The following is a 288,152-nucleotide window of genomic DNA, read 5'->3' as shown; positions in this document are numbered from 1 at the left end:
TTAAAACGAAAAATCTCAGTTTTCAAAAATACCCGTGTACGTGTGGACGTAGCCTCAGTCTCTGACTGGAAGCGCTAATTCGTCATTCGGCTTTTGTCAGACTAAAGTAACTGTTAAAACTGTTTGAAAAGCTAAGCTATGCAACAAGGAGAGATTGAGAATTTCCTTTTAGTTCTCAGTTTATTTGATATTGACAAAAGTTAGTCAGTTTTGTCTGTTCTTCTGTAAAACAAACTAAGATTTATTTTTAGAATTTATATTTTGTTTCTAAGTGGAATTGACAATTTAGTCTGTTTCGTTTGTTCTATTTTGAAACTTAAACGCTTTAGCGGCTGCCTTTTGTGTAGTTTGCAATATTTGCCTTTATTTATCTGAAAAAGTCTCATGTTCCTTAAGTACATCTACCCTGTTGAACTTATTATGGGAAATAAATATTTAAAAACAAGCTGCTGATTATTTCACATTTTACTTGTGAGCAACGGCACATTTAAATCTTACAAATATAGTTATTTGGCTTATATCGTGATAGATATCGTTATCGCCTGAAATGAAAAAAACATATCGTGATATGAAAAAATCTCATATCGCCCAGCTCTAGTATAAGACCATGACACCTGAAAGAACATATTTACATAACATGCAGTTACGGCGTGACGCAGGTGCTCATGATGCAGGTAGGCAGCAGATTGTGCATTTTGGAATGTTAGTTTATTTAAGCTTATTCACTTAAATAAGGGTAAAATGCTTGCCTTTTTCCAAAGGGTAGAATCACCTATTTATTTATTTTTGATTAAAGATTTTTTAAAAATTGTCATTTGACAAATAACACAGTTTAACAGGTACTTGGAGGTTCTTATTTCTGCTTGAATGTACTTACATCTGATTATTGTTTATTAACTTCTCATTTAAATATCACAGAATCAAGGTTAACATGGGAATAACATTTTCCAATCCTCAGTGTCAACGTTCAAATAGTCTTCCGTATGATGCAGTTAGTATGTAGGCCTATTTACAAAGAGTAGTTATGTAGCATGTGAAAAGGATGACAACATGTCAGTTTAGTCAGTTAAATTCTCTATATTTACCAGGCAGTGAGCTTTGCATTGAGCTTAAATAGACTGTGATACAAATGCACTTGTATATTTTTTGCAGCATGTATACAGTAATGGACTGGTATGAGAACACTGGAAATGTAAAAGATGGTGTGAAATTTGTAAAATTTCTCCTGTGTGATTTATTTCAGTGCTGCTGCACTTTGATCATGAGTCAACATTGCAGTGTTTGCTTTTGCTTTAACACAAAATAGAAGTTGAACTCAATGCACAGATTCCCACTGATTATTCTCTAAATCAGAGACATCTGTTGTGTTGCAATAGAAATTGTTGTGCATTGTGTTTGTGATGAAATGGATAAAATGATGTTAATGCAAGTGCAACTCTGCTTAATTTTCTTTTTTATAAGGGTTGGCTTTTCCCCTCAGTTCAATGAGATGTCTTTAAGCAGAGTCATGCTGGGAGGCTTAGGTGAAGGGCCAATCATGTGGTCTCCTGACATGACAGCCTTATAGTGGATTTAAAGTGTCCAGTAGTGTCTGAGCCATCTATCTAGCATCTCATTTTTCAATCCATAAATGTCTTAGATTGCACTTGAGAGGTACCAAAAACTTGTATTTTAAAGCAGTTTTCTGTGTAAAGAAGAAGCCAATTCACCCAGGATTAAACATTGACTCACATATTTGCTTTTGGAAAGTTGTTGACTCTTTTCTGACATGGCCACAATCTGAATGCACAACGTGACTAACAATAGGACTACAAATTAATTCTGTGGTTGTTGGTTTTCACTACAATGTTAAGATTGTAGTTAAAAAAGTACAAAATACACCAGGTCAGGGTCCAAGGCTTTTAGTCAAACTCATATAAATAAAACTTTGCTTTTAGGGTCTTACCCTGTAAATAATTTCTGTTAGCTTACTGGGGTCAGACAGGGGCTTTTCATAGGATTAAACAGTGGCTGGCTTTAGGAACTGTAAAGCTAAGTAAAAATTCATGTTGTTTCTCAGCTGAGGACTTAAAAGACTAGCAGAAACAGGGTTGTCATACTTACAAGTGTATTTGAGGTCTTGTGAAGTCTTTGTTCTTGAGCCACTAATACAGTCACAACAGCAACATGAATATGCAACATGAAGCACCAAGGAATTTAACATAAATGTGGCATGTCAACAAACCAAATGCAAAATGCAGCTTAATATAATGTGGTTAATACTTATTAAATACTTGATGAGTTCACTTTATCTGAGAAAATCTATATCCCAAGAAAGAACAACAAGACAAGTTCCAACAAGAATCTCATGACAGTTGGAAAACAGTTGGTATTTCCCCACATTCTGCAATGTATAAGCTGTGTACTGAACAATGCCCAGCAATGTGGCTTAATGTGTGGCCCCAGTGATCTAATGGACAAAGTAAGCCAGGGATTGTGGGTTTGTGGTTATTTGCAGTAGCATTAAAAGTAGAAGTGGTCCATGGATAGTATATATATATATATATATATATATATATATATATATATATATATATATATATATATATTAGGGGTGCAATGATATTCGTATCGATATTGAACCGTTCGATACAGTGCTTTCGGTTCGGTACGCATATGTATCGAACAATACAACATTTGTAATTTATTTTATCAACTTTCCTTCTGACGATGCTGTCTGTGTGGAGCGCTCAGTGAATCTGCGTTCGACTACTCCGCCTAGGCTGCACTGTCGAGCGCAGATCCACTGAGTGCTCCACACAGACAGCATAGTCAGAAGGAAGAGCGCAGGGCACCTCCCCCACCCTCATTCAGATCTGGCGTTTGGAATTATTTTGGTTTTCATGTGACGTATGACCCTGAAGGTAAGCGAGTCATGGACTAAAGTAAAACAGTATGTTGGATGTGCCACGCAATGCTCAATTACATGGGTGGGAACTAGTGTGTTAGCGCAGTTAGCTCGTTAACGTGTTGGCCGTCTAGCCCCATGCACGGGGCGATCGGCGGTAGCTCGTTAACGGAGATTTGCCGTGTTGTGGTGTTAAGGTCATTTCAACGAGATTAACCTGAAAGCACTAGTGGGAACACGACGAATATGACTGCACATTTACGCCGACATCATCCTAGTGCAAAGACAAAAACAACAAGCATGCTACTAACTTTAGCCGAGTCATTTAGACAGCTGTTAGCACATGATTCTCCTTATGCTGCTGAGAATATAGCCCAGAAGAAGCGGATAGTATAGCTTTTATTTTGGAAAGAGCCATTTCTCTGTAATAAACTCTCTTTTCCAAAGATGAGTGATTCCTCAATCAGATACAGGGCTTGCAATATCGCTAGCCTGACATCCTGGGGCTAGCGATTTTTTCAGTCGGGCTACCAAAATCTATCTCTTCCCTGCCCGTCGGGCTATTGTAAGAAGGAAAAATATATGTCAATGCTTTTGCATTCTTTCAGAAATGTAGCTGGGTAATTATGTCATTGGCATCGGTGAGCCACTGTCAATATGTGACATATTGAAATCGCGTTTGAATTTGCGCTTGTTTTTTTGCTTTCACTTTGCAATCGTGCGAACTGTGTATAGAGAGCGACAGCACTGATCTGTGAGTGATGATAATTTGTGCACCAATTCCTCTGACATCGTCTTATTAATCGTTAGCTTACTATGCAAACATGACAAGTGAAATCTCCCGCAGCTTAAACATGTGAGAGGTTGATCGCGCAGAGAATCGCTGAGCTTATGTGAGTGAGTGTGTAAAAGCATTTCAGTTCTGCTGAGCCAAATAAGACAGGTCAGGGTGAAGAAGTGACAGCCAAAGAAAAGCTTACCACAAAACGGAGAAGTTATGACAAATCAGACTATAAAGCAAAAAGAAAGTGCAGCTTTATGGTTTCATGGACAAAATAATTTCTGTGGCTGCAATATGACGAGCTAAATAACCAGGGCTGCACATAAGTGGTCCGCAGGTGCGCATTCGCTGTCAAAATAAAAAACACGCACAAGGGTTAGGGTTAAATTTAAAAACTGTACTTTTGAGTTAAAATATATATTTATAATTTTAATAAATGACAAATTAAAAATGCATGAACATTTTTTTGTATCGAAAAAATATCGAACCGTGACACCAAAGTATCGAACCGAACCGAACCGTGAATTTTGTGTATCGTTGCACCCCTAATATATATATATATATATATATATATATATATATATATATATATATAACTGATATGTGCAAAGCACTTTTTAGGGGCTTTTAAATGTGTGGTGACGCTTATATGTAGAGCTTTGTGTCATCTGAATAATTTAGGTCAGAGTTGCTGTGATGTTCCAGTTCTGATGCTCACAGACGTCAAATAGCAGAAGCCTGATAGAATTACCTTACACTACGGTTTCTGGATCTTATCCTTCTGTCTTACTACATATCTTAATAATAGCATTCTGTAAAGACGGCCTTTATTCTTAAAATAGGACCTAAGATATTGTAATTTTAAGATAAATTGTAATAATTATTTTCCCTACATTTCCAAAAATAAAAAAAATGCTGAATTGATATGCTCTTCTGTTGTCCTTCCAGGAGAATGACCATGACATTGAGAAACAAGGCTTTGAAAACCTGGCCTACGAGTATGGGAGCCAAACTGAGCTCTGCCCTCCACCTAAAGCTGCCTCAAGAGCAGAGGAGGAGCCAGACATTTGAAACACCCGGGGCTTAGCCCTAAAGGGTAGTATGCATGTGGGATTTTTTTTTTTTTTTGAGGGGGGGGGTAGAAATGACTGAAAGATTAATAGGCTCTGTTTTGAGTTTTGTTCAAAAAAGAATGACTTCATATAGGGAAATATATATATCACACATGCAGGACACCTTAAACTAGTTTTTTAATTGAGCAGCAAGACAGAACGAAGTCGGGGCTGTATCAAGACACAGGGACTAAACCCCAATTCAACCAGACCCAGAACTGATCCAGAATTAAAACAGGACTACAACAGTTCAAAAGCAGGATTACTGAGGACTTAACCAAGACATAACCACAATCAGAACTAGATGATAGTAGCACTAAAAATCATCATAGACCTGCACTACACTTATTTATTTAATTCTACCAAAGTACAATATTTAGACTGAGAAAAGTTTATATAATTATTTAGCCTTGTTGTGCAAACAAGCCTGCAGAACTTAATAAATATAGAATTTGAAAAATAGCAAACCTAAAAAGAAACACTAGGTACAAGATACATGAGTACCTATGATACAGTGATACTTTTAGTAAGCAACCATTTGACTAACATGTGTGTCTCACCTGCTCTTGTTCATCTCTGTTCTGTCCTCATTCTCCATCTCAATCTCTGCTCCTCTCTCTCCCTCTTTGTGCTGACAATCATCAAATATACAGTTGAAACCAGATATTTACAAACTCTTCAGATCAAAACACAAACACTTTTTTAATTGTAACATCAAATCAGACTAAATGTTTATTTTTTTAGATTGATAAATATAAAAACATATTTGTTAACTTTAAGAGTAAAGAGAGAAACTATCTGTATTTCTTAATAGCAAATGGCACCAAATTGTATTCAAACTGAGCCACACTTATGGAGCTCCACGATTCTTTTCCTGGTGTTTTGGTTGACATCTCTTGATTTTCCCATGTCACAGAAACAGGCTCTGTGTTTTGCCTTATATGCATCCACAGCTGTGCCACCAGTTTACTCACATGGACTCTACTAACCTATCAGAAGCTTCTTCAGCTCAGAATGGAATCGTCTGGAGTTTTCTTATTAATTAACAATAAACTTAGTGTACATGTACTCCTTAATATGATGAAAGTGATAATAAATAGACAGTTCTGTCTCTCTTTATTCTGACATTTAACTAATTCAAAATATATTTCAATATTTATCTAAAACAAAAGTTTACTCTAAATTGATGTTGTACAGTAAAAATGCTTTATGTTTTCTCCCTAAAGTGTAAATATCTGGTTACAAATGTGAATATCCTGCTGTGTACTGAAATCCCTCTTGTTTTGCATAGAAATATACTGAACAACATACAAAGCATAATATATAAAATAACATTTACCCGAGTTTTTTCTTTGAAAGAACCCTCTAATGTCCATTCTTATATTTCAGTACATAACTGAAACCGAATTAGTCGGGGAGGGTAAGAACTGAAAATATGAAATAAACACACGTAAGCTAAGACTCTCTAAAAAATAGCATTTGTTCGGCTTTTCATTTCGCCATTTGTTGATTCACTTGAAGAGCAAGTAAAATAATATTGGTCAAGTGATCAGTTTCATATCAATCTTTCGTGATGCACCGTCATATTTACATTATTTGTACGGTACGAATGATTTGCTTTGGTACCTGCTCAAACTTAAGCTCTCCTTAGTATGGCTGTCTCCGTCTCTCCAACAGCGCACTCACGGGCAGCAGCTCCCCCCGCCCCCTCGCTCAGTCGCTTAGTGCCTGAGCTTGGATCATACCAATATCAGGGGGGGATTCACGTACAGTCGTAAATTCCCACAGTGTGCACTATGTGCTTCGAATATTGTGTGTACTTTTTGTTTTATACAGTTGTCAGCCAGGCATCTAACTATGAAAAAATTACACTCCAAAATACCCCGGGCTTCTGACAAAACAACCCGGGCTTAAGCCCCGTAAGCCACCCCCACGCTCCGCCCCTGCTCAAGAGCATCTTTTAAACTTCAGCGGATCACCTCTGAGCATGAGGTCCACATCATCCAAACCAGAATCTGCAGCCTGAATGGAATAATTGCTGTCACATAGAGCTGGGCGATATGAGATTTTTTCATATCACGATATGTTTTTTTCATTTCAGGCGATAACGATATCTATCACGATATAAGCCAAATAACTATATTTGTAAGATTTAAATGTGCCGTTGCTCACAAGTAAAATGTGAAATAATCAGCAGCTTGTTTTTAAATATTTATTTCCCATAATAAGTTCAACAGGGTAGATGTACTTAAGGAACATGAGACTTTTTCAGATAAATAAAGGCAAATATTGCAAACTACACAAAAGGCAGCCGCTAAAGCGTTTAAGTTTCAAAATAGAACAAACGAAACAGACTAAATTGTCAATTCCACTTAGAAACAAAATATAAATTCTAAAAATAAATCTTAGTTTGTTTTACAGAAGAACAGACAAAACTGACTAACTTTTGTCAATATCAAATAAACTGAGAACTAAAAGGAAATTCTCAATCTCTCCTTGTTGCATAGCTTAGCTTTTCAAACAGTTTTAACAGTTACTTTAGTCTGACAAAAGCCGAATGACGAATTAGCGCTTCCAGTCAGAGACTGAGGCTACGTCCACACGTACACGGGTATTTTTGAAAACTGAGATTTTCCGTTTTAAAAATAATCCCGTCCACACATAAAGGCAGAAATGAAGGAAAACGCTGCTATGAACATGCCAAAGCAGCAGGTGGCGCTAGATTCCTAACCGTGCAGAAATGTTGGCCAATCAGAAGTCTAGAAGCCTCGGTGGGAAAAAGTAAACAAAGCTGCGGCATAGAAGCAGAACTGAGTCGTATGTGTGGAGGGACAGTAACTGTGTGTATGTGTAAGCATTTAAACACTGCAGAGAGTAGAATTAACAGTAACAGTATTGTAGAAATTCATTTCACCGAAACAATAACGCGGCGCACAGTGTGACGCATGCACCAGTTTATTGTATTTCCAGACTTGCTTTCAGCACAATTTACAGTGCACGCTACTCTGTTTTTTGTCAGACTTGAAATAGCCGAAATACCTTCACACTACGGAACCTCTTTGGCTCTTCCGTTCGACAATCTCTCCGGCATTGGAACCATCATCTGTTTTCTCTTCGGTCACGCTCGGTTGATTTTTCTAGTCGGCACACTCATTTCCTCCATTATGCGCTGGCTCCATTACCCGCTGGCTGCTTCCCAAACAAACACACGTGCGGCTTGGCACTTGTGCTGTACGTAACAAGTCACGCGACGTGACGCTGCGGCTGTGATTGGTTCAGCTCTGCGCTACTGAATTTGGATCGGCTGACCTTTTTTTTTTTTTTTTTTTTAAGAGGACAAGAGCGGCGAGGTCTATCGCGATAGCTTAATTTCTCTATCGAGTAAAAGTTATATCGCGATACATATCGTTATCGTTCTATCGCCCAGCTCTACTGTCACATGGTCTGTACCCAACAGTTTGGCCAAGGTGGACTATGATGCTTCAGTTATTCCAACCAAAGAGATCGCCCTGGAACTACAGACCTTGGGATACAGCGTGGAGTCTGTGGTGCAGATCAGGGTGGATGGTATGCACTGCCAGTCCTGTGTGCAGTCCATTCAGGGACAGATCGGGGAGCTGCAGGGGGTTTCACATATTCAGGTGTCTCTTCAGGACAAAGCAGCGCTGATTGTTTTTCAGCCTCTTCTAGTCACACATGAAGAGCTGAGAGACAAAATTGAGGACATGGGCTTTGATACTGCTTTGTTATCTGAGGACCCATCAGTAGAAGATTTAAGTTTCTGGCAGAAAAAGGAGGTGGATGCCTCCACCCAGACTGTAACCATTTTGATTGGAGGGATGACTTGCAGCTCTTGTGTGCAGACAATAGAAGGGAGGATCTCTCAGATGACTGGAGTGCGGTTCATAGCGGTGTCCCTGGAGGCGGAAAAGGGAACAATAACCTTTGATCCCTATTTGACAGAGCCAGAGCAGCTCAGGGCAGCTATTGAGGACATGGGCTTTGACGCCTCACTTAAAGGTAGGTAACAAAAATAAATGTTTGCTTAATGAAGCTTTTAAAAAATATATTATTTTAGGATTATTTCAGTTTTCTTTTTCAGTGTGTCAAATCTTAATAAATAGTGAGGGTGACAACTGACTGAACATCCAGGGAACAGTTAGCATTTGTTTTTGCCATCCTGTTTTTCTTTAACATCTTACTTGAGCTCCGCAGCACTTGGTCCAGATCACAACCTAAAGATCCCAAAACTTCTCCAACATAAAGGGACACAAACACTCAGGAACTAGATACCTTACCCATTAGTTCACATGGTAGCAGGTGTTAGCTTGACTCCAGCTGATCAGGCTTGGACAAGAAGTTGTGCATTTTAATTTATTTTGGGTAGAATTTGGCACAGGTTGGTGCATTTTTTCCCTATCCCTATCTTTCCATTTCTGAGTTTGTACATCATTTCCCCAAATCCTCTCATCTGGTCTCAGTGCCTCTCACCAGAGATGCAAGAACAATAGCACAGCTGGATCATCTGACCAATTTTTAATTTGTTATGGCCCACTGCTGTATTGGCTGATCTCAGGTGTCAGGGCAAGACAGAAACAAGAGGTAAAAAGTAAAAAAGTAAAGTCTACATTTTATGCAATATAATAATAATAATAATAATAATAATAATAATAATAATAATAATTATTATTATTATTATTATTATTATTATTATTATTAAAGGCATACACAGACCAATGGGATGAACATGAAAAACAACTCTCATGCCTCAGTGGCACCTCATCTCTTCATCTGGTATTTCTGTCAGGCAAGGAGTGAGTTGGGAACTCAAGTATCTTTGAACTAGTTTTTACACCCGAGGTATAAAAGCACTCATTGTTTGATGTCCTTGGAGGGGTTTGCTTTCATTTAGGAAATGTCTGCCATTAACCGTAAAATCGTGTACATGCTATCTAAAGGGTTTCTTAGAAGAGGTATGTTGTTTAGAGTAAACCAGAAACTCAACGGTTACTCTGGGAACCAGACAACTGTACTCCTCAGTGAAACTCTGAGAGCCCTTATCCTTACCAGGGCTTTAATTGCAGAAACAGCCTGCCAAGATGAGGGATTAATGCAGGCAGATTATGAACAAATTCTTTAATTTCTCTTTATCTTGCTCAGCTCTCAGTGTCAGGTTTTATTGGCCTCTATTGGCCTCTTATTGGGATAGAAGTTATATATCATGTGGTTGTATATCATATGCCAGTGAGCTGTAAAAAAGTCTATCCAAATTTCTCAAACTAAGCAAATGCTTGGTTATTTTCTCTTCTGCATTATCTGTTTAGCAGAAGGTGTGGGAGAAGATTGTGGACTTAAAGTAAAAAAAATAAAATAAATCCAGCTTGCTTTAGAAATGCCATTCATGCTCGTTTCCAATTCTGTGCTTTGAAGCTATATGAGAATTAAACAATCAAAAATCATTCCTGTTTACTTTGTGCGCCTTATATTTCCAGTACAACAGGGAATCATGCCACCTGCAGATGTTCTCTGACGACCGAGTTGTTAGTTCCTACCATGTTATCCAATCCATTAATCCATTTGTTTCACTGTGAAGGCATACAATGTTTTAAAGAGTTCAAGCAAACAAGTAACTTATGTTCCTATTGCTTTAAAGTTTGGAGATGACCCATGGAAAATAAGGCTTTTTCCTAATTTGTGTGAACCTGACCGTTGACCTTGAAGCATTACATACTAAAGTTTTATATCTTTACCCTTGTCTTCTATAAGTTGTGAAAGTTTGACATTTTAAGATATATTCATGCATGCGTGATTTTGCAAAACTTTATGGCGTCACTGTGATGCCTCTCCAGGCCTTTTCACAGGATATATTACTTGATATTATTCCTTGAAGTGTTTTTTCCAAGGTCAACTTTGACCTTAAACAATAAATGTCAATGTTAAATACTTAGCCAACCTAGGTACTCATGTCCCACAGGGCCTAGTGTATTGCTGTGAAATCTGAAAAATTATGGGTGATATAAAGATTTTACTAACTTTCACATCTGGTATGACCTTGACTTTGACCGATTTTCTTGAAAATTTAATCACCTTGAGCTGTTATTGGTATCTATTGGTTATTGCTATCTACCATCACACAAAATTCGAAAACTCTGGTTGCCACACTGCTAACAAACAGACAAAAAAATGAATGAAAGAGATTATATCCTCCCTCCCTTCAGGAAGAGAATAGGATGAGTTTTTAAAATTTCTAGTTGGACTATGGTGATTGAAGATTCTAAGTTGAGCCTCATAAATCTGTAGAGCTACAAACTTATATGGCGCCTCCATATTTTTTTGTCCTTTCAGAACCTATAAAGAGTGTTCAGAGTCATGAAAAGTCCCAGCCTGTAAGCTTTGGACTTTCTGACATGTCGACAAACAGGCCTGTAGTCAGCAATGGGACGGGTTCACAGGCACCATCTGCAAGTTCGCCTGAGATAAAAGCACAGAAATGCTTCATCTGCGTTACGGGGATGACCTGTGCCTCCTGTGTGTCCAACATCGAGAGGAACCTGCTCAAACACAGAGGTGAGCGACTTCCAGGGATGAGGCATTTGAACTGAGATGAAGATTGTTGATAAAGTGTACTGTGTTTGTTAACCAGGAATCTTCTCAGTGTTGGTGTCGCTAATGGCCGGTAAGGCAGAGGTGAAGTATGATTCACATGTCCTGGATGCTACTGCAGTGACTGAGCTCATCAAAGACTTGGGCTTTGGTGCCAAAGTGATTGAGGATAATGCAGTAGCACATGGAAAGCTGGACCTCACTGTAAGTCTGCGGGACACCATATAATGCAGAATTTTGTGCAAATTCCACATCACATGTATTTCACATGCAGATAACAGGCATGACGTGCGCATCATGTGTCCACAACATCGAGTCCAAGCTCAACTTAACCAGAGGGATCCTCATGGCTTCGGTCGCACTGGCAACCAACAAAGCTCAGGTTGAGTTTGACCCAGAGGTGCTCGGACCTCGGGATATTATCAAGCTCATCCAGGTGTTTATCACAGGACTTTTAAAAGCTATCTTAAACCTACAATTTTTTACACATGCAATTTCACACCTTGGAGTTTCTCCTCATTTCAGGGTCTTGGATTTGAGGCCAGGCTGGCTACATGGCAGCGTCCCCAGCAAACCATGTGGAAGTCAACCTGACCGCGTAGCTACTCATGCAGCAAGGTGGTTCCCCTCTCTTCCTAATCTGTCTTGGGCGTGTGAGGGCTCAGAGAAGCACTTCCAGTTCATTAAATGCCTCTCACTTCATACCCCATCATTCAAAGTTGTTAAGAATACATCACACTAAGTGTGCATTTATGTCTCATAGTGATGCATTGTACATACTAGGAGTACACTGCTGCTGCTTAGTGTAGTCTAGACCGCGGTCAGCTCCTCGACTAGATGGATGAGGTCCCGATGATACTGAGATTTTTAATTTTGATCATTTAGAGACAAAAAACCTCCACGAGGCTTGCATATTTCTGGTTCATGCTCCAAGTCACGCACATATAAAATTAAAATAAATAAGATGTAATGTTAATGGAACACCTTGAAAACCCATCAAATGTCAATGAGAAAGAAATCATGCTGGAACAAGAAGATGTCACAGCGTTAGACAGAAATGAAAATGATCATCCTACATCCCAAAAATCAAAGTAAAAAAATTACTATTAAATTTTACTTGATAACTAAATCAAAACTAATGCACGAGGACAAAAACGATGGTTGACTGCACTGACACTTTGATTAGCAAATAAAAAACCAAAAACAATCATTTTCACTTAGTTATTGGATGTGTATATGATCTGTTTTAATAAGTTATTTATTTTCATATTGTGAAATAGCCTAAAAAACAGACTAAGCATTCTAACTTTGTGCTATTCAGTCAGTCCCATACATGAACATGGACACACACTTGATCTTGTTTTATCTCATGGTTCTTCTGTTTGTTTCTGTTTTTAACGTAGAGATTTGTGATGCTGTGTTTTCTGACCACAGTCCTGTGATGCTTCAAGTTCCTCTTGCCCGTACCTCAGTTAAACCGCGCTGCTGCTCGCCGCTGTCGTATTTTTGACCCGTCCACTGCTGAGCAGTTTTTAACAGTTTTTAAGCAGAACTGTAAAATCCCGGAGCTTTTGTGCAGCCAGACTGAGGAACTGAGCTCATGGTTTTATTCCACCTACCAGATTGCTTTGGACACTGTGGCTCCGTTAAGAACCAGGCAGCCTAAAACTAAATCTGACCCCTGGCTGAAGGCTGTCAGACGCAAGTGCTGTCGAGCTGAGCGTGAATGGAAACAAGCTACAAGTGTCATTCCAGATGCTAAAGGACTGTTGGCATCAATATCAAAAAACTGTAAAAGATACCAAAAGACAACACTTATCTGACATTATTTCATCAAACTGTCGCAACCTGCATGTTTTATTTAAAACCATTAACTCTGTTCTTAGTGCACCACATACTGACTGCAGCCTGTAAACGTTTTTTTAAACACTTTTTTATTGAGAAGGTCTCCTCCACCAGGGTTCAAATCTCTTGGTAGCCCTACTGAGACCCCCAATGTGTATTTAGATACCTTGACACAGTACGTTAAACCAGCTGTGACAAACCTGGAGGTCAAAGTGAACTCTGACCTGAAGCTTGTCAGCCAGATTAAGGCAGTGGTAAAATCAAGCTTCTTTCAGCTCAGGCAGCTGATAAAATAAAGACATTTATTTCACAGCAGCACTTTGAGACAGTTATCCACGCCTTTGTTAGCACTCGGCTGGATTACTGTAATGCACTTTATATAGGGATCAGTGCTTCATACGTTACTCGTTTACAGTGGCGTGTCCAGCGGAGTGGCCTTGGGGGGCAGAGGCCACCCCCCCAACCAGACTGGCCACCCCAGGTGCCACCCCGAAGCTAAAACAATAAAATTTAATGAAATATCAAATGTACGATTATGGCTTCACAGTGAAGCTCAGATGTCCGAGGGTAAGTGAATGCAGCACCGGCTTCTGCACTATGAGCATCATGTTAGCAAAGGTAGGAGAGCCAAGCACGAAAGACGGCACCACAGAAAACGTTTTTTCAGCGAAAGATTAACAAGTTAACATAGCTGGACTAGCCATCGGACATTTGCACAGTGGGCTGATGACTTTTTTTTTTTTTTGTAACGGCATGAACAATGAGAGGTGGTGGATTGGCCAGATGCTGGCCGATGTGTAAAAATAACTCAGTTGTTTGGTGGTGGCTATGGCAGGGCTTCCACAGAGGCAACAGATGGATGAGGGAAGGGGAGGCAGGAGGAGCAGAGACCTGAGGCGGCCGCCGGTTCGAGTATCAGGTGAACTGAACTTGAGGTAAGAAGTTATGACCTGCAGTCTATCTGGGTCAGATATAAACCAAGTTTAGGTGGAGTTTATTTTCGTTGTGCTGACTTTTTACAGTCAGTTACAATAACTCGTACTGCGTGAGCTAGCATGACGGAGTTTCTATACAGCTGTTCGGTTGCTATGATGTTACTGATAGTGAACTTTATTTTATTCATAAGGTTAGTTAGTAGAGTTGCCAACGGCTCCTTAAAAAGTGGAATGGTCCCTCATTCAGAGAAAATATTACGGGTTTCGTATTGAGCTGAGAAGAGACGCAGTTTGTCCCGTACTTTAGCTAGAATGGGAAAAGACACAAAGCTGGAGTTATTCTGTATTTACGCTGCACAGCTGCCTCTTCTCTTATCCCCCCCCCCTCCCTCCCTCCCTCGTCTGTTACTACTTTAATCATGAAACTGATCAATGATCAGCTGATCGTCTCTCTTGTTTATTTATCTCCCACTTTGCGCCAGAAACAGGAAACCAGCGGATGTCGCGCTAAACAACAGCAGCACGTTTAAGCTTGATCAGCTGTTGTTAGAATTTATTTAAGATTAATTTCTAGTATCAGCTGATGTTTGCTGGAGCCACAGCTGTAAAAAAGCTGCTGGTCATGATATCGGTTTGTATATGTGGTGAGAGGGAAACATGAAGATGAAACCAGGAGATGTCCTTACTGAATCATCAGAGCAGAACAGTGATGGAGAAACAGGTTTACCTTTTAGGTGACATGAATGAGTTGAAGGGAAGTTATGAACTGTTTCTGAGAGACAAATAACACCAGCATCCTTTTTTTATGTAGCTGACAGCTGGTAACTGTGCAGGGACGGGTCTAGCAAAGTGTTGCCAGGGGGGCCAGGTAGGGCATTAACAGGGAGAGGGGGTCACAAGGAAATACTTTTCTTTCTTATTCTCATTTCAAATATTTAGCTTTTATTAAATAATTATCTGAATCTTGCGAACAAATTTTTTATCTGACGTAAAATGTATAGAAATCATACATATACCAAAAAGACAGTGTACATCACTGTCACAACAGCGTTTGTTTTCATTCAAAGGCTTTATGGCTTTAATACCTGGTGGGCTGGTCTGTAGTGAAAATGCCCAATTTTCTGTCCCAGTCCAGCCCTGCAGGTTAATACTGGCAGTGTCACCATGCCAGCTGACTGTATTTCATCATCAGCCAGTGTTGTTCTTTATACATCAATATTACCAAAGTTTACCATAAGGCAGCATAGAAAGTATTTACTTGCTTTCAGGTGTTATTCAAATGTTAGTCTTTTCAGTTGTTTCCACACTTTTTTCCTGTTTCAAAATCAAACACCAGTTTGTGAGAAGATTATCTTCTTTTTTTAATAGGCATTGGTTTTGCATTGGCTAATTTGCCAATTGTATGTTAAAATGTTCGTATTTTAATATTAAAAAATGTTTTTACCCAAAACATATGTGCACTACATGTCAGTAAAAATACTATGCAAATATTGATGTCCTTGACTGCTGAATAAACACTGACTGATTGTATCTCTTGTACTTTATCAACGAAGTATCTAAAAACTTTGCACCGTAGTGGTTAAAATCTCATTCTAATAAGAGTTAAAAGCGCATTTGGTTATTAGGTTTATAAGATTATTGAATTATGGTTAACGGTTGGTAGAATTTTTTTTAAACATTATCTGCCAATTACATCTGGCACCCTTCTCCAAATCTGTGCCCCTACCTGGCCCCCTAACAAAAATTTTCTAGACACGCCACTGTTAAGGCCTGACTGGTGGCATTGGTGCCCATTGCTTTACTGTGCTGTTGGATGTGTATGTGGGCTATCCCTTGTACCTGACATTTGACTGGGCATCACTGTGTTGCTATGGCATGATCCTGGTAGTTGTTGTTAATAAAACAATAACAAATTCAAATTCAAACATTGCTGCATTCTTCTGTCACTGAGGATTCCAAACCTGCACTCAGTCTCCTCATTACTTTGGTACTGAACAGACAAACCTTGGAGCTCCTGCAAACTTTATTCACAAACTGCAAATATTTTACACAAATCTGCGACTGACAACAAGCACAGAGACTTCAAACAATCACTGAAGTAAGGACTGAAAGATTTACTTTTAAACAATAATGATTAAGACCTTTTTCATAAGGTTGTTTTCCCTTGATTGCCAGCTGTTACTGTTTTTATCTTCATATCTTTCATATTTGTCCACCTAAACAATGCTTTAATGATACAGTTTGAGAAGTTTGATATGAATTTATCCAACTGACTTGAAAATGAAACTGACAACTGTCCTGTAATCTTACACAGAGAAACCAAATCCTGCGTCTTTGCCTTGACAGACGCCTAAAATGGCTCGAGCTGTGGTAAGTTACCCTTCACTGTGTCTGTTTCTAAACATTAAATCGTGTGAATTTTTAAAGAAAAATCCAACAACAACAACAATAATATGTAACAGAGCAAAACGTCAGATGACTTGAATGTTCCTCTGCAACACGAGATCCCTTTGGCTCAAAGTCTGCCTCCTCCACAGGCAAAGGAGAAGCTCCCACACTCAACCAGTGGAGACCGTTGTGCTCTGGACAATGAAGTTCCCGCTTTCATGTTCAGACCTATCAGTGCACCTGCATGTGAGCTCCCAAGTCCACCACCTGCTGATGCCAGCTTTCATTCAAAGGACACAAACAAGATCATTCACCCAGATTTGAAAAATGATCGTTCATCCCTGGATGATGAAGTGGCGTTTTTCATGTGTCCTACTGATGTTCCTCTGCCTCCGAGACCTCCACCCACTGCAGAGTTACGTCTCTGCAGAAAGCGAAGATATTCTGCTGTTTTTTCTGTGGAGGATGAAGAGGAACATTTGATGCCTAAACGCATGAGGCTGATGAGTTCTGATGTTCCAGTTTCTTCAGTTCCTCCACCTGCTGATGCCAGCTTTCATTCAAAGGACACAAACAAGATCATGCATCCAGATTTGAAAAATGATCGTTCATCCCTGGATGATGAAGTGGCGTTTTTCATGTGTCCTACTAATGTTCCTCTGCCTCCGAGACCTCCACCCACTGCAGAGTTACGTCTCTGCAGAAAGCGCAGATATTCTACTGTTTTTTCTGTGGAGGATGAAGAGGAACATTTGATGCCTAAACGCATGAGGCTGATGAGTTCTGATGTTCCAGTTTCTTCAAGTCCTCCACCTGCTGATGCCAGCTTTCAGTCAAAGGACACAGACAAGATCATGCATCCAGATTTTAAATATGATTGTTCATCCCTGGATGATGATTTGGCCTTTTTAATGTCTCCTCTGCCTCTGACACCTCCACCCATTGCAGAGTTAGGTCTGGGCAGAAAGCGCAGATATTCTGCTGTTTTTTCTGTGGAGGATGAAGAGGAACCTTTGCCTCAGCCTAAACGCATGAGGCTGATGACTTGGGATGTCTCTAAGTCTCCAGCTGCTGAAAAGAAGTATGTTTGCTTTCCGTGTCCTGAAGATAAGAGGTCTGAGTTACCTCTCAGCTCCCCCCAAGGCCATCCACCATCACCGGTCAATAATAATGACACTGACCAGTGTACCATTCTGCTGCCTCCTGAAATCCCAGTACCTCCAAGTCCTGCCCCTGTTGGAGTTCTAGAAACTGTTGATTTTCCTTGTGTTGATAATTAAATACGTGTTTGTAATAAATTTTTGAGCAAATACATCTTGAAATGATTCAGTTGCTTATGATGGTTATAATTATCCAAACAGTATTGTTCCTAAGAAGATCTTTACTTTTTCTACTTATTTTCTCCATGAACTATTTTGATGTCTATTTTGAAGATCCACTCATATCATGACAGTATGCTTATTCTCAGTAGAGTGTATAGCCACATCTGAAGAAAGAATAAATTAAAGTCACTCATTAACAACTTACCACATACGCCGGAGCTGAATTCAAGATGTAAGCAGACGTTTCACAGATATCTTGGTTGTCTTTCCATTTCCTACACTAACAGTATCCTGAGAATTGTCTTATACAGCTGATATAAAGGTGAAATTTGATGACTTAATCGAAGCATCATCAGGTTAAATGCAAATGAATCCACTGTACTTGAGGTAACCTAACACTGACCATGAACGCCACAATCACTGTGCGCCAGTCCAACACAGTGCTTTACTGTGAACTCACCACAGTACTGCAAACTAAAGTGTTTATCTTCCAGTCCAATCCAATCCATCTTTATTGAGAAAGCACTTTAAAATACCCAACAATAGAATAAAACTTAACAGTAAGAAAATAAAACACATAATACATAAAAAATTTAAACAGCCCTATATTTAAAAACAAGATAAAACAGCAAAAATAAACTAAAAACTCAAACTAAAAACCAACATCTTACAAGGTGTCAAAGGTCAGGGTGAAGAGATGAGTTTTCAGGAGTGATTTAAGAACAGGCAGAGAAGAAGCCTGTCTAATCTCTAAAGGCAGATCGTGTCACAGTTTCAGAGATGCTACAGCAAAAGCACGATGTCCTCTAAGTTTGCGCTCAGTCCTGGGAACATTCAGGAACAGCTGATCAGCTGACCTGAGACAGCGGGTGGGTTTATAAGACTGTGGCAGCTCAGAGAGTTAAGATGCAGCTAGGTCATGGAGAGCTTTAAAGGCAAATAAAAGAATTTTAAAATGAATGCCAAAAGAAATGGGCAGCCAGTGAAGTGAAGCTAAAATAGGGGAGATGTGCTCAAACCTTCGAGTGCCAGTTAAAACACAAGCTGCCGCATTTTGCACCCTCCGTAAACGAGCAGTGGCGTGTCTAGAAATCTTTTGTTGGGGGGGCCAGGTAGGGGCACAGATTTGGAGAAGGGTGGCAGATGTAATTGTCAGATAATGTTAAAAACAATTCTACCAACCGTTAACCATAATTCAATAACCCTGTAAACCTAATAAGCGAATGCGCTTTTAACTCTTATTAGAATGAGATTTTAACCACTACGGTGCAAAGTTTTTAGATACTGCGTTGATAAAGTACAAGAGATACAATCAGTCAGTGTTTATTCAGCAGTCAAGGACATCAATATTTGCATAGTATTTTTACTGACATGTAGTGCACATATGTTTTGGGCAAAAACATTTTTTAATATTAAAATACGAACATTTTAACATACAATTGGCAAATTAGCCAATGCCAATGCAAAACCAATGCCTATTAAAAAAAGAAGATAATCTTCTCACAAACTGGTGTTTGATTTTGAAACAGGAAAAAAGTGTGGAAACAAATGAAAAGACTAACATTTGAATAACACCTGAAAGCAAGTAAATACTTTCTATGCTGCCTTATGGTAAACTTTGGTAATATTGATGTATAAAGAACAACACTGGCTGATGATGAAATACAGTCAGCTGGCATGGTGACACTGCCAGTATTAACCTGCAGGGCTGGACTGGGACAAAAAATTGGGCATTTTCACTACAGACCAGCCCACCAGGTATTAAAGCCATAAAGCCTTTGAATGAAAACAAACGCTGTTGTGACAGTGATGTACACTGTCTTTTTGGTATATGTATGATTTCTATACATTTTACGTCAGATAAAAAATTTGTTCGCAAGATTCAGATAATTATTTAATAAAAGCTAAATATTTGAAATGAGAATAAGAAAGAAAAGTATTTCCTTGTGACCCCCTCTCCCTGTTAATGCCCTACCTGGCCCCCCTGGCAACACTTTGCTAGATCCGCCCCTGCACAGTTACCAGCTGTCAGCTACTTAGAAAAAGGATGCTGGTGTTATTTGTCTCTCAGAAACAGTTCATAACTTCCCTTCAACTCATTCATGTCACCTAAAAGGTAAACCTGTTTCTCCATCACTGTTCTGCTCTGATGATTCAGTAAGGACATCTCCTGGTTTCATCTTCATGTTTCCCTCTCACCACATATACGACCCATAGTAAGACCACATCTGGATCCCCTTCAGTTCGCTTATCAGCCTCGTCTCGGAACTGAGGACGCCATCATCTACCTGCTCAATCGTGTCTACACCCATCTGGACCAGCCGGCGAGCACTGTGAGGGTCATGTTTTTTTACTTTTCTAGTGCTTTCAACACCATCAGGCCGACCCTCCTGGGTGATAAGTTAGCAGCGATGCAGGTGGATGCTTCTCTGGTGTCCTGGATTGTTGATTACCTGACAGGAAGACCACAATATGTACGTCTCCCACAGTGTGTGTCTGACAAGGTGATTAGCAACACAGGGGCACCACAGGGGACTGTCCTCTCCCCCTTCCTCTTCACCCTCTTCACCACAGACTTCAGCCACTGCACAGAGACCTGCCATCTTCAGAAGTTTTCTGATGACTCTGCGGTGGTTGGATGCATCAGCAGGGATGATGAGACAGAGTACCGGGCTGTGGTCGACTCCTTTGTCACGTGGTGTGAGCAGAATCATCTGCAGCTCAACGTGGCAAAGACCAAGGAACCGATCGTGGACTTCAGGAAGACCAGGAAACACTTGACCCCTGTTTCAATCCAGGGGGTCAGTGTTGACATTGTGGAGGACTATAAATACCTTGGAGTACACATTGACAATAAACTGGACTGGGCTAAAAACACCACAGCACTTTACAGGAAGGGCCAGAGTCGTCTCTATTTTTTGAGGCGACTGAGGTCCTTCAACATCTGCAGGAAAATGCTGAGGATTTTCTATGAGTCTGTTGTGGCCAGTGCAATCCTCTATGCTGTTGCATGCTGGGGGAGCAGGCTGAGGGTCGCAGATGCCAACAGACTTAATAAACTGATCCGTAAGGCCAGCAATGTTGTGGGGATGGAGCTGGACTCCCTCAAGGTGGTGTCGGAGAGGCGGATGCTGTCCAAGATAAAGACAATGTTGGATAACACCTCCCACCCACTCCATGACATGCTGGTCAGTCACAGGAGCTCGTTCAGTGAGAGACTGAGATTACCGAAAAGCACCACTGAACGACACAGGAAATCATTCCTGCCTGTGGCCATCTCCCTGTACAACGCATCCACTTAACACACTGTTTGCTGCTACAGCTACACATGTTTCTTTTCCAACTATTTATTTATAAGTGACTTATGTATGTATGTATGTATATATATGTATATATTGTACTATTCTTAGTTAGCGTATTGTCTGTCTTGTCTTAATGTTGGTTTAAAATGGAGCACTGTAACAAAAAATAATTTCCCCCAGGGATCAATAAAGTATTCTGATTCTGATTCTGATACAAACCGATATCATGACCAGCAGCTTTACAGCTGTGGCTCCAGCAAACATCAGCTGATACTAGAAATTAATATTAAATAAATTCTAACAACAGCTGATCAAGCTTAAACGTGCTGCTGTTGTTTAGCGTGACATCCGCTGGTTTCCTGTTTCTGGCGCAAAGTGGGAGATAAATAAACAAGAGAGAAAAGCCGATCAGCTGATCATTGATCAGTTTCATGATCAAAGTAGCAACAGAAGAGGGAGGGAGGGGGGGGGGGATAAGAGAAGAGGCAGCTGTGCAGCGTAAAGACAGAATAACTCCAGCTTTTTGTCTTTTCCCATTCTAGCTAAAGTACGGGACAAACTGTGTCTCTTCTCAGCTCAATACAAAACACATAATATTTTCTCTGAATGAGGGACCATTCCATTTTTTAAGGAGCCGTTGGCAACTCTACTAACTAACCTTATGAATAAAATAAAGTTCACTATCAGTAACATCATAGCAACAGAACAGCTGTATAGAAACTCCTTCATGCTAGCTCACGCAGTACGAGTTATTGTAACTGACTGTAAAAAGTCAGCACAATGAAAATAAACTCCACCTAAACTTGGTTTATATCTGACCCAGATAGACTGCAGGTCATAACTTCTTACCTGAAGTTCAGTTCACCGCCTCCGGCCTCTGCTCCTCGTGCCTTTCCATCATCCACCTGCCAGCGTGTTGCATCTGCTGGCCTCCACCACTTGCTAATGTTACTGAATCTGTGGAAGCTCCGCAATAGCCACCACCAAACAATTGAGTTATTTTTACACATCTCCCAGCATCTGGCCAATCCACCACCTTTCAGTGTTTATACTGTTACGGGGAAAAAATGAAAAAAAAACCCATTGGCCCATAAAAACGAAAAATCACCATCGGCCCACCGGGCAAATGCCCAGTATGCCCGATGGCCAGTCCAACTATGTCCTCTGGGCTGGAGGGTGGCGGATTAAAAGCTTTGGTGCATTACCGTGAGGCGAAGGCCATCCATCACAGCTTTTTTGGGTTAGATAAATGAAAACTATGTTTTTGTAATAATTCCTGTGACTCCTCCTGCTTTTTCAACTCAGCCCATCACACGTCTATGTCTCTCCTTGTTTCGTCTTTTATTATGAAAGGGTTGTGTTTCCATGTTCAGTGTGTTTCATTTTGCTTCCCCTGTGGTGTCAGGTTCATTTGTGTCAGCTGTGTTTCCACTTCCCCTTTTATTTTCTGTGTATTTAAGTCCGCTGTCTTCCTCTGGTCAGTGCTGGTGTGTCTGTTTTCCTCCGTTCACGTTATTCCCGGTTTCAGGTTATCTCCTGATTCTGTTTAGGTCCATGTTCATGTTCATGTTTTTTCATCAGAGTTTCTTGCATGCACCTCCTCGGATTCATGTTCATGTTTTTCCTGTCATAGTTGTCATAGTCATACTGAGTTATTCCCAGTGTAGGTTTTAGTTTTAGTTGTCGCCCCTGTTTGCTGGGCCTTGTTTTGTGTTCATGTTTTTTCAACCTAATAAATGGTTTGCTTTTTGTTAAGATTCAGTTCCATCTCTCCCTTGTCTGCTTCCGGGTTCATATTGCAATCACATCTGCCACCGTGACAATAAACTTATTTTGATTTTTAACTTTCTTTATTTTTTCAACAATATTATGTATATATAAACGTTTTGCATCTTACAATATAAAGCCTGGATCCTGCACATATTGCACTTTGAACTTTAACTGTGTTGTCTGTTTATTGGAGATTGTACTACTTGAATTCATTATCCTGGTGATATAACACATTAATTCTCCATTTGGAATCAATATAGTATATAATACAGTATCTGTCTATCCATCTATATAGCTATTGAATTGAACTGGAGTGAATGGAAGAGAATTAAATAATGGATTTCATGTTCATGTTTATCTATGTTGTAACAGTGACGACTTGAGACATCTGTTTGGCACTATATGAAGAGAATTAAATAAAATTTAAATGAAAATGATATTAACTGTATTTATACATTTTCTTTTTTTTGGATGAGACACTGTCAGTGTGCTGTTATATAACTCAGGTATTTTTAAGGCCCAGTGGCGTGTCCAGCGGGGTGGCCTGGGGGGGCACAGGCCACCCCCCCAACCAGACTGGCCACCCCAGGTGCCACCCCAAAGGCAAAACAATAAAATTCAATCAAATATCAAATGTCCGATTATGTTTTCACGGTGAAGTTCAGATATCCGAGTGTAAGTGAATGCAGCATCGGCTTCTGCGCTATGTGCATCACGTTAGCAAAGGTAGGAGAGCCAAGCACGAAAGACGGCACCGCAGGAAACAATTTTTCGGTGAAAGAAAATGAGGACAGAATAAATGTCTCGGTAAGTAATATTAAGTTTGTTGAGTTTAGTAAACTTCGGTGAAATTAGAATACCAAGGAAAAAATAACACTTATTATTGCAGCCGTCGAATATTTCAGGCAGTATGCTACTGAGGGGAGCTAACATAAGAGTTATGAGTTATAAGATATAATCTAAGTCGTAACATTGCTGTATGGAGCTGCAGATTTGGTTGCAGGTTAACATACCTGGACTGGCCATCGGGCATACCGGGCATATGCCTGGTGACTTATTTTTTTTTGTAAGGGCATGAACAATGAGAGGTGGTGGATTGGCCAGATGCAGGTCGATGTGTAAAAATAACTCAGTTGTTTGGTGGTGGCTATGGCGGGGCTTCCACAGAGGCCAGCAGGTGGATGAGGGAAGGGGAGGCAGGAGAAGAGACCCGAGGCAGCCGCCAGTCCGAGTGTCAGGTGAACTGAACTTCAGGTAAGAAGTTATGACCTGCAGTCTATCTGGGTCAGATATAAACCAAGTTTAGGTGGAGTTTATTTTCGTTGTGCTGACTTTTTACCGTCAGTTACAATAACTCGTACTGCGTTCTAGCCAGCTTGACGGAGTTTTTATACAGCTGTTCTGTTGCTATGATGTTACTGATAGTGAACTTTATTTTATTCATAAGGTTAGTTAGTAGAGTTGCCAACGGCTCCTTAAAAAATGGAATGGTCCCTCATTCAGAGAAAATATTACGGGTTTCGTATTGAGCTGAGAAGAGACGCAGTTTGTCCCGGACTTTAGCTAGAATGGGAAAAGACACAAAGCTGGAGTTATTCTGTCATTACGCTGCACAGCTGCCTCTTCTCACATTCTCTCCCCCTCCTGTTGCTACTTCAATCATGAAACTGATCAATGATCAGCTGATCGGCTTTTCTCTCTTGTTTGTTTATTGCCCACTTTGCACCAGAAAGAGAAAACCAGCAGATGTCGCGCTAAACAACAGCAGCACGTTTAAGCTTGATCAGCTGTTGTTAGAATTTATTGAATATTAATTTCTAGTATCAGCTGATGTTTGCTGGAGCCACAGCTGTAAAGCTGCTGGTCATGATGTCGGTTTGGATATGTGGTGAGAGGGAAACATGAAGATGAAACCAGGAGATGTCCTTACTGAATCATCAGAGCTGTGATGGAGAAACAGGTTTACCTTTTAGGTGACATGAATGAGTTGAAGGGAAGTTATGAACTGTTTCTGAGAGACAAATAACACCAGCATCCTTTTTTTATGTAGCTGACAGCTGGTAACTGTGCAGGGGCGGATCTAGGAAAGTTTTGCCAGGGGGGCAGGTAGGGTATTAACAGGGAGAGGGGGGCACAAAGAAATACTTTTCTTTCTTATTCTCATTTCAAATATTTAGCTTTTATTAAATAATTATCTAAATCTTACAACCAAAGTTTTTATCTGACATAAATGTATAGAAACCATACATATACCAACAAGACAGTGTACATATGGAAAAGATATATATAAATTTTATAAAGTTTGTAAATGTCTTGTGTGAAACTTGTATGAAAAGCATACAAGAGTAAAAACAGATATAAGATCCCTTGAAAGATTATATAATGAATCTTGTATGTTTTGGATACTTACTAAAACAATATATGAAAGTAATGAGAAAGTGGCCACTTTCATGAGTAAATCATATAAGTTTTTACTATTTCTTTTCCATATGGGACTGTCACAACAGCATTTGTTTTCATTCAAAGGCTTTATGGCTTTAATACCTGGTGGGCTGGTCTGTAGTGAAAATGCCCAATTTTTTTGTCCCAGTCCAGCCCTGCAGGTTAATACTGGCAGTGTCACCATGCCAGCTGACTGTATTTCATCATCAGCCAGTGTTGTTCTTTATACATCAATATTACCAAAGTTTACCATAAGGCAGCATAGAAAGTATTTACTTGCTTTCAGGTGTTATTCAAATGTTAGTCTTTTCATTTGTTTCCACACTTTTTTCCTGTTTCAAAATCAAACACCAGTTTGTGAGAAGATTATCTTCTTTTTTTAATAGGCATTGGTTTTGCATTGGCATTGGCTAATTTGTCAATTGTTTGGTTACAAATGTTCGTATTTTAATATTCAAAAATGTTTTTGCCCAAAACATATGTGCACTACATGTCAGTAAAAATACTATGCAAATATTGATGTCCTTGACTGCTGAATAAACACTGACTGATTGTATCTCTTGTACTTTATCAACGAAGTATCTAAAAACTTTGCACCGTAGTGGTTAAAATCTCATTCTAATAAGAGTTAAAAGCGCATTTGGTTATTAGGTTTATAGGGTTATTGAATTATGGTTAACGGTTGGTAGAATTTTTTTTAAACATTATCTGCCAATTACATCTGGCACCCTTCTCCAAATCTGTGCCCCTACCTGGCCCCCTAAATTTTCTAGACACGCCACTGTTAAGGCCTGACTGGTGGCATTGGTGCCCATTGCTTTACTGTGCTGTTGGATGTGTATGTGGGCTATCCCTTGTACCTGACATTTGACTGGGCATCACTGTGTTGCTATGGCATGATCCTGGTAGTTGTTGTTAATAAAACAATAACAAATTCAAATTCAAACATTGCTGCATTCTTCTGTCACTGAGGATTCCAAACCTGCACTCAGTCTCCTCATTACTTTGGTACTGAACAGACAAACCTTGGAGCTCCTGCAAACTTTATTCACAAACTGCAAATATTTTACACAAATCTGCGACTGACAACAAGCACAGAGACTTCAAACAATCACTGAAGTAAGGACTGAAAGATTTACTTTTAAACAATAATGATTAAGACCTTTTTCATAAGGTTGTTTTCCCTTGATTGCCAGCTGTTACTGTTTTTATCTTCATATCTTTCATATTTGTCCACCTAAACAATGCTTTAATGATACAGTTTGAGAAGTTTGATATGAATTTATCCAACTGACTTGAAAATGAAACTGACAACTGTCCTGTAATCTTACACAGAGAAACCAAATCCTGCGTCTTTGCCTTGACAGACGCCTAAAATGGCTCGAGCTGTGGTAAGTTACCCTTCACTGTGTCTGTTTCTAAACATTAAATCGTGTGAATTTTTAAAGAAAAATCCAACAACAACAACAATAATATGTAACAGAGCAAAACGTCAGATGACTTGAATGTTCCTCTGCAACACGAGATCCCTTTGGCTCAAAGTCTGCCTCCTCCACAGGCAAAGGAGAAGCTCCCACACTCAACCAGTGGAGACCGTTGTGCTCTGGACAATGAAGTTCCCGCTTTCATGTTCAGACCTATCAGTGCACCTGCATGTGAGCTCCCAAGTCCACCACCTGCTGATGCCAGCTTTCATTCAAAGGACACAAACAAGATCATTCACCCAGATTTGAAAAATGATCGTTCATCCCTGGATGATGAAGTGGCGTTTTTCATGTGTCCTACTGATGTTCCTCTGCCTCCGAGACCTCCACCCACTGCAGAGTTACGTCTCTGCAGAAAGCGAAGATATTCTGCTGTTTTTTCTGTGGAGGATGAAGAGGAACATTTGATGCCTAAACGCATGAGGCTGATGAGTTCTGATGTTCCAGTTTCTTCAGTTCCTCCACCTGCTGATGCCAGCTTTCATTCAAAGGACACAAACAAGATCATGCATCCAGATTTGAAAAATGATCGTTCATCCCTGGATGATGAAGTGGCGTTTTTCATGTGTCCTACTAATGTTCCTCTGCCTCCGAGACCTCCACCCACTGCAGAGTTACGTCTCTGCAGAAAGCGCAGATATTCTACTGTTTTTTCTGTGGAGGATGAAGAGGAACATTTGATGCCTAAACGCATGAGGCTGATGAGTTCTGATGTTCCAGTTTCTTCAAGTCCTCCACCTGCTGATGCCAGCTTTCAGTCAAAGGACACAGACAAGATCATGCATCCAGATTTTAAATATGATTGTTCATCCCTGGATGATGATTTGGCCTTTTTAATGTCTCCTCTGCCTCTGACACCTCCACCCATTGCAGAGTTAGGTCTGGGCAGAAAGCGCAGATATTCTGCTGTTTTTTCTGTGGAGGATGAAGAGGAACCTTTGCCTCAGCCTAAACGCATGAGGCTGATGACTTGGGATGTCTCTAAGTCTCCAGCTGCTGAAAAGAAGTATGTTTGCTTTCCGTGTCCTGAAGATAAGAGGTCTGAGTTACCTCTCAGCTCCCCCCAAGGCCATCCACCATCACCGGTCAATAATAATGACACTGACCAGTGTACCATTCTGCTGCCTCCTGAAATCCCAGTACCTCCAAGTCCTGCCCCTGTTGGAGTTCTAGAAACTGTTGATTTTCCTTGTGTTGATAATTAAATACGTGTTTGTAATAAATTTTTGAGCAAATACATCTTGAAATGATTCAGTTGCTTATGATGGTTATAATTATCCAAACAGTATTGTTCCTAAGAAGATCTTTACTTTTTCTACTTATTTTCTCCATGAACTATTTTGATGTCTATTTTGAAGATCCACTCATATCATGACAGTATGCTTATTCTCAGTAGAGTGTATAGCCACATCTGAAGAAAGAATAAATTAAAGTCACTCATTAACAACTTACCACATACGCCGGAGCTGAATTCAAGATGTAAGCAGACGTTTCACAGATATCTTGGTTGTCTTTCCATTTCCTACACTAACAGTATCCTGAGAATTGTCTTATACAGCTGATATAAAGGTGAAATTTGATGACTTAATCGAAGCATCATCAGGTTAAATGCAAATGAATCCACTGTACTTGAGGTAACCTAACACTGACCATGAACGCCACAATCACTGTGCGCCAGTCCAACACAGTGCTTTACTGTGAACTCACCACAGTACTGCAAACTAAAGTGTTTATCTTCCAGTCCAATCCAATCCATCTTTATTGAGAAAGCACTTTAAAATACCCAACAATAGAATAAAACTTAACAGTAAGAAAATAAAACACATAATACATAAAAAATTTAAACAGCCCTATATTTAAAAACAAGATAAAACAGCAAAAATAAACTAAAAACTCAAACTAAAAACCAACATCTTACAAGGTGTCAAAGGTCAGGGTGAAGAGATGAGTTTTCAGGAGTGATTTAAGAACAGGCAGAGAAGAAGCCTGTCTAATCTCTAAAGGCAGATCGTGTCACAGTTTCAGAGATGCTACAGCAAAAGCACGATGTCCTCTAAGTTTGCGCTCAGTCCTGGGAACATTCAGGAACAGCTGATCAGCTGACCTGAGACAGCGGGTGGGTTTATAAGACTGTGGCAGCTCAGAGAGTTAAGATGCAGCTAGGTCATGGAGAGCTTTAAAGGCAAATAAAAGAATTTTAAAATGAATGCCAAAAGAAATGGGCAGCCAGTGAAGTGAAGCTAAAATAGGGGAGATGTGCTCAAACCTTCGAGTGCCAGTTAAAACACAAGCTGCCGCATTTTGCACCCTCCGTAAACGAGCAGTGGCGTGTCTAGAAATCTTTTGTTGGGGGGGCCAGGTAGGGGCACAGATTTGGAGAAGGGTGGCAGATGTAATTGTCAGATAATGTTAAAAACAATTCTACCAACCGTTAACCATAATTCAATAACCCTGTAAACCTAATAAGCGAATGCGCTTTTAACTCTTATTAGAATGAGATTTTAACCACTACGGTGCAAAGTTTTTAGATACTGCGTTGATAAAGTACAAGAGATACAATCAGTCAGTGTTTATTCAGCAGTCAAGGACATCAATATTTGCATAGTATTTTTACTGACATGTAGTGCACATATGTTTTGGGCAAAAACATTTTTTAATATTAAAATACGAACATTTTAACATACAATTGGCAAATTAGCCAATGCCAATGCAAAACCAATGCCTATTAAAAAAAGAAGATAATCTTCTCACAAACTGGTGTTTGATTTTGAAACAGGAAAAAAGTGTGGAAACAAATGAAAAGACTAACATTTGAATAACACCTGAAAGCAAGTAAATACTTTCTATGCTGCCTTATGGTAAACTTTGGTAATATTGATGTATAAAGAACAACACTGGCTGATGATGAAATACAGTCAGCTGGCATGGTGACACTGCCAGTATTAACCTGCAGGGCTGGACTGGGACAAAAAATTGGGCATTTTCACTACAGACCAGCCCACCAGGTATTAAAGCCATAAAGCCTTTGAATGAAAACAAACGCTGTTGTGACAGTGATGTACACTGTCTTTTTGGTATATGTATGATTTCTATACATTTTACGTCAGATAAAAAATTTGTTCGCAAGATTCAGATAATTATTTAATAAAAGCTAAATATTTGAAATGAGAATAAGAAAGAAAAGTATTTCCTTGTGACCCCCTCTCCCTGTTAATGCCCTACCTGGCCCCCCTGGCAACACTTTGCTAGATCCGCCCCTGCACAGTTACCAGCTGTCAGCTACTTAGAAAAAGGATGCTGGTGTTATTTGTCTCTCAGAAACAGTTCATAACTTCCCTTCAACTCATTCATGTCACCTAAAAGGTAAACCTGTTTCTCCATCACTGTTCTGCTCTGATGATTCAGTAAGGACATCTCCTGGTTTCATCTTCATGTTTCCCTCTCACCACATATACGACCCATAGTAAGACCACATCTGGATCCCCTTCAGTTCGCTTATCAGCCTCGTCTCGGAACTGAGGACGCCATCATCTACCTGCTCAATCGTGTCTACACCCATCTGGACCAGCCGGCGAGCACTGTGAGGGTCATGTTTTTTTACTTTTCTAGTGCTTTCAACACCATCAGGCCGACCCTCCTGGGTGATAAGTTAGCAGCGATGCAGGTGGATGCTTCTCTGGTGTCCTGGATTGTTGATTACCTGACAGGAAGACCACAATATGTACGTCTCCCACAGTGTGTGTCTGACAAGGTGATTAGCAACACAGGGGCACCACAGGGGACTGTCCTCTCCCCCTTCCTCTTCACCCTCTTCACCACAGACTTCAGCCACTGCACAGAGACCTGCCATCTTCAGAAGTTTTCTGATGACTCTGCGGTGGTTGGATGCATCAGCAGGGATGATGAGACAGAGTACCGGGCTGTGGTCGACTCCTTTGTCACGTGGTGTGAGCAGAATCATCTGCAGCTCAACGTGGCAAAGACCAAGGAACCGATCGTGGACTTCAGGAAGACCAGGAAACACTTGACCCCTGTTTCAATCCAGGGGGTCAGTGTTGACATTGTGGAGGACTATAAATACCTTGGAGTACACATTGACAATAAACTGGACTGGGCTAAAAACACCACAGCACTTTACAGGAAGGGCCAGAGTCGTCTCTATTTTTTGAGGCGACTGAGGTCCTTCAACATCTGCAGGAAAATGCTGAGGATTTTCTATGAGTCTGTTGTGGCCAGTGCAATCCTCTATGCTGTTGCATGCTGGGGGAGCAGGCTGAGGGTCGCAGATGCCAACAGACTTAATAAACTGATCCGTAAGGCCAGCAATGTTGTGGGGATGGAGCTGGACTCCCTCAAGGTGGTGTCGGAGAGGCGGATGCTGTCCAAGATAAAGACAATGTTGGATAACACCTCCCACCCACTCCATGACATGCTGGTCAGTCACAGGAGCTCGTTCAGTGAGAGACTGAGATTACCGAAAAGCACCACTGAACGACACAGGAAATCATTCCTGCCTGTGGCCATCTCCCTGTACAACGCATCCACTTAACACACTGTTTGCTGCTACAGCTACACATGTTTCTTTTCCAACTATTTATTTATAAGTGACTTATGTATGTATGTATGTATATATATGTATATATTGTACTATTCTTAGTTAGCGTATTGTCTGTCTTGTCTTAATGTTGGTTTAAAATGGAGCACTGTAACAAAAAATAATTTCCCCCAGGGATCAATAAAGTATTCTGATTCTGATTCTGATACAAACCGATATCATGACCAGCAGCTTTACAGCTGTGGCTCCAGCAAACATCAGCTGATACTAGAAATTAATATTAAATAAATTCTAACAACAGCTGATCAAGCTTAAACGTGCTGCTGTTGTTTAGCGTGACATCCGCTGGTTTCCTGTTTCTGGCGCAAAGTGGGAGATAAATAAACAAGAGAGAAAAGCCGATCAGCTGATCATTGATCAGTTTCATGATCAAAGTAGCAACAGAAGAGGGAGGGAGGGGGGGGGGGGGGGGGGGATAAGAGAAGAGGCAGCTGTGCAGCGTAAAGACAGAATAACTCCAGCTTTTTGTCTTTTCCCATTCTAGCTAAAGTACGGGACAAACTGTGTCTCTTCTCAGCTCAATACAAAACACATAATATTTTCTCTGAATGAGGGACCATTCCATTTTTTAAGGAGCCGTTGGCAACTCTACTAACTAACCTTATGAATAAAATAAAGTTCACTATCAGTAACATCATAGCAACAGAACAGCTGTATAGAAACTCCTTCATGCTAGCTCACGCAGTACGAGTTATTGTAACTGACTGTAAAAAGTCAGCACAATGAAAATAAACTCCACCTAAACTTGGTTTATATCTGACCCAGATAGACTGCAGGTCATAACTTCTTACCTGAAGTTCAGTTCACCGCCTCCGGCCTCTGCTCCTCGTGCCTTTCCATCATCCACCTGCCAGCGTGTTGCATCTGCTGGCCTCCACCACTTGCTAATGTTACTGAATCTGTGGAAGCTCCGCAATAGCCACCACCAAACAATTGAGTTATTTTTACACATCTCCCAGCATCTGGCCAATCCACCACCTTTCAGTGTTTATACTGTTACGGGGAAAAAATGAAAAAAAAACCCATTGGCCCATAAAAACGAAAAATCACCATCGGCCCACCGGGCAAATGCCCAGTATGCCCGATGGCCAGTCCAACTATGTCCTCTGGGCTGGAGGGTGGCGGATTAAAAGCTTTGGTGCATTACCGTGAGGCGAAGGCCATCCATCACAGCTTTTTTGGGTTAGATAAATGAAAACTATGTTTTTGTAATAATTCCTGTGACTCCTCCTGCTTTTTCAACTCAGCCCATCACACGTCTATGTCTCTCCTTGTTTCGTCTTTTATTATGAAAGGGTTGTGTTTCCATGTTCAGTGTGTTTCATTTTGCTTCCCCTGTGGTGTCAGGTTCATTTGTGTCAGCTGTGTTTCCACTTCCCCTTTTATTTTCTGTGTATTTAAGTCCGCTGTCTTCCTCTGGTCAGTGCTGGTGTGTCTGTTTTCCTCCGTTCACGTTATTCCCGGTTTCAGGTTATCTCCTGATTCTGTTTAGGTCCATGTTCATGTTCATGTTTTTTCATCAGAGTTTCTTGCATGCACCTCCTCGGATTCATGTTCATGTTTTTCCTGTCATAGTTGTCATAGTCATACTGAGTTATTCCCAGTGTAGGTTTTAGTTTTAGTTGTCGCCCCTGTTTGCTGGGCCTTGTTTTGTGTTCATGTTTTTTCAACCTAATAAATGGTTTGCTTTTTGTTAAGATTCAGTTCCATCTCTCCCTTGTCTGCTTCCGGGTTCATATTGCAATCACATCTGCCACCGTGACAATAAACTTATTTTGATTTTTAACTTTCTTTATTTTTTCAACAATATTATGTATATATAAACGTTTTGCATCTTACAATATAAAGCCTGGATCCTGCACATATTGCACTTTGAACTTTAACTGTGTTGTCTGTTTATTGGAGATTGTACTACTTGAATTCATTATCCTGGTGATATAACACATTAATTCTCCATTTGGAATCAATATAGTATATAATACAGTATCTGTCTATCCATCTATATAGCTATTGAATTGAACTGGAGTGAATGGAAGAGAATTAAATAATGGATTTCATGTTCATGTTTATCTATGTTGTAACAGTGACGACTTGAGACATCTGTTTGGCACTATATGAAGAGAATTAAATAAAATTTAAATGAAAATGATATTAACTGTATTTATACATTTTCTTTTTTTTGGATGAGACACTGTCAGTGTGCTGTTATATAACTCAGGTATTTTTAAGGCCCAGTGGCGTGTCCAGCGGGGTGGCCTGGGGGGGCACAGGCCACCCCCCCAACCAGACTGGCCACCCCAGGTGCCACCCCAAAGGCAAAACAATAAAATTCAATCAAATATCAAATGTCCGATTATGTTTTCACGGTGAAGTTCAGATATCCGAGTGTAAGTGAATGCAGCATCGGCTTCTGCGCTATGTGCATCACGTTAGCAAAGGTAGGAGAGCCAAGCACGAAAGACGGCACCGCAGGAAACAATTTTTCGGTGAAAGAAAATGAGGACAGAATAAATGTCTCGGTAAGTAATATTAAGTTTGTTGAGTTTAGTAAACTTCGGTGAAATTAGAATACCAAGGAAAAAATAACACTTATTATTGCAGCCGTCGAATATTTCAGGCAGTATGCTACTGAGGGGAGCTAACATAAGAGTTATGAGTTATAAGATATAATCTAAGTCGTAACATTGCTGTATGGAGCTGCAGATTTGGTTGCAGGTTAACATACCTGGACTGGCCATCGGGCATACCGGGCATATGCCTGGTGACTTATTTTTTTTTGTAAGGGCATGAACAATGAGAGGTGGTGGATTGGCCAGATGCAGGTCGATGTGTAAAAATAACTCAGTTGTTTGGTGGTGGCTATGGCGGGGCTTCCACAGAGGCCAGCAGGTGGATGAGGGAAGGGGAGGCAGGAGAAGAGACCCGAGGCAGCCGCCAGTCCGAGTGTCAGGTGAACTGAACTTCAGGTAAGAAGTTATGACCTGCAGTCTATCTGGGTCAGATATAAACCAAGTTTAGGTGGAGTTTATTTTCGTTGTGCTGACTTTTTACCGTCAGTTACAATAACTCGTACTGCGTTCTAGCCAGCTTGACGGAGTTTTTATACAGCTGTTCTGTTGCTATGATGTTACTGATAGTGAACTTTATTTTATTCATAAGGTTAGTTAGTAGAGTTGCCAACGGCTCCTTAAAAAATGGAATGGTCCCTCATTCAGAGAAAATATTACGGGTTTCGTATTGAGCTGAGAAGAGACGCAGTTTGTCCCGGACTTTAGCTAGAATGGGAAAAGACACAAAGCTGGAGTTATTCTGTCATTACGCTGCACAGCTGCCTCTTCTCACATTCTCTCCCCCTCCTGTTGCTACTTCAATCATGAAACTGATCAATGATCAGCTGATCGGCTTTTCTCTCTTGTTTGTTTATTGCCCACTTTGCACCAGAAAGAGAAAACCAGCAGATGTCGCGCTAAACAACAGCAGCACGTTTAAGCTTGATCAGCTGTTGTTAGAATTTATTGAATATTAATTTCTAGTATCAGCTGATGTTTGCTGGAGCCACAGCTGTAAAGCTGCTGGTCATGATGTCGGTTTGGATATGTGGTGAGAGGGAAACATGAAGATGAAACCAGGAGATGTCCTTACTGAATCATCAGAGCTGTGATGGAGAAACAGGTTTACCTTTTAGGTGACATGAATGAGTTGAAGGGAAGTTATGAACTGTTTCTGAGAGACAAATAACACCAGCATCCTTTTTTTATGTAGCTGACAGCTGGTAACTGTGCAGGGGCGGATCTAGGAAAGTTTTGCCAGGGGGGCAGGTAGGGTATTAACAGGGAGAGGGGGGCACAAAGAAATACTTTTCTTTCTTATTCTCATTTCAAATATTTAGCTTTTATTAAATAATTATCTAAATCTTACAACCAAAGTTTTTATCTGACATAAATGTATAGAAACCATACATATACCAACAAGACAGTGTACATATGGAAAAGATATATATAAATTTTATAAAGTTTGTAAATGTCTTGTGTGAAACTTGTATGAAAAGCATACAAGAGTAAAAACAGATATAAGATCCCTTGAAAGATTATATAATGAATCTTGTATGTTTTGGATACTTACTAAAACAATATATGAAAGTAATGAGAAAGTGGCCACTTTCATGAGTAAATCATATAAGTTTTTACTATTTCTTTTCCATATGGGACTGTCACAACAGCATTTGTTTTCATTCAAAGGCTTTATGGCTTTAATACCTGGTGGGCTGGTCTGTAGTGAAAATGCCCAATTTTTTTGTCCCAGTCCAGCCCTGCAGGTTAATACTGGCAGTGTCACCATGCCAGCTGACTGTATTTCATCATCAGCCAGTGTTGTTCTTTATACATCAATATTACCAAAGTTTACCATAAGGCAGCATAGAAAGTATTTACTTGCTTTCAGGTGTTATTCAAATGTTAGTCTTTTCATTTGTTTCCACACTTTTTTCCTGTTTCAAAATCAAACACCAGTTTGTGAGAAGATTATCTTCTTTTTTTAATAGGCATTGGTTTTGCATTGGCATTGGCTAATTTGTCAATTGTTTGGTTACAAATGTTCGTATTTTAATATTCAAAAATGTTTTTGCCCAAAACATATGTGCACTACATGTCAGTAAAAATACTATGCAAATATTGATGTCCTTGACTGCTGAATAAACACTGACTGATTGTATCTCTTGTACTTTATCAACGAAGTATCTAAAAACTTTGCACCGTAGTGGTTAAAATCTCATTCTAATAAGAGTTAAAAGCGCATTTGGTTATTAGGTTTATAGGGTTATTGAATTATGGTTAACGGTTGGTAGAATTTTTTTTAAACATTATCTGCCAATTACATCTGGCACCCTTCTCCAAATCTGTGCCCCTACCTGGCCCCCTAAATTTTCTAGACACGCCACTGTTAAGGCCTGACTGGTGGCATTGGTGCCCATTGCTTTACTGTGCTGTTGGATGTGTATGTGGGCTATCCCTTGTACCTGACATTTGACTGGGCATCACTGTGTTGCTATGGCATGATCCTGGTAGTTGTTGTTAATAAAACAATAACAAATTCAAATTCAAACATTGCTGCATTCTTCTGTCACTGAGGATTCCAAACCTGCACTCAGTCTCCTCATTACTTTGGTACTGAACAGACAAACCTTGGAGCTCCTGCAAACTTTATTCACAAACTGCAAATATTTTACACAAATCTGCGACTGACAACAAGCACAGAGACTTCAAACAATCACTGAAGTAAGGACTGAAAGATTTACTTTTAAACAATAATGATTAAGACCTTTTTCATAAGGTTGTTTTCCCTTGATTGCCAGCTGTTACTGTTTTTATCTTCATATCTTTCATATTTGTCCACCTAAACAATGCTTTAATGATACAGTTTGAGAAGTTTGATATGAATTTATCCAACTGACTTGAAAATGAAACTGACAACTGTCCTGTAATCTTACACAGAGAAACCAAATCCTGCGTCTTTGCCTTGACAGACGCCTAAAATGGCTCGAGCTGTGGTAAGTTACCCTTCACTGTGTCTGTTTCTAAACATTAAATCGTGTGAATTTTTAAAGAAAAATCCAACAACAACAACAATAATATGTAACAGAGCAAAACGTCAGATGACTTGAATGTTCCTCTGCAACACAAGATCCCTTTGGCTCAAAGTCTGCCTCCTCCACAGGCAAAGGAGAAGCTCCCACACTCATCCGATGCAGACCGTTGTGCTCTGGACAATGAAGTTCCCGCTTTCATGTTCAGACCTATCAGTGCACCTGCATGTGAGCTCCCAAGTCCACCACCTGCTGATGCCAGCTTTCATTCAAAGGACACAAACAAGATCATTCACCCAGATTTGAAAAATGATTGTTCATCCCTGGATGATGAAGTGGCGTTTTTCATGTGTCCTACTGATGTTCCTCTGCCTCCGAGACCTCCACCCACTGCAGAGTTACGTCTCTGCAGAAAGCGCAGATATTCTGCTTTTTTTTCTGTTAATGATGAAGAGGAACATTTGCCTCAGCCTAAACGCATGAGGCTGATGAGTTCTGATGTTCCAGTTTCTTCAGTTCCTCCACCTGCTGATGACAGCTTTCATTCAAAGGACACAAACAAGATCATTCATCCAGATTTGAAAAATGATCGTTCATCCCTGGATGATGAAGTGGCGTTTTTCATGTGTCCTACTGATGTTCCTCTGCCTCCGAGACCTCCACCCACTGCAGAGTTACGTCTCTGCAGAAAGCGCAGATATTCTGCTGTTTTTTCTGTGGAGGATGAAGAGGAACATTTGATGCTTAAACGCATGAGGCTGATGAGTTCTGATGTTCCACTTTCTTCAAGTCCACCACCTGCTGATGCCAGCTTTCAGTCAAAGGACACAGACAAGATCATGCATCCAGATTTTAAATATGATTGTTCATCCCTGGATGATGATTTGGCCTTTTTAATGTCTCCTCTGCCTCTGACACCTCCACCCATTGCAGAGTTAGGTCTGGGCAGAAAGCGCAGATATTCAAGCGTTTTTTCTGTGGAGGATGAAAAGGAACATTTGCCTCAGCCTAAACGCATGAGGCTGATGACTTGGGATGTCTCTAAGTCTCCAGCTGCTGAAAAGAAGTATGTTTGCTTTCCGTGTCCTGAAGATAAGAGGTCTGAGTTACCTCTCAGCTCCCCCCAAGGCCATCCACCATCACCGGTCAATAATAATGACACTGACCAGTGTACCATTCTGCTGCCTCTTGAAATCCCAGTACCTCCAAGTCCTGCCCCTGTTGGAGTTCTAGAAACTGTTGACTTTCCTTGTGTTGATAATTAAATACGTGTTTGTAGTAATAAATTAATTTTTGAGCAAATACATGTTGAGATGATTCGGTTGCTTATGATGGTTATAATTATCCAAACAGTATTATTCCTAATAAGATCTTTACTTTTTCTACTTATTTTCTCCATGAACTATTTTGATGTCTATTTTGAAGATCCACTCATATCGTGACAGTATGCTTATTCTCAGTAGAGTGTATAGCCACATCTGAAGAAAGAATAAATTAAAGTCACTCATTAACAACTTACCACATACGCCGGAGCTGAATTCAAGATGTAAGCAGACGTTTCACAGATATCTTGGTTGTCTTTCCATTTCCTACACTAACAGTATCCTGAGAATTGTCTTATACAGCTGATATAAAGGTGAAATTTGATGACTTAATCTAAGCATCATCAGCTTAAATGCAAATGAATCCACTGTACTTGAGGTAACCTAGAGCTGGGCGATAGAACGATAACGATATGTATCGCGATATAACTTTTTCTCGATAGAAAAATTAAACTATCGCGATAGACCTCGCCGCTCTTGTCCTCTTAAAAAAAAAGAGAACAGCCAATCCAAATTAAGTAGCGCAGAGCCGAACCAATCACAGCCGCAGCGTCACGTCACGTGACTTGTTACGTACAGCACAAGTGCCAAGCCGCACATGTGTATTTGTTTAGGAAGCAGCCAGCCACCGTACCCCCCGGGTAATGGAGGAAATGAGTGTGCCGACTAGAAAAATCAACCGAGCGTGACCGAAGAAAAAACAGATGATGGTTCCAATGCCGGAGAGATTGTCGAACGGAAGAGCCATAGAAGTTCCGTAGTGTGAAGGTATTTCGGCTATTTCAAGTCTGACAAAAAACAGAGTAGCGTGCACTGTAAATTGTGCCGAAAGCAAGTCTGGAAATACAATAAACTGGTGCATGCGCTACGTTCACACGTACCCGGGTATTTTTGAAAACGCAGATTTTTCTATGCGTTTGCACCTTTCGTCCACACGTAAACGGCGTTTTTGGTCACTGAAAACGAAGATTTTTGAAAACTCTGTTTTTGCATTTACGTGTGGACTAGAAAAACGGAGAAAACGCAGCGTCAAAGGTGTGCGCATTTTTTGACGTCACACTGTGCGCCACGTTATTGTTTCGGTGAAATGAATTTCTACAATACTGTTACTGTTAATTCTACTCTCTGCAGTGTTTAAATGCTTACATATACACACAGTTACTGTCCCTCCACGCATACGACTCGGTTCTGCTTCTATGCCCCAGCTTTGTTTACTTTTTCCCACCGAGGCTTCTAGACTTCAGGGGCCCGTTCTTCGTACCTCGCTAAGTAAGTTAGCTGGATTAGATTGTTGACGATTTCGCGTGATCCCGGATCGTTCGGTTCCCCGAAGCTCATCCGGGACTTGCTGTCATAGCAACAGGAGCCGTAAGCGTAAACCTGCTCGGGAGCAGGTTTACTTTATGTAAACAGGATTAGATCGCGGCCACGCAGGTATGTCCGCTTCATTTATACGAAAGCAACAGCGATATTCCACCACTGTTTCACCATAAATAAATAACATCAATGTAACTAAAGATAATGCAGCACTTGATCCTTTTAATGATGTCACACAGATACATACAGGTCATTTCCTAAAAAAGGGAAATGTACTATTAACATTCTATTACATGTATGTGATTATTACAGATGTAATTCATATTTCAGAGTAGTAATTGTAAATTACTTCGTGTAATCAAGATGAGAGACCACGGCTATAAAAGCGAAAGTGGATTTGGGAAGCCTGTCGCAGCCATGTCCTGTCCGTATACGCGAGCCACCCATTGCGGAAGGTGCAAGATTGATAAGGAGAGTCCTCAGAATTCAGCGTATATTGCGGGATAGACAGGATCCTTTAGCTCAGCGCGACAGTGTGCTCATTGAGAGATATCGATATTCCCGTGAGGGTATTATTTACTTAACCAACTTGTTGACGAGGGGGTGCAGGACCACCACCTGTCTTTTTTTCCTCTGCCCTTTTCTTGGTTGCTGTTATGAACAAACTAACAGAGTATTACAGGCCAGTATTACCTTGCCAAGAGACGAAAAGCAATCTAAGAGATAAATATTACCATTCTGTAGAATACTCCTGTATTCCACTTTTACTTGTTCCCATGTTCTTGTGGGTCCTGTTGTGGCTCTAATGTGAAAGGGGATATAATATAACATATTATAATATAATATAATGCCATATGATATTGGACAATATAGTGTCATATGATAGATCTACCCTACCGCCTACTGGTGTTGGCCAGAGGGGCCGATGGCGCGATATGGCAGCCTGGCTACAACCGTAGCTGCCTCCACCAGTGTGTGAATGTGGGAGTGAATGAATAGTGGTATCGTAAAGCGCTTTGGGTGCCTTGGAAAGCGCTATATGAACCCAATCCATTATTATTAGTATTATTATTAAATTACCTACGAGTTGGATTTGTCAGCAACTTTCTGCCAGCCCTCTCTCCTTGCTTCTGCAGCCTTTGCAGTGTTCTCTTGCGTTTTAATTAAACTCTGAAACTCCTGAAATCCCTCACTCATGAGTTCTTGCTCTGCTGCCGGAAAATACCGAGCACGCCCCTTCGACATTTTCGCCGACCAATCAGCGGGTTGCCGATCAATGTTTCTACTATCGATGCGTAGCCCCTTTTACGACACCCAGTGATGTCACATTACTGCGTCCAGCTGTACTAATCGTCAACAGCAGGCGTGTTCGGGGAACCGGATTAGCGAGCTCACGGTTAGCGGGATGGTTTGGTCTTGGATGTGTCATTTGATCTTGGATGTAGTAAGCGACGTACGAAGAACAGGCCCCAGATTGGCCAACATTTCTGCACGGTTAGGAATCTAGCGCCACCTGCTGCTTTGGCATGTTCATAGCAGCGTTTTCCTTCATTTCTTCCTTTATGTGTGGACGGGATTATTTTTTAAAACGAAAACTGAAAATCTCCGTTTTCAAAAATACCCGTGTACGTGTGGACGTAGCCTCAGTCTCTGACTGGAAGCGCTAATTCGTCATTCGGCTTTTGTCAGACTAAAGTAACTGTTAAAACTGTTTGAAAAGCTAAGCTATACAACAAGGACAGATTGAGAATTTCCTTTTAGTTCTCAGTTTATTTGATATTGACAAAAGTTAGTGAGTTTTGTCTGTTCTTCTGTAAAACAAACTAAGATTTATTTTTAGAATTAATATTTTGTTGCTAAGTGGAATTGACAATTTAGTCGTCTGTTTCGTTTGTTCTATTTTGAAACTTAAACGCTTTAACGGCTGCCTTTTGTGTAGTTTGCAATATTTGCCTTTATTTATCTGAAAAAGTCTCATGTTCCTTAAGTACATCTACCCTGTTGAACTTATTATGGGAAATAAATATTTAAATAAAAACAAGCTGCTGATTATTTCACATTTTACTTGTGAGCAACGGCACATTTAAATCTTACAAATATAGTTATTTGGCTTATATCGTGATAGATATCGTTATCGCCTGAAATGAAAAAAACATATCGTGATATGAAAAAATCTTATATCGCCCAGCTCTAAGGTAACCTAACACTGACCATGAACGCCACAATCACTGTGCGCCAGTCCAACACAGTGCTTTACTGTGAACTCACCACAGTACTGCAAACTAAAGTGTTTATCTTCCAGTCCAATCCAATCCATCTTTATTGAGAAAGCACTTTAAAATACCCAGGACAAAACCAAAGTGCTGTACAGTAAATGAGTTAAGAACAATAGAATAAAACATAACAGTAAAAAAATAAAACACATAATACTGAGACTCCATTATCAGCAACTTTTGGTATGAATGTGTGTGGATGTATGCATATGACTGACGACTAAAAGTCATGGACTGACGACTAAAAGTTTAACGGACTTGATACTGAGACAAAAACGGTGCTGACTTTAGGATTATTGAATGTCCACAGACAATTCACCCAGCCTGTAAAAGATGGGTGGATGTTTTGTTTTGCTTTGTTTTGTCTGCAAGAACAGAAGAATGACAGAGACTAAAGAGCTGTAGCTTCACAGCAGTGTGAACTGCAGACTGAACCCTTGGGTTGCTAATTTTGAGCTACTGATGTTTGCATTAAGGAAATTGTGTTTTAGTAGCTGTGTTTTAATTAAGGTATTACATTATATTGTTGGGAATATTAAATGCTAAAGTGAAGAAAAGGTTTGATCCCACTCATGACTGAGCATGTTATTATTAACCATAGTGGGTCACTATAGAGAGTCAATTAGTTTTAGAAAAAAACAAACAAACAAAAAACCCTCCACCGAGGTCTATGAATAAGAGGGGAATGATAGACAGCCACACTCAAAATGGAGATATGTAATGATAAACACTGGTCCCCGTCTTTTGGGCGCTCTCTTGAAGTAGTCAACAATTTAAAAGTAAGATAAAATAACAGGGGCATGTGCTGAGGGGTGGTGCTGCACAAGAACAAGAGTAAAATAAAGAAAATATTGTTTTTAGAAGTGCAAATTAAAATGTACCATTACACTCAGAGGATCAATATGAAGCTTAATATTTGTTAATTTTGAATGAAGTACATGACTGGTGACTGTTCTGTCCTGAGCTTTTGTTTTTACAGCACCCGCTTGATCACACCAACAGTTTCTCGCCACCGAAGAGGGGTACTTGAAAAAAATAAAGAACGGGGAGGAATATCATCAAAACTGGAAACAGGTAATCCCCAAAGGGGGTGATAATGCCATAACTTTCACTATGGTCAAATTCTCAAAATTTGACCCTCAAAAATTCTTCAAACATTTAGACACAAAGTGGAGATTTAGATAAATATAATGTCGTAAACCACATAAGCATGAAGTATTTGATTCAATAACATGGTGAAATAACAAGCAGCAAAAGGTTGATCATGTTAATGGTGTTTATTCAAGGGTGCAGAGGAGATTATTATTATTAAAGACAACAAATGAAATAACGAAAAGTAGAAGTGGAAAAATTTGCGTTAACGGCAATAAAATCAAAAAAAGAAATACTAACTAAAACTGTACTGAATGTTCACAAAATTAACTAAAATTAACTAGATTTATAGCAAAATGTGTTTGGTTGCATTGATGTGTGCGTGCCCTGCTATAGCGAAATTAAGGGAGTACGTTAGTCGAGTCGTCTGGGTTGCTGCTCCGTTCACCCGCAGAATCTGGTCAGGAAAAGTCGGGAGACAGCGCCAGAATAGAATTGAGGATGATTTTAATATGATTGTTTTGTAGACATAACAAGAGTCTTGTAGTGGAGAGGGACGTAATGTCCTCCTGAGACCCAGAGAATAAGAAAAAAACAGGGAGAAATTATTTTCGTTTTTTCTTTTTTCTTTTTTTTCTTTTTTCTTTTAAATGAATCAAGTGTTATTAAAATAACAATCTCATAAGATGAAGATCAGGGACCAACCCAGAAGTCACTGACACTTCACTAACTGTAAACTATTGGTTTAGGAATAAGTGATGGCACTGAACTTTCTATTTCACAAAAGTCAATTTATTTAGGATATCTGAGTAAGTACTGATTTTATTTGGAGACACAAAGGAACATTTGGCACTTCCCTCATCTCACATCTGTTTCATTGTTGTACCCAATCATTCTACAACTGAAATGCCTTGGACTGCTAACCATTTCAGGCAAGTGGAGTGAACCATATTTTGCTAGACTCTCATCAGATGGGGGCTTCCTTTTATTGATCTTTGGAGAGAAGTCTTCATTACTGGTATTATTCAGGTCTTGTTCACATGTTTGTCCCAGGTTTCTCAGCCAAGAGGAGCTTAAACCCCAGATACTGTGAGTTCTTTTCACACGTTGAGATCACTGATAACTCTCAGCAACGACGTGATCTCGTAGAAACAATTAGGTGTTATGGATTCAACTATAATTGCGACACTTATTTTTTTACTTTACTGGAAAACATTTCTGCATTTTACCCATATTTTATTTTTAACTCAAAATCAAAATTCCAGATTCTATTACATGTTGGTTTTGCACCAGATAGGACGACAGATTTCAGGTGGCCCTGTGTCTTTCTCTATTACATCTGCCACTGCATCTCGATAATCTTTGTGTGGCTTTTAGTGGGTCCTGACCCTCTCATATTTTGAAAAATCTATGTTTGAATCTCCCTTAATAATTGTGTTAAGAATTCTCTCCGCCTTTGTCAAAAGTTGGGTATTAGGAAAAAGTGAAATAAATATAAATATAAAGTCCCAATGTGTAGAGCACACATTAATAAATTAGTCATGTTCCCTGTGAAAGTAAATGAGCCTAATTCTTAAAGACCCCTGAAATTATTTACCAGATGTTTATTTTTTGAATAAAATAAAAATCTGAGTTTAACAAAACATTTTAATTGTAAATATCAAGCTTACCTTTCTTTCTTCCATAAAATGTGCTTGTGGGCACGCCAGCCATTTTGAAAAGGTGGGAAAAACAATTGGCAAGGCCACACCCCCACATATGGGATATAATTTCAAAGGTTCTGTTGTCCTCTCTAAGAAACATCAGGACTTAGAGGAGTGGCAAGTAGAGTATGAGAGCTACAAGCAAAAAACTAAATGTGTACTACAGTGCGCAAAAATGAATTACTGGGTCATCAGGGGGTCTTGAGGGACATTTATAAAACAAAAAATCCCACAAACTTTAAAAGTGCACTTGAAAAGCTCACACAAGAAGGTTAACCTAGCTTACCTAGAAGACCTCATCAGGGGGAGCACACTCCCCCTCTTTTTAGAGTTCACCCACTTAACTCGCATCCCAAGAAAACAGCTAACCCCAGATAAGGCAGCGTGATGTATCCCGAGATAACAGGACTGAGACATCTAAATAAAGGTGTGAAACAATCGCCTTCAAAAGGTTATCAATTGACTTCAACCAAAATTAGGTACACTCGGTGCGGCAAGAGTTAATAGTTATTAGTCTCAACACCCAAGGATAATTAGAAGAGCATGACTGATATGATGCAACTGAGATTTTGTTACACTTAACTTTTGCAAAACACAAATAAAACTAAATTGAAACTAAGGATTTTCAGAAAATAAAAACTAGACTAAACTAGCAAAGAATTGGTAAAAACTAATTACAACTGGCAAAAAATTGAAAATCTGGAGTCGAAACTAAATAAAAGATAAAACCTAATGAAAATGGCGAAACGTTTAAAACTCTGGTGCAGAGATTGGCAAATCTGACCAGGAACGTTATAAAATTGATTGTCAGAACAGTCAGCGTTAAAGCCACTTTTGACAGTCCATACTAGGATGGCATTGGACATCTTGGGGGTGGAAGGGGGGTTGGTGTGACCAAGGTGTGGTTTGGCTTGTCGTATGTATATTTGAGATCATATGGCTCTGGATGGACCAGTTACCAGGGCATGGAAGGAGGACAGACTCATTAAAGGAGGAGAAGGCATTTCCTGGGATTGGAGATCCTCTGGGTGAGTGGTTGATTAAAAGCATGCATAAAATATAAGTTATCTGTTGTTATTGATTGGTAATAGATTGATAATTGGCCTCATTTACAGCTGTATTGACTTGTTGTGGACGTAGTCGACTTCAGGTTTAAACACTTTAATTAACAGGTTGAAAATAGTGACATTAAAGGAAGAGTATGCAGCGCCACCCTGTCAGACGCCAGTGATGGTGGAGCTCACTGATGAATCAGGTGAGCTGGATTCATGGCTGATTCAAAACTAAGATCCCCCTGCTGTGGTCAGTAAGGGGAGAAAAGGGGGACATAAAATCAAGAATTAAAGAGGCATTTATAAACGTTTAGGTGTCAAGTGAAACGGGACAAAAGGGGGTGTTATACTGTTATTTTCAATGTCAGCATTATTATTGTATGAGAATCATGCAACAAGCATTGCATCGATGATCATTTATTGAAGTTTTTGACCTTATACTAACATCTGTGTTCCTGTGATTGTTATAACCTCTGATGAATCTTCTATTTACAGGTGTTAGGATAATGATATAATTTTTCATTGCAAGTGTAACCATGATCATTTTTTATACATATTGCAACTTGTTGCTCATTGTAGAGTTGTGCTCAAGTTAATAAGGGTTAAAAGCTACAGTCAGCGCGAATGTCTGACTGATCTATTGAGGGGAAAGGCTTCGAGCATGGAGGGCCGCACGCGCTTACAAAACACTGATATCATGTTATTCTTTGTGATCTTTTCTTAAATTATGTCTTTAAGGTTAGTTTAAATAGTGGCGGTTAATTAAACGAGATTTATTAAAATATTAAATACCTGAGTCAGAACGTTACACGCGGATCACCTTAAGAGTCTGGGAAACTTTGTAGCTGCCTAACTTTTTTTTTTTTTTTGAATGTTCTAGCTCCGTTGATTTGACACATTGGAATGTGTCAAAAAAGGGGGGGAAGGTTGAGCTTTAACATCAAACAAGGATTATTTGAACATTTTATAACTTCATTTGTGTCTTTAATAATTTAGGAATGGTAAAGCTTAAGCTAATAGCGGTCCGAGAAGACGGACCTTTTAGAGAATCAGTGAAAAAGCATAAACTATCACTTTCATGTTTAATCATTACTCATTGAAATGAACTGAATAGCGTTTAGAAGATTTGTTAATTTTTTGTCTTTTGTTAAAAAGAGGGGTTTCAATAATTTTCAGACACACCTTGCAAATGTGCTTATAACGAGTTGGCACTCGGCCTTTTGAAGGTCAGAAGCTTCGTTCGGCGTGACTGTCCGGACTGATAAAGTGTAAGAAATGCCTTGAGTGCGGAGGGCTAAATGCAAACACTGCTTACACACACATAAGATATGATTAGAAGAAGTCCCTGGGACATTCTGAATGTTTTAGACCAATTCTGAATCACTAGAAGGTCAGTAGATGACAACATTAGATTATTAGGGTTAGGAAGAGAGGTGTTTTGGTTTTCTGTCTCTTACAGAGCAAGGAACAGACACCAGACGAGGTCACAGAGATGCGAGGATCCTCCGTAGCAGAGTCAGACACAGTGACTGCCGAGACATCAACTGGGTCCAAGGGTCATGGCATTTGGGCTCCAGCTAGTCACCACAAAAGGATGGATCCCATAAACACAGCAATAACCATGAAGGGGTTGGCGGAAATCCGGGGAACACCAGACCAACGAAGTTCGAGAGGCTTTTGGGCAAAAAGGGGACACCTTCCTGTTCCTTTTTCTGGAGAATACACAGATCGTTGTTTGAAATCGGAGCAGAATAATCCCCTGATCTGTGTTACGACTGAAGGGTTGTCTAACCCCTAAGGTTGGAGAATTAAGAGCAGAGGATCACCCAACTGGACGACACTGGTAGCTGCAGCAATAAAATAAAGGTTAAGAGCTCTTCGGACAGAGGTTCTAGTCTACGTCTGAATGGTATAAGGGAACACCAAATAAAGCAGTGGGAGACAAGGACATTGTCATCTGGACCTGCTACTGTTGGAATCCTAGTTTTTCTTGCACCTGACTTGCGTAAACACAGAGGTCATCTTACATATGGTTTGCCCCTCAGGGGGACAAAGGACCTCAGGAGTGAGAAGAGATGAACCCGGCCACACTGGGCTACAGGGTGTTTGTGAGGTCATTATTCTAATGACCTCATCAGGGGGAATTGTAAAATTATGATATTATTTTATGCCATGTTATACCCCTAATTAAAGATTGTGAATTATTATGTAGTTTTAGTTTGCATTATTCTCCTGAATTAGAAGAAGCTGATAACTATTGCATTAGTTAAACTGATTTGCATTACATTAAATTGCTGACTTGTTGTGAATGAATGATATTGTTTTATGATGCATTATATTGCTGAGTTATAAGAAATACTGTTCGCAGAAGGTTATTGTCTAATTTGTCTGAGTAGAAGAGAACAGAGTGTGCTGGAGTTTTCTGCCCCATTTCAGCAGGAGCAGATAAACAGGGAGCCAAGGTCGTAGCTTAGGCGCTGTGTGAGAGAGAGCATGTGAATGTTTAGGCTTTTTATGATAAGGTGGAGGCACCAGAGGTTATAAAAGTTTGAGCAATGCTCCACCATTTTGAGATTTTGAGGCTGTCTGCATCAGTGTCCATCTCCCACGTGTGTGATCATTAAATCATCGTTTGACTCAACCCGGCCGGACCAGTGTTGTTATTGTGGTTTTTTCTCTTGTCTCCATCCCCAATATTTTGAACCTTAACAATACATAAAAAATTTAAACAGCCCTATATTTAAAAACAAGATAAAACAGCAAAAATAAACTAAAAAACTCAAACTAAAAACCAACATCTTACAAGGTGTCAAAGGTCAGGGTGAAGAGATGAGTTTTCAGGAGTGATTTAAGAACAGGCAGAGAAGAAGCCTGTCTAATCTCTAAAGGCAGATCGTGTCACAGTTTCAGAGATGCTACAGCAAAAGCACGATGTCCTCTAAGTTTGCGCTCAGTCCTGGGAACATTCAGGAACAGCTGATCAGCTGACCTGAGACAGCGGGTGGGTTTATAAGACTGTGGCAGCTCAGAGAGTTAAGATGCAGCTAGGTCATGGAGAGCTTTAAAGGCAAATAAAAGAATTTTAAAATGAATGCCAAAAGAAATGGGCAGCCAGTGAAGTGAAGCTAAAATAGGGGAGATGTGCTCAAACCTTCGAGTGCCAGTTAAAACACAAACTGCCGCATTTTGCACCCTCTGTAAACGAGCAGTGGCGTGTCTAGAAATCTTTTGTTGGGGGGGCCAGGTAGGGGCACAGATTTGGAGAAGGGTGGCAGATGTAATTGTCAGATAATGTTAAAAACAATTCTACCAACCGTTAACCATAATTCAATAACCCTATAAACCTAATAACCAAATGCGCTTTTAACTCTTATTAGAATGAGATTTTAACCACTACGGTGCAAAGTTTTTAGATACTGCGTTGATAAAGTACAAGAGATACAATCAGTCAGTGTTTATTCAGCAGTCAAGGACATCAATATTTGCATAGTATTTTTACTGACATGTAGTGCACATATGTTTTGGGCAAAAACATTTTTGAATATTAAAATACGAACATTTGTAACCAAACAATTGACAAATTAGCCAATGCCAATGCAAAACCAATGCCTATTAAAAAAAGAAGATAATCTTCTCACAAACTGGTGTTTGATTTTGAAACAGGAAAAAAGTGTGGAAACAACTGAAAAGACTAACATTTGAATAACACCTGAAAGCAAGTAAATACTTTCTATGCTGCCTTATGGTAAACTTTGGTAATATTGATGTATAAAGAACAACACTGGCTGATGATGAAATACAGTCAGCTGGCATGGTGACACTGCCAGTATTAACCTGCAGGGCTGGACTGGGACAAAAAAATTGGGCATTTTCACTACAGACCAGCCCACCAGGTATTAAAGCCATAAAGCCTTTGAATGAAAACAAATGCTGTTGTGACAGTCCCATATGGAAAAGAAATAGTAAAAACTTATATGATTTACTCATGAAAGTGGCCACTTTCTCATTACTTTCATATATTGTTTTAGTAAGTATCCAAAACATACAAGATTCATTATATAATCTTTCAAGGGATCTTATATCTGTTTTTACTCTTGTATGCTTTTCATACAAGTTTCACACAAGACATTTACAAACTTTATAAAATTTATATATATCTTTTCCATATGTACACTGTCTTGTTGGTATATGTATGGTTTCTATACATTTATGTCAGATAAAAACTTTGGTTGTAAGATTTAGATAATTATTTAATAAAAGCTAAATATTTGAAATGAGAATAAGAAAGAAAAGTATTTCTTTGTGCCCCCCTCTCCCTGTTAATACCCTACCTGCCCCCCTGGCAAAACTTTCCTAGATCCGCCCCTGCACAGTTACCAGCTGTCAGCTACATAAAAAAAGGATGCTGGTGTTATTTGTCTCTCAGAAACAGTTCATAACTTCCCTTCAACTCATTCATGTCACCTAAAAGGTAAACCTGTTTCTCCATCACAGCTCTGATGATTCAGTAAGGACATCTCCTGGTTTCATCTTCATGTTTCCCTCTCACCACATATCCAAACCGACATCATGACCAGCAGCTTTACAGCTGTGGCTCCAGCAAACATCAGCTGATACTAGAAATTAATATTCAATAAATTCTAACAACAGCTGATCAAGCTTAAACGTGCTGCTGTTGTTTAGCGCGACATCTGCTGGTTTTCTCTTTCTGGTGCAAAGTGGGCAATAAACAAACAAGAGAGAAAAGCCGATCAGCTGATCATTGATCAGTTTCATGATTGAAGTAGCAACAGGAGGGGGAGAGAATGTGAGAAGAGGCAGCTGTGCAGCGTAATGACAGAATAACTCCAGCTTTGTGTCTTTTCCCATTCTAGCTAAAGTCCGGGACAAACTGCGTCTCTTCTCAGCTCAATACGAAACCCGTAATATTTTCTCTGAATGAGGGACCATTCCATTTTTTAAGGAGCCGTTGGCAACTCTACTAACTAACCTTATGAATAAAATAAAGTTCACTATCAGTAACATCATAGCAACAGAACAGCTGTATAAAAACTCCGTCAAGCTGGCTAGAACGCAGTACGAGTTATTGTAACTGACGGTAAAAAGTCAGCACAACGAAAATAAACTCCACCTAAACTTGGTTTATATCTGACCCAGATAGACTGCAGGTCATAACTTCTTACCTGAAGTTCAGTTCACCTGACACTCGGACTGGCGGCTGCCTCGGGTCTCTTCTCCTGCCTCCCCTTCCCTCATCCACCTGCTGGCCTCTGTGGAAGCCCCGCCATAGCCACCACCAAACAACTGAGTTATTTTTACACATCGACCTGCATCTGGCCAATCCACCACCTCTCATTGTTCATGCCCTTACAAAAAAAAATAAGTCACCAGGCATATGCCCGGTATGCCCGATGGCCAGTCCAGGTATGTTAACCTGCAACCAAATCTGCAGCTCCATACAGCAATGTTACGACTTAGATTATATCTTATAACTCATAACTCTTATGTTAGCTCCCCTCAGTAGCATACTGCCTGAAATATTCGACGGCTGCAATAATAAGTGTTATTTTTTCCTTGGTATTCTAATTTCACCGAAGTTTACTAAACTCAAAAAACTTAATATTACTTACCGAGACATTTATTCTGTCCTCATTTTCTTTCACCGAAAAATTGTTTCCTGCGGTGCCGTCTTTCGTGCTTGGCTCTCCTACCTTTGCTAACGTGATGCACATAGCGCAGAAGCCGATGCTGCATTCACTTACACTCGGATATCTGAACTTCACCGTGAAAACATAATCGGACATTTGATATTTGATTGAATTTTATTGTTTTGCCTTTGGGGTGGCCAGTCTGGTTGGGGGGGTGGCCTGTGCCCCCCCAGGCCACCCCGCTGGACACGCCACTGGGCCTTAAAAATACCTGAGTTATATAACAGCACACTGACAGTGTCTCATCCAAAAAAAAGAAAATGTATAAATACAGTTAATATCATTTTTATTCAAATTTTATTTAATTCTCTTCATATAGTGCCAAACAGATGTCTCAAGTCGTCACTGTTACAACATAGATAAACATGAACATGAAATCCATTATTTAATTCTCTTCCATTCACTCCAGTTCAATTCAATAGCTATATAGATGGATAGACAGATACTGTATTATATACTATATTGATTCCAAATGGAGAATTAATGTGTTATATCACCAGGATAATGAATTCAAGTAGTACAATCTCCAATAAACAGACAACACAGTTAAAGTTCAAAGTGCAATATGTGCAGGATCCAGGCTTTATATTGTAAGATGCAAAACGTTTATATATACATAATATTGTTGAAAAAATAAAGAAAGTTAAAAATCAAAATAAGTTTATTGTCACGGTGGCAGATGTGATTGCAATATGAACCCGGAAGCAGACAAGGGAGAGATGGAACTGAATCTTAACAAAAAGCAAATCATTTATTAGGTTGAAAAAACATGAACACAAAACAAGGCCCAGCAAACAGGGGCGACAACTAAAACTAAAACCTACACTGGGAATAACTCAGTATGACTATGACAACTATGACAGGAAAAACATGAACATGAATCCGAGGAGGTGCATGCGAGAAACTCTGATGAAAAAACATGAACATGAACATGGACCTAAACAGAATCAGGAGATAACCTGAAACCCGGAATAACGTGAACGGAGGAAAACAGACACACCAGCACTGACCAGAGGAAGACAGCGGACTTAAATACACAGAAAATAAAAGGGGAAGTGGAAACACAGCTGACACAAATGAACCTGACACCACAGGGGAAGCAAAATGAAACACACTGAACATGGAAACACAACCCTTTCATAATAAAAGACGAAACAAGGAGAGACATAGACGTGTGATGGGCTGAGTTGAAAAAGCAGGAGGAGTCACAGGAATTATTACAAAAACATAGTTTTCATTTATCTAACCCAAAAAAGCTGTGATGGATGGCCTTCGCCTCACGGTAATGCACCAAAGCTTTTAATCCGCCACCCTCCAGCCCAGAGGACATAGTTGGACTGGCCATCGGGCATACTGGGCATTTGCCCGGTGGGCCGATGGTGATTTTTCGTTTTTATGGGCCAATGGGTTTTTTTTTCATTTTTTCCCCGTAACAGTATAAACACTGAAAGGTGGTGGATTGGCCAGATGCTGGGAGATGTGTAAAAATAACTCAATTGTTTGGTGGTGGCTATTGCGGAGCTTCCACAGATTCAGTAACATTAGCAAGTGGTGGAGGCCAGCAGATGCAACACGCTGGCAGGTGGATGATGGAAAGGCAGGAGGAGCAGAGGCCGGAGGCGGTGAACTGAACTTCAGGTAAGAAGTTATGACCTGCAGTCTATCTGGGTCAGATATAAACCAAGTTTAGGTGGAGTTTATTTTCGTTGTGCTGACTTTTTACAGTCAGTTACAATAACTCGTACTGCGTGAGCTAGCATGAAGGAGTTTCTATACAGCTGTTCTGTTGCTATGATGTTACTGATAGTGAACTTTATTTTATTCATAAGGTTAGTTAGTAGAGTTGCCAACGGCTCCTTAAAAAATGGAATGGTCCCTCATTCAGAGAAAATATTATGTGTTTTGTATTGAGCTGAGAAGAGACACAGTTTGTCCCGTACTTTAGCTAGAATGGGAAAAGACAAAAAGCTGGAGTTATTCTGTCTTTACGCTGCACAGCTGCCTCTTCTCTTATCCCCCCCCCCCCCCTCCCTCCCTCTTCTGTTGCTACTTTGATCATGAAACTGATCAATGATCAGCTGATCGGCTTTTCTCTCTTGTTTATTTATCTCCCACTTTGCGCCAGAAACAGGAAACCAGCGGATGTCACGCTAAACAACAGCAGTACGTTTAAGCTTGATCAGCTGTTGTTAGAATTTATTTAATATTAATTTCTAGTATCAGCTGATGTTTGCTGGAGCCACAGCTGTAAAGCTGCTGGTCATGATATCGGTTTGTATCAGAATCAGAATCAGAATACTTTATTGATCCCTGGGGGAAATTATTTTTTGTTACAGTGCTCCATTTTAAACCAACATTAAGACAAGACAGACAATACGCTAATTAAGAATAGTACAATATATACATATATATACATACATACATACATAAGTCACTTATAAATAAATAGTTGGAAAAGAAACATGTGTAGCTGTAGCAGCAAACAGTGTGTTAAGTGGATGCGTTGTACAGGGAGATGGCCACAGGCAGGAATGATTTCCTGTGTCGTTCAGTGGTGCTTTTCGGTAATCTCAGTCTCTCACTGAACGAGCTCCTGTGACTGACCAACATGTCATGGAGTGGGTGGGAGGTGTTATCCAACATTGTCTTTATCTTGGACAGCATCCGCCTCTCCGACACCACCTTGAGGGAGTCCAGCTCCATCCCCACAACATTGCTGGCCTTACGGATCAGTTTATTAAGTCTGTTGGCATCTGCGACCCTCAGCCTGCTCCCCCAGCATGCAACAGCATAGAGGATCGCACTGGCCACAACAGACTCATAGAAAATCCTCAGCATTTTCTGGCAGATGTTGAAGGACCTCAGTCGCCTCAAAAAATAGAGACGACTCTGGCCCTTCCTGTAAAGTGCTGTGGTGTTTTTAGCCCAGTCCAGTTTATTGTCAATGTGTACTCCAAGGTATTTATAGTCCTCCACAATGTCAACACTGACCCCCTGGATTGAAACAGGGGTCAAGTGTTTCCTGGTCTTCCTGAAGTCCACGATCAGTTCCTTGGTCTTTGCCACGTTGAGCTGCAGATGATTCTGCTCACACCACGTGACAAAGGAGTCGACCACAGCCCGGTACTCTGTCTCATCATCCCTGCTGATGCATCCAACCACCGCAGAGTCATCAGAAAACTTCTGAAGATGGCAGGTCTCTGTGCAGTGGCTGAAGTCTGTGGTGAAGAGGGTGAAGAGGAAGGGGGAGAGGACAGTCCCCTGTGGTGCCCCTGTGTTGCTAATCACCTTGTCAGACACACACTGTGGGAGATGTACATATTGTGGTCTTCCTGTCAGGTAATCAACAATCCAGGACACCAGAGAAGCATCCACCTGCATCGCTGCTAACTTATCACCCAGGAGGGTCGGCCTGATGGTGTTGAAAGCACTAGAAAAGTCAAAAAACATGACCCTCACAGTGCTCGCCGGCTGGTCCAGATGGGTGTAGACACGATTGAGCAGGTAGATGATGGCGTCCTCAGTTCCGAGACGAGGCTGATAAGCGAACCGAAGGGGATCCAGATGTGGTCTTACTATGGGTCGTATATGTGGTGAGAGGGAAACATGAAGATGAAACCAGGAGATGTCCTTACTGAATCATCAGAGCAGAACAGTGATGGAGAAACAGGTTTACCTTTTAGGTGACATGAATGAGTTGAAGGGAAGTTATGAACTGTTTCTGAGAGACAAATAACACCAGCATCCTTTTTCTAAGTAGCTGAAAGCTGGTAACTGTGCAGGGGCGGATCTAGCAAAGTGTTGCCAGGGGGCCAGGTAGGGCATTAACAGGGAGAGGGGGGCACAAAGAAATACTTTTCAGAAAACAAGAAATCAACTCAACAGATCACAGTCACCACCACCAAAATCAGCACACCTCCATTTACCTTCCATCTGTGCATGTGTATCTTTTTAGCTTTTTAATTTTCTTAGCAAAATTTGGATTCACTGTGTTAATGCACTGATTCACAGAGGACAGCCTTACAATGATTTATTTGAGTTACACAGCAGACAACAGGTTACATGCATATATCTGTCATTCTTCCTGCAGTTAACATTTTTGATTATACAGTAAAGAACAAAAAGTAGATGTATTGATTTTCCAGGAAGGTTATTTGGATTTAATTTGCAAAAGAAAATAAGTTAAAGAAAACAAGAACAAGACAAAAATTCAGTAGGATTAGATTTCTCATGAAATTAACTTTTTGTGTGACTTTTTTGTATAACATTTTCATTTTCTATCCCCCTCACACACTGATTATAGGTCAGGATCATCCTGGTCATTCAGGTAGTCCTCTCCATAGTCAATGATCTTTTTTAGTACACTCAGTATCAGTGAATCCACATCGTTCTCCGTCTCAATCTCTGTGTGGTAGTTCTTCACGAGGAAGATGCAGTTCAGTGGAATACCCAGGTTCATGCTCACTGTTTCCATCTAAGTTTAAACAAAATTACATTTTAAAAACTGAAACTGTATTGTTGCACTAGTGACATAATTATAAATTACTTCTTGAACTATTTGTACTGATTCCAGCTGAGGTTTCTGTACAAATATACTGAAATGTACAGCTAAATTAGAGATGTTATATTCATGTGTAAACTGTCTACATATGCATGAAAGTTACTTCACCTGCTTATTCAAGTACTTGCTCTTGTAGACGTTCTTTATGTCTTTTTTGACTTCAGGACAGGCTTCATCAATTTTAGTCATGATAGCTATTTGTGGGATTACATAATTTCTTAGGGATTAATAAAGTATGTTGATTAATTCTTATCTCATGTTTTTCAGGTATTTGAAATTGTACATCATATGAACGACAACTGCTCTCACCTTTGTCACGAGCTGCTGATCTGACATCTTTCATCTTCCTGACAGTTTCATCATTCATTATGCTCACTGTGTCAGCAGGAATAACTAAAACCAGAATGTGGACTTTGTCATCTAAAGTGGGAAAACTGTTGTAGCTGGAATTTGTTTCAGGCAACGGAGATGTGGGATTGAACTGGAAAAAAGCAAAGTCACTGAAACCTTTTTGCATGATACAGTTTCTGTATCACAGCACTGTGTACAAGCATCTGAATGAAGATTTCATACCCTGTAATCTTCGTTTACATGTCCTCTAATGGCAAGTTTGATGTCTTCCACATGAATTCCTTTGTCACTGGACTGAAGGCCCATGGTGTCATTGAAGACAAAAGGGTAAAACGTTCCTGGCTCTCCTTACTGAATTTTATATGTCCTGAACTGTAAATAAAAAATGTAGTGTTGTTACATTAGTTCAGGATACTAGAGACCCTAAAAAGTTTACCAAATAATTTACAGTCTAGTTGTACCTACTATCTTACTTTTTCTAGTTCAGTGTCTATATGGCAGTTACCACTGCAGTGTGTAGTGCTAGAAAATCTGTTTTTTCATGTAATGCTCTAACAGCAAATGCCATAAGAATAGATACTGTGGCTTGCAAAAGTATTCAGCCCCCTTGAACTTTCCCACATTTTGTCACATTACAGCCACAAACATGAATTCATTTTATTGGAATTCCACGTGAAAGACCAACACAAAGTGGTGCACACGTGAGAAGTGGAACAAAAATCATACATGATTCCAAACATTTTTACAAATAAATAACTGCAAAGTGGGGTGTGCGTAATTATTCAGCCCCCTTTGGTCTGAGTGCAGTCAGTTGCCCATAGACATGCCTGATGAGTGCTAATGACTAAATAGAGTGCACCTGTGTGTAATCTAATGTCAGTACAAATACAGCTGCTCTGTGACGGCCTCAGAGGTTGTCTAAGAGAATATTGGGAGCAACAACACCATGAAGTCCAAAGAACACACCAGACAGGTCAGGGATAAAGTTATTGAGAAATTTAAAGCAGGCTTAGGCTGCAAAAAGATTTCCCAAGCCTTGAACATCCCACGGAGCACTGATCAAGCCATCATTCAGAAATTGAAGGAGTATGGCACAACTGTAAACCTACCAAGACAAGGCCGTCCACCTCAACTCACAGGCCGAACAAGGAGAGCGCTGATCAGAAATGCAGCCAAGAGGCCCATGGTGACTCTGGACGAGCTGCAGAGATCTACAGCTCAGGTGGGGGAATCTGTCCATAGGACAACTATTAGTGGTGCACTGCACAAAGTTGGTCTTTATGGAAGAGTGGCAAGAAGGACGCCATTGTTAACAGAAAACCATAAGAAGTCCCGTTTGCAGTTTGCCACAAGCCATGTGGGGGACACAGCAAACATGTGGAAGAAGGTGCTCTGGTCAGATGAGACCAAATTGGAACCTTTTGGCCAAAATGCAAAACGCTATGTGTGGCAGAAAACTAACACTGCACATCAGTCTGAACACACCATCCCCACTGTCAAATATGGTGGTGGCAGCATCATGCTCTGGGGGGGCTTCTCTTCAGCAGGGACAGGGAAGCTGGTCAGAGTTGATGGGAAGCTGGATGGAGCCAAATACAGGGCAATCTTGGAAGAAAACCTCTTGGAGTCTGCAAAAGACTTGAGACTGGGGCAGAGGTTCACCTTCCAGCAGGACAATGACCCTAAACATAAAGCCAGGGCAACAATGGGATGGTTTAAAACAAAACATATCCATGTGTTAGAACGGCCCAGTCAAAGTCCAGATCTAAATCCAGTCGAGAATCTGTGGGAAAATCTGAAAACTTCACAAATGCTGTCCATCTAATCTGACTGAGCTGGAGTTGTTTTGCAAAGAAGAATGGGCAATGATTTCAGTCTGTAGATGTGCAAAGCTGGTAGAGACAGACCCTAAAAGACTGGCAGCTGGAATTGCAGCAAAAGGTGGTTCTACAAAGTATTGACTCAGGGGGCTGAATAATTACACACACCCCACTTTGCAGTTATTTATTTGTAAAAAATGTTTGGAATCATGTATGATTTTCGTTCCACTTCTCACGTGTGCACCACTTTGTATTGGTCTTTCACGTGGAATTCCAATAAAATTGATTCATGTTTGTGGCTGTAATGTGACTAAATGTGAGAGGCCCTGGGGACCGAATACTTTTGCAAGCCACTGTACATCCTCATACATACTGCAATGGTGAAGCTGTCACCAGAGGTTGCTGCTGCCAAAGCTCGAGTTGCGATTTTGCCTCTTAAAACACTGTCCACAGAGTTGATGAAGCTGGACTTTCCAGCACCTGGTGGTCCATAAAGCATAATTCTGAGATGCTGGACATCTTTGTGAGGCTTGTAATCTCTGACAAGCTGCAGGTCTCGCTCTCTTTCACTGTTCATTAAGAAAATTACAATAGGATTTAGTGTGCACTTACAGTTTAACATTATACAACAGTAATATAAACAAACACAAAATAACACAATAAACTGATAACTCAAGCGTTCTGCCTCAGTGTGCGAAGTTACATAAATGAGGCATTTGATGTTTCATGTAACTCATTGGTCTGATTGTAAGAGGCGGAAGAGGAAAATGTGATGCTGATTTCTAAAGATTATAATAAGTATAACAGCAAGAGACAAACAAGTAGCAGAAAATGATTAATCTTTTGAATTCCTAATTTAATACATTTATTTTAGCACTCAGTGCACACTCAGCACTGTGATTCATTGCCAACAGAACAGCTGCACATTGGAGGTCTGAAACTCTCTACCGATACATTTATACATTATATAATCTGGTCTGACATTTACATCTAATAACAAGCATGTGTAAAAAACACGAGTCACATCAAAGTTCTGGAACACAAAAAAGAACCACGCCCATAATACTCACATCCATGGTATGTTCCTTTCTTCTTTCTGTAAAACTGTAAAGTGAACATATTAATTTTGTGAATAACAACACAAGGGAATTTTAAAAAAAATAATCATGTGATGATGGTGGAGGGGGAGGGGGAGGTGGAGTACCTGCAATTAAAATATGACAATGTAGCAACATTTTTGCAACACTTTTCCATATTCAGTGTTACTTATATAATTTACTTATTTCATTTTCTTATGTCAAATTAAATGTTACCATTTTCCACGTTCAGAACAAAAGTACATGATGGTATCTTTTGCATTATAAAATCACTCTGCAAACATCTATGACTAATCCAGATCAAGATAACACGAGAATCGAGGATTTTCTTATTTTAGCAGCTTTGATTTACACACCTCAAAAAGCTATTTGGTAGGTAGGTAGGTATGTAGGTATGTAGGTATGTAGATAGATAGATAGACAGACAGATAGATAGATATAATTTTATTTCGAACATGCAAATATAATTGAAATAACAACAGAAAAAAAAAACCCAAAACGTAAATATCATCAAGCTATTTGGTAAGTCAAGTCAAGCAAGTTTTATCTGTAAAGAGCAATAATATATGAAAAAGCCCAAAGAGCTTAATATGCATGAAAACATACTGGGAGTAAATGAAAAACAGAAAACAAACAAACAAAAAAACTCAAAATTTAAGAACTTATTAAAGCAGAGCTACAAACAAACAAGCAAACCATCACAAATATTTAAGCCATAAAAATGTTACCCAAAAAAAATCTGCTTACCCCGAATAAATTTTATAAGTTTCCTAATGAAGCTCATGTTTTTTGCACTGAATAAAACAGGTAGTTGATTAAATGCCAGTTGCATTTAATAATTGTTTTTCTTACAGTACTGAAATGATAACACAATGTTAGCATACCTGAGTATCCAATTGTGATGGAAAAATAGTGGTTCTCTGGTGTTGCCTTCACTGATGTAGGCTGAGTATGACTTTGTTTTATATAAGCATGCTTTCAGTTTTATTTGAGTCATGTGACTTCTGTGAATTCCCTCCTCACTTGTCCACACTAGTCCGTTATAGCTTCTTTGTTTGTATGTGTCATACACACGTATTTCTTAGAATGGAATTATTGATTCAAAAGTAGCTTCTTAGTGTGTGGTAATTAATGACTAATGCTAATAATTACCACAGTGTACACAATACCTGGTTCTAAATGTAAGTTTTTAACCTTTGGTTGTGGAAGAAAAAAAGTATCAAAGCATCAGCTTTTTCTGGATCAGAGTTTGCATATCAGCCACTCAATCAGTTTGCTCTACATGTATTCTACAGTATCTCCATGTGTTCCAAGTTCTGAACTCAAAGTAAGTACAACTTAAAATAATCCAAACGTCCAATTTACAAATAAAAAAATTGCAGAAATAAAATGTGAAGCTAAATTAACTCACATTAAAAAAAAAGGCCAGAGCAAAATGACAGACCAGCAGTCATTGTTTTTCCTACAATATTGAGACATTAGCATACCTGAATATCCATTATGCTATAAAAAAGTGGTTCTCTTCCATTTCCTCCACTGATCTAGACCAAGTTTGTTTTATATAAGCATGCTTTCAGTTTTATTTGGGTCACTTTGATGAATTCCCTCCTCTCTTGTCCACACTAGTCTAGACCACATTTACAAAAAAGGCCAGAGCAAAATTACAGACCAGCAAGGTCAACATCATCAGACGTAAAACCAGGGCCAGATTTGGACAAGTTTTCCACAGCTTCACCTCCACCCTACTCTGACCGTGAAAAACAAGCTTCAAGAGCAACCAATCCCAATCTATCCCAGGCCAAACCAAAAATTGCTGGATCAATTGCACCATGTCTTTCTCCTCAAATCACCAGATTGGGAAAAGAGTTTAACCTAAGAAGGAGTGTGCACTAAAAACTGTAAAAATAAATTCAATTGAAAAAAAGAAAATGTCCTGTTAGTTTTTTGCCAGGAGATTTTTTTTTTTTTTTATCGGACTTTCACAGACTTTTCCAAAACTAGTAAAACAGAAAATTCTATAGATTGACAGTAGATCATCTGCACTATTTACTGACATTTCCTTCAAAGCCTCATTTTAAAAGTACAGATGGTATCTTTCTCCCTTTTCAGTGAGTTATTAGGATATCCTGATAATAACGAATTACAGTAGTCCAGACTAGAAGCAATAAATGCATGAACTAGTTTTTGAGCGTCACCCTGAGACAGGATTTAATTTTAGATATCCTGATCAAAAATGACTCCAAGTTTTTTCACAGTGTTGCTGGAGGCCAAGGTAATGCCATCCAGAGTACTCAACTGATTATATACCATATTTCAAAGATTTTTGGGGTCAAGTACAATTACATCAATTTTCTGGGCCGGTTCTAGACAGGCATAAATGAGGGGGCAGACAGAAATGTAAAGATGGCACATGGTGGCAATGGAGGCGGGAAAGGGGTGGTGTGCTCGATAACAGTATCTCACAAAAGTGAAATTTCTCACAAAGAGATACTCGATATCAGATATATTAAAACCCAACAATAACACTTCTCAGTATTGCTCATATTAACAAAATTAAAAAGGGTTAGGCTGAGTTATAAAAAAAACTCAGTTCACCAAGTCTTGAAAAAACAAACAAACAGAAAAATAGAATAAAAAAATAAAATAAAATACAGAATAAAATAAAATATCCATCTAGATCTTTAAAACCAAGAACATAAAATTTATCTTAACTGGATGACCTAATTCTCAAATAAATTTGCAAAATAAAGTAAGAATAAAATAAGACTTCTCAATATAGCCAATATTTACAGGGTTGGCAATTTAAAAAAAACACAGTTCACCATGTTTCCCTACAACTGTAAAACTATTTTGTAGAATACAACAGATTTTTGCAACTGAACAGCTCCACTGTCCTTTCTCCTCAGTCCACTCTACAACAACAGTCTCCTGTTTCCCTTTCCAAAAACTCTTACAAATTCATCCAAAGTTATTCATTATGGACTTCTTATGGATCAAGATCACCAATTCCTCTTCCTTTTATGTAACATGGTGTGACAGGTTAGGACCTGTGACAAAGTTGAGAAGGAACTCTCACATGATGCTGAAGACACACCAATCACCAGGGCTGTTACACACAAGTTATGCAACTCAGGAAAGGTTTCCTTGTACTCCTGTAGGACTTTACACACAGTGGACAGGTCTGTTTCCTTTGAACATTGTTTGAGCAGCATCTGTTTTGCCACAAGAACTTCATTTTTCAGATTTACAACATCTGCTACAGTGCCAGCCATCACAGCCAGAGGGTGCAACAGGGTGGGGTCTAGAAATGTGCTAGATTTGGGTGCAAGACTAGATATGGCTCTCATCAGGTCATTATTCTTATGGTAAAATCTAGTTTCCATTTCTGAAATGGCCCCAGTCAAGGATGATGAGCAGGGATCTTTTCAGAGACTTATGGGGAGAAATGGTAAGTTCACCAGAGTCTGTATGGCCCAAAGTTCAGAGCACAATACTTTGATCCAGGTGTTTGCTCACTGTTTTCCTTCTCTTTGTTGGATGTGACTCATCCTCATCAGGAGAAGACACTCCCCAGCAGTCATCCTCACGGAAAAACCTCACGTTTCTTTAAGGTGCTGCACTAAGAGCCTCAGAAACACTGCACAGACCAACTGACTGAGAGGTCATATTTTTTCCTGACCTCTCCAGCCACTGATTGGATAATTTCATTTCGGACGTCCTTATCCAAAATTGTGTATTTTGCTTTTTTTTTGGGATACCCTTAGTAATGCTTGCCAGCTCCTCATCCTTCTCTAAGGTATATTCCATCACTTTAAGAAAAATACCTTAAGCAATGTCATTATCGTTAACCCCTGCATCATATCTCAAGGGTTCTGCAGTCCCACAGAGCCCCAACTCATTTACACAGAGAAACGTTATAGCACTACCAATACTCAAGACATAGTAATGTTTTTTTTCCTCCAGGTTATAGTTTACCAACCAACACTGAATCCAAAGCAGCCCCTGTGGCCTCTCTGCTTTTATGCTCAGTCCAGATGGTTGAAGCATGCACATAGTTGTGGCTGGACACATGACTCAGCAGCCCCTTGTCTCAATCAAGTGCTGCTTTCCAGTTGTTAAAACCAGTTAAGGTAAAAACTAAATCCCTCTCATTAACAGTGCTGCCTTATTTCCGACAGGCAAAACAGAAGCATGCATCCCGCACAACAGAGTACTCCAGCCATGGTCATGTGCGGTACCAGGCAGGATTGAATGATCTTAATGTTGTACTACCAAATACACGCTTGTATTTGGTAGTACAAATGTCACAGTGTGCCGAAGCAGACTGTGTGAATAGTGGACCCAGTATGCAGACACGAAGGAACAAAACTTGAATTAGCAAAAAGCAAGCCGTTTAATGTGGCTGATGGAGAAATGCAGAGTAATGCATAAGGTAAACAAAGACAAGAAAAAACAATAACCTAAACTGGGGAAACTAAAAATAAACATGAAACTTGGCGTGGATACAAAGATACTTTGCAATTGGAGCCATGGCGCAAAAGACAAGAGAAAACCTGACCCTGAACAAAGGAGGACAGAAGACTTCAGTACACAGAAAGATAATGAGAGGACGGGGAACAGGTGGGAACACAGCTGGGACAAATTAGGGGCCTGGGTTGGCACCACCTGATCGTGCACCTAATTGTGCATGTAGGCATGTAGGAGTGGTGATTTTGATCTGCTAATTTCTTCTTTCTAGAACTGTAATTAAATCTGTTCAGTAATCAACTTATTGTATTAATAAAACGGACAAAACATTGCTAATATTAGCAATTTATGGTATTTCAAGTTCTTTCTAACTCCAATGTGTTCAGCTAAATACATTCACAACAAATAATCAGATTACATACAGCTCATCATTTTGATGTTTAAGGTGTGCTTCGAAGTCACATTTATTTTATAAATTATCCTCAATGACGTCTTAGCCCTGCAATCAGCTTGTGACCTGTCCATCCTGTGACAACTGGGTGAGACTCCAGTCCTCTGTGACCCTGAGTTGGATAAGCAGAAGAGGATGGATGGATGAATCAGGCTAATCTTTCATCATTCAAAGTTTACTTTCTTAGGTGATGGCAGAATGTAACAACCACAGCCTCTTAGCATGTAAAATGAAACTGAAATATAGAATGTATGAATTGTTAAAAACCCTCCTGTCAGCACATGTGGGATAAGTGTGATCCCCACACAGACCAATCGGAATCGACCAATCAAAGTACTTAGCCGCCCCTTTCTTTGTCTTGGCAATTGAGAGCTATTTTCTTTTGACTTTCAGAAAGAGCCAGACTGTTACTCATGAAACTAGTAAGTTTACCCTTACGGGTCGTAACATGTAGTATTTCTCTTTGTAGCATCTCCTGTAGCTCTTTCATTTCTGAATGGAAGCTTTTTAAACCTAGGATCCAGTAATGCAGTTTCTGAGAGGACAGTGTTGAACTCCATACGCAGATATTTTCAATCCATGGTTGAACAAAGATCCGCAACCAATTCCTTTACTTTCTGCACGGTTACTGTCAGTTGGTGTTGGGCTGTCACTGGCTGAAGACCTTTGCTAAGCAGGAGCATTTTGGAGGCTGTGACATAGCTGAAGGAGAGAAAACAGCAACTTTTAAAATTAGTTTTGTTTTTTAATTATGTGGCATATTTAATTTTTCAATTTAGTTTTGTCAATCATATGTGTTGTTTCTGCAATGTATATTAGTGACCGAATAGTAGAGAAAAAAAAACTGTGCAAGGTACCTGTCTGTACTTATCTCAACGGTCACTTCCTCAAATGGTTGCAGGACGGTGCAGACGTCTTTCACCAGCTCCCATTCCTCTTGACTTAACGTATCAACAGGTGCACTGATCAGGGCCATGGTGGAGATACTGGCATCTTTTGTTTCAAGAATGCCTCAGTTCAGGTAACTCCATCTGGCGCTGTGTGGACTTTAGCCTCTTTGCAGCTACTGTGCTTCTGTGGAAAAACTCCACATTAGCCTTTACCTTGTCCACGGTTGTTTTCACCACCTTCAGGGAATCTCTTATCAACAGGTTTAATGTATGTGCCAAACATGGGTGGTGGGTCCACTTCAGAATTTTTATGGCCTTGGTGATGTTTGCAGCATTATCACTCACACATCACACCACTTTGTCCTGTACTTGCCACTCATTTTCCACTTTTAATAGCTCCTCTACCAACATTTCTGTAGTGTGTCTGTCAGTGATGTCAAAGCAGTCCAGCAGACAAAGATGTCATCTTGTAATTTTCAATAAAGTGGCAAGTGACAGACTCGAAAGAGCAGGTGGTTCAAGAGGTCCAGCAGTGAGTTGTCAGGCAAACCGATGGAGCTTTTTTTCACCCTGTCTTGCCATAATGCATGTTCTGTGCCATATACTTTTGGGATTATTGTTAGGGACCGTGTTTTCCTACTAGGTAGAGTGTATGTGGGATTTAAGGCTTTGACAAAACCTTTAAAACCTTTATCCTCCATAATGGAAAAGGGCTGGAAATCAGTGACAATCATGTTAGCCAACCCCTCATCAATACTGTGCTGTTTGGCTGAGGTCATCTGCTTTGGTATAAACTGACTTATTGTGCTTTGAGTTGCAGTAAGATGGGCTGATGCACTAGTAGCTTCTGCAGCAGTTGTTGTTGGTTTGGGACCAGACACCACAGGGTCAGTAGACGTTGAGCCAGCTTGCCCTCTATCCTCCAACTGCACTGTGGGATGGACAGTTCTGATCTGTCTGTGCAGGTTTGTGGTGGAACCTGCTCTTACTGTTATTTTCATTTTACAGTAAAAGCACTCTGCTCTGCTATTCACAATATCTTTAAACTGCAGCCAGATGCTGCTTCATTTACGGGTGTCAGTCATATTTAACCAAGTTAACCAAGCCAGACAGTTCTTTTGTAATGAAAATGTAAACACTCATTTCGCCGGTAAGTTACTGCAGTGCCAGCTGTTTAATTCACAGGACCTTATGCAGTAACTATGGTAACCACGGACACTGAGCAGCTGGATCGATGCAGGTCAGACTCTGGGAAGTATCCCTCATGTCCCTTTGAAACTAAAAAGTGGTCATTCATCAGCTGTGCAGATAGTTTTCCAGCAGGGTCCTGCTGATAAACTGCAAAACAAATGGAAACGTGTTGATGATGAAAATAGCGTGTCTGCCTCTACAGTCTTTGTGTTTCCCTGATGGGCATCAGTAATAAAATCATAGGCACAAGTTTATTTAATTTTCTCATGTTGGCTGAAAACAATTTTACATACATTTTACATCGATCTTAAAACAGGACACAGACACTGTAATTACTGACCTCATGACTTGGTAGGTCAGATCATAACCTGATTCACCTCACCCCCCGCTATGTGCCAATTGTGAGGAGGGAACCTGTGACCACCAGGACTGTTAGGAGGTGGTCAGAGGAGGCCTTAGCAGAACTACAGGGCTGTTTCGAGGTGACCGACTGGGAAACACTCTGTGAGCCTCACGCCGAGGACATCAATGGGCTTACTGAGTGTATCACAGACTACATAACTTTCTGCACCGACTCCATTGTTCCAGCTCAGACTGTTCATTGTTACCCAAATAACAAGCCGTGGGTGACTAAGGACATCAAAGCCCTCCTCAACAACAAGAAGAGGGCTTTCAGAGGGGGCAACAAAGAGGAGGTGAGGAAGGTCCAGGTGTTACTAAAGGACAAGATCAGAGAGGCTAAGGACAATTACAGGAGGAAGCTGGAGTGGAAACTCCAGCAGAACAGCATGAGAGAGGTGTGGAGGGGCATGAAGATCATCACTGGATTCAGGCCAACCAACAGCAGGGGAGCTGAGGGAGGTGAGAATAGAGCCGACGAGTTGAATCTGTTTTTCAATAGATTCGACACCACAGTGTCTGCTCCCACCCCCACAACCTCACCTGCAGTCAGCCTGGAATCCAGAGCCACACCACTGTGCCAGCCTCTCTCTTCACATGTTGCCTCCTGTGAGATTCCTGACACCCCTCCCCCACCCATCACCTTCACTCAATACCAGGTTGAGATGCAAATGAGGAGACTTCACTCAGGCAAGTCTGCTGGACCAGACGGAGTGAGTCCCCTTGTCCTCAAGGCCTGTGCCCCCCAGCTGTGTGGAGTCTTTCATAAACTGTTTATGCTGAGTCTGAGTCTGCAGAGGGTCCCAGTGATGTGGAAGACATCATGCCTCGTCCCTGTACCAAAGACGCCTCGTCCCAGTGGCCCCCAGGATTATAGGCCCGTGGCACTGACCTCCCACATCATGAAGACCCTGGAAAGGCTCATCCTGGACCAGCTGCGACCCATAGTAAGACCACATCTGGATCCCCTTCAGTTCGCTTATCAGCCTCGTCTCGGAACAGAGGACGCCATCATCTACCTGCTCAATCGTGTCTACACCCATCTGGACCAGCCGGCGAGCACTGTGAGGGTCATGTTTTTTGACTTTTCCAGTGCTTTCAACACCATCAGGCCGACCCTCCTGGGTGATAAGTTAGCAGCGATGCAGGTGGATGCTTCTCTGGTGTCCTGGATTGTTGATTACCTGACAGGAAGACCACAATATGTACGTCTCCCACAGTGTGTGTCTGACAAGGTGATTAGCAACACAGGGGCACCACAGGGGACTGTCCTCTCCCCCTTCCTCTTCACCCTCTACACCACAGACTTCAGCCACTGCACAGAGACCTGCCATCTTCAGAAGTTTTCTGATGACTCTGCGGTGGTTGGATGCATCAGCAGGGATGATGAGACAGAGTACCGGGCTGTGGTCGACTCCTTTGTCACGTGGTGTGAGCAGAATCATCTGCAGCTCAACGTGGCAAAGACCAAGGAACCGATCGTGGACTTCAGGAAGACCAGGAAACACTTGACCCCTGTTTCAATCCAGGGGGTCAGTGTTGACATTGTGGAGGACTATAAATACCTTGGAGTACACATTGACAATAAACTGGACTGGGCTAAAAACACCACAGCACTTTACAGGAAGGGCCAGAGTGGTCTCTATTTTTTGAGGCGACTGAGGTCCTTCAACATCTGCCAGAAAATGCTGAGGATTTTCTATGAGTCTGTTGTGGCCAGTGCGATCCTCTATGCTGTTGCATGCTGGGGGAGCAGGCTGAGGGTCGCAGATGCCAACAGACTTAATAAACTGATCCGTAAGGCCAGCAATGTTGTGGGGATGGAGCTGGACTCCCTCAAGGTGGTGTCGGAGAGGCGGATGCTGTCCAAGATAAAGACAATGTTGGATAACACCTCCCACCCACTCCATGACATGTTGGTCAGTCACAGGAGCTCGTTCAGTGAGAGACTGAGATTACCGAAAAGCACCACTGAACGACACAGGAAATCATTCCTGCCTGTGGCCATCTCCCTGTACAACGCATCCACTTAACACACTGTTTGCTGCTACAACTACACATGTTTCTTTTCCAACTATTTATTTATAAGTGACTTATGTATGTATGTATGTATATATATGTATATATTGTACTATTCTTAGTTAGCGTATTGTCTGTCTTGTCTTAATGTTGGTTTAAAATGGAGCACTGTAACAAAAAATAATTTCCCCCAGGGATCAATAAAGTATTCTGATTCTGATTCTGATATCCTGAGCCCATGTTTGACGTTTCTTTTTATGTCTAAACTTTGCTCTCAAATCTTTAAACAGCAGCGAGTCTGCAGCTGAGAGAATACAAACTCAAACTTTCGGAGCAGGTTTGATCATTTCCATTATAAGCAGTGTTGGGGAGTAACGGAATACATGTACCGCCGTTACGTATTTAAAATACAAAATATGAGTAACTGTATTCCATTACAGTTACTGTTTTAAAAAAGTGGTATTCAGAATACAGTTACTTTGTTGAAATAAAGGGATTACACGCGGTCTCTTCCTGTTTCAGGAGAGGCTATCCCCTCTCTATTTTGGTAATTCCACGTCGGTGGAAACCCAAACAAAACACGCATTAAGAGGCTCAAATGCCTCTCTCAATCTCGCTTCTCATAATGACTTGAAGAAATATTTTTTAAAAATTATTTAATATGAAGGCAATAGGCAGAGTGTTACAGGCATCGCCCTAAAGAATGTAGCCTTATGGGCAGAGTAGTGCTGCAGGGAGAATGGACTGCCATACCTGTTATGTGTCTGTGAGCGCCAGGGAGGAACAAAAAGGAGAGTCGAAAAGTATGAGCTGTCACCGAGCAGAAACAGGAGCTGGAAGCATGTAAATAATAACCACTGCAGCTAAAAAGAGTGCCTGACGAGCCCAGTTGTAAGTAAGCTATTAAGACTCGGCATTTTTCGTGTTTTCTTCCAAAACAATAAGTTCCGTTGGAGCAGCTTTTCAATGCCTCTGTCTGTCTCTCGCTAGCAAAATTGACCCAGACAACAAAGTAAAGCTAGTTTTTGGCTACGAGCCCAACATATTAGCCAGAGGTCCCTTTACTACGGTTCGGAGCCGTGGACCTGTTTTAAAAACGAGCGAAATAGTTTGCAATACGAGATCACTGCAAAACGTGCAGCCTTACCTAATGTCCTCCTTACTGTTACTCATTTTATATTAAGATTTAAATATCTAGTTGGTATTGGTATGGCGAGTAACCTTCAGTAATACTAATAAATCACACGGTAATAGTACATTCATATAGTTGTAAAAAAGCATGATAATATGTTAAGTAATCCAAAGTATTCAGAATACGTTACTCTCATTGAGTAACCTAATGGAATACGTTACACAATACATTTTGGGGCATGTATTCTGTAATCTGTAGTGGAATACATTTTAAAAGTAATCTTCCCAACACTGATTATAAGTCAGCTGGAAGTGCCATGTTTTCACTCAGCCTTTTATTTACCGCATGTTTTGTGTGTTTAAAACTTGGGAATGTGTTTAAAATGAGCAGCATGGAGCCTGCTGTACTAAAATCACTGATTGAAGGGCAAACAGTGCGTAGCATTGTCACAGATGCATGTATTAATTTGGTGATTTATTAAATGTGGCCAATAGATGTTCTGTTTGATTCTAATCTGCTGCTGAGTTTTTTACGCTGATGGAAGTGCAGATAACTCAGAACAGACATCATGAACACCGGTTCAACCAATCACTTTCATTCCACTTTAGAGTAGGAACATACACCTTATGTCAAACCAGTAATTTATGATAAAAAAAAAGTTTACTTTTTTGACCAAACATTCCACCTTTTTAGTTTTTGGGGGGACTGTGTGTGTGTGTGTGTGTGTGTGTGTGTGTGTGTGTGTGTGTGTGTCTGCGTGCATGTGAAAATGGGTCAAGCCATAATAAAATTCTTAGTTGAACTGTTGCTTTTGTAACAGTGAAAATGGGGAGATTTGGAGGCTGCTTGCCCTGATGGACAGCTTTATTACATTGTATTTACTTTTGTTTAGGCCAGAAAAAGGAAATCAGAATCAAAGTTGGCCTTACAAACGAGTAAAAATGCGTCTTCACACATTGGGCTGTGCAGATAAATTGACATTCTCTCTGACCCCATGTTGGGTTTGTGGATTTGACACTTAAAGGTTTTGAAAGTGGGATTACATGCTTCTGGTGAGCATAAGATTTCTGATAAGAGCTTGCCATCTCAGTTATAAATGAAATTGAAAAGTTTTTTCAAAGTCTGGCAAATGTATAATTTGACTTCTAAAGTACACACAACAAGGCCAAGAAGACAAAGGGATAGTTTACTACATCCTATAAAAACACAGTCCTTAATCTTTGATCTTCCAACTGTATCTTTCTGTTCTGGCTTTAGAGTCTTTTTTTATTGAGTCATACTTTCGGAATCATCCTGCTGTGGTGCTGGGAGACATACAGCATTATACAAGCAGTATGTTTTGGCTGTATCATTAGATCTAAGAAACAAACCTGTTATTAATTATTAAAAAAAGAGTTAACTGAAGTGCAGCTTTAATTTATAATTACTGCATGAACTGACCAGGAATTACATTCAGCTTTATAGAGGAAGGGGCTGTGTGCTAAAATGCTAAAATTCTCTGAGCGTATTTGCTGTATATAACCACCATTTGTAGATCAGTAGTAATTACTCACATAGGTTTTTTACTCATTTTAAATTTGTGCAGTATTTATTTATTTATTTTTGTATTTTTCTAATATATCTCGGATTCAATTTTTCTTGCTGACCCTTGTGTTGCTGTAACATGTGAATTTCCCCAGAGTGGGACTAATAAAGTCTGTGTCTATGCCAAACCTAAAGTTTAAACCCCTTTTATAATTTACCTAGCAGCATTTCTGATTTGCAGTTAAGATTGTGACATGTGTATGTGATATGTTTTCACCATTTGCAAGCCAGAAGAGTGACCGCTCTTGAAGCCTGGTTGCTGCACAATACTAGTACTACTACTGCTACTGCAACTGCTACTGCACAAGTGCCTCAGAGGGCCATATGCCAGCAAGGGTTAGAGGTCAGACACAATGCCGCTTTGTAAAAGATTCTAACATCCAGGTGCTACGTGGTGTTGCGGCTGATAAAGAGCCATAAACTAACCCCATTGTTTAGAAGTGATTACCAGTTTGCTGCGGTTTTTAGAGACACAGAGTGAGAGAAATCATGTTCTACATTACTTTTTTAAAAACAAAAGGGATTTTCAGAGCTGTTGATATATGAAGTGGTCTTCATAGAAACATGGATCAACCCTGTTTTCGGCATTGAGTGTTAAATTATGACAGTTTTAATAAAGCCTGCAGGTTCCTGCATTTATACTGGAGAGCAAAGAAAAGTTAGATGATGTTTGTACTATTGAAAATCACTTTATCCATAAAAACCACATAGACAGACATGAAAAAGAATGTGTTTGTAAAACTAGTGGTAACGTCCAAGAACTATAAGACTATGTTTCTGCTATTAGAACAGTTTGTGTTGTTAATCCTGAATGATTCTTGGTCATGACATTTGCATCATCAGAGAAAGTTCATTTTACTCCACACACATTTGGAAAATCACATAGTTTGACCATCAAATCCCAGAATAATTAATATTTGACACTGATGCAGCAACATCACTGTGCTTTCATTTGAAAATATAAAATGTTGAAGTTTAAAGTGTAAAGCATAAAAACAAAACAGCTTAAGTTGTTAAAGTTGGAGATTATGTATCGGAATTTCAGGAGCAGGACCACACCTCCTAACACGCTCCTTCCGGTTGTCATCTATATTGGTTCCCCCAGTTCTGCAAGCTGTTCATTCTCGTTTACGTGCCCCACCCTCCCTCCCTCCTTGTTCTCAATTCTAGTACATGGGGATCTGCCAGGCCCGGGAACCGTCAACAGTCCTTCCCCAAATCATAGCTCAATTCATGTCCAATCATTCATCTTTACCTACTAAAAAGCTGTCAAACATAAAATGAGGATGTGAGCCCAGCTAGTGAAATGAAATTTGTGAATATCTAGCATTAGCGTTTTCCGTGGGAAAAATGTTTCGTCACTCATCCAAGTGATTTCTTCAGTCTCAGCTGACTGCAGGTTTCCCCAATCTTATAAACCGTACATTTGCATAATGACTGAAACCAGCCCACTGAAGGAACAATGGGCTGGGAGGTTGTTTCTCCTACGGAAAACGCTACGCCCAGATGAACAGAATCGACTTTTGGAGATTTACTCACCTGGATGACTGAGAATGCATCAAGAAGACATTACATTTGTTGCACATTACTCTAAAATCACTTTTATGAGAGTGACTTTTAGATAACAACCTGATTTAAAACAGAATCTAGCATAAACATTCTTTCCCTTGGAAATAACTCTAAGATATTAAGAGAATATAGCAAATGAGATCACAGGATGGCCAAAAATGTGCTTTCAAATGAGTTCTTCTTGTTTCATTGGAACAGCAAAGCACCATAAGAAAGAATAAGTAGCCCACACCTATGTATGAACAAGTATCACTGCTATGGAGTTTTCATGTTTTGCATGCAGACTCGGGGCTCCAAGTCTCCTCTTGGCATTTTCTTATTTAAACACTGATGACTTATAACCTCAAAGTTTAGCAGCACAACACAGTGTTTCCTTTTCCATCAGACATTTCTTTCAGTCTTTATTTCCTCAAATCAAAGGGCTTGTGTTTTGGTATTTTTGCTACTGAAAAGCATACAAGTAATCTAAGAAAAGCATGAGTCAGAAACTTTACGTCCTGCAGAAGTGGCAAAGAAGGATGTGCCGCTACACCGCAGACTGAATGGAAATAACTAAACAAAAAGCTGAGAAGGTAAACTTACGAGTTTCATGAATAGTAGTCCGACTCTAACTAGAAGCCAAATAATCTGCAACATCTGATTAAGCTCTCAAATGCATAGCCAAGGGGGAGACTAAGGACATATACAAGTCCTAATTTGGACTTGTATAATTACCTGGATGCTCGTATGGGTTGATAACCTAAGTCATTAAATATCTATCCATCCTCTTCCGCTTCTAAACTCTCATTACAGTTTAGAAAACAAGAAATCACTGATTCACAGAGGACAGTCTCACATCAAGGGTTGAACTGATTTATTTGAGTTACACAGCAGGCAACAGGTTACAAGCATATATGTGTCATTCTTTATGCCATTACCATTTTGAATATACAGTAAATAAAAAGTACATATTGATTTTCTGTGAAGGTTATTTGGATTTAATTTACGAAAGAAAAAAAGTGAAATAAAATAAGAACAAGACAAAAATCAGTACAATAAAGTTTCTGATGAAATTCACTTTTTGTGTGACTGTGATTGTAATGATAGCAAAGCAAAATAACCTGAAGAGTAACTGAGCATTTTCATTTTCTATCCCCCTCAAACATTTGTTACAGGCCAGGATTATTCAACCCAACAATATACAACCATTCATTCAATCATTTATATCCTGGTCATTCAGGTAGTCCTCTCCATAGTCAATGATCTTTTTCAGTGCACACAGTATCAGTGAATCTATGTTGTCATTCGTGTCAGTTTCTTTGTGGTAGTTCTTCACGAGGAAGATGCAGTTCAGTAGAATACCCAGGTTCCTGTTTAGTGTTTGCATCTACGTTTAAAAAATATTGCATTTAAAAACTGAAACTGTATTGTTGCACTAGTGACATGATTATAAATTATTTATTGAATTATTTGTACTGATTCCAGCTGAGGTTTCTGTTCAAATATACTGAAATGTACAGCATGAAAGTTACTTCCTGGAACATACCTGGTCATTCAAGTACTTGCTCTTGTAGGTGTTCTTTATGTTTTTTTTGACTTCGGGACAGGCTTCATCAATTTTGGTCATGATGGCTATTTGTGGGATCCCTGCCAATACAGAAAGCAATGCAATCACTTTATCTCATGTTTTTCTAGTATTTGAAATCGTGACATCATGTAGAACATCTGCTCTCACCTTTGTCACGAGCATGTAGTCTGACTTCTTTCATCTTCCTCCAAGTTTCATCACTGATCATGCTCACTGTGTCAGCTGGAATAACAAAAGCCAGAATGTGGACTTTGTCATCTAAAGTAGGAGAACTGTTGTAGTTAGGATCTGATTCACGCAAGAGAGCTGTGGGTTTGAACTGGGGAAAAAAAACCCAAAGTCACTTAAACCTTTTTGCACGATACAGTTTCTGTATCACAGACTGTGTACAAGCATCTGGATGAAAAACATCATACCCTGTAACCTTCTTTGACATGTCCACTAATGGCAAGTTTGATGTCTTCCACATGTATTCCTTTCTCAGCGCCCCTCTCAAGCCCCATGGTGTCAGTGAAGACAAAAGAGTAAAAAGTTTCTGGATTTCCTTTCTGAATTTTAAATGTCCTGTACTGTAAATAAAAAATGTGGTGTTGTTATATTAGTGCCAAATACTAAAGATCCTAAACAGTTTTCAAAATAATTTACACACTAGTTGTGCTGACTATTTTTCACTCTTTTTATAGTTTAATGCTCATAAAGCAGCTACCACTGCAGTATGCTCCTGTAGTCATAGAAAACCTCAAAGGAAATGAGTGTGCAACTATGATAAGGATAGATACATCCTCATACATACTGCATTAGTGAAACTATCACCAGAGGTTGCATCTGCCAATGCTCGAGTTGCGATTTTGCCTCTTAAAGCACTGTCCACAGAGTTGATGAAGCTGGACTTTCCAGCACCTGGTGGTCCATGAAGCATAATTCTGAGATGCTGGACATCTTTGTGAGGCTTGTAAGCTCTGACAAGCTGCAGGTCTCGCTCTCTTTCACTGTTTCTAAAGAAAATTACAATAGGATTTAGTGTGCACTTACAGTTTACACAACAGTGTTATGAACAAACACAAAATAACAACAAACAAGCAAAACACTTGAGGGCTGTACTACTGAGACAGGTTGACATCTGTTTTCTACTACCTGCAATGTCAGAAGCCTGAAATAACCAAATAAGCATTTCTGTGTCACCATGTGAAACTACACTGAACAAAAATATAAACGCAACACCTTTGTTACTGCTCCCATTCCCCATGGGATGGACGTAGAGACCTAAAATTCATTCCAGATACACAATATAACCATCCCTCCCAAACAGTGGTCACAAATCAGTCCAAATGTGTGGTAGTGGGCACATCTGCCATATTGAGATAATCCATCCCACCTCACAGGTGTGCCACATCAGGATGCTGATCTGACATCATGAGTAGTGCACAGGTGTACCTCAGACTGCCCACAACAAAAGGCCACCCTGGAATGTGCAGTTTTTTGCGCTATTGGGGGTCTGGGGACCCAGAACCGGTCAGTATCTGGTGTGACCACCATTTGCCTCATGCAGTGCAACACATCATCGCATGGAGTCTATCAGATTGTCAATTGTGGCCTGTGGAATGTTGGTCCACTCCACTTCAATGGCTGTGCGAGGTTGTTGGATATTCGTGGGAACTGGTACACGCTGTCGTATACGCCGGTCAAGCACATCCCGAACATGCTCAATGGGTGACATGTCCAGTGAGTATGCTGGCCATGCAAGAACTGGGACATTCTCAGCTGCCATCTGCCCTGAACAATGTGAACCATGATTCATCCGTGAAGCGCACACCTCTCCAACGTGCCAGACGCCATCGAATGTGAGCATTTGCCCACACAAGTCTGTTACGGCGACGAGTTGGAGTCAGGTCAAGACCCCGATGAGGACGACGGGCATGCAGTTGAGCGTCCCTCAGACGGTTTCTGACAGTTTGTGCAGAAATTGTTTGGTTGTGCAAACCAATTGTTCCAGCAGCTGTCTGGGTGGCTGGTCTCAGACGATCTTGGAGGTGAACCTGCTGGATGTGGAGGTCCTGGGCTGGTGTGGTTACACGAGGTCTGCGGTTGTGAGGCCGGTTGGATGTGCTGCCATATTCTCTGAAACGCCTGTGGAGACAGCTTATGGTTGAGAAATGAACATTCAATGCACGGGCGACAGATCTGGTTGACATTCCTGCTGTCAGCATGCCAATTGCATGCTCCCTCATTGCTTGTGGCATCTGTGGCATTTTGCTGTGAGACAAAACTGCACATTCCAGGGTGGCCTTTTGTTGTGGGCAGTCTGAGGTACACCTGTGCACTACTCATGATGTCAGATCAGCATCCTGATGTGGCACACCTGTGAGGTGGGATGGATTATCTCAATATAGCAGATGTGCCCACTACCACACATTTGGACTGATTTGTGACCACTGTTTGGGAGGGATGGTTATATTGTGTATCTGGGATGAATTTTAGGTCTCTACGTCCATCCCATGGGGAATGGGAGCAAAAACAAAAGTGTTGCGTTTATATTTTTGTTCAGTGTATGTGAATTCCACATTGTGACTCAGAGGTTTGTGCTGCTGTAACAATTTGAATGTATAAAATTTATTCAGCAGAGAATCACTTCAGAATCAAAATGTAAATGTGAGAGCCACAGATGGGTTTAAAGTAAAATTGAATGGACATTAAACATAAGTTAACAAAATGATCAAACAAGTCAAAAGACTTTGATTTTCCATCCATCCATCTTCATCCGCTTTATCCGAGGCCGGGTCGCGGGGGCAGCAGCCTAAGCAAAGAGGCCCAGACCTCCCTCTCCCCAGCCACCTCCTCCAGCTTATCCGGGGGAATACCAAGGCGTTCCCAGGCCAGCCGAGAGATATAATCTCTCCAGCGTGTCCTGGGTCTGCCCCGGGGCCTCCTCCCGGTGGGACATGCCTGGAACACCTCACCCAGGAGGCGCCCAGGGGGCATCCTTGTCAGATGCCCGAACCACCTCAGCTGGCTCCTTTCGATGTGGAGCAGCACTTTGATTTTGTGATATAAAATTGTGACTCTAGGATTAACACAGAGTTGGTGAAAAGGGTTATTTCTTATTAATTCTAGTACACCTCTCTAATTAACCACACTTTTAACACTCACCCCCATGGTATGATCCTCTCTTCTGCCTTTAACACTATAAAGTAAAAATGTAAATTCTATGAGTCACATTGGAAGCATAACATTTTAAATTAATTACACATTATGTATTAAGGCTGTTACACACTGAACGCGTTGTGTTTTTGAGGACAATTCCTCCTCAATAAACGCACTGTGAAAACTAAAATTGAAGCCGACGTCAAACTATGACGAGCTGAGAAAAGTAAGAAACTAAGAAAACAGCAGCAGGGAGAATTTAACGGTTGGATCCAGGAGCTGAAGCTGTGTGTTTGTACAGTTCAGGATGTCAGTGGGACAGTTTGAGGCGAGGCAGGAAATTATTTTACTAAGCCGCATTGTGTAGCTGTGTGTCTGAGGTAAATAGTATTACGTGACTATTTCCATTTCAGTATTCCATTCCATTGTATTCAGTAGGGGTGCCGTGTGAGTTTAGAGTGCACTCGTTGTCTGACGCAGCGGCCTTGTTATTCAGGTCATTTTATTCAGATCCAAAACATGAGACAAATCGATCTTGGATCGCAAAAATAAATAATTTCATCAATTCTGCTTTTTACCCATGGATTTCAGTAACGTTGCTCTGCCTGTAACCAATTGCGCCTCGCCCAAAGTTCCAGTCCAGGAATTTTGTTTACATTTCCTGGAATTGTTCAGCTCAAACGGTCAGTGTGAACAGCTGCAAAAAGAACAGATGAGTCTGAACAATATTTTTAAGATAGGAAATATTTTCACAGATTTTACACGTCTGGTGTGTAAAAGCCTCAAGTTTTGTCTTCGAGATTTTGTATCATATTTTAAATATCTTACGAGGAGGTGGTGAGCGATTTCCTGCAATTGAAATATGACAAAGTAAAAACATGTTAGCAACATTTTTCCATATTCAGTTCAGTTCTATTAGATTTTAAGTTAAATTAAATGTTTTTTTGACTTTTAAATCAAAGGACGTTATGAACAATGAACAACAATGAATATAATATGAAAAAAAAGCTTACCTGACAAGATATTTATAATTTTTTCCATTTTTTTTTGTCATCAACTAATTGTGAATTAAACAAACAGAAAAGATAGTAAATTAAAAAATAGTAAATTCGTTAAATTCTTCAAGAAACTACATTCTTTTAACTTAATCTGAACCAAATGGCAGAGATGACTCAGTCCGGTCAATTTAATAATTTAATAACTGGATTTCTTGCATTGGATTATTAACACAAAGTTACCGTACCTGAATGTCCAACTGTGCTGTGAAGTTGTCGTCCCTTGGTTTATTGTTCACACTGGTGTAGATGACGTGTGACTTTGGATTTATAAATGTCCTTTCACTTTCTTTTTGGGTCATGTGACTTCTATTATTCTCTCTATCTGATGGCAGTCTAATGTAGTTGTAGCTGCATAGCTTCTTAATTTGCATGTGTCACTAACATCTATTTCTTAAAATCTAAAACTTGCTTCCGTCATAATCCCAGGATTTTTACCCAGCGTTTTCAGTTTTAGCCTTTGTTGCAGTTTTCAGTTTGAATATTACCTTTTATCATCTGCTCCAGATATATTTTCATTCTGATTTAGTATTTATAGTTTTCTTTGTTAGTTATTCTCAAGTTTTTCCTTTTCGTCTACTGGATGTTCCTGATGTTTTTGAGAATCTATTGTGTTTGAGTTTGGCTTTTTGTATATTAGGTTTGTTTAGTTTCCTTTAGAATTGATTATATCATCTGTTGTTTCTCTTTATAATGCAGTTTATCTACTTGGTTTTTATTTTTCCAACTTACCTTCTTTTATGATTCTTTTCTGTTTCCTATTTGTGTCCCTGTATCTGTCTTGTCTCTTTGTGCTCTGGTTGTCTGTTTCCCTATTTATTTGTCTCCCATTCAGTCATTTCCCCCTTCCTGTTGACTGTATGTGTGTTTGTGTTACTTCCTGCTTTACTTTGATAGTCCAAGTGCTTGATATTGAATTTTACTCCCCTCATCTAGTTAATCCTGATTTGTTCCTTGGTGTTTCGGTTTCATCTGCATTTATCGCCCTCCCCTGTCTAGTACTCCTGTTCTCCTCTATGTAAGTTAACCCCATTGTCTTGTTATTCATTCTGCAGTTATTGTCTCCATCTTCCACTGTCCTTTGTCATGTCCTATCGTCATAATTTTACGTTACTTGTTTCCAATTTTTTGCACTCCGCAATTTTCCCTAGAACAAAAACTTGGGAACACAGAGCAAGGAGTGCAAAACTATTCCTGGCTCCAGTGTTCCTCTGATTTTGCATCTGTGTTTTGATGAAACATTCAAGCTGTTAAGTTCATCTCCGGTTTCTCAAGTTCTGCAACCATTTCTGCACACAGGACTAAATGATAAACATTCAACTGTACTCCATATGGTATATAATGTATGTGAAAAGTAAAAAACATCATGTTGGCAAGTTTGTGTTAATAGGAATGAACAAAAAAAGTTATTGATTGAAATAAAATGAACTGATCTTCAAAACTGGAAAGGAACATTGTGATAAGGAATATTAATAAACTTTTTAGCAGAATGATATAATGAAATTAGCATAATTGTTTTTTATTTTCTAAAGAATATTGCAGCGGTTTGAGATGACAATTTTTAAGCTTGTAGTGTGAGTCACAAAAAAGAGAAATTCATTGAGAATTTCATATCATTATGATATCTGTTATCATATGTGATATCAGATATGATTGTTTTGTAATTTTTTGTTTATTAAGTTATCACATTCCTTTCAAATGATTCAATTTGAGCAGAGTTGTGCTTTAATTTCTCAAGAGTATGGCAGCAGTTTGACATTAAACAGATGAACATCTGCACAAATGTTTAGTAGGTGAGGAAGAAGAAGAAACACTTAGATTTTCATGAGAACACAAAGATTTTCACTGAATTTTTGATATGTCATCACATTCTATTGAACCTGTTTCATTTGAGCATAAAGGTCATTTAAGTTCTCTGGAATCATGCAGTCGTTTGAGATAAAACTGCACAGATATAGTGTGGAGCACCTGGGACCCTGTTCTTGACACATACGTAGCAGGGTCTAGCAGTCTGGCATGCCAGGCTTCTCATTGCCTCTTGTAAATGCTGTTAAACAATGTTCTATTTAGAGCTCATGATGTGGATGACTGATTTATCATGGATTGTGTAATTTCATGAATATGTAATTTCATGTTAAAAATGTCTTCATTTAAAATGTATATGTGTAATGTGTAAGGGCTAATGTCTCATGAGAACACCCTTAGCGAGATTATACAAGAGAGAGTACAATGAGAGAGTATATTTCTTTCTTGGACTGCGGGTGAGCAGATGTCACTCATGAAGCTCTGCTAAGCTAAACTAAAGGTTTATTGAAATCAAGGCAAAGTAACACAAAGACATCAGGACCTCTTTTCAGGACAAGCGGTCAACGAGGTATTTCTGTCTTTATTTTATGTTTGGACTAAATATATGTACTGTAAAATTGCTAATGTGTGTGTACCGTTCACTCAATTTAAATAGTTCTCACTGTGTATTGGCATAATGGTGTACTGGGGTTAAGGCCTGAAGACTCGATGGTATAACTAAAGAGCAGAGAAAGCCCAAGTAATAAACCCCTGTTTCAAAGAACCGACCTGTGTCTGTGTTGTAGTGAAGAGAGCTACACCTCTCGGCCTTTGGGACTCCTGAGAGATGTTATTGCAGTTTCCGACCCTCATTATCAAGTACATTTTGTGACAAAAACACTTGCTGCTCATGGTGGTGCTGTGTGGCAAGCAGAGGTAGGACCCAAATGCAGGACTCGGAAACAAAAGGTAGTAAACTAAAGATTCAAGAGTCAAGAAGCTTATTGTGATGTACACTGCAAAATACAGATGGTTATACAGAGCAATGAAATTCTTACTTTGCAGGTTCCCTTCACACAACTAATTTACAGTTATGGATAATTACAGTTCGACAGTAAGTCAGAGATTTAGTAGCCTGATGGCCTGTGGATAGAAACAGTTTCTTAGTCTGGTGCTCCTTGCTTTCACATTTAGGCAGCATCTGCCAGATGGCAGGAGTGTGAACAATGTGTGCTGTGGGTGGGTGCGGTCCTTGATGAACCCCTTTTCCTGACCCAAGTGTTGTAAATGTCCTGTAGTGATGGGAGGGGTACTCCACAGATGAGTTGTGCCATTTTAATGACACGCTGGAAAGCCTTTCTGTCCTGAGTGGTGCAGTTCCCGTACCACACTGTGATGGAGTTTGACAGGATACTCTCCGTGTGGAGGATTTTTGTATGATATGTATAACTATGTAACTATATACTCTATATCTCTATGTGCACTGAACATATATATTTTAACTTTCACATAGAGTCTTAAGCACAAGACATTTTGCTTCACCGTGGTTTATTAAGGTTTTACAGTAACAGGGCAGTTGGCAAGCGGACTGAGGTATGTGATGAGAGGTGATCTGTTGTTATATTTTATTTAACTGAACTGTGTAACCCCTTGATGCTGTTTGAAGTAACCCCTTTTGTTTTATTTAATCTGTGACTGTATATCTCAGAATTACTTGTTTTGAACTTACCTGAATTAACTTAAGCTCATTGTTGTTATTGCTCATTGTTATTAGTTCAAAAAGTACTGTACGGTATCAACTTTTTCTTATTTTATAGTTTTCACGGTGCTGAATGTCAAGAGAATCAGCCGTGTGTGGAGAGGAAATAAATGGCTGCACCCGTTAGAGACTCTTCTGTCGTTCTTGATGCCAAGGCTGCTACAATCTATACCAGGGGTCGGCAACCTGCGGCTCTGGAGCCGCATGCGACTCTTTTGTCCTTATACTGCGTATTTCGCTGAAGTGTATTTTATTTGTGTTTAGTTCTTTTTTTAACTTGTAGTTCTAAATCGGAAGATTATTGTGATTTTGAAATATAAAAATAAAATTATATCTTATTATTTTTTCACTGCTCAAAATAAGTGTCACACTCGCGGAAGCCGGTGTACCCGCCGAAACGCCGTGCATTTATCGAGACTTTCAGCCCCAGGTAGGCCAGTTATGGATCTTCGGATCCACATTATGTCAGCAGCTCCACCATGAACTATGTTAAAACAAACACCACTCACGCCTCACAGATGACAGCTTACAGTCCTGCGTAAAGATGAAAGTGACTTCGTACAACCCCGATTTGCAGCCACTGTGCGCAGAGGTTCAGGAGCAGAAGTCCCGTTGTAAACATATCACGGCAGACCCGACGATGTTTCCATGAACAGGCTTTTCAGCATCTCTTTATTGACCACTTTTCACACACGGTTGCTGTACGCACACAGCCGGCTGTAGCTTTTCAGCTCACAGCCCGACAACACAACAGCAGAGAGAGCACAGACTTTAAGGCGGCGAGGCGTGATCGCGGGTGCCGCTCAGGTGCGTCGCCTCCCCTGCAGCGGTGCTGCAGACCACGCCCCGCCACACACATTAACCAGGTAAAATACATATTTAGGCAGAATTTTGCAAATATATATATATTTTTGTTAGCAGCATAGAGCTTTTTTTCCAATTACTTTTTAAAAGTCAGGTCAAGGCTCCAAAAGCCCAAAGGCGATATAAGGGTGGCACACAACAGTTTTTGTTTGCTGGATCATTTTAGTTCAGCTGGGTGTCTTTCCTTTTTGTTATATTTCTTTAAGAGTTCAAAATGTGTTAATTACATAAATAAAATGTAATTTTCTCTGCAGCACTTCATGGATTTCATAAGTAACACACCTTATTTGCTCTGTGGATTCTTTTAAAAAGCAGTTAAAAACTTTTCTGTTCAAACAAGCCTTTTGTTGATCTACGTATTTTATATTCTTTACATTATTTACATTTGATCTTTTACATTGTGTATAATGTCTATTGATTGTATTGTTTATTTTAATATTTGTGTACAGCGCTTTGTGACTGCCTGTCTGTGAAAAGCGCTTAATAAATAAACTTTACTTACTTACTTTAGTTGTTCACACAAAGCATAAAAGTAAAAAACAATATATACAGTGTTATCTTCATTTTAGATTTCAAAAAGTATTTGCGGCTCCCAGTGTTTTCTTTTGCGTGGAAACCGGGTCCAAGTGGCTCTTTGGGTGTTAAAGGTTGCAGACCCCTGATCTATACCATCTAGGAAAATCCCTGTATTCAATGGTGATCCTCTTCAGTACATCTCTTTCATCGGCGCGTTTGAACAAGGAGTGGAAAAAATTGTATTGTATTGTACTGTATTGTTTGGAACAGTTTACAACATGACAGCCAAGAGAGCTAGTACACAGTTGCCAATATATGGCTGCAGGAAAAGGCTATATACAAGCAAAGCAAATGCTCAAAGAACACTGGAAATGAATATAAACTCGCAACTGCGTACATTGAAAAGACATTATCCTGGCCTGCCATTAAAAAAGAAGATGTGAAATCATTGAAAGCTCATTCTCTGTTCTTACATGGGAGTTGTAATGTCATGAAAACCCTGCAATGTATGCAGGAACTGGATATACCAAAGAACATGAAAATCATTTTATGCAAACTGCCATACAAAATGAGAGAGAAATGGAGCCTTTGCATATGATATACAACAAACCATGACTTTACAGTAAAGGCATCTTTTGTCTGCTGTACTCAACAACACACACTGGAGGAGTGCCAACAGTTTCAGCGGAAGAAGCACAGAGACATAATGCTTTTTCTAAAGAAGAAAGGGCTGTGTTTTGGTTGCTTATGTGCTAGGCACATAAGTAAAGACTGTACAAGTGTTTGACATGTAGGACATGTGGTAAAGGTCATCTCACTGTCCTCCATATTGATAACAGAGACACAAATAGTTTAAGTCCAGAATCCAGAATCCACACAGAAGAATATAACTCCTATAAAAACATGTGGTCATACAGGGGCCAGAAGAGACAGTGGTTTGCTTTCCATTCTGCCAGTTCAAATAAAGTCCGTTAAAGGTAGTCATGTCATACAGATATATGCAATTTTAGATTTTGACAGTTCAGCTAGTGTCTGTTCAGAGCATATGCAAAGGCTAAAACCTGTGGGCAAACTCACTGTCAGGGTTCCTGGGTCGGTGACCCAGTATTTTCAGTTCACGTTCACTGTTTATCTTCTGCCTGTTCCACTTCCTGTTTTATTGTGTTAGCCTTGGTCCATGTGCATTATGTTCCTTCCTCTTCCCGTTTATCATTAGTTCATTATGTTCAGCTGTGTACTCACCAGGTTCTAATCTCTCATCACTCAGCCTGTGTATTTATGTCCCTCAGTTCAACCAGTCCAATGTCGTGTCATTGATGTTATTGTGATGTTGTCTCTCCGTCTGTATGTTCAGTTAGTCAGTCAGTGCTTCAGTCAGTCATCCAGCCAGCCATTTTCTCCCTTTGTTCTGTTCATCCACTCCTTATAATAAATCGTCCTGCGTTTGGGTTCCTTCTTCCTCGCCTCCACCCAACCGCTGACACTCACTTTCTGTTACAAAACGATGGATCAAGAAAAGGTTGTCTCTACACACTAACTTGCTGGTCTTGAAATTCCTGGTTTGGGCAACAATGCCTTCTATGAACTTCCAGAAGTCCTAACACAGGAAAGGATGCCTGTCACTACAGATAACCTTGCAAAAAAACAAAAAAAAACAAACAAGATCTTATTTATTAATACTATTTGTATTTTATCTATTTATTATCCATCATTTTATCCAGAAAGAATTTCATTGTACAGAGAAATGCTTTTTTCTTTGGACACATGACAATAAAAGCTTTGACTCTAGAATCTTGAATTTGTGGCTCAACACTGTCCTCTAGTGGACCAAAGAATACTCAAGAGGCACTCTGACAGTGGGTTCACATATGGGGCTGTCTGCGAAAACAGGTGCAGATATAGCAGCAGTAATTACAACAGATAACACTCTCTAGTGAACATCAGCTCTGAACACTGAGCACAATAAGAACAATCAAGTAATTAACTAAAATACAGTCTGTAAAGCAATGTTTTTACACTGTTTACTATTACAATGTTGCTACTCTCACACTGGCAGAAAACAAAAATGGTGTCGAATGATGATGAGCTGATAAAAGTAAGAAACTAAGAAAACAGTAGTAGGGAGAATTTCCTGGTTGGATCCAGGAGCTGAAGTTGTGTATTCGTACATAGTTCAGGATGTCAGTGGGCCAGCTTGAGGTGTTGTTGGCAGAGTTGGGACCAGATCTGAGGAGGCAGAGAAATCATTTCACAGAGCTGACTGAACCGGAGCATCGTGTAACTGTGTGTCTGTTGTAAATAATATCACGTGACTTATTCTACTTGGTTCGTCAGATCTTTTTGGATCCGAAAAATGGGGCAAAACATAAATGCCGCGATTTACCTGGGATTTCAGTAAAGTTGCTCTGTCTGTAATCAATCTCACCTCGCCCAAATTTAACATAATTTAGCTTGACTTAGGTTGTGTTTTCATTCTGATTTAGTATTCATAGTTTTCTTTGTTATTTTTTTCTTTTGTTCTATGTTCCCTGTGCATAATCTATGTTTCTGTTAAGTCTCCCGTGTTTAGTCAGGAATCAGTTGTTTTTGATTTTACTTTGGTCCGTCCAGTTTGTGCCAGTCCAGTTTGTGTCTTAGTCTGTGTCTCAGTGTTTAGGCTTCCTATTTTATTTTGATAGTCTCTCATCTCATGTACGTTGTGTTCAGTTTAGCGTCCCCTCTTGCTAGTTAATTGATTCTGTTCACCTGCGCCTTGTTTTCCCCAGCTGTGTCTCTTTCCATGATTGCGTGATGTCTATTTAAGCCCTCAGTTTTCTTTAGCGCTCTGTCATAGAAGAGAAGAGGATATAATCTTGAGAGTAAGAGTTGGGCACACAGGCTTGAATAGCACACTTAAAAAGATGGATAACATGACACAGGGAATTGTGACTTCTGTGGACATGAAGAGACATTTGAGCAGTTAGTGTTGGAGTGCAATAAGTACAAGCAAGAAAGGGAAATATTGAAGTCTGAATTGCAGGAAAATAGAATTCACCTAAGGGTAAGGGACATATTTCAAAGGAATGCGGGGGATGTAATTTATAGGGCAGTGTTTGGATTTTTAAGATCGACAGGTGTGTATCCATGACTGTAGACAAACTGCTCCAACCCACACTCCAGTCCAGAAGGTGGCAGTAAATGCACCTAAAAGTTGTTTGCAAACCGCCATTTATATGTAGGAGAAGAAAAAGAAGCTCTCTTTCATGTTGTACTGATTGTCTGCCTCAGTGATTTTGTCTCCTGTTTTCTTCAGCCACCTGGATTTGCTGCCTTTCATCAAACCAGTCTTGGAGTCTGCATTTTGGTATTAATTTCTATGCGCAAATGACGCAATGAATCAGCATTTCAATGAATCAGCATTTAACTACTTCAATTGTATTGAAAATAGGTTAGCGGCGAAATGGGAGACAGCAAAACAATGTCTCAGTAATTATGTGCTGAATGTAACAATGTTTTTTATGATTGATACAAATACAATTTTGGAGAGCTGGATTGACTTGTAAGTTGATCCTTTAAACAGTTGTATTGTAGCAGTTGAAAGAAATTGTGCTGGGGGAAACAGGACGTGCTGGGATGGTAGGGTGTGCTTGTGTAATTAGGTCGGGGTATGATTATGTACATGGGACGGGATGTAAAGATTTTTAATCACAATATTTTTTTTCCACTGTCTTGGGTTTTTTTTTTTTTTTTTTTCTTGCTGCCAACTTCTCCAGCTTTCAAAAATACACGTTTACGTGGGAAGCAGGCGTTACAAAGAATCTTGCATTCCATTGCAGTAAAGATGGGTTCAACCATTCATGCGACTCAATCAGGAGACGTCATGGTCCACCTGTTTGTTTGTTGGGTTTTCCTCCTGCAGCGAAGTAAGCTCTGAAGCAGTGGTTCAAGGAAAATGCAAATTTCAGTTCAAAGTTTGTATCAAAGCATTGGTGTCATATGGCCATCACTACTAATCCCCACCAAACCATGACAGCTCCATAGACATGTTGTAGTTCATGGCTATAACAAATAATGACCATGTGGAATACAATGGCTCTTTTTAAATGTAGGTCTTTCACTACTGAAAAGTAAAAGAAGTATCTAATCATGAATTCTTTATAGGTCAGTGAAATCCAGCCACTCAGCCAACGTGCTCTACAGGTAGTACAGGACACACATTCATTAGCAGAGACATGCAAAGCCCAGCCCAGCCTAGCCTTTTACTGTTTTAAAGCACTTTAAGTAGTTTCTTAAGTACAAAAACGCAATGCAGAAGCAAGTCTAATATGCAATGGCAGCGAACTTCACAACTTAGCTGACCTGTGTGACTAGGAGGGTGAGTGCACATGTAAGAGGGTGGGGCAAGGCCAATTAAAGACTTAAAACAAACAACAGAATTTTTTTTGGACAGTCTAACATCAAGGACTGAAATGAGTTACACAGCAGACAACAGGTTATATGGATATAGCTTTCATTTTTCTTATAGTTAACATTTTTAACATACAGTAAATAACAAAAAGTACAAAAGTACATGTATTGATTTTCTGTGAAGGTTATTTGGATTTAATTTGCAAAAGAAAAAGTTAAAGAAAATAAGAACGAGACAAAAATCTGTACGATAAAGTTTCTGATGAAACTTCAAAGTATGTAAAGTATTTTTGTGTGACTGTGACTGTAATGATGGCAAAGCAAAATCAGCCAAAGAGTAAGCTGAAGCTACCCGAAGCTACTTATATTGTCATTTTCTATCCCCTTCACACATTGATTACAGGTCAGGCTATCCCTAATAGATTTTTATGAGTTTCCAAATGAAGGTCATATTTTTTGCACCGACTACCTGTGAATAAAGCAGGTAGGTGGTGCTACATGGACTATATATTGGACTATATGGTGTTAAGGTAAAATATATATTCTTTGTTCTTATATTATATTGTTTTATGTAGGGCAGTTGTATTTAATCATTGTTTTTCCTACAATATTGACACATTAGCATACCTGAATATCCATTGTGCTATAAAAAAGTGGTTCTCTTCCGTTTCCTCCACTGATCTAGACCAAGTTTTTTTATATAAGCATGCTTTCAGTTTTATTTGGGTCACTTTGATGAATTCCCTCCTCTCTTGTCCACACTAGTCTAGACCACATTGACAAAAAAGGCCAGAGCAAAATGACAGACCAGCAAGGTCAACATCATCAGACTTATATCCAGGGCCAGATTTGAACACATTTTCCACAGCTTCACTTCCACCCTACTCTGACTGTGAAAAACAAGCTTCAAGAGCAACCAACCTATCCCAGGCCAAACCAAAAATTGCTGGACCAATTGCATCATCTGTCTCCTCAAATCGCCAGACTGGGAAAAGAGTTTAACCTAGGAATGAGCGAGCACTATAAACTGTAAAAATAACTTCCATAAAAATGTCAGAAAATGTCCTGGTAGTTTTTTGCCAGGAGATTTTGTGTTTTTTACAGAGGTTCACAGACTTTTCTGTGGTAAAACAGAAAATTCTGTAGATTGACAGTAAATCATCTGCAGTATTTACAGACATTTCCTTCAAATCTAAAATTGAAAATTACATTAATTCACAGTATTTTTTCTGACACATAGTGAATGGTAAATTGACTGAAGTGGAAATACTCATTGCATCATGGGAATTCCTCAGCAGCCTACAGTTATTGCAACATAACTACGGGAGGATTCAGGGTCACCTGGTCCAGCCCTAAATATATGCTTTAGCAAACAGGAAAGCCTCCTTTTAAAAGTACAGATTGTGTCTTTCTCCCTTTTCAGAGAGTTTTTAGGACATCCTGATAATAGGGATAATAGAAACGATGTGGGCTTCATAGATAATTGGCAAACCTTCTGGAGGAAACCTGGTCTTGTTAGGAGAGACGGCATCCATCCCACTTTGGATGGAGCAGCTCTCATTTCTAGAAATATGGACAAATTTATTAAACCCCCCAAAATATGACTATCCAGAGTTGGGACCAGGAAGCAGAGTTGCAGTCTTACACGCCTCTCTGCAGCTTCTCTCCTCCTGCTACCCCCCCAAAAACCCATCTCCATAGAGACTGTGTCAGCTCCCAAACAGACAAAAAACAAACTAAAAACCAGCAACAAACAACTTAAACATAAACAATTACAAAGAAAGAACAATAAAGTATCCACATCTGAACCAAAGAGTAAAACAGTGAAATGTGGATTATTAAATATTAGGTCTCTCTCCTCCAAGTCTCTGTTAGTATATGACTTAATAATTGATCAACAAATTGATTTACTCTGCCTTACAGAAACCTGGTTGCAGCAGGATGATTATGTTAGTTTAAATGAATCAACACCCCCGAGTCATTCTAACTACCAGAAACCTCGAAGCACAGGCCGAGGGGGCGGTGTGGCAGCAATTTTTCACACCAGCCTGTTAATTAATGAAAGACCAAGACAGACTTTTAATTCATTTGAAAGCCTGATGCTTAACATTGTCCACCCCAGCTGTGAAACTCAGAAACCAGTCTTACTTGTTATCATCTATCGTCCACCTGGGCCTTACACAGAGTTTCTGTCTGATTTCTCAGACTTTATATCTAATTTAGTTCTGAGCTCAGATAAAATAATTATTGTGGGTGATTTTAACATCCATGTAGATGCTAAAAATGACAGCCTCAACATGGCATTTAATCTGTTATTAGACTCAATTGGCTTCTCTCAAAATGTAAAAGAACCCACCCACCACTTTAATCACACTCTAGATCTTGTTTTAACATATGGCATAGAAACTGAACATTTAACAGTGTTTCCTGAAAACCCTCTCCTGTCTGATCATTTCCTGATAACATTTACATTTACAATAATTGATTACACAGCGGTGAAGAGTAGACTTTATCAAAGTAGATGTCTTTCTGAAAGCGCTGTAACTAAGTTTAAGAATATAATCCACCCACTGTTATCAACTTCAATGCCCTGTACCAACACAGAGCAGAGCAGCTATCTGAACGCTACCCCAACAGAGGTCGATTATCTTGTTAATAATTTCACCTCCTCACTACGTACGACTCTGGATACTGTAGCTCCTGTGAAAACTAAGGTCTCTAATCAGAAGTACCTGACTATGTGGTATAATTCTCAAACACGTAGCCTAAAGCAGATGACTCGTAATCTGGAGAGGAAATGGCGTGTCACAAATTTAGAGGATCATCATTTAGCCTGGAGAAATAGTTTGCTGCTTTATAAGAAAGCCCTCCGCAAAGCCAGAACATCTTACTATTCATCACTGATTGAAGAAAATAAGAACAACCCCAGGTTTCTCTTCAGCACTGTAGCCAGGCTGACAAAAAGTCAGAGCTCTTTTGAGCCAACCATCCCTTTAACGTTAACTAGTAATGACTTCATGAACTTCTTCACAAATAAAATTTTTATCATTAGAGAAAAAATTACCAGTAATCATCCCACAGATGTAACATTATCTACAGCTACTCTTAGTACCATTGATGTTAAGTTAGACTCTTTTTCTCCAATTGATCTTTCTGAGTTAACTTCAATAATTACTTCCTCCAAACCTTCAACGTGTCTTTTAGACCCCATTCCTACAAAACTGCTCAAAGAAGTCCTGCCATTAATTAATTCTTCGATCTTAAATATGATCAACCTATCTCTAATAATCGGCTATGTACCACAGGCCTTCAAGCTGGCTGTAGTTAAACCTTTACTCAAAAAGCCATCTCTAGACCCAGCAGTCTTAGCTAATTATAGGCCAATCTCCAACCTTCCTTTCATATCAAAAATCCTTGAAAGAGTAGTTGTCAAACAGCTAACAGATCATCTGCAGAGGAATGGTTTATTTGAAGAGTTTCAGTCAGGTTTCAGAGCTCATCACAGCACAGAAACAGCTTTAGTGAAGGTTACAAATGATCTTCTTATGGCCTCTGACAGTGGACTCATCTCTGTGCTTGTCCTGCTAGACCTCAGTGCAGCGTTCGATACTGTTGACCATAATATCCTATTAGAGCGATTAGAACATGCTGTAGGTATTACAGGTACTGCACTGCAGTGGTTTGTATCATATCTATCTAATAGACTCCAATTCGTGCATGTAAATGGAGAGTCCTCTTCACACACTGAGGTTAATTATGGAGTTCCACAGGGTTCAGTGCTAGGACCAATTCTGTTTACATTATACATGCTTCCCTTAGGCAGCATCATTAGAAGACATAGCATACATTTTCACTGTTATGCCGATGACACCCAGCTCTATCTGTCCATGAAGCCAGATAACACACACCAATTAGTTAGACTGCAGGAATGTCTTAAAGACATAAAGACCTGGATGGCCGCTAACTTTCTGCTTCTTAATTCAGATAAAACTGAGGTTATTGTACTCGGCCCTGAAAATCTTAGAAATATGGTATCTAACCAGATTCTTACTCTGGATGGCATTACCTTGGCCTCCAGTAACACTGTGAGGAACCTTGGAGTCATTTTTGACCAGGACATGTCCTTCAACGCACATATTAGACAAATATGTAAGACTGCTTTCTTCCATTTGCGCAACATCTCTAAAATTAGAAATATCCTGTCTCAGAGTGACGCTGAAAAACTAGTTCATGCATTTAGTACTTCCAGGCTGGACTACTGTAATTCATTATTATCAGGATGTCCTAAAAACTCACTGAAAAGCCTTCAACTAATCCAAAATGCTGCAGCAAGAGTCCTGACAGGGACTAGAAAGAGAGAGCAGATTTCTCCTGTTTTGGCTTCCCTTCATTGGCTTCTTGTTAAATCCAGAATTGAATTCAAAATCCTGCTCCTCACATACAAGGTCTTAAATAATCAGGCCCTATCTTATCTTAATGACCTTGTAGTACCATATCACCCTATTAGAGCACTTCGCTCTCGCTCTGCAGGCCTACTTGTTGTTCCTAGAGTATTTAAAAGTAGAATGGGAGGGAGAGCCTTCAGTTTTCAGGCCCCTCTTCTGTGGAACCAGCTTCCAGTTTGGATTCGGGAGACAGACACTATCTCTACTTTTAAGATTAGGCTTAAAACTTTCCTTTTTGCTAAAGCATATAGTTAGGGCTGGACCAGGTGATCCTGAATCCTCCCTTAGTTATGCTGCAATAGACTTAGGCTGCCGGGGGATTCCCATGATGCATTGAGTTTTTCCTTTCCAGTCACCTTTCTCACTCACTATGTATTAATAGACCTCTCTGCATTGAATCATATCTGTTATTAACCTCTGTCTCTCTTCCACAGCATGTCTTTTATCCTGTCTTCCTTCTCTCACCCCAACCGGTCGCAGCAGATGGCCGCCCCTCCCTGAGCCTGGTTCTGCCGGAGGTTTCTTCCTGTTAAAAGGGAGTTTTTCCTTCCCACTGTCGCCAAAGTGCTTGCTCATAGGGGGTCATATGATTGTTGGGTTTTTCTCTGTATCTATGAAGCGCCTTGAGGCGACTTTTGTTGTGATTTGGCGCTATATAAATAAAATTGAATTGAATTGAATTGAATAGGGAATTACAGTAGTCCAATCTAGAAGTAATAAACACAAAAAATTGTTTTTCAGCATCACTCTGAGACAGGATATTTCTGATTTTAGAGATATTGTGCAAATGGAAGAAAGCAGTCCTACATTTGTTTAATATGTTCATTGAAGAACATATACAGGTCAAAAATGACTCCAAGATTGCTCACAGGAGGCCAAAGTAATGCCACCCAGAGTACTTACCTGATTAGATACCATATTTCTAAGATTTTTAGGGCCAAGTACAATAACATTAGTTTTTTGGGCTGGTTCTAGACAGGCATATGAGGGGGCAGGCAGAAATGTAACGGAGGCAGGGAAGGGGTGGGGTGCTCTGGATAACTGTTTTTGTTATGTAACTGGATTGCACTTTGTCAGGCCTCTACCCTAAGACCTGTTCCACTTGGGTTTCCCAACTGAAGGCTAAGCTTCTGCTGGTCTAGCTGTTAAGGGGTCAGTGAGGCACACAAACCCCCTGACCACATTAAGGTGACAATCCCTCAGGGGAAAACTGAAAAATAAAGCAACAAAAAATAAAATAAAATATTCCTCATCAGATTATAACAACTAAAAACATTTACCTTAATTCAATTACCTATATCAAATATATCCAAACCCAACAATAACATTTGTCACTATTGCCAATATTAAAAAAAAAAAAAAGGGTAGGCCAAGTTATAAAAAAAAAGTCAGTTGACCAAGTCTTGAAAAATGAATCTGAAAAATAGAATAAAGAAATAAAAAAAATAAATAAATAAAATAAAATAAAATAAAATAAAATATCGATCCAGGCCTTTAAAACAAACAACATAAAATTTAACTGGATGGCCTAATTTTTTTTCCCGCCTCTACCGTTTGGTTCTTTTGCCATCGGAATTGCTGTCTAAAGGCAAAGAAAGATGCCCAACGGATTTACTTTACCAAATGGCCGCATTGGTCTATTTGATCCACCTTTGGTTTTATTGTTTATTTTATTTTATTTTCACTTGCTACACACGGGACAGACATGACTGGGGGAAAGAAAAGGGAGAACGAAAGAGAGGTAGGGAAAGAAAAACAGCGGAAAAGAGGAACGGTGATAAAGAGCAAAAAACAAACCAACAAAACAAACAGACAAATACATATATCAATCACCTGGATCACCTGTTGCGAAAGAAACAAAAAGAAAACAAGCAAAAAAAAAGAGAGCAATATAATAAACAACATCAACACGATAATCTATGTGAATATAACAGTAAATACTAAATATTAAACATTATTGTGCAGCATGTAAGATTGACAGCACACAGTGTGTGTTCGGTTATCACTAAAAGTTGTAAAATGTTGTATCACTAAAATATAATTCTCAGTCAGTTGTTATTCATTATGTGTTTACACATAATGTGGTTGCTTCAAGCAATGCACTTTAGAAATGGCTTTATTTTGAAAAAATACTTTATTGAACAGGAAGTCCGCTCAGTCAAGAAAGCGAGTGAGAAAAAAGAAGGGAAACATATTGGCACGCAGTTTATGGTGTCCTGTTGGAGAAAATATTGTCCACATCTCCTGTTATGGTTGTATCGCCAGTATGTACTTGAAGTATAAGTTGCAACTTTGTTTTTGTGCAATATGTTGCCCGCTAATGCAGTATTTGGCTGTAAAGCTAGTTTTTCTGTGGAAAAATTGTTAATCAAATGGAAAAGTCTCTTTTTTTAACTTGTTTTATTAGTTTTAATCTTTTAATGTAATCTAATGTTTTTGTCACTTTTTATGGAATCAAACTCAAAGTAAGGTCAGTACTTCCACGCTTTAAACGCTGCACGCTCATACTCTCTCCCACAATCGATATATGATCCATTGTTGTCACCAACGGCGCACTCGCTTACGTCACTGTCATGAGAATGTCTCATGACAGTGACGCAGTAACGCAGCGTTCCTACGGGAAAGTAACGGTAATCTAATTACCGATTTTGCAATAGTAATCCCTTACTTTACTCGTTACTTGAAAAAAGTAATCAGATTACAGTAACGCGTTACAAGTAACGCGTTACTGCCCATCTCTGGTTAGGACCCATTGACAAAGTGGAGAATAAACTCTCACACAATGCTGAAGACACGCCAATTACCAGGGCTGTTACACACAATTTAGGAAAGATTACCTTGTACTCCTGTAGGACTTTACACACAGTGGACAGGTCTGTTTCCTTTGAATATTTTTTGAGCAGCATCTGTTTTGCCACAAGAACTTCATTTTTCAGATTTACAACATCTGCTACAGTACCAGCCATCACAGCCAGAGGGTGCAACAGGGTGGGATCTAAAAATGTGCTAGATTTGGGTGCAAGACTAGATATGGCTCTCATCAGGTCATTATTCTTGTGTGAAAATCTAGTTTACAGTTCTTAAATGGCCCCATCAAGGATGATGAGCAGGGATCTTTTCAGAGAGTGATGGGGAGAAATGGTGGGGTTACCAGAGTCTGTATGGCCCAAAGTTGAGAGCACAACACTGTCCCAGGTGTTTGCTCATTGTTCTCCTTTTCTTGGTTGGATGTGACTCATCCTCAGGTAAAGTAAAAATATTGTCTGTATCTATATAAATAGATAACTAGGATACTGAACTATATGCCAGTTGCATTTAAGTGTTACACTACTGAAAGTGAAAGAAAAAAGTATTTAAACACGATTTGCTTAAATAATTTGTATAAAGTTTGCATATCAGCCACTGAACCTAAATGTTCTGCAGGTCTTGTTGAATTCATTTTATTAGAGAAGATAAAGAAACTCAAAGTATAAATTTTCCTCTATTAATTAAACGATTGAAGGTTCAAATTAATAACAGCACTATGTCTCTTCCTCCGTTCAACAAACTGAATGAACACAAGAGCACCACACCCAGGGAGTAAACACTTTTATTATGTGTCATAAAAACACACTATTAATGTGATTGGTCAATATAGCTGGGAGAAGGCCTACGGTTTAAACTTGGTCCTCCATTTTTGACCTTAGGTCTGTGTCTGGCAAGCGAAAGCAAGGCCGACCAAAGACCACATGGCGTCGAACATTTATGGACGATCTGAGAACTGTCGACATTGCCTGGGACGAAGCTGAAGCAGTCGCTGCTGACCGACATCGATGGAGATCACTAGCTGCCCGATGCGCCGCTCGGCGTAGGAGGAACTAAGTACTAAGTAAGTACTGTGTCTGGCTCATATTTCCTCTTCTGCACCTTCTGGACATCTACCAGTAATAGGAGATAACTCTTCCAACTTCACTATGACAACAGTCTCTTGTCCTCCTGTCAAGCCTGTAGAAGTAAAGAGAGGGGAAAGAGAGAAAAAGAGAGGGATAGAAAGAGGGAGAGACAGAAAGAGCTCTACCTAACACCAGAATTTATAGGCCTGTTTTTCCTTTCGTGAGGACAGACTGCAGAAAGGTACAAAATCAGCCAAGTCCCATGCTTAATTTCCAGCTTTGGCAGATTTCCCATCTAAAATATGCATCTATTGACATTGCTGATGTCTATAAACAGTACATTAAATTCCATTTCATATAGCTTTTAATTCCTGTCAGAGGACAAAGGGTGACAAGTGAGGGGAAACCTGGTAGGCACTTGGGAGAGCAAGCAAAGTACTAATATGAAAAGCAGGATTAGTCAAATGAACTGCTGGCTGGATTTAAAGGGAAAATGAAACGCACATAAAGGTTAATTTACATCACTGAGCCCTGCTCTTAAAAGCTGACAGAGATGTAACACTGTCTGTGTTTTTCTTAAATTCATGTGTCATGTGTAGGATTTAATTTCCCCTTTAAGAGAGAACAAATATAATTAAGTGATACAAATTCTAATTTTTATATATATTTGTATTATTGTTATTATTGTATTATTATCATTTCCCAGTAATTACAAAAGCCCACAACATGGATATGTTACTCAGCTGAATGATTTGTTAAAGCTTGCGTAGTTGATTGAAAGTAAAACTATCTTAAAAAGTGTTCAGTTTAAATAGCAGTAACTCATCTGACAGTACATGATATAGGGGCAGTTTTATTCGACTGACACATTAAGTAAAGTGCGTCTGGGCAAGATAAATGGTTACAAATGACAATAACCAAATAAAGAAATTACCAAACAAAACAAACAAACAAGCAAGCAAAATAAACAAGAAGCACTTTGAGAGTGAAATCCCTTGCCCAGGTAGTCTAATTCTATATCTTGGGATACAGCCAGAACAGATGAGCTATCCAGGGTGTATCCCAACTCTATGACAACTGGGATAGGCTCCAACACCCCTGTGACCTGTGGGAATTTTGCTTAATCACTGAAAATTAATGGGAGATGCTTAGATGAACTTTACATATTGCTCTGCTAACAGAATGATGTGCTCCCTGTTCAGAAGGATAAAAACAGCAGTCTCACGGTGTGAAAGACTGCATAAAAAAGATACAGGTGGAAAAGGAAAGACACCGCTCACACTTACAGAGCACATTAGAAACTAGATTAGAGAAGAGGCAACAAAGAAAATGTATCTAATGGACGGAACAAAGGACAAAAGAAGAGTGTATGTGCGTTATCTTGTTTTGCAGGCAAGTGTCCATGTGAGGTGAACCCAACACAAAGAAGACCGGAGACTATTGCCTTATCAGTAAATACCCAAGAGACAACCAATCACAACATTGTGGGGCGATCGTGGCTCAAGAGTTGGCAGTTTGTCTTGTAATCGGAAGATTGCCAGTTTGAGCCCCGGCTCCGACAGTCTCGGTCGTTGTGTCCTTGGGCAAGACACTTCACCCGTTGCCCACTGGTGGTGGTCAGAGGGCCCAGTGGCGCCAGTGTCCAGCAGCCTCGCCTCTATCAGTGCGCCCCAGGGCGGCTGTGGCTACAATGACTAAACGTGTAAAGCGCTTTGGGGTCCTTTGGGGCCATTTACCATAACAGTATACTGGCTTCCACATATCATAAAAATGTTGTATCTGTGTAAGGGGCTATACGCTGCATACACACTGTCTGATGCAGTGAAAGCCTGGCGCTTCATTGTTTCAAATATCCATCCTGTTAGTAATATTCTTTCTCTCAGTCTCTGATAACATTACGGTAACAAACACAACAGACCTTGAATGAGAAGACAAGTGGAAAAAAATACATATTAAAAATGTTGATCATAATGTCTTGTATTTCACTGTGACATATTTCACTTACTGGTTTTTAATCAAGTCTTAAGACATTCGTTCAGATTTTTGTTACAACATCACACTACATTTTCTGGTCCTAGCATGGCTGTGTGTGTGTGCTTTAAAGTGGTACTTTTTGTGTTATTGAATGTTACTCTTTTTAGAATTAGCCCCCAAATCCATAGAAAAGAAAAATGTAGGGATCTGAGTAGGTATGACCCCCCCACACACAAACACACACACACACAAACACACACATGTTAAAAAAAAAAAAAAAAAAAAAAAAAAAAAAAGACATCATACTGTTCTAGAGATTGTACTTTGTTTGTATTTTGTATTTTTCTTTATTTCAAACTGTCATGAAAAGAGCATGTGGTGTGCAGAGAGCAGACCCAAATGCAGAACTCATGAGACAGAGGTTTAGCTAAAAACCACAGCTTTTATTTGCTGGAAAAAGGCTTAGCAACAAAAGAAAAGCACACACTGGGGCGTAAATTGCACAAGTGAACTCGACAAAGGAAAAACAGAAACACGAAAGAGAACAAATGTAACATATAACAAAACAAAAACCGGGAACTAGAAAAAACAAACTCAGATGCACTAGAGAACACAGACTTAAAGACAGAACTAATACAGAACCAAACTATATGAAAATCTCTTAAAATAAAAAGAATGAATCACAATACACTGTAAAACCCTGCTGAAGACCCAGGACTATGACACAAACCAGTCACCTTTAATGTGTCTTCACTTTGTAGCATGGGAGAGAGGAGACCCACCCATGAATAAATATCTCAAACCATACTGGATTTATCTTCCTCATTGTCTCCTTCCTAACTCAGCCATCATCATTACAAGCCAAAGTACTGGATACTCAAAATTAAATTCATTGTGTATTCAGATATTATAGCAGTGAAGATTATTACAGTAGTTGCTGTGACTAAAATCACCCCACCCTCCTATTAATTTCACCCATTTGTCTGAGTGAATAAAATGTTGAATCAGATTTTTCCAGGTAATTAATATCTCTGCCGTCAATAAGTTATATGAGTCAATTTAATGTTTTAGCTGTTAGGAGTACTAAAAAAATCCCACCTTCCTTAAATTTGTTATAATGGAGGAAATTGTCCTCAAAGTACAAGAGGTTTTTTTTTCTATCAGGTGTTTAACGTACTCTTTAATGCTGTAAAATTTGACACTTTTGGAATAAGCCTCAAGAGGTCATTGGGGGTACTGCAAATTTTGGCACTTTGGCATTGGCTTTACTTTTCAGCACAGTATGATGTGTCTTTGACAAACAAATAATTCTAAAAGTTCCGTCAAAAAATGTTTGTTGCTTAGTGCTCAAATTTGACAGCTTTATATGAGGGCAATTCTGTAAGTTTATAAAATTAAATACTGTAAATTCATTTCTTTTTCCTTTTTGCTTGTTTGTGTTGTTATGGTCATTAAAAAAAAATACTTTTTAAATTTTTTCTTCAGCCTGTACACTGCTTCCACTTTTCTTTCCCCAAGAGCTTTAGGTCGCCTGCTTCACAGAAAAACAAAATGTGTACAGTGAAAATTACTCCGAGGACATATAGACAGGATAAAGCAATCAGTTGCTATCCTCAAAGCTGAGAAAAGTTTATTTTAGTATTTGCATCACTAACGTTTGTTTGTTGTTCTTGTTTGTTTTCCCCCCCCTTGCTCTAAGTTGATTAATTCATTGACCTTGTGTGGTTCTGGTCACCACCCTAAAGGGCATGTCTCAGGACTTCTTAAGCACAGCTGTTCCCTCGCTTTGTTGCCATCCAACTACAATTCTCTTGTACGAATGACATTCCAGTGTTGTTGCTGTACATCTTAGTGGTGTTCATTAGTAAATCAATGTCACATTTACTCCTGTCATCCATATAGAAGAGGTGGGTAACATTTCTTTCATTTTGTAGTTGGTATCTGTAGCCAGTCTTGTCAATGATTTGGCTGACATGGTTTAGGCCTTTGCACCACATCCCAGTCGATGAAGGCTCTTACAGTATGGTCCTGTTGATCTTGTATAGTTCGAGGCATTCCATGTGTGAGGCATTGAATCATAGACTTTTCAGTGATCAATCATTGCACAGGTTGGTCAGTCTGGTCTTGCAGTTTCAGGTAACTGCTCTATCTACCAGTAGCTGGTGTTTTGCCCCTCTGGTGTTTCTACCATTTCCTTTCTGTTCCATGTTCATGACATAAGTCTACTATGATGCTTGACAGGACCTTCCATATGGTACTGAGGAAGGTTGTTGGCTGGTAGTTGGATGGGACCGGTCCCTTCTGGGGTCCTTAACGATCAGGACTGTTCCGGCCTTTAGTTAGCCATTCTGGGTATCGCTCATCAACTAGCAGCTGGTTCATTTGTACTGCCAGACACTCATGGAATGCAGTCAGCTTCTTCGGTCAGTAGACGTTGTTGGGATTTAAATATATATTCTTAGTGCTTATTTGCTGATTATATTGTTTTATGTATTTTAATAAGAGAGAGCCAACTTTGAGTGTAAACTAGGTCGCAGGCTGACAGGAAACTGCATGCTTTTGCAGAGCACAGGAGGTGCAGACAGAAAGTGAAACTAAGCATAGTGTTTTGATCGAAACTATATGTGACGTAGCAGAACTATATATACACATTGTTAAATTCAGTTCTTTGCATTCTTTTGGCGGCGAAGAAAAACACGGCTAAAAGTGGTCTAACTCAAAAAAGGATCTTTATTTTACATTCCCGGGAATAGGGAGCTGCTAGGTGCTCTCATGCCCCAACAGCTCTGTAACAAATCACCAAAAAGAATCTGTATGTTCGTTTTTTTCTCAAGGGTCGGAGCTTCACCGCGTACGTTGATCATAAACCCTTGACATTCGCGATGTCCAAGGTCTGATCCGTGGAGCGGGCGCCAGTTGGCAGCCATTTCCGAGTTCACAACTGACATTCAGCACGTGGCTGGTAAGTCCAACTGCGTGGCTGACTGTCTATCCCGCGTGCTGGTTTCTCCCGTTTATGTTGGCATAGACTTTGAGGCTATGGCCGCTGACCAACAGGCCGACCCGGACGTCCTTGCCCTTCGGTCTGCGCAAACGGGCCTTGTACTGGAGGACAGACCCGTGTGGAACGGCGGGCCTAGCCTACTTTCTGATGTTTCCACCAGCCGTCCACGCCCTGTAGTTCCCCTTTCGTGGCGTCGTCGCGATTTTGACTCCATACACGCCCTCTCTCATCCAGGCGTCCGGGCCTCGGTCAAGCTGGTCAGCTCTAGGTTTGTTTGGCTTCGTAAATCGGTGAAAGACTGGGCTGCCGCGTGCATCCCATGCCATCGTGCTAAGATCCATAGGCACACACAGGCGCCCCTCGAACCCTTCCGCGTTCCAGGGAGGCGTTTTAATCATGTGCATGTGGATCTGGTTGGTCCTCTGCCGCAGTCACAAGGTTTCACGCACCTTTTGACTGTAGTGGACCACACAACCCGCTGGCCCGAGGCAGTGCCTCTGGCGTCCACTACAGCAGCAGCAGTGGCCAGGGCATTTTTGTCAACGCGGGTTTCGCGTTTCAGTCCCCCCGCCGACATCACCTCAGACAGGGGCCCCCAGTTCGTTTCCAAGCTTTGGTCTGCCATGGCTGACGTCCTGGGGGTCAAGGTCCACCGAACCACTGTGTACCACCCGCAGGCCAACGGGATGTGCGAACGTTTCCACCGGTCGCTTAAGGCCGCGTTCCGTGCTTCTCTCACAGTTGGCAACTGGGTTGACCGCCTTCCATGGGTTTTACTGGGGTTGCGCTGCGTGGTTAAAGAAGACCTCAGGGTTTCCCCGGCTGAACTTGTCCTTGGTAAGCCCCTCTGGGTCCCCGGGGAATTCTTGCCCGAGAGCCCACCCCCTGTGTTTACCTCCACAGTGTCAGATTTCCAGTGCAGCTTTGCACTAACTTCCCCTTTTCTCTACTTCCCCTGTCTAAGGGGCAACTTGTCATCCTTAACCTAGTTCTTGTCTCATCTGGGTCTGGTTTATAAAGGCCTACACAAAACAATATAATCAGTAAATAAGCACTAAGAATATATATATATTAAATACAACATGCAGCTTGTGATTTTTTTCAGAACTGTGGGTGCATGATAGCGCCTGTGGCCATCTCCCTGTACAACGCATCCACTTAACACACTGTTTGCTGCTATAACTACACAGCTATTTATTTATGAGTGACTTATGTATGTATGTATGTATATATATGTATATATTGTACTATTCTTAGTTAGTGTATTGTCTGTCTAGTCTTAATGTTGGTTTATAATGGAGCACTGTAACAAAAAATAATTTCCCCCAGGGATCAATAAAGTATGCTGATTCTGATTCTGATTCTAACAGCTCTCTGTTCCCGGGAATGTAAAATAAAGATCATTTTTTGAGCTTTGACCACCCTGAGCCCAGGCTTTCTTTTCCGCCAAAAGAATTAAAAGAACGAAATTTAGGCCAGGGCCTGATGCTGGTGATAGTTATTGGATCCTGTTCAGGGAAGTTGCTGTGGTCCCTTTTAGATCCACTGAGCATTGCCTAATGGGTTGCACCATTCAACCATATAATCTTCCAGTATTGCTCTCCAGCCTTGGTTGTGTTAAGTTCAGCACACAGTTCTGGAGGCCGACCGCGAAGCCAGCAGTGGCAATTACACAGTTCAGGGGCCAGCCATGTGCAAAGCGAAGCAGCAGTGGTGTGGGCAAAGAAAATCCGGTGGCTGAGTGCCCGGAAAGTACCAGTGATGTAATAATGGACTGCATTTATATAGCGCTTTTCTAGGCACCCAAAGTGCTTTACAATTCCACTATTCATTCACGCTAACATTCAGACACTGGTGGAGGCAAGCTACAGTTGTAGCCACAGCTGCCCTGGGGCAGACTGACAGAAGCGAGGCTGCCATATCGGCCATCGGCCCCTCTGGCCATCACCAGTAGGCAGTAGGTTAAGTGTCTTGCCCAAGGACACAACAACTGTCACGGCAAGTGAGAAGAGCCGTGTGAAAAAAAGGAAAAAGAGGATCCAAGTGCAGGCAACAACTCAGACTGAAACCGTTTCGGAGGCCTGCCGTGCGGAAAGCAGTGGCAACAAGAAGACAGGTCCAGAGGTCAACCGTGTGGGAAATGGCGTAGGACAAGATGACGCAGAGCCAGACAAAGCAGGACCAGATGGTGGCAGAGCAGCCCCTGGCACCTGAACGGGTGACGACATGGCTGCTGTAGGTGGATAAGGCTGTTAAGCTGGCGATTGAGCTGACGCTGATGGTGGCACTGATGGCTGGATGGACCCTCCTGAGCCTCCTGAGAACAGAAGAAAACTTGGCAGGTTCATCAGAGCCCCCAGCCAGCACTGATGGCGGCGTGGAAGCCATGGACAGCTGTAGTGAGTATTCCGTGACCCCAACAGAGACAGATGGCTGGAGCGGCTCTCTAGTGTCTCCAGCGGCAACAAACGACTAGCACAGCTCTCCAGAGCCCCCAGCAGGAACAGAAGCAGGACCAGTACCTGCGAGACCTCTGGTTGAGGTGGAGTTGGCTGGAACTGTGCAGACCATTTGCTCTGTTCAGGCAGCAACAGCCAAAAAAAAAAAAAAAAAAAAGTCAGCTGCTGGCTGAGTAAACTCACTGGAGCTTCAAGCAGAGAATGGAGGTGGCTGGGTTGGCTCGCCTGCACTCTCAGCAGAGACAGGGAGCTGAGACGGCCGGCTGAGCTCCCAGGTGAAACAGGCTGTGCAGATACCTCCAGGGGTGCAGAATCAGCTGAGTTTGGCAGCTCTGCCTCTGGGGAAGCGGTAGGGGAAGTTTCAGTCTTTCTAAAAACCATTTTTTTGGCAACAGAAACAGTCTAGGTAGAAAGGGTTTCTTGCTCAGAATGACCAGGTGTCCTGGCAGATTTCTTTTATTTATCGATCACTTTAGTAATTGTAACATCACTTTCTCACTTAGTTATATGCATTTAGAATAACACCACAAATGGGCCTTATGCTGTATCACATACACACACACAGTGGGGCCATTGTAAGTTCATCCCAGCCAAACACCCTAGCGTTTGCCTCAGTTACATAAAAGGCTCATTTGACATGTCACATAACTCACTGGCCGGACCGTCAGAGACAAAGAGGAAAGAGGAAGAGGAAAATGTGATGGTGATCTATAAAGATTATAAGAAGTATAACAGCAAGAGGCAAGTGAGAAGTGGTAGCAGAAAACGATTAATCTTGTAAATTCATAATTTCATACATTTAGTTTAGCACTCAGTGCATGATCAACACTGATTTATTGCCAATAAGACAGCTGCACATTGGTAAGGTTTAAATCTTTCTACTGATAGATTTACACATTTTATAATCTGCTATGACACTGACATCAAATAACAAGCACGAGTCAATAATATAAGTCACATCAAAGTTAAGAGATGGAAAATATGATTGGAGGGGGTCTTATAAGTTTGAAATACCTAAAGTGAGAACCAATGTTAAGTATAGATGTGTGTCAGTTTGTGTTTTTCTTTGTCATCTTTCAGGAAGAATTTAAACATTTGTATCATTCAACGTTACGGAAATTTGGCTTGATGAATTACTTTGTGTTGATTTAATTTGTTGATTTATCATTGATTTCTTTTCAACCTGTTATATAACTTATTTGGTTAAGGATTTGATTATTCCTATGGGGTAAAGGATAGGATAATTATTGTCATGGTTGGCGAAACAAAACACCGAAGCACAAGAAAGCCCCAAAACAAAACATGAGACGGCGACGTGGACACAGTTCAGGGGGCCGCCCACGACGATGACGCCCGACCAGTAGCCTGGAAGATGGCCGATAAACCGCAGATCCAGATGAGGTTGGATCAGGCGACGCTGAAGGCGAAGACACGGAGGCAGAGGCTGCAGCTGGCGAGGCAGAAGCAGAGGCTGCAGCTGGCGAGGCAGAAGCAGAGGCTGCAGCTGGCGAGGCAGAAGCAGAGGCTGCAGCTGGCGAGGATGAAGAGGCTGCAGCTGGCGAGGATGAAGAGGCTGCAGCTGGCGTGGATAAAGAGGCTGCAGCTGGCGTGGGTGATGACTCGGAGGCTGCTGAAGGCAAAGGCGTGGAAGCCGGAGACTGAGGCGCTGCAGGCGGAGGCGTGGAAGCCGGAGGTGGTGGCTCTGCCGGCTGGACGGATCCCTCGGACCCTCCAGCGACGACAGGAGACAAAGGCCGGAGCGGTCCCTCGGACCCTCCAGCGGAGACAGGAGACAAAGGCCGGAGCGGTCCCTCGGACCCTCCAGCAGAGGCCAAAACAAAGCCAACAGGCATGAAGTCCTTTGGCTGACATGAGGACAACTGGCGCTGCAACGAGCACTGACTCTGCCCAGCCAATGCTAACATGGTGCAGTTCTTAGGGGGCTGCTTAAACGTCAGGGGTCCAGAATCAGCTGGGGACTGAGACCTAGCCTCTGGGGAAGCCCTGGAGTGGCAAACTGTGCCAACGGCGGCTAAACCATGAAGAGTACCCTGAGTAGAAATTAAGTTACCTCCCTGCATAGAGTGAATGAGCAAAACTGGCGACACAGGAGACTGAGCAGAGAGTGGGAGCTGAGCTATTGAAGACACAGGTGAGAGTGGGAGCTGAGCTACTGGAGACACAGGTGAGAGTGGAAGCTGAGCGACTGGAGACACAGGTGAGAGTGGAAGCTGAGCTTCTGGAGACACAGGTGAGAGTGGGAGCTGAGCTACTGGAGACACAGGTGAGAGTGGGAGCTGAGCTACTGGAGACACAGGTGAGAGTGGAAGCTGAGCTTCTGGAGACACAGGTGAGAGTGGGAGCTGAGCTACTGGAGACACAGGTGAGAGTGGGAGCTGAGCTACTGGAGACACAGGTGAGAGTGGGAGCTGAGCTACTGGAGACACAGGTGAGAGTGGGAAATGAGCTACTGGAGACACAGGTGAGAGTGGGAGCTGAGCTACTGGAGACACAGGTGGGAGTGGGAGCTGAGCTACTGGAGACACAGGTGAGAGTGGGAGCTGAGCTACTGGAGACACAGGTGGGAGTGGGAGCTGAGCTACTGGAGACACAGGTGACACTGGGAGCTGAGCTACTGGAGACACAGGTGACACTGGTGTGGTGGGGTGAAGGTAGCAAGGATGCAGTCTCTTTCTTAAGGGAGGATCGAATAATTTAGTGATAAATATTGATGGGAAAAAATGCTGATGCTGAGAATACCAGGCGGTGAGGGCTTCCAGGAGGGCAGCTGACCCTTCCTTGCCTGGACCGCCCATGCCAAACAGTTCGAAGCAAATCCTGGCTCTCAGAGCTGTTATTAGTTGTTTTAATCTTTTAATGTACAAAAAACCAGCTGTGCAGAGGGTGGAAGACAAAAAGTTGTCAAAAAAGACTACCTGGATGAGTCTCTTGGGAGTGTCCTCAGCGTGGATTACGCCCCGGCAGTAATCCCACAACTGTGCGAGATACAGAAACCGTGAGTCCGCTGGATCCATTTGATGGTCGCGTCGTTCTGTCATGGTTGGCTGTGTGGCAGGCAGGCAAGCAGGAGTGGTGGATCCAAAATGCAGGACTCAGACACAGAAGTACAACTTAAAGCGGAGCTTTATTGCTGGGAAAAACCTCTTACTAAACTAAACTCACCAAAAAACAAACAAAAACGCTGGTGGACTAAAACACTGTAGCAGAAATACTAAACTGGAGCTGGAGACAAAACACTGGAAACACGGAGCCAAAACACACAGCTTGTTGAGGGTACGACGCGACACTGACTCAGAGAAACACAGGGTTTAAATACACTGGGAAGTAACGAGGGGAATGAGACACAGAAGGAGAGCACAGCCGGGGGAAATAAGAACTGACGAGACAAGGAAGCGTAAACTGAACACATTCAAATAAGACACGGACCTTCAAAGTAAAACAGGAAGTATGACACAGAGACGCGAACTTGACATGGTAGAGACAGCAACTAAGAAACACAGAGACATAACCAGTAAGGCAGAGGACTCGATGAACCAAAAGACACAGAGGGAAACTCAAACCTGCAGACACAGACTTACACAGAACAGAGGGGACATAGAGAGACATGAAGGGCAAGGGATCAAAACTAGAAACCCTAGAATAAATCACACACAAGTACAATAATACAAAAATCACAAAGAACTAAAAACGCTGGGTCAGGAGACCCAGGACCCTGACAATTATAATCCACAAGGCTTCAGCCTATTCCTTTTTTGGTTACTGTATGATTGAGTACTTATATGTAAAATGATAATCTGTGTTGTTGTTGTTGACCCAAATAAATTTCACTTCACTTTCACTTTCAAAGTTCTATAACTCAAAGAAGGAAACACGTCCGTAACACTAACATCCATGGTATGTTCATTTCTTTTACCTCGAAAACTGTAAAGCAAACATGTTAATTGTGTGAATCCCAACAGAAGGAAATGGATTCAAATTCATTATACATTATTATGTGTTGGTTTAATCTTAACATTTGAACAATTTTGTTTCATATTTTTAATTTCTTACAGGGAGGTGAAGGGGGAGGTGGAATACCTGCAATTAAAATATGACAATGTAGCAACATGTTAGCAACACCTTTTCCTATTCACTATTACTTTATGTGTAATTTATTTCCTTATGTCCATGTTCAGATCCAAAGTACATGATGGTATCTTTTCCATTATAAAATCAAATCATCATAAAAACAAATCTGCTTACCCCAAACAGATTTTATATTTTTCCAAACGAAGCTCATGTTTTTTTTGTACTAACTACATGTTGGTAATAAAAAGCAAGCTGAAGAAAATAGTGAAGTCTTTAAATTCTTCTAGAAATTAAGTCTTTTAACTTGACACATACTAGTGGCTTGTTACACATGCAGACTTCTGGATGTTAGAAGGCAATTTATATTGTTTATGAATAGGACTAAAGGCAGGAAGGTGTCTCTTTATAACTAAAAATGTTAATGTCGGGTTGCAAATTTTGAAACCAATATGATAAGCTATTAACATCAAATCACTCAAAGAAATCCTCTGGAATAGGAGTAGAATTCTTAAAACAGGATTTATTAAACAGTGGCCTATGAACAGTAAACAGTACAGCTGGCTCTTCTGATTCACTGCAAAGCACATTTGCACATGACACATCACTAGTGAAGATGGACAGAGCCCCAGGCGCATCCTCAGCAGGGCCAAGTTTATTTAACCCTATGTTTGGACTTGTCACCACAGGCCATAACACGATCAAAGGTTACTTATTGATCCTAATTACTATATTTCAAACAGTATGGATCAGCAGGTGCTCATACAACAAGTGGCACAGACTTTATTAATATAATTGTAGATAATATCTGGCCTAAATATATGGGTCTTGTGATTTGAACATGTAGGTTAAATGCTTAACACAAAGATTCCAATATATAAAACACTCCGGTGTAGGTGTATGTTGTGTATACCAGTATATATGATTACATAGTACATATGATTACAGTATGTGGTATATATGTATATATATGTCATAGAAAAATCCCCAACATTAATAGCACCTCTAGATTTCTATCATAGTTTATAATATAGCATGTGTATATTGGTAATAGCCTATTTATTTTAGTATAGTGGTGTTCTCGGAAAGTCCACACGAGGCCAGATTTCAGAGATCACGTGGGCGTTATCTGTGATACCCCTAAAGTATAAGTTGTCTAAGTTAACTTGAGGTAACCAAGTAAGAGAGTTTTTTTGTAATGAAAATGTAAACAATTATATTGCCGGTAAGTTACTGCAGTGCCAGTTGTTTAATTCACACAACCTTATGCTGTAACCATGGTAACCACGGAGCAGCTGGATCAACACAGGTCAGACTCTGGGAAGTATCCCTCATCTCTCTTTGTGTCACGGCACTGGGTCAGCAACCCATTGTTTTGTGTTTGTGTTTAATTTATATTCCTTGATTATTGCTATTCATAGTTTTGAGTTCTCTTGATGATTTTCTGTTCATGTTATATTTGTTGTTCCTGCTTTTAGTTAAAGTCACTGTATCTTCCCTGTGTTCCATGTGTCATATTCATTCAGCCTGTGGTTGTGTCCAAATTCATGGGGCATCCTCCTGAGGACCCAGCCTTCGTGGTCTACGTTTGCCGGGTAGTAGGCCGGAAGTAGACGGCTGGGGAAATTGGACGGTCTAGCCTTCTGATTAGCGTCACCGCTATCTCGGTGGAGTTTAATAAACTCGGCCGTCTGCTCCTTGCTATCTAAAATATAACAGGACACTGGCGTAAATTCTCGACCGTCTCATACTTCTGTTTAATCAGTTTTCTGTTTGATGTTTATTCAGCTGTGTAAAAACCAAGGAGGAACCCACCAGGGGGATTAATAAAGTTTTCTTTTATCTAATCTAATAACTTTAATCTCAGCCAAACCGATTGACTCACGAACAAATAAAACACTGAAAAAAGCCCAACAATAACATTTTTAGGTTATCTAAGTGACTTATATATTACGTTTAACCTGAGTAGTGAAGGTCCGCGGTGATCTGAAAATAATGTACCGGGAGTTGTGCCGTTCTCGGCGGCTTCAGTGACCCTCAAGCTCCCGACTAGCTATTGAGCTGGTGGGTAGCAGACGTCTCCGAAAACGTCGAAACACTTTTGCAAATATGCGATATCTTGATAAACCGAGCAGATATTTGATGTTTACACAGCTACTTTCTCGCCTGAAAATATGTTAAAAGTTTATTTTGTGACCCAGAAAGATTAGTAAGAGTAATTTTAAAACTTAGTAGCGGCCGCCATTGTTGGAAACTGGAGTTTGGGATATGGTAGGCCACGAAGGACACACCCGACCCATCCTTCAAATTCGGGGAAAAGGAGGACGCATTTGTCGGCTGCATTCGGAGGAGTCTACGAATTTGGACAGCCTTCGGCGCGTCGCTGTGACGTAATCGGTCTACAAATGCGGCCTCAGGAGGATGCAGCCCATGAATATGGACACGCTATGTGTCTCAATGTCAATTCTGCATCTTTGTGAATTCTGTCATGTTTCCTGTTTTACTTTGAAAGTCCGTGTCCTGTCAATTTATTGTAGTGATGGGATTTCCGGATCTTTTTAGAGAACCGGTCATTTATGGGATCAGAACGATGCCACCTTGAAATGAAACCGAAAAAAAAAATATAGTAACTGAAATAAATGTACTGAAAAATCTTATATTGAAACTGGAAAAAAAAAATGATAGTGAAAAACAATTAATTGAAACAAATTTTTTTGTTTTCACTTATAATTTTTTTTTTCAGATTCATTCCAATTTTTTTTCGGTTTCAATCAATTTTTCGGTTTCAAACCGTTTTTCGGTTTCACTCTGCTGGCACCGTTTTGCCGTCCGGGCGCGCTGGGGGGGGGGGGGGGATTCCGACCCGTATGTATTTGCAGACATTATAGAGGCCACTAGTGCTGACCAAGCTGCCATCCTTCTTTCTTCCCGTCTTTCAATGGCTGCTTCAATTTCAGCTTGACCCTCTAAACCGCGGGTAAGTAATCATTTTTTGTTATCTTTCTTTGCTGTCCCACTGAACTGGACATTAGTTTAGTTTTTTTAACTACATCTGGTGAAGTTATGGTAAAATACTGGTATTAGCCTATTTGTCGTAGCAAGCTAGCCTGAAGCTAATATTTGCTAAATTTAGTGATACCGTGTCTCTTTAGGAGTTGGAGGCCGGTGTTTTAGGAGCGGCACAAGATCTCATCAACAGGCAGTGTTAAATACAAAATATGAGTAAATGTATCCGTTACAGTTACCGTTCAATAGGTGATATTCAGAAGATATACAGTTACTATGCTGAAATATATGGATTACATGGCAGTAATTTCCTGTTTCATATGTTAGGCCAGACCTTCCCAAAGTGTGGGGCCCGCCCCCTGGGGGGGAGGGGGGGCTGAAAAGGATAAAATAAAAAAAAAACAAGGCTTGGACACTGCTAGCATGGGTGCCCACACAAACGCAAAGCAGGTGATGAAGCATAGCTGAATATGTTTCCAAACCAACTTCATTTTAAGCCAAAGACTAGAAAATATGGTGAAGCATTTCTTCCCTTTGGGTTCCATATGAACCAACGCAAAATCCCAACACAATTAAATATAAATTAAAATATGAAAACAAAAAGAACATGCCGTTCTCTGTAATAATGGTAAATGGACTGGTTCTTATATAGCGCTTTTCTACTCTTCTGAGCACTCAAAGCGCTTTGTACAACTTGTGCATTCACACAAGCACATTTATCTAAGTGCTTCTTTTAGCTAACATTCACACACATTCATACTCCGATGGATGCATCGGAGAGCAATTTGGGGTTAGTATCTTGCCCAAGGATATTTGGCATGCAGACTAGGGGAAGCCAGGAATTGAACCCCCAACCTTCCGATCAGTAGGTGACCTGCTCTACCACCTGAGCTACAGCTGCCCCACCAATATGGGCTGCATGAATAAACTTTTTGAATCCTTTATCATCTGCAAATGAAAATAGTTGTGGATGATTACTATACCTTTCTAATGTGACCTTGTTGTCCCTGGCTCCCTTTCTCTCTCTCCCTCCCTCCCGCTCTGTTCCTGTGCTACTGCCAGTGTAACTACTGCCCCTCCCCCCTCTGCCCAGCGCAAAGCACAAGGCTCGGTGTGGAGTGAAGCGGCAAAAGTGCGAGAGAGAGGGTGAGAGAAAGAGAAAAAGACCCACAGCTCGCGTTATTCACTTCAAAGATCCGGCTCTAAGAGCCATTTCGTTCGCGACCGACACATTACTAATGTATTGAGTTTTGCTTCCCCTTGGTCTCATCATGTTTGATTACTCCCAGCTGTGCTCTCCTCCTGTGCCTCATTTCCCTCGTTCTCTCTCTGTGTACTAAAGCCCTGTGTCTTCCTGCTTGTTGTCACTTCTTCCGCAGTTGCTGTGTAAGCGCCTTGTTTTATAGCCACGTCATGTTATGTCTCGCCTAGCCATTCGTGGTTTAGCGCAAGATTCTTAGTTCTCATTTCATGTTTGTTTCCTTTTTAGTGTTCATGTACTTAGTGCTAGCATGTATTTTCCAACAATAAAGCTGCTGCCTTTCATTAATTATTCTGTGTCAAAGCCCAGTATTTGGATCCTAACCAAGCCTCCCACACAGCTCACTTTGTCTTTCCCTGATGAGCATCAGTAATAAAGTCATAGGCACAACTTTATTTAACTTCCTCATGTTGGCTAAAAACTATTTTACAGATATGATCTTAAACCAGGACACAGACACTGTAATTGCTGACCTGATATCAAGTGTATACGTAGACTGAGCCCATCTTTGATGTTTGTTTTTATATCTACTCTTTCCTCTCAAACTTTTAAACAGCAGCGAGCAATACTTATACACTGTTTATTCCTACAATGTTCTTACTCTCACATTGACAGTAGTAACAAAGTATCAGTGTGGCTGAGTTTACTGTAAATGGAAATAATTAAACAAAAAGCTGAGTAGGAAAACTTACTAGTTTCATGAATAGTAGTCCGACTGTGACTAGAGGACAGATGATCTGTACCATCTGATTAAGCTCTCAAATGCATAGTCAAGGGGGGGGACTAAGCACATATCCTGATTTGGACTTATATATCTAACTGGATGTTTGTATGGGTTGAAAACCTAAGTAATTAAATATCTATTCATCGATCCTCTACCACTTATCCAACTTAAATTACAGTTCTTTAAACAAGAAATCACTGATTCACAGAGGAGAGTCTTACATCAAGGGTTAAAATAATTTATTTGAGTTACACGGCAGATAACAGTTTACAAGCATATATGTGTCATTCTTCATGCAGTTACCATTTTGAATATATAATATATATATATTTATTTGGATTTAATTTGCAAAAGAAAAGAAGTTTCTTTTCACACCTTTTTTGTGTGACTGTGACTGTAACGATGGCAAATGAAACATGAGCAAAATCACTTGAAGAGTAACTGAACATTTTCATTTTCTAGCTCCCTCACACATTGATTACAGGTCAGGATTGTATGTCATTCAGGTAGTCCTCTCCATAGTCAATGGTCTTTTTCAGTACACTCAGTATCAGTGAATCCACATCGTTATTCGTATCAGTTTCTTTGTGGTAGTTCTTCACGAGGAAGATGCAGTTCAGTGGAATACCCAGGTCCCTGTTCACTGTGTCCATCTAAGTTTAAACAATATTACATTTAAAAAACTGAAACTGTATTGTTGCACTAGTGATATAATTATAAATTACTTATTCAAATATTTGTACTCATTATATCTGAGGTTTCTGTTCAAATATACTGAGATGTACAGCTGAATTAGAGATGTGACATCCATGTGTAAACTGTCTACAAACTCGTGAAACTTATGAAAGTCCTGGAACATACCAGCTGATTCAAGTGCTTGCTCCTGTAGGCGTTCTTTATGTCTTTTTTGACTTCAGGACAGGCTTCATCAATTTTAGTGATAACAGCTATTTGTGGGATCCCTGCCAATACAGAAAGCAATGCAATCATTGTATCTCATGTTTTTCTACTATTCTACTTTCTGCTCTCACCTTTGTCACGAGCATGTAGTCTGACTTCTCTCATCTTCCTCCATGTTTCATCATTGATTATGCTCACTGTGTCAGCTGGAATAACAACAACCAGTATGTGGACTTTGTCATCTAAAGTAGGAGAACTGTTGTAGTAAGAATCTGATTCACGCAAGAGAGCTGTGGGTTTGAACTGGGGGAAAAAGCAAAATCAATTAAACCTTTTTGCACGATACAGTTTCTGTATCACAGACTGTGTACAAGCATCTGGATGAAAAACATCATACCGTGTAACCTTCTTTGACATGTCCACTAATGGCAAGTTTGATGTCTTCTACATGAATTCCTTTCTCAGCGCCCCTCTCAAGCCCCATGGTGTCAGTGAAGACAAAAGAGTAAAAAGTTTCTGGATTTCCTTTCTGAATTTTAAATGTCCTGTACTGTAAATAAAATAAAAAGTGGTGTTGTTATATTAGTGCCAGATACTAAAGATCCTAAACAGTTTTCAGAATAATTGACACACTAGTTGTGCTGACTATTTTTCACTCGTTTATAGTTTAATGCTTATAAAGCAGCTACCACTGCAGTGCGCTCCTGTAGTCATAGAAAACCTCAAAGGAAATGAGTGTGCAACTATGATAAGAATAGATACATCCTCATACATACTGCAATGGTGAAACTGTCACCAAAGGTTGCTGCTGCCAATGCTCGAGTTGCGATTTTGCCTCTTAAAGCACTGTCCACAGAGTTGATGAAGCTGGACTTTCCAGCACCTGGTGGTCCATGAAGCATAATTCTGAGATGCTGGACATCTTTGTGAGGCTTGTAATCTCTGACAAGCTGCAGGTCTCGCTCTCTTTCACTGTTCATTCAGAAAATTACAATAGGATTTAGTGTGCACTTACAGTTTATACAACAGTGTTATGAACAAACACAAAATAACACAACAAACAAACAAAACACTTGAGGGCTGTACTACTGAGATAGGCTGACATCTGTTTTCTACTACCTGCAATGTCAGAAGCCTGAAATAACCAAATAAGCATTTCTGTGTCACCATGTGAAACTATGTGAATTCCACATTGTGACTCAGACGTTTGTGCTGCTGTAACAATTTGAATGTAAATATTTAACACTTCAGCAGAGAATCACTTACAGTGACATCAGAATGAGCAAAAATGTGACACCCACAGATGGGTTTAAAGTCAAATTGAACGAACATTAAACATAAGTTACCACAATGATCAAACAGGTCAAAAGAGATTGATTTTGTGATATAAAATTGTGACTCTAGGATTAACACAGGTGAAATTAAATGGTTAATCTTAATAATTCTAGTACACCTCTCTAAGCAACCACACTCTTAATACTCACCCCCATGGTATGCTCCTCTCTTCTACCTCTAACACTGCAAAGTGAAAATGTTAATTGTATGAGTCACACTGGAAGGGCAACGTTATAAATTAATTACACATTATGTATTAAGGCTGTTAAACACTGAACGTGTTGCTTTTTTTGAGGAACATTTTTCCTCAATAAACGCACTGTGAAAACTAAAAATGAAGCCGACATCAAACGACGACGAGCTGAGAAAAGTAAGAAACTAAGAAAACAGCAGCAGGGAGGATTTAACGGTTGGATCCAGGAGCTGAAGCTGTGTGTTCGTACATAGTTCTGGATGTCAGTGGGACAGTTTGAGGCGAGGCAGGGAAATGATTTCAGAAAGCCGCATTGAGTAGCTGTGTGTCTGAGGTAAATAGTATGACATGATTACACTTCCTGGAATTCTGCTGCTCAAACTGTCAGTGTGAACAGCTGCATTAGCTGCACTAACAGACGAGACCAGAAAATATTTGCGCAGATTTTATTTGTCCAGTGTGTAAAAGCCTCGAGTTTTTTCCTCAGGACTAAATAATTTTGTATCATATTTAAAATATCTTACGAGAAGGTGGTGAGCGATTACCTGCAATTGAAATATGACAAAGTAAAAACATGTTAGCAACACTTGTGTAGCTCAATATTACATGTTAAACCCACGAGGGCTTCACAAACATGACAATATAGGGCAAATCAAAAGAGAAGCATGAAGAAAACCACCAACAATGAATATGAAATGAAAAAAACTGCTTACCCGAAAAGATTTTTTTAATATTCAACATTTTTTTGTCATCAACTATCTGTGAATTAAACAAGCAAAAAAGACAGTAAATTATAAAACAGTAAATTCTTGAAATTCTTCTTGAAATTAAATTATTTAACTTGACACACGTCAACCAAATGTGAGATGACTCAATAAAGGTCAATTTAATAATTTAATAACTGGATTTCCTGCATTGGATTATTAACACAGTGTTACCGTACCTGAATGCCCAACTGTGCTGTGAAGTTGCCGTGTCTTGGTTGTTGTTCACACTGATGTAGATGATGTTTGACTTTGGATTTATAAATGTCGTTTCACTTTCTCTTTGGGTCATGTGACTTCTATTATTCACTCTATCTGATGCCAGTCTAATGTAGTTGTAGCTGCATAGCTTCTTAACGTGTATGTGTCACTTACACCTATTTCTTAAAATTAAAAACGTACTTCTGTCATAATCCTGGGTTTTGTAACCAGCGTTTTCAGTTTTAGCCTCTGATGTAGTCTTAATGACCTTTTTACCTCCACTCCAGTTGTGTTTTCATTCTGATTTAGTATTCATAGTTTTCTTTGTTAATTATTCTCAAGTTTTTCTTCTACTGTATGTTCCTGGTGGTTTTGAGAATTTATTGTGTTTTGTTCTGGCTTTTTGTATATTAGTTTTATTTAATTTCCTTTAGAACTCATTATATCCTCTGTAGTTTCTGTTTATAAGGTAGTTCATCTACTTGATTTTATTATTCCAAGTTACCTTCTTTTATAATCCCTTTCTGTTTCCTACTTGTGTCCCTGTCTCTGTCTTGTGTCTTTGTGCTCTGGTTGTCTGTTTCCCTATTTAGTTGTGTCCATTGTTTTCCCATTCAGTCATATTTCGCTTCCTGTTTGCTGCATGTGTGTGTTTTAGTTCATGCTTTACTTTGATATTCTCATGTGCTTGATATTGACCCCCATGCTTCCCCGTCTAATACTGCTTTGCTCCCTGCTGTTTCGGTCTCATCTGTATTTATTGTGTTCCAGCATCAACGCTTTATTGGATCACATTGATCATTTGAGGCTCAACACTGTCCTCTAGTGGACCAACGAATACTCAAGAGGCACTCTAACAGTAGGTTGACATATGTTTGCAAAAACAGGTGTAGATATTACAGCAGTAATTACTACAGATAACACTCTCTGGTAGACATTACCTCTACACAATAACACAATAACATCAACTCCTTATTTGGACTTGTATATCTACCTGGATGCATGTATGGATTGATAACCTAAGTCATTAAATATCTATCCATACATCCTCTTCCGCTTATCCAGCTCAGGGTCATGGGGGTGCTGGTGCTATCCCAGCTGTAATAGGGTGGACAGCAGGGAACAACCTGGACAGATCAAAGGTTTATTACACGGCTGACATGCTTCACAATGATGGCTTTATAAAATAAATGGGACTTAAAAGCATACCCTAAAAATGAAAATGATGAAATGAAAATAACTATTTATGTGCTATTTATTCTGATTATTTATTTGGGAACTTATTTACCTGAACACATTGGAGTTAGAAAGATGGGAGAAGTCCTAAAGGTGGTGTCGGAGAGGCGGATGTTGTCCGCGGATGTTGTCCAAGATAAAGACAATGTTGGATAACACCTCCCACCCATTCCATGACATGCTGGTCAGTCACAGGAGCAGGTTCAGTGAGAGACTGAGATTACTGAAAAGCACCACTGAACGACACAGAAAATCATCCCTACCTGTGGCCATCTCTGTACAACTCATCCACTTAACACACTGTTTACCGCAATAGCTACACCCTTCTTGCACATGTTCTTCCTTTTTCAGCTCTTTATTAATAAGTGACTTTTATATGCATGTTGCCGTCCGCACGGTCGGCCCCCGGACCCCCTTCGCCTGAGTCGTTGCCGTCCGCACGGTCGGCCCCCGGATCCCCTTCGCCTGAGTCGCCGCCGTTGCCGTCCGCACGGTCGGCCCGCTGAACTGTCGGCTCGTCGTTGCCGTCCGCACGGTCGCCCCCCTGGACTGTTCGGGCTCCTGTGTTGTCGGCCCCCGGGCTGGCCCCCTGAAGTATTCTGTTTTGGACTTTGTTTTCTCGAGCTCCGGTGTGTTTCTTTTTTGTCTTCTTTTGGTTTTGGACTCGTGTTTTGTTTTATGACATTCTAGTGCTCCTGCTTTGTTTTGCTCCGAACCCTCCTTCCTGGACCCCCACCGCCCACCCTGGTCGGGTTGTTTTCTGTTTTTTCTGGATGTTTTTTTTCTTGTGCTGTCTGGAGCCAGCCTTTGAGGGGGGGTCCTGTCATGATCCAGAGTCTGCGACTCCGTGTTTATCTTAATATTATTCTGTGGTTTTGGTTACCTTGGGTGTTTGTACTCTTCTGTTTCATGGTTCATGTTCCTATGTTCTGTGTCCCCCAGTCTGTGTTAAGTTGGTGTGTTATGTCATTACGTGTATGTGTTTCCTGTTTTACTTTGAAGGTCCGTGTTTGTTCTCAGTGTGTTCAGTTTACTTTCCCCCTGTCTCATCAGGTCAGATTACTCCCAGCTGTGCCCTCCTTTTGTGTTTCATTCCCTTGTTATCCTTCTGTGTATTTAAACCTCGTGTCTGCCTCTGTTAGTTGCTGGTTCGTCTGCGTTATTCCCCTCCGTTATTCCATGTTTGTTCCGCCGTCTTCCTGGTGATTCTCCCAGCAAGGTACCCTCGTTTGTGTTCTGGCTTTGTGTTAAATTTTAGTTTTCCCAGTTTAGAGTATTTTCTGTTCTGTTCCTCGCTCCCCTTCCTGTTGTGCTGTATTTCACCTTTTGTTAATAAAGCTCACTCACTACTTAGCAATCCCCATCTTGGGTCCTTATCTCCATTCCACACGTCTGCTACGCCAGGCGTGACACAAAGAGTTGGCTCTAAGAGCCGTTTCGTTCGCGACCGACACATCACTAATGTATTGAGTTTTGCTTCCCCTTATAGTGATGGGATTTCCAGCTCTTTTTAGAGAACCGGCTCTTTCGGTTCTGCTCACTAAAAAGAGCCGGCTCTTTCGGCTCCGAACCGGCTCTTTAGGTTGTTTTGTTGCTTTAATTAATTTATTATTAACAACAACATAAAATTACGCACAAAAGGAATTATTAATGTAAAAAAAAAAAGTGGTTTTAGTTATATATGTCTATATATAAATATATGCGGTGGCCCCTAGAGACAAAGCATGTACAAACTCCAAAAAGCATGTACAAACTGCAAAACACATTTCTAGCGTTAACTGAACTTCCAAAACAGAGCTACCTAGATCACTTAAATTACACAATTGAAAGCATATGTGTATTGTTTGTGTATTCATACACAAGCACTCATATATATTCAAATAATTCAAAAAAATGTTAATTTACCTGTTACTACCACACACCAAATCCGGTCATTGGTACTTGCTGGCTTGTGTAGCCACTAGGTAACAAAAGCTGGCGTCCACGACAGTGGTGACGGTGGCCAGAGCATTTTTGTCAACGTGGGTTTCACGTTTTGGTCCCCCTGCTGACATTACAGTGGGGCAAAAAAGTATTTAGTCAGCCACCGATTGTGCAAGTTTCCCCACTTAAAATGATGACAGAGGTCAGTAATTTGCACCAGAGGTACACTTCAACTGTGAGAGACAGAATGTGAAAAAAAAAATCCATGAATTCACATGGTAGGATTTGTAAAGAATGTATTCGTAAATTAGGGTGGAAAATAAGTATTTGGTCACCTCAAACAAGGAAAATCTCTGGCTCTCACAGACCTGTAACGTCTTCTGTAAGAAGCTTTTCTGTCCCCCACTCGTTACCTGTATGAATGGCACCTGTTTGAACTCATCATCTGTATAAAAGACACCTGTCCACAGCCTCAAACAGTCAGACTCCAAACTCCGCCATGGCCAAGACCAAAGAGCTTTCGAAGGACACCAGGAAAAGTATTGTAGACCTGCACCAGACTGGGAAGAGTGAATCTACAATAGGCAAGCAGCTTGGTGTGAAAAAATCAACTGTGGGAGCAATCATCAGAAAATGGAAGACACACAAGACCACTGATAATCTCCCACGATCTGGGGCTCCACGCAAGATCTCATCCCGTGGGGTCAAAATGATCATGAGAACGGTGGGCAAAGATCCCAGAACCACACGGGGGGACCTGGTGAATGACCTGCAGAGAGCTGGGACCAAAGTAACAAATGTCACCATCAGTAACACACTACAACGGCAGGGAATCAAATCCCGCAGTGCCAGACGTGTTCCGCTGCTGAAGCCAGTGCATGTCCAGGCCTGTCTGAAGTTTGCCAGAGAGCACATGGATGATACAGCAGAGGATTGGGAGAATGTCATGTGGTCAGATGAAACCAAAGTACTTTTTGGTATAAACTCAACTCGTCGTGTTTGGAGGACGAAGAATACTGAGTTGCATCCCAAGAACACCATACCTACTGTGAAGCATGGGGGTGGAAACATCATGCTATGGGGCTGTTTTTCTGCCAAGGGGACAGGACGACTGATCCGTGTTAAGGACAGAATGAATGGGGCCATGTATCGTGAGATTTTGAGCCAAAAACCTCCTTCCATCAGTGAGAACTTTGAAGATGAAACGAGGCTGGGTCTTCCAACATGACAATGATCCAAAACACACCGCCCGGGCAACAAAGGAGTGGCTCCGTAAGAAGCATTTGAAAGTCCTGGAGTGGCCTAGCCAGTCTCCAGACCTCAACCCCATAGAAAATCTGTGGCGGGAGTTGAAAGTCCGTGTTGCTCGGCGACAGCCCCAAAACATCACTGCTCTCGAGAAGATCTGCATGGAGGAATGGGCCAAAATACCAGCTACTGTGTGTGCAAACCTGGTAAAGACCTATAGTAAACGTTTGACCTCTGTTATTGCCAACAAAGGTTATGTTACAAAGTATTGAGTTGTATTTTTGTTATTGACCAAATACTTATTTTCCACCCTGATTTACGAATAAATTCTTTACAAATCCTACCATGTGAATTCGTGGATTTTTTTTTCACATTCTGTCTCTCACAGATGAAGTGTACCTCTGGTGCAAATTACTGACCTCTGTCATCATTTTAGGTGGGGGAACTTGCACAATCGGTGGCTGTCTAAATACTTTTTTGCCCCACTGTACCTCGGACAGGGCCCCCCAGTTTTTTTCTGAGCTTTGGTCTGCTATGGCTGACGGCCTGGGGGTCAAGGTCCACCGCACCACAGCATACCACCCGCAAGCTAACGGGATGTGCGAACAGTTTCACTGGTCACGCTCCGAGCTTCCTTAACAGGTGGCGACTGGGTCGACCATCTTCCGTGGGTTTTGCTGGGATTGCGTAGCGCGGTTAAAGAAGACCTCGGGGTTTCCCCAGCTGAACTGGTCCTCGGCCAGCCCCTCCGGGTCCCCGGGGGATTCTTACCCGAGAGCCCTCCCCCATGTTTTGATACGTCTTTGTTGCCTTTTCGCCCCCCAAGAGACTCATTTCCTGTTCCTGGTCCTGTGCACCACTGCCTGCCTGACACTTTTGTTCCCAGTTCGTTGGACTCTGCTCGTTTCGTTTTCGTCAGGCACGATGCCCATAGGACTCCGCTGCGTCCACCATATGACGGGCCATACAGGGTTCTTAAACCAGGCAACAAACATTTCATTTTGGACTTTGGCGGTCGGCAGGAGGTTGTCTCTGTTGACAGACTTAAGCCTGCACATGTTATGCAAGAGGATCAGGTGGTCCCGGCCCAGGCCCCTCACCACGGCCGCCCACCTGCCACCAGGCTGATGGATTCTGTTTTTTCCCCAAGGAGCGACCCACAATCAACTGAGTCCGAGTCGTCTGCAGCTTTTTCTGACCGCCAGTGCCAGCCTCGCTCCCGGGCTGGGTTGCCCTCTGTCAGTCCCCCCCCCCAGTTCAGCCGTTCAGGCCATTTGCTTAAGCCCCGGGTCCTGGACTAGTTCTGCTGGGTGTTCGGGGGGGGGGGTGGCATGTGTGGTGGACCACTAGAGGGCTCCACTCACACCCAGTGTTGAGGAAGTGTGTTCCTGTGTTTTGTGGCGCGATATGTGCAGTTGATGTTGGAGAGGAATAAAGAAGGAGTTAGAACTGAGAGCTCTGTGTCGTTGATGCTTACCTCCACAAACCGGCTCTTTCGGTTCGACTCACTGAAAAGAGCCGGCTCTTTTGGCTCCACACTGGCTCTTTAGGTTGTTTTGTTGCTTTAATTAATTTATTATTAACAACAACATAAAATTATGCACAAAAGGAATTAGTAATGTAAAAAAAAAGTGGTTTTATTTATATATGTTTATTTATAAATATATGCGGTGGCCCCTAGAGACAAAGTATGTACAAACTGCAAAACACATTTCTAGCATTAACTAAACTTCAAAACAGAGCTACCTAGATCACTTAAATTACACAATTGAAAGCATATGTGTATTGTTGGTGTATTTATACACAAGCACTCATATACAGGGAGTGCAGAATTATTAGGCAAGTTGTATTTTTGAGGAATAATTTTATTATTGAACAACAACCATGTTCTCAATGAACCCAAAAAACTCATTAATATCAAAGCTGAATGTTTTTGGAAGTCGTTTTTAGTTTGTTTTTAGTTTTAGCTATTTTAGGGGGATATCTATGTGTGCAGGTGACTATTACTGTGCATAATTATTAGGCAACGTAACAAAAAACAAATATATACCCATTTCATTTATTTATTTTTACCAGTGACACCAATATAACATCTCCACATTCACAAATATACATTTCTGACATTCAAAAACAAAACAAAAACAAATCAGCGACCAATATAGCCACCTTTCTTTGCAAGGACACTCAAAAGCCTGCCATCCATGGATTCTGTCAGTGTTTTGATCTGTTCACCATCAACATTGCGTGCAGCAGCAACCACAGCCTCCAGACACTGTTCAGAGAGGTGTATTGTTTTCCCTCCTTGTAAATCTCACATTTGATGATGGACCACAGGTTCTCAATGGGGTTCAGATCAGGTGAACAAGGAGGCCATGTCATTAGTTTTTCTTCTTTTATACCCTTTCTTGCCAGCCACGCTGTGGAGTACTTGGACGCGTGTGATGGAGCATTGTCCTGCATGAAAATCATGTTTTTCTTGAAGGATGCAGACTTCTTCCTGTACCACTGCTTGAAGAAGGTGTCTTCCAGAAACTGGCAGTAGGACTGGGAGTTGAGCTTGACTCCATCCTCAACCCGAAAAGGCCCCACAAGCTCATCTTTGATGATACCAGCCCAAGCCAGTACTCCACCTCCACCTTGCTGGCGTCTGAGTCGGACTGGAGCTCTCTGCCCTTTACCAATCCAGCCACGGGCCCATCCATCTGGCCCATCAAGACTCACTCTCATTTCATCAGTCCATAAAACCTTAGAAAAATCAGTCTTGAGATATTTCTTGGCCCAGTCTTGACGTTTCAGCTTGTGTGTCTTGTTCAGTGGTGGTCGTCTTTCAGCCTTTCTTACCTTGGCCATGTCTCTGAGTATTGCACACCTTGTGCTTTTGGGCACTCCAGTGATGTTGCAGCTCTGAAATATGGCCAAACTGGTGGCAAGTGGCATTTTGGCAGCTGCACGCTTGACTTTTCTCAGTTCATGGGCAGTTATTTTGCGCCTTGGTTTTTCCACACGCTTCTTGCGACCCTGTTGACTATTTTGAATGAAACGCTTGATTGTTCGATGATCGCGCTTCAGAAGCTTTGCAATTTTGAGACTGCTGCATCCCTCTGCAAGATATCTCACTATTTTTGACTTTTCTGAGCCTGTCAAGTCCTTCTTTTGACCCATTTTGCCAAAGGAAAGGACGTCGCCTAATAATTATGCACACCTGATATAGGGTGTTGATGTCATTAGACCACACCCCTTCTCATTACAGAGATGCACATCACCTAATATGCTTAATTGGTAGTAGGCTTTCAAGCCTATACAGCTTGGAGTAAGACAACATGCATGAAGAGGATGATGTGGACAAAATACTCATTTGCCTAATAATTCTGCACTCACTGTATATTCAAATAAGTCGAAAAAATGTTCATTTACCTGTTACTACCACACACCAAATCCGGTCATTGGTACTTGCTGGCTTGTGTAGCCATAGGTAACAAAAGCTCAACACTGCGCCTAGCATGCTGGAGCACTTGTGTTGTTTTTTGTACGTGTTTTGGAGTTTTTACGTGCTTTGGAGTTTTTACGTGCTTTGTCTGTAGGGGCCACCGTAAATATACTTTTATTTATTCACTCCACATAAAATGTAATAAATAAATCATATAATACAAAAACCAACTATTCACATTTCAACTTTTAACTATTTAAATTTTCATCTTTTTCCTTTTAAACAAATTTAAAGTGAAACAACACAAAAAACCGCAAACCACAACACAATTAAATATAAATTAAAATATGAAAACAAAAAGAAGATGCACATTCTCTGTCATATGGGCCTGCATGAATAAACTTTCTGTATCTTTTATTATCTGCAACTGAAAATAGTTGTGGATGATTACTATCCGGTTGTTCAGTGATGACACGACGAATCCTACTTCCGGGTCTAAAGTAGTCTGCGTTTAATATGGCTTTTGTGTTGTTAACATGTTTAATGTTATGTATTTTCTTCTATTTGATCTCAAAAAGCTCCTAAAACAGTCAGTGATCACTGTTGACCTCCCTCGGCTTTTATTACCACTAATCATTTATTTAAGCTCAGTTTTTAAACCCTTAGGATGTAACTACAGCCCAGCCCATGCAGCAGTATATGAATGACTAACCTCGTATTGTGGATGGATTATCTCAGTTGTTCTCCTGGCTGAAGTTTGGTCCTTTTACAGCATCCTGCCATGCGATTACATTTGTTCCTGACCACCGAGAACACTCAAGTTAACTTTTATCGAGTGGAAAAAAAGTTAGCTTGTTTATATTATGCTAACATAGCTGTGTCACGTAGCACATCATTATATACCAGCTAGCCCAACTTCAGTAACCCTACAAACGTCACTGCTGTTTAGTTTTCTGTCTTCATTTATGTTGGAAGTGATAGCAGAGCTGTACGTTTGAATTTGTTTCCAAAACCTCGCAGTCAGGACATGCTATATTGTATTTAGATAGAAGCTAGCGAGCTAACTCCCTGCTAACTTCTAACTCCATTAAATGTCATAAATTCCGTTTTCATGGATGCCTGGATGTTAAACTCAATTGTTACACCTGGTAGAGCAGAACGCTGATCATTTTATTAAAGATGAAAGACTTTAGACAGTTTTTCAACTCTCAGTAATGCCATAGTGATCGTTTTATATATGGACCTGCAGCCGAGTTTAGGTCCAGACACGGCTAGCACTAGGAGTCCCAGGCTTCTACCTTTCTACCTTTAAAACCCACCACCAGCCAAATGGCTGGTAGGCTTTTAGCTAGGCTTTAGCTTCAGCCAAGTGGAAGCTAAATTGGCTAGTCATTCATATGTAAATTAGGTTGTTAGCTGGGAATTCTGGAGGGAGGGGAGTGGGGGTGTGTGGATGAGGGGGTGGGGGAGCTGCTAAAAGCTGTGAACTTCCTTTTGTGTTTCATCTTGATGCATTCTCAATCATCCAGGGAAATAAATCTCCAAAAGTCACCAACTTGGAGTGTTTCAGTTTGCCATCTTAGGGAGAAATCAACACACATGGGTGTAGGTCCTTTGTTGCTGAGATTTATTGATAAAAACAGTACAAAAAACCAACCATTTGTACACATATTTACAAATAATAATAAAAAGTGAGTGAGTACATTTCAACATTTTCAGCAATCACTCACAATCCTGGCACTGCCATGGTATCTGTAGTCTGCATTTACCACATGTGTATCTGTAGCAGTGAACACATCGCACAGTGGCATGATTGTTCTTGCATTTGTGTTTGACCTGACACATGGCTCTTTTTCCAGGACTAAATGTGGAGGGTTGTGTCCGAAGCAACTGTTCTTTTCTTGCCTTCTTCTCAGCTACATGAGAGTGAGCCAACTCTCTTGCAAGCTCCACCACATTTACATATGAATGACTAGCCAATCCACTAGTGGATTGAGGAATTTCCCTGCGAATCTTGTTGACTGTGCCGAGGATGGTGGTTTTCAGCCTAAGTTTTTGCGCAAGTGAAAGCGATGTGAAAAAATTGTCCGTGGTAACATTTCTGCCCTTGTCTAGGAATGGTTCCATCAGCCTCATTACTACATTTTCAGAAAGTCTCTCCCCAGTGGGACGATTGGGGTCCTTGCCAAGATATGGGAAGACATTGCAAATGTACTTGGATTTTAGGTCGCAGGCCACCCAAAACTTGATCCCAAACTTGTCAGGTTTACTTGCAATATACTGCAGGAAACAGCACCGAGTCTTTGATGGGAAAAGCTGTTCATCAACGGTGATATGTAGACCAGGGTTGTAGCACGTGATGCAGTTGGTGACCAATGATCCCCACACACTGGAAATTGCAGCGAACTTATCAGTCTTTGCTCGATTTGCTCCATTGTGGCATCAATCAGACCACTGGTATAATGTTGAAATGTACTCACTCACTTTTTATTATTATTTGTAAATATGTGTACAAATGGTTGGTTTTTTGTACTGTTTTTATCAATAAATCTCAGCAACAAAGGACCTACACCCATGTGTGTTGATTTCTCCCTAAGACGGCAAACTGAAACACTCCAAGTTGGTGACTTTTGGAGATTTATTTCCCTGGATGATTGAGAATGCATCAAGATGAAACACAAAAGGAAGTTCACAGCTTTTAGCAGCTCCCCCACCCCCTCATCCACACACCCCCACTCCCCTCCCTCCAGAATTCCCAGCTAACAACCTAATATACATATGAATGACTAGCCAATTTAGCTTCCACTTGGCTGAAGCTAAAGCTTAGCTAAAAGCCATTTGGCTGCTCTCCGGGTTTTAAAGGTAGAAAAAGCCAAATGGCAGTCCGTGGTGATGTAAGTCAGACTGAACAATCGGATACCTTTCTAATGTGATGTTGTCCCTGGCTCTCTTTCTTTCTGTCTCTCCCTCCTGCTCTGTTCCTGTGTTTCTGCCAGTGTAACTACTGCCCCTCCCCCCTCTGCCCAGCGCAAAGCACAAGGCTCGTGTGCAGAGTGAGGTGGAAAAAAGTGCGAGAGAGGGTGAGAGAAAGAAAAAAAAAAACCCCACGGCTCGCGATAAGGAGCTGGCTTGCGTCGTTTACGTCAAAGATCCGGCTCTAAGAGCCATTTCGTTCGCGAGCAACACATCACTAATGTATTGAGTTCCCCTTGGTCTCATCACTTTTGATTACTCCCAGCTGTGCTCTCCTCCTGTGCCTCATTTCCCTCGTTCTCCCTCTGTGTACTAAAGCCCTGTGTCTTCCTGCTTGTTGTCACTTCTTCCGCAGTTGCTGTGGAAGCGCCTTGTTTTATAGCCACGTCATGTTATGTCTCGCCTAGCCATTCGTGGTTTAGCGCAAGATTCTTAGTTCTCATTTCATGTTTGTTTCCTTTTTAGTGTTCATGTACTTAGTGTTAGCATGTATTTTCCAACAATAAAGCTGCTGCCTTTCATTAATTATTCTGTGTCAAAGCCCAGTATTTGGATCCTAACCAAGCCTCCCACACAGCTCACTTTGTCTTTCCCTGATGAGCATCAGTAATAAAGTAATAGGCACAACTTTATTTAACTTCCTCATGTTGGCTAAAATCTATTTTACAGATATGATCTTAAACCAGGACACAGACACTGTAATTGCTGACCTGATATCAAATGTATACGTAGACTGAGCCCATCTTTGATGTTTGTTTTTATATCTACTCTTTCCTCTCAAACTTTTAAACAGCAGCGAGCAATACATATACACTGTTTATTCCTACAATGTTCTTACTCTCACACTGACAGTAGTAACAAAGTATCAGCGTGGCTGAGTTTACTGTAAATGGAAATAATTAAACAAAAAGCTGAGTAGGAAAACTTACTAGTTTCATGAATAGTAGTCCGACTGTGACTAGAGGACAGATGATCTGTACCATCTGATTAAGCTCTCAAATGCATAGCTAAGGGGGGGACTAAGCACATATCCTGATTTGGACTTATATATCTAACTGGATGTTTGTATGGGTTGAAAACCTAAGTAATTAAATATCTATACATCGACCCTCTACCACTTATCCAACTTAAATTACAGTTCTTTAAACAAGAAATCACTGATTCACAGAGGAGAGTCTTACATCAAGGGTTAAAATGATTTATTTGAGTTACACGGCAGATAGCAGTTTACAAGCATATATGTGTCATTCTTCATGCAGTTACCATTTTGAATATACTGTAAATAGCAAAAAGTACATGTGCTGATTTTCCTTGAAGTTTATTTGGATTTAATTTGCAAAAGAAAAGAAGTTTCTTTTCACACCCTTTTTGTGTGACTGTGACTGTAACGATGGCAAATGAAACATGAGCATAATCACTTGAAGAGTAACTGAACATTTTCGTTTTCTAGCTCCCTCACACATTGATTACAGGTCAGGATTGTATGTCATTCAGGTAGTCCTCTCCATAGTCAATGATCTTTTTCAGTACACTCAGTATCAGTGAATCCACATCGTTATTCGTATAAGTTTCTTTGTGGTAGTTCTTCACGAAGAAGATGCAGTTCAGTGGAATACCCAGGACCACGTTCACTGTGTCCATCTAAGTTTAAACAATATTACATTTTTAAAAAACCTGACACTGTATTGTTCCACTAGTGATATAATTATAAATTACTTGTTCAAATATTTGTACTCATTATATCTGAGGTTTCTGTTCAAATATACTGAGATGTACAGCTGAATTAGAGATGTGACATCCATGTGTAAACTGTCTACAAACTCATGAAAGTTATGAAAGTCCTGGAACATACCAGCTGATTCAAGTGCTTGCTCCTGTAGGCGTTCTTTATGTCTTTTTTGACTTCAGGACAGGCTTCATCAATTTTAGTGATAACAGCTATTTGTGGGATCCCTGCCAATACAGAAAGCAATGCAATCATTTTATCTCATGTTTTTCTACTATTTGAAATCGTGATGTCATACATGTAGAACATCTGCTCTCACCTTTGTCACGAGCATGTAGTCTGACTTCTTTCATCTTCTCCCATGTGTCATCATCGATTATGCTCACTTTGTCAGCTGGAATGACGAAAACCAGAATGTGGACTTTGTCATCTAAAGTAGGAGAACTGTTGTAGTCAGGATCCGATTCACGCAAGAGACATTTGGGTTTGAACTGGGGGGAAAAAAGCAAAGTCACTTAAACCTTTTTGCACGATACAGTTTCTGTATCACAGACTGTGTACAAGCATCTGGATGAAAAACATCATACCGTGTAACCTTCTTTGACATGTCCACTAATGGCAAGTTTGATGTCTTCTACATTAATTAATCCCTCAGCGCCCCTCTCAAGCCCCTTGGTGTCAGTGAAGACAAAAGGGTAAAAAGTTTCTGGATTTCCTTTCTGAATTTTAAATGTCCTGTACTGTAAATAAAAAAAATGTGGTGTTGTTATATTAGTGCCAGATACTAAAGATCTTAACAGTTTTCAAAATAATTGACACACTAGTTGTGCTGACTATTTTTCACTCGTTTATAGTTTAATGCTTATAAAGCAGCTACCACTGCAGTGCGCTCCTGTAGTCATAGAAAACCTCAAAGGAAATGAGTGTGCAATTATGATAAGAATAGATACATCCTCATACATACTGCAATGGTGAAACTGTCACCAAAGGCTGCTGCTGCCAATGCTCGAGTTGCGATTTTGCCTCTTAAAGTACTGTCGACAGAGTTGATGAAGCTGGACTTTCCAGCACCTGGTGGTCCATGAAGCATAATTCTGAGATGCTGGACATCTTTGTGAGGCTTGTAATCTCTGACAAGCTGCAGTTCTCGCTCTCTTTCACTGTTCATTCAGAAAATTACAATAGGATTTAGTGTGCACTTACAGTTTATACAACAGCGCTATGAACAAACACAAAATAACACAACAAACAAACAAAACACTTGAGGGCTGTACTACTGAGACAGGCTGACATCTGTTTTCTACTACCTGCAATGTCAGAAGCCTGAAATAACCAAATATGCATTTCTGTGTCACCATGTGAAACTATGTGAATTCCACATTGTGACTCAGAGGTTTGTGCTGCTGTAACAATTTGAATGTATAAAATTTAATACTTCAGCAGAGAATCACTTACAGTGACATCAGAATGAGCAAAAATGTGACACCCACAGATGGGTTTAAAGTCAAATTGAACGAACATTAAACATAAGTTACCACGATGATCAAACAGGTCAAAAGAGATTGATTTTGTGATATAAAATTGTGACTCTAGGATTAACACAGGTGAAATTAAATGGTTAATCTTAATAATTCTAGTACACCTCTCTAAGCAACCACACTCTTAATACTCACCCCCATGGTATGCTCCTCTCTTCTACCTCTAACACTGTAAAGTGAAAATGTAAATTGTATAAAAGTCACACTGGAAGGGCAACGTTATAAATTAATTACACATTATGTATTAAGGCTGTTAAACACTGAACGCGTTGCTTTTTTGAGGACAATTCCTCCTCAATAAACGCACTGTGAAAACTAAAAATGAAGCCGACATCAAACGACGACGAGCTGAGAAAAGTAAGAAACTAAGAAAACAGCAGCAGGGAGAATTTAACGGTTGGATCCAGGAGCTGAAGCTGTGTGTTTGTACAGTTCAGGATGTCAGTGGGACAGTTTGAGGCGAGGCAGGGAAATGATTTCAGAAAGCCGCATTGAGTAGCTGTGTGTCTGAGGTAAATAGTATGACATGATTACACTTCCTGGAATTCTGCTGCTCAAACTGTCAGTGTGAACAGCTGCATTAGCTGCACTAACAGACGAGACCAGAAAATATTTGCGCAGATTTTACGTGTCTGGTGTGTAAAAGCCTCAAGTTTTTTCCTCAGGACTAAATAATTTTGTATCATATTTAAAATATCTTACGAGAAGGTGGTGAGCGATTACCTGCAATTAAAATATGACAAAGTAAAAACATGTTAGCAACACTTTTCCATATTCAGGCACAGTTATATTAGATTTTCCAGTCAAATGAAATGTTACTTTTTGCCAAACCAAAGGACATTATGGTAACTTTTCTGTTGTAAAATAATTTTGCAAACATCTATAACAAATTCAGATCAAGATCACTCGAGTCTCCAGTATTTCCTGATTTCAAAACTGTTCAGTCAAGTCAAGCCAGTTTTACTTGTGTAGCTCAATATTACATGTTAAACCCACGAGAGCTTCACAAACATGACAATATAGGGCAAATCAAAAGAGAAGGATGAAGAAAACCACCAACAATGAATATGAAATGAAAAAAACTGCTTACCCGAAAAGATTTTTTTAATATTCAACATTTTTTTTGTCATCAACTATCTGTGAATTAAACAAGCAAAAAAAGACAGTAAATTATAAAACAGTAAATTCTTGAAATTCTTCTTGAAATTAAATTATTTAACTTGACACACGTCAACCAAATGTGAGATGACTCAATAAAGGTCAATTTAATAATTTAATAACTGGATTTCCTGCATTGGATTATTAACACAGTGTTACCGTACCTGAATGTCCAACTGTGCTGTGAAGTTGCCGTGTCTTGGTTGTTGTTCACACTGATGTAGATGATGTGTGACTTTGGATTTATAAATGTCCTTTCACTTTCTCTTTGGGTCGTGTGACTTCTATTATTTGCTCTATCTGATGCCAGTCTAATGTAGTTGTAGCTGCATAGCTTCTTAACGTGTATGTGTCACTTACACCTATTTCTTAAAATTAAAATCTTACTTCTGTCATAATCCTGGGTTTTGTAACCAGCGTTTTCAGTTTTAGCCTCTGATGTAGTCTTAATGACCTTTTTACCTTCACTCCAGTTGTGTTTTCATTCTGATTTAGTATTCATAGTTTTCTTTGTTAATTATTCTCAAGTTTTTTCTTCTACTGTATGTTCCTGGTGGTTTTGAGAATTTATTGTGTTTTGTTCTGGCTTTTTGTATATTAGTTTTATTTAATTTCCTTTAGAACTCATTATATCCTCTGTAGTTTCTGTTTATAAGGTAGTTCATCTACTTCATTTTATTATTCCAAGTTACCTTCTTTTATGATCCCTTTCTGTTTCCTACTTGTGTCCCTGTCTCTGTCTTGTGTCTTTGTGCTCTGGTTGTCTGTTTCCCTATTTAGTTGTGTCCATTGTTTTCCCATTCAGTCATATTTCCCTTCCTGTTTGCTGCATGTGTGTGTTTTAGTTCATGCTTTACTTTGATAGTCTCATGTGCTTGATATTGACCCCCATGCTTCCCCGTCTAATACTGATTTGCTCCCTGCTGTCCCGGTCTCATCTGTATTTATTGTGTTCCAGCATCAACGCTTTATTGGATCACATTGATCATTTGAGGCTCAACACTGTCCTCTAGTGGACCAACGAATACTCAAGAGGCACTCTAACAGTAGGTTGACATATGTTTGCAAAAACAGGTGTAGATATTACAGCAGTAATTACTACAGATAACACTCTCTGGTAAACATTACCTCTACACAATAACATCAACTCCTTATTTGGACTTGTATATCTACCTGGATGCATGTATGGATTGATAACCTAAGTCAGCGGTCCCCAACCTTTTTTGCGCCACGGACCGGTTTATGCCCGACAATATTTTCACGGACTGGCCTTTAAGGTGTCGCGGATAAATACAACAAAATAAAACTAGTACCGGTACCGAAAAAAGAAGATTTATTCATAACACACGTGAAAAGACCCAACGATAAAAACGATAACAAAATAACGCTCAAAACCGAAAAAAACCCCTGAAAACCATACATTTCACACCTGAGCCTCAACTCTCGCGGCCCGGTACCAAACGACTCACGGACCGCTACCGGTCCGAGGCCCGGGGGTTGGGGACCGCTGACCTAAGTCATTAAATACATACATCCATACATCCTCTTCCGCTTATCCAGCTCAGGGTCATGGGGGTGCTGGTGCTATCCCAGCTGTAATAGGGTGGACAGCAGGGAACAACGTGGACAGGTCAAAGGTTTATTACACGGCTGACATGCTTCACAATGATGGCTTTATAAAATAAATGGGACTTAAAAGCATACCCTAAAAATGAAAATGATGAAATGAAAATAACTATTTATGTGCTATTTATTCTGATTATTCATTTAGGAACTTATTTACCTGAACACATTGGAGTTAGAAAGATGGGAGAAGTCCTAAAGGTGGTGTCGGAGAGGCGGATGTTGTCCAAGATAAAGACAATGTTGGATAACACCTCCCACCTATTCCATGACATGCTGGTCAGTCACAGGAGCAGGTTCAGTGAGAGACTGAGATTACCGAAAAGCACCACTGAACGACACAGAAAATCATTCCTGTGGCCATCTGTCTGTACAACTCCTCCACTTAACACACTGTTTACTGCAATAGCTACACCCTTCTTGCACATCTTCTTCCTTTTTCAGCTATTTATTAATAAGTGACTTTTATATGCATGTATATATTGTGCTATTCTTAGTTAGTGTATTGTCTGTCTTTGTTAATGTTTGTTTATAATGAAGCGCTGTAACAAAAAATTGGGATCAATAAAGTATTCTGATTCTGATTAAAATATCATTAACTGCCAACGTTATCAATGTTATTTCAATATAATAAATACAATGAACAAATAAACACACACGCTCTGGTCAGTCGTCATTATTTTCAGTGAACAGATTTAATTACAGTTCTGGAAACAAGAAATCACTTACTCAGAGAGGACAGTCTTACATCGAGACTTGAAATCAGTTATTTGAGTTACACAGGAGGCAACAGGTTACAGGTATATAGCTGTCATTTTTCATACAGTAAATAACAAAAAGTACATGTATTAGTTTTCTTTGAAGTTTATTTGGATTTAATTTGCAAAAGAACAAAAAGTTTAATAAAATAAGAACAAGAAAAAAATGAGTTTGATAAAGTTTCTGGTGAAATTAACTGTTTGTGTGGCTGTGATTGTAATGATGGTGAAGCAAAATCACCTTTTTCTATCCCCCTCACACATCATCTGGATCATTCTGGTCATTCAGGTAGTCCTCTCCATAGTCAATGATCTTTTTCAGTGCACACAGTATCAGTGAATCCATGTTGTCCTTCGTGTAAATTTCTTTGTGGTAGTTCTTCACGAGGAAGATGCAGTTCAGTGGAATACCCAGGTCCACGTTCACTGTGTCCATCTAAGTTTAAACAACATTACATTTTTAAAAAACCTGAAATCGTATTGTTGCAGCAGTGACATAATTATAAATTACGTCTTGAATTATTTGTACTGATTCCAGCTGAGGTTTCTGTAAAAATATACTGAAATGTACAGCTGAATTAGAGATGTTACATTCATGTGTAAACTGTCTACAAGCTCATGAAAGTTACTTCTTTGAACATACCAGCTTATTCATGTGCTTGCTCTTGTAGGCGTTCTTTATGTCTTTTTTGACTTCAGGACAGGCTTCATCAATTTTAGTCATGAGAGCTATTTGTGGGATCCCTGCCAATACAGAAAGCAATGCAATCATTTTATCTCATGTTTTTCTAGTATTTCAAATTAAGACATAATAAATGCTCTTAGAACCACATCTGCTCTCACCTTTGTCACGAGCTGCTGCTCTGACTTCTTTCATCTTCCTCCGAGTTTCAACACTGATTATGCTCACTGTGTCAGCTGGAATGACTAAAACCAGAATGTGGACTTTGTCATCTAAAGTAGGAGAACTGTTGTAGTCAGGATCCGTTTCAAACAAGTGACATTTGGGGTTGAACTGGGAAAAAACGGAAAATCACTTAAACCTTTTTTACGATACAGTTTCATAGATTGTGTCTGAATGAAGATGTCATACCCTGTAACCTTCTTTTACATGTCCACTCATGGCAAGTTTGATGTCTTCCACAAGAATTCCTCCCTCAGCACCCCTCTCCAGGCCCATGGTGTCATTGAATGCAAAAGGATAAAAGGTTCTTGGATTTTCTCTGTGAATTTTATATGTCCTGTACTGTGAATGTAAAAAATTGTGTTTATAATGTCATATACTAAAGACCCTAAACAGTTTTCAGAATAATTTACACACTAGTTGTACCGACTTTTTTCACTCTTTTTATAGTTTATTGTCTACAAAACAGTTACCACTGCAATGCACTCCTGTAGTCCTAGAGAACCTCAAAGGAAATGAGAGTGTTTTCATGCAAGCATTTAACAGCAATTATGATAAGAATAGATACATCCTCATACATACTGCATTAGTGAAACTGACACCAGAGGTTGCGTCTGCCGAAGCTCGAGTTGCGATTTTGCCTCTTAAAGCACTGTCCACAGAGTTGATGAAGCTGGACTTTCCAGCACCTGGTGGTCCATAAAGCATAATTCTGAGATGCTGGACATCTTTGTGAGGCTTGTAATCTCTGACAAGCTGCAGGTCTTGCTCTTTTTCACTGTTCATTTAGAAAATTACAATAGGATTCAGTTTACACTTACAGTTTACACAACAGTGTTATGAACACACACAAAATAATAAAACAAACAAAACACTTGAGGGGTGTACAACCAAGCCAGACTGACATAGGCAGGTTTGAATTGTCTAGTCTGATAATATCAAAAACCAGAGTCAGAGAAAATTAGCATCGTGATGGTGGTTATTATTGATAACTCAGGCTTTTTGCCTCAGTGTGTGATGCTATATAAAAGGGGCATTTGACATGTCATCTAGCTCGTTGACCTGACTGTTGGAGACATTAGAGCAAAAGGTGCTGTGGATCTATAATGAAAATGATTCATCTTTTGAAATCACAATTCAACACATTTTTCTGCTAGCACAGTTCTTCAGTGGAGGATTAAATCTTTGTATTGATACATTTACACATTATCTGCTGCAATCTGTTCTGACATTAACATCTAATGGCAAACCTCTAAATTACATAAGCCACAGCAAAGCTTTATTAATTTTATTGATGGATTCTCTGTGATAAATATCCAAATAAACCAATCAGTGTTCTAATCTGTTTTCTACTACAGTGGTACCTTGCTATAACGCGGCTTACCTTTTCGTTTTTGTGCAATTTTGAATGCTTTTTTTGTTTGTTTGTTTTTTTACAACGTCTTGTTTTCTGTGAACTGATTGGCTTAGATCATCAATCAATCTCGTCCCGTGTCTCGTCCCAGTACAGAATGCGTTCAGCTTTCCAAATTTACTTAAATCTTCGATCGCTAGCAGTGTGACTCTGAAGTGCTGTACTGTATGTTTGTAAGTTTTCTCTCCAACATTGTCGACTAAACGTTTCGCACCGTCAAAGGCACCTGCGGTAGCACCCAAAAGGCAGAGGAAGATGCTAACATCGCACAAAAGTTGGACTTCTGGACAAAGGAAGGTAGAAGTTAATGTATTTTTCGGACCATAAGGCGCACCAGATTATAAGGTGCATTAAGCGAAACAAAACAGATAAGTCAACCTTTACTCAACTCATTCTTCTTGCTTCCTCTACTTTCGTACCATTGATTCATTAATGTTGAATTCTCTCGCAGCTACTCTATTCCCATGTTCTGGACCTGAAAACAGGGTTTGATCTTTGGTTTCATTCTATAATACTGGACTTATTTTTTTTCGAAGGCCTTAAAACATCTATAATAATTGTAAAAAAAAAAAAAGATGAGCATTTCTGCATCACCATGTAAAAGAATGAAAATTATTATTATTGTAGTAGTTGTGGGAGTTTCCTAGTGTCTGTGAGTATAGTGGCAGACGTTTCATGCTGCTAGTGTGTCTGTTCCGAGAGAAACCATTCATAACATAACATAACAGGCTGGCACCGATGCCCCCACATGTATGTACGGGCGGAGTAGAGCCTTGGAGACCTAGCCTGTATGGTCTTATGTTGCTAATGTCAAATAAAGGTCTGTTGTTCGATTTAACTGACTGGCTCCCCCAACAACATGCTCGGTGGACCTGCTAGCCGCTCCTTCCTCGCCAGACTGCTGTTATAACAAGTTGAAACAGATCAATTTCGTGATATAAAAATTGTGACTCTGGGATTAACAGAGTCACAGAGAGTTGGTGAAATTAAAGAGTTATTTTTTAATAATTCTGGTACACCTCTCTAAGGAACCACACCCTTAATACTCACCTCCATGGTATGATCCTCTCGTCTACCTCTAACACTGTAAAGTGAAAATGTAAATTGTATAAAAGTCACACTGGAAGGGCAACATTTTAAATGAGTCACACATCATGTGTTAAGGCTGTTACACACTGAACACGTTGCGTTTTTGAGGACAATTCCTCCTCAATAAACGGACTGTGAAAACTAAAAATGAAGCCGACATCAAACAATACCAAGATGAGAAAAGTAAGAAACTAAGAAAACAGCAGCAGAAAGAATTTCATGGTTGCATCCAGGAGCTGAAGCTGTGTGTTTGTACATAGTTCAGGATGTCAGTGGGGCAGCTGTTGTTGAGGTGTTGTTGGTAGAGTTGGGACCAGATCTCAGGAGGCAGCGAAATCATTTCACAGAGCCAACTGAACTGGATTATCATGTAACTGTGTGTCTGATGTAAATAATATCACGTGACTATTTCCATCTGGTTGTGTATTCAGTACAGGTGTCATGTGAGTTAAGAGCTGCCAAATGCAGTGGGCTTGTTGGTCAGGTCTTTTTTATTTAGATTCAAGAAATCGGAAGAATCGGTTGGTCTGAAAAAAAAAAAAATGCCGCGATTTATTCAGGGTTTCAGTAACGTTGCTCTGACTCTAATCAGTCTCACCTCGCCCAAAGTTCAATTACTGAATCTTTTTTTTCTAAACTTCCTGGAGTTCTGCTGCTCAAATGGTCAGTGTGAACAGCTGCATAAAGAACAGATGAGTCCAAAAAATATTTGTAAACCAGGAAGTATTTGCACGGATCCGGTGTGTAAAAGCCTCTTGTTTTGTCTTCAGGTTTGAATTTTGTATAATATTTAAAATATCTTACGAGGAGGTGAAACAGGGCGTGCTGGCCGTTTAACTGCAATTGAAATATGACAATTTACAAACATGTTAGCAACACTTTTCCATATTCAGGCACGGTTACATTAGATTTTCCAGGCAAATGAAATTTTACTTTTTGCCACTTTCAAATCAAAGGACATCATGGTAACTATTCCATCCATCCATCCATCCATTCGCTTCCGCTTATCCTTTCCAGGGTCGCGGGGGGCGCTGGAGCCTATCCCAGCTGTCATGGGGCGAGAGGCAGGGTACACCCTGGACAGGTCGCCAGTCTGTCGCAGGGCCAACACACAGGGACAGACAACCATTCGCTCTCACATTCACTCGCACATTCACACCTAGTGACAATTTGGATTATCCAATTAACCTATCCCCACAAGTTGCATGTCTTTGGACGGTGGGAGGAAGCCGGAGTACCCGGAGAGAACCCACGCAAACACGGGGAGAACATGCAAACTCCACACAGAAAGACCCCGGCCTGATGGTGGAATTGAACTCAGGACCTTCTTGCTGTGCGGCAACAGTGCTAACCACCGTGCCACCGTGCTGCCCCGGTAACTATTCCATTATATAAAATATTGCAAACATCTGTAACAAATTCAGATCAAGATCACTTGAGTCTCCAGCATTTCCTCATTTCAAAACTATTTGTTAAGTCAAGCCAGTTTTATTTGTGTAGCTCAATGTTACATGTTAAATCCCAGAGGGCTGAACAAACTGTGTTAAGGGCAAATCAACAAAGAAAAAGAAGAAAGTCACAACAATGACTTACACTGAAAAAGTTTCATGTCTTTTTGTTACCAACTACCTGTAAATAAAACAAACGGAAAAGAAAAGTAAACTCTTTTAACTTAACACATCTGAACCAAATGTGAGATGACTCAATCCGCTCAAATTAATAATTTAATGACTGGATTTCCTGCATTGGATTATTAACACAATGTTACCGTACCTGAATGTCCAATTGTGCTGTGAAGTTGGTGTGTCGTGGTTGTTGTTCACACTGATGAAGATGATGTGTGAGTTTGGGTTTTAAATTGTCGTTTCACTTTCTCTTTGGGTCATGTGACTTCTGTTATTCTTTCTATCTGATGGCAGTCTACTCTAGTTGTACCTGTATAGCTTTCTTTAGTTCTCTGTCATGTTGTACTGTTTGTCTGCCTCAGTAATTTTGTCTCCTGTTTTTTTTCATCCACCTGGATTTGATGCTTGCGCTGTAAAATGGTAAATGGCCTGTATTTTACTTTACTTAGTCCCTAAGGACCCCAAAGTGCTTTACACTACATTCAGTCCTTCACCCATTCACACACACATTTACACACTGGTGATGGCAAGCTACATTGAAGCCACAGCCGACCTGGGGCGCACTGACAGAGGCGAGGCTGCCGGACACTGGCGCCACCGGGCCCTCTGACCACCACCAGCAGGCAACAGATGACGTGTCTTGCCCAAGGAAACAACAGCCGAGACTGTCGGAGCCGGGACCAAACCGGCAACCTTCCAATTACAAGAAGAACAGCCAACTCTTGAGCCATGATCGCCCCACAAAGGTTTATTTTTCATTTCCTCAAATCAGTCTTGGAGTCTGCATTTGCCTCTTAATTCCTAGTGATGCGCAAATGAAGCAATGAATCAGTATTGAACTACTTAATGAATTGTATTGAAAATAGGTTTTAGTGGCAAATTAAGACAAAGCAAAACAATGTCTCAATAATCATGTGCTGAGTGCAATAACGGTTTTTATGATTGATACAAATACAACCAAAGCAATTGCATTGTAGCAGTTGTAAGCAGTTGGAAACAGGATGTGGTGGGATGATAGGGTGTGCTTGTGTAACTAAAGCGGGGTGTGACTAATCTTACATGGGACCGGGATTTAAAGACTTTTAATCACAATTATTTTTACATTGGTTTGTTTTTGGTTTTTAGTTTCTTGCTAGCAACTTCTCCAGCTTTCGAAAACACACATTCACATGGGAATAAAATGTTACAAAGAATCTCGTGTAGCAGTATCAATTGCTTCAAGCAGATTCAAGGTGGAGTAGACGTGAGGAGACATCACGGGCCAAGTGTTTGTTTGTCTGCCCTCCGGCATTAAAGTAAGCTTTGAAGCAGTGGTTCAAGGAAAATACAAATTGGAGTTGGAGGCTTGTATTGGAGCATCGGTGTCATATGGCCATTACTACTAATCCCCCCTAAACAATGACAGATTCATAGAAATGTTTTAGTTAATGACTATAACAAATGATTACCAAGTTGAATACAATGATGTTTTTTAAATGTAGGTCTTTCTGAAAAGTGAAAGAAGTAGGTGAGCGTGAGTTGTTTATACGTCAGTGAAATCCAGCCACTCAGCCAACTTGTTCTACAGGTAGTACAGGACACACATTCATTAGCAGAGACACGCAAAGCCCAGCCAAGCCTAGCTGTTTTTTGCTTCAAAGCACTTTTTATAAAGTGCTTTAAAACAATATGCTGGCTAAAATGCTCATCATTAAGCTCACAATAGAAATTCAAATTCATTAATAATAATAAAAATTTTTTAAAGTCAACTCTCTCACTGTGGCCAATGAAAAAAGGTGGGCTTTAAATAGTTACTTAAAAAACGTCAGTGCAGAAGCATGTGTAATATGCAAGGGCAGTGAATTCCACAACTTAGCTGACATTTGTGACTAGGAGGGTGAGTGCACCTGTAAGAGCTCAGAGAGTGGGGCAAGGTCATTTAAAGACTTAAAAATAAACTACAGAATTTTAAAATGAAGTCTGGAAGATTGTGTTTGACCAATTGTATATGGTAAATAAAAAAGAAGACACTCGCTCTCACCACAGCACTGAATTGCTTTTAATCACTGTCCATTTTGACACCCAGGTTAGTGACAAAATGTTTTGTATTGTGTAAGAAGGCCCAAATCTAAAGGAGGAGACCCACCAGTAATAACTTTTACTTTATCAAGACATTTAAGGTTTTTCTAAGTTAACGGGCATATACACCTGACTGTTACCAGCATAAAACTGGGAAGCACATTTATGCTTTCTAAACATGGAGCACAGGGGAAGAAGATTTAATAAAAATAGCAGGGGCCCAAGGGTTGAGCCCTGAGGTACCCAACATGACAAGGAGAACATGATGACTTAAATCTATTAAAGATAACAAAATGTTCTTTCAGCCAGGTAGGACTTACACCAATTCAGGGTAGTGCCATTAATGCGTGCAAAATGTTCCAAACAAAATATCAGAATAATGTGACCCACTGTAGCAAAGGCTATTAATCTAGTAAAAACTAGGATCAAATAATTCCAACCATCTGTAGCTAAAAGAATGTCATTAAAAACCCTTAGTAGTACAGGTACTGTCCTATGAAAAAAATTTAAACCAGACTAAAATCCCTTAAAAAGATATTATAATAATATAATATAATATATAATATAGACTCTTTTTTTTCCCAAAATGTTTGAAATAAGGTAGCTTGGAGATTGCTCTAAAATTGGACATCATGTTGGAAGCCAGGCCAGACTTTCTAATTAGGTTACATGATAAAATAAAATAATGAAAATACAATTTTATTTATATAGCACCTTTCTCGACAGAGTCACAAAGTGCTGCACATAAGCCTAAAGTCTTTTGGAGTTACAGTCAAGGACAAGCTGCTGTTGCTAACAAGAACTGGCCCCAAAGCAGAAATCACCTCTTTTAAATAGTCAGGGTGGGACTGCATCTGTGGGGAACCCGAGGACTTCTGTTGACCAACAACCTCATATAAAAAAGGTAAAGTCACAGGCTTAAAAAACTGATAAAAGGCAGCAGAGCAGGGAAAAGAAGATGATGGGTAAATGGCATATGGTGATATCTGAGTTCTCATATTAGACACCTTATCCACAAAGACATTTGAAAAGTTTTCAGTGCAGTCTGTGGAAAATCAACAACAGCATCTAAAGTATTAAACAATATATGATGCTTATTGCAGTTGCAGAGACACGGCCTTATAGAAGCATTTGGCAGCTTACAAAACCTGCCAACTGTTTTTTTTTAAATAAAACTGCAAACATATATAACACAGCTATAACATAGTTGTGTTATATCTGTTATAAGCCTCTTTAGAGTTTCTCAGCAGTATCTCATTTTAAATGTCCTTAATTTTTGTGGCAAACAATCCAACACATTTCAAACACTAAAGTTACTGGGAGGGAAATCACTTGCTATACACATGCTTAAATTCTAGCTTCAACGATTTGCCATCTAAAGATGTATTTGTGGCTCTAGAACTCAACGTATTCTTCAACTTGGCAACTTACAGTACAAGCTGGTAAGGTTTTCTTAATATATTAATTTTTCATATAAGGATATAATATACATGGAAGCAGAAAACATTTATCAGGGAATCACCCAACATGCTTTTGATTCATATTATAGCAGATCCAATATAACCCATTGTCTCTGGAACGTGGTTCAGTGCTGTCCCATTGTAATAATGTACGGTCATAATATAATGACACGGTATTGGAGAACTGTGTTTATCACTGCCACACTTTAGGCACACACCATCACTGGCAAGTAGAAATATGAAATTGGTATAAGTAGGAAATAGTAATATAAATATATTCATATATTCAATTATTCAGGTAAAAAAACAAGAAAATATCATCTTAACTGTGAGACAGAGGCAGATAATACAATATGGTATAAACCCACAATCATAGTTAAATGTGATGAAATTGTCATTGTTGTATAGAAACTGCCCTCTTAAGAATACACTTAAATACATTTAAATACATGTGACACGTGGGCTCACATATGTGGCTTTTTGCAAAGACAGCGTAGATATTACAGTACTAATTACAACACACAACAAGCTCTACACAATAACAACAATCAACTGAAACAGTCTGTAAAGCAATGCTATTACACTGTTTACTGCTACAATGTTGCGACTCTCACACTGGCAGTAGTAACAAAGTATCAGCCTGGCTGGCTGAACTTATTTTAAATGGAAACAATTAAACACAAAGCTGAGAAGGTAAACTTACCAGTTTCATGAGTAACAGTCTGACTAGGGTCGGAAAGCCGGACATATTTGTGTACAGCATCCAACCTACATCTCAAGTTCCTGGCATTTCTTTCTGAGTTTGAGATGTCCTGTACTGTAAATGTACTTATAGTTCATCTACAAAGCAGTTAACACTTCATTGCACTCCTGTAGTTCTAGAAAATATTGCAGGAAATGTGTTTTTCATGCAAGCCTCTAACAGTAACTGTAATAATAAGAAATGTGACTCTAGGATTTATAGAATTGGTGAAATTAAAGGGTTAGTCTTAATAATTCTAGTACACCTCTCTCTAACCACACCCTTAATACTCATCCCCATGGTATGCTCCTCTTTTCTACCTCTAACGCTGTAAAGTGAAAATGTTAATTGTATGAGTCACACTGGAAGGGTAACATTTTAAATTAATATTTATTAAATATTATGTTTCAAGGCTGTTACACACTGAGCTCCTTGCGTTTTTGAGGACAATTCCTCCTCAATAAACGGACTGTGAAAACTAAAATGAAGTCGACGTCAAACGATGGCAAGCTGAGAAAAGTAAGAACCCCCCCCCCAAAATTACTTTCCAAAATATACAGAATACTTTCTAAAACAGATGAATCAATATCACTTCCTATTGCGAAATGGGAAGCAGATTTATCAGTTAACTAAGAACAAAACATCTGGTCTCAGACATGCTTAAAAACCTTTCATTTAATTAGAAAGCCCAGTCTTCAATTAATTCAATACAAAATACTACATAGAGTACACTCTACAGGTCATCGGATGTTCAAGATAGGCTTTACGTCTACCAACAACTGCTCACACTGTCAAACCAATACACCAGACAATTATATCCATGCTCTCTTGGTAGCCTGGCTGCCCATGGGTGGGTCTGGGGGTGCTCCGTCTCTGGGCTGGGGCCCTGGCTGGGCCTTGGGAGTTTGGGTCCTGGTTGGAGTGTCGCCTGGGTTGTGGGCGGGTGGGTGTAAGGTGGCCCAGCCCTGGCGCAGGGTGCCGCCAGTGCATCGTGCCACCTGGGGGGCTCTTCGACTGGTGGGGGAGGCTGTTACATCTTGCAGGAGGTCTCCTCTCTTCAGAAACTCACTCTGCAGGAGGGGGAAATATAGGAGATCTCAGTCTGGGTGACTATTGTCTTGTGTAGTCTGGAAGATGAGTGGATGACGGGGTGAGTGCAGTTTTCTCTGTGGTGGAGCGAGTGGGCTGTCCCGGGCTTTGTGGAGCCAGGCAGTGCTGCTGAACTGGGCCCTGGTCCGGATGGGCCTGGGCCTCCTTTCCCTGGTGGGTTGCAGAATATGGGGGCGCCTACTGGGGTCAGCAGGGGAGCTCAACACTACATATGAGCGGGTGGAGGGAGGTTTGGAGGCTTCACACACCCCCGTTCTCTGTTGTCTGTTGGGGCGGGGGTGCTGGGAGGTGTGAGTACTATTGTTTGCACGTGCTTTTTATTTTACTGCTTGGCAATGAGTGAAGCGACCACATTGTTTTAGGTCCCAACGCACCCGAGCCACGACTCAGGCCTGCAACGAGGGGTTTGCTAGCAGAAAGACTGTATCACTTGAGGTGTGTGTGTGCTGGTGAGAGTGTGTGTGGGCCCACAATATTATTTGATTATTTTGTTTCTGTTGAGGTAGATACCTTACCATTGTTTAACGAACTTTATTAATTTTACTTATTGTCTTTTGTGTTGTTGTTAAGTAATCGTTCACTAAAGTGGAGTTAACTTTCTAATTGACCTGCTTGTGTGTGGTTTATTTCCATATAGCGTAGTTTTATTGCATATTTTATACTATAAGTATTAAAAAGGGAGTATCAGTAGGAGAGTAACAACGGGAACCCAGGGCCCCTCTCAATAGAATGTGGGACGGGTGTTGCAATCATTACAGAAACTTTTTTTTCCAAACTTCCTGGAATTCTTCAGCTCCAACAGTTAGTGTGAACAGCTGGATAGAGAATAGATAAGTCAGTAAAATATTCTTTGTGCAGGATTATTTGTATGGATTTTACACATCCAGTGTGTAAAAGCATTTAATTTTGTCTTCATGATTAAATATTTTGTACCATATTTTAAACATCTTACAAAGAGGTGAAGCAGGACTTACTGAGCGATTTCCTGCAGGTGGAGGGGGGGTACATGCAAAAAAGACAATGTAGGAAGTTGTTGGGTCTGTGTTTCCACAAGCCCCGCTAATTCTAGAGACTTATTCGTCATGAAGAAAACAATACAGTCGATCGATCGATTACTCGCGCAAGGGAGGCCTCGTCTGTGTCCACCAAAAAAATGACCCCAAAGCTGCCTTTTATTGAGAGACAGTTCACACAAAACACATCACAGCAAAGCAACGCCCAGACAAGGCATCGTATGTATATGTGTGAACTTCTGTAAGAATGTGTGTGTGTGTGTGTGTGTGTGTGTGTGTGTGTGTGTGTGTGTGTTACCTCCTGCTGACCAAAGGGTCATAAAAGCAGGAGCAACATCACAAGAAACAGATCTTCCAGATAGGATGTATAATATAATAATAATAAACTTTATTTATAAAGCACACTTAAAAACCAAGGGTATACCAAGGTGCTTAACAAGTAAAATAGAGTATAGGAGGAGGATAATAGAAATAGGACCAAAGCAAGTACTAAATATGCAAGCAGATAACTGTCACTAATACATAGGAAAGCAACAGGTACAGAGCAAACAAGAATTTAAATGAGCATAAAAGTGCATGATATAAAATCATAAAAGAAATATTAACTAGAGGGAAAGGCAAGATTGAATAAGTGGGTTTTTAATCGTTTTGAACAGTGCAATGGAATCAGATGCGCGGAGGTCGAGAGGAAGGGTGTTCCACAGTACCGGGGCAGCCAGAGCAAACGCACGGTCACCCCGAGACTTCAGTCGAGATCTGGGTTGGGTCAGAAGTAGTTGAGTGGCAGATCTGAGTGTTCTAGCAGGAGTATGTGGTTTGAGAAGTTCACTAAGATAACTTGGCGCTAATTTATTAATAGTTTTGAAAGTAAGAAGTAATATTTTAAATTGAATACGGTACTTTATGGGCAGCCAATGCAGGCTAGCTAGGACAGGGGTAATATGGCAAAATTTCCTGGTACCAGTTAAAAGGCGGGCTGCTGCATTTTGGACTGTTTGCAGTCTAAGAAGAAGAGAAGAGGGAAGACCATAGTACAAGGAGTTACAATAATCCAACCTGGAGGTCACAAAAGTGTGAATAAGCTTCTCCAGGTCCTCATGCGGAATATAATGCCTAGCCTTAGAGATAAGGCGCAGTTGGTGGAAGCTAGATCTCACTACAGCAGACACTTGCTTATCGAGTTTGAGCGAGCTATCCAGCAGTACACCCAAGTTACTGACATAGTCACAAGAAAAACTAGCAAAGGAACCCAGGGCAGCACAGAGTTGGGCACGGGGGATTTTACTGTTGAACACCACAATCTCAGTCTTCTTATCATTTAAAACGAGGGAATTACTCAGGAACCATTCTTTGACCTCCCGCATGCATTCTTGAAAGTAGTGCAGGGACACAGCAAGGTCGTCAGTAAGTTCAAAATAGATCTGTATGTCATCGGCATAAAAGTGGAAGGCGATATTGTATTTTTCAAAGATTGCACCTAGAGGGAGCAAATACAATGAGAAGAGAATAGGGCCTAAAACTGATCCTTGAGGCACACCACAACAGACCGGAGCGGAGGAAGAGGAGAAGGTGCCTAAGTGAACTGATAAGGATCTATCAGCGAGGTATGATTTAAACCAGTCGAGGGCAGTGCCTCTAATACCCACAGTGTGCTCAAGTCTTAGTAATAAAATGTTATGGTCTACCATATCCAAGGCCGAAGAGAGGTCCAGTAAAACTAGGACCATAGAGCGTCCAGTATCAGTGATTACAAGAATATCATTAAGAACTCTAACCAATGCTGTTTCAGTGCTATGCAATGGCTTAAAGGCAGATTGAAATTTCTCAGCAATATTGTTCGTGTCCAAGTACGCCTGGAGCTGGGAGAGAACTAGTCTCTCCAGGATCTTGGACAAGAACGAAAGCTTAGAGATCGGTCTATAGTTTGAAAGGTCATAACAGTCAGAATTTCTTTTTTTTAGAATCGGGTGGACTACAGCATGCTTAAAGGACAAAGGAACACAGCCTGAGAGCAAGGAAAAGTTCATAAGAAATAGGATACTAGGTCCGATTACATCAAAACAGTCCTTAGCTAAACAAGATGGAAGAATGTCAAGCACAGTATTGGTGTTATTCATTTGAGCAACTAGCCGCTTAAGAGTCAAAAGTGACACAGGCTCAAACTGGTGGAAAGTTGAAATGCACTCAGGAATGGGGAGAGGATATAAAGCAGGGGGAAGGGAGGACTTAAGAGATGAGACCTTTTTTTAAAAGTGAGTTTGAAATCGCTCACAAAGACTCTGAGAATGAATTAAAGGCATGTCCGGAGAAGGGTTAACCACAGAGTTAAAAATTTTAAATAAGGTACGGGAGTTATGGTCATTGTCCAGGATGATTTTGGACAAGAAGGACGCTTTGGCCGTTTTAGCAGCACTTTGGAATTTTAAGCGGCTAGTCCGTAGCATGTCATGGGAAACCTGAAGTTTATCTTTTTTCCACCTTCTCTCAGCGCGCCGACACACGCGACGTAAGGCGCGCGTAGTGTCATTAAGCCAACACTGAGAGTAGGTTCTAGGGCGCTTCATCTTAATGGGGGCAACAGTATCAAGGATTGAAGAAATCAGCGATAGGAAGGAATTAGCACAGTCATCAACCGAGTGAAAAGAACAACAGTCGAGAGTGACAGATGCAGAATCCAAGAAAGACATAGAGAAGTTTGACATCATTTCAGCATTAATTACACGTAGCGGGCGAAGGGGAGCCGCAGGATGTAGTTCATTAGTGCATAAGCCAGTATCAAATATAACTGGGAAATGATCCGAGATCCCAGCGTCACTTATATCCTTGATACAAATGTCCAGACCATATGAGAAAACCAAGTCCAAAGTATGTCCTTTAACATGCGTTGGGTCATTAACCCACTGAGCCAGGTTAAAAGAGTCCGTTAAGGCAAGGAAGTCTTTAGCAAATGAGTCATCCTTACAGCAAGTGTGTATGTTAAAATCACCGACAATGAGAACACAACCATACTTAAAAAGAACGGAGCCTAGGAGATCAGCAAAGTCCGTGATAAAATATTTGCTATATTTAGGCGGTCGATAAACCACCACGCAGAGTGTGGTCGTGGATGCAGTCATCTCCAATAATTAGACTTCAAAGCTAGAGTAGGTAGGTGAGGGTAGCTGCCGAACTGCATACGAATTCTTAAAAACCGAGGCTACGCCGCCACCCCTACCAGTAAGCCTTGGTGAGCTAAAAGCAACACAGTCCGACGGAAGAAGTTCAGTAAAAGGGATGAACTCACCAGGACGAATCCAGGTTTCAGTCAGGAATAAGGCATCAATCCCATTAGTGGAGATGAAGTCATTTAAAAAAAAGGTCTTATTGACCAGCGACCTGACATTAAGCAATGCCATCCGTATCCTAGGGGCTAAGTCGCCACGGGTGGTGCGTCGTAGGACACTTAGGTTGTTTCGGCAAACGCCGCGTTGGAGCGATGTTATCCAAACCCGAGCAGGAGAACATGCCACAGGAATCGCAGGGTAGACTTTGTGGTCGGCCAAGCAGATCCAACGGTGGGTGAGCAACTTAGCATCAGAGCGCTCCTGGGAAGGAGGGAAAGAAGATAAGATATCCAGGCTGGCATGTGGGTAGCCAGTGGCTCTGGCTTTAAAGTAGAGCCTGAAGCGAACGCGACGGCCGCTCCTTCTACCGCGTTTCCTATAGCGTTTCTTGTGTAGATTCGGAATAGATAGATGGAGGAAGCCGGTCGGAGGGACCGGTCGGGGCGCGGTGGCGTCACTCAGGTTCCAGCAAGGATCAGGCCGAGAGGAATGAGAGAGTCTTAGATTTAAAAGTGTTTGCCTGTCGTATGTAATCAGTGCACAGCCATTAGATGCGCATACAACTAAAAGGATAAAAAAATACAATGCCAAGGTCCATAAAGAGCGTAGAGAGGGTAAGAAGCAGCGAAGCAGATGTAGCCGAGGACGGCAAGCCACGTACACCGGCGCCATCTTGCTACAGGAACTGGGCGAATAACACACTCGCTCATTCAGCAGACCTCTCTCCTGGGGCTGCGACCTGGCCAGGTATCTGCAATAAAACATTACAGCCCCCCAACCAGAACCTCGAGAATCTGGGGGGAAGGACAGTGGAATTCCTTTCATCAGAGTTGGCAAGCATAAAATGACAACATTTAACAATTCACTCTAACAGAAGTCATTTGATTTTTTCCTCACGTCAAATGAAATATTAAGTTAGCCACTTTCAAATCTAAGTAAATTATGGTAACTATTCCATTATAAAATAATTTAGCAAAGATCTATAAGTGTCCAGAATTCCCTTATTTCAAAACTGTTTGTCAAGTCAAGCTAGTTTTGTTTTTTTAGCTTAATATTACAAATAAAGCCCTGCTGGCTTCACAAATATGACAATATATTAACTGCAAATCTTTTACAGTAAAAAAAGATAAAACAACAAAAAACAAAAAAAAAATGTCATACTCAGATTTGATGTGTTTTGGGTGATTTTTTAGATCCTTTGTCTTAAACACCACTCTCTGCAATTGGATCTTGGACTTCCTAACTGACAGACCCCAGTCTGTCTCTGTAGGAAATAAAACCTCCACAGACTGAGTACAGGATCGTCGCAGGGCTGTGTGCTTATTCCACTGCTGTTCATCCTGCTAACACATGACTGTACTGCACAGTGCAGCTTAAATCACATCATCAAGTTTGCATATGACACAACAGTGGTGGGTCTCATCACCAACAACAATGTCTGAATACAGAGAGAAGTAACTGTTAAATTGATTGGCTTTTCAACCAATCATACATTTGATATTTTAGTTACAGGTAGCACTATAGTTGTTCCAATCTACCATCACCTAAAAAAGTAGACTTAGAAGGATGAAAGATTAACCTGATTTGGACTTTCATATCTGGATACTTCTATGGGTTTAAAACCTCAGTCATAAAACATCCATCCATCTATTCTCTTCTGCTTATCCAACTCCGGGTCAGAGGGCTAGAGCCAGCTAACACATTAAATTAAGGATGGCTTTAGAAAATAAATGTGACTTGAAAGCAGACCTTAAAAATGAAATGATGAACTGAAAATAACTTTATGTGTTATGTATTCTGATTATTTTTTGTGAGTTACTTAACTGAACACACTGGAGTTATAAAGTTCCTCAAATATCATTAATTGTCTCATGTTTTTCTACTATTTCAAATTGTGATATCATACATGTAGAACAACATCTGCTCTCACCTTTGTCACAAGCTGCTGCTCTGACATCTTTCATCTTCATCACAGTTTTATCATCAATTATGCTCACTGAGTCAGCACGAATGACTAAAACCAGAATGTGGGCTTTGTCATCTAAAGTGGAGGAGGCTCTGTAGTTAGGATCCATTTCAGACAAGGGACATTTGGGATTGAACTGGGGAAGTAAACAAAAATCAAACTCACTGAAACCTTTTTGCATGATATAGTTTATGTATCACAGACTGTGTACAAGCATCTGAATAAAGATGTCATACCTTGTAACCTTCTTTGACATGTCCATTCATGGCAAGTTTGATGTCTTCCACATGAATTCCTCCCTTAGCTCCCCTCTCAAGGCCCATGGTGTCAGTGAAGACAAAAGAGTAAAATGTTCCTTGCTCTTCTCTCTGAATTTTATATGTTCTGAACTGTAAATAGCAAAATGTGTAGGTGTTACAGTGCCATATACTAAAGTCTCAGAGAACAGTTTTCTGAATACTACTTATAGTTCAACGTCTACAGAGGAGTTACCACTGCAGTGCATCCCTGTAGTCCTTGAAAACCTCAAAGGAAATGAATGTATTTTCATGCATGCATCTAAAAGCAATTGTGATAAGAATAGATACATACTGCAATGGTGAAACTATCGCCAGAGTTTGCTGCTGCCAAAGCTCGAGTTGCAATTTTGCCTCTTAAAGCACTGTCCACAGAGTTGATGAAGCTGGACTTTCCAGCACCTGGTGGTCCATAAAGCAGAATTTGGAGATGCTGGACATCTTTGTGAGGCTTGTAATCTCTGACAAGCTGCAGGTCTCGCTCTCTTTCACTGTTCATTCAGAAAATTACAACAGCATTCAGTTTACACTTACAGTTTAACATTTTACCATACTAATATGAACAAACACCAATTAATAAAATAAACAAACAAAACCCTTCAAGGGGTGTACTACTGAGACAGACTGACATCTGTGTTCTACTCCCTGCAATTTTAGCAGCATGAAATTACCAAATATAGATTTCTGCATCACCATGTGAAACTGTGAATTTCTGTGGCATTGTAACCTCAGCAGTAACCCTTAATACTCACCCCCATGGTATACTCCTTGCTTCTACCTCTAACACTGTAAATGGAAAATGTTAATTGTATGAGTCACACTGGAAGAGCAACTACACATCATTATGTGTTAAGGCTGTTACACACTGAACACGTTGTGCTTTTGAGGACAATTCCTCCTCAATAAACGAACTGTGAAAACTAAAAATGAAGCCGACTTCAAACAATGACAAGCTCAGAAAAGTAGGAAACTAAGAGAGCAGCAGCAGGGAGAATTTCATGATTGGATCCAGGAGCTGAAGCTGTGTGTTCGTACATAGTTCAGGATGTCAGTGGGACAGTTTGAGGTGTTGTTGGTAGAGTTGGGACCAGATCTGAGGAGGCAGAGAAATCATTTCACAGAGCCGACTGAACCAGAGCATCGTGTAACTGTGTGTCCAAGATAAATAATATCGTGTGACTATTTCCATCTGTGTATTCAGTACGAGTGCCATGTGGGTTAAGATCACAGTTGTTGTCAAACCCAGTGGCCTGATCAGGTATTTGGATCTGAAAAATAGGACAAAGAATTAATTCCACTATTTACTCGGGATTTCAGTAAAGTTGCTCTGCCTCTAATCAATCCCACCTTTTTTTTAAAAAACTTCCTGGAATTCTTCAGCTCAAACTGTCAGTGTGAACAGCTGCGTAAAGAACAGATGAGTCCGAAAAATATTTGTGACCCAGGAAATATTTGCACGGATTTTACTTGTCCAGTGTGTAACAGCCTCAAGTTTTGTCTTCAGCGCTAAATAATTTTGCATCATAATTTAAATTTCTTACGAGAAGATGAACGATTTCCTGCAATTGAAGTATGACAAAGTAAAAACATGTTAGCAACACTTTTCCATATTCTGGGCAGGTTTTTTTTTTTTCTTCAAGTCAAATATAATGTTACTTTTTGCCACTTTCAAATCAAAGGACATCATAGTAACTATTCCACTGTAAAATAATTTAACATCTATAACAAATTCAGATCAAGATCACTTGAGTCTCCAGCATTTCCTCATTTCTAAACAGTTGAGTGAAGTCAAGCTAGTTTTATTCATGTAGCTCAATATTACACTTGAAAGCCTTGAGGGCTTCACAAGTATGACAATATATTAACGGCAAAGGGTGGCAAGAAAACCACCAACAATGAATATGATATGAAAAAAAATGCTTACCCCAAAAGATATTTTTAATTTTCTCCATGTTTTTTTTTTGTCATCAACTAATTGTGAATTAAACAAACAGAAAAGACAGTAAATTTAAAAAACAGTAAATTATTTAAATTCTTCTAGAAACTAAATTCTTTTAACTTGACACATCTGAACCAAATGGTAGAGATGACTCAGTCCAGTCAATTTAATAATTTAATAAATGTATTTCTTGCATTGGATTATTAACACAGTGTTACCATACCTGAATGTCCAACTGTGCTGTGAAGTTGGTGTGTCTTGGTTTTGTTTCAGCTGATGGATTTGTATGACTTTCAAGTATGAGTTTGGATCTATAAATGCTGTTTCACTTTCTCTTTGGGTCATGTGACTTCTATTATTCCCTCTATCTGATGGCAGTCTAATCTATCTGATGGCAGTCTAATCTAGCTATGCAGCTAGATTAGATGTAGCTGCATAGCTTTTTAGTTTGTATGTGTCACTAACATCTATTTCTTAAAATCAGAAACTCACTTGTATCATAATTCTGGGTTTTTTACAGCTCAATCAGTTTTAGCCTTTTTACCTCCGCTCTGTTGTGATTTTGTATTCATAGTTGTCTTTGTTTGTTATTTTCAAGTTTTTCCTTTTCTTCTACTGTATGTTCCTTGTGCCTAGTCTGTGTTTCTGTTAGGTTTCCCGTGTTTAGTCAGTTTTTGAGTAGGCTTCCTGTTTTATTTTGATAGTCTCTCAACTTATGTACTTTACAGTAATAATAGTAATAATAATGATGATGATGATGATGATGATGATGATATTATTATTATTATTATTAACTTTATTTATAAAGCACTTTCAAACAAAGTTGCTTTTGTATTAATGGTTCTAATGGTTCAGCTTTATAGACATGCTGTAGTTAGTGGCAACAACAAATATTTACCATGTTGAATACAATGACTTATTTTAAATGTAGGTCATTCACTAATGAAAAGTGAAAGAAGTATCTAAATAGTTGTTTATAGGTCACTGAATTCCAGCCAGCTTGTAGTACAAGACACACATTCACGAGCAGAGATACACCAAGCCCAGCCGAGATACTTTATTTATATGGTCCTTTGAAGTTCTGACTAAGGTGCTTAACATTAAGAACACAATACAAATGAAAAGAAGGCGTATTGCAGCTGCAGACAGCCCTATAGAAGTGGCTAACAAAACCATGGCGTTCAGCTATGTTTGAACCAAGACTGCAAACAGATACAACAAAACTCGAACATAAAAAGGAAAGGTAACACCTTCTTTAGAATTTCTCAGCACTATCTCATATTAAAGGTTCTTGTTTTTCCTTGCAAACATACACATTTCTAGCACTGCTACTGGGGGAAGAAAAATCACTCAAGCCCCTCGCTTAAATGACAAAATCTTGTGTTTGTTGATGTAGTTGTCCCTCTTGGAACTCAACACACTCTTCTTTGCAACTCACACTACATGTCTGCACTGTTTTGTTAGTTGATTTCTTTTTCACTGACTTTTTTTTGTGATTCCCTGTATTTTTGAGAATCTATTGTGTTTTAGTTTGACCATACTTTGGTTAAGAGTTTCCTTTAGTATTTATCATATCCTCCGTAGTTTCAGTTTGTAATGTAGTTCGTCTACTTAGTTTTATTATTCCAGTGAATAACTCCAGTGACTCATCGCCAGCTAGTCTTCTCAGACACCTCCCCGGCAGGGTTGGGTACCACTCGGTGCCTAAATTCTTGTTATCCAGTGTGCATTTATTGTCTCCATCTTCCACTGTCCTTTGTCATCTCCTACCATCATAGTTTTGCACTCCTTGCTCCATGTTCCCAAGTTTACGCACTGCGTAGTTTTCCCTAGTACATAAACTTGGGAACACAGAGCAAGGAGTGCAAAACTATTCTTGGCTCCAGTATTTCCCAGATTTTGTATTTCATACTTGTACCAACACAAAGCAGCTGCCTGACTTCTACTCCTACAGAGGTCAATAATGTTGTTCTTGTACCTATCTTGTACTTATATTGTAGCTCCTGTGAAAAAAGAGTTTCAAATGAGAAGTACTTGACTCCCAGGTATATTTCTCAAACGCGCACTTCAGGCAGATAACTCATAAGCTGGAGAGGGAATAGCATATCACATATTTAGATGATCATCATTTAGCCATGGAGAAATAGTTTGCTGCCTTATGAGAAAGCCCTCCGTAAAGCTAGAACATCTTACTATTCATTATTGAAGAAAAAACCCTGGGTTTCTCTTATAATCTGTTTATAATCTGGGTGTCCCAGAAGAGAATTTAGTTTACTTTAACTGCTAGTCTGCTTGCAAGAATGCTGCAGAGTAGGGGTGATGCAGTGAGCTCACAGAGCGGAGTGGAGGCGGGGAAGAGCAGGTGTGCTGAACTGGTTTGATGAAGGGCAACTCTTTTTGTCTTGCAGTGAGACGTAGCAGAAGAGAGTGACAGTTGCAGAGGAGTGCTGGCGTCCTGGGCAGAAGCCCGAAACCACAGTAATCACTACTGTCAATAAAGGCACTGCTAAACGACAAAGCTGAAGCGTCAATCCTTGGGTTCTGTGTCAAATTACACTTTACTAAAGTGATTATTTAACGTAAAATAAAAACACTAAATATGCATTACATGTGCTTGCACAAAGGGCATTTAGCGTTGGTATTCATGCTTGGTCCAACATGATATACAAAGAATTGGAAGCGACTGAGGTGAAATGGAAAGCTGAACCTCAGAGTGGCTGATGCAAGCGTCCCTGCATTTAGCCTCACTTAAGCTTGTGAAAATATTGTGTCCCAGCAGTACATCACTGCCCTCTGCCAAGGCAAAGAGTGGAGGTGACGCTATTGATTTAATTTCATTCACTCGGATTCACTCGCAATTGGACATAGATGATCATCAAGGACTCACCTTCATACTCAGCTTTTCCCAGCCTCCACCACAGGGTGAGACTTGTTTCAACGTAGCTGTTACACAATGTGCCACAGCACACCTGGTTTGTGTCTCTCTGGGATCTCCAAGTTTTATTTCACAGGAGTGGGAATAGCCTGGGGCTGCACAGGTATGTTTTGAGATTAATTACAGCAGGTTTCATCAAAGAGCAAAGAGTCCTGATAAAGATCAAAATGCGTCCCAAGCAAACATCTTAACTGAACACAAGGTGTGACGCATTCAGTGTGGATGTTAGGGAAAAATCTCTGCCTGAGTATGAAAACCAGAAACATCAACTGGGTAAAAAGTTAACTAACCTCATCCTCTCCAGACTCCATGGCACAGACAGAGTTTATTTACTGATTATCAGTGGTTTCATTGAACTTCAGGAAGTCAGAGAAAAGATATTTACCGTACACATTTTGTATGCAGAGCCTCTGTGAAGACATTTTTGTTGAAGCTGATCACCAAATATGCATTTTCTGATGTTTCACAACACATTACTGACAGTGTGATGGTTTCCATGGTAGATACCTGATATCAATGCAATCAATAACATCACATGGCCAGATTGCCAAGAGGTTTTGGCAGGACACCAGCGTAAAGCATTATTCCCATAACAACAGACAAGAAAGGAGTCTTTGTGGAGTTGTCCTTACGAAATTGACAAGGCCTTTTACAGCCTTTGATACAGGCTGGCTGCCTCACACAATAGAAGGCATATAAATTTGCAGATGTCGTCTGGAAAGCTCAAATGTCAACGCTTTTCACAACAGCACCCAGGCTCTGCGAGAGGAATAATTGATCGGCTCACCTTTTGTCTTGAGCCAAATATTCATTCTGCAGGACAAAGCCGGAGGCAAAGTGAAAGATGAAAGAGAATCTTCAGTTTCACAGTGTGTGCGGATAGTGTTCATCTATTCTCTTTGAAAAACAAACAAACAACAAGTCTAGCTTGTAAAATACCAGAATATTTGGTGCTCATGTGCTGACTTAAGTGTCAGTTCAGAAAACTTCTGACTTGCCCTCATTAAACTATGCCTTCCAAAATTATGTTGACGTTGAGGAATACTGAATGTTAATATCTAAAACATTAAAATCACGGCCTAATATCACATGGGCTGCTTGTTCGTTTACTTGCTTGGTTATTGCCCTGAGATGCTGACAGCTGGGCCTGTGCCTCCTGTGAGATGCTGGCTTTGGGGCTCCATGGATGCTTGTTCGTATGAGGATCGTCACCAAGTTCATCTTTGCTACATGTCATCACTTGCACCCAACCTTCTCGGTAATAGCTCACTTATGGATGTCTTTCTTTTTCTCATTCATGCAGTAAGTTTCTCATCTTGTGCCAACTGACCAGGTCATACTTACGTGAGCCAGTGAAACGTATCACTAGAATCAGCTTTCGTCACCTTGGCTTTTTCAACCCACGCCTAATTTTTGTCTGCCTTCTTGAACAGTATTGTTTGAATTCCTTCAGTCTGCTTTTTTTTCTCCCTTACAACAGCCCCATCACTATCTCTTTAACATACCACAAAGTAAACATTTACTTATATAGAAACAAGGGTGCATGACAGACCTGTGATTCAAATCTCATTCACTGATGCACGCGACAAAAACAAAACTGGCTGATGCAGATATTTTATAAAGCTGATGCGTGTTCACTTGTTTTGCGTCTAAGTCTAAGAACATTTCAGTTTAGCTTCTGTTGTAGTCAGAGCGTGCCATTGCCACTGGGTGTGTGTGTGTGTTTTCAACTAAGATTAGGTGGTTGGTAATACCACAACCCAGCAGAGAGAACATTGCTTTGTAAGAAGATGACCAAATAACTGCAGCCCCCTTCATTCACTTAGTGTATGAGTGGCAATCTTAAACTAAAGGTAGTTCTGTGGAAATATTACATAATGTTCTTCTTTCTTCACAACAACTTAGACAGAAAAGCTTCAGCAGCATTAGCACTTTTGACTTCTTTTTCAGTGGTGTCAGCGGTTTTGTTGCCCATACTTGTCTAACTCCAAATGTAACTTAGTTAAATTTAGTCCATTAACAAGCATCACTGTTCACAGATCAGTCGACAGGCGACTGGTGGCAGAGGAAACTAATAATCAGGAGCTAGACTGCAGTGTGAGTCCACACATGCATGCAGGATACTGACTAAGAGTGAAAGGAATCACTGGAGTTTTATTGTTTTCGTCCAACAGGTGTCTGCTTTGTGAAAGGTACTCCCACATGCACACAGGCAAAGTCCTCTGGAGCCGTACAGTACCTTTCTGTCTCTTCATTGTGCTGAATAGCTTGTGATAATTTCTATTTGACTTGTATTGTTGCATCGTGTCCCCCTCTTTCTTTCTCACTCTTTCCTTCCAAAAGCCTCACCATTAATTTTCAGCCTCTGCAATTTTCCTCTCCAATAGCAGAAAGGAGCGAAAGAAAAGGGGGAAAGAAAGATGACAAAGACAACACAGGACTCCTCTCTTCCCCCGGCCCTGTTATTGTACAAAATAGCCCAGCAATAATTTTTGTCATTGGTTTACTCCTAAAAGCCCATTTGACGTCGATCCTGAAAAGAAAGCAATAAAGAAACCTTTTCAGTGGAGTTGAATGAGCGAGAGAAGGAGGAATGAATCCCTTTGGGACGCTGCGACCGGAGAGGCCTTTTTATTTTTCTTTGCTCTGGTAATCAAATGGAGCTGAAATGAAAATGGAGTTTTCTATGAAAATAGGGGCCTTTGTTGGCTTGGAAGGCTGGTAATTCATAAACAATAAGCCGACTCCTTTTGTTTGGGTTATAATATATTCCTGCTGCTCTGAAAGAGGTCTCTCTCTCTCCCTCCCTACACACACACACACACATATACTGAAGCCAGGGTAAAAGCCAAAGTGAGGCAGCAGGGGAAGAGAGAAAGAGAATATAAAGGGAGGCAGAGAGGCAGGCTTTCCATTCATCCTCCTGGCTGAGAGACGACAGGATGCTCGCCTCCTCTCTCCATCCTTTACCCCATTTCTCTGCTGTCTCTGTTGGAGAAATGACGGTGTTGGGGCTTGCTCTTCTTTGACTTGTTGCTAGAAAAACATTAGCTTGACTGGGGTTTTCTTGGCCAGGCAACAGGTGTGGAAGGATTACTTTTCTCTGAGCACAGCCTACTTGCCAATTTGAGGAAGGTTTTTCTTCTTCATTAAATTAAAAGTGGATTTGCAATTTTTTCACCTCTCTGGTTGCTAAATTTGTTAAATCTGCTGAAAGTTGGAAGACTTTAAGCAAAATAAAAAGAAGACAAGGAGGTGCAGGTTGAGGGGTGATGACAAACCTCAGCATCAGCAGTATGGCAGGACCACAGCGATGTACCAATGAGCAAAAACGCGTCTCTTTGCTTAAAAACTAACAAAATGGCAATTATACAACTTCAAAAGACTAGGACTTCAGTGCTTGGAGAATAATTTATCTGAACGTTTAACCCTTTAACAGAGAGGGAACAGTGACATCATCATCTGCTCCTGCATGGAAATCCACCTGCTGTGTTACAGTGAAGACATCCAAGAAATAAGGTACAGTTTAAAATCGGGACCAAACGTTTTGACAAAAGATCTGTTGCAAGTGCTGCTTTTGCATATTTTGTTTGTTTGGAATCGAATGTTTTTTTTAAGTCTTGTTGCACACGGAAGGAATATTTCAGTGTTTTTCTTGATGTTTCTGTTAGTTGTTAAGTTGTTAAGCAACAGCCCAAGCTTAAAAAACAAAACAAAAAAAACAACAACAACCCATATTTATGATCAGAATGAATTTGATAGAAAACATAATTAAGCTGGTTTCTGCCCATGAAACAGGTTATCACAGCTGACATTAAAGATGACACCAAAAGCAGGATAAGAAAAGCTTCATATTTTTTGTGTTGCAAGTGTAGCACATAGCCATGAATAAGCAAAGCACACAGAGAGAGCAAAGGCAGACTTTTATTAAACATGTGCACTTATAAAGCAGTTCAGATGCATCAGACAGAACTGATCTGTTCACAGCTGTGTGTTCGCTCACTCTAAAGTTATATGATGTTCATAAAAGTTTTTAAGGGGATCCTTGAAACTAAGGATCGAACATGTTCCCCTGCAGCAAAATAAGGACAGAACAGACTCAGATAGGTTGCATCTTAATCGTGACTGAACAAGAGATCTTGTATTTAGTCACATGACTTATCGGCACTATTGGTACTAACAAGAACTCAACACGAACTCAACATGGTGAACAAATCAGAGTGACTGCTTTAGGTGAAGCAACTAACAGTATCCCAACAAAGAATCATTTTCTCCATTATTATTTACCTGCTTTTCTTCATGCTGGATCCTTCCTGGTACCAACCTTTCACATTAAAAGCTTTCTGTGGCTACTTTTGAATCTGATTATATCAGGAGACTTTGCAGACATCAGAGCTATAGCAGTGTTGACATACAGATGTTCATGCGTGTGTTGGTGAAATGTTTAAATTAGAATGAACACTCTGAATTTTTTATGAACCATATTCATATTACACAGAGTGTAGATGATTGCATTCATAAAACTGATGGTTAATATAGTTGTTTTGATTCTGAGTATCCTGGAAGCAAATCTGTCCTGGCCTGCATGAAAGTTGTTATTAGTCCGTTAATAATGGTTTATCGTTAGTGTAGTGTTCAAATGAAGTGTGAATTTCATTTTATTTTAATGATGCAAATTTACTGTATGGTTGTTTTGCACTTTTGTGCAATGTAGCTACACAGTCTTTCAATCCTGCTGCTGCTGTAAAGCATTTGAATGTTAAAAGTTTCTCACTTTGCTGGATAGCCAGCATCAAGCTGTTCAGGCCACAAGTGTAAAAGAGGAAAGAACTTCAAAAACTGACTCTAAAAAAAGGGTGTTTCTGATATTCAATGTAACCAATTATATAAACAACAACAAATTATACAGCATATTATTTTGTTTTAATACAAACTTTGTAAAAAGTTTCAGATTTAAGTGCCAGGCTGAGGCTAAAACCTTCAGGATGAATTTAACTGTTCAAAATGACATCACTGCTTCATTAAGCATATTTTGAAACATTGGTTCTTGTGATTGCTGAGGCTTCCTGGTTTCTCTTTAATTACAGATCAACATTAGTCATAACAGAGCGCAGCATTAAAGACCTCGTATATTTAAGTGTACACAGATCTGATATGATTTACTGTATTTCAATTATTGTTTATTACTTTTTCTAAACTGGACTTCCTGTCAGTGAAACAGTCTCATATTGGTGGCTGCTGGTGTTTGGATTTCCAGTGTATGTGAAGATGAACCATACTGAATCATGTTCGTCATGACAAGACGCTTCAGGTCAAACACACCAGAAGGTTAAAGTGCACCACTTCCTGTGTTTTATCTTTAAAGTGATCCTTTGCACAGATGATGACGAGTGGTTCTTTTTCAAAGAAGGAACATCGTTTGATCTTGTATTGCATGACTTCAGACAGTTTTCTAATGCTTAGGATGTTTTAGATGATTTAAAGTGCAGATGCATCCAGTGGAATTTTACCCAGAAGAGATCAATTTGCCATCAAATAGGACAAACAGGAAATGAAATGAGTGCAGTATATTTAAAGTTGATCTAAATCTAAAACACAATTATTAAAGGAATTTTTTAACAAAAGCTGGAAGAGAACAGACTGGTGAGATTAGATTGCTCTGTTTGAGTTGACAGGTGGTGTGAACCTTGATCAGATCACTAGATGGCAGCACAGTCTAACAAACAGGAAGACAGTGTCGGCACACTCATGCTGGACAGACTTACTCCTTTTGGCAGGTAACTGCAGTTTTACAGTTTTAAGTTATTCTACAGAGTTAGACATTCAGTTTTATCAGAGCTATCAGCTTAAACGTTTCAGTTTGTGAGCATGTTTTATTTTATCTGACAGAGCCTGATTTGAACAATTAAACTAGCAGCATGCCAGTGTCCTTTTTTAAATGCTTTTTTCTTTAAGAGGAAAAAGCCGCTAATTGCTCATTATGGTGAACTAAGACAACAAATTTAACCATAAAGACATATAATTACCACCAATAACCTCTATAGTATTATTTCTTCATGAATTTTGTTAGCTTAACAGTCATTTACAATACACATTCCTGTCAAAATTACCAGTGTTTTGAACTCATTTAGGTCAGAATACTATCATAAGACATCATAATAAGTCTGAAAATGGTGTTAAAAATGTGGAAATGTTGATATAAATGGAAAATCATCTTTAGGTTATTCAAGTATACGATCACTGCATCTTTTTCTGGCTCTTGTTAAAGTTGTGTATGAGCTGAACATTTAAACTTGACTTTCTTTCTCTGAAGTATAGATATATCTGTTTCCCATGCTAAGCTAAAACACCAATATTTGTATTTAGTTTAATTGATTTTTCTCACAACAGTGGCACAGCACAGATTAAAATGCCATTTTTGTTATTTATATAGCCCAGTAACAAGAGTTTTGCACTCTGTTTGGTACATGTAGCATATGTAACATATAGGAATAAGGACCTGTTGCACTGAGCGTCTGAGAGAAAAGCTCAATATAGATTCTTTATTGCTACGATGAAGAGGGTAGACACCCTCCACTAGAGGGAGCTTGACATCCGCCTCAAAACTGCTCATTGAAACCACCAACAGGCCTCTGAAGTTGTGTTAACCCGAGCTGCTTGTGTGTACTAAACTCTATAATACTATATATAACTATAATGTTAACTGACCAAGAGAAGAAAAATGAAAGCCTTCTGAATTGGTATTCATAGCTGGTTGTTGTGCCTCTAACAGGCTGTGCAGTGTGAAAAACGACTGTAAAATCCAATAAAGTTTGTCACACTGTAAGTCAAAGTTCAGCTAAGAGACAGCTTAATTTGAGAGAATGCCATCTCTTCATAGCAGTACAAGGCATCACATTACAATAGTGTTTGTTTAATATTTGCTTTTTTATAATGAAAACATTTTTATATTCTGGGGAGAAAGGACTGACCCCTGTGATTAAACTGAAAACACAGAAGATGACATTTTAATTTTCCAAATAAGAAATGAAATACCCCACAAAATTAGCATCACAGTCTCATTAAACATGCAGTTTCGGTTCAGTTTGAGGTAGACCTTTTTAGCATGGCCTCCAAATGTCTCCATTTAAGATTCAAGTGCATCAGATTAGAGCTAGAACAGAGAAATGGTCACATCACCACAGGCTGCGCAGCTCAACCACAGTGTGAGAATTATTTAGATTATTTATTTATTTAAAATCTGCAATTTTAGTTCATTAAAACACTGTAAAATATTAATCCACAGTTTCTGCTCATACACAGGAGAACCTTTCATTGCGCCTGTTTTTTTCCAGAGGCTCGGAGATTAAAATATGAATAGGTGGGTAGGAAATATCACTTCTCCTCACTATGTGCGCATTATGCCATTTCTTCAGCTGTTATTTAGACTAACTGTACCATAATGGCCAAACGAGCTTGAGTGGAATAAAGCCTGCCATTATGTGAGCTCGGAGCCTCGACCTGTTGCTGCGCCATTAGCTTCAGTTCTCAGATGTGACTGGATTGTGAAACTGTTGTTCACTCCTCGCTGAGACCGGGGTTAACTGGGTACGAAGACTGGAGAAAAACAACAGGTGGTTTGACTCTAAATGCTGCAGGAAGTCTGATGTGTAAAACTAAACACAAACTTTCTGTGAAAGAACTTATCTGTTTAGATGTGCCATAGCTGATAAGTCTGATGTAATTAATTTGTTTATATTTGTCATTTTTATCCTTGTGCACAGAATTTAAACAGGTTGGGTTAAAACTGTAAGTGTCTCCAAATATCAGGAAGGTCTGTTGAGCTAATTAGTTCATAAGTCTTTATTGTCATCAACAAGCATAATGAAATTAAGACAATACTCCCTCAAATGTTGTAAAAGAAAAAAAAAGACTCTAATAACATAAATATACTCATATAATGTAAATCCAAATAAAATATTTAAACACAATTTATTGATTTTAGCTGTCTTTAAAAAAATCTGCACTCTTGAACTGAAGCATGTGGGCTCCTTTAATCCCAGGTTTGACCTGTAGGCCCAAAGTCAAACTTTACAGTTCCTCCCCAGTCCTGTTGGGCTTGTGGGGAGTGCTGAAAGCAGGACGTCATGGTCAGCCGATGGTTATCGCTGCTTATAGGAGAAATACAAGGTGACCAGCACTCGTATCACAACACACATTTCTTTTTAAAATATAATCTGTTTATTTCTTTGGTGACTGACTCGTCATTCTACTATATTAATAGTATAGACATTTTGAAAACATTTCCAAACACTATTTTAAACAATTATATAGTTGTAACTTTATATTTCATAGTTACTTTCCATGATTACACAAGTGCTGAATGTCCACCACTACATTAAACACACAGAATGCATTTAAAGCACATCTAAAGCTCTGATTGTGCACACAGTTAGCTTGTTCTTGGTTTTACTTTAAAATATTATGATTTCTTTCTATAGCTGAAAATGCCACAAAAATATGTTGAATTTAAGGTGGAAAACTATTTTACAGACAGTAATTTTAAATGTATTTTTACATATTTATATATATTTATTATATATGTTCTCAGTCATGCTCATTTTGCTTTACAATTCTCCAAACAACAAAGACACATTCAGAGGAGGCTTTTAAATTTTTGCCGCTTCTATTTTTTGTCTTCAAGTCTGAATTCAGGTTAGGTATTCGAGTTGCTCGTCTTACAGTTTTGTACTGGTTGTTTCTGAACTCTGGTCCAAATCTAAGATTTTTTGCTCTGAAATGAGTTTTAAAAGCTTTGTCATATATATAGATCCCAAGTAGCAACGGGCAAATAGGTCTGACCACAGAATGTACAGTTTACAGTAAGACTGTAGAAGTGTTCGATCTTCTCAGTCTAATCTGTTTGCCGTCTTTAATGATGTCAGACCTCCAGCTCTTAGCGTGCCCTGGTTGATGGCCGGTGAGTCTTTGGTCGTGGCTGCTGGCTAATGGTGTATTGGCAGTTCAAACCACTATCATTTTAACATCTTTGATAAAAATGATTTTATGACAACATCTTATTGGTGATGTCCTTTGTCCTCTAATTTTACATTTGATGTTTTGCCATTTCTACTTTTTCTTTTTAGTTATTTTCATTTGCAAATCTCACAGAATAAAGGCTATAGAAGGCATGCATGAATGGCCAATGTAAAAATGTCTGGTTGCAGTTGAAAATGAGGAGAGATTTGCTCTGTGTCAACATTTAAACAGTCTGCAAACTCGAGTAGGTATTTCACTAAAAAAAGGAGGTGAGAGCTATAGAAATGAAGCCAAAATAAATAACTTTACTGCAGAATTCAATAAAACAGCCAAAATCTACCAGCAACAACTACACTGAAATTGATTTTAAAAAAGAAACCTGTGAAATATAAGTGGTGTGAAGCTTTCCAAACCATTTGCAGAAAAAGCAGGGACCAGTGGGATACGAGAGTCTTCCTGTGGACTGAATTGCCTCAAAGTGCCAGCCTGCTATCAAACCGTGCTAATGTGATGGATATCCGAATGCATTCATTCTCGACGCAGTAAACATGGGAGCTGACAAACAGATCCTGGTGAGAGGGCCTCCAGCACAGAGCGACCGCCTCTCCGCCTCTAATGCATCGACAAATATAGCCTGGGTTCAAGTACATTTTACATAAAAATACAAATACAAACAGACACACGTTTCCTAAACCCAGTCTTTCCAAAAATCCAGAGAACAAGCAGTTTCTTTCTCCTTATCTTTCTTCTTTTTTTACAAGAGAACAAAAACAGCTGTTGCTTTTATAAGAAAGAGGGGGGTACGTTCATGGTGCTACTGCGTGGAGCTTGCAGCTACTTTCAGTTATTTGTCTTAATATTTGGTCTTAATATTTTAAATTAACCGAAAGACACATTTGTGCTGCATTGTGAAGAAAACAAAATATTGGGTAAAAATCCTGACTGCTGAAAGCTGAAAGTGTAATGGTGATCACCTGATTCAATTAGGAAAAAGGGCAGCAGGAAGTTATGCATTCCTCAACTTAAAATTTTTCTAATTGCTTATCTTAATACTATGAAATGGATTTTATTTTCTAGTAAATCTTGTAAATTAATATTGCTGTTTGGTGAAGATGATCAGATTTAGAAGAGACAGTTAAATAACTGCAGACCCAAGTGTACTGTTGGTCAGTCTAAAAAATTGTATTATCATAATCCAAAAGCCCGTCTAGCCTAATAAATGTCAACGTTTCAGTTAACCTGAAAAAGGGGCACTTTTTGTGGAATTATTTTGGTGTTTCTAAAACTGAATCTCAAAGTGCAGACTTGTGAGGAGAAAACCAAGCTCTTGTCATTCATGCCCACATGGCCAGTGCTTACCTGATGTTGATTACTGCCCTGCTGAAACCATATAACCAGCATGTGTCTGCAAACACTGTCACAGTAAGTTTTCACACCCCAGTGAGGCGAGCGGCGAATTGTGTTCAGAGCTGGAAAGAGAGTCAAACACCAGGGTCTTCATAACTTAAACAAACAAACAAAAAACCAACAGGAAACTTTAATTTCTGCCTTACAGTTGGGGTATGTGAGGGTAGCGCTAAAGTGCCCTAAACTTGCAGTCTTTCTAATAGCCAGTAGGTGGCGACTCTGACTCTTAAGGCCATTTCTTTATATTAAGTTTATTGGGGGGAATTACCTTACTTCTGAGTTTATTTACTACTTGAGTACACATTTTCCTGGTGATTTTATTTCTCGGGAGGTAGTTTGATGTCTTTTTCAATAAATAGTTATGTTCATTTTGAAAAAGTTATGGTCCGAGTTAGAGTAAAATAGATAATGAACGAGTGTATGGGTTAGGCAAAGTGTAATGTATAAGTTGTTGTGTCTTTGCGTTCTCACTCAGATCCAACCCTCATTTTTGAGATCCAGGTTTTTAAAATCCAAAATGGTAACTTGAAGGTACCCAAAACAGACTCCACGAGCAAATGAGTGATGGCACATTGGTCACATCCATCTTTTGCATACAGTTTATGGCTTAGACTTGGCCCAGGTGATTTTGCTGTTGGTTGTGTGTTGTTCCTGTAGTTTGGGGTGTATATCAGCACAGCTTTGTCTTCCTGTCCCATTACATTCACTGCAGGGGCAACACACTCTCAAGCAGCACAGTTGGCTTCATTTTTGAATCCACATTTTTAGGAATAATAAGTATTTCCTGGTTCTATTACTCTCCCCTCTATCATTGCTGTGATCCCGTCTTCCCCAAAACATGCGCTGTTCTCTGTTGATCCATTGTTATTACTGTCTGAGACCTAATTTGTGCTGCCATCATATAAGGGGAAACTGCAAGGTGGGTCCCATCAGTTTAGGCTGATTTGATATTTGAATCACGGGGAAGTAAATGACAAATGACACTCTTAGAAACTACCTAAGCAAGATTTTTTTTATGCTTGGCTTTTTATCAGTGAAACGTAGCCACACTTATACTATAAATCTAAAAAAAACAACGTGGGATTAAAGCTGCTGTGTGAACTGTTGACAAGCATCATAAATGCAAATCTGCCTGTGTATATATTTAAATAGACTCCCCAATCATCCATGCTGGTGTCCCCCCCACCGCGCCCTACTTATACCCCTACACGATGAAGGAACTACACCGCCATCATCACTCTACTCCGAGCATTACACAAGATATTCAGTCTAAGTAAATGGCTGGGCCAATTACATTGATTTTAGAGGAGCTATGTTGTTTGAATTAGTGGAGGAAAATGGACTGCCATTTTCCATGTTGTTGAGAATTGAGCTCTTTTCAGGGTCTATAATGGACAGGATACCAATCAGCGGGCTGATGTAACGCTACACGCTCCTCTTTTTTTTCCTCTTTTTTTTCTTTTTTTAAACCGTGTATCACATTGGGTACTTACACCATTAGAAAGTCTTTTCAATATATTTCTAATTACATGAGCAAATGTATTTTTAGCTTTGCTAGTGAGTGCACAGGGCAGGAAAGTAGGCAGCACAGGTGCTGGAGTGATGCTGGTATCCAAACATGCTGGAGGGGAATGTTTAGTGTGACGTGTCCTATTTTTTTCACGCTGCTTACTTTCATAGAGGAGACATGTTTTGCAATCAAAATGGGGATCCATCTTTTCGAACCAGCACTCCCCACTATGACTTTTTTGATACGCTAAACCACTTTAAAAAAGTTATAGATTTTGAAATTCAGGCTTCAGAGTGACAAGATCTTTTTAACATAAACTCTCAAAATGAAATTAGTTTTATGCACATGCTTGCAGATAAAGTACAAGCTGTTATTACAACTTGTACAATAATGAAAGTTAAGTAGTGTCTATCGGGTGTTTTAAGAAATGCCTGTAAAATGTGTGCTGTTGTGGGAATGCCAGGCAAAGAACAAAACAAAAAACAACACTGTTACTAATGTGTAACATCACTTTGTGGTAAGCAGTTGAAGTGACTACCAGTGACTTTAAAAGATGCTGTTACTTCATTCAAGGTGGCTAACACTAACCTGACCAGCGCTAGCTACAAAGCAATCAAATCTTATTCGAGATGAATTCTAAAACTCAATCTATCACTAAACTTGAATCTCCTGATTCAGTCATGTGCATTTGGCTCCTAATGCAGACTGTATCAGTCCTCATACTTTGAAAAACTTCAATAACACAAGTTTTCCATAGGTAGTATCAGAACTTAGCAATTTTATTGACCAATATTAGTTAGCTTCTAACTAAATGATTATATTAGTTGGTTGAGATAATTGCTCTAAACTGGACAATTTCAGGTGGTTGATGGTCCATCCATCCGTTTCCGGTTATTCATTTCAGGGTCGCGGGGGGCGCTGGAGCCTATCCCAGCTGTCATAGGGCGAGAGGCGGAGTTCACCCTGGACAGGTCACCAGTCTGTTGCAGGGCTAACACACAGAGACAGACATCCATTTGCACTCACATTCACACCTATGGGCAATTTGGATTAATCAATTAACCTATCCCCACAAACTGCATGTTTTTGGAAGGTGAGAGGAAGCCGGAGTACCTGGATGGAACCCATGCAAACACGGGGAGAACATGCAAACTCCACACAGAAAGACCCCGGCCTGATGGTGGAATTGAACTCAGGACCTTCAGCGACAGTGCTAACCACCATGCCTCTGTGCTGCCTGACAATTTCATCCATTTATCCTTTTGAGGGTCGCGGGGAAAATTTACAAAAAAAAAAAAAACAACAATAAAAAAACCCTGAACATTTTGGGTAAACACAGGGAAACATTACCTTGGCCTCTGGAGAATTTTAAGAGCCACTTTTGAGCATTTTTGCCTTTTAGAGAAGCCTGACCAGAAGAATAGTCTCTCAGCAGCATATTAGCAAACAGCAATCGCAAAATACATTTTTAACATCAGCCATATTTCCACAAAAGACCCTTCTGTTCCAAAAGCCGTTGGTTATACAGTCAGTGGGGCTGTTAAGAACAGTCAGAAACGTATTATATTTCCTAATGTAAAAATAAAAAATAAAAACATGTCATTGTACAGGCATGAATAGGGTTAAAGCAACCACCCCACCTCCCCCATGTAATACACACACAGACACACTCCCATGCACTCCTAAACCAGAGCACCACTAAGTAAGAAATCAAATGTCATTCTCGGGGGCCAAGTCGATTTCAATCTCTATTTTCACCTTTTCCAAAAACCCATAAATGCAGCTCTTAACACAGGGCTGAGAGCTGGGAGAGCAGAGGGTTAAATTGGGGTCCAGGGCTCTGTCAGGCTTGGGTTAACTGCCGTGTCATAGTGGCTTTTGTCCTCTGAACCGCGCAGCGCTGATTGTGCGTGGCGGACAGCACAGCCTGAAGTGATCTGGAAGGTTGTCGGTTTGAATCTACACAGTGAATTGGCCCCAGCACTGCTGCTCGAGAGTCTCCGATATGGCTGCCAGAGAGTGTTTTATGTGAACCTTTTCAGAGGGACCGAGCTCTTTTTCTTTGCTTTAAATAGAGCAGAGGGATGTCTTATGGGCCTTGTCACTCAGCAAAGACAAATATCTTGTTGTATATGTTGCTGCTGTATGATCAAAAAGCTTTCGGGCCTTATAGCTGGCAATAACCACAAGAGAAATGCCTCTCCAGCCACGTATCATAGCTGTCTCACAACAAGCCTCGCCTCAAAATAATTTCTTAATCCATTAATTGGCGTGGAGCAGCATTCGGGGCAGGGCTTTTTGTTCAGTATGTTTTTCAGAGATGCATACTAATCATATAAAGTGATCCTTTGTGCTCAGGTTGACAGCAACAGCGAGGGCTTTTAGGCGCACGCGCGCACACACACTCAGCGAGGCATGTGTCTGGGAGCGCCGACGGCAGAACGAGTGTATTATTTTCCCTGAAGAGTGTTATTTTCCTGTCAAGGCTTGATGGCAACGTGCCAACAGATGTGACAGGGAGCGATCATCCCTCCTTCATACAGTACAGAGAGAGAGGGGAAGTGAGGAGGGATGGATGAGGACAGAGAGAGTAAGACAGACACAGCCGCGCTAGCTGGGTTTCCATGCGGGCACATTTTTATGCAAATTATGATGTATCAAATTTGAAAAGCAGCATGAAAAATGGCTAATTCTAATGAAATTTTCTCAGGAAAAACTTTTTCTGCTGGAGGCCAGGAGTTTGATTTAAGACTTTAGATTGAAGCCCATGTTGTCACCGACATGGGGATACGATCCGTTCACCCTGAACTCCCAGCTGCTACCACATAGAGTCATACATCCACTTATGCTAAATCCTAAAGTTATTTCTTTACAGCAACCGACTGTAGCTAGCATACTTGCAGTTTTTATGGGTATTAAGACTTGCGTGTGTTCCTTGTTTGTCAAGCTGTGGCTGTGTACTTTCTTTTCTTCTGCCTTTTCCCCTCCTCACTGATTTTTGAGGTTTTTAAAGTTGACTATTCAGTCCTTTTTACTGCCTACTCCATACTTGGCTTTTCAGAGTGCTGACGTTTTTTTCCCACCAATTTGAGAAGCATTTGTGGTGGGCATACAACACTTAAAAAAGACTTTTGAATGTGCAATCAGAAGAGCTTAAAATTCAACAGTTCTTCCAATAAACAATTAACGTTTTAGCAGCTCCACTGTAGTCTAGATTGCATATAAGGCTTTTAAAGGCTATTCACCTAATATCAAAAGTATTTTTTCTTCTTTCTGATTTGCATCAAGTGACTGCTGTAATTTTATCATGATATTTAAATGTGGATTCAGACACTTTTTTTGCTGCAGCTTGTTGTAACAGTAAAAGTTAACAGCATGTCACTGTGACTCTGTGCTGATTTCACATATTCACCTGCTTCTTTTCAAAGGCATTGGTCAAAAATCCAGGTTGGTAGGAAAGTCTTACAATTATGCTTTGTAGACCTGGCTGTCTTTCATCTAATCATATGATATTTTCCCATTTGTGAATTTTAATTGATAGAAGACAAATACATAAATACATAAACAATTTAAAAATATTGCAATGTGAATATTAGAAAGTTGTGCAAATGATTAGGATTGGACTAGGTCAAATAGAGTATATAGACAAATAAGTGAAACATCTGTATGTAAATGGGTCAGTATACTTTATCAGGATGTATGGGCACAGATGTATTACTGAACCGGTCTGCTCAATGCAGGCCTATCCTAGTCTTTTTGTTTGAGGTGGTGGTTAACATTTATTCCTGGCAAGTCAAACAATGACAAAGAGACACAAAAAGGTTGTTGTTTTAATGTTTCCCACAGAATTAGATTCACATGTGTACACATGCAATAAATTACTCTTTCATTTGGGTAATTAGCTGGATCTCCAGCAGTAAGTCCAACTCCAGCATCACAGGTGCCTAAGCCAATTAACCCAAGGTTGCAGGTTGTGGTAATTAAGTTACAAAATATACCTTGGTAGCCTACCTAGCTAAAGGCAAACTAATGTAGGACATGTGGGAACTTTCTGCACGTTTGGGTTCACTCTTGTTGCCATGCATGTTAAGGTCAACAAAATAAGACGTATCTGAAGGGATGAGGAAGTTCTATACCTAAAAGATGGTTGCGGAGCGTTAACTATATTTTTGCCCAGTGGTCTTTAGCAGGATCGTTATCAGGTGCTACAAATCTGTGGGAATCTCTGCTTCAAGGAACCCACTTGAATCACTGCTGGATGTTGCTCCTGCAGACTAAATTTGGATTTCCACTCCAGATCTTGCCTCAGTAATCTGATCTCCTGAGCCAGCTTTTCCCGAGATGCACACAGTGAGACTCGCTGATGAGCACTGCTATTCAGAGCTACCTGATAAATAACAGCTGCAGCAGATCAAATTATAGTGTGTGTGTGTTAATGGCACTGTTCTCCTTTGTCATCTGGTAAAGTCTGTAACTAAACTGATTCTTGCCATTATCTCCCTCTCTTTCTGTGCTCCTCAATATCGCTCTCTTTGCTCTTTTACCCTCTTCATTTACTACTTCCCTAACTAAAAAACAAAGAAAAGCAAAACAAAGCAGAAGAAAACAAAAGGAAAGAAAGAGGAACATGTCATTACTGGTTGTGTTTCTACAGCCGCACAATACCCTGACCACCCTCATCAAGTGATAGAAGGAGATCGCGTGCACGCGGGCAAGTACGAGAGAGCGATAGAGCCCCCGTGCGACGAAAGGCAGTTTAATTTAGATAATTATCTCACAAATTAACCACAAACTCCTTCCCTGTTAATTACCTGTCCTGGGGAGCGGCGCAGGAAAACAAAAAGCAGAGCCAGGGAGGTCTTTGTTCAGATCTTCTTGGGGGGGCCATAAATTGCTTACGCCCCTGCTGAAAAGCCAGATAACCCTTTTGAAGGAACAACCACTAAAGCATTTGATAGGCTAATGGGGAATACTGTTAGCATCCCTGCTTGTAATTGGACGTCATAAATCTGGCCCAGGTGATGGGGGGAACAAAAGAGGGGTTTTGTCTGGGTGTCAAGGCCACAACGCGACTTGTAAATCCTTCTCCCTGCTGAATGGCACTATCTGACGTTCCACATAGAGCTACAAGACGAGATCTCCCGGTGTTTACATGTGCTCACATACGCACAACAATATATACACTTTATATGTATATATGTCTGTGTACGTGTGTGTTTGTATCTGCTCCAGCGTGCTAATAAAAAGACCTTTTCTTATCTCGGTGTCTGCTGAAGGTGATTCTGTCAGCTGCTATTAACCTTGCCTTTATAATGACAGCTCAGCTGATTAGATTCGACACTTAAAGCCCTGACATTTCCAGTTTCACTCCGTTATTTTTCTTCTTCGGGTCTTTGTGGCTGTTACAAACATGCTCTCCACATCTTTATCTTCTTTAATAATGACTTGTGTTGTTAGGGCTCCTCATTAAAAACCAACATTAAAGCCTTGTTTTTTTTTTAACCTTTCAACAAACAGCACCAAAGTATTTTTCCATAAGTAAGCAATGTGCTTAGAAGAAAATCAAAAGGTAAAACTGTAATAAAAAGAAAACACGTTTAAATTTAATAAAACTTTAAAGTAAAAAACAAAAAAAGCACAGTAGGTAGTCCAGCTGCTTAAAAGAAATCTTGGAAACAGATTATATTTTAGCTTGTGTGGAAAAATTTGACAAGGTTAGTGTTTTTAACAAAAGCCGCTCAGCTTAATTTCCCTCTATGTCTCCTTAAGTGCTAATAAAAATAACCGTCTTTATCTTTGGTCAGTGTCAGGGAGGCATTTTGTTATCGCCTCATTTCAAAGTTGGTGGAGCTTTAGTATGATTATCAGAAGTTTAGCTGCCTGACACTTTTTCTCTCTCCTAGCTGGAAGGTCAGACAGCGGTCATTGCATGAGTAATGTCTAAACTATACAGTTTTTAAACCCTTAGCAGACACCATGGCAGTCTGCTTCACTAGTAGAGTCATGCTTATAACTTTGTTAACAAGGTTAAAGAGCATTTAATGTTGAGTGCAGCTGAATCTGATGATTGCATTCTCACACACATCTCAGTGTAGAAATGTTCAGGGCTGCAGTTCACCTGCGATATTGGCTTTATTGATTTAGTAAAAATAATGCCAACTGATGGCTGCTTTTGAAGCATCTCAAGTTCCAAAGATCCATTCTTGTTTTGGTTTGAGTTTGGACTACTTTTTCTTTTTGCTGGGTGAAGTTTCAAGTTACTCTTGTTCTTCTACCTAACCTGTACCTCTTTTCAGCCCAAGGAGGCTGAGTACCATCTTCTTTTTCCTTCATTTTCCTGCCCAGTAGCAAGGCTAACGAACATGTCAAAGTGCAGACAATGTCCATATTCAGTTGCCACCACAAACAAGTTAAAGCAAAAAAACGTTCTCAATTTCCAGTTTTTGTTGCACTTTTTAAAGTTTTAGTACCGCTCAGCTTGTAGTCAGCATGTTTTTAAAGACAAGCATGAAAAACCACAGGTAACAGTGACAATCTGATAGCAATCGAAGCAATCACTGGGAGGTTTTTGGTGCAGTGCCTTCTTTGCAACTGATTTCACCCAGCGAGAGCCAGCAAGCTCCAGGAACCACTTCCAACCAGTCACCCAATATGGTGGACAACTCTCAAGGAATTTGCACATGACATCACATTGTCATAATATTATACATTAACTAAGGGCAGGTAGAAGCTGGGTTGAATTTCTTTAGCCACAGCCAGGCCGGATTATTGCCACATCTGTTCTCAAAAAAGAAATCACTGAAATAGGGCCTGCCTGACAAAGCGGAGTAGACCAAAAGCTCCTCAAAAGACAGGCATCATGCCGCGATCCAAGGAAATTCAGGAACAAATGAGAATGAAAGTGGAGCCAAAATCCACAAATGGCAAAAACATGGAACAGTGACTGGCCAACCAAAATTATCCGAAGAGCACTGCAACGACTCATCCAAGAGGTCACAGACAAAGACCCCAGAACAACATCCAAAGAACTGCAGGCCTCACTTGCCTCAGTTGGGAGGTTTAAGTCCCATTACATCTGATGTAAAAGTAACAAAGCATTGGAGAAACGGAACATCACGCCAACAGTAAAATATGGCGATCGTAGTGTGATGGTCTGTGGCTGTTTAGCTGCCTCAGGACCTAGAAGACTTGCTGTGGTAAATGGAACCATGAATTGTGCCGTCTACCAAAACATCATGAAAGAGAATGTCCAGCTATCTGTTCTGACCTCAAATTGAAGCACATTTGTGTGTTGCAGCAGGACAGTGATCCAAAACACATCCGTTAGTCCACATCTGATTGGTTTAAGAAACACAAAAGTGGCCAAATCAAAATCCTGATTTGAATCAAATCGGAAGCATGACCATAAAAAGGCAGTTCGTGCTCGAAAACTCTCCAACGTCGCTGAATTACAACAATTCTGCAAAGATGATTGGGCAAAAATTCCTCCACAGCACTGCGAAAGACTCACGGCCAGTTATCGCTAAGGGGTAACTTAACTTCGTTGAGGGGGGAAAGCATTTTTTCACACCACTGTATATTTTACTTGTGATGATTTTTACTCCCTTTTTCTTCTTCACTCATCTCTTTTCACTCTCTGTGTTTATACACCACTCTGCATTTAATTATTAGTTATCATTAATCTCTGGCTCACCTCCACCTTACCCCTAACTGGTCATTGCACATGTTCTAGAGTTTTCTTCCTGTTAAAAGGGAGTTTTTCCTTCTCACTGTCCCCAAGCACTTAGTCAAAGGAGGTTGTGTAATTGTTGGGGTTTTCTCTGTATTGTTGTAGGATCTTTACCTTACATTATAAAGCTTCTTATGATGACTGTTGTTGTGATTTTGCACTATTTAGTTTAAACCGAACGGAATTCAATTAAACTGAAAAGTCTGCAGGAGTAGCACTTAGCTTGGATTATCACCATGATTTAACAAGACCAACCTTTTCTGGCTAGAACAGATACATTTGGGCAATTTTTAAACTGTTGTACAGGAGCCCCCTCCAAAACATGGTCTTGTGATATTATCGAAAGAAGTTGAAAAACTCGTAAGCATTTGGATTGAAATGATTTTGACCACAGTTTTGTGACTCACATGGATGAAAAAAGAGAATACGGTTCAAGTGCTTTTACATACCTGCTTATGTAGTCCAGTAACATTAAAACAAATCTTCATCCTACAACTTACAGTAGAAGCAGAAAGATCTCCTTTATTTGTATGGAAACTATTATACATAAAGAAATATGAACAACTAAAACAAAAGCAGACTCAAAAGCAAGGACTATCCACTTCAAAGCTTTCTATCCTTGCGAGTACATTCTAAATAAATGAACATACACACACCAATACACACAACACTGTTGTTGAGCTGTAGCTATGTTCTTCAAACCAGGTGTGAGAGACATGAGAGTGCACACAAACAAATACACACACACACACACACACACACACACTGCTCATACTTAACACACACCATGAAGGGGAACATCGGAGCTGCACCAATATTTGTGTTTTCGTGGCTGTCACGTATTTGTCCAAGTCCTTGTCGCTGCTCTCCACAGCTACCGGCAGCAGGTGTGAACAACTCTTGTGCTGAGAGGGACGCACTCTGCTGTCACCCTGTCAGAGAGAGAGAGAGAGACATAGGCACACACATTCTCAGGCTGGGGGAGGAGGAGGGAGAGATCAATAGTAGTGAGTGTGGAGTTTGGATAATTACAGTTGTTAGCAGGGAGAGGAGAGCAGCTATAGTGGCCTCTCCACTCAGAGTCTCTTATCACTCTCTGGCCTGTCATTACAGCTTTAAATGCTGCTGTGGCAAAGTGGCAACTCCATGTGTGTGTGTGTGTGTGTGTGCATGTGTGTTCTTTTTCCTCTCATCTCCATGTTTCCTCTCCTCTTTATAGTTCCTCTCCACATCTTGTATCTTCTTACCTTTTCTTGTTTTTTTAATCTCTCATCTCTGCCCTTCCTCTTGTTTGAGTTCCTCCTGCTCTTCTGTTCATTGTCTTTGCCTCGCCTCACTTTTTGGCTCTTCTTGCGCTCTTTTCACACCACCACCTCCATCATTTTTCTTTCACTAATCTCTTTTAATCTCCATTGTTTTTCCTGCCGTGCCCCTCCTCCTTCCCTCTGCACCAAAACTACCGACCGTTTGTACGGTCTGAAGAACCTAAGCAGACGATCCTTGTTCGCTTTCAAGTGTTGGAACCCAGATCATCCCCGTAAGGCAGCTGGAGATCTCAGTGCAAGCCTCCTCATCTTGATTTCATGGTAAATCTTTTCTGACTGAAAGTGGCACCTTAACCCAAACCACGATCTTTTCCTAATTCTCACTGAGTAGATTTGTTAGTTAAACCTAACCAAGCAATAAGTAATAATTGTTTTTTAATGTCACAGAATATGTAGAAATATTTGTCTGCTAGCTTCCATGTGGGGACGTTTCAGAGGCCATGCACAGAGCCCTGCTTCACAAACATGCCTCACATTTCTCTCTGCAGCATCTTGCTCAGCTCAACTGTTTTTGTCTGCTGTTGTGAAGTTCTGTGAGACAGTTTGTTCATGTTCAAGAATATTGCACAGTGCTGCAAATGGTAGGAGTCTTTCTGCTAGAAACGTCAACAGGAAGAATTGCCGGTTTGCCATTTTCAAAATTCTGTCCAAATTGGGGATGTGGGAGTTTGCACTGTGGCACTAAGTTCAAAAACACTCATGTCTTTATATAAACTAAAAGCATTGGATGAATGTCCTGGAAGGGTTTGTGTTAAAGTTTTCTTTCATCATTGCATCCTTCTTGCTTTTCTATCTTATTCCCTTTTGTCTGTATATATATATATGTCCCTCATCCTATTCATGTAGCCTCTTCCGCCGGGGTTACTTGCCCACTGATGCCTTCTTGTTCCAGTAGCCTACTTTTCGTCAGGGTGCCCTGGTTCCTCAACACCTGACGCGGACCTTGTTGATCCGGGTGACGTCCGAGCCAGCATGCCTTCATATTTATCTGTCTCGCTCATGTCTGCGGTAGGCCTGTAGGGGTCTAGCCTTAGGACCCTTACTGGATTACAGACGCCCCAGGCAGGAATCGAACTTGCGATCCTCTGCTCCAAGATGCTAGCAAGATGCTAGCAGGCAAGGCATACATGGAACGCCATAACCAAGTGGCCGGCATAGTGTACAGGAACATCTGTGCCGAGTATAACCTGGAAGTCCCGAGGTCAAAATGGGAGATGCCCCCAAGGGTGGTGGAGAATGACCGAGCTAAGATCCTGTGGGACTTCCAGATACAGACGGACAAAATGGTGGTGGCTAACCAACCGGACATAGTGGTGGTAGACAAACAGAAGAAGACGGCCGTAGTGATCGATGTAGCGGTTCCGAATGACAGCAATATCAGGAAGAAGGAACACGAGAAGCTGGAGAAATACCAAGGGCTCAGAGAAGAGCTCGAGAGGATGTGGAGGGTGAAGGTAACGGTGGTCCCCGTGGTAATCGGAGCACTAGGTGCGGTGACTCCCAAGCTAGGCGAGTGGCTCCAGCAGAACCCGGGAACAACATCGGAGATCTCTGTCCAGAAGAGCGCAGTCCTGGGAACAGCTAAGATACTGCGCAGGACCCTCAAGCTCCCAGGCCTCTGGTAGAGGACCCGAGCTTGAAGGATAAACCGCCCGCAGGGGCGTGCTGGGAGATAGATAGATAGATAGATAGATAGATAGATAGATAGATAGATAGATAGATAGATAGATAGATAGATAGATAGATAGATAGATAGTCATGAATCGCTGTGTGGCAGGCAAGCAGGAGTGGTGGACCCAAAATGCAGAACTCAGACACGGAAGTGAAACTTAAGGCGCAGCTTTATTGCTGGGAAAAACCTCGTACAACTAAACTCACCAAAAGAAAACCAAAAGTCAGAACAGAGGAACCAAGGACTGAAACACTGGAAAGAAACACTAAACTGGGGCAGGAGACCAAACACTAGGAACATAGAAGCAGAACACACAGCTAGTTGAGGGTACGACGCGACACTGACACAGAGAAACACAGGGCTTAAATACACAGACGGCAGTAATCAAGGGATGAGAGACAGAAGGGGAACACACCTGGGAGAAATCACAGCTGACGAGACAGGGGAAACGTAACTGAGCACACTCACATATGACACAAACCTTCACAATAAAACAGGAAACTCAGACACATGGAACCAGGCAAGACATTGAACTAACAGACAGATTCACAAACAGATGGGGTGACACCATAGACAGAGACAGACTCAAAGGCAGACCAAATATAACACACAGAACTCAAACAATAATAATCATCATCATCATAAACTAGAAAATGATAACTAAAAGCGCTGGGTCACCGACCCAGGACCATGACATTTTAGTATTTAGTATTTATTTATTTATTGTCATTGTCAAGAACAATGAAATTGCGTTTGGGGCTTCCATACAACCCAAAAAAAAAAAGAAAATAATAAATACCCCTTAAAACCCAAGTGTACATATTTAACCCAGTGTGACTCCAATGCAATAAGACAATCCTTAGCAATAATGTTCGTAGAAATTCAGACAAAGACCTGAGAAACATGACAAAATACAACAATGCAACCCATTCAATATTATTGTACTGTGAGATATGATATCAGATATGATAGTTATCTATTTAAGAAAGAGGGGGGGGGGGGGGGGCAGGAGGGGGAAGAGAATAAAGATATGATGCACCAATGCAGACCAGTTCATTGCTATTAAGAAGTTGGATATGGTTATTGTCCGTGAGAGGGGGGCAGAGAGTTCAGGAGCCTCACAGCCTGTGGATACAGGCTGTTGGCCAGTCTGGATGTTCTGGCCTGTATAGACCTGTACCTTCTCCCTGAGGGCAGCAGATGGAAAAGGTGGCGCGCAGGGTGATGTTGGTCCCGCAGGATACTGTGCACCCTCCTCAGACAGCGAGTGGGGAAGATATTACTGATCTCTGGCAGACTTGTTCCAATAATTCTGCCAGCTTCTTTCACCACCCGCTGGAGTGCTTGCTGATCGGCCTTGGTGCAGCTGGGGAACCACACTAGAAATCCATACGTCAGAACGCTGCTGATGGCACAGTTGTAGAAGTTCAACATCAGAGATCTGGGAATGTGTGCGCTCCGCAGTCTCCTCAGGTAGTAGAGGCGCTGTTGGGCCTTCCGTACAACTGAGGTGATATGGTTGCCCCAGGACAGGTCCTCGGTCACAGTTACCCCCAAGAATTTAAAATTGCTCACCCTCTCCACCGCCTCACTGCCAATGAAGAGAGGCAGATGGTTGTTATGACATAGATAGATAGATAGATAGATATATAGAACATATATAGTATCTTCTCCTTTATTCAGTCACCTCTTTTCTCTTCCTTTTCTCCTAATTTTATACATCCCTTTTCTCTCCCATTCCTTCTTATGCTTCACCTTCCTTTCTCTTTCATCCAATTATCTCATTTGTTCTTCCTGTATTTCTTCTCCCACTCTGTCTCATTTGTCTCTGCTCTTCATCTCCAGTACCTTCTTGTCCAGTCTTTATCACCTCCTCTCTTATAGCTATATATGTCGTTCAGTAATCCTTCTCCATGTTTTCCTAATTTGTTCCCTCCACCCTGCTGCTTTCTCCACCTGATCTCCTCTCACATCCTTAATCTCTCTTCATCTCCAATCGCTTTCTCCTTGCTCCTCTTCCCTTCTCCTCCTTTCTCTTTCCTTTCTTCATGCCATCAGCTGCGCCAGGAAGTGGCATTTATTCTGGAGAGATCCACGCTCTAATTTCTCAGAAGGAGACAGTGAGAGGTTTTGACTGTCCAGCCAGACATTTTCTTAGTTGTCGAGTCTTGACACGCGACACCAAAATAGGCCTGGAGAAACTGGAGTTAAATCCCCTTTTGGATCGCCGTGGTTGTTTCACCATTCTTGGGTTTCGTTGATCTCCACTCATGGTGAGGAGCCTTGTCAGACATAAGAAGGAAATGAGAATGATGGAGAGAAGGATTAGATGGGTGCAAAACAACAGCGGTTTGTCCCCTCCGGGCTGTTTGTTCTGATTTAGATGGAGCAGGATTAGCTGAGGATGAGGAGATCAGTGTGTGCAGAGTGTGTTTGCATGTGTGTGTGTGTGTGTGTTGAAGAGAAGTGGGCTGGTGATACGTAGACGCTTGAGGCAAAGCTGTCAGATATTCGACCGATTTTTCTTGTGTTCCGTAGGTGGTGCATAGCATACCATGCAGGATATACACACACACGGATCCTGCACTGCATCAAACCCTGCAGATCACGACTAAAAACTAAAGTAAAGTTTCAAATATCCAACCCAGATGTTGTTGGTTATATTTCAAAAAGTGTGCAAAATTGACACAGGACTGTTTTTTCTCCATTAGACTTAATAAAACGTACTTTTTCTGTGTCATCACACTTGCAGATGGTCCAAAACTCTATGAGTAAATAGTGTGATGCTGATGGCGGAAGCGGAACTATATGAATGTGGTTCTGATTGTAAGGAAGCGCTAACATGGCCACTCATGCAACCAGACTGTCAGCTGTCTCTCAAATTCTCTGTCTCTGTGTGTGAGTGTGTGTGTGTGTGTGTTACAAGCACTGAGTCGGGTATCACAATGAAACAGGAAATCACTGCATGGACAAAAAATTCTCTCTCCCCTCCTCATACAAAAACACTCACAAATAACCCGCTAATCTCTGCCCGTGCCCGCGTGCCATTCAAGGCTTCCTCCAATTAAAAAGCATCAGGGAGTCGAAGCCGCCATCTTATTTATCATATTAATTAGAAACTCCCCTGACAACAAAGAGAGGCCTACAGCTGTGGAAGCAGAGGAGAGGCCTGGGAAATGAAGGTTGGTTTGATTTGTTGTCTTGCTAATGTGACACCTATTATACAGGTTGGACCACGAATACAAAGACGCACAAAACAGCATATGGTAATTGTGAGTGTGCACGTGCAGGCAGGCGGCTGTGCGGCGAAGGATCTGCTTGAGCTGAGGAGTTTGGCGCTTGGTTATCCACAGTTTGCTGCGTTTCATGAAGGTAACGCTTTAATGACTGGTCACCATTCAACCACCTGTAGCTTTGACGGACTCAAAAGCATCACATTCATGAGGCTTGTGCATCAACTACCTACAAAGCAGTGCTATCTGTACTTAGTTTTAGTAAACAAGATACAACTAAAGGTGCCGATTTTATTGCTTTGAATCTACCCTGTTCTCAGTCTTTGCATTGGTAGGACAGCCAATTAAAGTCAGTTATAGGAAGGATCAATGTGACCACATGTGTGCCATACAGCTGTGTGGCCCTTGGCTTTGGAATGACTGCTTAAGGAGAGAAGGTGACAAAATTTGTGATTTCACTCGAGTCCATTCGAAAGACCTTTTTATATTTGTTTTCATGTGATGTTTTCTCTCTCCATCTCCCTCTTGTTGGCCATCTGTCATTTGATAATTCCTTGTGTATCAATTAGTTTTTTTATGTACTTTTTTACCAGTTTATAATTAGCTTTTGTTTTGGGGGGGATGTTTTTCCCTGGTATCTTAACTGTTCTTGAATTTTATCCTGTTTTATTTCTGTCTTTTGCATGAAATGTGTGTTTGGTCAATTATTTCTTGGTTATATCACTGCTTCTACGTTTAGAATAAAGAATAAAGTTTCTCAAGTTGAGCATTTGTTTATGCTCTAACCTATAACTTTAGCTGCAATCTGAGGCAGAGAGTTGTGGGCAGGAATGTGTGTGAAGTCTCGTATTGTGGGAAGTGGTAAAAAAGCTGTATTAGTAAACATAGTCTTTATATATATAAAATTATATATGGAAAATCAGAGTAGCAGGTATGCAAATGATGTAAAAGCCCAGTTCATACAACTTTAAGACATACTCTCACCCAGCCTGGCCCCCTCATCGATGCAGGCCTGAATGGTAAAGGTCTGAGCAAGGTTAAGCATGTGCTTATGTACCATTATGCAACTATCAGCAGCACCAGCCATAGTTAAACTGCTTAAAAGTAAGATCATGTATATATAGGATGTTAGGTCAGCCAAAGCACTAGCATGATTTAGCATGACACACATGAAGCCCAGCTAATTATTCTGTCAGTTCCACACATTTAAAAAGAAAGTTAATCATAGTGAACTGTTGAGTCTGATTCCACTGACAAAATTTGTATTTGGGGAAAGCCCGAATGCTAAGATAGCTAGCCAGCTGCAGACTCCATTGTCATATTAAAAATTGGACAGATATGAAAGTGCTACCGACTTGAATCCAGGAGTCTAGAGTCAACTTAACAAGAGAACGATGACAGCTCAAATCTCCGAGTGAATCACGTTTTCTGTGAAAGGAAAAGAAAAATGTGGGTGAATGAAATCTTTTGGAAGAAAACGGCTTTAAGACCTTGCTTCTGTCAGTTCATTAATGGAGATGTGAAGGGTGGGGTGGGTGGGTGGGGGGGGGGGGTGTAAAAACAGTGGGACAGGCCCAGATCGAGGGTGAGCAGGAGGGTGATGCGCTCTGTAATCAGGGGTCTATTAAACTGCTCTCCATACAGCTCATGATGGGGCTGGACCAATGCCCTGTGGAAGATAAACGTTCAGCATATTTAATAGCTGACAGGTGTGTGTGTGTGTGTGTGTGTATGTGTGTGTTTTTGTGTGTCTCTGGAGTTTGTGTGTGGCATGACACAATTTCTAACCATAGGCGTTTGTCCTTAAATCAGTTTGAAACCTCCTGAACGGTACTGCTGCACCAATTAAGGCATTGCTCTTTTAACAGAACTGAAGGTCTGGTTGAGTCAGTAAAATCCTCCTGAGATGTCTTATGAAATCACATTTAATACAATTTCATAACACAATATGATACATAACTGAATAGCACTACACTGTTTCTCCAGTGGGAACTGCATTAAGTATGCTGAGAAAGTAGATTTTAGACTTGCTGTAAAAGTAATGTGTTGGATAATCAATTTTCGGGGGGGGGGGGCATCCTTGGATTTTATTAAGGAGAGCAAAACACTACCATATTGGTTTTGCCATCCATCTAGATGCTAATACCATCAAAACTGACCACAAGACTACAACCGTAAACCTGCACAGACTGTTTGTTGTAAGGGAGGATGGGAATGATGATGGTTACATGAAAGGAAATGTGATCAGCAGGTAAGTTTTTATACACATACAAGGTGACCTCATCGACTTGACAACGAGCCTATTATCTGTAGAAGTTTACTCCCTAACTATAAGTAAAAAAATGTTTTCCTTCAATACACAACTGGTAAGTGATTATTGTAAGAGAAGAAGGCGAGTTGCTGACCGTGGTGCTGAAGCTGAGACCGTCAGCAGGGAAGTTGCTGTCCTCATTACTGATCATCAGCACACTCTTAGCTACAGTTTGCAAAGAAACCTGCTGATAAATCTATGTGACACTTTTTTTCTGATTGTGCAATGTTGCTGTTTGTCAGTCTGGCATTGCTAAAGGTGATTAGTCGGATTCCAATTTCTATGTAACTCATTTTGTTCGTACTTTACAAATTTAGAAGTACATATGGCCATCTGCGCTCACATTGCTTCACAGTATCCCCTGCTAACAAAGCTCCAGACATTTCGTTACATTGGTTTTGGTGTGGACGCCGACTTAGAGTTGTAGCCTGGTCAGGTTGGACCCAGTTTCTCGTGCATTAAGCTATTACAGAATTCAGCATCTGTGACAAGCACACAAGAATTTATTTTAGATAAGGAGTTGCTAGATTTATGGTTTATTAATAAACCCTCTGCTCTCCATTTAATCTCACAGAATTTGGGTTAGGAATGAAAGAAATACAAGCAAAAATAGAGATGTTTAGGTAAGGGAGAATATGGATATGGATGGATGTGGAGAAGGATTTCAGAGCTTCAGTGAGACGATGATAAATGGGTTGAGGATATCTAAGCTCTCATTCTCTCTATGGCTTCCCTACAGTGTCTATATTTTTCTTTCAAGCCACCAGCTATTCAGTTTTGATAGACGCTGTCAAGTGTGTGTGCGCGCATATGTGTGTGTGTGTGTCCAGCCATCTGGTAACCAGGCCATTGTTTACTCTGTCACAGCTCAATATTTGCCCATCCATCTCTTGTCCCTGTGCTGCAAACCACAAGTGTGTGTTTGCAGAAAAGTGTGTGTGTGTGTGTGTGTGTGTGTGTGTGTGTGTGTGTGTGTGTGTGTGTGTGTGTGTGTGTGTGCGTGTGTGTGTTCTGGATGTTTATGTGCATCATGCAAGCTGCGAATACACACATTTCTGACAAAATGCAACCTTTTTTTAGATTGAAATTTAATCTCCTTAAATTATCCAGATTCTAATGAAGAAGAGAGGAACTCAGCCAAACTCTTGACATGAACTCATAAATTCAAGATAGCATCTGAATGAGACTAAATCATTCAAAAATACCTGCTAGTGTTCCATTTAAGGTCAGTAATCCATATCATCTCGAGTGTGTTTGAATATCACTTTATCCTGTCTCTGTGTCATTTATCTCCATTTACTCAGAAAGTATTCAAATACCTCAGCAAACACACCACACTGTGGCATCTTCCTGTTCTTTAACAGTCAGCCAGACATGCGCAGCTTGGACAATAGTCCACTTGTAATAAGATTAACCACGTCTACAGTGGCAGGTTGTACTTTTAAAAAGATTTTTTTTACAGCATTGTGCCCGAGACGGTCCACCCATCCATCCTATCCTGTGCACATACCCAGAGAACCAGTCTGGCACGAACATTAATTTGGACTCAAGGAAGAACTGATTCAATTTCGGTGATTTAGATCAAGGTCACTCTGACCTCATGTCAGTTCAATTTGTGGATGTGATATCTCAAGGATACTTTGATAATATTTCACCACATCTGGCACAAATGTCCGCTTGGAGTAGAAAACAAGCTAAAAAGAATTTGTTTTTTTTAATGTTTTTTAGTTTCTGCAATTCTGCTTGTCTACATTTTCTTTTAACGCTCACGTTAATTAACAGAAGCCAACTGTGATAACCTGAAAGGTGATTAAACTGTTATAAAAACTGGTACCTGTCTTAGTTGTGAGAGCACAGTTGAGACCAAAGTTATTTTTGGTTAGGGTCCGGGAAGGAATTTGCTCACTGGCAGTCTTCACAGCAGCAGAAATGCACACAGATGTGTGTGCGCGCGCGTGCGTGCGTTCAGTACTGAAGCCGTGCCAGGGTGTAATTTTCCATTTGGCTGCTGGACAGAAAGATGCATGTTGGCTAGACAATCTACTTATTGTGGTAAACACACACACATGACAGCATGGAGATCTGTGCTATTATGTAGCTTTCACAAGTTTGTTTTGGCATAAAGCACAACCCCAAACTAAATACACTGCTTTGACATACCCCAATAGCAGTGCACTTAACACAGGAAGGGAAGGATATCTCTGACATTGACGTTATTGCTCCCACGGATCTCTATCTGCCTCTCTTCCTCTGGAACACTTACTCTCATTCCATCTAAGTTTCCTTTCTCTCCCATCTCTTTGCAATCTGTTGCTACTCTTCCCTCTGTTCCCTTTTCTCCATCTGCCCTTCTCTGATCTCCTGCTGCTGTCTGAGCATCAAAGGTATTCAAGAGGTTTGCCATCTCACCTTCCTCCCCACAGATCCCTTCATCTTCTTCAAACAGAGGGAAGTGCAAAGGCTAACTGTGGGTTTCAGAGCATCTTTGTATTGCTCTACATCTCACGCTTGCTTCTCTGTCCCGGTCTTTGCCATTAGCAAAGTATCTGACAGAAGTGTTCTGGGTATAGAAAAGGTTGATCCTCAGATTGGACTTGTATGACCTTAGATCTCAGCTCTAAGAGTCTCAGTTTTTTTTGTTTGCTGGAGTGACAAGAGTTGTAGCTTCACAACCTTCAGATTTTTAGAGTAAAAGGACGCCTGCTTTGGTAAATGCTTTGTAAAATGTTGTTGTGAGGAACAGTAATAGTTATAGTACTTTGTTTTTATTATTTTAAAATACTGCAGAATTTGCTTAAACAAATGGATGACTGCTAAAGTGTGCTTAAAGCATGAAGATATTGACCAATGTGTACAGGCTGTACTGCCTCCAAATACTGATATAGGATGGTAACGATGAGCACTTTCACTGTTTCCTTGCGCAGGCAATATTATCTTAGCTATTATGTTAAATCAAATAGATGTCTTTTATGTTCTGGGTCAAACTGACCCCTGTAATTTAATTTAATCCCACCTTTAATTGAAACTGTTACCCAAATTTACTCTTCCAAACGTTAATTAAAAATACACGAATTAGGATATTGTTATTTACTGGGTTAGAACTCTTTCCCTCCGGTCATGCTGACCTCTGCTCTGAAGCTTTTCTATTCTTGGCCTTCCACTATTTTGATTGTGATCTGAAAAACTGTTGGCGAAGGACACAAGCATTCAGTCTGTTGTGTTAAATGCTGCCCATTTACACTTTTGGTGTAAATGATTGACAAGCATAACACTATAACCACCCACCAAAACAAACAAACTCATTTATTCAGACTTGAAAAAGAGGGTAGGTTTTAAAAGGCAAGTAAAAACAAATCAGGGTGAAAAACTGAAACAAAAAACATGTTAACATTTAGATGCAGTCCTTTGACCTTCTAACGTGGACACTACAGCTCTTTAAAAGGCTACACAGTCTCCTCACTTCCAGTACTCTCACTGACGGTGTTTCCAGGACTGATGCCTAAAGACTCTTTTGTGTAAAACTGAGACACCAGAAGCCTCTGACAGACTGGCAGGATTTGACACACTGATATAAGATGAATTTGCAGATCCCAACGTTTACAAAGCAGTTTCTGTTTTCAGGATCTAGATCATTCAACCCGAGGATTAATTTAAGCAACACAAACATGTTTTAAATGATCTCCAACAATGAGCCTAAAACACCTAGCTTGAAATGCTCGAAACATTATGTATACCAATGAGACAAGTCTATAGACTCCCGCTATCCATCAAATGAAAAGAAATTGCTCCACAGTAATTTTTCACATTACATTACAAATAATTGATTGATTGATCAACTTTGTTTTTCTTTCAAAAAAAAACACGTTTGCACTATCTGACATCCCCACGCTGGAGTTGTTTCTATATTATTGTAATAATTTTAGTCCAAGATCAACATTACAACCAATGACCTATGATGTCATCTTAGCACTCAGTCAGCATTAGCCAAGAAGTTAGCTAAGACGATTACAAACTATCACAAGCGAACCAACACGAGTAACTTAAGTCTGGTTAACTGGAAGCCTAACTTGATAATATATTTACTGTATTGTACAATACTCTACAATTTGTACAATATAATAAAAACAATGCTGTACAAATTAATAAAGAAAAAACACTTGAAGTCCTGATAATTTGTTCCAGAAGAGATTTTTATATAAAGAAAGGCATTTTTCCCCTTTTTTCCTCACATTACAAAGCTATGATATCACAACAACAGGGTCAGTCAGCTGTAGTGTTGATCCTGGACCAATATGAATATGGCGATGCAGGAAAAGTCACAAGGCCAACCTTTTTAAAGGAAAAACCAAAATAAAGGTCTTAAAAAGCTCTTGGGCACCTTTACTGACTCTACGGGAGTCAGTAATGCTCTCTGACATGTTTAGTTTAGTTATGATGTGGTTATATGATTTACAGTTTTTTCAAACTCATGATATGGTTCAGTGAGCCTCACGTTCAGTAGACTGAGGCATTTTCCATATTGGAAGAGATCATTTCCATCAGGAAAGAAGTGTTAGGATCACCCTCTGATCATTAGGCTAGAAGCCATGCCACCATAAAGGCATAAACGCATAACAGACCCACCAGTTATCCTCACTGTAAGGCTCAGGTTTCAGGTTTCTTCAGTCATCGCCTGTATGCAGATTTACTTTATAAATCTGCAGTTTGTATTCAGATCTCACGGCAGCAGGTTTGGATTTCTGGATTTTCAAATTGAGAAACCTGCTATGATATCGTCTGGTTTGAGGTGCTGAATTGTCCATCTCCTCGTGACTCTATACAAGTGTGTAAGAGGATCCTGGCAGCTGCTGTTTACAGTTTAAATACACACCCACATGATGTATGTTTGAGTTTGCTGACTATACTGTATGATCACCTGCTTTTGTGGTGATGAACAAACAAAATTGTTATTACTGTGAGAGAGAGGGAGAGTTAAATTTCAAATCCTTTAGATCCTTTAGATTGTTTCCTGTTTAGCCTTCATCTGTGGTGCAGGCTCTACTGCACCTGAGAAACATTGTTTTGTGATTAGTAAAAAAGCAACACAATAGTGAAAGTACTGCTAATATTAGTATATTTACGTATGTATTTGTGAAAGATTATATGGAATTACAGGACATTTTGCACTAACTCTAAATCCCCTTGGGTATGACACTGAAAAGGGCCCAAAGGCCTAGACCTTACATGCTACATCAACATCCACAAACCCACACATATACACACAGCCCACACACAGCACTCTGACCTTTACCCTAAACCCATTCCTCATCTCTCTGCAAAAGCAAACCAAGTGAATGGCCTCGCTAAAGGCTTTTTAATAGACTGCTTTGTGTGAGGAAATCTGTGGGTGACGAGGGGGGGGGCGGAGGTCCCCAGGGAGACACAGGCAGGGAGAGACGGAAGGACAGCGAGAATAGCTCGCTGAAAAACCATGTGGGCAATTGGTGTTTGCTGGACTATTGATTCTTAAACATATTTAAACACCTTATTTAAATACAAAAAAATCGCAGTTGCATCTGTGACATTTCCTAAAAAGTAATTGGCTGAAGGCGCAGATATCAATTTTACAGTGCTGATGAAGACCAAATAACTAATTACGCCGAGTCCCACTGAAGATTTGAGTTTTTTCAGGCGTCAGCTAAAGGGTTTGAACCTCACATTTCTCTCCCACCCTATAATCATGGCAGCCAGGAAAGCTTTCCATTTGCTGCTCGGTACATTCGCGGCTGTGTTTGCATCAAACCCTCATTTTGTTTCAATTTGGTTTCCATTCTCAGAGATTATACAACATTCAGGCTTTAGAGGGGTTTGAAATAGCTTGAATTATCTCCTCCTAAATGCACCCACACATACAGTGAATACCCTTTCTGGAAAAGAGTATGTTGGATCATGTTAAATGAAATAAGAGCAAATCCACATTTGTATTTATACTGTACTCTTATTTATTAATTATATTTACAGTAGAGTCTTTAAGCGCTGACAAAAAATAAATAAATAAAACTATTCAAATGGAATCCATGCTGTTAATAAGATGTGCAAGGGCATGAAACCAGAAAATTTTAAATCGTGTGAATTAATCTTCCACCAAGTACTTAAGTTTTTAGCTCACATGGTACCACAGAGTCTAGCCACATTAAGAGACCATCCAATTTTCCATCCAGAAGACAGAATTGTTTTCAGATTTTGCTTTTACTTTCATTTCTGACCTCTTATTTTCATTTGCTTTTTTTGTTTGTTTTAATTCATCACCCTTTTCATTACCATCTGCATCGGTGACAGAGGTGAAAACAGCAGAGAATATTTGGCTATAGTCTCAGTTCTTGATGTCCTGAGTTGTCCAATAGAGTTCAATGGAAGTCCCTCAGCTTCTGAAACTAATGATGTACTCTGTGCAATAAAATGTGCTCTAAGGAAGTTCTGTTCAAGCGTAACTTTAACTGTTTTTACTGTGATCTATACATGAGATATAAGAAATACCAGTTGGGACGTCATCTGTAATACTGTCTGGTTCTGGTGAGACAAACTCAAGTATTTCATTAGTGTGTTAGCACTAATTAGTAGACATGTCTATCTGTGTGTTAAACGCTTCCAGTTTGTGGACGCTGCTTGAAAACTGAACTTGCTAACCATTGCTGATAGATTAGCTCTGCACTTGTTTATCAAAAGAAGTAATTATACTGTAAGTAAATGTAAGTACTGTGCAAGTAATAATATCTTCATGTGTTTTACAGGAAAGAAGAAATGATTACATTGTAAGTACAGTTAAGTAGTGCATAAGTAATTTTACCAGGAAGTTACACAAGAAAAAGTACAGTGTACTTACGATGTAGGATGTTTGTTTTTCTACAAAATTACCATGAAATTGCAGAGTACTTAAAGTTACTTATGCAGTACCTAAAATGACTACTTAAACAATAATCTCCTTTCCTGAATAATTTTGCACTATATAATTGCTATATTACTTACACACTACTTAAATGTACTCGTTTTCTGTTAAAACCTTAAGTAAATATAATTACAGTGTAATTTCATGTAAAATACATTTAAATTCTGCTTATAATACGGCTTGCACCTAAGGACATTTTTTTCTATGTAATTAAAGTGTTACCAAACAAATAACATGATGAGGACTAATGTTGAGGTTTGAGTGCAATGGGTGATGTCATGGTGGGTAATCCAAGGCTAGTTGTCCAGTCTTTAGTATGGACCTAATGACCATAATGTTATTTTCAGTAATACTGTATGATTGATATTATGGGAAAAGTCTTAACCCCAAAACGTGACAAAAAATAAACTTTTGCCTTTCGTTACAAGACCCATGTTACATGTTTTACACCAAATTTTTTCCTCTTTCTTTTTTTGTGGGTGGTTCCAAGCTGGATGCCACAGTTTTGGGTCAGAACAAGGTGACATGTTTGCCATAGCTGTGTACTCCGGTCCCCTCTCCACTGCAGCGTATGAATGAAGACATTTATTACAACAGAGACACAGAGGATTAGCAGAGAGCTTAAACCATTCTCATGGTAATGCACAGAGCTGGGAGTGCGCAGATAAACACAAACACTCACCTTATCAAAACACCCAGACCTGAGAGACTACTCCTTAACAGCACCGACGGAGTGGCTGAGAGACCCTGACAGGAAACAGGAAACCGAGAGAACAACCTAAGTTAGCTGAAGCAGATTATTCAGGGGAAAAAAAGTCAAACAATGAAGTCATTCATTTCATATTGCACTTTAACGCAAAAGGCATGACTTCATTGTCTAAGCCAACACATAAAAAAAAAACAAAAACAAAAAAACTTTCATACAGGCCTCAGTTTGGTCTCACAGAATCAGACGCTTAAATCTTAAATTTGATGTTGCTGCCTAACGTATTTAAATGGGGCGCGTGAATGTGTCACTGTAATACTGTTTAAGTAATCAATCAGTGCATGAGTCATGAGTATTACTGTATAAAACACGAATATCCAGAAGGTCTGCTATTACTGAATAATGTAATGCAAATCTGTGCGATGTGTGTGAGTTGTGAACATTGTGTAGCTGCTGCCGAGTCGTCAGGCACAGACTTTTTACCTCTGAAGCTTTTTAAGAGGGCAGCCTAATGTTTGATACATATATTATAGTCATGTAACGAGCTCCAGCACCTTATGTACAGGCAATCCATCATATCTGATGTCTAGTATTGACCCATAAGAGCAGGAAAAACTTCTTTTTCTCTGAATGATGGCTAATAATTCAAGTTAGTGAAATGTGATTTTTGCAGTAAATTGAATATTTTTGAATATGACACCTTTGGATGACAATAATCAGACTTGTGAAGATGTTCATGTTGTGAATTACGGATTTAGATTTTCAAAATGAATTAATTCACCAAGAAAACCATATACACCAATGGGGAATGGGTGTTTCTGGTTAAACTAACCTTCAGATCGCTCTACTGTCTAATGACTGACTCCTTCTCGAGTTCTATTGTGGTCTGTGCAAAGAAAGACAATGTGAAAGACAAACGCAGCAGGGAAGAAAGTAATCTGTCACGGCATCCTACCCGCTCGAGGCGGTCCACCGCTCTCACTTATATCTTCTCAACATTGTAGTGAGACAACAATCTCAGCCACTAAAACCACGAGGCTCCAAATCTTCCATTTTGGCTCCTTTGAGAGAAGACGGGCCAGCAGCTGAGCTCTGTGGATTTTTATAAACCGCTTTTGAATAGACTCTACCTCTTTGAATGTTGCATTAAGATTCATCCAGGTTTCATGGAGCCTTAAAATACTGCTAAAGCAAGCATAACATAAATGAGCAAGATTTTCAGAGCGCATGTGGTTAGAACTAATTATTAGTGTGTAGGAATAACACGACCAAAGGATTTAGGACCAAGTCAAACGCAAACCTCAAGCTGTTCGAGAACAGGCCAAGTGTAATCTCTATAATAAGTCCTTCGCGTTTAATCAAGCTAAGAGTTTTTAAGTGTCATCTTCACTGTTTTAACACTGACTGATATGCTTTTTTCTCTCTCTCTCTCTACACACACTTTCACCAAAAACAATTTAAAAAAGTGCAGGTGTCAAAAAAGCTAGCACCCAAAAATTCTCCAAAGATGGAACCACTAACACCAGTGGCTACTGCTAAAAATGAACCAAAGATCTGTTAATGCAGCACTCAGACACGGTGTGAGAATCCTGATAAAAATATGTACCCACTTTTTTCCCCCCAGTGGCCCTAATCCTCTTTCATACAAACTGCAGTGCTCGTGACATCACACGGCTGATGGCTGCAGTGATGTAGTAGATATAGACAGCATGCTTTCTAATGAAAGTACCAAGATAAGTCTCAGATGTTTCAAAGACTGATGTCATTTAACAAAACAAATAAGTGTTTGGGGGCTAAAGTACGACGCCAATACTTTTAACTTATAAAAGCAGCTTATGTAGGGGACAGCAGTGTGCCATGAGATGAATCATCATCAATCTGAAAAATCTGAACACATTTTAATGATCACTAAATCACTCTGCTAGTATCGATCCAATACCATAGTTGTTATTGAAACTATCGATATTTGGATTGATCTGTCGATCCCTAATAAACTGACTCATTCTGTTTAGTATGAAAGTGTAGTAAGGGTCAAGGTTAAATTCTCTGACAGTGGTGTGGTGTCATGGGACAGATTCAGTGCGACCCTTGTAGGCATGTGTAATACCAGTGTTTTACCTTGGTGGATGATTTCTGCTAAAGTGACTTCACTAAAAAAAGAAGTTTTTCTTTTTTCTAATCAATGGTTCAGTATCACACAGTATCTAAACCTATATCAGAAACTATCAGTGCCAACCACTTGAGCCCCTTGGAAGCTTCATGTGACATTTATTGAAGCAATCCAAAATATTACTTTCATGCAATGAATTGTTACACAGGGATGGTTTGAAATTGTGTGCGTTTTAAAACGTGTTTTTTTCTAATCTTTTTGAGCATTTTTGATTGGTCATCTGAAAAACACACAATCACAATCTAAACCCAAAATTTCTCTCTTTTTTAAAATTCGCCCTCTATAGGATGAGCCTTTAACTTTTGCTGTGTGCCACCACCATATGATTTTTTTTATTTAGACACATGTTGTTCTTCCTCCCTCCCTCCTCTCCTTGCCTCTGACTGCCAGTCTTCCACGCAGTGACAGAGATGTAGCTTCCAGATCTCTCCCCTGCCACCTCTGATTAAGGCCGCTGTGAGCGAGACACACCTGTACAGCTGATGGGAGACAATGCCGCTGCTTCCTCCTAGAGATTGATTTTCTCCATTAAAACGGGCCCTTTGTCTAAAAACCCTGCACCCTCTTTGTTATGCTAAAGAGAAGATGGAAGATTTCCAATTCAATTTGGGCTGAGCCGAGGGCCGGTCAGCTATATGGGCCTCCATTGTCCTGGCTGAGCCCGCTGGGACAACGCTAGCGTCTCCCAAACGCCAATTAAGCTGGACGGAGAAACGGACGAGGGATAATTGACAGGCAGGAGAAAGGCAGCCTCTTCCTCTCTGTTTCATCATTGAAAAAGAAAATCAAAGACACAGCAAAGGAGAGGAGGAGAGAAGTGAGGGATGAGCGGAAGAGAACAGTAATAACCTGTAATATGTTGCCCGCAGCAAATTACATGAAGTGTTTTGCTCACGTACATGAAATGGGCACCAACAGAGCAGAGACAAACACAATGAGGGCCGTGATTAAGAAGAAAGTTGGAGGATGTTCATGAAAAGTAGCAATGTGGGGGGAGAATGGATCGAAATGTCAAGCACCGAGAATAGACAGCTGAGTTAAAGTACACTTTTTGTATGATGCACTTTAACCTTTTAGGTTGAATTCTGCTGTTTTAATAAACAAGATTCCCAATCACAAGAAAACAATTTTATCAATGATCCTAAGTGAAAATTCGACCTCGTCATTGTTATAATAACTCATGTATCATCATCATAGCTACTGTACCTCAAAGATGAATATACCACATAAACCAATTTTTAAAGAAATGTAGAGCACACAGTGAGGACTTATGAGAAATACATTTTCTTTCTGGTGTTGGATTGAGTAGTTTAAGCTAAGAATAACACAATGATTTGGGCTGAGAATCTGACCTTATCAAAGACTAACCCTATCTGCTGAACTAATAGGTAAAAGTTGTTATAAATCTGGACACCCTGTTCATCTAGGACAGGGATGTTAAAATAATTTTGCATTGTGGGCCATATACGAGCCAGACCAGACAAACTCCCCTTTTCTGTCAATGTATAGAAGTCTAACTACACATTTCATTCCTGAGATATCTTAAGATAAGTGAAAGAAATGCAATTTCAACAGTAGGTCTTATCTTTTTTAGACATGATAAAGAAATGCTGCTGTATTAAATGTAAGACATCCATCAGCACGACTCTTTGGACTTAAACTGTAACAAATAAATGTGTAAAATTACAGGAAAAGTTTTGCTTGTTTGTTGCCCAAAATGTCCTGTAATTATAAAACAGAGGTTTTGTTAATTGACAGAACATTGTGTTCTTACTGTGGGTCCACTGTAAAAATCTGAGATTTCTAGATTGTAAAGAAAAGACTGGAACTTTCTTTCATTTTAATGTTCATCTACTGGTGATGGGGGAGGTTGTCATGATGAACAAAAGCTTAAAAGCTAAATAAATAAATAAATAAAATCACATTTTGGCCAGATTGTAGTCCCTATTTTGGCCCCCAGGCCTTATATCTGACACATATTTGATCTAGGAGTAGAAGTATACAGATTCAAAAGTAGTAGTTTCTAATTCAAGATCATCACATTATGCTGTGTTTATGATGGTCTTGGCACCAAACATATTTATAGCTGTTAAATACATTAAAGCAGCGGTCCCCAAACTTTTTGCGACACGGACCGGTTTATGCCCGACAATATTTTCACGGACCGGCCTTTAAGGTGTTGCGGATAAATACAACAAAATAAAACTAGTACCGGTACTGAAAAAAAAGAAGATTTATTCACAACACATGGGAAAAGACCCAGGAAAACCAAGTTAACGCTAAAAATGATAACAAATTAACGCTAAAAACCGATAAAAACCCTGAAAACCATACATTTCACACCTGAGCCTCATCGCGGCCCGGTACCAAACGATACCGGTCCGTGGCCCGGGGGTTGGGGACTGCTGCATCAAAGGGTTTTGTCTTTTTACATCTCATTTTCTTGATCACCCTTCTTTTCGTTTGGTGATTTGTGTAGATGTCTAATTGATCTCAGAAAACTGGACAAAAAATTTTCGCTGTCAAGACAATCTGCGTCTTAAACTCGTACACTACAATGTAAGTAAGAGTTGCTCTTGAAGTGTGGATTGTGAGAGATCCTTAAGCTGATTGCTGCTTGTTATAATATCACTAGTCCAGCAGACTGTTCAAAACAAGATTAAAACATATGCAGGGGTTTAAGGAAAGGTAAACTACCAAGGCAGAAGGTTCGACTGAATAGTCTGTTTTGCTAACTGAGTGAAGTGACCCAGAAGCAGGATGCACTGAAGCAACCGGCACTCAACTATTCATGAAAATGATCAGAGGTGGCAAAGTGGTACAGATCTTGAAAACGGTCCTAAGTGTGTTTTCCATTTAGATAACCTGCTGATATGTTTTGAATTTTCAGCAACGGGCTGGTAAAGCCAAAGCTAAACTGTTTACTTTACACTGTTGTAAGAAAGTGTTGCAGTTCACGAATGTCAACTCATACAAGCTCTCTAAATCAAGTTTAGAGAAAATCGACTTATTTCATTTTATTCTTTAATTGTTTTTTTGTTCCAATCTTTGTAATGAAGTCATCTTTTTTTCTCTTTTCAAATGTTTTAGTTTCTATGACCTTCATGAAACAGCGTTAGGAACATCAAGAAGTTTAGTATTAGTGCAGTTGGACACCACAGATCTTCTTTTCCCAACTCTTTAGAAATTCTCTCTTACACCCTCCTTGACTTCAGAACATCTTCCACAAGGAAAAATGATTAGGAAAAAGAGGAACAGTAGGAGGTAGTTTTTGGACTATTGAACCATATCCAAAGAACTACTGAGACACTACCGTGTGTCTGAAAACATTTTAAAAGCTGACTCAAATTGAGACAGCACTTTGCTGCAGAATGAGTGTACAAACAACTTGACTTTGAATCATAAGGTTAAGATTTTATGAGCAGTTTTACAGCAGGGGTCCTAGTGACCCAAAAACGGGATCTCATAGGTAAAAGTCTGCCATGCCTGAATCTTACTTAGACGCTCCTCTTCTGGGCAGCCATTGGCTTCCACTCACGTCTCATTATACTTTGAAAATACATTACTGTAGCTGACTGTTGAAACTTATTTCACATTGTGCAATCAATAACATGCATACTGAGCCAGCATTAATTTAATAGATGGCATATTATGTCTATATGGTGAAGCCACATTGCATTCCTTGTAGTGAATCTCAAATTAATTTTGAAGGTTTTAACTTGAAGCTCAAATGAATTATTTAGAAAGTTGCACATCTCAGTTTTCCAAAGGAAATTATAAAAAGAAATGATTTTAACCAAAGTCGCTGTCATTCAAACAAACACACAGCAGCAAACACACTAGCTGAAAGCATAACTCTACTAGAGGTGAGCGGATTGATCCAAATATTGACAGTATTGATAACAATGGGTCGATGCTGAACTACAAAAAATGTCTGAAACTTTTTGTGTTGACTGTCGCCTTTCTTTTATTTAAGACCTGTAGCACATTTAAACAGACGCTGATCCAAAGTGCTTTAGAGACTGGCACAATTACATTCCAGGTCTCAAAAAAAATGATAGGTGTGTTTTGTTGTGTTAGCTAATTATTTTGGAAAGTTGGGTTTATAAGTATTGGTAATGTTATTTGTATTGACAGAAATGGCCCTGTATTTACTTGTTGCAGGATTGATACCAAAAATTGCAGCATTGCGCAGCACTATGTCCTCTCAAGTATCAGGAAGACACATCTCTATACTATTAAAACATATTAGTGCTTTTCTTATTTTGTAAACCTCATTATTTTGTCAGAATGGCTGATATATACACATCTGCATATCCCCCCTAAAAAATATGAAAAACTATGAAAAATAGTCCTTCCTTTTTTTTACGTTTTCCTCTTTCTACATTTTATACTCAGTTACATTGTGTTAATTTAGAAAAATTATCTTGCTGCAGAAAAGTGTGTTTTTGTTATTGTCACCTTCGTGTCTAGAAGTAAGAAAGCAAGTCTCCGTTTCGGGAGAACTGCTTTCATGTGTAAAACGGGAGCTGAGAGGCTTGATTTAAACGAAAAAGGTTTGAGTTCTTTTTTTCAAAAGTGATTCCAGTGATACAGACACAAAGGATGAACAGTACCTGCTCCTCTCCGTTTTACCACTGAGAGCTGTGTGAATGTGCACAATAACTGAGACACATTCAAACGGGAAAAGCTGCCTATTTTAGATCACGTTTAATTTTATTTATGTTTTGAATAGGTCTGTTTGAGCTACGGGCTTGTATATAGCATCATTAGTTATGATATCATTTTGGAGTAAACATGTCTTTGAATTATATAAGTCATAGATTGCATGGCAGGAAACAGGCTTTCAGGAGGAATGACACACAAAAAATGAAAAACGTTGAGCAACTATGATCCTAAAAATCTTACTCGCCTGTATTCAGATATATGTATCTATATGTACAGTAAATATCTGAAGGGAAACAGCTTGTAGCTACTTGTAAAAACCATCCTTTCTTCACTTTCTTACCCCCAACACCCCCCCCCCCCCACACACACACACACACACACACACACACGCACTCACACACAATTTTTAGCGCTCTTTCTCCCGTCCTCTAATTGCAATGTCTCTCGCTCCTTCTCTCTATCCCTCCCTCCCCCTTTCACTCTCTCTCCCTCTCGCTGCTGGCTTGTGACAGACGGCCTAATAGGATTTAATAAGCCCCATTTGCATGTCAGCCTTTTAGATTTTCTGTAAGAAAAAAAGGTGATGGGAGGGATAGGGGTGGATGGAGGGGGAGGGAGAGAAGGAGGGATAGTTTGGAGGAATAGAAATAAAAGAGCAAAGGAAGGAGCAAAAGAAGGGAGCGTGAGGATAAATGGGTTGGTTTAAGGACTTTCCCCCCCCTTTTTTTAATGAAGTTTATAAAGCTATTAAACAAATTGGTTTAAAACAGTGCTCGATTGGCTTTATCTTTAAACATGTAATATCATGCTTTCACCTTTTTTTCTATTATTATATCTTTAAATCAGAGTGTGAGCTGAAAACTGGTTCCACTGTTTAACATCAGCAATAATTGTTAATCTCTCTTTTTTTATACAATGGTTAACACACGTGAAAGAACAAAGATTTTGCTGTAAATTCAATATTCAGCCTGATCCTACAGTTTCACGTCCCTTCTGCTAAGTGGCTTTCGTGCTTTTGTTTGGATTATGTTTGTCATTTAGCGCAAATGTGCACAAAGGACAGCAGCAGAAAGTCAAGATTCTCAAAAACGGATCACAGGATGATGAGTCATCCAGGTATTACTTGACAATCAAATGTCATCATGTTGGAAGAGCTTATTGTTTCCACCCATACTCCAAAGCCCAATCATTTGTTTGGTTTTTGGTTTTTTTTTCAAGTGCTTAAAACATCCCATTTGTAGCACCATGACTTTAAAGAGTGACTGTTGTCACACTGAAGCAAAGGCCGAGGTAGCACCGTGATGTTCGGCCTTATTGAAGAGGAGGCCGGGGCGGATGTTTTGACGTAAATCTAGATAAGATTGCATCTTGTTTCCACCAGCGTCATGCTTTTTTTCATTCTTCCTCTTCGGTTTTGTGACAGGTGATGATGTGACATCCTCTCTGTGCTTTGGGGTCTAGTTTGAAACATTAAAATGAGTCTTGGAGAATATTTGCTGTGCATATTTAAGATAACGTGCAAACATGCTTCTTTTACAGGACGTAGACAATGCAACACAAGATTTTCACATGACACAGAGCTGAAGGTATGCTTCATGATGTTTGAGATTTATTATGGTGAACTGTGCACACACATGGCTTTATAAATCTAGCGAAAGGAGTGGTGCACCTTTTTGCTTTAGTTTGAATTCTGCATCTAAACGTACCCACAGCCACAGATGCCGATCAAGAGCCTAATGAGGGGGAAAATGACTTCTCAAATTTGCTGAATACGTTTCAAGAAGCAAATACAAACACAGATTTACGGTTCAGTTTATGATTTTATGCTGGCCCTGACACAAATATTTACTCAAAGCATAGGTTGTGAGAGACACACACAGACCGTCGTTCTCTAAGGATTATTATTTTTGAAAAAAGAAGAAAAAAAAGAGTCCAGCCAAAAACCAGAAGTGTTACGTACACATCTCCACATGCTCTCTCACACTCGGTAATCCGCATGTTGGTAGCTGTTGTTTATTGCCGTGTAATGGGATCAGGATGAGGCAGCGCTGATATCGGAGCAAACATCTCTCTCTCTCTCTCTCTCTCCCTCACACACACACACACACACAACTGCTGATCAAACATATCCCAGGAAACATTGTGATCCAGGAGAAACGAGAGGGCTAATCCTTTTAGCCCTCTAAGAAGTCTCTCCCTCTCTTGCTCTCTTTCTCTCTCCAAAACCATTCTTTATCTTTCTCTCTCTGTCGTTCTTTCTTCCTCATTTTTGGTCAACAACATTTTTCCTCTCTCTCTCTCTTTCTGTCTCTCTGCCACTTTTACCAGCAAGAACCCAGTTAAGGGGAGAGAAAGAGAGCGAGCGAGAGTGAGAGAGCGCTACTGAGCTAAATATACACACCAGTGTGTGTATCTATGTGTTAAGAGGAGATTGATCTGCTTGGTTTGCTGAGAGATTAGGCCTGATAAATCCTCCTTTTAAACCAAACGAGCCTTCGTCAGCCTCCTTCCACCTACACTCTGCATCCGTCTGCCTGTGCACATTCCTTCATGTCTCCACATTTATCTCCATCAAGCGCTGGAAGTTTAGTTCGAGCTGTTCTGAAGTTCTGGAATGTAAATGTGGCCCTGTTACTGGATCTGTTATATGCTAGATGATGTAATTAAGCCTTTTTGTTTGCGCCAACAGTTTTACACTGGATGATTTGTACACTGTAAAATAATGGGAAATCTTGAGTTTCATTTCATGTCTACTGTGTTAATGGCTCCATTAAAGGTTTGTTCTCAATCTTTACATGATAAAATATGAAAAATGAATGAAGCATGTTAGGTTGAGTAATCTGGGGAATCGTGATGTTAGAATACTAAAGATGTACAGATTAGCATCTGGATCCAAAAGTAATAGGATGATGACAGAGTTTGGGTAAATTTGCCTCTGCACACCACCGCAGCTGATATGAAATGAAACACAGTGCAGATCTTCAGCTTCAATTCAAGGAGATTTACACAAACATTGTACTAACTGTTTATGACCAGTTACAGAGCATCGTCATCAGGGTGAAAAATTAAACACACCAATCAGAGAAATAGTAGAAACTTCTCAAAAACACTATTGAGGAAGTAGTGTAAGGCAGTTGCGTTCATGTTGTCTGCTTCATATTCTGACCCTACCAAATCTCAGAAAACTGCAGAAATCAAGACTCATCAGACCAGGAAACGTTTCTCCAGTCTTCCATTGTCCAACCAGTTTCTACCAGGTCCTTGTAGCCTTAGTTTCCTGTTCTTAGCTGATAGGAGTCACACCCATTGTGGTCTTCTGCTGCTGTAGCACATCTACTTTAAGGTCCGATGTCACGTGCTCTTCTTCATATGGTGTTTATTGAGTTATTCTTGTCTTCCTATCAGCTCAAAGCAGTTTGACCATTCTCCTCTGACCTCAAGAACGGCCATTCTTTGTAAACCCTAATGATGGTTGTGCGGGAAACTCGTAGATCAGCAGTTTCTTAACTACTTACCTTTTTTCTCATTATATAAAATAATTATTTAATATAATAAAATAAAACAACAATATGGTACATTTTCTGCAAATTCATTCAATTAATAGTTTATATAGTGAGTTTTATAGAGTTTTTTTTAACATAATAAGTTATTTACTCAAAGATGAATGGTACTCTGTGGTTATTTTCTTCATTTTGTTTGGACCTTCTAGATAAATCTCTAAGAATGTAAAAATCTGACATATGTATGAAATACAGCATTTTCAGAACAAATAAATAGTTTTAACTGATGAACTCGAGGGCAATACATTGGACCAGTTTATACCAATTTTTGATTCTTTGGTACAAACACACTTTGTCCATCCAAATTCTGCATACCACACAACACTGAGGCTCATTGTTAGATGAGGTAATATTGCAGACTGTTTGGGTATAACAACTGCTGTGTGGAGCTTGCCGTGAATAGAATATAACAACCAGAATGGTCATGTCATCATTTACATAATAACATTTCAAATATATTTATTTCCTTTCTTTCCACCTGCAGTGTAAGTGCTTTGATATAATATTGAATTTCTATATCAAAATATTATTTTCTTTTAGCTTGTGTTCAGTGTAATGTCAGTGCAGTCGCGTTTTAGAGCTGTGTTTGTCCTGTCGGACGTGATATTGTTTTATTGCTGTTTGTCTTTTTTATTCATCCTGTTAAACTCAAATAATCTTCACTCTAATTGCCGTGTAGCTATTTGACAGCGTACACACATAAAAAAAAAAAAAAGACAGTATGATTAGTGCATATCACATTCATAGGTTCATGTTAATGCTCACTTCTGCGAGCAGGACATGCTTGTGAAATGTGTGCGTATGTGCGCATGTTTGTGTGTCTTCAAACAGAGCTGTGAGTGCTTAATGAATTTACTTTGCTCTGATTGAAAATTAATTAAAACAGCCTCAAACAGACAGCCGCCCACAGAGAACCACTGGCAACACACTGACAGACAGATTACCGCTCTGAGGAGGGAGAGAGGGAGGGAGGGAAGCAGGAGGGAAAAGAGTTTGCAACTATCTGATGCACTTCCTACGACCCTACATGTCATGGATTATAGCAACCTTAGCCTAGCCGTTGGTGTAATTTTTGAATCTGTTTTATCAGTCGTACCGGTAGAACAACAGCAGTCTCAATCACAGACTAGTAGTCTTCTCCCTGGTGAGTTTGTGACAGCTGGTGACATCCAAAGCAATATTTGGCTTCTGATTCCTCTGAACAATGCAGGGAGCAGATTTACATAAATTAAGTTCTGGAATATGTAACTGACAGTTCTAGCCAAATGTGTTGCTATACTGCTTTTGTCCCAGTGGGTTAAACTCTGGATATTCTGGAAGTAGATGGAGCAATGACATTTCAGGATCCTTTATCTCTTTTCTTTCTTTTGTATGGACCATGTTCATCAACAGTGATTTCATCGGTGTTTGAGCCCATCAAGTAATTTTTGTCCTCACTACTGAATCAGGCCTATTTTAATGCAGCGATGGGGTCGGTCACCTCAAGTTAGGGCTGAGAAAAGATCACTGGCGTTCAAGTGTCCCCTTCATGTGCCCCATCAGGGGCACGCTGACTTTATATACAGCCTCTGCGATGTCATCCAGTCATCTGGACACTCCACTCTGCTCATTAGTGACTTGCCAATCACAAGGTAGCCCGCCCTAAATCAAATGTGGCTTTATCTTCAACTTGCAAGAAAGAAGCAAAGAAAGTTGTAGTTAAAGGTGAAGAAAAGAGTGCAGGCAGGGTGGAGATGAATGTCAGGGGAGATGAAGAAGAGTGAACGAGAAGGGTTTCATGATCACAGGGACAGCTCAGGTTGAGCAGTTTGGAGACTGAGTCAGAGAGGCAAGAGAGGCTGAGATGGCTTGTTAGGGACATGTGCAGAGGAGGGATAGTGGATATACTAGACAAAAGATGTTGCAGATGGAGCTGCCAGGCAGGAGAAAAAGAACAAATATTTGTTATGTAGCGAAGGAGGACAAGTCTGAAGAGGATGCTAGAAATAGAGTGGAGATACAGAAGACGATCCGCTGTGATGACCCCTAAAGGGAGCAGCTAAAAGAAAAGGATGTTGCAATGAAAAATACTAGTAGCTAGTCAATGCGACCGTAAGGTTATTGGGAACGTGAGGTTCTATACAATCTGATTGTTTTTTAATCATATGGGTTTTGTGCTCACCACCAGCCAACCCCTCCGGCGGGGCATTAGAAAGAATCCAGGTTTAAGCCACTTTCATTTCGGCTTCACTTTTCAGACTTGAACGCTACATCCATCTTTTATATACACTTTATAAACACTCACCATATTGCTTCTGAAATCAGAAACGTTTTATACTTCATTGCCTTTAATGAGGTATATGATGCAAAGTGTTTTATTTGTTTGGGTTTTTCTTACTGTTCTTCTCATCCTTTTTTGCCAATTTTTCTGCCACTAGGGTGAAGGGTCGAGGGGGTTTTCCTCATCTGTACAGTATATTCACAGTTATGTTTCTCCCAATGGAAAAAGGCGAGTGTTTTTCCTGCCTTGGGCCTTCTGTGCATACATATACAATGCGAAGGAGCCTTGAAAGGCTTCATTGTCTTCTGGAATGAATTGAAGTTCTGCTTCTGTTACTGTTCTGTTACTATACAAACAGGGTATTACAATGACCCAGTAAAGCTGTTGGGGGGGAGGGGGGGTCACTTTTGTGCCAAGTTTTACATTTTTGTGTAGTGATCAAACCCATCTGACACAGTGTTATGTTGGCATATTATGTGAACCATTGTACATCTGACTTTGCATCTACACAATTATTGTAAATGTTAATGGTGTTTCTTTCCCATTTCCCATTTTTACATTTGAGTATAATGGAAACACATTTTTACTCAGCCTTCGAATTAACTGCAGTCACCCCCCTGTGTGTGTGATGCAAGCTGTCTCTGTCCCAGCCCTGAATTAACCCCAATAACATCTAGGTTTTTCACACACCCCTATTTGCTGACTGAAGGATTTACACTAATAGAAACATTTTATTTTTCTAAGCAGCGTGTTGCTCGTGTATTCACAAAGATGAATCAGCAGTAATGCGCTCGTTCACAAAGCCCAAGTCACACTCGTAATTCTGAGGAATATCGTTTCTCCACCCCTCGTGTTCAACCCCCTGCGTCTCCACATTAACCATCTCTCCCCGCCTCTCTGTGGAGGCGAGTCTCACCGTTTTAAAGTCCCTGTTCTACGTAATGGGGCATGATCAAAAGCTCCAGGACAGCTACTATAGCAGACTGTGAGGTGAGCCTGCTTCACCATGCCTTTAAACCAACATGGATGACAAGTGATGAGAGGAAAAAATTAAAAAATGAAGTTTAACGCAGCTGAGACAAACTTAACTTTGAAGATAATGTGACTCCGCTAAGTTTTCTAAAAAAGCTAATAAACTGAGTTAGTGGGGAGGTGTTCTATCAAATAAGGACATATATCAATGTCAACAAGGTGTGAGTGTGTTGTCTGAGTTTGTCGTGTAGTTAAATCAAGTTTATTGTGTTAAATGAAGCCAGACCCCAACTGTTGATGCGTCTGAGCCTCTCTGCTCTGCCTCTGGTTCAGGAAGTGTTAACCGGTCCAGCTCCCTCAAGCACACAATGATGTTAAAGACTAATTGACGCACACTTTAAATAAGTCCTAATTAGAGCACGGCTGGTAATAATTGGGCAGGCGGTCTGAGCACTAATTAGAAGCCCCTAGTGTGTGTCTGTGTGTCTCTGTGTGTGTGTGTTACTATGTGGATGAATGATCTCTACAGGGGGGCTGATAAAGCCCATACTTTCAAGAAGCAGCCAGAGCGAGAGTGAGCGAGTGGGCGAGAGAGGTAGATGGAGTAAAGAGAATGGAGGGGTGGGTGAAGGGGGGGCAAACCTCCATGCCACTTCGCTCTTTTGTGATGGCGTATGGTCTGCGGGTGGCCCGCTCTGCATGGGAAGACTACAGCTGAGGGCAGGTGTGTGTGTGTGTGTGTGTGTGTGTGTGTGTGTGTGTGTGTGTGTGTGTGTGTGTGTGTGTGAGAGAGAAAGAGAGAGCGAGAAATGAACTTACTCCTAACAAGCTAACAAGACTAATTGATTCTGTAGCCTCTCTTTATCCATCCCCATCTTCCCCTCACTCACTCCCGCTCTTTTTTTTTCTTCCTCTTCTCCCCTCAGCCTCTAATTGTTTATGCTGAGAGGCGTCTCGAAAACGGCAATAATAGATTTCCCACCTGCTGCAGGGACACATTAGTAACACACTCAAACGACTTGTTTGCCTCTCTCGGTCTCTCCCTGCTGTTGTCTGCTCATTGTTTACTGCTCCTCCTTTCAGCCGCTGACCCAGGTGTACTGATATCCTCTGGTTCTCGGCCAGGAGGCATACTGAAAATACATCCAGTGCATCACTGTTAGATTTTTATCTCTATGTCATCACATTTCATTAGTCACACTTAAAAAGCAGAGGTTGAATGCAGTCTATGAAGGCCCGATGTGATTATTAAATCCCATATGTAATATGACCCTCAGTAGGATTGGGTGGTCTGGTGCATGTATGGCACTTTTCTAGTATAACTGTGGACTTTTTTTTTTAACTTCAAGCCTCATTCACTCACATTCATACAAGCACTTTTGTCTATATCTAAGCGCTTTGTCTAACTTGAGGTGACCGACCCCAAAAGATTAGACCGTCAAGATCATCAAGAACACACGTGCAAAGTATTTTCAGCTTGCAGTGCTGTGTTACACTAAATACTGATTTATGCAAGATATATGCTCACATTAACTACGTTTTCATGGAGCCTTAAAAAAAAACACCCAACTAAAGATGTACAAAAAGTCTGTCTGTCAAAAGCACAGACTTAAGACTTTATGATGTCAGTAAGTGCAGGTATCCCTGATATAGGGAAGCATACACAAAAGCCCCACCAATCTGCTATTCAAACCTTTTGTTTATGAGGGGAAGCCTATCAGAAGAAAGTTGGCTGTCTGGCTACACTAAAACAGGCAGATGGTGCATGAGATGAAACTGAATCATATAAGCTAGCTTAGCATGATTCCAAGGATAGAAATTAGGAGCTAGAAATGAACATAATGGTTCCCATTTAGGTTCACCAGCTTGCTGAGGCCTTACTGTGTACTTCCCCTCCAGACAAAAGATAAATAAATTCAAGAAACACAATCATATGCATACGACCCTGATTAAATATATTGTGCAGGGTTACACAGCTGTTTAAGGACTGGCTTAATTTTGTGTAGCTCACAAAATGATTAGATTCACTAGAGAAAGTCATAAGATCATATCCGGTGTCCTGTCTCCCTCCCCTGACCCCTCATTGGTTGTGGCTGATGGCTGCTCCACCCTGACCCTGGTTCTGCCTGAGGTTTCTTCCTGTCAAAAGGAATGCATCGTGTGTGATGTTTCCCATTCTAACTTTAGTTTAACATGTTAAGAAATAGTAAAGCAATTATTAAAGATGGGGTTATGTTAATATCTGTGCCAGATTTTATGATAGTCCACAGAGCAACTGTTGAGACAGTTAACTCAAACCTATGAAGGTCAGTCTCAGAGTAAAGCTGCAGAAAAGTAGGACTCATCAATCATCTGAGATGTCGAGCAGGGACTGAGGCAGCGGGACCATCGAAGGGAACTAGTTTAAACTTTAAAATAGTTTGAACTTTGATCACAGTGGGTAGGTGATGCACAACATCAAAAGTAGCCCTGCTTGAAAGCTCCACTGTGATTTTGCTGATCAAACCTTGGAACTGAAAGAAGTGTCCTCCTGGCCTGAGACCCAGCAGGATTCATAATTCAGACAGATTTATAATTGAAAATTACTTCAAATACTAATTAATGGCACAGCAGAGCCAATCTAGAATTGGCTGTCTGGTTTGAACATGCCAGCTGTATAGTTGTTGGTCTCTAATAGGTGTTTAATTAAATATCCAGTGGATTAGAGGAATTATGGGCAATTGTCCCTTAACGACCTTTAACAAGGTCTTGATTAGTGTCTTCAGCCATATCCTGTGGCTAAAATGATCCTTCAATTAGTGATGGAAAGCTCATGAAGAGAGCACGTCACATGATGGACAGCAAGAATGGGATTTTAAAGCCATCACTTTAAAATGAGAGAAAGAAAAGAAAGTTTAGATGGACAGTGATGGATGCGTGTGTTGAAGCGCTGCATTTGAGGATTGTGGCTGCTTTTTGTTGTTTGGTTTCCTCAGGTAGTCTGTAGGTGAGCTAAAAATACATATTTAAAAAAAAAAAAAGACCGATCAAACACACCCACGCAGATTAATGGTCCCACTACATCAAGCTACATTCAGAAAGGTTAAAAAAAAAACTCAAAAGCTGTTGTTTTTTATAATCTGCTCCAATATGTCAGTGATATTCTTAATGCCTGAGAGCCAGTTTTATATTTAAAAAAAACATGTTTTTATTTGGCCATGTAATTTTTGAAGTGTGCTCCGCAAAGGGAGGCCTCTCGCCTTTTGTTAGGAAATGTGGAATGGACACGGGGGACAAATTGTGAAACAGTTTCAATTTGGATATTTTTCAGGACAATAGGTTTTTTTGTCCACATGCCACCTGTGTAAGTCACGTGTTTGTTAGTCTATAAACAACTTAAAACCAGTTGTTCAAAAGACTGCTTTTCATTGATTCTGGCGGGTTGTATTTCCAAAATTTCTCAGGCACATTGTGAGAAATAAATGGCAGAATGTGAGACCTGCTGAAAAACGGGTTCACGATTTTTAGTAAGAATTTTTAGCTCTGGTGTTGTGGATTTCTTATGTTATTATGAAAAAAAAACAACTTCAACAGCCAAGATCTGTCAGAGAAAAGATCAGCCAAGATCAATAACCCAGAACCGCACAGTTATTACAGTTTTTTCTGAATGCTTAAACCCTAACTGGGATTCTTATAGTACAATTTCTAAAACTATTAGTACTTATAGCAAAACCACTCACTGAGTTTGCAAAACTAAAAGCACAAACACTGCTTTGCACTTAGTTTGCCATTTTGTAACACACACTTTGCAAACCTGTAGCTACAATCCACTGCACAGTACTCTTTTTGCAGAACTGTAAACACAACGCACTGCTTTACACTCAATTCCCAAATGATCAACGCATTTCTAGCAAAACTATACACATTTACGGCCATTATTTACACTATTTTGCCAACTGTCTGGCACACTGTCACATGTGAAAACTTTTTTAGATAATTAGTTCACTTTGCAATCAGCCTAAGCACTATAATACAGGTAAGCTCTGTGTGCGGAGTACAATGGAGGGAGCAGGAAGAGTGAGAAGTAGAAGAGGCCGAGCAAGAGGACGTGGAGGTGAAGTAGTAGGATGAAGAGGACGACAAGGACAAGGAGGAACAAGAGGAGCAAGAGGAGAATGAGGAGGGGGGAGAGGAAGGGTAAGAAGAGTATGTCTGTGAAGGTTCTCAGTCATCCAGGTCATCGTAGTCAAAGGAGCTTGCAAAGAAAAGCGTCTGGACTTCTTTACAGTTTTTCTCGATTGCTAAAACACATTTCTTGAAACTACGCCTCATATCCTCACAACTGTAAACACAAATCCATAACATCTCACTCAATTTCCCAAACATCCTATTTCCAGGTCAAAATGAAGCTCTACACCCAAAACTATTCACTCCTGCTGAAAAACCAAACTTTGCCCTCAGACATCAAACACAAGCCCTCAAAAACACACACACCACAACAGAGTTTTGCACACTGGTACAATTACAGTTTTTACCGAATGCCTAAACACTAACTGTGATTCCTGTAGCACAATTTCTAAAACTAGTCAGACGTATGGCAAAACCACTCACTGAGTGTGCAAAGCTAAAAGCACAAAAACTGCTTTGCACTCAGTTTGCAATTTTGTAACACACACTTTGCAAGACTGTAGGCACAATTCACTGCACAACACTCAATTTCCAAATTTCCAACACACTCCTAGCAAAAGTATACACATGTATGGCTATCATTAACACTAATTTGCCAACTGTCTGGCACACTTTCACATGTGAAAACTTTCTTAGATAATTCGTTCACTTTGCAATCAGCCTAAGCACTATAATACAGGTAAGCTGTGTGTGCGGAGTACAATGGTGGGAGCAGAAAGAGTGAGAAGTAGAGGAGGCCGAGGAAGAGGACGTGGAGGTGAAGAAGTAGGATGAAGAGGACGACAAGGACAAGGAGGAGCAAGAGGAAGACGAGGAGGGGGCAGAGGAAGCATGTTCACTGCAGACCACGTAACCCATATAGTCATTATGGCGATTGCAAATAATCCTATACTTGGAAATAAACACTTGTGTTTGTTTTGATGTGTTTGACTAAACACCAGTACTTGAAGTTTGGATCCCTCTATGCTTATGGATCTATGACAGAAGTATGAGCTCAAACTGACATAGCCTACCTTGTGCACAGGGAAGGCAAACGCCAGATGTGTTTTGTATTCATACCATCAGTGTGCAGTTGGCGCATTGTGTGCTTAGTAGATGATGGCTTGTGTGTACTGTTTGATACGGAAACACCATTTTTACGAAGGTGTGAAGAGTTAATCTAGCTGTGTTTGCTTTTGCAAGAGAACTAAAATGTTTGGATAATTGGGTGACAGGTTGTTTTATTTGTGTGTAGAGTTTTGCTAAATTAGCCAATAGTTACATAACATGTGCTTAAGCAATCAGAAAAAACTGTAATTCAAAACAATAGTTCCAAAACAAATAGGTTGCTTATGGTTCTCCCCTTCAAAACCCTTGTCACATGATAAACACAAAAGACACAACCAATGTATGTACAGTGGCACATTGTCATTCATGTACTATACAGTACAACACACACCAGAAACATTATCCCACCTCAGCATCTTGTCTTTGGTCTGGGTCAGGCCAGAGAATCTCATCCACATCACAGGCTATATTGGCCCCAGCCAGGAAGCGGGGGTAAAATCCTCTTGCATGCCTGATCCACCCCTGGCATGCATCTACTGATATGTCTAGGCAGGCCTCTTCCATGGCCTGAAGGAGGTGAACACGGACATAAGGTTCTCGGTCATACACTTTCCACCGCCATGCCGAAAATAACTCCTCTATCGGGTTTAGAAAGGGAGAGTATGCAGGCAGAAAGATATTAGAAAACCTTGGGTTATTGGTAAACCAGTCACGAACCAGAGCAGCGCGATGGAAGCTGACGTTATCCCACACAACAACGTAGTGAGGCTGCTCTGGCTGTGCTGGTTCCCTGTAGTCCAGCTGGAACATATGTTGTCTTAAACCATCAAGAAAAGCAAGGAGAAGCATAGTGTTATAGGGTCCTAGTACGGCATGGCGGTGGAGTACCCCTCGTTGGCTGATGGCTGCGCACATAGTGACATTCCCCCCACGCTGACCAGGGACATTTACAATAGCCCGATGGCCAATTATGTTCCTCCCCCTTTTCCTTCTTTTGGTCAGGTTAAAACCTGCCTCATCCACAAAGATTATTTCATGGGGAACAGGCCGTCCTTCAATCTCAAAGATTCTCTGCAAAACACATAACACAGTAGAGTCAATCGGTACCCTGAACCACAGTTCAAGAGTGCTGAAATGGCAGCATAAACTGCCATGCTGTGATGGTACACAATACTTTATACAGTATCAAAACTCATACCTGAACATATTCCACACGTTGGTTTTTCACTCTGTCAGAGTTTCGTTCGAAAGGGACTCGGTATGCCTGTTTCATCCGGAATTGATTCTTTCGGAGGATGCGGTCAATTGTGGAGAGGCTGATGGCATTTATGCCTCGAAAAAGATGATCATCCTCAATCACTCTCCTTTGAATCTCTTGCAGGCGGATTACATTATTTGCAATTACCATGTTTACAAGTTCCCTCTCTTGCTCCTCCAACAAAAGCCTTAACCTGCCTCCACCAGGTGGTCGTCTCTGTGTCCTACAAAAATAGAAGCACTCATTACTGTAACTGTCACACATTCATTTTACAGGCAAATAATGGAAACATACTCAAGACACATAAGTTCAGTAACTTAAACGTTACTGTACAAAGCAGTCTTACTGCAAGTACACCTACCTGTTTTCCTCCCTGAAGGTTCTGATGATGGAGGCAACAGTGAAGCGACTCAAATTTAGTTGTACTCGTTGCCCAGCCTCCCTCATAGTCATCCCATGGACAAGGACATGGTGAACTAAAGTGGCTCGAATTTCATCCGAGACTGACTGTCTTCTTGCCCTTGCTCTTCCCCTTCCTTGTCGCCGTCGTTCTCCACCTCCACCTCCTTCACCACGTCCTCCTCCTCCTCCACCTCTCCCTCCTCCTCCACCACCTTCCTGTTGTCCTAGACCACCTCCTCCTCCTCTTCCACTACGTCCTCCTCTTTCACCATGTCCTCTTCCTCCACCACGTCCTCCTCCTTCACCACGTCCTCCTCCTCCTCCACCACCTTCCTGTTGTCCTAGACCACCTCCTCCTCCTCTTCCACCACGTCCTCCTCTTTCACCACGTCCTCCTCTTTCACCATGTCCTCTTCCTCCACCACGTCCTCCTCCTTCAACACATCCTCTTTCTCCACCACGTCCTCTTCCTTTGCATCTCTTTGGATCCATTGTTTCAAACCTGAATGAGCTGACTTTGGCCCTTTTATCTATCCATCGCAGGTTCTGATTGGTGTGTGCTAAATTTTGACTCCTAGTGTTTCCACCTGGTTAATTGTGTGCTAATTGAGCTCAAGCTATGCTGACTTAAGTTAACATTATTGCATGCTAGTGCTTTCTAAATGACTACATGGTGTAAGCACTGTAAAATGTAGGGATTTGTGTGTAGAGTTTTGCAGTAACAGTTCACCAAATTTGAGTCATGTGTCAAAGCAGGGAATAGTGTTTATAGTTCAGGGAAATGGGTGAGCTTTTTGAACAATAGCGTTACGGTTTTGAAATTTTAGTTTAGAGGCCTGGTTATAGTGTTTAGGCAATCGAGAAAAACTGTAATATGATGGCTTGTGTTAACTGTTGGATACGAAAATACCATTTTTACAAAGGTGTGGAGAGTTAAGCAAGGGTTATTCGCTTTTACAAGGAAACTACAATGTTTTGCTGATTGGATGAAGGGTTTTCTTATTTGTGTGTAGAGTTTTGCAAAAATAGCCAATAGTTACAAAAAATGTGCTTAAGCCATCAGAAAAAACTGTAATCATTAATTAGTTATGACCAGTTTGTGAATGACAGGAATCATGATAACTATATTCTCGACATTTTTTTAGGTATGATTTAAGGCATAGAAAGTTCAGATCTGTCATGTACTGTCCGCATTCAGCAGAAGTTTGTGCTGCTTTTTAGTATTTAAAACATCACTACAGCTAGATACACAACCTCTTTCCAGATCACGTTGTTACATTTAAAAATAAAAGCGCTACCTCTCAAACACTCGCTATAGTTCCCAGCCTCTTGTACAGAAAACTGAAGCCAGTGTGGAAAAAAGTATTTTTGGCCTCTATAGCTAAAATGTTTCCTGTCTGCATTAAAAAGGTATCATCTTTCTGAAACTTACTTTTTTGCATAGTGTTAAAGCTCAAAGCTCAGGTGTGACTGGCAGGTGCCAGCACAGAACAATGCAGCTGACAGCTAGGCCTCACCTCTGCCAGCTGGATCACCAGTGTGGACGTGTTGATTGTGTTTGTGCTGCTAAGGCACTAATATTCTTTCTTGCTGCAAGTTACAGCCCACCCAGGAAATCCGTGCTCCTTTTTCAAGCAGGGGCATGTGTCTGTGCATTGCACCCACAAAGTTAGCGCTAACTCTTGAGTCTTAGATGATAACGGAGCCCTTCAACCTATATCATTAAAAAAACAATGACGAGGCTTCAAAATGCCAGATGATGTCCATCTTAAATATACAGTCTGTTTCCATGCATAACCTCTAATGCAATGCAGTATTAAAAGTATTATACACACAACTGTGAGTGCTGTTGTTCTCGTTAATATAATTCATAGGCTGACTTTTTTTTTTTTACCACACATCACAAAGGAGTACAAAGGCCTCTGTAAATTTCACTACACCCAAAGAAAATAGCCTTTGGGGGCTTTAACAGAGACCAGCATATCTGAAGCTGTGATGTACTTGAATGCACTGACACATGTTGCATGCACACGTGTGTGTTTGTGTCCATATTTCATGACACTGATACTGACAGGAAGATTTCCCTAGCCTCTGCAGCCTTGGCAGACATATGATTGCTGTAGATCTTCCATCATACACTTGCACGTGCGCGCACACACACCCACACACACACACTCATACACACACTGGCTGGATGGAGATAGGAAGGTGGCTGACATTTGTGGTTCCTCGGGTGAGGACATGGCCTTTTCTACTCATTTCTCTTGGCCAATCACCCAGACTGAAAGGGGAAAGAAAGATAAGGCCTTTTGTTTGGCCTGACAATGTCCTACTGATACTGCCATGGGAGACCATTCAGTGTGTGAGACAGTGTGTGGGCGTGGGTGTGTGTGTTGGGTCTATCCCACCCTTTTAAGACAGGAAACCCCTCTGAGAAGACATTATTACAGGAGAGCATTTGCCATCAGAGCCACCTTCTTTTAAGTCTAACACGCCATCACAGACATACAGTTATATGGTTTAAATGCCACAGATTTTGTCTTACAGCTGCTCTGTCTCTAAGAATTTGTGCTCTTGTGCAACAATCAGCCCTACAATATGGACTGAATAATCAGCACAAGGGCCACATGCATCCTAGCATTAGAAATAGTACAGTTCTGGAAAAAGCATGTACAGTAAATGCCCAGTGAATTGGGACTGGACCTGATATGTAAATGTGCCTGTCTCTAAAACACTTGGCCAACTCTGTTGTTTAAATGTGCTATTGGCTATAAATAAGCATGACAGTCAACAAGAAAGGTTCATACATTTTTCATAGTGCATGTTTGAGGTATATTTTTTCCATTTAAAAAAAGAATTAATGCAACACAATTCAGTGGGCTATATACTAAACTTGAGAATAGAAACAAATTATTAATCGAATACCACCAGTGTTATCGGTCTGGTTGATATTTGGATTGATTGACTGATTTAAAAAGCTTGACACAAGTTACAACATCCCAGGTAGGCATCCTAATTTTATTATTTTATTATATTGTGTTGGCTGATAAAAAGCGAAAAGGTTGGGTTAGTTTAGTTATTGTTAAAGTGTGAAGCAGTCTAACACAGCCCATGTGGCTTCTTGGCTTATGTTTGACTTCTGTTGTGTCACTGTGTATTATGCTGTGTCTTTACTTTGCACTGTAATGCTGCTGCTGGCATCTTGTGGCAACTGATTCACACTTAGCTGTAGTGTCATCAGTGACAGTGGCTTATTAGAAGAGAAGGGAAAACTCCCTTCATTTGAGTTGCAGTAATAAATGCCTGGAAGATGCAATCAGCGACAGAATATGGTTTAGTTTTTGTTTTTGTCACAAATGTGATTATCACGACTTTCCTTAAAATATGGTGATATAATGTTGAGGCTCTATCAGCCACCACTGATAACCGCTAAAGCAGAATGTACGTGAAACTGAGTTGTCCAAACGCAGCCACAAGCCTTTTCCATCTCGTACCAGCATGCATGAATGCACTGTTCACTGCTGAACAGTGACAGCAGCTCGGTGGTGACAGCACTGTATGATGTGTGAACAATGTTGTTCTGATCTGAATGATTTCCCTGCAGTCACAAATGCTTTATATTTCTGACATTCGGACTCAGCGCGTACAAGGTATCATGTGAGCAGCAGGCATATGGACAGCTAACAGTTTTGGCTCAATACCCCGACTACCAGACTACTACTTCACATCCTTGAGACGCCATGCTGGCCTGATGTCGTCCCATATCATTAGGCAGCTAGATCTTACACTGTTACCAGTAAATGGTGTTAAGATAGTGTCAGGTGGGAAGGGGGAGTGCACTCATTTAAGGATATTGCTCCCAGAAAAAGGGGCAGCAACCAAATGCAGGAGGATTGATAATTTTGTCAAATTGCCGGCAGCACTTTGAGGTCTTACCGTCAGCTGTCGAACATCTTAAAGAAGATTCTGGTATAATATATGAAACCATCTTCATAATGTATCAAAATTGAATGGCTGGAATACCACTTAAGGTAGTGGTGGTGTAATTGGTACTCAAAAATCTTAATAGTATCATATATCTTGGGCTGGGCTTTTAAAAGGATCTATTGTGTGATCCTGCCTTGATCTCTCCCTCGCTTCCTCGCTCACATACACACTCATGGGATAATGCATTCAAGCCATCATTTCATCTTGGAATTCCCAAGCGTATCGGGACACCACATGCTATAATGATCCTCTGTAAATGGCTTGGTTGGACCGCTAACTTGTGTAAATAGTGCAGGGAGATACTAATGTACTATCTTGTAATAGGGGGGAAATTACCTGCCTATTACAGCTAGACCCTCCGAGAGGGGAGGAAAGGGGGAGGAAGGAGCTGAAAAAATGATGAATGATGGGAAAGAGAAAAAGAGAGGATGATGACACTGATGAAAAAGATGAAACGGAAGCTGAGAAGCAATTGAATGCGTATAGGTCTCCGTTCTGTGTGTGAGGAAACTTTTTAACAGTAAGAAAAATCAAAATAAAGCAGCTGATTGGTCAAAACCAAACAGATTATAAAACAACACCGGGCCCCATCTCCCATACTTTCTCTTCTTTATACTTAGGAATTTTTGTCCACAAGAAATTGAGATTTTGAAAATGTGGCTGATTTATCCAAATAAAGCTTTTTAAAGCAAGCATCCAAGGTCAGAACACCACAGTCCTTCTGTTACTTACCGGTGGCACTGATGTCGCTGCTGTGTTTAAAACATGATGTTATTTCTCCCTGAAGAAATGTTAAAATCTAATATATGCTTGTGGGCAGATTGCTTTTGGCTGAAAATTAAGGTTCAAGCACAGGTTGTGCTGTGCTTTTTTACTTTTGACTTGCAACAGACCTTCTCGATCAATTTAAATGAAAATGAAAAGGGGAAAAAAGTAGCATTTATAAAGACACTTAATTATAAAAAAGATTGTAGCTGCATTGTTGAACCTCATAATCCAGATTATCATGAACAATCAATACAAAACAAGTGTGGGACAGAGACAGCCAAACAACTGCAGGAAATGGAAATTTCCAACACTAATTATGCAGTAGTATTTGTTACAGCTCCAGAAAATCTCAAAAGCCACCTTCAAAAGACTAGAAATCTGCACCCACCATAATTGGGTACGTAGAAAAGATTTACAAGGTACAATAAAAGAAAAATCTGCAACTCAGCCCATTGCTTTGCTTTGATATAGTACATTATCTTTTATGCCCCATTATGTACCTTTTCTTTCTGATCAACAGCAAATCTGCAACTTCCCCATCTGCCTCAACTTTACACAGACAGCAAACATCAACTTCAGTGTCAAACCCAACAGATTACAAAACAATCACTGAGGATCATCACTGATGATGGAAGCAGGGTCTGACTATAGTCCAAACACCAGGCCATATGGCAAATTGGGCGACGTCGTGTAAGATGTCTTTAGCCTCTGCGTCATTTTCGGCAAAGATGGCGCTGTGATCTGCGAACATCAATTTAGTTGCAGATTGGTCTTCAGTGAAACAGACGGTGGCCATTGGTCAAAAGCCGGCTTGGTCTTCTCCGCTTGACTGCTTATGATGCTTTTTTAGGTGCGACTGAATGATTTTCATAAAGACCTTACCAGCAATGGAAAGAAGGCTAATTCCACGATAGTTCTTGCATTCGCGGGTGTTGCCTTTCTTCTGAAGTGGGATGAGAGAATAGTCTCTCGTCTGTTCTCCAGATCTATTGAATTAGTCCATGAAGTCGAGAAAGGAAGATGTTTCCTCCAGTTTTGATTGCCTCTGCAATGAATTTGTCCTGCCCGGGTGATATCCCATTCTCTAGCGCATGGACTGCATGTTTGACTTCTTCAGTTGTTGGTCTGGCATCTGACATCGGTGCATGTCATGCGTCAACCACTGTTGTTACCATGATATTACTAGGGTATTATATGGTTATGACCTTTCAGGTGCCCTTGATAGGTCAAATGCACTGGAACCTAAGAAAATGTCAGCAAATAGAAAAATGCTGTAAAAGCACACAAAACAATCTTTTTGAGGAGACAATAACCTGAAGGAACAGCTGTGGAAGTGACAAGCTAACAGTAAACAGCTAACAGCAAACATGTATCTACAGCATTATATGACTTATGTGCAGTGTAGGGACTAACACCTTATTAAGTAACGCGTTACAGTAACTACGTTATTATTGTGGTAACGAACACGGTAACGCTAACTTAATCATTACTGGGATTTAGATAGGGTCGTTATTCATTACTTCTTGTGGTGGCTATCGCGGAGCTTCCACAGATTCAGTAACATTAGCAAGTGGTGGAGGCCAACAGGTGGATGAGGGAAAGGGGAGGCAGGAGGAGAAGAGACCCGAGGCGGCCGCTTGTCCGAGTGTCAGGTGTACTGAAGTTATGACCTGCAGTCTATCTGGGTCAGATATGAACCAAGTTAAGGTGGAGTTTATTTTCGTTATGCTGACTTTTTCGTACTGGGTACTAGCTAGCATGACGGAGTTTCTATACAGCTGGGTGGTGCTATGATGTTACTGATGTTGAACTTTATTTTGTTCATAAGGTTAATTATTAGAGTTGCCAACCGTCCCCTAAAAAACGGAATCGTCTGATATTCAGAGAAAATATTACGCGTTTCGTATTGAGGTGAAAAGGAATGCAGTTTGTCCCGTACTTCAGCTACAATGAAAAAGACACACAGCTGCAGTTATTCTGTCATTACGCTGCACATCTGCCTTTATGATTTTTCCTATAATGGTGGGCCGGTCTCTAGTCAAAACGCCCGGGCCGATTTCTTGTCCCAGTTCAGCCCTGTATGCAGCTCATCTGTAGTCAGTTGTTACCTACATCTTCCTATTCGGAAGGCAGAATTTCCAAGTTCTGAGTACAATCGAAGCACCGCGACTGCAGTTTTCGTGTTGGATGTAAAAAGCGCACATGACGCTGTGACGTAGGCTAGAATCATGGCGGCGGTCAACGACGGTCCAGGCGTGGGATTTCTCTCGTGGAAATATGCGCATTATTTTTTCCTTTCTATTGGTACGTGGCACAGTGCACTTGTGGCAAGTAAGCAAGCTAGAAGACTGGCAATCTGGCTGGGTATCCAGTTACGGAAGCAACACATTAACAAGAGAATTCTGAGTAAAACCAAAGTTACTTTCCCTAGTCACTAGTTACTTTTAAAGTAACGAGTAACTTGAAGTAACTGAGTTACTTTTGATAGAAGTAACTAGTAATGTAACTAAGTTACTGATTTAAAGTAACTCACCCAACACTGCTTATGTGATAGAAAAACACATTACCTCACATCTTTTTCTCCCTCAGAACACTGACAAATGCCTCAGTGCAATCCTCCACATCTTTAGGTTTCAGTCACTTTCACAGCTGTCTGCTCGCATTATTATGTCCCTAAAAAACACTTCCATTGTGTTTTAATCAACTTCTGTTGTGTTTTAATCAACTTCTTTTGTGTTTTGTGTATTTTTGCATCACTGTTCTACTTGTTTGTGGTTGCGGTGTATTTGACCTTTGAGGAACAGACCTTTCATGAAGCAATCTAAAAATGCCAAGTATGCTTACAGCTCCACCCAAAGGTACTACATATATGGAGAAATCTTTATCATTAAAGCCCACAAAGTCAGCATCTGTTAAAAAACAAACACTTTTAGCTCTAATGGTGCTTTCTCTCATTTTAGATGTATTAAATTATGCACTACTATAAAACAAGCCTTGGTCTTTATGCTTTACTTTTAGCTTTTGGGTGTTTAAAGTCCAGCTCTAAGGGAGGATCTATTGACTCAGAGTATTGGTCGAAAAAATATTTGCAAATGTTAGCTCCTGTAGAGGGTCTATAAGTGTTAATTAAACAGCTGTAAAGAGCCATTCATGATGTTTTGGTTAATTTGGGTCTCATTCTCGAAACAACATGCCATGCCTAATGAATCTCCTTTTCTAATCTGGATTTTGTTTGCTGACAAAAATCCAGTCTTTATAATGCCAGCACTATGTTTTGTCATGCGTGTTTACAGAAATTAATTGAAAACCTTTGGAGAGTTGGTTGTAATGCGCACTAATTTCCTTCAGCTATTGGTGAAGGATAAATTGGCAAACACTCGCATAATGTGTTCATGTGAATAGACAGTTTAGATCGCTGTTTGTTAACAATATTTGTTTGCTTAGTTATTGTATTCATGGAGACAAATATGAGGCATGTCTTTTTATGCTGCTTCATTTCTTGTTAGTTGTTTGCTATTATGATAACAAGGATCCATTTGATGTCAGCAGGCCTTTTATCTTCAAATGAGCCATTTAAATGTCATTACTGTAGGGCTGCCTCTGTGGTGTGTGTGTGTGTGTTACATTTTTTACAAGGCCCATTCATGTCTTGTCATTTTTCCTACAATGCGAAATTACTAGCATTCACTCTCTGCTGCTGCAACAGTAACAATATTCACTTTTAAATTTTTTTTTTCATTGTGACATAAATTCAAGCTTTTGTCCATTTTACTCTCCTCAGTTGTTTACTATATAAGCAATGGGCCATAGCATAATGACGCAGGAAATTAGAATCATTATTCACTAATCCAATAGCTTCCTTTTGAGATTTTTAGAGTTGGACATAATCTGTTTTTGAGTTTCCCTTTCATCTTTTCAAAACAGTGGAAAGCTAATAGAATTTTTTAGTAGATTATTCTGGTTATTATCTTTCCACCAGAGCTGGTCTAACAGTCAGTGAGTAGTCATGCTAAAAACTGTTTATGTTATTATGTTGTTTGCAGGACTTTGGTAGGTGGGGGAACCCTAAGACTGGGTGTAGCGGCGAGCATGGGAAAAAGAATTACTCTGAAATAAGTCAGGACAAACTGTGTTGTGAGCTTCAGCATATTTTTCTTCATGTAGTGACTGTGATCAGGTGACGTGTGCTGCTGCTTCACATTCACCGCTCCAGGCACGTGCAGAGGGGGGGGCTAGAGGGGCTTGAGCACCCGCCCCTTTCCTGATGGATGCCCAAAGTGCCCTTTTGTTGAGGCAACTTTTTTTTTTTTTTAATTTTTTTTTTTTTTTTAATGTGTGTGTGCGTGCGGAGTCCTGTCTGTGCCCCTCAGCAATAATATTTAACTATTAATCACAGTTTTGCTAAATAAAATCTGGCTTGCATCAGTCACATGATCACATTTAACCAATGATCGCCCTTGTCGGCGGAACGCGCTGGTTACGGGCCGGGAACGAGCTCACAAAGAGCACGCGCATTTTTTGCGGTCCGGAGCTGTAGGAGAAACACAAGTTAACTCAGAGACACAGACTGATGCGACAAAACCAGTAAGTAGGTGTACAGCGTACACTGTAGTGTGTAGCACCCAGGAGTATTGGCTTATTACGTACACGTTGGAAAGTTGTCTTGTTGCAACTGACGAACTGAAACAAACGAGCGTGCTGTGTGTGCAACAGCGCGACAAACATTACCTGTCCTTTTATTAACTGCACAAGTAGTCATAGCTGCTGGCTACCTGTGTAAGGCTGTCATGGGTCTGTAGCTCTGTCACTGTTTTAGGGAACATATTTAGTTTTAAAGTAAGTTACAGGGCTTTTCCTGCCTTTCTGGAGGGATTATATTTCACTAAAAAACGATCTAATATGCATGTCCACATAATTATGCATTATTATAATTATAATATATTAAAAAACATGCTGTATTTTAAAGAACATACATTAAGAAGTAGATTATATTAGATTTATATTTTAAATAAGACAAAATTTGGATTTTACAGCAGTAAAATTATTGTATCTCTGCAGTTTAAAAATGTAATAAGCTTTGCCCCTGCACAGAGTGGATAGTGAAACAAATGGAATCATCATAAATACATTATTTCATATTTATTACTTCCCCCTCCTCATTGCTTTATTATTGTAGCTCTAGTAATAAATAATTATGTAAGGATTCTGGATCAGCACCGTGATGCCCATAGTATATACAGTATTCTGAAGAAGGTCTAAAATGTCACTGTGTTCAATGTGCCCCTTTTTAACTTTGAGCACCCGCCCCTTTAAACCTCTCTGCACGGCCCTGCACCGCTCTTTGTGGATTTATCCAACTGAAATATAAACAGATGTTTCATGAGCTATATGCCTGATTTCCAACCCCCACACAGAACAAAGCTAATATAAAAAGTAGAATTCTGTGAGTAAATCAACATCATTACTACAAATATCAGTTGATGTCTGCTACCCTACCAGTCCAACACAGTGCATCACTGTCTTCTTCTTCACAGTACTAAACAGCCTGCATTAAACTGTCTAATATGTTCATACAACCTTAGAATAATACAAACTTAATGTACTTCAGTTTTGTTTGCAAGATGTTTAATAAAATTTATTTAGCAAACCATCATGTACAGCTCAAATATCTGACTCAAAATGCATTTAGGACATTAAATATAAGTGCTAGAACGTTAATCTGGAACACTTAAATTCCTGGTTGTTTGGCTGTTATTTACATTTTTAAGTTATACTTTTCCTATTACTTGTATTTGCAGAGAAAACCTACCGGTTATTCATGTTGGTTCAGCTCAGATACATTTTACAACAAGAACAACAGCTGCTGCATTTTTCCAACCATCTAATGACACATTTATTACTAAATTACTCCACAGTGAAGCCGATAATTTACAAATACTAGAAATATGGGCAAGTAACATGTAACCTTAATGCCTGATTAAAAGCTACTTAGTTAGCTAGCAACTAGCTGTTAGCTAATTGCTCTCAAAGTAGTTTGGTAGCAAGCAATTAATGGCATATCGTGCTAGCAGGTAATTAATGTCCATTATGATAAGATGTGTTCAGTGTTTTAAACTCATAGTGGAATACATTCACAAGAATAACATTTCACAAGAATAAAATTTAACAGAGGAGTTATACTGCAGTTCAAAACTGCATTAGAGTACTTGAGTAAATGTATTTATTTAGTTACTTCCACACTGCATGATTACTGATGAGCTCAGGGCACCTGACAGTGCTCACTACTTCACTGGCTTCATGTCTTGCAGTGCTCTAACCTTCACAGAAAGATTGCCGTCTCTCTCTTTGCTGGAGCGGCAGACAAGCTATAGGGCAGCCCTCCCAGTGCACTACTGGTAATTTAGGAAATCCTTACTGGCAGGTTGAAATGACAAGGCCACTGTCTTTGCGTCTGTGCTCTGTAATTTGCTTGTTTTCCACTTCGCCATAGAGCTGACGCACTGCAGGAGCAGGCAAGCCAAAGAGCGTTTTTCTCTCTTTTTCTCTCTCCTACTATCTCGTTCCCTTGCTCACTCGCCCATTTGCTCGGTTTATGCTCTCTTCTATTGTTGTCATTGTGTTATTCAGCTCAGCTCTGCGGCCTCCCGAGTTAAAAAGAAAAACACAGGCCAAAAACACCACAGAAATCAGAGCCTAATGTCTCACAGTGACGAAAAAAGACTGAATGATTGAAAACGCAGCACTCTGTCGGTTTTCCGAGTTTAAAATATGAATGCTGCCTGTACGGTATGTAAAGAATTGAGGATGATTCAACTGACTGTTCATCATTTATCCTCCTTTGATTGTAATCTAAATTAAAAGGTGCCAAAATATCAACATCTAGCTTCATTTTCCCATTTTGTGTAATTGTAAAAGATTTCTAAAAATAGCCTGTTTTGTCAACAGAACACCCATATAGGAGAACACGTTTTAATTTTTTTTTTTTTGTGTGTATGCCCCCAAAGTGATATGACTATAGTTTGATAGAGTAGTCTGTTACAGTTAGTTTTCCTAAACTGAATATAAAATCCAGTTCTTACATGAATATAGTGAATATGTAGAAAATGTTTCATACCCTAAAGCTGCAACTCTAACTGAAATCTCTATTAGTAGTAGTGTAGTAGTATATAGATGTGGATTATTTGTTTTGCAACTTTATACAGTACAGAGCCCTAATAGTGCCCAAAATTGATTTTAAACAAAAAAAAACCCTTATAGTAAACACTTGCAGCTTTAAGGAACCATATTGTACATTTTTATGGTATAATACTGTATTTTTCTTTTGATAAATGCAAAGACTAATATAAATGTAAAAGTTCAAATTTAGAAGTGTTTAGAAGTGTACGCCACCGTTTTTTCTTTATACTTTGAATCTTTTACATGTTTGATGTGGTTTCCAGGATTTGCACAGCTCAGATTTTTGAAAGTCTGGCTAGCATGTGTTAAAATGTCAAATACAGCAGCATATCAGTAACCTTGGCGTGATTAGGGCAATTGTCACAATGCTGCTGATAGTTCACAAAAGAGAAGAATCCGAATCCAAAGTGTAGTTATGTTAAGCAGTGATACTGCTCATGGAGATTGCAGTAGGAAAGGCAGTCAAACAGCTGACAGTATCACACTGGAAGCCTCATATTCTCTATGGCATTGTACAGTACTTTTCTTTTCACAGTAAGAAACTGTAAAATAACAGTAACAAGCTGAAAAAGCGATATTCTAGTAAATTACTGTAATCTAACAGTGAGAGTTCATTGTTATTACAGGAATGCAGTTTTAGCCCCTAAAGCATTGAGATGAATACCTGCCTGTAACTATATACAGTTTTTGCATTTGTATCCATTTGAATTTGTCCCTAAATTAAACTTCTGAATTGCAGCAGTTTGGAAAAAAGGAGCGTTGGATACAGGCTTCACTCGTGTACGTACAGTACTCTGTGTGTCTCTGAGTGTGTGTATCAAAAGAACTTTGACAAACAGCTCCCCTGTTTACCATGGCGACGCCGTGGCCTGTGTTCTCTCGTCTCTACGGTAACCGTGGCCCTGAGCTCTCTTATTGGCTGAGCCACTGAACTCCCAGCAAGAGACAAAGGAGAAGGACCTGGCGCTGGTAATTTCTTATCACCAAATCCCATTAGGCTCAGGGTTTTTCAGTTTTTTTTCATTAACCCACACAAAAGTAAAGTGGAAATCACCATACCCAGTCAGCTCAGCCCCTACTGTGAGGCTGACTAGGCCCCCTAATAACATCGCTCTGCTCTAGCTTGTGCTGTATGAATACAAGAGACACTTACAAAAGTACGTTAATAGACTCAAAAATGAAAAGCTTTAAAAGAAAAAAAACAGCATCACTTCATTATCGCATTAATCCAGATCGGTTTTGTGAAAAATTATTGTGGAAAAAAATGGAACCACAGCAGATAAAGTTAATAGACCCCAAATTACTTCATTGATACTGTTAATTAATAATAATTAGTTTGTGTCCACAGATAGTAAGTCATTTATTAATCCCAAAAGAAAACTGCTGTGTTCCATCACAGGCTACATTTTAATTGGTATATTTAATCCAAAATGCCAATTTCTTAATTTTAAGTAATATAATCACAGATTTTGTTGTCAGATAAATAATAAATAAATACAAATAATACACATCAGGATCAGTATAGCAGTCTTGGCAGTAACACAGAGCCTGTGTAAATAAAAGGCTTCAGAGGTGCTTTGTTAAGTCGCAGAAAATAATCTCTGCTTGAACTTGAGACTTTAACCTTTTCATGAAAAAGGCCGTTTACCTGGCAGCAAGGCTTTAACAAAAAGATCCAGTTCTTCAGTAGCTCACCTCACAGCAGGATCTAAAAGTCAGGATATCTCTGCTTCTGCTGACACGTTTTTGAACATTGTTTCAGTCCTCCAAATAAATCTGTCACCAGTAAATTCCCAGCATTTCCCATACAGATATTTGACAGATGCAAAGCTGGTTGTTTTACCTGCTGTTATAAATATGCAAGGTAACTTTCTGATTTTTTTAACATAGTTTATTGTGCGTATCCTAACAACAACATTAGTAGAAGTGACGAAAGTGAAGAGAATATTCTATGGTGCACACTGTGATTTCTCTCTTTAAGCTGCAGGGTTCAGTTAAGGGGATCTCTGGGCTGTTTGCCTGTGTAGTTTGGTCCATTTGAGCTGATGTGCAAGCTGCTGGTCAGTGCCCGACACTGAAATTCCCCAGCATATGCGACGTCATTTCGTAAAATAGCATTTTTCTTTTAAATTTAACTAGGAACATATATTTATTTCTACTCTACATGAAATTTGAAAATCAGGAAAATGGAGAACATAGCGTATTTATGTATATGTTTCTGTTTCTATGTACTGGGGCTCTTTCAGATTGAATATCTTTTACCATAATGGAGTAGCATAGATATAACTAATTATTATTTATTCTAACCAAAAGTGTAAAATTCATCACTGAAACTTCTGCAGTAATTAGATTATAGTTCTACATGCAGTAAAGTGACTAAAGAAAAATTAGGACTTCTTATGGAATTAAAATCTATCACCTTTTTGGGAAAGTACATTCAGAGAAGCTTAGAAAATATGAAAGAAGTACCTGTAGTAATAACCTGTAAACTGGATTTTTTTTTTCCCTTAACGTTTTAGCTTGTCAAGTCTTCATTTCAGCTCAGCACTCCACTTTCATCTTTCACCTGTCACCCTTCCTGCAGCCAACAAACTGAGCGTGCATGTGTTACAGCTCCAGTTCCACTAGATCTGACACCTCTCAGCATACTGAATGGGCCTGATATACCTAAGGCCGTAATCACTGCACGAGTATGTGTGCTGATAGGTGGTGGTTACGTGTATGTGGTGTGTGTCTGTGTGATAATCGCCGCTATGAAGTCGGATTGACAGACAAAAGCCTAATCGCTCCTCAGCTCCAGCAGCCAAACAGCTCAGAGGAAGTATTGACCCAAAAGCACCATAATCCCCTTCACCTAACACGGGCAATTTCATGTAATACCTGTAATAACACACATTCAGCTCAAAGTAGTCATCAAAAGAGCTTTGAGCATCTGATTTTGAGAGGTGAGCTGTTTGAATAAAGGGGACCTGAAGAGTATATCAATCTGTAATAACAACATTGTGGCCTGAACTCACTTTCTTTTCAGTTTGCCTTATCACCACTCCTCTGAATCACTTCACTCATGTTCTCTCACTCACTTTGTGTCTCTCTGTCTAAATGTGTCGCTCATGTTTCTTTACAGTCACTGTACGCAGCCATGCAGAGGTTTTTTTTTTAAGGAAACATATAGAAACTCACACAGTAAAGATAAGCAGTGCACCAAAGGGGGTCATTTTCATTTTCTATTTGTGAACATGTTTGCAAATTCTTGCCTGGAAGTGACATTTTCATTTTCCCTGGTTCCTGTAACAGCATCAATGCTCAGACAAAGAAGTTGCTGAGTTCTATGGAGACCTAGTGGGTACAAATATCAGTAAAAGATCTTTATCTCCTAATCTAATATGATCTAATCCTAGTGATCATTACTGGACTGCCACTAATCAGCTGCTAGGACTGACAGGGAACACTAGATCAAACATTGTGTGATTAATTCCCATTTTAGTTCCTTTCCACCAAAAACTGCTTACTTGTAAAACAAAATGTAATTTTGCCAATAGTAGCTTTCTATATCGCCAGTTCCTCAAATCTCACCCTGAGCACATGTTAGACATGAAAGAATCAGAAGAAGCTGTGGAGAAAGTTATGCTGCCTGTAACATTGGTAAGCATGTGTCAGTGATGGACTGGGGAGGCATATCCATGGAGTAATGCACAGACCTCTACAAGCTAGGCAACAGCACCCTGACTGCCATTAGGTGTCAGGATGAAATCCTTGGAGTAACTGTCAGACCCTCCGCTGTTGCAGTGGGTCCTGGATTCCTCCTGGTGCTCAACAATGCCCAGCCTCATTGGGTGAGAGTATCCAGGCATTTCCTGGAAGATGAAAGAATTGATACAGTTTTAGTAGTTTAAGGCTCTGTCCTTAGTCTACTTTTATTTTCAGTATATTTCTTCCCTTCAACCAGATCATTAATAGAGATAAAATCACTCACCACAGCTATGCAGATGGCACACAGTTATGTCCCTCCCCCTCAAACAACTCCAGAAGCCTTGATACTGTGTTCACCTGCCTAAATGCTAGCTGTCACATAACTTTACAAAAAAGAGTCATGATAAAACTACAGTATTAGTAATTCGTAAAATTCCAGTACCCTGGCCTACAGTACACTTGGTTCATTGATCAAAGCTGTCAAACTGCTAAAAATCTCAGAGTTATTTTAACACCACGCTCTGATTTGATGCTTACATTACAGTTTTTTACAGACGCTAGGACACATTTCCCAATACTTAGGTCACGTTTGCAAAACTCCTCACACAGTGAGCACAACAGAAGTCTATGTGGGCTAAACTGAGGATCAGTTATCATTGTTTTGGCACAAAATGCTTTCAATGACTACATCTCTCAAATTTCATGAATCATCTTCTCACTCAGACACAACAACTGCCAAAAAGCTTTGTACGGACAGGACATTTTGCATGTGCTTACATACTGTTTTCAAAACTGTTAAACTCATGGTCAAAACAATAACACAATGCAAAACTTGAAAAGACAGCAAAATCCAACGGCAATATTTTATTGAAACATATTTTAAATCTAACAATGCAGTTTAACCAGCCACAGCTGATTCTCATTGTAGATGAACATCTACACAGGTGTTACTCCTTCAATTTTTCAACTCCTTCAATTCTGGCAGCCAGAAGATTCTTTCCTAGGTGTATTGCCCTAGATGACATAAGATGTGATGTGGATGAGAACCTGTGGCCAAATGGAGGAGACCGAGTAGATTAGCATTACTATTGTATGTGTATCAGTGGATGGTGTGTATACAAATTCTTGTATTTTGGGATTTCTTAGTGCAAAAAAATAAAAATACATAAACATAAATACATGATGTCTGATTCATTCCAGTAACATATATTGAAATTATAAACAGAGATGTGTCCTTGTTTTACACAGGAAAACACTGTGTAATGCTACATGTTGTTAGTGTTTTTTAGGTCATTGTTTTGTGGGTGACAAAGTGTGTTTGTCGGCTGTCAACCTTTGCTAGTGTTCTGGAGGAATGAGTTTATTTGAGACCTGAATGAAGTGTTTTGGTAGTTGTAGTGCATTTTGAATGTGAAATGAACTGCTTTGCCAGGCTGAGGGTCAGTTAGGAGAAATGTGTGAAGAGTTTTGCAAAAGTGACCTAAGTATTGAGAAATGTGTCCTAGCGTCTGTAAAAAACTGTAAAAAGTGTCCAGTCGTGCCTTTTTAAGATTTAAAAAGGCACGACCAATTAATTTTAAGCATATAATGGCCTAGTTCTTAAGAATTTCTATGACTTATTAATCCCTAATGGGCCTGGGTGCTTACTTGGATTGGTGAGTGGGGTGTTGCTGGTTATTCTGAGGTCTTGGCTAGCAAACAAACGCCAGCAGACTTTTGGTATTAGAGCCCCCATTCAGACCAGAATGGTAACTTCCTTATTATCTTTTCATATCTCTTCTTAAAATGCTTATCATGAAGCTTTCATGAATATTTCATAGTCTGTATTTGCTGCGTTTTTAACTATTTCTTGGATTTAAAAAAAAGTCTTTCTGTGAAGCACATTATTGTTGGGGAAAGTTCTATATAAACAAAGTTTGATGTTGTTATTATTATATTTGCATCATGCATACACACATCCATCATCATCCCATCAATTTGCACTCACTCAGACATGGACGCACACTTTTTAGCCTCTGATTTGGTATTCATGTCACACAGATTAATCAAGCTGCTCATCCCATTTGCAGTTCCACACTGATACACACCACTCAGTTTACCTGTACCTATAGGTAGCTGTGCACGTGTTTGTGTGTGCGTCTGTATGAATGGGAGGGTGGGTTGGTGGTGTGCACATGCTTGACAGACAGCGAGAGAGGCCTCTGTCACCAATCTGCATATCTAAATATTAACACTGGACCATCCCTTTAATTTCCTACAGGGGCTGATAACCATCAATCGTTTCCCCCAGCGTCTTTGTCGCTTTCACAGTGTGTGTGTGTGTGTGTGTGTGTGTGTGTGTGTGTGTGTGTGTGTGTGTGTGTGTGTGTGTGTGTGTTAAAGAGGTTGTTGGCTGAATAATACCGTCAGTTTTTTCTCTTGCTCACACACACACACTCATATCTTAGCGAGGACATCTAATTGACATAATGCTTTCCCCAGCTGCTTACACTAACTTTAACCATCAAAAATGAATGCCTTATCCTAACCCTTAGCCCATACCTAACCATAACCTAACTGTAACACTGACACTAAAACCACATTTTGAGCCTCAAAACTGCCTTCAAACGCCTGGGGATGAGCATTTTAAACCCCTAAGTGACTATTGGACCCCACAAATACAGTGGCATGCCAATTATCTGTCGTCACAAAGATGTATAAACACACGCACGAGAGGGTTGTCAGAAACTAATCGACATGCTATTGATTTACTTTTCTATTTAATGAGTGAAACCATCTGTGAGATATTAAAAGGAATTTTGGAGAGAGAGGAGAAGAGGAGACAGGTCAAATAAGCAACGACAAAACAGATTTGAAAATAACTCTGTTTATTCTTTTCGGGGTGGGGAAATATTCTGAATGACATTTTGGTCATTGTGAGGCACTGAAACTCTACACTGAGACATCTGATGACCACGTAGCCATTTCCTATCTGCTTCACGGGGCTGCAGTCAAAGCTGACACGCCCAGAAACCCCTCTCTCCAGCCCACTCCTGTACCTCTTCACGTAGGACACCAGAGTGCTCCTAAGCAAGCCGAGCGCAATCTCTCCAGCATGTCCTGGGACTGCCCTCTTAAACATCTAGAAGGCATGCAGGAGGGAGGCATCCTAGTCAGATGTAAAAGCCATCTAAACTCCTTTTAACCCTTCCACACATAGTGGTCACTGCAGTGGGCAGCTATTCAAAGGCTGTTTTCTTGTATTTGTGTCAGTGTTGATGGTGTACTTGCACATAAACCACTACATTGGACACTGATGTGTCACTCCATACAACTGTGATGGGTCAGTGAAATGGACAATAGTGCTTATTTTAATCTTTGACATGGTGCCACACTGCATTACATTTTACTCGGGGTCACACATTCAGAAAACTAAACTTCACAGAATGTGATGTGACAGTCTTTCATAGGCTTATATACAGATTAATAACTACCCGTGTGTGTCCGTGTGGTCACAGATTAGTTTAACAGCTCCACAGTGATAATTGTTTCACATTTATTATCTCTGTGTTGGCAAGCAGCCTTGCAGTAGTCTGCATGTACCCACATGTGTGTTTGTGAGTCAAACCACATCGCAAAGAGGCGAATGCTAATCTGCTATCTGCCATTATTCTCCGAGACCTTGAGAGGATGGAGGTAGAGACGAGGGAGTGAGACAGTAGAGGGGGAGAAGTAGAAAATGGCAAGGTTATGAATGAACCTTTTGTTGAGGACGTGTTTGTGTTAGAGTGTATTAGTAGTAGAGAAGAGTGGCAGAGAAAATTCGTGATATAAGAGGAGAGGGTGCCAGTATGAGAGAGAGAAAACTAAGAGAGGCAGAGAGAGGCATTGTGGTGATGAGGTGATTGAGACGGTGGACATGTCTGTTAAACTGCCATCCAGCAGAAACATGAACAGGTTCATTTCATTAGAAACGGACTTTCTCTGATTTAAGGAAACACAATCTAAAAGCGCTTTATATTGTAAGGTAAAGAACCTTAGATTAGATTAGATTAGATTAGATTAGATTAGATTAGATTAGATTAGATTAGATTAGATTAGATTAGATTAGATAGAACTTTATTAATCCCTCGGGTGGGTTCCTCTGGGAAATTCGATTTCCAAAAAAGCACAGCACCGACAGAAGTTACAGAGTTACAGAATATTATATATATATATATATACACACACACACACACACACACACACACACACACACACACACACACACATATATATAAATACAGAGACAATATAAATAAAATATACAAAGGGGATAAATAGAATAAATAGGAATAAAAAATAAAAATACAAGTGAATTGCACATTTCAAGTATTGAGTCTATTGCACTGTTGACTATTTACAAAAGTATTGCACAAGGTATTGTACAGTTAGGTGAAGAGGCACTACAGCTTAGTTGTTCCCCCCTCCTTTGTCCTCCTGTCTCCCCTCCCTCTCCCCTCCAGAGAGGAGTTAAACAGTTTGATGGCGTGTGGGACAAAGGAGTTTTTAAGTCTGTTAGTTCTTGTCTTTGGGAGAAGCAACCTGTCACTGAACAGACTCTTCTGGTGGTTAATGGCCGTGTGCAGAGGATGCCTGGCATTGTCCATAATGTCCATCAGTTTCTTTAATGTCCTTTTCTCTGCCACTGTCACCAGAGTGTCCAGCTTCATGCCAACCACAGAGCTAGCCCTCCTGATCAGTTTCTCCAGCCTGGATGAGTCCTTCTTTGCTGTGCTGCTCCCCCAGCACACCACAGCATAGAAAAGTACTCCAGCAACCACCGACTGGTAAAACATCCTCAGGAGCTTCCTGCAGATGTTAAAAGACCTCAGCCTCCTGAGGAAGTACAGTCGGCTTTGGGCTTTTTTATACAGGTGCTCTGTGTTGCATGACCAGTCCAGTTTATTGTCCACCCACAGCCCGAGGTACTTGTACTTGTTGACCACCTCCACCTCCTCCCCCTCTATCTGAACCGGCAGTGGACCTGCTCTAGACCTCCCGAAGTCCACAACCAGTTCCTTAGTCTTTGAGGTGTTGAGTTGCAGGTGGTTTGTGTGACTCCATGCGACAAAGTTCCTCACCAGACTTCTGTACTCCTCTTCCTGATCATCCCAGATACACCCCATGATGGCTGTGTCGTCTGCAAACTTCTGAATGTGGCATAATTCAGAGTTGTAGCAGAAGTCAGAGGTGTACAGGGTGAAGAGAAGAGGGGACAGCACAGTTCCCTGTGGTGCTCCTGTGCTGCTGACCACTGTGTCAGACGTGATGTCCTTCAGCCTGACGTACTGTGGCCTGTCGGTGAGGTAGTCGGAGATCCAAGCCACCAGGCAGGGGTCCACCTCCATCCTGTTCAGTTTTTCCTGAAGCATACAGGTATTAAAGGCACTGGAAAAGTCAAGAAACAGGATCCTGACCGTGCCTTTTCCCCCATCCAGGTGTGAGTGGGCTCTGTGTAGGAGGTACAGGATGGCATCCTCCACTCCGACACCCGCCTTGTATGCAAACTGTAGTGGGTCCTGGGCATGTTGTACCTGTGGTCGGAGGAGGTTGAGGAAGAGCCGCTCTAGAGTCTTCATAAGATTGTCCCACAGTTCATTAGATAAACAGTAGTACAGCTTAATTAATAATAATGGATTGCATTTATATAGCGCTTTTCGAGACTCAAAGCGCTTTACAATGCCACTATTCATTCACACACTGGTGGAGGCAGCTACAGTTGTAGCCACAGCTGCCCTGGGGCAGACTGACAGAAGTGAGGCTGCCATATCGCGCCATCGGCCCCTCTGGCCAAAACCAGTAGGCGGCAGGGTGAAGTGTCTTGCCCAAGGACACAACTACCAAGACAGACAGAGCAGGGGATCGAACCGGTAACCTTCCAGTTACAAGATGAGCTTCCCAACCTTCTGAACCATGGTCGGCCCACATTCACAATTCACCTACAAAGTACGTTCAGGGCTTGTACATTCACTTAAAACCAATGTAATGTGTATGTAAAGGGTCATGTTTACCATGCTGCTTTCAGGTCTAGGTTTTCCAGGTTCTGCCTTTCATGTCATTGGCCAGGGTTTGAGTCCTGCAGCCAATGGATGCCCTCCAGGACATATGTAGGTGTGGTTAATGCACTGTTAGTCTTTGCTTTATGCTTGTTAGGTTCAGATTTTTATGCTTCTCATTAGCTTGTTTGTGCTTATTCTACTTTATTAATTGGTTCTTTGTTACATTGGTAAGAGAAGCTCGTAAAAGGAGAGCTGTCACCACCTTGAGATGCTGTAAAGTTTCTTTTGACTTAAGTTATATAGTTGATGGAGTTTTGTTTAAAGTTAATGCTCTTTTGTTTTGTTAGTTAAGTTGGCCTTGGCTCTCCCTGAAGTAAATTTATGCTTCCTTTTTAACATCTCATCATTAAACCATTTCAAGCTGACTCAAACACTCTCTTCATGTTAATTTGTTTACTCTTGGGACCAACATGGGGACATAACAAGGGCTAACGAGTTAAGCCATGAAGCACTCTGACATGACGCGATGTAATATTAACTACAAAATGTTAATATTTGTGATATTTTCAGCTGAATGTCTGTTAATTATTTAGAGACGGTGTTTGAGTTTCTTGAAAAATGTCTGTAAAATAATTCAAACTAAGATCAAACCTGTTGTGTAGCAGTCTATAGAGTACATATTAGAATCTATTGTTCATATCTGCAACATTTACAAATGTGTTATGTAAGTAAAATGCAGAGATCTTAAAGTTGCATCTGTACCTGACCATCAGAACAACACAAGCACAAACTCACCTCTGCGGAAGAGACATTTTTGACCTGAAGCTTTGTGTGAACGATTTAATACTTTGTCTTTGCAGGAATCACTGTTTATTCACTCTTTGTCATTCTTGTCCCTGATCTGACAATTCCCAACTAAAGCAAATAACTTTGCTCAAGGCTGAGAGATGACAGCAGGTGAAAAAATTGACAGTGCTGCCTCTTCAACAGTGTCATATTTTTATCTGATATCAAAATGTGGTAAACGTGGTAGCTGATCAAACTTTGCAAAAACGAAATCATGCCAGGTTGAAACATTTCATCCAGAGTGTTTGAGAGGCATCATGTGGCTGCTTTCATCCCACCTCATTTTTTCCTTCACTGATTCATTGACTCCAGGCTTTCGTCCTTTCTATTTCCTCTTTTCATCTGAAAAGAGGCTGTGTTTAAGCCCAAATACTTAAGGTACTCCAGTAAGTGGCTTTGCAGTTTGTGCATGAATAACCATCTTCTCGCATCTATCCCCTTTTTCTAGGACAAACATCTTGTGGCGGTCAACGCTGAAGCTAAAAGCAAAAACAACTCAAACATCTCTAAAGAGAGAAGGGCTCCTTCATGGTGCTGAAGTACTTCCCAAAGGTAAGAATTGTATAAGCATTGAAATTTGAACCTCGACAGACAATTCTGTTTCTCTACATCCTTTTATATGAAGAATCCAGACACAGATCAGGTGATTCTGATGGCTCTAATCAAGCCGTTTTTGCAGCCCATTCTTCCAATTCAGTATGATGTGCAACGAGCATCATACTGTTAGTTCATCAGATCAAACTGAAACTTAAAACATACTGCAAAGGGTCCATTTTAAACATTTTCATTTTAACTTTACTGTTAAAATCAAAATGATGAGATTCAAGATAAAATTGCATTTAACCTCCTAGGACCTGGCGTCCACATATGTGGACATCACATTTTAGGTTGTCTTCACCAAAATACTAAATTTTGCTCTACAAGGACCTGATATCCACTTGCGAGGACATTATACTGCAAAAAAAAAAAATCTGGTGATTCTTTGTTTTTACATTCATCAGGTCCCAATATGCCCAAATATCAAAGAGAAATTAAAAATGCATGCCATGAAAGAGTTCAGGTCTTAGGAGGTTAAACAATTTTCGCCCACCTTTTATTTTTTGGTCAGATTGCTGTTCTATAAAAAGTTTTTCTTCTTTCAGTCTTTCCAGGGCTGACGATGTGTGTGTGTGTGTGTGTGTGTGTGTGTGTGTGTGTGTGTGTGTGTGTGTGTGTGTGTGTGTGTGTCTGAGCTTTCAGTGAGATAAACACTTGAGTTATAGATTCTCCACAGGAGGAAATCTATAATGTTTAATACAGGCTCAGTAGAAATATTGGTTTCCCTCAGTGAACAATCCAATTGAACCCTTCAGTTTATCAATGTGCATGTAGTTTGGATGAGGTCAGTGCAGTGGCTAATACCCAGAGATCCATTGAATACATTTAATTCATGGCATGCCAATTCACAACAACAATAATCTCAAGGTACTTTGCAGTGTTATGGATCGAAAACAAACGATTCCCTTTGATCAAGTATGTAGTGATAACAGAAAGGAACAAAATCTCGTAACAAAAAGAAACCTCCAGCAGAACCAGGCTCAAGGTGGACGATCATCTGCCTCAGCCAATTTGGGGTAAAGAGGAAATCGATGAAGCTGACTACAGATCAGGAGCATGCAGTTTTAGCTCCTCCTGCCTGATATATGATAACCAAACAACAGTGCTAAACTATTTAAAACTCACCGAGTCATTTTCCAAGGTGAGACTGTGGGCTCTTGTTAAATGAGTACATCTTTCAGGGGAAAGTATAAGGTTTGGATTACTGTGTGAAAGAGACTGTCCGACAATACCTAAAACTTCCTCACGTACTTAAAAAAAAAAAAAAAAAGTACAGGACAATACAAATGATACAGAAGGCATTAAACTCCTTCTCAGTTGACTTATTTATAGTCCCAGGAATATTCTGTTGCATAAAATGTGAAAACGGACAGACAATAACTCACCACCATTTCATAAAGTTACAAAATGACCCTGCTTTATTTTTTTCCAATTCATAAACAATTATTACACCATTAAATATGATGAAAATTTAATGTAAAAATGTAAATTCGATGAAAATAAACGTATATAATTTATTTCTATAATTGCATTTTATTTGAAAAGTATTACTATAATAAATCCATTAATTTAACAGTAAATGATGGAGTAGTGACTTGTGGGCGGGAATGGTGAACTAGGATGCAAGCTATAGCTTCGTGAGAAACAATTAAGGATTGATCTTCTGTGATTTCCAGCCTCAGCAGAGACTGAAGACCCTGGGAGAGATGGTATGAGAGTGACATGGGGAGGAGATACAGGTCAGGTTCATCAGGTCAGGTTCGTTCATCTCAAATTCGCAAACCTGGAGTATGGGACGAGTTTGACTATCGTGTGGATATGTGCCGCGCTTGCAGAAGGGGACACACTGAGTACTTATTAACATTTTAAGAACCTTTATACTCAACTATGTATTTAAAATTTACTGCAAACTTCTTTGTCCGCTATTTTTCAGATCAGATGATTCTTTTGATTGATTGATTGAATCTTTATTTTGAACATGTTGAAAAAGTATAAAAAAAAAAAAAAATAGAATTAAAAGAGACAAATGAACAAAGCAAACAAAAGGAAAACGAGCAACCACAACTCCAAATAACGTCCATGTTCAAAAAGGAGCAGGAAGAAGCATAAGCTTATTTAATCCCACCCCTTTTCCACTATCTAGTATCAATAGACTACAGAAATACCTCCTTGTAATTACATTATATGTTATGTGTAATTTTTTTTTTTATTTATTTATTTTTTTTAATATATACACATATATGTTTCTATCTATCCATACCTACGTATATACACACATACGCACATATACACATTTTCAATAACCCCATTAACACCTGAAGGATACACAACCTACAATTTTATATATATTTTATATATATATATATATATATATATATATATATATATATATATGTGTATATATATATATATATATATATATATATGTGTATATATATATATATATATATATATATATATATATATATATATATATATATATATATATATATATATACACACATATATATACACATATATATATATATATCAGAATCAGAATCAGAATACTTTATTGATCCCTGGGGGAAATTATTTTTTGTTACAGTGCTCCATTTTAAACCAACATTAAGACAAGACAGACAATACGCTAACTAAGAATAGTACAATATATACATATATATACATACATACATACATAAGTCACTTATAAATAAATATTTGGAAAAGAAACATGTGTAGTTGTAGCAGCAAACAGTGTGTTAAGTGGATGCGTTGTACAGGGAGATGGCCACAGGCAGGAATGATTTCCTGTGTCGTTCAGTGGTGCTTTTCGGTAATCTCAGTCTCTCACTGAACGAGCTCCTGTGACTGACCAACATGTCATGGAGTGGGTGGGAGGTGTTATCCAACATTGTCTTTATCTTGGACAGCATCCGCCTCTCCGACACCACCTTGAGGGAGTCCAGCTCCATCCCCACAACATTGCTGGCCTTACGGATCAGTTTATTAAGTCTGTTGGCATCTGCAACCCTCAGCCTGCTCCCCCAGCATGCAACAGCATAGAGGATCGCACTGGCCACCACAGACTCATAGAAAATCCTCAGCATTTTCTGGCAGATGTTGAAGGACCTCAGTCGCCTCAAAAAATAGAGACGACTCTGGCCCTTCCAGAGATGCAAAAACTTTTTAATGTTGTACGGATACGAGGATGTTTTAAATTTAATTCCCCCCTCAAATTGTATCCCCGTTCCCTTTTAGAAAACATTTTTAGAATATTGTCAGGAAGCAGGTTATTTATTGCTTTATATATAATTTGTGCTGTGAGAAAATGAACCAGATCTGTGAATTTTAGAATTTTTGATTTTAAGAATAGTGGATTTGTATGATCTCTGTAACCAGTTTTATGGATTATCCTTATGGCCCTTTTTTGTAATATAAAGATTGATGATAGCGAACATTTGTAAGTATTGCCCCAAACCTCTGCACAGTAATTCAAATACGGTGCAATCAGGGAACTAATTTCTTATAATTAGTGTCATAAACTGCAAAAACTGGTAGGTGATCACTGATGTCATTAATTAATATTCCGCTCACAATGTTGTTTTCCATATTGTTAGTGAAAATATTGTCAAGTAAGGTGGCACAATGTGGTGTAATTCTGCTAGGCCTGGTTATTTTAGGATGTAAACTCAAACTGTACATAGTGTTTAGGAATTCGTCGGTCATTTTATGCTTTTTTGGATTCAACAGGTCAATATTAAAATCACCACAGATAAACATAACTTTTTGATTTGTTTTAGAGAATATTTCCTCTATGAAGTCATTAAATACTTGAATACTAGAGCCAGGTGTTCTATATATACAGCTAATTATTACATTTTTTTCTTTTTCCTTATAAATTTCAATTGTTATACATTCTAGTAAATTATCAATTACAGTTGTCATACTTTCTACCACCTTGTAGTTTAGGTTTTTATCCACATACACAGCTACTCCCCCTCCACTCTTGTTCCTTCTATTTACAAAATTCACTTCATATCCCTCCAGTCCAAAGTCCATTCCTTTCTCCGCATTGATCCATGTTTCAGAAATGGCAATAATTCCAAATGGATTTGTCAACTCATTTAGATATTCCTTTATATTGTTGAAGTTGGCATACAGACTTCTGCTATTAAAATGGATTATTGATAATTTATTTTCCGTGTTGATGGTGTGCTTAAACTGTTCATCAGTGAAGTAGCAGCAGTTACAGCTGATGTTGTAGAAGAAATTATTTTCCGGGTCTATATCCTTTTCTAAGTCTAGAACATTATGGTCTGTGTATCGAAATGTTCTTAGTTCCAGATTATCATAAAGAGAATTCCAATGAGTCATGTTGATATTGTTGCCGGATGCAGATGAAGTTCTTTTGGACTGTGCCATGTGTTGTGTTGTGTGTCACGTCACATGTGTATTCATACCTCCAGAGTAAGTTGACCTCAGTATTTGTCCAGCTCTTCCATATTTCTGATGACCAACACTTTGGCTTGTTCCGGTGTTCCATTGAGTTTAATGAATACTTTGCAGTTGGTGGTCCATGTATTTTGAATTTTTCCCTGTTTCTTCAAGTAACGTGCTTTCCTGGCAATGTCCGCATTTCTTTTTATCAGATGTTCGTTCATGAAGACATCGGATCCTTTCAGTTTCCTTCCTTGTTTTAACAGTGCTGTTTTCTGTTTTCTGTTTGCAAATCTCACAATGATGGCTGGTTTGTTACTGTCATTTTTTCGGGGTAGAGGGTGGCAAGCCTCAATGTTGTTATAATCCACTTCCACACCTTTGGACCGTAGAAAGGTAACCACTTGATGCTCCGTGGAGTTGACATCTTCCTCTCCTGGCCCTCCTACATTGTCAGTGGCGACCGCCCGGGCGTATGACCGGGGTTTGATGCGAAGCCCCGTGATGATAACATCGTTCATCCGGGTGTACTGCTCCAAATCCGCCACTCTGTTCTCCAGGTACGCCAGCCGCCGATCCTTCTCGGCGTTCTGGATGCGGAGAGCCTTAACTTCCTCGACCAGGTCCAGGATGGCTTTCTGCTGCAGTTTGACAGTAGAAATCTCCTCTGTCATAAACTCCAGCGACTTCTTAATATCGTCTCCTTCCTCGGCTGACAGAACTTTTTTCGGGCCCATGCTGAGAGACGCTCTCGTAGCTTTGCCGTGACGACCGGCTAGCTACTTCCCAGAATCCTTTGCCAAGTCTGGCAAACACCCAACAGAATTTTTAGTCCTCAGCCTTAAACTTGATTACATGATTACTCAAGAACAAGGTGACATAGGATTTCTAAATTAATACAATAGGGGCATCTGTTAAAAATCTCAGACAAGTTCGGATGTCACTGACCATGACCTCTGACCTAGACCATGAGGTTAAGTTTTCTGAAAGTCTGGTAAATGCTATGTCTCAAGAAAGAAGCCGCCAAGGATTTTTACATTTATGGTGCAGCTACTACAATGCTACTACTAAAATTCAGATGTGTAATAAACACACATGTAGGGGTGCTAAAGCAGTGCTAGGAATGTGTGATTTTGTGTCCCTAAAAATACGCTTATGTTGTCAGTCAAACTGAACCAAGAATAATGGACGTGTTATCAGTGCAAATTGACAGGTTGTGTGTGTGTAGTTCGGGAGTATGCTGCTGACAGCACAGTGATGAGATGATAAGGTGTGGTCTTCATGCTGGAGAAAGCCAGAATGATGGACGTGCCTGTTTCTTACTCTTATCCTGATCATCTGTCCAGTTTGACTGACTGAGCACTGATGCTCTGGAGTCTTCACCCAGCATACACCCACCTAAATACCTGCCTGATGCACACATGGAGGACAGGATGTGGAGGGATTTTTACAGTGATTTTTCTCTTCAGAGATATTTTCATTTAATTTCTAAAATAATTATCTCACTTTCCAGCCGGGTAGATCCAAGATGAGTTCTGTGCATTCACTTCCTCTAACCCTTACTCCTGGTGTTGTCCTCCTGTCACGCTCTTGATCTCTCCATCACCTTAGTGTCACTGCTTTTATCTCGTCACCCTAAGCAACCTCTTCATCCTATTGTCCTGCTGCTGCTATCTGCCTCTTTGTTACTGTGATGAGGGTCAGCGGGTCAGCCGGGGGGCTCGTCATTAGCTGTGCGCGTGCATGTATGTGTGCACATGGTAAAGTGTGTACAGGTGTACATAAGATATGAGGGCCTTTACTGATCGCTGTGAGGAAGCTGTGTCAGAGAAGGAAACTATAAACATACATCTGTTTGGCACATATACTGTATTAGTTACATAGGAACTAAACCTGTTCAGTTTCTTTTTTAAATATTTCCAAGGCTACCATCTTTACTGTTACATAGAGGCGGGCGGAACGATCCAAATATCAATAATATCCATACCAACTCTGATATTGGTATCGGTTCGATGCTAGTACCATAGGATCAATACACTGTTTCTTTCTGGCACGTTCAATAAGTAGCCCACAGAAAAAAAGTTTATTGATTTAGTGGTCATTAAAATGTGTTCAGGATTTGCAAATTAATGGTGATCATCTCATAAATCATGACACATTGCTCTCCCCTACATAAGCTGCCTTTATAAAGTAAAAGTATCTGTCTTGGTATTGGCAACACTGGCCCTGTATTTACATGGTATCACACCGACACCAAAATCTGCAGTACTACTATTACAGATTAATTTTATCTGAACATAACATATGAGATGGGGACACCATCGGACATTGACTTAACTTTTAAGACACCAAGACAAAATCCCAGATTTGGATGTTTTTAGAGATCAGCTGGGATGTGCTGAGTTAAAGCCTAGCATGAACACATGGAAAGACAGCTCCATTTAACTTCAATTCAGAAAGAAAAAGCATGAAGCTCTACCACATAAACTGGAAAGTTGTGTATAAAAAGACTGGTTAAACTCTATATAAATGCAAAATAAAGAGTTATTTATAAATTTGGCTTTTTTCCCCCTGACACATCATGTCACTCTGCCAGTGTTTTTCTTTCTACTGCCTTCTGTGCTGACCACTTACACACGCTCTCTCGTGCTTTATCTATGTCAGTCGAACAAAAGGAACCAATAGGAAACTGCTGATGCTGCTCGGGTTGTGACAAACAAATAGAATCCAGAGCTGTCCATCAGCCTCCCATTTTTAACCAATCTCATCTTTTCTGCTCTGGTTAAAATTAGAGATTTATGTGAGCCTGTATGATGTTTAAACATTTACACATAGGAATTTTATCTGTGTTTTTTTTTTTTTTGCAAAATCAAAAAAGCTTTACTGGACATGCAGTTGGAGACATTAGCATAGCGTGTGTGTGTCTGGCTTGCTGGTTTGTCCTTCCAGTCTCGCTGGGCTGCAGTGTAGTCCTTCTGTGTTTCTGGACATCAGCTTATTGTGCCTGCTGGTAATGAGAGCTGCTTAGTGTGTGATTCTGCCATTGCTGTTTGTTTAGGTGTGTGTATGGGTGTATTTGCATACATGTGTACACGTGTGTTTGGATGCCACTATTTATTCAGCTTCACCGGCTTCCTCAAGGTTGCCTCTTCTCAGCCAGGAGACAAGAATAATACTGTTGTGTGTGTGTTTGCCCGGGGGGAATAGAATCTAGAGTAAACACACGTGTCCGTCTCATTCCCAGGTGGAGTTGGATGAATGAATTCAGTGATAGTGACAAGCCAGCAGCTACCTTTTGTGTGCATCTGCGTGTGTGTGTGTGTGTGTGTGTGTGTGTGTGTGTGTGTGTGTGTGTGTGTGTGTGTGTGTGTGTGTGTGTGTGTGTGTGTGTGTGCGCATGTAGACTGGCTGCTTAGCTTGTTCACATTTCTGTTTTTTATTGTTTGTCAGGAAAACTGTGAGATATTACTCTCTTTGTAACATAGAAATTTCACTAACTGCTCTGATAGCTGTTCACTCATAGTTATTGAAGGAACTTCTGGTGTTTGATTTTGATTTTGGAAATTTTGCCTAATTTGAACTGTCATTTTTAAAAAAAAAAAAAAAAGATTTGTCATCCTGCATACGGCCAAAGACAGAGAAACCCAGCTGTGCGCAAAAACAGCCGAGCAATGACACAACCAACAGAAACTGGACAATATTTGTTATTTTAACTAAATGGTCTACAAATATTTCTCAAAACTATGTCAGAAAAAGTGAATTCTAAGAGTTTGTGAAGCATAAACTGCTGTTATAAAATGTAATATTTGGCAGCAAATCCTTTTCCAAGAAACCTCTCAGGTATGAGAGAGAAAACCGTGCTCAGCACAGCCACACCTTCCAGCTGGCCCGGCAGTCAAATATGTCCCTTTAATGAGGCTGGCGACTTTTCTGTCTTTACAGCAGGTATGCTATACTGCCAAAAGTATTAACTCACCCTTCTTGATAATTGAGTTCAGGTGTTCCAATCACTTCCATGGCCACAGGTATAAAAAAAGAAATCAAGTACCTAGGCATGCAGACTGCTTCTACAAACATTTGTGAAAGAATGGCTCGCTCTCAGGAGCTCAGTGAATTCCAGCGTAGTACTGTGAAAGAATGCCACGTGTGCAACAAGTCCAGTCATAAAATTTTCTAGCAACTAGATATTTCACAGTCAACTGTTAGTGGTATCATAAGAAAGTGGAAACAGAGGTACAGAGGTCGACAACTTTCTGAAGAGTCAATCACTGCAAATCTCCAAACGCCATGTAGCTGTCAGATTAGCTGCATCTAACCTGGATGCAGTGGTGTAAAGCATGCAGCCACTGGACTCTAAAGCAGTGGAGATGTGTTCTCTGGAGTGATGAAACACACTTCTCCCTCTGGCAATCGGGTGGACAAGGTTGGGTTTGGTGGTTGCCAGGAGAACGGTACTTAACGGTACTTAAAGTAAAGTTTGGTGGAGGGAGGATTAAGGTGTGGGTTGTTTTTCGGTACTTGGGCCCAGGCCCTTCCCATATGGAAAAGAAATAGTAAAAACTTATAAAAGACTTGCATAAGATGTGGCCTACTTCATATAGTGAATCATATAAGGCTTATATGATTTACTCATGAATGTGGCCACCTTCTCATTACTTTCATATATTGTTTTAGTAAGTATCCAAAACATACAAGTTTCATTTATATAATTTTTCAAGGGATCTTATATCTGTTTTCACTCTTGTATGCTTTTCACACAAGTTTCACACAAGACACAAGTTTCGTGTGGGAGAAGTTGACTGGTCTGCACAGAGTCCTCACCTCAACCCGACAGAATACCTTGGGGATGAATTAGAGCAGAGACTGTGAGCCAGGCCTTCTCGTTCATTAGTGTCTGACCCCACAAATGCACTTCTGGAAGAATGTTCAAAAATTCCCGTAAACACACTCCTAAACCTTGTGGAAAACTTTTCCACAATAGTTGAAGGTGTTATAGCTGTAAACTGTAGGCTGGCGAGATATTAAAACCTGTGGATTCAGAATGGATTATATGAGTGTGAAGGTAGATGAGCGAATACTTTTGACTATATAGTGTACAGTATCTGTAAATTGACAGTTTCTATAAATTTTGTGAAATTTTTATCAGATGTTTAACCATTTACCAATCTAGTAAAACTATTTATCTTTTTTTGTAACTTGATCATGTTGTGTCCCATTTGTGTTCAGCTAAACTGACTCAGTGTTTTTTGTGCCAAGACTTTATTTTTTCTGGCATTTTGTACGTTGGCATATTATTTCTGGTATATTTTATGAATGTAATAACAGATAGAAGCTAGAGAGTTATCCAGCAATGCTAGCATAGACTAGCTAGCTTGGTAAATCTATAACTCACTGTGATTTTGACTAGCGTGAACATTTTCGGTAGCAAAATACAGGACTGTACAAAAATAATGCATATCTAACAGTAAAAATTAGATGGTCGAGTTATTTTTTTTTAAAAATAAACAATTTTCAGAAAGAAGGGGGACTTCTTGATTTTTGTAACTTTGTAAACATGATAACTTGAGAACAAGGCAACATGGGATTTTCAAATTGGCACCATGGGTACATCTGTCATGGTCCTGGGTCAGGCCACCCAGTGTTTCTGAGTTCATGTTATTTTGTTTTTTCATCTGTATTCCAGTTTCTTTTCAGTTTTCTAGTTAAGTTCATCATGTCTAGTTTACAGTTTTAGTTCATGGTTTATCAGGTTCCCCTTGTGTTATCACCCCTGTGTCCAAGTTCCCCTCATTGTTGTATGTGTCTTATCTATCATATTTCTGGTCTGTATGGCTCTCATTGTCAAGTTTGTCATGTCTACTTCTCCATGTTTCCTGTTTTATTTTGAAAGAGTTCTTTGTTCATTGTGTTCAGTTTCACGTCCCCGGTCCTGTCATTAGGTTTATGTGTGTCAGCTGTTCTCCCTCATGTGTTTCCACTTCCTCTAATCATCCCTGTGGGTATTTAGTCTGTGTGTTTCAGTTCAGTCTTTGTCAGATCGTCTGTTATCCTCACCACAGATTTCATAGTTTTCCCTCATTGTTTCACTGTGTTTCATAGCATTCCTAGTAACTCTGCGTGTATAGTTTTTCATAGTTCTTTCACAGAGTGTCATAGTCTTTTAGTTTACACAGTGTTTTAGTCTCCTTAGTTTTCCCAGTTTCAGTGTGTCTCTGGTATTTTTCTCATGCCAGCAGCCACAATAAAGGCTCACTTTATTTTTGGAAACTTAGTTCTGTCTCCACCGTGTCTGCTTTTGGGTCTACCTCATCTTCACACCGGCGCACCCCACCGTGACAACATCTACTAAAAATCTCAGATGAGTTCAACTATCTGTTACTTGTAATGCGTTACTGTAATCTGATTACTTTTTTCAAGTAACGAGTAAAGTAAGGGATTACTATTGCAAAAAGGTCATTAGATTACCGTTACTTTCCCGTAGGAACGCTGCGTTACTGCGTTACTAAAACCGTGATTTTTTTTTTGCGAGAATGTCTCATGACAGTGACGTAAGCAAGTGCGACGTTCGTGACAACAGCTGTGTGCAGATCAACAATGGATCATATATCGAGTGCGGGAGAGAGTATGAGCGTGCAGCGTTTAAAGCGTGGAAGTACTGACCTTACTTTGAGTTTGATTCCATAAAAAGTGACAAAAACATTAGCGTCCGTTGTGCGTGGGAAGAAAACTTCTTTTTACAGCGAAAAAAAACCCTAAACAAGCACCGAGTGCGCTACCACGTAATGGGAAATTCACAGAGAAACTCACGGATTCTTCCACTGACTGCTGCGGCACACCTGCACCAGGGCAAACCTCCGCCTACCCCACTCCTGCTTTACAGGTGAAAATAGAGCAACAGGGCCGCTAGTCTTTGATTTTATTTATTTTCTGCTGTGTTTTACTTGCATCTATTTGAAAGACTGAGTGTAAACACAAAAAATATTTTATTTTATGTGCTGGAATATGCAGAAAATAGGTTTAAATGTTAAACTAATTTCTTCCAGTCAGAGAATGTTGCATATAATTTAATTTTTGCTTGATGCATAAAGTTAAAAGATTAAAACTGATAAAACAAGTTTTAAAAAAAGAGACTTTTCCATTTGATTACATTTTGTATGATGGATTATGCAGAAAAAGTAGAATTGGGCTGAAAGATCTATCGCTTTATCACCTATTCAGGTTGTAAATCGTGTTTTTAAAAAGTAACTAAGTAACTAAGTAATTACTTTTGAAAATAAGTAATCAGTAAAGTAACAGGATTACTTTTTGGGGGAAGTAATCAGTAATTCGTTACTGATTACTTTTTTCAAGTAACTTGACCAACACTGCTTCTAGGCCTGACGACATAACATTTTAGCTGCCTAAAAATGGGGACTGTAATTCACAGACCAATAAGTAAATATGTTAATTTCATCCAAACAGTCTGTAGCATAGTAAGTGCAATGACTCATGCACAGATATTTAATATAGGTACATTTTGTTCACGTTTTACAGTCTATAACAGACTTTTAATGGGGTAAAAAAAGGACATGGATTGTGCTGGTGCACTGAACTGCTGTGATAACGTCTCCCTCTCTCACACACACGAAGCATAGAAAGACGGGGATAAAGGGCCTTTTTTTCGTTCCACATGCCAGGCAGCTCCCAGTGGCCTCTCTGTTGACATAGCTGCCACAATGGGAACTAAAGGCCTCCCAATGCATCCCATTATGAGCCTAACCCCAGGCCCAGTGCTGCACTGCAGGGTTAGCCAGTGCGGGCCAGCCGGCATCAGCCAAAGCCCCCTTGAATATTAGTCTGGGTATATAAGACTATCCTCTCGCTCCCGCCCCCTGCCACATTGTTCAGCGTTATTCTGCTCCCACAATAGGACATCACACTTTGGAAGTAATTTTCAAATAGGGGAAGCCAATCAAAAATAATGGCACTTATTGTTTCTCTTTTAACACACATTGCTGAGCGCCCTGCCCCTCCCTCCTCTGTTGCTTTCTCTGCCTGTGTAGCCCTAAACCCCAGGGTTCATTCACGTCTATTATATGGACAAATTAAATAAAACCCGGTATTGGTTGGAGGGGAGCGGAGAGCCACGCCGGCCATCGGTGGTGGCACTGGAAAGAATCAGAGATGGGAGGAACACCAAACGGGGAAGGCCCGAGGAGTTGATTCAAGGCAGCACCAGAAGAGGTTTTAGGAAGAGCTCAGAATAACCCAGGAGGAAAGCACTGGGAAAAGGAGTGAAGTAGAAGAAAAAGTCATGGGTACTGAAAACGGGGACAGAGTTTAGTTCTCCAACACGTAACCAAGTTTGTGCCATTAATGGATATATAAACCTCTGTGGGAGCTACCTAACGAAGATGTGCTAGGGGACAATCTGTCACTGCTAGCCAATACACAGACTATTGGAAAAGTAGTGGGAAATGTATCTAACTAGGAAAAACAAGAACTTATGAGGAATAATGGAGACAGCACCGGGCATCCATTCTTTTGTGCTCACCTTCTATCTATCCAGAAAACATTGCTTTTAAAAAGTGTACAAATCAAAGCGTCTCTTGCCTCTTGATGGACTCGTTGGTTACTGCAAGGGCAAAATGGATATTTGGGAGGAAAATTTCTCAGTTTGCCTACCTGCTGCTTTATTGTCATGGATGCATGGATGCTGGTAAAATGAGGGAAGGTATGTTGCGTCTTCTAAAGGAGGGAGGGTCCTTTGAGGCCTGACAGTGTGTGTGTGTTTGCATGGTTGAAGTTTTTTTGCTAATAAGTTGCTGAAGGTAAATGTATATTTTCGTGCTTTGAAAGCAGGGAATCTGTATAATTATGCAACAACTGTTCTCATATAAGCACTGCTTTCACAAAAACTACAAAAAGCCTCAACATCATTGGCGAAAAAAAATATAATAATTGCACCAAGTTGTAGCAGAGGGTCCCTGCAAAGAGCTACTATGACTACTGTTGATGGCTGGGTTTGTTAGCTGGCAATGGAAAGAAGTGAATTGGGGAAATTTATGTGCATTCGCCAAGAGCCATGTGGTGTCTTTTAGTTTTAGTCAAGAATCTTACGATCATGGGAAGATTAATGCTGGTGTCGTATACTTATACATTCAATTCTCAGTGCTGATTTTGTGATGAGGAAGAAAAGTAGGCCTTCACAGATTTTCAGCTTTAACAAAATGGTTTTATTACCACCGAAAGTGACCACAATGCAGAATCAGAGAAAGGAACAGCTTACGTGGTGTGCAAAAGCTCTAGTGCCTTAAATATGACATCGGTGTTTTTCAGAGCGTAACTGTTGTCTTGGATTGGATTCCTGGGAGCAGATTCTTAAATGTGAGCATGTACTTACAGATTGTTGCGAAACATGTGGCTTGTTAATATATGACAACAGCTCAGATTTCATTTAAGGGGTGATTTAAGCCCAACGAAGAAACCCTGGGCTAGGAAAAATCTCACTCAAAATCACTCTTCTAGCATGCTCAAACTAGAATCATACAAAGCAGACAGAAAGCAGATAGTGTAACTCCAGGTGGAAACACCAAGAGAAGCAAATAGGATAGACAGAGAGACATAAATGGGAGGAAGAGGAGAGAACGCTTAAGTGAAGGACAGGAGTGAAAAGGAATAGGGAAGGAACAAAATAAGAAGAAAAGGTTATCAAGAGAAGGGAGGAAAGGGCAGGTGCGGGATAACTGCTCTTTGGGGTCTTTGAAAGCAGCTGGCCCTGGCTTGAAGCTTGAACCCATTTAGGATGAGCAAGAGACATTGAGAACAAGTGCAAGGGAGCGCGAGAGAGTGAGGTAGCGGCTCCTCAACCCCACACTTAAAGGCCCTCCACAGGAAGTCCTCATTCTTCCCAGAGCGGACACCCCCTACCAACAGCTACGAAAAAGCCCTCATTTAGGATGTGTAGGGGGAGAGAGAGGACCCCCATCCTCCTCTGAGGGGGGTCCAATATCAAAACTTTCCCTCAGCAGGATAGAGAGAAATGTCAGCAAGAAAAACTGCTTCAGGCTCCTGCCCTTCATCATTTTATTTGGATATTGATTTGTGTGTAGGTTTGGCCTTTTCTGAATTTTGTGATGTTGAATTTAAAGTTTGTGGGGATAGGTTAATTGGATAATCCAAATTGCCACTAGGTGTGAATGTGCGAGTGAATGTGAGTATGAATGGTTGTCTGTCCTTGTGTGTTAGCCCTGTGACAGACTGGCGACCCGTCCAGGGTGTACCCCGCCTCTCGCCCTATGACAGCTGGGATTGGCACCAGCACCCCCCGCGACCCTGAAAAGGATAAGCGGTAGCGAATGGATGGATGGATGGATGGATGAATTTAAAGTTGACCAGTCCATTACTGGACACTAATAGAAATGACTGGTGAAAAAAAATAGTTATGAATTATTAATATTCTTCAGGTCGTGTAATAACTTATATCAGGCTCCCTCTGGTTTTTGTGGATCCCCTCATATACAAGTAAAAGAAGAGAAAAAAAACATAATTATGATTTTCAACTTCTTTATACTCCAAAAACTTAATTTCAAATGAAAATGATCTACTTCATGTTAAAATTTGTTTTCTTAGATAACAGAACTGGTATTGTGTTACTTTGTACTGAGGGTAGGGGACAATTTTATTTGAAAATAATGACCTTCACACTTCCTTATAGTGTCTTTATCAATAAGCTTAGAGGAGCCCAATTTTCCACAAACAAGCCACTGCTGGATTTTTTGGATCAGGTCGTGTCTAAGCGTCTAATTTGAAGACATTTTTCCCATCCCATAATTTCTTTCCAGTCATTATTAAAATTGGCAAAGATGACCCTCAGACCGACCTCATAAGTTATATGGATTTTTGCTTTCAGAAAGCAAATCAACTGAAGATTGCTAACCGACCATACGCTCCCAGCTTCACAAGTTCATTGAGTTTTTGGTGTTGCTTTTTATTATTATTTTCTTTGTTAATAAAATTAAGTTATAATTGTGCGTTTGGGAAAAAGGATCATTATCATCTGTATGCTGAATTTCTATATTTGCCTATACTTTTTTCATTATACACGGTTTTTACATACTCTCAAATTCCTACTACCTTTACCTCCTACCAAAAAAATCAGAATATGTCAAACTTACTTTGTCAAACAAACTTAGACTAATAAATCAGACAGCTAATTTGTAAATGTCACCATTTTTAAATTGTAATTTGAACTTTATGACTTATTTTCTTTTACTTTTTCACTGTATTGCATGTTTTTTTAAAGGTAGATAAAGAAGTGGGCTTTAATTTCATTAGATGTGAATTTGTGTTCTAATAGACATAAAAAAAAGTAGATTTCATAATTAATCTTGTTTTTTCTTAATAAAATGTTAAATCATGTCTCCTCAAATGCATGTTGTTAGCCAAACATTTGTCAAGTGAATAAATTAATATGTTTTTACACACACCGTACTCCACAACCTCATAAACTGGTAAGTTAACATAAAGTTAGAACAACTGTGATTTCAGCTGACAGAATCAGATGTGTCAGGTAAACTCGGCCACAGTGGGGTTGTGTGGGATTAGCTGCTCTTTGCCACTGGCACTAACCACACACACACACACACACACACACACACACACACACACACACACACACACACACACACACAGAGAGAGAGAGAGAGAGGTATCTGTTGGCAGTCAGCTGTTTTCTCTGCTGATGACAGAGAAAGTAGGGGCAGGGTGTGTATGAAAGTAGCGCTGTGCTTGTGATATCATTGCATATGTGTTATACCAACAGTGAGCTGGACTCATTTAACTTCAGCAGTTTTGTTAACAAACAAACAAAAAGTAAATCCTGAATGTCATGCAGAACTAGTTAATTTCTTTCATTCATTCATGATTTACAATAGGGGGGAAAAATCAGATCTCATAGGAGGATATGAATCTCAGAATTGCTGATGCATCCACCTCCTCTGGAGGAAGTACTACACTGCAGTTCTTGCACTCACACCTGTGACGTCACGTTGTCCCAGGGAAATGAAAGAGGTGAATGCACTGACAGTACTGAGATCCATATTCTACAATTAATGGTGTGTAGTCTCAGTTAACGTGTCTTACTTTACGTTTGGTTATTATTTGAAAAGTAGATAATCCAACTTTGACATTTGCATTGACTGTAGTTCTGTGTTGAAAAGGGCCAAACTAGGGTGTGCCAACCACCATCTACTGTAGGTACTTACTTTGCTTCTCTTACTTTTACATCCCCACTTTAAAGCTCTTACCTTGGATTATGATTGCAAGTTCTGAAAGTTTAGAAAAAACGAATTTTGATCTGCATATAGGAGAGAACAACCTGACCGGTAGCTCCCAGGAGACTTGAGCTGAGCCCACCCGTTGAGTCGTTTAAAGCAGCAAACAGTTGGTTTTTTTGTAAAAACCCTGTCGTAAAAAAGAATTCAGCTGCTGGATTTGAGCAGTGGAATGAAAGCGAGGTTCCAGCATGCATCATGATTTCACACTGTGTGTGCAGTGGATGTGCTTTGTGTATTCTGACAGATATGTGTGTGTTTGCATTAACCAGACAGGTTGAACTGATGCTGATCACTTTGATGTGTTCATTGTGTGTGTGTGTGTGTGTGTGTGTGTGTGTGTGTGTGTGTGTGTGTGTGTGTGTGTGTGTGTGTGTGTGTGTGTGTTTGCATTGGCTGAGACTGACTGCTCTCTGAGGGACTATCATTGCTGGTAATCCTCTTCATGGCCGACTAATCTGTTTTCGCCGGGTCACTCCATCCCCGCCCTCCCTCCCTCCCCCCGTCTCTCTCTTTCTCTCTCTCTCTCTCACACACACACACACACACACACACACACACACACTTCCCTTTTCTCTCTTTTCACCACTCCTCAGCAGGGTTCCTCCCTCTCTCCTTACCTTGTTCTTCAAAGGTCACTTCTTTATTCTTCCCTCGCTCCTTTCTATCTGCCCTTCTCCCTTTAATAACACTAATCTTATTATACAAAGAATCAAGGCTTTCATGTTTACCTCCTGTCCATTTGAAAATCAAACTAATAATAAGAGGTTAAGGATCTCCTTCCTCCCCCTCTGTGCTCTTCCTCCTCCTGATCCTTCCACTCTTCATTTACCATTTCCTCCAACTTCCCTCTGATCATGTAAGAGCTACAGGAGTGGCCTTACAAATGCAGGATTCTTTCAGGAGTAGTAGTTTCCATCTGCAGCTATTTATATCTTGTGGCTATTGCAGTCTTTTCTGGGACCTCTGTGCCCTTCCATGCACACATATGTAGAAATGTGAGCAGACAGAACAACAGAGCAGGCATCAGTGTCAACACATATAGCACTACTTAAATGCAGAACTCCATGTGGGATTTGCTAGTTCACTTCATAAAGAGCTGATTTACCAGGAGTGTGGCTGAGTCTGACCTTCTTGCTTGCCTGAGCAAAAATGTGATGATTGTTTTAAAGCCATCTCTATGATGCTGTTTCTTGCAAGAATCCTGTACTGCTTCTCAACACACAGTTTTAGTTTCTTTTTAGTAAACGCTGATTGCAAAGCACCTTATGTCATGAATCCCAGGGATTAACATTTCTATGCAGTATACGACAAACACCTTAGACCTCCATTAAATTAAAAAATACTTCTTTCCAATCCTTCCAATCATCTCCTCATCTTTCTCAACCCTTCAGCTTACCTCTGCTCTCACCGCTGACAAAACCCCAATCAGATTTCTTCCCAGTTCCTGCACAAACAGGCAAACTCAAACACATGGTCTAATCATATTTCTGCCTATCTAGAAGCAATCAGTGATAGTGTTGGCTGCTCCCGAGCGCCTCGACAATACTGGCAGAGAGGGAGGCCACGCATGCTCTAATTAAATTAAATGTGTATTCTGGTGTGTGTGTGTGTGTGTGTGTGTGTGTGTGTGTGTGTGTGTGTGTGTGTGTGTGTGTGTGTGTGTGTCTGTGGAGGGTTGTGGGTATGTGGGGGATGTTATGAGGGAGGGGGGCACAAATAAAAATGTAGCCGCGGCATCAACACTGCTTGACCCGCCTGCAGCAGATGGAAGAGCGATGGAGGAAATAAAGGCTCGATGTGAATAGCTCAGCTGAAAGTGCCAAAGGTCAAAGCAGGATGTTGATCATCGCTGCTACATTAACAGCATCATGTTTTTTTTTAATAATCTGTTTTTACACATCACGTTTCAGAAATTACTCATTAGAGTTTGACAATTTCTGCTAATGAATTTCCCATTCCTTTCCTGCTTGTGTTTGGGAACACAACATTCCCGATCCTAACCTATCACCGACAGACAAGACTAAAAAAAAACAAAGAGTTAAACATGAGTCTGAAAAGCAAATACTCACCTGCTTACTGCAAAAAAGACTTTTGCACCTGTGAAACAGTTTTTGATTGCTCATTGCACAATGGACTATGTCTTTTTTGATCTACCTTTTTCTTAAGTAGGTCCCTGTTTGCCTGGTTGCATTGTACGCTGGACAAACATTGAGATGGAAGGCAAAATATCAATTTCTGCCTAAAGGTTCAACCTTTGACTACATCTTGTACAGTTAATACGAGAGGAAAGGAAAAAAAGCAACCAGACAATGTGCCAACGACAGAAGTAAATACTGTAGAGCATAAACAATGCAGGTTATATGAAACAGTCTTTTCAAATCCTTTCTAAAGAAAGGAAATGCATTCAGAATGCTTGTAAGGCGTCAAGGATGCACGTAATGTGTAATTTCCCTGGTTTAGAGCAAAAATCCAGATCACCTCACAGAGCATTTGGTCTCAGCTACGATGTAGAAGCTCATCTGAAGCTGAAACATGAAGTCAGTCAGAAATCATGCGCTCTTACATTTGGTACGGCAGTATAACCAGTTGGCTTTAATGGACTTTATTTTTAAGTTTGCATGCTTTTCCTCCACCCCCATACTCCCACCAAAGGCTCTTAATCATTTGTAGTAATTACACAGTTCACAGCTCAGCAAGTCTTTCTAAGCATTTTCTTTGAAAAGTTCAGATGGGTCCTCAAGAGGTGGACCAGAGTAAGAGTAGGGAAATGGCACAGCCTGAGCATCTCCACTCTAAGCATCTCCATGCTGTTTTTGAGATATAAAGCTCAAAGCAAGTTTCTGGTCATTGCTGCTAGATCCCATTAGCAAAAAGTGATGACCTGTGGTCTTGTTTACACTGAGCTGAAAACTGTTTTATTTTATGCAAACGGACCTGACCGGAAAGAAAGGCTCAGGATATGTGACTTTAAGTGTCCAACATCTGTATTAGAAATGTTAGAGTAAATGGTTTTAAAGCTCCAGTGTAAATGCGGACTTCTCTGCCTGCACCCTTAGCTGTCTGCCAGACAGGCAAAACCCATTAGCAAGGCTCTGTTAGCAATCGTCTTGTAAACCGAGACCCCAGGCATTCATTAGGCATCAATCAAAGGACGAGGTGTGATGATTAAATGATGAGTGCAAATGCTTAACAGTGTTCGGTACACCAGGCCACTTTACTCTGACACTTGAAAATGGGGTGGGGGGAAATGGATGGAAGAAAGATGATGTTAGTCTCTGTGGAGATGGCTGGAACTGGATGGTTGCAACTGGTTAATTTATTCATGCAAGTTATTAAAGAAAGTGAATTTCAAAACCTTGAAGTCAAAGCTTGATGATGCCGCCAATTGCTAGTGGAGCGAAGAGAAGTTAAAGTGCTCGCATTGTCTCTCAGTAATCATCATTAAACTGTACTTAGTTCAGGAATTTGTAGACTTTCTTCCAATTTCACAGCTTAGAACATTTCAGTGAAGCGGCCGTAGTATCCGAACAAAGTCTGTGATTCTCCAGTGTTCTGAAACCTGTAACAGTAACAATGAATACATCAGTTTTAAATAACTCACATGACATATAATGCAGCCATGTTAAATTCTTTTACTCGTGCTAATATTTGCACATTTGCAAACATTTTTTTCCTCGTTTATTTGGTTAAAAACTGCATTTGAGTGTCAGTCGTAACTCCTACATTTGTGCTGTCCAGGGGGCTTTGGTAACCACCAAAGGGCAACACCCATAAGACAAAATCACAGACTGCATTGTATCTGTCTGTGCATAAATTCAGCCCATCTCACTGGAACATGGCACAGTGTTTTGGTGGTGGTGGTGGGGACGTGGGGGGATCACAAGTATACTGGCCAAGACCAATCAGCAATCAGAAAAATGTGCTGAAACAGTCTGGGAAAGACGCCTATCACATTTTAATATTTGAGATCGCTATCAGTGCCACACACTTTGCACAAATGCTCCAGTACCCCATCAGTCTACAAAGAAAAAAAGTCTTGATTTATTTGTGTATTAGCCTACTAAGTATTAAAGTTCAATAATGAGTTAGTCAAGTTTTTCTCAGTGCAATTATATAAGTTACACCAAGCAGCTTAAAAATGTAGAAATTTTTTTTAAAAAGTTATACTTTACGATATACTTTTCATATCCTGGTTATACTCACCTCAAGTCTGTTGTTTCTACCTTTTGACAGGAACAATGTTCTTACATATACTGGAAAGCATCGTGCTTTGTTGGAGGTCATTACAGCAGATCCTTTTTCTAAATCGTCAGAGGCTAAAACGTGAACTTCGCTGTCAGACATGCCTGGGCGTAACTCGTTATTGTCCACACAAGGAAAGGGAAATGCATGCAGTGTTGCCAACTTAGCGACTTTGTCGCTATATTTAGCGAGTTTTCAGACCCCTTAGCGACTTTTTTTTAGAAAAAAAGTCGCTAAAAAAGACGTGAAAGCGCGTATCGCTTTTACTCTCAACAAGCAGCGGGTGCTGTAACGCAGTCAGTTCTTCTTTTACTCTTTTACTCTTATGCTGTTTTGTGGATCACAAGGTTTAAAACTACTTATAAACACACACACACAAAGTAACTCCATCAGAGTGCCAATTTCGGGTCACTTTTGCCGGTCCAAGCCCGGGTAAAGGAGCAGGGTTGGAATTATGACATTAAAAAAAACAATAATTGCTAAAAGAAATTTAATTTGTAGTTCTAAATAAACTCTAAATGCATTTAGGACGTTTTTTACTCACTTTATGTCTCTTCCACGATGTTATTTCTCTCTCCAACAACATAGGTTACAATTAGATTAGCATGACCATATATGCAAATTAGGCGATGACGTCATTTAACGACTTCTAGCGACTTTTAGGACAACCAATAGCGATTTTCCTTACTGAGGAGTTGGCAACACTGAATGCATGTCGTTGCTCTATCATTGGTATTACAAAATGATACCTTCATGTGATGTAAAGGTTAGCCTCAGTGGGCAGGGGCTAAGAGAGTCTATAGATTTTAGCCCCCAGTCACACAGGCTTAGAAACCATTCAGCAACCACCGGTCGCTATAGGGAAAAATTTGTATTTCCCAGTTTGTAGTAAAGTGGTTGATGCTGGCCATTGCTGGTGTAACAGTGGTGCAGATAGGTATATGGTGCAGCAGAGTATACATCTCATCAACTGGTCACTAAGCATTAGTAAAAAAAAAAAAAAAAAAAAGGTGAGGCACAGAGGAAACTGAGACCACTCGCTTTCAAAGTAAAAGTTGTCCCATTTTTTATGCGTATGTTCCAGCAGTAAGACAAATGGTCTCTGTTTCCTTTTGCCTCATATATTACAAGTTTCACTGCTGCTCAGCGAGTAGTTGGCAAATTCTTGTAGACAAGTCAGAATGTTCCATCTTCCAATCATTCAGCTTGCATGTATGAGTCTTTACAGATGATCTAAATCGTTTGTATTTTGCTAAGAATCAGTACACAAAACACTAACAACCGATCCAATCAAAAATCCCACTATATGTTGTCATTTAAATTCTTGATTGGTATTAAGGTTTTCAAAATAAAAGCATTCTGTAATAACTTATCAGGATGATAAGGAATTATCTAAATAAAAGCAACTGTTGAATGTTCACCATAATTTACAATAGTCCAACCATACAGAACACAGCCCCCGACTGCAGCAGGTGTCTCTGTACCTGTACGCATTGTTACTACGAGTACCTTTTCAGCTAAAATAACACCCCCGCCCCCCGTGTGTGTGTTTTTTCACATGAGCAGAAAAAAATGCTCTAAAAGTATTCAAAATATATATGTAAATATTGCCTCTTAATAGATGTAGAAAAAATGAAGCTTTCAGAAAACAAAGCAACATCTGATGTGATACTGTAGCTCCTTTTATATGACGAGCCAGCCCATGACTAGATAACATATCTGAAGCAGCGCTAGCATTTTCTTTAAAGAAAAGCTTAATTCGACTATGCCAGGAGGTTTTTCTTAACAATTGTTCTAAACACTTAACATATGTCATACCTTCCAGCTGTGTATTCATACTGTATGCAAGCATGCATGTGTGTGTTTGTGTACTGTCTGTTCAGTCAGAGCTGCTGAGCTCCAGTAGAGCTGACAGTTTGCTGTGACAGTGAGCCTTAAACAAACCCACCGGGTCGGCTGCTGCACAGAAGAAATGCCTTTGATTCTGTTAGAATGTGTGTGTCCGTGTGTGTGTGTGTGTGTGTGTCCGTGTGTGTGTGTGTGTGTGTGTGTGTGTGTGTGTGTGTGTGTGTGTGTGTTCTTGGACTTATAGGTTAGAGACTTCAGGCCTAAAAGCAGATAGAAATAATATCCTTAACACCTTGTTTTATCTAAAAAATATCTGATCATGTGCTCTGCGCAGGAGTGAGATCGATATGATGTATTAAGTAGAGCTAAACAGATTGGGATATCTTTTAAATTCCCTTTTTGCAATATTATTGTATGTTTTATAAAAAGATGAGGATAATGGAAAGTGTCTTTGATACAATTAGTAACTTAAAGTTCTAAAAACGTTGCTGAGGAGCATCGAAAGGTAAAGTCTACCAAGTAAAGGTTCCAGTCTGTTGTACTATGAAGTGAGAATGATAGGTTAGCGACCTATGTGGAGCATAAAGTCTGATTTTACTGGGCTAAATCAACTTTCAGAGCTTTAATGTGCAGCTGAGAGCAGCAAATAAAAAACACTGGGAGCAGCAAAATAAAGAGAACTTGAGACAATCTTCTTTGTGATTGCGACTGATGCGTGGTTGTGATTATCATCACCAGTGCACCAGTGTTGCATTTTGCTGTTATATTTTAATAATCTTGTAAAATCTCTATCACCCATTCTAATGACAATATCTCTGCTAAACATTTTGCTCACGAATTTCATGATCTCAGTCACTCGTTCAGCTTCTGCTGAATTAAAAAAAACTTCCTATTTTGTAAATCTTGGTTATGCTGTGTTTGGCATGCCGGCAGTGGAAGCTGATCTTGAGCCTTCAAAACAGGACTTCAGAAACTAGTGGATGGCGTCACAGTAGTTATGTCAATTCTTTTAACATAGGCTGCAGCAGAAAGCTGGGTTAACAAAGAAAGCTGTGTTGATTGACTGGGGTTTAAGCTTTGTTAAGATAGCTAACACAAAGCAAATCTGACTATGTTGAACTTCCTTCGTAGTTGTGAACATATTGTATTGACTACAGAGTGATCGTCATCTGACGAAATGAGGGTTTCTGACAGCACAAAAAACATCTTTTACATGAATTACCTCTGTCTGAAAGTGCATACACATAGATTTTTAATATATAGACCATGAAACAGAAAAAAAAACATAACAAAATACAGCAGTGAATGCGCTTATTGAAAGAAAAAAAACATGTCTGATAACACAAGAAGTCATCCAGTGTTTCATTATTCCTTTTTGGCTTTTATAAACTTGAAAAACTGAATAATTGTTTTAATCCCACATCTGAAAGTCTCACTTTCCAAAAATCCAGAGTCGACCTACAGCAGAGCTTCCTGCACTGTGCTATCGGCCCGCTGGCTGCCCTGACACAAACAATATCCGTCAGAGCAGTCTGGATATTTCCAGCCTGTCCAGGCTCACTCAGTGCTGCTGTCTGCTTAAAATCCAGCAGCTGCTGGATACATGCATATGCAATTTTTAATTTTAAGTACAAAAATAAAAAATATTCATGTGCACCAACTTTCAGGTAATTGAACCAGTGCAAACTATTTTAATAATGTCATTTCGCTTATACAGAGGACTTTTGCTATTTTAGTGTTTAGTATGTTTAAGCATTCAATTTGTTAGAAATGTGAAGGATTTTGATGATGGGAAAGCATCTAGTCTAATTTTAAACCACTGAAGAGATAAATGTTCCAGGGAAAACACTCATCTTTTTTTTTATTCACAAAACTAGGGGGGGGGAATAAACCCAACCAAGCTGTAACTTTGGCCATGACTTTTGAATGTGATTTTGAGGAAAGGCTATTTATTTATTTAGATTAGCTGAGCTTGTCAGGACAGCAGCGCTCATATCAAGAGCAGTAATAATAGTATAAAATGAGGGAAACTGTCTGAATGAAGCTGTTGTTTTTGTGCTTCCTCTTTTAAAGTGCTTTGTTCCCCACCCCCCTTCTATCAAGTTTGCTAAACTGCTCTGTCTGTTGCAGACTTTCACTGATCTGAAGTGAAGCTTGAAAATGAAGAACTGCATCTCATCAACATCATCTGCCACCTCAAGACAACAGGATTACTGAACACACAAACTCAGGAGTTTTGATGGCTAAAAACCACATAAATGTTGTTCAGGTTCCTTTAAACTGTTTCACTAACTGCTAACTCTTCCACTGAGACACTGAACAAACTACTTGTATCCTTCCGGGTTTCTGCAGATAATGTATGATTGTGGATGTCACACGCTGCCTTATCAAAAATGAAACTGCATGATTCAAGCTACATTATCCATGCTTTCTCTGTCACTCTCACATCTTTAATTTGTTAACATTCTCTTCCTATTCAGCGGCACAATAAACAGTTGAGGAGCTGGTGAGCTTTAACACAGCCAGCACAAAGCCTCACTTATAATACACAAGTTGTTGCATTGACAGGAGTTATTAGGGCAATACATATGTCAATACACTCCCTCAGTTACATCTACACCACCTGGAATCTTAACATGTTGTTAACCTTCTGTAAATACTATAAAGCTTCACTTGGATAACCTGATATGAGTCAGTTCTTTATTTCATCACATTATTTTTGTCCACTGGCTCCTTAATAACAATTAAACATGCATGCAAAACACAGCAGCTATTTACTTAGTCACCATTTACCCCTGTTTCCATGGCACAGCAGGGAACACAAACTCCAGCAAGCTACCCTTATCTTTTTTAATAATAATAATAAAGTTAAAGAAAATTACCAAAGAAAAAAAACTGACATGGCTTAAGAAAAAAGATGGATGAACTGTTCATTTGTTTCCACTTCCAGTTCTGTGCTTTTTGAATATATAACACAAATTGTTTTTCAGAATAACCTGATAATGAAGATTAATATGAAGAGAATACCTGATTAGGTTTGGAAATCAGGCTCAGTCAGGGACGGAAAAATAAAGATACATTGGATTAGTATTGTGAAGGCACCTGCACTGGCTTTTCTAACTTCATATGGTTCAAGGTCACATGTAAATAGTTCTCCAAATAATACAGAGTGACTCCAGTAGATCAAATTTTCACTACAATGAAGAAAAGTGGATCTCTATAACAGCGACACACTTCACCAGGCCCTCAAATATTCCTCTGAGCATGTGCAACTTGTTAAAAAAAATAGCCTTAATCATTCTCTAATTGCACTTTTGATGTGCATGCAAACAAGCTTTAATTATGTCACAGATGGAAAAAAAAAAAAACAGCAGCAATAATGTTTGCTACTAAACATGGTGCTTGTTGACAATCAGAAGCAGACCAGATTTCCTTCGGGGATATCCAAGGGGCTGCTTTTACCTGGAGCAGGTAATTCACCTGCAGTAAGACAGCACACGGGACCAATTAACTGATGATGGAGTAACAGACAGGGTGGGAGCAGTGTCCTTGCGGCCTTTTTCGTGTAAATGAAACCATCCAAATGTCCCCCAACAAAGAATCTTTCAAAGAGTTTTAATCTCTATCAGCTGTCAGGTGAGCCCTCAGTATGTGACAAAGTCCCTCTCCCTCACTGCCGCAAAATCAATAAATGAATAGATCAGAAAATAGCACAAAGTGCATTCACTGACAGGATATTATTATTTGTTCAATGGGAAATATTTCTGTCAATTCTTTTGATGTGATTTCTCAAAGAGTTCCTCTGCTGGATTTAAATGTGCTCATCCGTGCGCGCGCGTGTGTGTGTGTGTGCGTGTGCGTGCGTGTGTGTGTGTGTGTGTGTGTGTGTGTGTGTGTGTGTGTGTGTGTGCTGGAAGCATGAAAAAAAGAAAGAGAAAAAGCAGAGAGATTTCACAGTGAGCGCTAAACAGATCACACAAGCCACTTAACAGCACTATACCCAACTGGTACAAGGGAGCGAGACAGGAAAATCCAGCCGTGCCAACATGCCAATATAGTTTAGCAGCTCGCTGAGAGGCGGGCAGCACCTGACAGATGCCACTTGGGAGCATAATCCCAGAGGGATGAAAAGATCCTGCACATGATGGGAAGCCAGGGAAGCAGGAGGAGACCGGAATACCTAACAGCAAATTGAAATGTTAATGTTATCTGTCTGTTATGTGTTCTTTCTTTTTTCTATTTTAGGGCTTCGGAGCTACCACATGGGCCCAAAAACAGATTCAAATGCAAATAATTTGCACTCCTTTTAGCTCCTGTTGATTAATTATTTGAATTATTTCTCTATTGGGTTTCAGATGCTTACATTTAAGCTGAATATCTTTCCCTTTTGGTCTGTGAGTAGTCAGCTCAGGAAAACTATGATGGGCTTTTTTTATTACATTTTTCTGACCAAACAATTAATAGACGCAGTAATGTGCAGATTATGATTATTTGTGGAAGCCCTAATAAAACGTGACTTGTGCATTTGTAGGAATTTATGAACAGTTATTCAGAGGGGAAAATATATATATATATATATATATATATATATATATATATATATATATATATATATATATATATAATGATCTCTGCAAAAGCAGGAGCATGGAAGAAGATCTGGGGCCTAATGCAGCAGGCCTGCCGCTGCTTGACAGCGTCGTCATTATTATTAGTATTATTATTATTAGACCTCATTAGTTTATTAAAATGCTTTCATTAAGAGCCTCTAACATTTCCAACGTTTATTATGGGATTACTGTAGTTTTTGTTTTCTGGCCTCCCTCCTCCTCCTCTTTTTCCTCTCGTGCGTGCTCGCCACGGGAGCGCCGGTGAAACAAACAAAAGATGCTGCTTTGTATGGCACGTGCTCCGGGCGTCACTCACCTGTTACCTAGCAACGGGCACAACAGAAAAGCACCTGTGGCTCTGAATGAGAGGCAAAAAAAATGGTGGGGGTGAGCTTTTTAGGGACCATTTAGGTTAAATGTATAATACTTAGCAAAGGATTAAATCTCATAGCGCTGCGGCTAAACGGGAAAGCTAAACACGCAGCTGAAGGCGCTCTGCTTTGTAGATTTCACTGGCCGTAAGCAGCGGGCTAACACGCTTATATGATGCCTGTGAATCTGTTGTTATTAATTATTAATATTAGTATTATATTCGTACTTGCTTGTGGCGTGAATTTGCGTCTTGTTTTTATCGTAAACACTGATTAAATCAGCCTGTTTGAAGCAAGAGCACGTGCGCAAAAATTACCGGAATTAAACTGTTTGTATGTTGTGTGTTTTCTCTCTCTCTTTCACACACACACACACACACACACATAAAAAAAACAGATGACAGAGGGAGTAATTTTTAGGTCTCGCGCTCCGACGTCACCAGAACCTCGAGCCCCCCCTCCCTGCATGCAAATCACGTCTGCGCTCGAGCCTCTCCATTGGCCGTCTCGCGCTCATTTAGCTGCTGTCAAAGCGCGCGGCCCGGGCACGCTCCGGTAACTTTTCCCCACTACAGCTTCAACCAAAGTAAGCTCAAACAAGCGGTTTCCATTCTTGTCTGCGCTCGTGGATGACAGAGGGGGGAGAAAAAAGAGGAAGAAAAAAAGAGGTGAAAACGGAGGAAGTGCGGGAGCAGGTTTACCTCTGAGCGGATTTTATCCCCTCTCTCTGCTTCTTTCACTCTTCATCCATCTCTCCCTCGGAGGTTTAGCTGCTGCGCGCGCGGGCCAGCCTGAATGTTTCTTCGTGTTTGACTGGTGTCCCACAAAGACGAGGTGAATGTACAGCATCATGATGGAAACGGACTTACATTCCCCCGTGGTGCCCCAGACCAACCCGTCCAACCCGGGGGGACACGCGGGAGGCGGAGGCGGGGGGGCCGGAGGCAAAGTCCCACAGGAGAGGATCAAGAGACCCATGAACGCCTTCATGGTGTGGTCCCGGGGTCAGCGAAGGAAAATGGCACAGGAGAACCCCAAGATGCACAACTCGGAGATCAGCAAGCGGCTCGGCGCCGAGTGGAAAGTGATGACGGAGGCGGAGAAGAGGCCGTTCATCGACGAGGCGAAGCGGCTCCGGGCCATGCACATGAAGGAACACCCGGACTACAAGTACCGGCCGCGGAGAAAGACCAAGACGCTGCTGAAGAAGGACAAATACTCGCTGGCCGGCGGGCTCCTCGGCTCCTCAGCGGCTGTGGGGATGGGCGGCGGGCAGCGGCTGGAGAGCCCCGGAGGGGGGCACGCGGGGCCAAACGCAGGCTACGCCACGCACGTGAACGGCTGGGCCAACGGCGCGTACTCGGGCCAGGTGGCGGCGGCAGCGGCGGCGGCTCACGCCATGATGCAGGAGGCGCAGCTGGCGTACACGCAACACCCGGGCACCGGGGCTCACCCGCACCACCCGCACCATCACCCGCACCACCACCCGCACAACCCGCAGCCCGTGCACAGGTACGACATGAGCGCCTTATCTTACAGCCCCATCTCAAACTCTCAGAGCTACATGAGCGCGTCTCCGCCGGGCTACGGTGGCATCACCGGCTACACCCACCAGCACCAAAGCTCCGGCGTGTCTCCGGTGTCCGGGGCCATCGGCGGCACTTTGGGGTCTCTCGTGAAATCTGAGCCGAGCGTGAGCCCGCCGGTGTCCACCGCGCGCGCACCGCCGCCGTGCCCCACGGGGGACCTGCGGGACATGATCAGCATGTATCTGCCGACCGGTGAGGTGGCGGGGGACTCCTCCGTTCAGAGCAGACTGCACGTGCTCCACCCGCAGCACTACCAGAGCAGCGGCTCCACTCCGGTAAACGGGACGGTTCCTCTGACCCACATTTAAACCCCCCCACATGTCCTGCAAGCACCACAAACCACAACCAAATATTTACACTCTAGATGTGGGCACGAGCTGCTGATGAATTGTAAATTATAGGCGGTTATAGCCATAAAAATGCAATCACTTTGAACAAACTTTTTTTATCGTTATTATATTTTTTTCTTTCAGTGATGGATTCTTCTGTCTGTCCGAGTTTAAAGGAAAGCGCACACGGTTCACTATCGCTCTCTGGAACAGAGCATGCCAAGTGTTTTTTTTTTTTGTTTTGTTTTTTATTTTTTTCACACGATTTAAATTATAATCCGTGAAGTGCTGGTGCGATTTGAAGGTTATTTTTTTCCCGACTTTTCTGTGGAATTAAAGGCACCAGCGGTGTGTTTAAGGGATCCATAAAAGCTGTCCGAAAAATGAGCGGAGGGCGGGAATGGAAGATGTGTTGGAGAAGAAGACTAAGGAGAGAAAAAAAGTTTCTAGGCTGCAGTTTTTAAAAATGATTTCCAGTTTTAATGCTTGTAAACATGTGAGTCAGTCGGTGTAATTTGAATTTTGTTTTTGTTGTTGTAAAATCTTGTAAATTGTGAATAAATAGGCCTACTGAAAACGCTTTTATGCAATTGTACATAATTTATAAAAATGCGCAATTTCTTTTTCTTTTGAGGGAGGGGGCGGGGTTAAAGAGGAAACGAATATGCGCCGAGTTTAATAAATTTTAAAGAATTTCTTCTGTCTTGGAGAAAGCTCGTGGTGTGTTTAATGTCTGCATATTTAAACTGCTCTGAGAATTCCTGGTTATCTACATCGGCTGTATTGTTAGGATATAACGACACATGATCGTCCTTGTATGGCTGGATTAACGTTAAAGTAGACGGGGAAAAACAAATCTGGTCAAAAAATGCACAAAGCAAGAAATAAATAATAATTAATACGTTGCACGCACGCCTGTTTCCTAACCACAGAGGTGACTTTGATAATAGAATTAGTCTCGGCGTTTTTAATAGATGATTTCTCCTCTGATAAAAACATGATCAGGTTTTGCTCTTCATTCTGATCGAGCCTTTTTTAAAATTTATTTATGTTTTATTGATACAGTTAAAAAACGGTATTTACCCGCCATTAAGATCTTAACATCACTCTTTACATTACATGATTACATCATTACTCTTTTCATCATCATTATTAAGATGATAACAGACATCTGAGAACAGATTCAGATTCATTGGTGTAAATGCAGATTTTTTTTAATCGTCTTTGTTGTTTGTTTGTTTATATTTGGGGTTTTCTGCACTAGAATTTTTTTTAAAAAAGCATTTCAAAATAATAAACACTCAGGTGCTGACAACATAGGATCCTATATTTTGTAATCTGATAATTTATCTGTAAGAGTGCAGTCGATGGTTAAAATATAGACAAAAATTGACTACATTTTTAGCCAAACACTGTCCTAATACTCAAGATTTTTTTTATTTTTTCTTAAATATAATATAAACTGTGCCTTTATTCTTTAATATCTATGTTTAATACAGTCCCTCATGTGATTCGCATCCATAGATAGATACAAAGCTTTATTTTATTTCCATTTTGAGAAATTGTTTCATGTTGTTGTTGTTTATTTTTCAGTATCTCTTACATCCAAATTCTAAAAACACACGTAAATGGTAAATAAATGGCCTGTATTTATATAGCGCCTTACTAGTCCACGTAGGATATGTATTTGAAAAAATTACTCATAAAATAGCCTCAGTGTGTGCGTTTGTGGAAGTCATGGCTAAAATATACCCTTCTTTAGGATGAGAGGACATTTTTGTCTCCATCATCAGTTTGACCTACCCGATCCTACTTGATCATTTAAAACTTACTTTATAATGTGCACCTGGCTTCTTTAATGATTGTACTTATAGGCCAAGACAAAATATTATTATTATAATAATTTTTAATTGTTTGTTTGTTTTTGGTTTTCCTCTTCAGTCTTATTTACTGCAGGGTCATGACCTCAGCAATCTGAAGAAAATCCAATAACGCAAGTATCCGATAGTCAATTCACCCAGTGCCCTCACTCAGGCCCACTTCAACGCTCGCTTTCACCTGGGTGCTTTTACTCTACTGCCGGCCCTCAAATCTTACCCCATCCCATGACCTCCAGCATCAAATGCCTCCATCTGTATGTGCAATTGTCACGGTTGTTACATTATTTCCTTTTTTAAATTTGATGGCTGAATCTGTTGAGGCCCCCGGGTTGGGAGCGAGCAATGAATGAGGGCAGGAGGAGGTAGGAAGGGAGAAGGCAAGGAGAGGAGAGGAGGTTTTTGTGTTGGAGGAGAATGGGGGATTAGTCCTGGTGTAAGCCGGGGCAACCCGGAGGTCACCCCCAACAAAAAGCCCGGCAAACAACACCCGTGGTTTTATCAGACTAATTCCCACTCGGGTCTGAACTCAAAAGCGAGAGGGCAGCGTGGATGCGAGTTACATCTAGTAAAGATGATTCCAGCAGGTATTTAATATGCACACAGTTGGTCTTATATAATTTCTTTCTTTCCCTACATAAAATGCCAGGTTTGTTTGGCTCCGTCTTTGCTCTCTGATATTAAAAAAGCTGCTAACATTTCGATACACTATGACAGACTTTTATCATCAGGATTTATTTTTAACGCGGGAAAACAGCCCATCAATCAAAGAGGGGGTCATTTAGGAGCTCACAAGACACTACTTGGATTATTTTCAACAAAAGGTTAAAACAAGAAAAAACAAAATGAACTAGTTAGCAGAAAGCTTTAACAGGTCAGTGGATGTTTCAACATGGACTCTGATCCAAGCAGGCTGGGAAAAGTTTAAAACTAAGACCGTGTTAAAAACAGACAGCAGAATAAAAAATGCTCTTCGGACATCACACAGGTGACACTTTGTGGAACTCCATGCAAGCGTCCACGGCTAAACGCAAGACTCCAGATTCTGACTGAGCCCAGGATCAGAGGTTAAAGGTCATGTGTTCTAACACGGACAGCTCAAAGTATCTCACTGTAAGGTAAGTTCTTTTTAAATACATACTGTAAATATAGAAGCTAAAATACAAAACAGCAAACTAGAATCTATAAGAACAAAATCATTTCTAAATGCAATGATGTACATTAGAGAGATTTTTCTGAGTTTTGACACAACCCAACTGACGTCAGGTACAGATGAACTTTTTCTTCGTTACTTTAGAATACTTCCTGTTACATTTATAAACCCCATTCCCCATTATTCGTGTTCTTGTTCATGGAGTTTACAACATTATCGGCCAGATGTTGAGGCTGTAAAAGACTTGCAAATCAGGTTTCGTGCTGCATGAAATGAAGCGCTACTAAAAAAAAGAGCGTCGTGCAGTCTTTGCAAAAACGCCAAGTTTGAGCAGGAAGTTAACTTCACTTCCTTCTCAGCTCCTCGACGCATTTCTAAAGCGTGGCTTCCTGTGGAAGAATGGGGATTAAAAAATAAAGATAATTTAAACAAAAAAAAAGTGAAGAGATATTTGACTATTTAATTATCACTCATCAAAAACTTGTTTCTGCAGGATATTATTATTTGTTCATTGTGATAAAAGGTGAGATGATTGCCTCTGAATACCGCTCTGATTGGACTTTTTGATCGCAAATGTCTTAATATGATGATAGGGAAATGGCAGAGGGGAAAGTGGAGGATTCTGCCGCAGCTATTCTGATTGATTCGCTAAACCTCGAGGTATGATGGGAGCGTTTCCTCCGCAAAGTGTAAGAGAAAGGGAGTCAGTAATTACTATTATCAGAGAAGTGGGACTCAAATGATCAGGCTTATCCTCGGGTCCTGATGTGACGCGAAACCCAGGTAAGATGAAATTATACCCGAGTGACACTTGTCTAGATACGCCACGCAAAAAGACATCAATCAGCGCATGCATCAGTCAGAAGTGCAGCTCGGTCTGGTCCACACTGTGCTATACGCAGCAGCTTCTATCATCAGGAGAGGCTGAGGGCTGGACCTGTGCATCCGCACATCCACAGTCATGTGTCTGCAGGTCTTCCTCCTCTCCTCATGTTCAGCTTGGCACATGTTTGGACACCACTGCTTTGGCACGTCCCACTCCATAACCCCGTGCACCCGCTTCCCCTCCCCTTCCCCAATCCATTCCATGTGCTCCTGGTGTCCTGAACGTGGATAATCAGCGTCAGTTTATCACGCCTCCGCATATTTCCCTCCCTCTCCTCCTATAAAAACCCTCACCTCTGTCGTTGGACCCGGTTCTGTCATGGGAGATTACGGGGGACCGATTGCACAAGACTGAATGTGGCGCGAGGAGATTAGCCGGGGACGCCATAGAAAATAGCAACGGGGCCAACAGATTCCTCGCGAGGGGGCCTTATCGTGCAATTACACGTTGACACGTTTTAACCATTTTTCAGCCTCTTAATCCGAGCAACCCCCCGCCCCCCCCTTCCTCCCCCTCCTCTTTTCCAAAAGCAGACCTATTGGTGCTGAGGGAGTCTCACTGCTCTCTGTCTGACTCTCTCCATCAGTCTCTGCTGCCGTCTAAAAAGTCTGCCTCATTTGCTCTCTTTATCAGCTTCTGTCGACGTTCCAAAATCTTTCAAAAAAGAGGGGAAAAAATACGGATGAACACAGCGTTATCTTTTTTTCTCAATTGGAAAAAAGACTTTTAAGATAAATTAGATGCCCCAAAAAGTTAACTCCTTTGGAAGAGATATAAAAAGATCAGTAACATCTAAGATCGAAACTGAACAGAAAAAGGATCATTTTGTGGCAAAATTCAGTCAGCCTGGAGGCGAGAATCAAAAGTCCCAATGAGTATGAACAGTTTTTCTGTCTATGTTCACATTTGTTTTTAAAAATTATTTGATGCTCTGCTCTGGATAATTGCTCTTGTTTTGGTTTTTCTGAGACTGATTCACAATGTGAGGATCTAACTGTACCCAAGGATGGAGCACGAACTGGACTGTGGTGATTTTAGTAATACTGAACATATTAGCTTAAATTCCACATAAAAAACACCAGATTCTTGCATGCTGTCTAATTTAGAGTGCATGTCCATGTTAAGCTGGTTGGGAAAGTTAGATATTTCAATATTTCTCCCACTGCTCACCCTTACCTTTTTTCTGTTATTTGGAATATATGTAAGATGTTTAAAGCTTTTAAATGTGCATTAAAACTGGCTTCTCACACACACACTGATCAGCTTTTTATTAACCTGATTTAGTTGCGTCTGAATGTTTGTAGATTCACCCACAGACCATTTCCATGATATGATTGAATTGAGCTGTTTTCTTTACATCCCTTCTGTTTATTCCAAGCAAACATGGTCCGAGGTAAAGGTCAATATAAAGCCAGTGTCTCACAGGCAAACTTTAATTAAAAAAAAAAAAAATATATATATATATATATATATATATATATATATATATATATATGACACAAAACAAGAAGGTGTCTGTCTGCGGTAAGGTTTTTGCATTAAAAAAAACAAAAGAAAAAACACCTGAGGGCAAAGCAAGTGACACAAATAATAGATTTTAAAGCACAAGTCCTGGCATCTATGGTGTAAAAGTAGCATTTTGGCTAATATGAAGATGACCTCAGTTAAAGTTAATGTGAAAAATAAAAAGAATTCCATTATAAATCTCCCTGCACTCTTTATAGTGGAGCAGCTGCCTGGAGGCATTTTAAACAAGTCACCAGGCATCAAACAGACTGTGTGGTGTCTCGTTCCCCACCGCTTCTCAATTCAATTAGAGCCTTTCATGACAATCAATTAGGGAGTACCCCCTAGATCTCCCTGGGGACCTATAATCATCACTCGTCGCCTGGACGCTTCAGTATAAAGTAACAGGGCCACTGGGAACTGCAAGGAGACAGTCTGCGGTTTATTTCAGGGTATTTTACTTCATATTATCCTGTGTTTGTTTTTTTCCCCTTTCTCACTGGCTGTGTGTGTTAAATGTAGATTTTCCCCCTGTAAGTTTTACCCGCCTGCGCCATTTTCCAGCATATTACGGGTTTACTAGGAAGGCTTTACTGCCTGTCTTTTTATACTTCTTGTCTTGTTTGTTTTAATAGTTCTTCCAGCTTTCACTCATAGCCAAAAGGTTAAATCACAGCTTCCTGAAACGCTGTTCTTAAAACAGAAACCATGAAGTACTTAATGATGGCAAAATTCTCCGCTGCGGGTCTTACCTTGCTTCATAATGGAGTAATTAGATGACTAATGAAGTCTTGAGTTTTCCACCCAAAACCATATGCTCTTGCTGTAGCTAAATATAATTTTCTACTCTGCTATATCCTCTGCTCTCTTATACTTCTCCTCTGTGATGCACTCAGAGATAAATATTGTACCTATATTTTTCACTATAACACACATATACACACACACACACACACACACACACACACACACACACACACACACACACACACACACACACTTATAATTCCCATGATCACAGGTTTTTGAGTCAAACAAACACACACACATCCCATAAATGTCTGTCTGTTCAGGATTAGTTAGATGTTTTTCTCTACAGCAGAGATGTCTTTCTGAGGGCATTTTAATCTGGATGCTTTTCTCTCATATTTTCATTACTTTGATGGGGAAATTGCTCCAGAACTGCTCGAGTATGTAACTATGTAGATGATTATTCAAAGACACTGGTATTGGTAACAATATATTATAAAAATCCCATCATTGTAGATATATTTTGGTCGTCTCCACTTCCTAATTCTCACCTATCGGGCAATGATGGAGTGAAATAGACTGTTTATTACATCATCAATCATTATTAGATGCCCTTATTGAACATACAGTAAAATGCATTAAACTGTGAGCTGTCCAGTGCTGAATTGAGCCAGTAGTCAGATTGCTTACCACAACTACTACATTTCTTTTTATTGGTCCTTTTAAAGTTTGCTAAACCAGACTCATGTTTGCTAACAAAATAAAGATTGTTACTGTCCCGCGATGGCCTAGTCTATGTTTCAAAACACCGGCAATTTACTTGCACACAGTTTTAAACCTGTTGTGGTCTTCTTCCGAGGGAAATGTCACAATTTTGAGCCACTGAACAACAACGCAAAATGTTTGCAAGTGGCTGTTTAAAGGCCTTAAATGAAGCAACAAGTGTTCTTTGAGAAAAACAAAACACTGGTCGAAAGAAGGCAAAGAAAAGCTTCAGGCTATCTACTTTTAACCAATTATAAATGCAGGAGCAAAAGTGAGGTCTCTTCAAGCCAATTACCTCAAACACCAAGGTGCTTTTCCTGGAGGGTTAAAGCACTTTAGTGCGGAAAGAAAAACGCAGGTGAGAGAAGAGGAAGGAATGGAAGAGAGCAGGAAAACGCTAACATGATTACAACTGTAGCTCAGGCTCAGGTAATCACTGGAGTTAAAAGGTCTCCTGCCAGCCCAGAAGCCAATGAAACACTCTCTCTTCCTTTCACCTCTGCAGAGGGGAACTCTGTCATTTGCAGATTGCAGGTGAGATCTGGTTCAAATCTCGCCTCACCTCAAACACACTGGTGAATTAGCGCCATTCATCAGCAGCGGTTCCATAATTATCTGGTGTAGTATGACATGGGGAGAATTCTGTGTGCATGTGTGTGTGTTTATATCTTATTACTCTGCATTTTTAACATATTCAGGCTGGATTTTTATTTTTTTGTATTTAAGAGTCAGACCTTTAAAAATGAAAAAAACTATTTACTGTCTAAGCAGGAGCCTTCAGTGCTGACTGTGTTCCACCCATGTTGGACAAGGCTTAGCTCTAATTTTTCCTTATCCTAACTACCAGCTTTCCTTTTATTGAATAAAATAACTGAGTCTCATGTCTGCAAACAACAGACCCTACAAACATAATGCAAACTATTTTGGTAAACTTGTATGACAGCTATCCCTTTATAGACAAGACATGCTGTCACGTACATCTCTCATTAAACACAGTGGTTTACAGAATACCAACAGAGTCACTGCTGATGGACAGGTGTATCCACGCAAGAAGCTGCAAAACTTTACAGGTAAAGGATCAAAATGAAGGTTACTTTGAAGATGGGCGTGGTTCTGACTCAAGAGTACTGCGTGCTAGTAATGATTATCTTACATTACTTGGCAAGTGTCACCATATGTCTGAATGTGTCGTGTATTCAGCTCTAGTTTCGTCCACTGAGGGGTTATGATTTGGGTAGCATTTGACTGTGTGCATGTCATTCTGTCTGTAAACATCTTGTGTTATATCGTTAAAGAAAGTATGATCAAGAGAAAAAGAGTGAGCTACCTAATTAGAAATATGCTGTAGCATAATATAATATAATAAGTTATTCATGCCCAGTTATGTACAAATCAATCATAATGTCACATATCCTTCCAAGTAAGTGGAGTTGTGCTAGAAACCCTAACTGTTACAATGCACGGTGATGCAGTTACAGGAACTACAACAGTACAGAAGATGGCCAAACACAACCTTATTGGGGGAAAAAACGGGAACCATTATCTACCTGAAATTAACAAAATGCACATATTTTATCAGTGTTGTGAACACTTTAAAGTAATATAAAACGTGTGATTTATAGACTAACACACCAGAGCACAATGCTCTTTTTTCCCCTAAAAAGGCCTAAATAAGTCACCTCCCCAAACTGGACTGTGAATAGAAGGAGTGTGCGTACATATGTGTGTAAGTGATTGTGCAGCCTCTACAGGCAGTTCATGCACTCATTATAACATGGTGACCCACAGTAGCCAAGGTAAGACACAGGGCAGAGAGCCATTAGTCACACTACTTAGGCTGTCTATCAGAGCAGTGTGTGTGTGTGTGTGTGTGTGTGTGTGTGTGTGTGTGTGTGTGTGCACTAAAGAGAGGGAAAAGAGGCAGAGCACCAAGACTCACTGCATCCAAACTGCATTAGTTCTTCAGTTAAATGCTGCCACTCTGCACATGCTATGAATGATTTGATCTTTTTTTCAGCATGTGTACAGCTGAAACATCCTAAAGACTTTGACTTTTTAGTGGACTTTAGATCAGTAGTGACATTAGGGATGTCACAATCTCAAAAATCTAGTCATCAGTACCAGCAGAATGACACGATTTTTGAAAATTGATTGTCCCATGTACTCAAACGTAATCCTAATTCCTTATGAAATTCCTTATGAAAAAGTGTTTTTATATCACTGCTGACAGCAGACCATTTATTTAAAATGTTAACGTTCTATTTTAGTGATGGGACACAGATTGTTAGAAGATTACCCACTGGAAGTATTTAACCAGAGGAACAAAGGTCTCCCAAATATAATGGCTACGTGCATTTCAGAAGGATAACACTTTGGATGTTGTTGAATATTGAATTATGACTCATTGACTGTCTTTGAACAGCTCAAGTCTTTCAGGTGCTTTGTTCAATTTGAAGGATTTCCTTCTTTGGTCTGAAAAGAGCGATAGCATTATTTGCATTTTGACTTTTGCAACTCAATTATGACTCATCCATCTCAAATACAGTACTTTCATTGCCAACTGTGTTTTTCTTATACAGTTGAAATGGCACAACTGTGGGATAAACAGTACACAACACGTTAGCTACCATGATGTCATCTGTTGGTTTTTGAAGTCTTGTTTTGAAGCCTCAACATAAGTTTCCACCATCCCCATCTTTCAAAAAAAGGTTGATGGGAAAAAAAGAATGGCTTGTTAGCCAATGAGCGTGTGATTTTATTCCACAGAAAGCAGAGGTGTGGACTTGAGTCACATGACTTGGACTCGAGTCAGACTCGAGTCATTAATTTTATGACTTTAGACTTGACTTGAAAAAATGTTCTAAGACTTGTGACTTGACTTGGACTTTTACACCAATGACTTGGGACTTGAATTGGACTTGAACCGGTTTACTTGAAAAGACTTGATATTTTACCCCAAATATAAAATTTAACATGCATATTATATAGAGATTGAAAATGTGACATCATTCACGGGTAGAACCGCAAAGGATTCTGGGAACTCGTGGCAAGCGGTACTAGCGCACGCAGGCTTTCAATTAAAATCAGTCACACAGCGATAAAAAGAAACACAAAAATGTCAAGAAGCTGTTGTATTATTAACTGCAATAGCCGGTCGCATGACAGCCACGGGAAGCCGACGGGTAAAGAGATCGGTTGTTATCGGATTACGTCGTTGAAGAGAAATTGTTCGAGCCATGTTTCTGAAGTAACAAAGAGGCGACTGGATTGCAGCCATTCAAAGACCAAATATAACGTCCCAGAACACTCCAGCTCACAGGTTAGTCTGCTCCAAGCATTCCCACAAAGGTCAGTCTGCTGTTGTAGTTAATGCGTCATTTTCATAACATAATTGGTGATATAGGTTACAAGCAAGTCTGGCGCTGAACAGAAATTGCCGCGCTATGCTCCTTTATTTATTGTGCATAAATAGTGAATTGTCCTGACACAATATTGCGTTTCGCTTCTGTTATTATGGTACATTGACAAAAACATATACTTTTATTCACAGGATAAAACAGGTTTTTTGTATCACTAATTGCCCAGTGCGATTACAGCATACAATATTATTGTCACTGCTACATTTCTGTGATGCTACCAGAAATTATTTCCACTGCTAATTAATTACCGTTGAGCTCAAAGGTTATATTAATAAACAGTTAACGAATGTGTATTTATGAAGACGATTTGTGAGACTGGTAAACTTATGATACGTACGATGGTCTTTACTTTCTACACGGTGCATTTCAAGGTCCTGTACCCATCCGTCGGTAAACTGTACCTGGGCTTGTTGCAGTGACCGGAAGTTACTAAACTTCATGAGTGTATAAATGGCCTGCATTTGTATAGCGCTTTTCTAGTCCATAGGACCCCAAAGCGCTTTACACTACATTCAGTCATTCACACACACATTCACACACTGGCGATAGCAAGCTACATTGTAGCCACAGCTGCCCTGGGGCGCACTGACAGAGGCGAGGCTGCCGGACACAGGCACCACCGGGCCCTCTGACCACCACCAGTAGGCAAACACGGGGTTAGTATCTTGCCCAAGGATATTTGGCATGCAGCCAGGATGCAGCCTGGGATCGAACCACCGACCTTCTGATTAGTGGCTGACCTGCTCTGCCACCTGAGCTACAGCCACTCACTCCAAGAAGCTATAATTATAAATATGCTACGATGAGATAGCTGACTTCATCTAACTAGCAAATGTTTTCCAGGCTACGTTGGTGATGCAGTTTTTTTTTTAAATGATATTTTAAAAAAAATATCATTTATTTATGTATGATATTTTTGTCATGCGATTTTAAAGCCAGTCCTACAACCGCATCCAAGAATAACATGCAGCTTATCTCAGAACTGTCGGTGAAAATTATTCTTGGAGCTAGGTTTAATTGAGCTGCATTTTAAAGAGGTGCAATTTCACAATTTGTGTATATTTTCTAAGTTCACTATTTTGTCATGTGTTGAGAAAAACACAGATTTAAAAATTACATGGTCTAATATTTACATTTAGCATAACTGCAACGTGCTTTTTTTCGTTTTTTTTTTAAAGACTCGAAAGGACTTGAAATTCAAAGTTTCAGACTTGTGACTTGACTCGGACTTTTACACCAGTGACTTGAGACTCGACTCTGACTTGCCTGACATTACTTGAGACTTGACTTGAGACTTGAGGATAAAGACTTGAGACTTACTTGAGACTTGCAAAACAATGACTTGGTCCCACCTCTGACAGAAAGTGCTCCATTTTCCAACGTGGTATCACGAACATTTACAAAATAAACTTATTTAATTCAATATGATCTAAAGCGAGTGACTGAGTCCTTAAACTCAGCAGGAAAGTGTTTATCCAGTCACAAAGCTGTTTTCCTGTAGACTTCCATAGGACCGGAAGTACTTTTACAACCACAGCTATCACCATCTGGTGGCCATCAGACAGAATAAAGGCTTGTTCTGTGAAATATTTTGGAAGACACCAGCCCGTGAACCTATATATTAAGTAGCCAACCTGGCTAATGATGAGAAGACGCACTTTACCATTAGTTTGCAGTTTGTCGCATTTCCAATCTCAACTAACGCTAACATCTGATTCACGGTCACTTTAAACAATGTTCCAGTTTATTACAGCTCAGCTCATAGTTCAGACCAACAGTTATGTTAACACAACAGGGATGAAAGAAGTCTAAAGAAACAGTGGAGCCTGGGTCATCAAAACCAATTACTCTGAAGGTCAAACTCACAGGTGAATGAAATCTACACAGTAATATTTCACATGTTTCTCACGTATCTGCAACTTCAACTTTGTAATTACAACCTTATTATAGGTGACAGGGATGCTTACTAACACAATCAAAATAAGACCCAAACTGTAAAATGATCATTATTGCCAAATTAAAGGATATAATGCATTTTTTGTTTGTTTGTTTTTAATATTAGCTGTTTTATTAAAGCTGTTTACTTTGCAGTTCTTAGTGCCATTAGAGAGTGTCTCTGCTCAGAAAGATTAAGTAAAAAACACCCTACTGTTTATCTACCCAGCAGTGTGTGATGTCGCTTACTAAAAAGTCTCCAAAGAGGGGAAAAATGTTACGGTCCCCTTCTGTTATGGTTGAGGAACGACTTTTTTAATTCTAACTTTTAATTCGTGATAATGTGAGTGAACATTTCCCTCCAGTGTCCATGCATCTGGGGCAATGCAACGCTACATGTTCATAATCAGTAGCAGAGAGTGCGTGCATGTGTGTGTGTGTGTGTGTGTGTGTGTGTGTGTGTGTGTGTGTGTGTGTGTGCATTAGGGCAAAACAATATGCTAATCTCTGGCGTGGAGTGGAGGGATTTGCTGTATAAAGAGTGAGAGAGAGACAGGGAAAGAGAGGGGAGCATGCTTGTTAGCGATAGCCTGGCTGAAGTTTCCTACACACACCCACCTCCCTGATCCACTTATGTAGGCCTTCTAGTGTGTGTGTGTGTGTGTGTGTGTGTGTGTGTGTGTGTGTGTGTGTGTGTGTGTGAGAGAATAATCTGTCAGAATATGTGGTGTCATCTATACATGGTTTTCCTGTTTGTGTCATTTGTGGATGTTGCATATTGAATATTGATATTGTTGTCTTTGCTGCGATTGTAAGCGTGCATGTGTGTGTGTGTGTAGGTGTGTGTTTATATGTATGTTTGTGTGAGTGCATGGGGATGATCTGTGTTGGCAGCCAGTAGTTATGGACTCAGATTAAACATGGAGAGGGATTCAGTTTGAGGGTATTTACAGATTCTCATTATAGCCTCAGAATCCGAGCGTGTGCAAACACACACACACACACACTCACACACACACACACACACACTCTAATCGTATCACCTATATAGCTTAATCTGTTTACTGTGATTAGACCAAATTTGAACATAGCATATTTTCAGTTTAACCTGGCTTCTTTGCTTCAGGTTTGAATGTACATGAAAATACACTGAATTTAGAAGGTAAAACCATATTTATAGCGCAGTGCCTACCTCTGTCCAGCCCTGTGCTAAACAAGAAAAGCTGATTCCTCAGTTTCTACTATACATGATGTTTCTTTATGACGTGTACACTTGAACTGACCTATGAACTGAGGTAAGTCTGGGAAGTATGCACAGTATGAATACAAATAATATACAGAGAAAAACCCAACAATCATATGACCCCCTATGAGCAAGCACTTTGGCGACAGTGGGAAGGAAAAACACACTTTTAACAGGAAGAAACCTCTGGCAGAACCAGGCTCAGGGAGGGGCGGCCATCTGCCGCGACCAGCTGGGGGTGAGAGAAGGAAGGCAGGACAAAAGACAAGCTGTGGAAGAGAGCCAGAGATTAATAACAAGTATGCTTCAATGCAGAGAGGTGCAAGGATTGCAAGTCCAGTCCTTGTATCTGATCATTTTCAGAGGAATGTTTTTGTTTGTTAAGCCATTTAACACTGACCTATGTTAGGTATAAAAAAGGCACCTAAGGTAAAGAATGAACCAGTGATGTGTGTACAAATAACAGAAAACTGAAAGCAAAGAAGCCACTTTATTTTGTATCACAAGGAACTTTGTTGGCCCTCCAGATCAGAAAGGAGAAACAGGCAGAAAAGGCTGAGGAATGCCAAGTTACACAAGTGCTGGACTGAAAATTAGTGGCAACCGGAAAGATTCATCCAAATGTGAAGTTTCTGATTCAAATCAAATTAAATCAAATCAATTATCGATATGTGCAAAGGATGTCAGGAGAGAGTGTCTGCAGGCCTCTGTAAAATGTGGAGGCTCTCTTACAGTATGGGGCAGAATTTCAGCCAGTGGTGTCGGGGAGCTTGTCAAAAGTAAAGGAATCCATCATGCAATACCATGTGGGAAGCAGCTGACTGACAACAGTTTCATTTTCATTCAGCATGACAATGATCCCAAACACACTGCCAGTGCAGTAAAATCTGGATAGAAAAATACACAGTGGAGCACTATCAGTCATGGATTGGCCTCCCCAGAGCTGGACCTCAACATTATTGAAGCAGTGTGGGATCATGTTGAGAAAGAACAGAACAAAAGGCAGAAACATCCAAAGCAGAGCTTTGAATGTCCTTCAACAAACCTGGAGAACTATTCCTGAAGAAATCACACGAAACAGTTCAACAGCTCAAGAGTTTTGCACAGTACAGTAAACAGAAATTATACCTGTACATCTACTGTCCAAGTCCATCTTGGAAAACAGCACCTTCAGAATATTTATAGAGCTGACATGATGTAAATTGGCAGACTCGAAACAAACCGTGATAACAATGGAGAAAAGTTCTATGTTGATTTTAAAAATATCTTAACCTACTCCCTATTTATATCATGTCTGATCAGTAAAAATAAATCATGTTTATTAAGATGTGAATGAGCAAAATACAAAAACCGGCAAGAAAATACTGCAGTGCTGATGAGGGATTATTCAACCTTGATCTAAACTTTGTGGATACACACAAAGTATGTGAACACTGCAGCATTCTTCATGTTGTGCACTTTACCCCAGACCAAACTCTTAAATCTAACCAACACGCAAAAAATTGGGAAGCTGTTAAACTTGTGACTGATTCTGTTATTGCCACATCTGGTGTGTCAGGGCGCCGACACCAAAGAACACCTTGTACATAAAGGGAAGGCGCAGGAAGCTTCTTGCATAACCTCATTATATCACACCGTTTTCGTGGAATAAATATTTCGAAGCAACACAGGGCCGGTAGAACAAGTTGTGCACACAACAGTGAAAGCTGATGGAGTTAAAGTGATATTTCAGGCTAATCTATTATTCATTCATTTGGCACTTTAGCTTCTAAATGCTTAGAAATGTTGACTGTGACTCCACGTCTGCTGATTGCAGATGAATAAACCAACTGCTGCTCCACAGAGCTGAGGGGAGTTGGTTTTTTGTGGGTTTGTCATTACCGGCGACCAGTTTCACGTAATCATTTAACCTGCACCTTATGACAGCTGGTACATCTTTTGAATATTTAAAACGCAAGAATAAACTAATAGGAAGAACAAAAGCAAGACATCAAACGGCCCGCCGACTCTACAGTCGTGTCAAACATCCTCATGAAGAAACTTTAGACAACGTGGCTCTTGTTTAGACACAAACTTTTTCTTGTTTTTTTTTTGTCTTTAAAGTAGACAACTTGGTCGGTGGAGATGAGAAGAAGAATTGGGGGAGGGGGGGTGATGGTGAGGGATGTGGAAGGATGAGAAAAAACAGAGGGAGGGAAAAGCAGTGCTGAAACACAACGGGAGCATCCATCCTTTAACCGGTGGGGAGTTATCGCCTAACGACAGAGCTTTTCCAAACGCTTTAAAAAGCACATTTGAAGATGTATTAGTGCATCCCCGGATCCACTTGCTGCCAATAGGGGGCTGCTCACTGGGCTTTGTGCATGTCTGTGTGTATATATGTGATTTTTTTTTTTTTTTTTTTTTTGTGTAGCTCCCTTCAAATTCCCTTAGCGAGCGTTGCTAAGGTGCTTTAGGGATGGGATTAGCTGGAGGCTCATCACACATTCCAACAGGAAAAAAAAGTATGAAGGAAAAGAGAGAGAGAGTCAGAAATGAGGGGAAGAATTAAAGGAAGAATACGGAGAAGAGAAGGAAGGAAGGACTGTGATAAAATAAACAAATTTAAAAGACTAGAAAAACTTTTTTTAAAGAAGGGAAGACGTTAAAGACAGGAAATAAAGAGGGAGGGGCAATGTGATAAGAAAATGAAGTTACACATGGATAACAGACAAGAAAGGAAAGCAGACGAGAGCAAAAAGATGGAAAGATGAAAAAATATAGAGCTACTGAATAGTTGTAGAAACGCCATGATTTTTAATGGTGAAAAAATAACAAAAATTTGGAGTAAGGAAAAGAAATAACAAATGGTGAGAATGTAAAAAGGAGGAAGGAGAGATGAAAGAAAGGAGGCAACATGGAAGGAGGTCACTGAGAAAGAAGAAAGGACAGAGTAGAGAGAGGAGGGAAGAGGAGTGAAAGAGTGAGCTTGCTGACTGTTGCATCAGCATGTTAACCGAGGGCAATATGAAGAGAATAAGCCGCATAATGAAGCGTGCAGGCAGCTGCAGAAATGTGTCCAGGAAGCCACCTTGTCTCCACTGCTGTGATGTCTGAAATCCATCAGAGGAGCCGTCTGCCAGGTTTGGCATCCCGGTTTAACACGACACTGAGATTAAAGACACGCAGGCAGATGAAACCGCTAATCTTCAAGATCGTGGGTTATTTTTGGTGAGGTGCTTATGCACTGCACTTCCAAGATCTCCGCTCAATCACGTTTTTTGCTGCGATAGCTGTTACTGCCTGTACCAATTTTAATAAAACAACAACGAAAAAAACGCCTCCAAATGACACGACAAAATGTTTGTTACCGTAAAGTGTTTTCTGATCTGATGCTGCTATCTAAGGACAGCAAGGAATACAATGTAAAAAAAAAAAATGAATGGAATACTCAGATCTCAATGGGAAAAAATATCATGCTGAAACATAAATGAAATGAAAATGATCAACCTACAGAGGGCTGAATTCAAAGACTTAAAATGATGTGGCTGGCTAGTCCAAATGGTGTTCCTAATGAGATGATGGATGGTGTCCCGGAGGATCTGCCCCCAGATCTGGAGCTGGGCATCACTGAGATCCTGGACAGGCTGAGGTGCAACCTTGTGGCATCAGATGAATGAAAACGTAATGTCCCAGAAGTGTTCTGTTGGATTTAGGTCAGGTGAGCGTGGTGGCCAGTAAGTGGTATCAGTTTTTTCACCCTCCATGAACTGTCCACATACCACAACATGTGTCCAGGCATTGCTGTATACCAGAAGGAACCCAGGACCCACTGCACCAGCGTTGCGTGTGACAACTGTCCAAAGATTTCATCCTGATGTTTGATGGCAGCCATGGTGCTATTGCCTAGGCTATAGAGGTCTGTCCATCACTCTATGGATGTGCTTCCCCAGATCATCACCACCAAACTAGTCATGCTCACTGATGTTACAGGCAGCAAATTATTCTTTATGTCACATGTGCTAAGGGTGAACCTGCTCTCATCTGTGAAAAACACAGGGTGCCAGAATGTGACGTGCCAATTCTGGTATTTGATGCCAAATGCCAATGCCAGCCAGTGAGCACAGGGCCCACTAGAAGACACCGGGCTCTCAGACCACCCTCATAAAGTGTTTCTGATTGTTTGGTCAGAGACATTCACACCAGTGTCCTGCTGGTAGTCATGTTGTAGCTCTGGCGATGCTCAAATCAAATTCAAATCAAATTCAAATTTTATTTGTCACGTACACAGTCATACACAGTACGATATGCAGTGAAATGCTTGGACAACTGCTCGTGACCTAAAGAAAACAAAAAAAGGAAAAGGCTATGAATAAGATAGGAAATAAATATGAAAAATTAAAAAGGGAAATAAATATGAAAAATTAAAAAGGGTAAATTTTACTAGGAAGGAATAAAATATAAATTAAGGTTAAAAATGAAATAACTGTACAACACAAATTAGAATGAAGGGTAAATTTAACTGGGAAAGAATAAGATAAAATATATAAATTAAAGTTGAAAATAAAATAACTGTACAACAAAATACACAATATAGAACTATATAAGAATGTATGAAGAAATATAAATAAATATATACACAATAACAGCAGCTGTACAAGTATTAACTGGAAATGAAGAATATAATGTCCAGTGTTGTGCAATCCACATTATGTCTTCTGCAGTGCAAATATGCTTAAAGTGATTAAGTGATGAAGTGAAACAATGTCCAGAATGTCCAGTGTGTGTGTAAGAACTATATGTGTGGGTCAGTACTGTGTGGTGGTGTGATTGAGAGACCGTATCGCCTGCGGGAAGAAGCTCCTCCTCAGTCTCTCTGTGTTGGTCTTCAGGGAGCGGAATCGCTTTCCTGACCTCAACAGAGAGAACAGTCTGTTGTTGGGATGGCTGAGGTCCTTCACCATCTTCCTGGCCTTGGTCCAGCACCGCCTGCTGTAGATTGAGTGCAGGTCAGGGAGCTCGGAGCGGATGGTGCGCTCAGCTGATCGCACAACCCTCTGTAGAGCTCGTCTGTCCTGCATGGTGCTGTTCCCGAACCAGGTTAAGATGTTTCCCGCCAGGATGCTCTCTCATCCTGTTCCTCCTTGCACACAGGAGCAGATATCGGTGTATCCTGCACACTCCATTCATAAAGAAGGGAAAAGGGATAAAAGGCAAGTCATCCCAAATTGTATAAAATGACAGCAGGTGTTATGCAGTGAGGAATTAAAATTTGACATTTTTGGTTAAAATTCAGAAAAGTAACATCAGGTTTTATGCAATATCATCTGGAAACGCATCTTCAGCATGACGATGATCAAAAGCAAACCTGGATAGAAAAAACAGACAATGAAACATTATCAGTCATGGATTGGCCTCCCCACAGCCCGGACTTCAACATTATTGAAAGCAGTGTGGGATCATGTTGACAGAGAACAGAACAAAACATCCAAAGAAGAGCTTTGAATGTCCTTCAAGAACCCTGGAGAACTATTCCTTTAAGACTACTTAAAGACATGACAAGAAAGCTGCCTAAGAGAGTTCAGACTGTGCTGAAGAATAAAGGTGGTCTTGGCAGATATTGACTTTCAAGCTTGTCAGAATTGTTTTGCCTTTATATTCTGTATTTCCATGTATGTTTGCACATGTTTAAAAATTGCTGAGATTATGTATTTTATTCGTTTTAGGGCTGTTTGTCATTTATTATTTTACTAATAAATAACAACTGTGAGCTGGAAAAAAGTTGAGTCAGTGCATCCCTACTGAGAATAAGAAGTCATGGTCCCTGAACCACTCGCTCTACAGTAAGTCCTGCACATTAAGCAGAACAGCTGCCACCCACTAAACTCCTATAATAGCCTAATGTACATGTCAGGTCTCATGTTTTACCTGTAAGACTCACATTTCAGTCCCTCTGATCACCATCTGTGATATGAAAACATCAAATTTCCACACAGACAGAGAAATACAGCATCTCTCCAGTGCCATAAAGTTTCTTAGGTAAGAGGCTGAGGTAGAACAGGCTGCCCAATTTGTACCCACATTTAACCCTACTGTACTTCTACATCAGGAGCTACATATCCTGCTATTCAAAGTCTTTTTTTAAACTTTGTTGTTGTCGCACTTAGCAGCACTGTGGCAAGCCAACTAATGGACCAACCAATTATGACAAGTGCATGGGGGGGGGGAGTTAAAAGCAGTAAAATAATAATAATGTTGATGTTTTCCTGTTTTTTGAAGTCCAAAGGCTTTTTTCCAGCTGTCTAATAAAGTTTAATATTTTCAAACATCTGACCTTCTCTTCTTCTTTTCTTTAAAGTCAATACCAGTTATAGATTTTAGTGATTTCTTTGAAATCTATCATCTTTAGACTGGCATGAAAACCAGCCACACTATACATTTACTGTATTTGCAAGCGTTTGCTTGTAAAGCAGCGGGATCAATGTTGCATAGGTGTGGTCTGTCAGAGCTCATGTTACCTGGCCCTGCAATGCAACCTGAGTTTCCTCTGTTTGGACAAATTGACACAGTGAACTGAGCCGACAGGCAGCCAGATTTCCCTCTCTGTTTATCTCCATCTCACTCTATTCATATTTACTTATCACTTTCTCTCCATCCTATTAAATAAACAGAACTGCAAACAGATTAACAACAAAGTTAGTGAATTTTTAACATTAATGAAGTGTTAGATATTTCAAAATTATCTCATTAGGATAATTCAGCAATTTAAGAGCATTTTATTCATTCTTTTTTTTTTTTTTAATCTTGAAACTTTAGATATCTTAAACTTTTCATCTATGCTCTGTGATTTGACCTCTCTTCCTTTTCTTTTAATATATTTTTTAATTTCCATCTTTCTTTCTTGTCCGAACCAACCGTTTAAGGTTTCCATGATCTCATTATGTGTCTATGAAAAGGGACAGGTAATGCAATCTGGCATGACGTGGCATGAATTATGTGTGTGTGTGTGTGTGTGTGTGTGTGTGTGTGTGTGTGTGTGTGTGTGTGTGTGTGTGTGTGTGTGTGTGTTTTGATTACCTGAATGGCGGTCAACAGAGTCTCCATTTCACCCGCTTATCTTGTCGAGAAATAATCATCTAATCAGATGCACACACACACACACACTGCATGAAAGCTTCTCATGCTTGCACAGCTGAATGCTTACACCCAACCAATGAGAACAGTGTTTACTTACAGCCCTTCTCTGTAAACTACCTTAAAGGGGAACTGCTGGTACTGAAAAGAGGAGCTTGTTTGTTGTTGAGGCACTGTAATAGGTATCAGTAAGCGAAATATTACTAAGTTGTCATATACTTTCATTATGAACACAAATACTAGGGGAATAGTGTGTTTATTTTGGGTTCATATAAACTCCAGGTTTTGCAAATTTTGACGTTTTTTTTAAATAGAGGATTTGTTTCCCATAAAAACAAGTTCTAGTCAGAGAAAAACCACCAAAATCATTAATGATGATAAAAAGATGAAGAAGAACACGTTTCCTACTAAATTTTCAGAAATAGCAGGACAAAACAAAAGTCTCTGTCAAATAAGATCAATTGTTGTAAAAGCTCTGGTTCTGTGCATTTAATTTCAGGAAAGGTTTTAAAGTCTTGCTTTATATGAAATCTTTATCAAACCAATAATGTGGTTAAGAACAATAAACTAAAAGGAGCAATGCTGATATGTTCTTATTAGTTTATCATCTATTGACAGTTTATCTATAACACATGTGTCAAACTCAAGGCCCGCGGGCCACATCTGGACCGGCCGACATTTATATCTGGCCCGCGAGATCATTTTATATAGATTTATTATTATTGTTATGCGATATGAGGCGCTAGTAACACACAAACTACAGATCCCATAATGCAGCGCCTCCTTGCCAAACGCTAGGCTAGCTGGGAACATTCCCAGTGTTGTGCCAAAAAGTGATTGTCTGCCAAAAATTGATTTCCAATGTTTCTGTGTATTTTTTATGTGTAATATCTTTACATATGTTCGTAAATAGACTTCGGTGAACAGGGTTTACAAAGGGGTTATATAGAGAATTAAAACAATATCTGTTTTTCAAGTATCTTTACAACTCTCTGCTATTGTACTTACATTATAACCAATCCGGTCCTTTATCCCCACTTAAAATATTTTTACAGAAATATTGTAATATTTGCTGCCATTTCTGCTGTCCTCTTGGCCAACTTACTCTTACAAAAGACATTTTTAATGTTAATGAGATTTTTTTTAACTGTTTAAATAAAGGTTATATAAAAGTCACTGCCAAAAACTGATTGCGGCTTCTACCTTGTTACACGAATGTTGTTTGTGGCTCAAGATGACTTTATGTCATCCATGAGGGATGCATTTGACATATGTTTCACATATTATAGCCCAACAAGTTACTTATAGCAGTTTAAATACGAGCAATCAGTTTTTGGCAAATACCGGAAATCAGTTTTTGGCAGACAATCACTTTTTGGCACAACACCGGTCAATCAAGTCAAACTTCTGTTATTGCGAAGCTAGCCCCCACAATGGCCAAGAGAAAAGTTGATTCTGAAAACAGAGCCTTTCAGCACCGGTGGGAGGCTGAATATATGTTTACAAACATTGCCGGTAAACCGTGTGTCTTATTAGTGGAACTAATGTGGCTGTGATTAAGGAATTTTATTTAAGACCGCATTACCAGACAAACATCACGATAAGCTGAAAAACCTAAATGCAGAGCAGAACATACAAAAAGTAGAAGAGCTAAAGAAAAATCTGACATTTCAGCAGATGTTTTTCACCAGAGCAAAATCACAAAGTGAAGCTGTTGTGAAAGCAAGTTTTATTGTAGCAGAGGAGCCAAATCAGCCCAGTACCGCTCTGAAGAGCTGCATGATGAAGCTGTGCGATGTCTTGTGTCCAGACAAAACGCAGATTTTGGCAAATGTGAGCCTGAGGAGAAACGTATGTCAAAGTGCAATCGACATGAAACTGCCCTGGGACAAACTTGTTGGACTTACAACAGATGGAGCGCTGTTGTGTGGTGAAAAAAGTGGACTAGTCGGCAGGATGCGAGTAAAGATGCAAGAGAACTGTACCGGTGAGTTAACAGCATGCATCACACACCAGGAAAGGTTGTGTGGTAAAGTCCTTAAAAGTGAGCATGTAATGATCACCGTGACGTAAACCGTACATTTTATCTGAGCTAAAGGTTTAAATCACTGTCAATTTCAGTCTTTTATGTGGGAAATAGATTCAGAGTTTGCCGACATTCCTTATCATACAGAGGTCCGTTGGCTGAGTTGGGGAAAAGTGCTCAATAGAGTTTTTGAGCTCAGCAAGGAAATCTGTCAGTTCATGGACGATGCGGTGAAGTCATTTCAAGTGAAGCTGTCACAAATGCACCAGTGCAACTTGCCTCGCTTTCCCTGTTGCCAAGTAATGTTGAACCAAGTCAGTGCAACAGTGTTCCCAAACGCGCACTTTGCTGATAAACTGAGCGCACTGAGTTGGTGACTTTGAAGCACAAAATGAGAATTTCGAGCTGCTTCACAACCCATTTACAGTCGACGTGGAAACTGATTCAGATGGAGCTGCATTGTAATGGGACACGCAAGGCAAAG

At 40.2% G+C, this 288,152-nt stretch overlaps 10 protein-coding genes, 1 long non-coding RNA gene and 1 pseudogene across 18 annotated transcripts; 5 read left to right on the top strand and 7 right to left on the bottom strand.

Moving 5' to 3' along the window:
* Positions 1–8,222: 8,222 nt before the first annotated feature.
* Positions 8,223–57,080, top strand: LOC147302475 (copper-transporting ATPase 2-like). Its single transcript, XM_086282285.1, has 6 exons — positions 8,223–8,800; positions 11,126–11,347; positions 11,424–11,587; positions 11,658–11,819; positions 11,909–12,001; positions 56,363–57,080. The coding sequence occupies exons 1-5, from the start codon at positions 8,350–8,352 to the stop codon at positions 11,975–11,977; spliced, it is 1,068 nt and encodes a 355-aa protein (XP_086138411.1). The 5' UTR covers positions 8,223–8,349; the 3' UTR covers positions 11,978–12,001; positions 56,363–57,080.
* LOC147302477 (uncharacterized) lies at positions 26,764–28,076 on the top strand. Its single transcript, XM_086281953.1, has 2 exons — positions 26,764–26,778; positions 26,946–28,076. The coding sequence occupies exons 1-2, from the start codon at positions 26,764–26,766 to the stop codon at positions 28,074–28,076; spliced, it is 1,146 nt and encodes a 381-aa protein (XP_086138079.1).
* On the top strand, positions 37,017–38,332 carry LOC147302476 (uncharacterized). Its single transcript, XM_086281985.1, has 2 exons — positions 37,017–37,031; positions 37,199–38,332. The coding sequence occupies exons 1-2, from the start codon at positions 37,017–37,019 to the stop codon at positions 38,330–38,332; spliced, it is 1,149 nt and encodes a 382-aa protein (XP_086138111.1).
* Positions 55,832–58,949, bottom strand: LOC147302474 (interferon-induced protein 44-like; annotated as a pseudogene). The gene is made up of 5 exons (XR_015127208.1): positions 58,640–58,949; positions 56,669–56,818; positions 56,404–56,576; positions 56,204–56,303; positions 55,832–56,008 (listed from the first exon to the last, which is right to left on the bottom strand). The product of XR_015127208.1 is annotated as an interferon-induced protein 44-like (transcript).
* Positions 58,950–73,910: 14,961 nt separating this feature from the next.
* LOC147302473 (interferon-induced protein 44-like) lies at positions 73,911–79,083 on the bottom strand. Of its 3 annotated transcripts, XM_086282332.1 has the most exons (9): positions 79,017–79,083; positions 78,787–78,830; positions 78,602–78,622; positions 77,780–77,813; positions 75,426–75,627; positions 75,049–75,201; positions 74,780–74,951; positions 74,591–74,691; positions 73,911–74,431 (listed from the first exon to the last, which is right to left on the bottom strand). In XM_086282332.1, exons 2-9 carry the CDS (start codon positions 78,812–78,814, stop codon positions 74,258–74,260), a joined length of 885 nt encoding a protein of 294 aa, XP_086138458.1. In that variant the 5' UTR covers positions 78,815–78,830; positions 79,017–79,083; the 3' UTR covers positions 73,911–74,257. The 3 variants fall into 3 exon arrangements, with proteins under 3 accessions (XP_086138458.1, XP_086138457.1, XP_086138459.1); XM_086282331.1 differs by lacking the exons at positions 78,787–78,830; positions 79,017–79,083 and having other exon boundaries at positions 78,602–78,653; XM_086282333.1 differs by lacking the exons at positions 78,787–78,830; positions 79,017–79,083 and having other exon boundaries at positions 73,911–74,414; positions 78,602–78,653.
* A 34,137-nt stretch (positions 79,084–113,220) lies between these two features.
* Positions 113,221–131,794, bottom strand: LOC147302472 (interferon-induced protein 44-like). 3 transcript variants are annotated; one of them, XM_086283255.1, is made up of 9 exons: positions 131,756–131,794; positions 116,111–116,156; positions 115,922–115,942; positions 115,354–115,387; positions 114,646–114,841; positions 114,267–114,419; positions 114,001–114,172; positions 113,831–113,931; positions 113,221–113,622 (listed from the first exon to the last, which is right to left on the bottom strand). In XM_086283255.1, the coding sequence occupies exons 2-9, from the start codon at positions 116,136–116,138 to the stop codon at positions 113,455–113,457; spliced, it is 873 nt and encodes a 290-aa protein (XP_086139381.1). In that variant the 5' UTR covers positions 116,139–116,156; positions 131,756–131,794; the 3' UTR covers positions 113,221–113,454. The 3 variants fall into 3 exon arrangements, with proteins under 3 accessions (XP_086139381.1, XP_086139380.1, XP_086139378.1); XM_086283254.1 differs by lacking the exon at positions 131,756–131,794 and adding an exon at positions 116,341–116,379; XM_086283252.1 differs by lacking the exons at positions 116,111–116,156; positions 131,756–131,794 and having other exon boundaries at positions 115,922–115,973.
* Positions 128,386–131,803, bottom strand: LOC147302471 (interferon-induced protein 44-like). The gene is made up of 9 exons (XM_086283251.1): positions 131,756–131,803; positions 131,524–131,570; positions 131,136–131,156; positions 130,569–130,602; positions 129,860–130,055; positions 129,483–129,635; positions 129,215–129,386; positions 129,022–129,122; positions 128,386–128,810 (listed from the first exon to the last, which is right to left on the bottom strand). The coding sequence occupies exons 2-9, from the start codon at positions 131,561–131,563 to the stop codon at positions 128,643–128,645; spliced, it is 885 nt and encodes a 294-aa protein (XP_086139377.1). The 5' UTR covers positions 131,564–131,570; positions 131,756–131,803; the 3' UTR covers positions 128,386–128,642.
* A 2,100-nt stretch (positions 131,804–133,903) lies between these two features.
* Positions 133,904–139,200, bottom strand: LOC147302470 (interferon-induced protein 44-like). 3 transcript variants are annotated; one of them, XM_086282287.1, is made up of 9 exons: positions 139,153–139,200; positions 138,973–139,008; positions 138,184–138,216; positions 137,341–137,374; positions 135,459–135,654; positions 135,066–135,218; positions 134,816–134,987; positions 134,616–134,716; positions 133,904–134,408 (listed from the first exon to the last, which is right to left on the bottom strand). In XM_086282287.1, exons 2-9 carry the CDS (start codon positions 138,986–138,988, stop codon positions 134,229–134,231), a joined length of 885 nt encoding a protein of 294 aa, XP_086138413.1. In that variant the 5' UTR covers positions 138,989–139,008; positions 139,153–139,200; the 3' UTR covers positions 133,904–134,228. The 3 variants fall into 3 exon arrangements, with proteins under 3 accessions (XP_086138413.1, XP_086138415.1, XP_086138412.1); XM_086282289.1 differs by lacking the exon at positions 134,616–134,716; XM_086282286.1 differs by lacking the exons at positions 138,973–139,008; positions 139,153–139,200 and having other exon boundaries at positions 138,184–138,247.
* Positions 139,201–158,788: 19,588 nt separating this feature from the next.
* On the top strand, positions 158,789–260,931 carry LOC147302467 (uncharacterized). Its single transcript, XR_015127246.1, has 3 exons — positions 158,789–159,365; positions 235,122–235,225; positions 260,227–260,931. It is a non-coding gene; the product is annotated as an uncharacterized LOC147302467 (long non-coding RNA).
* Positions 210,824–213,026, bottom strand: LOC147302469 (uncharacterized). The gene is made up of 4 exons (XM_086282101.1): positions 212,146–213,026; positions 211,725–212,007; positions 210,988–211,597; positions 210,824–210,831 (listed from the first exon to the last, which is right to left on the bottom strand). Exons 1-4 carry the CDS (start codon positions 212,676–212,678, stop codon positions 210,824–210,826), a joined length of 1,434 nt encoding a protein of 477 aa, XP_086138227.1. The 5' UTR covers positions 212,679–213,026.
* Positions 239,599–240,476, bottom strand: LOC147302468 (uncharacterized). The gene has a single exon (XM_086283972.1). It carries the CDS (start codon positions 240,424–240,426, stop codon positions 239,731–239,733), a length of 696 nt encoding a protein of 231 aa, XP_086140098.1. The 5' UTR covers positions 240,427–240,476; the 3' UTR covers positions 239,599–239,730.
* Positions 260,932–263,504: 2,573 nt separating the features above from the next.
* On the top strand, positions 263,505–265,604 carry sox1b (SRY-box transcription factor 1b). The gene has a single exon (XM_086283211.1). The coding sequence runs from the start codon at positions 263,916–263,918 to the stop codon at positions 264,972–264,974; it is 1,059 nt and encodes a 352-aa protein (XP_086139337.1). The 5' UTR covers positions 263,505–263,915; the 3' UTR covers positions 264,975–265,604.
* Positions 265,605–288,152: the final 22,548 nt, after the last annotated feature.

This window comes from Aulonocara sp. 'chitande type north' Nkhata Bay, linkage group LG23, assembly GCF_057382095.1.
Source record: "Aulonocara sp. 'chitande type north' Nkhata Bay isolate Kocher_YH1m ecotype deep benthic linkage group LG23, A_spYH_male_GT1.1, whole genome shotgun sequence".
Lineage (NCBI taxonomy): Eukaryota > Metazoa > Chordata > Actinopteri > Cichliformes > Cichlidae > Aulonocara > Aulonocara sp. 'chitande type north' Nkhata Bay.
The sequence above is the reverse complement of the archived record's forward strand: the minus strand, read 5'-3'. Positions and strand labels throughout refer to the sequence as shown.

Coding starts and splice junctions, on each gene's coding strand:
- LOC147302475 (XM_086282285.1), top strand. CDS start 8,350: ATGCACTGCCAGTCCTGTGTGCAGTCCATTCAGGGACAGATCGGGGAG. Junction 8,801..11,125: donor CTTTGACGCCTCACTTAAAG/GTAGGTAACAAA, acceptor TTGTCCTTTCAG/AACCTATAAAGAGTGTTCAG. Junction 11,820..11,908: donor ATATTATCAAGCTCATCCAG/GTGTTTATCACA, acceptor TCCTCATTTCAG/GGTCTTGGATTTGAGGCCAG.
- LOC147302473 (XM_086282331.1), bottom strand. CDS start 78,653: ATGTTTTTACTTTGTCATATTTCAATTGCAGGAAATCGCTCACCACCT. Junction 75,628..77,779: donor GAGAGGATCATACCATGGGG/GTGAGTGTTAAA, acceptor AATTTTCTTTAG/AAACAGTGAAAGAGAGCGAG. Junction 74,952..75,048: donor ATGTCAAAGAAGGTTACAGG/GTATGATGTTTT, acceptor TTTTTTCCCCAG/TTCAAACCCACAGCTCTCTT.
- LOC147302472 (XM_086283252.1), bottom strand. CDS start 115,973: ATGTTTTTACTTTGTCATATTTCAATTGCAGGTAATCGCTCACCACCT. Junction 115,388..115,921: donor TAATCGCTCACCACCTTCTC/GTAAGATATTTT, acceptor TTCACTTTGCAG/TGTTAGAGGTAGAAGAGAGG. Junction 114,173..114,266: donor ATGTCAAAGAAGGTTACACG/GTATGATGTTTT, acceptor TTTTTCCCCCAG/TTCAAACCCACAGCTCTCTT.
- LOC147302471 (XM_086283251.1), bottom strand. CDS start 131,563: ATGACAAAAAAAATGTTGAATATTAAAAAAATCTTTTCGG. Junction 131,157..131,523: donor TATTAAAAAAATCTTTTCGG/GTAAGCAGTTTT, acceptor TTTTAATTGCAG/GTAATCGCTCACCACCTTCT. Junction 130,056..130,568: donor GAGAGGAGCATACCATGGGG/GTGAGTATTAAG, acceptor CTGAATGAACAG/TGAAAGAGAGCGAGAACTGC.
- LOC147302470 (XM_086282286.1), bottom strand. CDS start 138,247: ATGTTTGTAAATTGTCATATTTCAATTGCAGTTAAACGGCCAGCACGC. Junction 135,655..137,340: donor GAGAGGATCATACCATGGAG/GTGAGTATTAAG, acceptor CTAAATGAACAG/TGAAAAAGAGCAAGACCTGC. Junction 134,409..134,615: donor GCAAGCACATGAATAAGCTG/GTATGTTCAAAG, acceptor GTTTAAACTTAG/ATGGACACAGTGAACGTGGA.
- LOC147302469 (XM_086282101.1), bottom strand. CDS start 212,678: ATGGATCCAAAGAGATGCAAAGGAAGAGGACGTGGTGGAGAAAGAGGA. Junction 212,008..212,145: donor ACCTTCAGGGAGGAAAACAG/GTAGGTGTACTT, acceptor CTATTTTTGTAG/GACACAGAGACGACCACCTG. Junction 211,598..211,724: donor AACGTGTGGAATATGTTCAG/GTATGAGTTTTG, acceptor TGTGTTTTGCAG/AGAATCTTTGAGATTGAAGG.
- LOC147302468 (XM_086283972.1), bottom strand. CDS start 240,426: ATGGGCCCGAAAAAAGTTCTGTCAGCCGAGGAAGGAGACGATATTAAG.
- sox1b (XM_086283211.1), top strand. CDS start 263,916: ATGTACAGCATCATGATGGAAACGGACTTACATTCCCCCGTGGTGCCC.